Here is a 273,639-nt window from a genome sequence, read left to right as displayed (position 1 = left end):
TGAAAGGAGTTAAATGTCGTTAGTACCATATCCGACGTTGTTAATCGGTTTTCAATATTAGTTAAATGTCATTAGTACCACATCTGACGTTGTTTGTCGGTTTATCAAATGGATTCAATGTCGGTAGTACCATATCCGACGTTTTTAATGTTTTTTTTTTAAATAATTAAATGTCGGATATATTACATTTGAAGTTCTTTGAGGTTATGCAAATGACTTAAAATGTCTTTAGTACCAAATATAACACCCAAACATATAAAATAGTTAATTTTAACTGTTTTTTTTATTATTATTATTTCCTATTGAGTTTCTAATACCGAGAACTTTTCAAGATGAGTGAACTCAATTTTTTTTATATATAACTAGATCACCCAACAAGCGTAAGGCTCACTTGATGGTAAGCGATTACCGTAGCTTAAAGACGTCTGCAATCTACTCACTAACAGGAACACAAAACTGATTGAAAGCAGCGTTATTTAGCTTTGATCTTCTGTAAGGTCGAGGTACTACCCCAGTCGGACTGCTCCATATTTTGAGCAGGATATTTCTTGCTGTGCCCTACCTCAATAACTACTAAGTATAGTCATAAAATTTTATTATTACCATCCAGACCATAAAAAGTTATAGTGTGTAATGTTCTTAACTACAATATCTGCAGGTAAGCGCATCATCACTACATAGTATAAAACAAAGTCGCTTTTTCTGTCCCTGCAAATGTATGTACGCTTAAATCTTTAAAACTACGCAACGGATTTTGATGCGGTTCTTTTTAATAGATAGATTGATTCAAGAGGAAGGTTTATATGTATAATAACATCCATTAAATAGTGGAGAAATACTGTTATTTTTGAGTTTTCTAATGTTATGTCGTAAATAATAATTATTTTTAAACGGTTTTATTTAGCTCACCCCGTTTGTTTTTTTATTTTTTCTTTATTTATTCTTGGGTCAAATTTAGTAATTCAAATTTCACCCTCTTCCTGTCAACCGATTAATCTGAAATTTTGTATACACTTTGGATTTTGGTGACAATACAATTATGTTTATTCATTATCATTATAAATTCAAGATGGCCGCCGCTACAAAATGGCGGATAATTTATGTTTTATTAATCCCATCAATATGGGTATCAAATGAAAGGGCTCAACAAGCAGAATACAATATACTATAAAAAATTGAAATCCAAGATGGCGGCCGCTACAAAATGGCGGATAACGTAGGTTTTATCGATTCCATCAATATGGGTATCAAATGAAAGGGCTCAACAAGCAGAATACAATATACTATAAAAAATTGAAATACAAGATGGCGGCCACTACAAAATGGCGGATAAGGTAGGTTTTATCGATCCCATCAATATGGGTATCAAATGAAAGTGCTCAACCAGTATAATCAATGTACTATATAAAATTAAAATCCAAGATGGCGGCCTCTACAAAATGGCGGATAACTTAGGTTTTATCAATCCCATCAACATTTGTATCAAATGAAAGGTCTCAACAAGTAGAATACAATTTACTATGCAAAATTGAAATCTAAGCTGGCCGCCGCTACCAAATGTCTGATAACAATTTTTTATCAATCCCACCAATATGGGTATCAAATAAAAGGGCTTGACAAGAAGAATACAGTGCACTATACAACCTCAATATTTAAGATGGGCCTTGCAATAATGAAGCACTAAATGAATTAAACAGAATGCGAAATAAAAACTAAAAACTAGAAAATAAAAATAGGTAAAAAAACTTTTTAAGTTAAACGGTTTTATGTTAAACATACATTGCAATGTTTAAGATAAATGTACTAAAAACCAAAAAATAATAAAATAGATACAGTCGTGGGAATTATAAACATATGCATAGACTAGACTAAAATAAAACCGTGGGGCACGTCAATTGTCTACCAATTATCGACTTAATGTGCGATAGAAGAATCGTTTAATTCGTCGTTAAAATAGGCAGTTGGCCCGCAGACGGTGAGGAAATTACTTACTATTTTCTTGCTCATGGAAATTCCAATAGTTATACACTCCATGTAAATAAAAGAGATGTTTCAACTAGTTTATCGTTGGACATTCACACTGCTGGCTGGCGAGGAATCGTTTCACTGCTCGTAGTTTGTCTTTAATCGACAAAACATATGATAAAAGTACTACTCGCTCACCACTATGAAACCCTAAAACTCGCTTATAATCGAGCTTGCTAGCTTGTTTCCACATTCTAGCCCTACTTATCACACGTCCATCGTTGTCGGTTGAACAACTGCCTAATTATAGTGTAACATTACAAAACAAACATTTTAATCAACGATTGTAGACAATTGACGTGCCCCACGGTTTTATTTTAGTCTAGTCTATGCATATGTTTATAATTCCCACGACTGTATCTATTTTATTATTTTTTGGTTTTTAGTACATTTATCTTAAACATTGCAATGTATGTTTAACATAAAACCGTTTAACTTAAAAAGTTTTTTTACCTATTTTTTTTTCGCTTAAATTGCAAACGCAGGCTGAACCCTACGAGATTTATTAAAATAATGTACTAAGTATTGTACACATTGAAAAGGTCTACAGAAAACTCCGCGATGGTATATACCTATCTCTTATGGATATCCCACAATAATATTTTTTTGTCATTTACTTTTTACGACAAATAATGGCTAATTTTCGAAGCGATTTTAACCAATACAGCATTAATCCTTATCCAATTAAATACCTTAAATACATTGTTGATTGAATATAGATCTATATGGCCCTTTACAGCATATGATTTAAATGAATATTTTCGAAGATATCACAGATTTAAAAATTGCGGGACGTAGCGTTTGCGGCGGTACCGGCCGGCGGGCGGTGGCGGCAACGTGCCTATAAATAGCGCGTCGGAGGCTGCGATTCTCCCGATAGCATTTTGAATTTAGCAGCGATCGGATGCGTTTATTATCGGAACTCTCTAGCGAGGAAAATAACAATACTTAATAAAACAGTGCTTTTCAGCGCGACAACGTATCAGTAATTATAAGTAACTTACGATAAGTAATTGTATGATAGTAGTTTTAAAATATAAATTACATTTTATTGTAAGGTTAATTTTTAAATCGCACTTATAGTAATAATTAGTATAAGTACATACGGTTAGATAAGATTAACCATAATTTTTGTATTGGAATTTTCTATTAAGATCTTGGTTAAAATTTAGAGTTAGATCAATTTAATATTAGGGAAATTATTTTCAAAAATCGTAATTTAAGTTGAGGTATGGAAGTTCAGAAAAAGAACTTAATAGAATAGGTATCTTTTGTTGTTGACGATTGTTGATTATCTTTTGTTTTTAGTCGAACGAATAGCAAAGTATTTTTAATTAAATTAAAATCGTAGCTTAAGTTGAGGTATTTCAGTTAAAAAAAAAACTGAATAGAATAGGTATTGAGATTAGGTATTTCTAAAGTAAAAAACGTAGTGTATATTCCAAAGATATATTGTATTTCTGTAGTGTATTTAGCATCAGCAATGCACCCGTGCGAAGCCGGGGCGGGTCGCTAGTCTCACTACATAATGGAAAAAATTTGAGGAACGAATTTCAGTTTTAGTAGATCAACGTAGCAAATATTAGCACAAGAACTGAATTATAGATAAAGAGATGACGAGAAGTGTGTGTGATGATGTCAAATCGTTTTCATTGATAGTATCATATTGTGTCAGCAAAAATTCAAAGAAACTATATTTAGAAGGTGTGGATAGTGCTTATCGAATGTATAGCATATACACGGAATTGTTTGATTCTAAAAAAAATATAGTGACAAAGCAAATAAATAGGAATATACTTAAAGCAAATTTTAATATTGGCTTTCATAAGCCTAAAAAAAGATCTCTATGATACTTGTCACACATATACGAAAGTAAAGAATTACCTACAAATGAAAAGTAATCAGTAGATAAAGATGAAGCTAAGTCGAATGAAGAAGTATTAGCAGCTACTTTTGATTTTAAAAAGTTTTGATAACACCACATAGCTATGTAAGCGTGTTTTACTACAAAATGAAATTGTCTACCTTAAACTTTACGTTCTATGATTTGTCTAACAAAATAGCTACATGTTTTATGTGCCACGAAGCTATTGCAAAACGTTGTGCAAATGAAGGTTCAGGTTGACTTTATCAATATATATATAAGAAAACGCATATAGTCTAGGCAGAAATTTTGGTCAGACTATAGCCCGGGTCAGAACAGGAACGGAAGGAAGGTTTTTTTCTCTATACTTGCTTGCTTATAAAAGAATTTGGAGTCACGATTACTCACTGTTTCATGGAGAAGGGTCATACTCAAAATGGAGGGGATAGTGTGCATTCAATCATCGAGCGCGTAGTGAACGCAAGATGCTATATTATATACCAGAGGAATGGTGCTGCCTCGTTCGCTGGGCCAAAGCTGAAGGTGAACCTTATTAAGTTAAAGTGATGACAACTTCAGAAATATTGGATTTTAAATCCTTGCTTTGAATTATATTAACTAGACACATATGAAATACGTAACAGTTATGACACAGTTTTGACAGAATTTAATATGAATATAAATTTTAGGACGCATTTAAGTGACTAATCCCCAAAAGATATCACAATTTTTGTTAGAATTCTATAATGTATCGGAAGGAATCTTCTTGGATGAAGAAGACTGATTTCCATTGATTAATCTAAAACATATTAATATAAGTCTTAGATTTAACCAAATCTTTGATTACTACCCAAGTGTCTTATTAAATCTAGATAATTATTATAGAAGATTTTGTGTTTTGTTTAGTAGATTTTAGTTATGCCACCAATTGTTGATTGTCAATAAGAAGATTGATTTGATTTAGTTAATATGAATATTAGTTTTAAAAAAACAAAAGCTGTAATTATTTGTTGAGTTATTTCATCATCTCAGCCGATCACAGTCCACTGTTGGACATAGGCCTCCATAAGTTCACGCCAAAAATGGCGTGAACTCGTGTGTTTTGCCCATAGTCACCACGTTGGGCAGGGAGTTGGTGACCGCAGGGCTGGCTTTGTCGCACCGAAGACGCTGCTGCCCGTCTTCGGCCTGTGTATTTCAAAGCCAGCAGTTGGATGGTTATCCCGCCATCGGTCGACTTTGTTAGTTCCAAGGTAGTAGTGGAACTGTGTTATCTCTTAGTCGCCTCTTACGACACCCCCGGGAAGAGGGCTAGGGTGACAGGGTGGTTGAGTTATTTAAGTCAAAAGAAACATGTTGTATTTATTTTGACGATTTACTTTATTCAACAAACTTTTCTTTGTTATTTCTAAATAAATATATTCACTTTTTTAAATTTTTGGTGTTTGTTTTTTAGTAATATTTACATACGACATACATTTGTTATAAATACTAACAATGAACAATGACGTAAATGGCATTTCCGACAAGCAATCGTCAATTTCGTACAAGCAACAATGTCGGTTGTGGTACTTCTGACAAATCAGTATTAGTCTTAGCCCGTTAAAAATGTAATAAGTGACTTTTCTCATATTTACACATTAAATACCGGCTAGTAATAATATTATCCAAAATATAAATAGCCGTACAGCATAACTCTAAAATTTCATGATCCTGCTTAAAATGAGTAAAAAGATATACGCCTTTTACACTTTGAATCGCTCTCCTGTAAAGTTGCTGTTTTTCACATCCGACGTTTTTAATAGTCATGGGCGATTTGATAATGAACACGAAAAAATATGTGAAATGGCGCAAAATCGAAATAAGTTTTTAAAATAATATACGTGTTCCAATTTCAAAATAATTAAAAAGTTGAAAAAAAAAAAAGTTTTTATGTAACAGTATTTATGGCCAGACTAGTTATGTATGTATGTACTAACACAAAAGCTATATATAAATTAAAACAACATATTTAAATAGAAAAAATACTATTTATTAAACAACTTTTTACATAAACTTTATATTTAGTATTTATTTACACAGTAAACGATCTTAACCTAACTTATTATATTGCACCTTCGGTGCAACAAAGTCAAAAATAGCCAAACTGTAAAATTGAGGAAGTACCTATGCCAAATTGTCTCTGAATCATGCCTATACTTGGGGCAACAATAACATCCACGAAAGTATCTCAAAATTTTACTAGATGAGGGGGCTTTGTGGTTATTGGCGGTTCTTCTATGGGTTTTGGGCCGACAACGTCTCATTGGACAGTAGTGCCCTCGTCCGCGAGTGTTTGACGTACGTTGGAGCTACAGCCACACAACGGAATTTATGACCATTTTTATTCTCACTTATTGGAGCGATAAAAACGTATCTATTTTTAATACCTCAGTTATTTTTTATAAATTACAAAAATTTTGGAGCTACAAAGGTGTTTGTTACAAACGCTTTTTTATTGATCCAACATTATATATCCGCGACTTGGAACTACAAAATCACTAACTAGTGTTTTTTAGGTCCATTAATATAATTATTTCAACTATTCTATTGGATCTACAAAGTTTTAAACTCTAAAAATGTTGTAAAGGTCCAATATTAGTATTTAGAATGTGATAATAATAAAAAGAATTGTGATTTTAATACCATTTTTCGTAGCATAAGTACTAGCTGCTTAGTTTAAAAACAACATTGAGGCATTCTTACTCCGTAATCATTCTCATTCAATTATTCTAACCAAGGCGTGTCGCACGACCCGCACTGACGGAGTGGGCCTGTGTGCTGCCAGCCGACTTCGAGGTGATCAGCACAAGCAGGCTGGGTGCTCTGCGCGAGTCCGCAGTTGGTAACTGCAGGAAGAAGAAGCTACGGAGTGCCAAACTCAGAGAGGCTGAGTCCGCTCTTGCCGCATGGCAGGAGCGTTGGGACATGTCGATCCATGGGATATAGTGGAGGGTCATGATCCGTGGGAGTTATACCGGTTTTTCCCAAGATGAAGATTCGCTTCAAGGCGACTTGGATCAAGACTGATTCCCCATATCTTGACAGGTCATGGGTGTTTCAGGGGGAGGCTTCACAGAATGAAATTGACCGCTGTGGGGTCATGCTACTGCGGCGATGCCGCTGAGGAAGACGTACACCACACACTCTAGGAATGTCCTCTGTACAAGGATGAGCGTACAAAATTGCTGGACGGCATCAAAGTCCAAGAGGTGGGACTGGTCTACTATCATGATCTTGAAGCTTCGGCGGCATCCTTTGGTCGACTACGGGATTTCGCGCGGCGATGGGACATAATAGAAGCGACCTCGAGAAGAACGGAGGCAACGAAGCGCAAACCAAAAACAGTAGAGAAGACCATCGCAGATAGCACAGCGCACTGTCGACAGACACCGAAGGCGTTTCTGTAACGTCCGCCCCAAAAAACCCGAAAGGGGAGAAGGACTAAGGCAGAAGAAGATAAGATACAAATATCTCACTCGACGAAGACCAAAAACTGACAAATAGGGGAAATAAATCGTGTAAAAGCAATTGTAACTTATAAAATCATTACATAATTTATATAACAGAAAAGCTTGTTGCGAGATTAGAGTACTCATATTTCCTTAATTTGAAAATTATCGTGAAAATCAATCGCATAAGTTACTTAATTTACTTCTCGACAAGTAAAATTGCGGATGCGGCCGGTGCCGGGCCTGGTCGATGCTGAATCCGGACCCGCGTTCCGGCCTTCCGCGGCTCTCCCTAGCCGTAAGGCCGCGTCGGTTTCGTCTCGTGCGCGATCGGCGCGGTTCTGTACGACCACCGTTCAACGGTCAGCTCAGAACTGGCACGGAAAAGGGGAATCCGACTGTCTAATTAAAACAAAGCATTGCGATGGCCCTCGCGGGTGTTGACGCAATGTGATTTCTGCCCAGTGCTCTGAATGTCAACGTGAAGAAATTCAAGCAAGCGCGGGTAAACGGCGGGAGTAACTATGACTCTCTCCTACGTGGCCTCCATCAGGTCAATACACGACCTATGGGCTATGGCGGCGGTTGTTTATGTACTCCGGTGCACTCTGGACCGTAACCATGGCATGTACTCGGTACGATGGCTCACACCCCTAACGGGGAGGTGAGGGTGTAGATACTCACGGGCGGGTCGTATTATTCGATGAACGCGATTTCCCAGCCTGCCGGCTAGCTGCGGGGAAGCGGAGAAACACGACTCACCCGGCAATGGGGAAGAGCGGCCTGTCATGGGCCGTGACGCCCAACTCCTACCCACAGCCTGCACGTGGCGCCGCTGCGAAAGCCAATGTGGGGGGGGGGGGGGGGACCGACGCCTAAATTATGCAGCCCGGAGGTAGCCGATGCGGAGCTGCAAGCCTCGTTGGCGTCACTTTCCCTGCTATCGGACGAGGCAAGTGCACTTTCCGCTGCATGCTCCGCCATCGCCAGGGCGAGCGTTTTACGACAACGCATGGGGGTGACGGAGCACGTAGCCAGGCTAGTCCCTGGGTTCTCTGCGGAGTGGTGCGACACCCTTCGAGCTTGGGGGTGTAATCCAGGTTGGCTACGGTTGAGATACCGTAGTAGTCCCGATGGGTGGTCTTCGAGCTTGCTTGGAGTCCATCAAGTCTAGCGGTTTTTCTTCGGTTGGGACCTAGCGAAAACCGTGGGCGAGCCCAGTGGTTGGGTTTGCGGCCCGGCCACATATGGGAATCTTACCGTTGCAATGAATCCAAATATAGAGAATTTGGACCGCCCCGACCTCCCACAGGAGTCGGGGAGCACGGTCAATCCCTCCCCGGTGGCTCGACCCGGCACTTCCGGCGGGAGTGTTGGGCGGGCGCCTGGTTGGACCTGCCCAGTTTGTGGGCGTACATTTAATACCAAGACGGGGCTCGGTGTTCACAAGCGTAGAGCCCACCCCGTCGAAGCCAATGCGGAGGCCGCTCCACTGCAGGTAAAGCGCAGGTGGTGTGAGGAGGAGCTGTCGCTCATGGCGAGGACCGAGGCGCAGTTTACGGTGGATACTGGGAAGTGTTCGAACGTAGACCTGCTCGCCAAATTGCCCCAACTCCAGAGGACGTTGGAGGCGATTAAGGGACAGCGGCGGAGTGTGAAGTACAAAGGGCTGGTGAAAGCCTGCCTGGAGGAGATAGCGCTCTCGTCGTCTGGCCCAGCGAGTAGGGGTTCGATAGCGGAACAGCCCCCGGGCCGGAAACGCGGCCCCTGGGACCGCCGGACGGTAGCACTGAAGTCTCACCTGTCGTAGACAAACCAGCAGAAGCAGTCGAAGCCTCACTAAGCCCGGAAGCAGCGCAAGCCCTCGAATCCCTGCTCCTGAGAGCGGAGAGGCGCAAGCGATGCCAGGGACGTGGGGCCAAGGCCGCAAAGCGGTCCCGCCGTACATCTCGAACTGACGACGACATCGCGCCGGTTTCGATTTCGAACCGCAAAAGAAGGCGAATGGAGTACGCACGGATGCAGGAACTGTTCCGGAAGTGTCCGAGTCGTGCAGCAGCCGAAGTGATAGACGGCCACGCCCGGGTCGTAAGGCACACCCTCGAGGATCTGGAGACCTATTGGCGACCGGTTCTCGAGGAGGTGTCGACCGCCCCGGGACCAACGCGGAAAGCGCTAGATGCCCTGACGCGGGGGGAAGTGGCCGACTATTCCGGGCTATGGGCGCCGATCACGGTCGAGGAGGTGAAGGCGTCCTGTGTCGACTCGCGGACAGCGCCAGGGCCGGACGGAATACGTTCGGAGGAATGGCGTGTAGTTCCCGCTCCATTGAAAGCGGAAATATTCTCGGACTGGTTAGCCAAAGGCGCTATTCCAGATCCGCTGCGGCAGTGCAGGACCATCTTTGTGCCGAAAAAGGACATCCCTGCCGGCCCGGGCGACTATCGACCAATCTCGGTTGCGTCGGTACCGCACAGGCACATGCACGGCATACTGGCCAAGAGGCTGCTGCGCTGTTGCCCCCTGGACGCGCGTCAGCGCGGCTTTGTGAGTGCCGATGGAGCGCTGGAGAACACTGCCGTGCTAGACGCGGTGCTGGGGGATAGCAGGAAGAAGCTGAGGGAATGCCATGTGGCGGTCCTCGACTTTGCCAAGGCGTTCGACACAGTGTCGCACGGGGCACTGCTAGAATTGCTGAAGGCCAGGGGCCTGCCCGAGGGTTTCCTCAGTTATCTGGCTCACATGTACGAAACGGCGCATACCACCTTAGCCGTTAATGGAAAGAACAGCCGTCCTGTGAAAGTGGGTCGAGGGGTGCGTCAAGGAGATCCCCTATCGCCGGTACTTTTCAACATGGCGATGGACCTAATTCTTGCGTCGCTGCCGAAGGGCGTCGGCTACGGGCTGGAAGGCGAAAAAGTCGCGGCACTGGCCTACGCCGACGACCTAATCCTCGTTGCGGGATCGAAGGTCGGGATGCAGGAATCCATCGACTGTGTTCTTGAGGTCGGGGAGATGATGGGGCTAAGGGTGAATACCAGTAAGTCTTCCGTTTTGTCGATGGTGCCGGATGGGAAGCGCAAAAAGCACCACTACCCAACCAATCGGATGTTCACGGTGGGTAGGTCAAAATTGAGGCAGGTGACGAGCGTGGAACGATGGCGCTGTCTAGGTGTCGATTTCGAATCAGCCGGAACGGCGATGCTCGAGCTACAGGTGCGTAAGGCCTTGGACAACATCACCAGGGCGCCCCTAAAGCCACAACAACGGCTCGAGATAGTGAGGGGTCATCTGATTCCGAGGTTCATCCATGGCCTCGTGCTCGGAAGGATCTCGGACGACAGACTCAGAATGCTCGACATCGAAGTCCGGGGCGCTGTGAGGAAGTGGCTGAGGCTGCCGATTGACGTGCCGAAGGGGTACTTCCATGCGGAAGCTAAGGACGGTAGCCTAGCGATCCCGTCGCTGCAGGCGGTCACCCCAGAACTCATTTTACGGAGATACGGGGGCCTTGCCTCGTCGCGATGGGCTGCTGCGAAGGCCGCCGCGAAGTCCGAAAGAATTCGGAAAAAGCTGAGCTGGGCCCGGAAGCAAGTCCGAAAGTTCACCAGGGACCACCCGGTGTCCAATTTAACATCTGTGTCGCAGTATTGGCGTGAGATGCTTCACGCGTCGACGGACGGCCACGAACTTCGTGAGTGTGGATCAGGGAGCGATGCATGGAGTACAGCGGCCGGGACTACGTGCAGTTCGTGCACTGTCATATAAACGCCCTTCCCTCCCGAGTCAGGGCCTCGAGGGGTCGTAGGGATGGTCGCGAGTCGGAGTTGAGCTGCCGTGCCGGTTGCATGGTCAGGGAGACAACGGCTCACGTCATCCAACAGTGTCACAGAACGCAGGGCGGCCGCGTCAAGCGTCACGACTGCGTCACAAGGTTTATCGCCGAGGCGATGACCGGGAAAGGGTGGAAGGTGATACTGGAACCTCGCTTCACGACCTCTATAGGGTGTCGGAAGCCCGACATTATCGCGTCAAGAGATGGTGTGGGAGTGATTGTCGACGCGCAGGTTGTCTCCGGTCAGAGGCCGCTGGACGATGCTCACCGTGAAAAGCGCCGCAAATACGGGAAGCACGAAGAGGTAGTCCAGTTGGTCGCTGAAAAACTAGAGCTGCCTTGTACGAAGAGCGTCCGATCTACTTCTTGCACGATTTCTTGGCGAGGTGTGTGGAGTGGAGCGTCCCTTAACGAGATGCAGAAGCTCCTCGGGCTCAATAGGGCAGTATTCGAGATTATACCTGGCATGGTATTAAGAGGCTCGCACATGAACTGGACCAGGTTCAACCAGATGACCGCCGTCGCGGCGGAAGCGTCGGACTGAGTGACCGGGGTCCTGTGGTAACGAGATAGATTTACACAGGACCTATGTGGTACCGGACTCGAACGACAGTCAACAGGTCGTTGCTACACAGATTCCCCGCCAAACCACCTGCGTACCGCAACTAACATCCAACCTGTGCAATGCCACCTGGGCTTTGTCTCTAGATACGGGAGTGGGGAACAGCTGGTCACTCCCGTGGCCGAAATATCTCTTTATGAGACGCTTAGCACGAAGTTGGGAGGCGAAGGCAGGCGGCGGAATAGCCAAATGCCTCGTCATCTAATTAGTGACGCGCATGAATGGATTAACGAGATTCCCGCTGTCCCTATCTACTTGTCGTGACATCTCCCTGTCGTGAAATCTGACAGCTACTGACATTTGTCATTTGACATCCGACATTGACAGCTGTCATTGTCGTGCTGGACTCGTGCGGATTGGCTCATTTTTTTTTTATTTTTTATTTTTTTTTACTTTTATCCTTTATAGTTTGTTTTATTTTATTTAACTTTTCTTTTTTTCGTTTTGGCTTATTTTAATTTATCTTAGTTTGTTTAGTTATTTTAAATTTACTATAGTAGTCGCTTGTTTACTGATAGTTATTAGTAATTTTAATATTTAGATTAGATATATTAGAGTAGTACTTTCAGGTTAGTGTCTTTTTAAGCGAAGATGACGGACTCCGACGAGGGGGGGGGGGCTCCCAGTAGAACGCCGCCACCTTTTCGCCCGCGTGTCTCGTTGCTGCGAACGCCGCCGACTCCGAAAACGTATCACACGAGTGCGGAGGAAGACTCAGAGGTGACACAGGCGATAGCCAGCGCGACCGCGAGAAGAGTTTATGACAAAGTTATGCAGGCGCTGTCGCCGCCGAAGGGTACTCCCGCGACCACCCTGCCAGGCCCGTCCAAAAGTCTATTGTCTCCGGAAGAGATGGGGGCGCAGAAGAAGCTGCGAAGACGACAGGGGAAGCAGTGTTCGGCAATTAAAACGACTCTCACTCTTCCTGGTGAAGTGGACGTCAGCGCTGTGGACCCGGGGACGCCGGGGACTGCGGATTTCCGCACACCGTGTTCTACAGACGACGAGGACGGAAGGCGTGACGCCCCCGACAGCAGCATGGCCCACAGCACGCCGCGTGAACTGCTGGCGCTAGCTAGCAGCGCTGCGAAGCATATCGGGGACATTATCAAGTCTCCGATCGCAAGGCTTAACAAAGCAGACAGCGCTAGCGTGACACAGAATCTGGCAAAAATTATGGAAGTCGTAGCGCATATGGCCATAGCCATATCGGAGGGAGAAAAAGCTATTGACATCGCGAAAGCTCGAGCAGTCGCTCTGGAGTCATGCCTGGAGGAGGAGAAGGCCAGATCAGCAAGCGCCGAATCGAAGGCTGGTCATGCTGCAGCCGCCAGTGCCGCATCAGCTAGGAGGCAGCCATCCTATGCCGAGAAGTTGAAGCAGCAATCGGGACCGGTGGTCGCGGTGTACCCCACCGATAAAGACGTAATGAAAACAGCTGAGCAAACGAAGACCATATTGAAGACCTCCGTAGCTCCCGCCGCTCTCAACATCAAAGTGGACAAAGTCAGAAGGCTTGCTGGAGCCGGGGTCCTCATTCAGACGAGAACCCGGGAGGACCTAGAGAGGCTGAAATCGGCTATCCCACCCACACTTAGGGCATCGGAGCCAAAAAAGCGACAGCCATTGGTGGCTCTCAAAAATTTGGAGGGCAAGGCGAGTGACTTCGAGGGCATCATGAAGGCTCTCCATGAGCAGAATTTTAAGGACGACCAGTCATGGACCTTTACAAAGATGATGGCTAGCTGCAAGTTGGCCTTCTTTAAAAACAGATTCGGAGGCGAGAGAACCACCGTGGTCATGGCGTGCGACCCAAAACTAAGAAGGTTGTTGCTAGACAAAGGCAAAGTTTATATAGGGTGGGAAGTCATTACTGTGGAGGATTTCACCACAGCAATCTGTTGCCGACGGTGCCAGCTCTACGGCCATGGCGAGGTATCCTGTAAGGCGGAAGCCCCGACGTGTGGCAAATGCGGCGAGGCGGGACACAAGGTAGAAGAGTGCAAAGCCCAAACGTCGAAGTGCGCCACATGTGTCAAGTTCGGCCACACCAAGGAGGCCACCAGTCACAAGACAGCAAGTGCAGAATGTCCAGCCCGTCGACACGCAGAAAGGAGAATGGTAGAGCGCACTGAATACTGATGGCGCAACCACACATCACCGTCGGACAGATAAACCTGGCGGGAGCTAGAACGGCCACCACTGAGTTGCCCCTAGTCGCCGAGGAAATGGGGCTGGACGTCGTTCTGATCCAAGAGCATTACCCTAGCTCCAACATCATACATTGTGATAACAACGCAAAGGCGGGGGTATACCTGCGAAGAAAGGATGTCGCATGCGCGGTACTCAGCCACCTATCCAATAGGCACTGTATGGTGTATACATAAGAAGAGTAGGTTTATGTACACTAGTTAAACAAATTTAAAAAAAAATTTTGGCAATCGACGGGTGTGAAACAAAATGTAACAAGAGGAAACTGATATATTATTGTGCCAAGTACCAAATGCCTTATTAATTTTCAGTAACACAAACAAAAATGAAGACTTACCACTCCACAATGAATAATACTAACTATAATAAATGTATATATATAGTAGTAGTACACATTACACACATTTCAATACACATTTTTATATCTTATTCAAATTATCAATCATTTATAAAATACTTTTTTTTAGTTTTTTTTTTTTTTTGTAACTAGTTAACAATTATTTACCATAAAACGTTTTATTTCTTACAAACAGTACATATTCAAATTATCAACCGTTAATAAAACTTTTATTTAATCAGTATTTTTTTTAAACTAGTTAACAATTATTTACCATAACACGTTTTATTTCTTACAAACAGTACGTATTCAAATTATCAATCGTTTATAAAACTTTTATTTAATCAGTAATTTTTTTAAACTAGTTAACAATTATTTACCATAACACGTTTTATTTCTTACAAACAGTACGTATTCAAATTATCAATCGTTGATAAAACTTTTATTTAATCAGTATTTTTTTTAAACTAGGTAACAATTATTTAATCAGTATTTTTTTAAAACTAGTTAACAATTATTAACCATAAAACGTTTTATTTCTTACAAACAGTACGTAGTGTATGTGGTTTAATTTAATCATTTTCGCTTGTACACAATCTGTATAATATACAAATAACATATAAAACAAACATAAGAGTCATACATTGATCTATAAGTGCTATGTTTCACATGTGTATTCTTCACAATGGTCTGGGAAGCTGATAGCTCTGCATTGCGGACATATTTTCTTAAAACGCAGTGATTGTAACCAGCATACCTGAAAAAATTATTTGAAATTTAATATAATTTTTTTTAAGTTTCTATTTGATGTTTACGCTTCATTATTCTTTTTCTTTTCATCGTCACATACTTAAAAGCCTACTGTAAAATAAAAATATATTTATTTATATATGTCGGCATTAGCGCTGTCGTACGCAATTAGAAAGGAATTATTAAACAACAGATGCAACGATCGCGCCACCTAGCACATCGTTCGATAGTCATCTACCCTCATTTATTATATTACTCGAGTTATTCTGACGTGTACGAAACGAACGGTGCAACCGCCGCTAAGGCAGTCCTTGCTTTGGCTTGGCACGATACACTTGTTGTATCTCGCTAGTAGCTTAACCTAGAGTCGTTCAATAATTAATTTGTGCAAACGAATTAATTGTTATCTATTACGATTAATTTGGCTAGGCGAGGCGTATAACTCGAGCAGTGAAGGTGAGCGTTGATGCGCATCTCAAAGGGGATCTCCTTAAACCTACACCTAGGTCGCAAGTCCTAGGCACTGCTCTGAGTTACTCCCTCTGCCACACTATAGACTCGATCGGATCTCCGAAGAGCGTGTACGCATACACGTGTTCGGTTTACGTTACAATTTTGTTATAATCTTTTTAAGTACTACCTACATAATATTGTAAAGAGTGCGAGTATAACCTACGCCCGCGCCCTGCAAATATAGAAAAGGACCTTCCAATTAGTCGAAAGCCTACATATAAAACTAGCTGACCCCGCAAACGTTGTTTTGCCATAACACAAAATTTCAAATATTTTTCTCAATTTGATCGCAGCACCAACTGCCGGGCCAAACTGAAATTAAAATAGAATAATATTTAAAATTTAACGCTGCGAGGTAGTGCAGTCTACCGGATCCAATGTAAAACATTCCAAAATCAACAACTACTTATAAATGAAAAATTAGTTAAATAAACATTTTCCAGAGGACCAAATTGTGAATCTAAAGCATCCTCGAATCCCCTTGAACTAACACAAAAAATTTCATCAAAATCGGTCCAGCCAATCGGACAGCCCAGCGGTCGGCAGGTACTTACGGAGGAGTTCAGTGACATACACACGCACACAAGAAATATATATATATATATATATATATATATATATATATAAATATTAGTACCTGGGTGACCGAGCTTAGCTCGGTATTTATATTTATTATTTTACACTTTATTGTACACCAAACAAACAAAATAAGCAAGCAACATTAGCAATAATTTGTAGAAAAAAAATGTACAAAAGGCGGCCTTATTGCTTAAGAGCAATCTCTTCCAGGCAACCTTAGGGCAAAGGAGATGATATATTGATGGTGTAGGTGTTGTTTAATTTTATAAATAATTGTGTTTGCTCGCAAACGAAAAAAAAACCGACTTCAATTACATCGACGAGTAGTACAACGTAGATCGACGAAAAAATAGTCAAGTAACTACGCGTTATCAAAGATTACTCAAAAAGTAGTTATCAGATCTCAATAAAATTTATATGTGACCACATGACAAACATCAGCTTTCGATTAAATTAAAAATTACTAAAATCGGTACACCCAGTAAAAAGTTATTGCGGATTTTCAAGAAGTTCCCTCGATTTTTCTGGGATCCCATCATCAGATCCTGGTTTCCTTATCATGATACCAAACTAGGGATATCTCCTTTCCAACAAAAAAAAGAATCAAAATCGGTACATCCAGTAGAAAGTTATGCGGTATAATACAACGTAGGTCGATGAAAAAAGCGTCAAGTAAAAACGCATTATTAGATATAGCTCGAAAAGTAGTTGTTAGATCTCAAATAAATTTAAATGGGACCAATTGGCACACACCACCTTTCGATTAAAACAAAATTTGTCAAAATCGGTCTACCCGGTCAAAAGTTCTGATGTAACATACATAAAAAAAAATATATATATATATACAGTCGAATTGAGAACCTCCTCCTTTTTTGGAAATCGGTTAAAAAAAATACAGTCGAATTGAGAACTTCCTCCTTTTTGGGAAGTCGGTTAAAAAAGATGATTTAACATTATATCCATCTCGTTCCTCGTCACATTATCAGGGCTCTGCCATGTCGACCGCCTTTGTAGCTGTTCCTCGAAAAAGGACGTCATCATAAAAAACCCTCCTATGTAAATAAAATTGAAATTCTTTTTTTTTTCTGAAGTTGAAGCGGGCATAGCTTCATATATCCTGCACAAAATCTGAGATCGGCCGTCTGGGAATGTACCTTAACCTTACATAATTGTGTTTGCTCGCAAACGAAAAAAAACCGACTTCAATTACATCGACGAGTAATACAACGTAGATCGACGACAAAATAGTCAAGTAAGTACGCGTTATCAAAGATTACTCAAAAAGTAGTTATCAGATCTCAATAAAATTTATATGTGACCACATGACAAACATCAGCTTTCGATTAAATTAAAAATTATTAAAATCGGTACACCCAGTAAAAAGTTATAGCGGATTTTCAAGAGTTTCCCTCGATTTCTCTGGGATCCCATCATCAGATCCTGGTTTCCTTATCATGGTATCAAACTACAGATATCCCCTTTCCAACAAAAAAAGAATTATCAAAATCGGTACATCCAGTAGAAAGTTATTGCGGATTTTCGAGAGTTTCCCTCGATTTCTCTGGGATCCCATCATCAGATCCTAGTTTCGTTATCATGGTACCAAACTAGGGATATCCTCTTTCCAACAAAAATAGAATTATCAAAATCGGTACATCCAGTAGAAAGTTATGCGGTATAATACAACGTAGGTCGACGAAAAAAGCGTCAAGTAAAAACGCATTATTAGATATAACTCGAAAAGTAGTTGTTAGATCGCAAATAAATTTAAATGGGACCAATTGACACACAAAACCTTTCGATTAAAACAAAATTTGTCGAAATCGGTCCACACGGGCAAAAGTTCTGATGTAACATACATAAAAAAAAAAAAAAAAATACAGTCGAATTGAGAACCTCCTCCTTTTTTGGAAGTCGGTTAAAAATATCACAACTAAAGAACACTGCTCTCAAGTAGCGTTGTGTTCCTGTGGTGAGGAAGGCGAGAGCTCCTCGGAAGAGTCGACGGTAAGGTCGGAAATGCGCTTGACGCCCCTGGTGTTGCAGGCGTCAGCGGTAACCGCTTGCGATCGTGCCAAAAACAAAAAGCGCGTAAAGCGTGCGTAAAGAAGTTTTACTTCAAAAAGACTTACATTTATAAATTGTTTAATTACCGCAACATCAATACTGCTTTCCTCAGAACTGGTGTCCGTTATATCCTCGTCCGTTTCAGGGTCAGCTCGCATCAGACACCATAACAGATGCCTATGAAGTCTGGACTCTGGTAGAGAAGCCTTGCAGACAGGACACTTGCCCTGCTGCGGAGGGGGTCTCGAACGGCGTCGCGCTTGGAGTATCTTAAGACGATTTGTGTGTACCCTCTGGAAACAAGATTTATCACTTTTCATTCACCTACAACAATCTGTTCTGATGTTTTAGAGTATTTGAATGATAATTACTATTTTTGTTAATTTTGAAAAGTTGATTATATCGATTTTTATTCCCTATGCAAAAGGAAGGTTGCGTATCTGTCTGTGGCAGTTTTAGTTTCACATTGTTTACAATAATTACTACAACATACGCAAGGATAAGCCATTAAAATATTATAAGTAACATTTTATTGGTATCATCATCACTTCAGCCTATCGCAGTCCACTGCTGGACATAGGCCTCCACAAGTTATACTCTGTATATATATATATATATATATACATATATATATACAGAGTGGGGATGACAATACAACAAAAATTGATAACACAGGTAATACTAGTTTATAGGAGTATTTCAAAACCATCAAAAAAGTTCTAACGTCAAAATAAAAAAAATGATTTTTTCAAACAAACTAAATAAGAAAAATATAATAAAATTATACTACAACATGTCTGACTATAGGTTCACTGACCTGTTATGACGCGCGGTGACACAACGAACTACTACGAACTAGGTACGTTGGTTTGTTTGATCGGTCATAGTAGGTTACTAAATTTTTAAATTCTATCTAATATAATTATCTTCTTATAATGAATTTGATATATATATATATATCAAATTCAATACAATCAGTTACAACATTTAAGCTTGGAAACGTAACTAAAGGACACATGTCATTTTCTCACGAAATTATATTGTTGATGTAAATTACATCGACGAGGAATAAAACGTAGATCGACGAAAAAATAGTCAAGTAACTGCGCGTTTTCAAAGATTACTCAAAAAGTAGTTATCAGATCGCGATAAAATTTATATGTGACCACATGATAAACATCAGCTTTTGATTAAATTAAAAATTATTAAAATCGGAACACCCAGTAAAAAGTTATTGCGGATTTTTAAGAGTTTCCCTCGATTTCTCTGGGATCCCATCATCAGATCCTGGTTTCCTTATCGTGGTACTAAACTAGGGATACCTTCTTTCCAACAAAAAAAGAATTATCAAAATCAGTACACCCAGTAAAAAGTTATTGCGGATTTTCGAGAGTTTCCCTCGATTTCTCTAGGATTCTATCATCAGATCCTAGTTTCCTTATCATGTTACCAAACTAGAGATATCCCCTTTCCAACAAAAAAAGAATTATTAAAATCGGTACATCCAGTAGAAAGTTATGCGGTATAATACAACGTAGATCGACGAAAAAAGCGTCAAGTATAACTCGAAAAGTTATTGTTAGATCTCAAATAAATTTAAATGGGACCAAATGACACACAACACCTTTCGATTAAAAGAAAATTTGTCGAAATCGCTCTACCCAGTCAAAAGTTCTGAAGTAACACACATTAAAAAAAATACAGTCGAATTGAGAACTTCGTCCTTTTTTGGAAGTCGGTTAATAAAGTATGATAATAATAGAAGATGTACCTGTTTTGCTTTCCTCTTTTGTAATTTAGATGGAGGTTCATAATCACTGTCGTCACTATCATCATCTGAATCTGTAGTTTTTTGCTTAGACTCATCATCGCTAGTATCATCAGGTAACTGAGGTTGAGACGGTTGAGGTTTCTTAGGCTTTTCAACCTCACTGCTATCATAACTATCAGATGATAATTTCTTGGACACAACTATAGCTGGCACAGTTTTGATTACAGTTTTATTGGTCTTGGGTTTTCCATCCTCACTGCTGTCATCGCTATCTACAGAAGAGGATTTCTTTTCTTTTCTAGCTGGAATTTTTTCAGGTTTTTTATCCTCACTGCTGTCATCACTGTCATCAGATGAAGACTGCATTCTAAGTAAAAGTTTTCTGGCTGCTTTTGCAAGATTTTGTTGAGGTTTTTGCACAGTTTTGTTCTGTTTTGGGGCTTCATCATAACTATCTCCGTCTGATGATGACTCTTCCTTTGACACAGCAGGTTTCACTGGACGTTTTGTCTGCTTAGTTGGTCTTTTTGGCGTTGCCTTACTTTTTTCAACACTGCTGTCATTACTATCATCTGATGATAATTCAGCTTTCTTGGTTACATTATTAACAGATTTGGCAGCAACTGCTTGCGCTTTACTAGCAACTGGCTGAGGCTTATCATCTTCATCACTACTATCCTCTTCTGATGACGATTCAGGTTTTTTAGCTGGAGCAGTCTTAGCACCAATCTTTGATGGTGTGAACACGGGTTTTGAGGCTGGTTTCTGAGGAGCCTTTTTAGTAGTATTATCATTAGAATCATCACTCTCATCTGAAGACTCTTCATTTTGTACTTTAGGGGTTGCTTTAACAGATGTATTTGACTGTATCTGTACTGGTTTTTGAACTTTTTTGGGTTCTTCATCACTATAGTCACTATCCGAAGAATATTTTTGTTTCTTTACCTGAGCAAGTTTAGCAGGAGTATCCTTTGTTTGCCTATTCTTAGCTAGAGTAGATTTAGATGGATTTAATTTAGTTTTCTCATTATCACTATCATCGCTGTCATCCGAAGATGATTCTTGTTTCTTAGGAGCAGGTTTCAGAGGTTTAGAAGATTCTTTTTTGTAATTCTTGATAGTACTTGTAGTTGAATTTACCTGAAAAATAAGCTTTAATTCATTTTTTTTTTCCAAACAACTTAACTGTGCTAAAATATAATAAAAATTCAGAGGTAGTGACGAAATAAGATAATATTATCATTTTGATTCAAAATTTATTTTGCATCATTAGTAATATGGTTATAGAAACCTTACTCTCATTAAGAATAACAATAAATTCAATTACATGAGAAATTTAACTTTTATAAACAATTTGTAATTTATAACATAGTATTACTGCGAATCCAACATGAAAAAATTAAATTAAATTAAAGTCGGTAGAAATAGATACAAAAAAAACTTTACAGCCATTAGTACAGGTTTCCAAATGCATGGAAACGGATCTTCTACTTAACAATCTACTATGAAACGATCTACTACTACGAAACGATCTACTACTATGAAACTACTAAGAAGATAGCTATTATAGTTATAGATTATGATACGTAACAGTTGGTTTTTCATCTTCTGAATCTGAAGATTCCTGTTTCTTTGTTATGAATTGGGCATTTGAAGTGTTTAGTGCAGATTTTTCACTGAGATATACAAAATAAAAAAATAAATAAATAATAATATAAAAAAAAAACAAGGAATAATTGTTCATTATTTTATCACAAACGACCATTAAAAACTGACTTACAATAAATTACACAACGCTCCTCAACTTATATTGTTAAAGAAAAATACAATGGAATAATCCCAGTTCATTCGAGATGCCAGATTATATTTAATTATTATGAACTTTTGTAATAACCACATCTGTAATAGTCACATTACCTGTCTCCTTGCTTGTTTGCAACTGGTTTGTGTACTAGTAATGTGGGTAAATTGTTGTTTCTGGGTTTCTGTAACAGATAAAATGTTTTATATTTAAGAATGTTCAAATAATAACACTGAAATTGAGTTACCTGAAAAATTAATAATAGATCTATACGGTCTTTCTAACATTAGTAAAGAAACACTACACATGTGACAAAAACAAGTGCACGAGTAAATTGTTGTTTGTAAATTTATCTTATACTATTAATATTTATATTCAGGTATTATTCTTGTATATATATATATCTATATAATCTGAATCTCGGAAACGGCTCCAACGATTTTCATGAAATTTAGTATGCAGGGGATTACGGGGGAGATAAATAAACCTAGCTAGGATTCATTTTTAGAAAATGTCGTTTTATCCCTGTTTTAAGGCAATGAAAAAATGGCTACAATATTGTTAGAATAAGAAGGTAAATTTCGCATCTGTCAATAAAGTTGTAATAACTCAGGGGAAATCGGCCGATCGCGCTCGGCCGAAAAGATCATGGTTCGAATCCTCAAATTTCCAGATCGATTATAGTTTTTTTTTTCTTTTTTTTTTCTAAAAAAAATAAAATCGAAAAATATTATTCATATTTTATCAATATGTAATTCGTATTTAAATATGATTTTCAAAAAACACGATTTACTAAAAATACCGAGCTAAGCTCGGTCACCCAGGTCCTTTTGATTTAAATTTGATTGATGTGATAAGTAGTGCAACAAAAACAAAGTACAGTTTAATAGTGGACTCTGTAATTGTACAGTTTATGAGCTATTACTGAAGTTGAACAATAAATTATATAGATGAAATGGTGCAGTACTATTTATATGTAAAAAAAAAATAACACTTAGTTGTAAATTAGTAGAAAAACAAACCAGAACCTCAAATACTGCTGAACATGTAAAAAGACAAATAGAAATGCAGTTGCATACCTCTCAAATATTTATCTCCTCAGTATCATAATGTTTTGTCAGTTAGCTTTTTGCCAACATTAAAACAGCCAATGTCCTAGTATCACATAATATCATCCAAACAGATAATATAATGTAGTATGTTCTGAATTTCATAAGGACACTTTTTTTTTAAATACATACAGATACCATTCATCGAGCAGTAAGAATGTGGCTGTCTGATTATCTATTAAGTAAATCCTTTGCGCAGAAAGTATCAACAAAAAGTGTTATTATGAAATTAAGTGCAATATTGTATCATCCATCCATATCATCCGTTTGGATGATATTAGGTTACTAGGACTGGCTGTTTTAATGTTAGCAGTAAGCTGTTTCAGAATCTTTTATAGTGGATTCATATAAGGGTGTAGAATAGTCTTGTATGCAACTATTGATAATTAGGTATTAAAACATTATTATCACTATTATCACATTAATATGATAAACCCACATTCGTGCTTTATTACCCCTTAATATACAATAGTTGCATAAATAACTATTACAGCCCACACTATATCTTTGTAGAATGAATTTCATCTCTTCAGCCAATAATATCCCATATATAATTAAAAATTACTTCCCTCAAGGCTTTAAGAGCATTTTTGAATCGTCATTTTAGTAACTAAAATTATGTGTGCTTTGATCAATTGATTTTATAGATAATAGTTAGGCTACCGATTTGTATAATTAAAAAAAAAAAAAAAAATTAAAAACACTTTGCTATATTAGTAAGTAATACGCTTCAGCTTGTAATGTCCCACTACTGGGCATAGGCCTCTTTTACCATGTAATAGAAGGATCAGAGCTTAATCCACAACGCGGCTCCAATGCAGGTTGGCAGATATATTTCCTACTATGATTAATGATCGCTATCAGGTGTACATGATAACAACCAGGACCGACGGCTTAACATGCTCTCCGGGGCACTGTGGGGAGACCCACAAGGACTGCACAAACACCCGACACAGAATGAATTTATTTACTAAAAAAATAAATTCAATTCTGTCTGTTTAAGTTCCATAGAATTATAACACAGAACATTTCATATCAATGTGCCACGGACCAAAACCCTTGGGGTGTTAATTCGACACGCCTAGGCGGAATCGCAGTGCGCAGTGCACTTTCGCGATCCCGCTGGCGGTTTTCCTAAAGGCCCGTCGCGATTGGCAACTCCAGAAAGGCTGCCAAAAAGCCAGCCCTGCAAAGCCTGCCCAGCAGTCACCAACCTGCCTGCCTAGCGTGGTGACTATGGGCAAAACACATGAGCTCACGCCATTTTCGGCGCGAATTTGTGCAGGTCTAAGTCAAGCAGTAGACTGCTTTAGGCTGAAGTAAGATGTTCACAAAGTGCAACTCTATTCTCAGGACCGTGCAATATGGACGATACATCAATGCAATGCGGCAGCTTGGCCAGGTAGGTCCTGCGTCGCCGACCGCGCCTTCCGCGACGAATCGGGAGCGAGTTTGGTCTTATCAATGTGCCACAAGTATTACACAATTTCGACAAAATCTTATAAAAATTATGAAATAGCTATATACTTAACTATTTCAAAATTTAAGTTGTAATTTTTTAGAACATAATACTGACATTATTACTGCACTGTTCGTAAATAAAAGCTCTTAAATAAATTGTTTACCGATTATAATTATTATCTAATGATTTTATTTCTTAATTACTGTTAAATAAATGAAAATAATGAGTCTATTTGAGGGTACGTTGAATCGTTTAAAGCATTATATTGAATTAATAAAATAAATTTATAGTTTAAAGAACACATTTTTAAGCTGGAATATCTCGATATATAGAAAATCAGCATGTAAAATATACGACATGAGGAAGTCGCCATATTAGCTTGAGGCCTTGTACTGAGCTACTGAGGATTTATTATCCATTGCTACTATTTATTTTATCTTAAAACAGATTAATATTATTAACTTATTTTTAAAAAAGAAAAATATATCAATATTAATTTTCATAGCGCGTATTAATCCTTGTAATTTTATTTTTTAATGATAAAACCTCATTTTAGGCCCTATAAAAATACTGTATTTGAATTATTTTTATGTGAATGGCATAGATATAGTAAAAAAAAGTAGATAATGCGCGGCCTTTGTTGTTAGTGAAGCCACAAAACTCGGCTCCTTCAAGTAAATACACGCCCTCACGCACACATATGCATCAAACTACGCTCATTTTCGTTAGTATGTCACGAGGCTTCATACAGTAACTTTGCTTATAAAATGCCGTCTTGTGTGATTAAATGGTGCAAAAACAATACCAATGTAAACAAAAAATCTGAAGGAATATCGTTTCACACGTAAGTACATATAAAACTTTAAATTTATTGTTATTCCAAAATAATATTGAGGTTATTCGGAACTTATAATTTCAATGTCACGAAATGACGTACTACGGGAGTGTTGTCAGAGGTTCTTTTTTTCAAAACCCCAAAATGTGGGTAAGTAAATTGTACGCAATCAGAAAAATAATTAAGTAAAAAGTAGACATAGTTATTGTTTTTTTTTCTCGTGTTATTTTATGTTACATAAATTGAAAATAAAAAAATCAAAATATATTTATGAATTATTAACTCGTTTGTTTTATGTTTTAACTTTTTACAATTTTTGAGTAAACAAGGTACCCATATTTTACTATCAAATTTCATGGTTTTAGGTTTCCAACGAATATTTTAATAAGAGGTGAATGGGTAGCGGCTGTAAGACTGAGAAAATGACCACGATTATGCTGGCCATGCGCATAAAGTCAATTTAATACGAATAGTGATTGAAAAATATTTGAACATAAGACTACATCATATTAGTAAAATGCAAACAATGACGATGACTCTGAGTTCTAAGCGACAAAAATTTTAAAAACTTATACAACATAAAGGATTCTAGGTTTAAGAAAAATAGTTAAAAAAAAAACCGACTGCAAACTGAAAAGAGTTAAACCGAGGGGATAGGAAGTGTCCATTCATACGATTATCTTACGAATATATTTTTTTATTATTCTACCGATTTTTTGTTTTATTTTTAGTAAATTTATTTAAAACTATAAATAGGTTTTTATTTTCACATACCCATTTTACCTATATTAAATTAATTGTTTAATAAACATTTTAGGGACTTTTTTTAAAAGGTGTCAACACTTCACTCACACATCTTTAAAAAAGTGGCTTCAGTTTTCTGTTCTAGGTGCGTTATCTACCTTTTTTTACTTGATCTATGGTGAATGGCGACTGCGTCAAAGATTAATAATAGGATTACATTTAAATATTAAAACCTATATTAACACGTGTGGTGACCATTAGCGGCAAACACGTGGTTATACCAAATAACGTAGGTACTTACCGCTTTAGTTATGGTTGCAAATTTCTCAGCTAATGATTTTTTAATCGTTTCTATGTACTGATATACTATAGAAATAGTCTCAGCCTGTATTTCGGAAGAAATATTCATTTTTATATCTTTAATGTAACAATTAACCGATGCTATATAGATCGTTGCACGAGCGTTCAAGAATCCGTAGTTCCGTATTTCGTAATCCGTGTGAGTTACTGATTGACGAAAACTGAAAAGTACCCACAATTCAAAATGTAACGAATTATTGTAAAAGACATTTACACTTCAATCAGTGTGACCAGATTTCATTTAACGAATCTACTGCTAGTGGAGGTTAAAAACTACTAAATTCTACCAAAAGAGAATGAGGAAATAAATACTAAAAATCTTTTATCTTTCTTTGCTGTCGTTTTACAATCAAGAAGCATAATTTTTCTCTTTATTATAACGATAAAACAATAAGATAAACAAAGAAAACACCATAAATTAGATAAATCAATGTTTAAAATTAAAATCTACAGAAATATAGGTACCTATTTTTAAATTGTGATCTAGTAAGGGTTATTCTTCTTCATGGTGGGTACCATTGTCATAAAGCTGTTTTGAGTCCATTGATTTCATTTGAAATCCCTATTTCTATCTATTCTACTTTTTATAGAAATTTTGTGTTTCACTCGGAATTGGTAACTGTGCGAACCCCCTGCATTCCAAGGACAATAATATTCAATCCTTAGTACCTATAATAAAAAGCTTAGATTGGATTGTTTAATAAGAGACCAGTATAAAATGCTTCCGAGAATTACCATTTACGTACGGTTAAATTTGGGTACAAACAGTGCTACAAAGCTCAAAACTCGTGTAATTTAAGTTGTATGTGCGAATGGAGTAAATCGAGAGAATATATACTGAAATCGTAATATCGGTATTTATTCATCAATTAAATCTGGAGTTGCACCGATAAATCGGTAACTTTACATCAATGGCTCATGGCACGAACGGTTACATTATTCTGTTTGCTCGCAAACGAAAAAAAAAACCGACTTCAATTACATCGACGAGTAATACAACGTAGATCGACGAAAAAATAGTCAAGTAACTACGCGTTATCAAATATTACTCAAAAAGTAGTTTTCAGATCTTAATAAAATTTATATGTGACCACATGACAAACATCAGCTTTCGATTAAATTAAAAATTATTAAAATCGGTACACCCAGTAAAAAGTTATTGCGGATTTTCAAGAGTTTCCCTCGATTTCTCTGGGATCCCATCATCAGATCCTGGTTTCCTTATCATGGTACTACACTTGGGATATCTTCCTTTCCAACAAAAAAAGAATGATCAAAATCGGTACATCCAGTAGAAAGTTATGTGGTATAATACAACGTAGGTCGACGAAAAAAGCGTCAAGTAAAAACACATTACTAGATATAGCTCGAAAAGTAGTTGTTAGATCTCAAATAAATTTAAATGGGACCTATTGGCACACACCACCTTCGATTAAAAGAAAATTTGTCGAAATCGCTCCACCCAGTCAAAAGTTCTGATGTAACATACATAAAAAAAAATACAGTCGAATTGAGAACCTCCTCCTTTTTTGGAAGTCGGTTAAAAAAGAATAAAAATTAAAGACAAACCTGCATAATCAATTTTATTCAATACATGCGGGATTACTCCAACAGCTTTCCCTCTCAAAATATTAATAGTAGAAAGAGATAGAATCCATTCGATGAAAAGAAGAATACTCCGCATTTTTTCGAGTTGTTTGCCATATGAAAAAAAAAGTACCAGAATAGTTGAAAAGCGTAAATTCTACCAAAATATACCAAATAATTTTTACCTACTAGATACAGCGTTGCAAAAGCTACCGATTTATCGGTAGATCTACCGATTTTGGCCCTTGTCTACCGATATACCGATTTAGTAGTGCTATCTACCGAATTTTTGAATTTTCAACTAATGTAAAATAATTTTCTAAAAAAAAAGGTAAAATAATATTCTTAATACGGTAACACTAAAAGAAAACGGTAACACAAAATCAATGCACGGGGACTTCCCGAAATTCTTCCCACGAAGTCGAATATGACCGTTCAAATCCGCGGTGTGTTAAAACAAATTGTACTAACACGTCATATAATAGAGTTTATTATTGTCTGGTGAGTATACAAGGGAAAATCCCTGAAGATAACTTTCTTCGGGTTTGTTTCTTGAATTAGGTATAGGACTAGTGATGGATTATTTTTGGATTATATCGATGGATTAGGATTAGTATTCGGATTCATTATTGACATGGGAAGATTCAATTCGCATTTAACAAATTAAATGTAGTTGCAAAATTTTGTGAAGTGTTAAGCGAATTCATCGCTAATTTATACTCTTTCTTTTGTGCTGTGTGGCTACGGCACTAAAGAATTTAGCCACCCCCTCTCTTCCCGTGGGTGTCGTAAGAGGCGACTAAGGGATAACAAGGTTCCACGACCACCTTGGAACCGAAGAAGGCGACCGATGGCGGGATAACCATCCAACTGCTGGCTTTGAAATACACAGGCCGAAGACGGGCAGCAGCGTCTTCGGTGCGACAAAGCCAGTACTGCGGTCACCAACCCGCCTGTCCAGCGTGGTGACTATGGGCAAAACACATGAGTTCACGCTATTTTTGGCGTAAACTTGTGGAGGCCTATGTCCAGCAGTGGACTGTATAGGCTGTAATGATTATACTTCTTTCACGGCAATGTGCTATTCTATTGCTCCCACGGGAATTCGGGAATACTAGTAATCTGTTTCATTATTAGCAATTTAGCAGTTGCTGCGAAGAATGAAATTATGCAATTATTATCTTTGATTTGTTTGTAATTATGATGCTTGTATGGACTACTTCTATAATTAATGTTTCTTAGTGATAAAACGTATACGCTTTTGAGTATTTACTTTTTCTGTAATGTAAAATAATTATAATTAAAAATGGAACAAAAATTTGCATGCCGTTTAAGGTAGATTATATGAGACATTCTAACTAATAACACCTTATGTATTAACTATATTCATGCAAATAAAGAATTTGATTTAATTTAACGGAATAAATTTAAATAAATGAACGCATTATTGACTTAAAATACTTTTGTTTTACTCCGAGTAAAAATCTACCGATTTCTACCGATTTTTCGGAGCCAAATATACCGATTTTTTATTTTACACTTTTGCAACACTGACTAGATACTGTTACCGACTAAAAGCACCGTAAGCCCTTTCAGAGGCATCTGTAAATATACGAATTTCATTTACGTGATAAGAATACGAAATCCATAGTGGTATATTTAATTTATTTAAATGCGGAAATGTATTACAAAATGTATTCCACTGGCTTGAGATTTCGAATGACACCTCTTCGTCCTAGTCACACTTATTTAAACCTACCCCACCCCAGCCCGCAAAATAATGATATTTGTAATAAAAAAAATACTAATTGATAGATTTTGAATTGCTCAATTCAACTACGTTGTCCTTTTAAATTGCTCACCTCAAATTATATAATTAAAAATCAAAATTTAAAAAAAAAATCAAATATTTTCAAACTCCTATATCTTTCGATGTATACAATATTTTAAATTGCTCAAAGTGTTAAAAAACTGCTCAAGTTGCATTTATAATTGCTCAAGTATAGTTTGGAACAGATCCACTTCCCTTAATTTTTAAATAAATATAAATAGTTTGCACAAATAAAATATTGATATTTGTAAAAAAAAATACTAATCGATACATTTTCAATAGCTCAATTCGACTACGTTGTCCTTTTAAATTGCTCACCTTAAATTATTTAATTATAAATTAAAAAAGTCGTTGAAAAATATTCTTTTATCAATATTTTCAAACTCCTGTATCTTTTGATGTATACAATATTTTAAATTGCTCAACGTATTAAAACCCTGCTGAAGTTGCATTTATAATTGCTCAAGTACAGATTTGAACAGCTCCACTTTCCTTAATTTTTAAATATATATAAATTGTTTGAACAAATAAAATAATGATATTTGTAAAAAAAAATACTAAATCGATACATTTTCAATAGCTCAATTCAACTACGTTATCCTTTTAAATTGCTCACCTCAAATTATTTAATTATAAATCAAAAAAGTCGTTGAAAAAATTCATTTATCAATATTTTCAAACTCCTATATCTTTTGATGTATACAATATTTTAAATTGCTCAACGTGTTAAAACCCTGCTGAAGTTGCATTTATAATTGCTCAAATACAGTTTTGAACAACTCCGCTTTCCTTAATTTTTAAATAAATATAAATAGTTTGAACAAATTTATCGTTTATATCATAAGACAGGTGTACGCTGCGCGTGCGCATAGACAATGATGCGAAGCCAAAAAATTGCGGATATTCGTAATAAAAAAGATACTAATCGATAGATTTTCAATAGCTCAATTCAACTTCGTTGTCCTTTTAAATTGCTCACCTCAAATTATTTAATTATAAATCAAAAAAGTCGTTGAAAAAATTCATTTATGAATATTTTTAAACTCCTGTATCTTTTGATGTATACAATATTTTAAATTGCTCAACGTGTTAAAACCCTGCTGAAGTTGCATTTATAATTGCTCAAGTACAGATTTGAACAGCTCCACTTTCCTTAATTTTTAAATAAATATATAAAGTTGGAACAAATTTAACGTTTATATCGATAAAGTGAGCGCTGCAGATGCGCATAGACAATGATGGGAAGCCAAAAAATTGTGGATATTCGTAATAAAAAGATGCTAATCGTTCGATTTTCAATAGCTCAATTCAACTACGTTGGCCTTTTAAATTGCTCACTTCAAATTATTTAATTAAAAATCAAAAAAGTCGTTGAAAAAAATTCATTTTATCAATATTTTCAAACTCCTATATCTTTTGATGTATACAATATTTTAAATTACTCAACGTGTTAAAGAACTGCTCAAGTTGCATTTATAATTGCTCAAGTACAGTTTTGTACAGCCCCACTTTTTTGGCAGGCAGATTTCATACTTTCCTCGTATAATTAAAATAATTACCTACTTTTATTAGTTATTAGGATTCACATACATTGTTAAAGTAACATTACTTTCCACTGTTATCCTCAATTGCCGGTTGCTTCTATTAAATAGTTTAAGGTGAGCAATTTAAAAGGCCAACGTAGTTGAATTGAGCTATTGAAAATCTATCGATTAGTATCTTTTTTATTACGAATATCCGCAATTTTTTTGCTTCGCATCATTGTCTATGCGCACGCGCAGCGTACACCTGTCTTATGATATAAACGTTAAATTTGTTCAAACTATTTATATTTATTTAAAAATTAAGTAAAGTGGGGCTGTTCCAAACTGTACTTGAGCAATTATAAATGCAACTTGAGCAGTTCTTTAACACTTTGAGCAATTTAAAATATTGTATACATCAAAAGATATAGGAGTTTGAAAATATTGATAAAAGAATATTTTTCAACGACTTTTTTGATTTTTAATTAAATAATTTGAGGTGAGCAATTTAAAAGGACAACGTAGTTGAATTGAGCTATTGAAAATCGAACGATTAGCATCTTTTAATTACGAATATCCGCAATTTTTTTGGCTTCCCATCATTGTCTATGCGCATCTGCAGCGCTCACTTTATCGATATAAACGTTAAATTTGTTCCAACTTTATATATTTATTTAAAAATTAAGGAAAATAGAGCTGTTCAAATCTGTACTTGAGCAATTATAAATGCAACTTCAGCAGGGTTTTAACACGTTGAGCAATATAAAATATTGTATACATCAAAAGATATAGGAGTTTAAAAATATTCATAAATGAATTTTTTTTCAACGACTTTTTTGATTTTTAATTAAATAATTTGAGGTGAGCAATTTCAAAGGACAACGTAGTTGAATTGAGCTATTGAAAATCTATCGATTAGTATCTTTTTTATTACGAATATCCGCAATTTTTTGGCTTCGCATCATTGTCTATGCGCGCGCGCAGCGTACACCTGACTTATGATATAAACGATAAATTTGTTCAAACTATTTATATTTATTTAAAAATTAAGGAAAGCGGAGTTGTTCAAAACTGTACTTGAGCAATTATAAATGCAACTTCAGCAGGGTTTTAATACGTTGAGCAATTTAAAATATTGTATACATCAAAAGATACAGGAGTTTGAAAATATTGATAAAAGAATATTTTTCAACGACTTTTTTAATTTATAATTAAATAATTTAAGGTGAGCAATTTAAAAGGACAACGTAGTCGAATTGAGCTATTGAAAATGTATCGATTACTATTTTTTTTTTACAAATATCAATATTTTATTTGTGCAAACTATTTATATTTATTTAAAAATTAAGGGAAGTGGATCTGTTCCAAACTATACTTGAGCAATTATAAATGCAACTTGAGCAGTTTTTTAACACTTTGAGCAATTTAAAATATTGTATACATCGAAAGATATAGGAGTTTGAAAATATTTGATTTTTTTTTTAATTTTGATTTTTAATTATATAATTTGAGGTGAGCAATTTAAAAGGACAACGTAGTTGAAATGAGCAATTCAAAATCTATCAATTAGTATTTTTTTTATTACAAATATCATTATTTTGCGGGCTGGGGTGGGGTAGGTCTTATTTAACCACAATTTTTGTAAAATGACAAATATTTGACTAATAATGGACAAAATAATGCGCTTAGTGTCATTCTTAGAGGGACTTGTATTTATTCAAAATGATAATGTATCTGTATCGCATAACCAATAAAAACCTAACGTTTTTGATGAAACTTTTCGATCACTAAGATTTAATATATTATTAAAAGTTATAGTTATTGTAATTATTTATTGGATTTTTATTATTGTTTATTTCTTTTAAAATGTTGGCATTATTTGATTTTAATTTTCTTAAATTGAATTTAGCTGTAGATAAAATTGTCATTACTTCTTTGCATAATTCGACTGTACCTTCAATGGTATGACCACCACTGAGGTAATCGTCAATATAAAAGTCGCGTCGAATAGAATTTTTTACATGGTTACTACATTCATTGTTAGCTAAACTAACCAAGTATTTTTTGTAGCTAAATACGGTGCGGATGCGGTTCCGTAAGTAACAGTATTTAATTTGTATGTCTTTAGTGGTTCGGAAGGATTTTTACGAAAAAATGATTCGCTGTAATGAACGTTGAGAAGATGATCACCGGTGACTACAAATCGGTGCTGTCAAAAACGCAATAAAATTGAAAATAGGTCATCCTGGAATCGAAACACCACAGGTAGTTTTTGCAGACGCGTCAAATACTGTGCGCAATTTAGTTGTTGTACTAGTTTCGCGTATGACACCATGATGGGGCAAGAAATAATTTACACTAGATAAAAAAATCATTGTCTTCTGTTATGTGACCTAGACTCAAATATTCTGACATAAAATCAACATACATATTTTTGAAATCAGCATCCTTCTCAAAACGTTTTTCGAGCGATAAAAATCGACGTTTAGCCATTTCGTATGAGTCACCTAAATTGTCGGGACTTGCTTTAAGGCATTGTAACTACAAATCGTCCGTCGTAATTACGAAATGTATTTTTGAGAAAACTCTCTTCACAAGCGCGTTCTTCCGCGGAAAGAGAATATTTGGAAGGGATTTTATTGATTTCACAAAAATTTGTTAAATTGGGAACATTATTTATATTTATAAGATTACATAGATGTGAGTGGGGCGAACGGTATCTAGTGGCTATTGTACCTGTTACTATCCACCAAAGCTTTGTGTCACATAATTTTGGTTAGTTTTTTTACCTAGGTCAATGTGAGCACATTTTATGATGCTCCAAAAGACCTCTGCTCCTACCACGATGTCTACGACTGACGGACTATTGAATTTAGGATCTACTAAACGTATAGTCGTAGGTATAAGGATATTATCTACTCGTATGTTAATCACCTTAGACGGCAGAACTGAAATGATCACCTGCAGTACTAGACAATCAATGTTAAAAGAATAGTCGCCGTAAATAGACTTTTTGTTGAATGAATTTTTGAGATTTGAATTTTTGTTGTTTGAATTGTGAGATTATAAGACCGTGCACTATTAGTAGATTGACTATTGATACCTGTAATCGTCGTGGAGCACGCATCGCGTAGGGGCAAACCCAACTTAGTGCAAAGGCTCTCACTGATAAAATTTACTGTACTGCCGTTGTCCAACAGCAGCCTCGGATCACATTTTGTTCCGTCGCTCCGGACAACTCGAACCATCGCTGTGGAAAGTAATACATGCGAAAGCGTAGTATGCTGTGATGGCAAAGTGTTAGCGGAAAGGGTGACATTCTCAAGCTGTGTAGACGAAGGCATAGCATTATGAATAGGCGCATGCTTTTCTAGATGCAATAGCGCGTTATGTTTAGACTTACAGTATTTGCAGTGTGATAGTTTGCATCGGCTTTCGTTATGTCCTGTACGCAAACAATTTAAACATAGATTTAGTTCGCGCGCTTTTTGGTTGCGAACTTCAATAGGTAACTGTCTAAACGATACACAGTTATGTAGAAAGTTATTATAATAATAATAATAAATATTTACACAATACACACACGGTCGTCTGTTCCTAAAGTAAGCAACTTAATGCTTGTGTTATAGGTAACAGCCGATTGGTATATAGCTACATTATTTTTTTTTTTTTTCGATAAACATACTTATAAATAATACATATATAAATATATAAATAAATATTTATATTACACCCAGACTCGGGGTGGGAATCGAACCCACAACCCTCGGAGCAGAAAGCAGGGTCACTACAAACTGCGCCAACGGGCTAGTCAACATAGTGGTGTTATGTGAACATAGTGGCATTTTATTTCAAATGATTTCGTTTGCTTATTATTTGTGTATTTATTATGAGTAATATTGTTGTTGTTATTGTTGTAAGTAAAAGTTCTTATTTTTATAATTTTCTGTTTTATTTATTTTACTGAGTGATTTATTATTATCATATAAGGGGGTGTCCATAAATTACGTGAGGTGTTTTTTTAAATTTTCTGTCCCTCCCTCCCTCCCCCCTGATGAGATGTCGTGAGATTTTATTCAACCCCCTCCCCCATCCCTCAATCTCACGTGCGATTTCTCAAAATGTGGGTTTCTTACGTAAACGCGTTGGATTTTTATTGTAAAAAGAAAAACATAATTTGCTTCGTGCTTTTATTTACGACTAGTTAAAACTACTAGTCTGAGACAAAAAGAAAAAATTGTTGTTCAAAAAAAAAAAAAAAAAAAACCCGCCTGCGTGAAGAACAACTAATAGAAAATCAACTGAAAAAGCTGGAACAAGATAAAAATTCAATATGCACACAAAGTCAGCGAAATAAATAGAAACAATATCAAACATCAACAAACAAAAGAAAGAGAGAATGATTTGACTTATCCTTCAATTTCATGCCTCCGACTGCATATTATCTACGACGTTGCATAAAGTTTCGAAGGACTACCGTATTAATATATTTTAAATGTACAGCACAAAATGTTTGATATTGTTTCTATTTATTTCGCCGACTTTGTATGCATATTGAATTTTTATCTTGTTACAGCTTTTTCAGTTGATTTTCTATTAGTTGTTCTTCACGCAGGCGGTTTTTTTTTTTTTTTATTATTATTATTTTATTTATGTCTTTTTAGTCAGACAAATTACGTAATCGGTTCAATTCATTAAAACAGTTTACATCGTGTGGTTGATTAAGTAATGTTTTAGGGTCAAGAGAACTGATAGCAAGCCCGGAGAAAGATCTCACTCTGCTCAAAGCAACGTAAGCCTGACCTTTAGCAAATAGGTGACTGCTTAAGTCAACAACTATTAGTTTTAATATAATGAAATTATTATTAAAATTATTTGTTTGTATTTGGTATTATGTAGATATTTGTTATTGATTTTATTAATGTAATTGTAAATTGGTGTGACATTTATTAATTTTTATTTGTAATTTTAATTGTATGTTTTTTTTAACCATTGTATTTTATTAGAAAGGCTACACCCCGAAGTTGATCGTTGTCTAGGAGGCGAGTTTGGCATGGCATAGGCGTGGGAAAGAGCAAAGTCCACATTTTTTAAACTTTAATATTGTATTTCTTTATTAGTATTACGGTAATAATAATCATGATATACCTTTTTAAAATCCTTGTATTGTGCCCTTCAATTTGATACCCATATTGTAGTATTCGAGAAAAAAATTTTTTTTTCATTAACTACAATGGCTTCGCGCAGCCGCCATGTTTGATTTTTTTTTAATGTCACCTATCTTATCTAATATGTCCTCTAAAACTGACCATAATTTGAAGTCTAAAGGGTTGAGGTCTGGGCTAGATCAGGGCCAGTCTTCAACTCTTATAAAGTCCGGAACGTTGGTTTCAAGCCGGGCTTGGGTAGTTCGTGCCTTGTGACCGGCTGCAGAGTCCTGCTGGAAAGTCCACGGTATATTTTTAAAAAGTGTATTGCTGAGAGGTTTCACAACGTGATCCAAGACTGTATCTTGATACACTTTGGCTGAAGTTTTCACTCATTTTTCACAAAAATGTAGTTTAGTGACCCTTGATAAGACACGCCCCACCAAACCATCACTGACGCAGGATGATGACTACGTTGCACCTTTCCGACAACTTGAGCAGCTTCTTTAGAACTGTAAGCGTACACTTTATCATTTTGCTTATTGTAGTGTTCTTCGATCGTGAAAATTTTTTCATCGGTAAAGAGGATATTTCTGAGCCTTTCACCTGCGTATCGCGACAGAAGGCGTTTTGATCGATCCACTCTCTTTAATTGTAAAGATTGATTTAGGGCATGTCGTGTATATCGGCGATAAGCACCGAGCTTCAGGTCTTGTTTTATGATACGCGACAGAGTCCTAGCGGGAATCTTCATTTCTCTCGATAAGATTTTTTGCTTCCTAATGGGGTTTCGACGAATTCTGGCTTTAATAGCATTAACAGCCTTTGTAGTTCTAACAACACGCGGCCGTCCCAATCTTTTCTGGTCTTCGACAGATGAAGTGTTGCTGTATCTGTTGATAGTACGATATAAGAACATACGGCTGATACCAAGCTTTTGAAGTGTCTGGAATATGATCGACGGCTCTATACCCACTTTGTGCAAGGCGCATGTAAGTCGATATTGTAATTTGATAATGAACACGAAAAAACATGTGAAATGGCGCAAAATCGAAATAAGTTTTTAAAATAATATACGTGTTCCAATTTCAAAATAATTAAAGAGTTGCAAAAAAAAAAAAAAGTTTTTATGTAACAGTATTTATGGCCAGACTAGTTATGTATGTATGTACTAACACAAAAGCTAATATAAATTAAAACAACATATTTAAATAGAAAAAATACTATTTATTAAACAACTTTTTACATAAATTTTATATTTAGTATTTATTTACACAGTAAACGATCTTAACCTAACTTATTATATTGCACCTTCGGTGCAACAAAGTCAAAAATAGCCAAACTGCAAAATTGAGGTAAGTACCTATGCCAAATTGTCTCTGAATCATGCCTTTACTTGGGGCAACAATAACATCCACGAAAGTATCTCAAAATTTTACTAGATGAGGGGGCTTTGTGGTTATTGGCGGTTCTTCCATGGGTTTTGGGCCGACAACGTCTCATTGGACAGTAGTGCCCTCGTCCGCATGTGTTTGACGTACGTTGGAGCTACAGCCACACAACGGAATTTATGACCATTTTTATTCTCACTTATTGGAGCGATAAAAACGTATCTATTTTTAATACCTCAGTTATTTTTTATAAATTACAAAAATTTTGGAGCTACAAAGGTGTTTGTTACAAACGCTTTTTTATTGATCCAACATTATATATCCGCGACTTGGAACTACAAAATCACTAACTAGTATCTAAGATTTTTATTTTTGTGTTACCCACATTAGGAATTCTAAACATTTTTGAATATCATATCAAAAATTGACCGCTCCAGCGGGGTTCGAACCCGCGTCTCCGACTTACCGTGTCGGCGCTCTAGCCAATGAAGCTATGGAACGATGCACCCGCTCGAGCGAAATTTTCGATATGATAATTTTTAATTTTCGGTTTAAGCGAACCGTGGCGCCGTCTATAGTGAGCTCTTTACAGAAACCCGTAACTATTCAAAGTTTCATATTACAATGAAAATCTTTGACAGGAGACGACACCGTGCTATTTTTAATATCTAAGATTTTTATTTTTGTGTTACCCACATTAGGAATTCTAAACATTTTGAATATCATATCAAAAATTGACCGCTCCAGCGGGGTTCGAACCCGCGTCTCCGACTTACCGTGTCGGCGCTCTAGCCAATTAAGCTATGGAACGATGCACCCGCTCGAGCGAAATTTTCGATATGATAATTTTTAATTTTCGGTTTAAGCGAACCGTGGCGCCGTCTATAGTGAGCTCTTTACAGAAACCCGTAACTATTCAAAGTTTCATATTACAATGAAAATCTTTAACAGGAGACGACACCGTGCTATTTTTAATATCTAAGATTTTTATTTTTGTGTTACCCACATTAGGAATTCTAAACATTTTCATCACTAACTAGTGTTTTTTAGGTCCATTAATATAATTATTTCAACTATTCTATTGGATCTACAAAGTTTTAAACTCTAAAAATGTTGTAAAGGTCCAATATTAGTATTTAGAATGTGATAATAATAAAAAGAATTGTGATTTTAATACCATTTTTCGTAGCATAAGTACTAGCTGCTTAGTTTAAAAACAACATTGATGCATTCTTACTCCGTAATCATTCTCATTCAATTATTCTAACCAAGGCGTATCGCACGACCCGCACTGACGGAGTGGGCCTGTGTGCTGCCAGCCGACTTCGAGGTGATCAGCACAAGCAGGCTAGGTGCTCTGCGCGAGTCCGCAGTTGGTAACTGCAGGAAGAAGAAGCTACGGAGTGCCAAACTCAGAGAGGCTGAGTCCGCTCTTGCCGCATGGCTGGAGCGTTGGGACATGTCGATCCATGGGATATAGTGGAGGGTCATGATCCGTGGGAGTTATACCGGTTTTTCCCAAGATGAAGATTCGCTTCAAGGCGACTTGGATCAAGACTGATTCCCCATATCTTGACAGGTCTTGGGTGTTTCAGGGGGAGGCTTCACAGAATGAAATTGACCGCTGTGGGGTCATGCTACTGCGGCGATGCCGCTGAGGAAGACGTACACCACGCACTCTAGGAATGTCCTCTGTACAAGGATGAGCGTACAAAATTGCTGGACGGCATCAAAGTCCAAGAGGTGGGACTGGTCTACTATCATGATCTTGAAGCTTCGGCGGCATCCTTTGGTCGACTACGGGATTTCGAGCGGCGATGGGACATAATAGAAGCGACCTCGAGAAGAACGGAGGCAACGAAGCGCAAACCAAAAACAGTAGAGAAGACCATCGCAGATAGCACAGCGCACTGTCGACAGACACCGAAGGCGTTTCTGTAACGTCCGCCCCAAAAAAACCCGAAAGGGGAGAAGGACTAAGGCAGAAGAAGATAAGATACAAATATCTCACTCGACGAAGACCAAAAACTGACAAATAGGGGAAATAAATCGTGTAAAAGCAATTGTAACTTATAAAATCATTACATAATTTATATCACAGAAAAGCTTGTTGCGAGATTAGAGTACTCGTATTTCCTTAATTTGAAAATTATCGTGAAAATCAATCGCATAAGTTACTTAATTTACTTCTCGACAAAAAAAATGCGGATGCGGCCGGTGCCGGGCCTGGTCGATGCTGAATCCGGACCCGCGTTCCGGCCTTCCGCGGCTCTCCCTAGCCGTAAGGCCGCGTCGGCTTCGTCTCGTGCGCGATCGGCGCGGTTCTATACGACCGCCGTTCAACGGTCAGCTCAGAACTGGCACGGACAAGGGGAATCCGACTGTCTAATTAAAACAAAGCATTGCGATGGCCCTCGCGGGTGTTGACGCAATGTGATTTCTGCCCAGTGCTCTGAATGTCAACGTGAAGAAATCCAAGCAAGCGCGGGTAAACGGCGGGAGTAACTATGACTCTCTTGACATGTGTCGGAAGCCCGACATTATCGCGTCAAGAGATGGTGTGGGAGTGATTGTCGACGCGCAGGTTATCTCCGGTCAGAGGCCGCTGGACGATGCTCACCGTGAAAAGCGCCGCAAATACGGGAAGCACGAAGAGCTAGTCCAGTTGGTCGCTGAAAAACTAGAGCTGCCTTGTACGAAGAGCGTCCGATCTACTTCTTTTACGATTTCTTGGCGAGGTGTGTGGAGTGGAGCGTCCCTTAACGAGATGCAGAAGCTCCTCGGGCTCAATAGGGCAGTATTCGAGACTATACCTGGCATGGTATTAAGAGGCTCGCACATGAACTGGACTAGGTTCAACCAGATGACCGCCGTCGCGGCGGAAGCGTCGGACTGAGCGACCGGGGTCCTGTGGTAACAAGATAGGTTTACACAGGACCTATGTGGTACCGGACTCGAACGACAGTCTAACAGGTCGTTGCTACACAGATTCCCCGCCAAACCACCTGCGTACCGCAACTAACATCCAACCTGTGCAATGCCACCTGGGCTTTGTCTCTAGATACGGGAGTGGGGAACAGCTGGTCACTCCCGTGGCCTAAATATCTCATTATGAGACGCTTAGCACGAAGTTGGGAGGCGAAGGCAGGCGGCGGAATAGCCAAATGCCTCGTCATCTAATTAGTGACGCGCATGAATGGATTAACGAGATTCCCGCTGTCCCTATCTACTAGGTTCTTCTAACCAAGGCGTATCGCTCGACGAGCACTGACGGACTGGCGGTTCTGGCCGGTGTGCTGCCGGCCGACCTCGAGGTGATTCGGGCGGGCAGACTAGGCGCTCTGCGCGAGTCCGCGGTTACCAAGGAGGAGCTATGGCGTGCCAAACTCAGAGAGGCTGAGTCCGCTCTTGCCGCATGGCAGGAGCATTGGGACACATCGATCCACGGGAGGGAGCTATATCGGTTTTTCCCGGAGGTGAAGGTTCGATTCAAGGCGTCTTGGATCGAGCCTGACTATTAAACGTCCCAGATCCTGACAGGTCACGGGTGTTTTAGGGCGAGGCTTCACAGAATGAAATTGTCCGCTGTGGGGTCATGCTACTGCGGCGAAGCCGCAGAGGAAGACGTACACCACGCACTCTGGGAATGTCCTCTGTACGGGGATGAGCGTAGGGAGCTGCTGGACGGTATCGAAGTCCAAGAGGTGGGTCCGGTCTACTACCGCGATCTCGTGGCTTCGGCGGCGAATTTTGGTAGGCTACGGGATTTCGCGCGGCGATGGCATAAGATCAGGAACGACCTCGAGAAGAACGGAGGCAGCGTCAGCGGAAACCATGACAGGTAACGAAGCCCATCGCAGATAGCAGTGCGCACTGTCGGCGGACACCGAAGGCGTATCTGTGTCGTCCGCCCCAGAAAGGGGAGAAGGACTAAGGGACAAGAAGTCGAGAATAAAATAACTTGTCGGGAATGGAAGCGTGCGCACCTGAAGGGAGAGAACCCGAGACAGTAGGGTGCGCACTCCCATGTTTGGGCCCGTATAACCACGACCGGTTGATAGGGCAATGGGTTGGAGGTGGGACTTGTCCCTATCTACTAGGCATGGCGGACGACGATGAGACGGAGCGCCTCCGCGAAATGTTCGAGGCGGACGTGAGACGTAAGTCTCTGGAGCTTGAAGAACTGATGGCCATCGGCCGGGAAGCGGGGTTCACGCCCCGGGCCTCTTTAGTTAGAACTCCTCCTCAGGAGTTCCATTCTCCGATAGCGTCCATAGTGGACACGACGTTCGTGGCCGTATACGTGGCCTCCATCAGGTCAATACACGACCTATGGGCTATGGCGGCGGTTGTGTATGTACTCCGGTGCACTCTGGACCGTAACCATGGCATGTACTCGGTACGATGGCTCACACCCCTAACGGGGAGGTGAGGTTGTAGATACTCACGGGCGGGTCGTATTATTCGATGAACGCGATTTCCCAGCCTGCCGGCTAGCTGCGGGGAAGCGGAGAAACACGACTCACCCGGCAATGGGGAAGAGCGGCCTGTCATGGGCCGTGACGCCCAACTCCTACCCACAGCCTGCACGTGGCGCCACTGCGAAAGCCAATGTGGGGGGGGGGGGGGACCGACGCCTAAATTAGGCAGCCCGGAAGTAGCCGATGCGGAGCTGCAAGCCTCGTAGGCGTCACTTTCCCTGCTATCGGACGAGGCAAGTGCACTTTCCGCTGCATGCTCCGCCACCGCCAGGGCGAGCGTTTTACGACAACGCATGGGGGTGACGGAGCACGTAGCCAGGCTAGTCCCTGGGTTCTCTGCGGAGTGGTGCGACACCCTTCGAGCTTGGGGGTGTAATCCAGGTTGGCTACGGTTGAGATACCGTAGTAGTCCCGATGGGTGGTCTTCGAGCTTGCTTGGAGTCCATCAAGTCTAGCGGTTTTCTTCGGTTGGGAACTAGCGAAAACCGTGGGCGAGCCCGGTGGCTGGGTTTGCGGCCCGGCCACATAAGGGAATCTTACCGTTGCAATGAATCCAAATAAAGACAATTTGGACCGCCCCGACCTCCCACAGGAGTCGGGGAGCACGATCAATCCCTCCCCGGTGGCTCGACCCGGCACTTCCGGCGGGAGTGTTGGGCGGGCGCCTGGTTGGACCTGCCCAGTTTGTGGGCGTACATTTGATACCAAGACGGGGCTCGGTGTTCACAAGCGTAGAGCCCCTCCCGTCGAAGCCAAGTGCGGAGGCCGCTCCACTGCAGGTAAAGCGCAGGTGGTGAGGAGGAGCTGTCGCTCATGGCGAGGACCGAGGCGCAGTTTACGGTGGATACTGGGAAGTATTCGAACGTAGACCTGCTCGCCAAATTGCCCCAACTCCAGAGGACGTTGGAGGCGATTAAGGGACAGCGGCGGAGTGTGAAGTACAAAGGGCTGGTGAAAGCCTGCCTGGAGGAGATAGCGCTCTCGTCGTCTGGCCCAGCGAGTAGGGGTTCGATATCGGAACAGCCCCCGGAAACGCGGCTCCTGGGACCGCCGGACGGCAGCACTGAAGTCTCACCTGTCGTGGACAAACCGGCAGAAGCAGTCGAAGCCTCACTAAGCCCGGAAGCAGCGCAAGCCCTCGAATCCCTGCTCCTGAGAGCGGAGAGGCGCAAGCGATGCCAGGGACGTGGGGCCAAGGCCGCAAAGCGGTCCCGCCGTACATCTCGGACTGACGACGACATCGCGCCGGTTTCGATTTCAAACCGCAAAAGAAGGCGAATGGAGTACGCACGGATGCAGGAACTGTTCCGGAAGTGTCCGAGTCGTGGAGCAGCCGAGGTAATAGACGGCCACGCCCGGGTCGTAAGGCACACCCTCGAGGATCTGGAGACCTATTGGCGACCGGTTCTCGAGGAGGTGTCGACCGCCCTGGGACCAACGCGGAAAGCGCTCGATGCCCTGACGCGCGGGGAAGTGGCCGACTATTCCGGGCTATGGGCGCCGATCACGGTCGAGGAGGTGAAGGCGTCCTGTGTTGACTCGCGGACAGCGGCAGGGCCGGACGGAATACGTTCGGAGGAATGGCGCGCAGTTCCCGCTCCATTGAAAGCGGAAATATTCTCGAACTGGTTAGCCAAAGGCGCTATTCCAGATCCGCTGCGACAGTGCAGGACCATCTTTGTGCCGAAAAAGGACATCGCTGCCGGCCCGGGCGACTATCGACCAATCTCGGTTGCGTCGGTACCGCTCAGGCACATGCACGGCATACTGGCCAAGAGACTGCTGCGCTGTTGCCCCCTGGACGCGCGTCAGCGCGGCTTTGTGAGTGCCGATGGAGCGCTGGAGAACACTGCCGTGCTAGACGCGGTGCTGGGGGATAGCAGGAAGAAGCTGAGGGAATGTCATGTGGCGGTCCTCGGCTTTGCCAAGGCGTTCGACACAGTGTCGCACGGGGCATTGCTAGAATTGCTGAAGGCCAGGGGCCTGCCCGAGGGTTTCCTCAGTTATCTGGCTCACATGTACGAAACGGCGCAAACCACCTTAGCCGTTAATGGAAAGAACAGCCGTCCTGTGAAAGTGGGTCGAGGGGTGCGTCAAGGAGATCCCCTATCGCCGGTACTTTTCAACATGGCGATGGACCTAATTCTTGCGTCGCTGCCGAAGGGCGTCGGCTACGGGCTGGAAGGCGAGAAAGTAGCGGCACTGGCCTACGCCGACGACCTAATCCTCGTTGCGGGATCGAAGGTGGGGATGCAGGAATCCATCGACTGTGTTGTTGAGGTCGGGGAGATGATGGGGCTAAGGGTGAATACCAGTAAGTCTTCCGTTTTGTCGATGGTGCCGGATGGGAAGCGCAAAAAGCACCACTACCCAACCAATCGGATGTTTACGGTGGGTAGGTCAAAATTGAGGAAGGTGACGAGCGTGGAACGATGGCGCTATCTAGGTGTCGATTTCGAATCAGCCGGAACGGCGATGCTCGAGCTACAGGTGCGTAAGGCCTTGGACAACATCACCAGGGCGCCTCTAAAGCCGCAACAACGGCTCGAGATAGTGAGGGGTCATCTGATTCCGAGGTTCATCCATGGCCTCGTGCTCGGAAGGATCTCGGACGACAGACTCAGAATGCTCGACATCGAAGTCCGGGGCGCTGTGAGGAAGTGGCTGAGGCTGCCGATTGACGTGCCGAAGGGGTACTTCCTTGCGGAAGCTAAGGACGGTGGCCTAGCGATCCCGTCGCTGCAGGCGGTCACCCCGGAACTCATATTACGGAGATACGGGGGCCTTGCCTCGTCGCGATGGGCTGCTGCGAAGGCCGCCGCAAAGTCTGAAAGAATTCGGAAAAAGCTGAGCTGGGCCCGGAAGCAAGTCCGAAAGTTCACCAGGGACCACCCGGTGTCCAATTTAACATCTGTGTCGCAGTATTGGCGTGAGATGCTTCACGCGTCGACGGACGGCCACGAACTTCGTGAGTCGTCTCGGAATCCGGCCTCCACTAAGTGGATCAGGGAGCGATGCATGGAGTACAGCGGCCGGGACTACGTGCAGTTCGTGCACTGTCACATAAACGCCCTTCCCTCCCGAGTCAGGGCCTCGAGGGGTCGTAGGGATGGTCGCGAGTCGGAGTTGAGCTGCCGTGCCGGTTGCATGGTCAGGGAGACAACGGCTCACGTCATCCAACAGTGTCACAGAACGCACGGCGGCCGCGTCAAGCGTCACGACTGCGTCACAAGGTTTATCGCAGAGGCGATGACCGGGAAAGGGTGGAAGGTGATACTGGAACCTCGCTTCACGACCTCTATAGGGTGTCGGAAGCCCGACATTATCGCGTCAAGAGATGGTGTGGGAGTGATTGTCGACGCGCAGGTTGTCTCCGGTCAGAGGCCGCTGGACGATGCTCACCGTGAAAAGCGCCGCAAATACGGGAAGCACGAAGAGCTAGTCCAGTTGGTCGCTGAAAAACTAGAGCTGCCTTGTACGAAGAGCGTCCGATCTACTTCTTGCACGATTTCTTGGCGAGGTGTGTGGAGTGGAGCGTCCCTTAACGAGATGCAGAAGCTCCTCGGGCTCAATAGGGCAGTATTCGAGACTATACCTGGCATGGTATTAAGGGGCTCGCACATGAACTGGACCAGGTTCAACCAGATGACCGCCGTCGCGGCGGAAGCGTCGGACTGAGCGACCGGGGTCCTGTGGTAACAAGATAGGTTTACACAGGACCTATGTGGTACCGGACTCGAACGACAGTCTAACAGGTCGTTGCTACACAGATTCCCCGCCAAACCACCTGCGTACCGCAACTAACATCCAACCTGTGCAATGCCACCTGGGCTTTGTCTCTAGATACGGGAGTGGGGAACAGCTGGTCACTCCCGTGGCCTAAATATCTCATTATGAGACGCTTAGCACGAAGTTGGGAGGCGAAGGCAGGCGGCGGAATAGCCAAATGCCTCGTCATCTAATTAGTGACGCGCATGAATGGATTAACGAGATTCCCGCTGTCCCTATCTACTACTTCGGTGACAGCCGTCAACCGTGCAACATCGTTTTTGTAGTGCTCCGTATTTAAAAATCCGTTTTGTGGTTTTTCTCGTGTGTGTTACGAAAATATTGTGATTGCCATGTGCGATAGATCCTGGAGCGTCGATTGTCGTTGAAAACGCTCAAATCCGCCCAGGGATCGCCGGGAAATAAAGGGATAAAGGACCCATAAACTTGACAATATAGTGCGTGGACACATAGGTTAGTTTAGTTTAGTTAGTGACATTTTCCAGAGTATTCCCGAAATACTCTGGAATCGGTGAGTGTGGTATTAGGGACGCGTGGATACAGTGAAAATTGCTGGAAATATCAACGGATTTCCGGGATCTCCGTGGATTCATTTTCTCCGGCAACTGCGTGCAACCACAAGGGGGTAGACTGACATTTGACTCTTGTCATCTGTCACGTCCAATTTATATTATTTGCCTTACTAGTATATTAATCTGTATTATTTATGTTATTTTAAATTACTTTATTACATTAGTATTTTTAAGTTACCTGGTTACATGGCCATGGCCAGCCATAGCCATATAGACATCTATCTGGCTGTAGCCATATATTTATTAGTTACATTATAGTTAGTAGTATTGTAGTTTAGAATAGTTTGTTTTAGCATAGCAGTAGGTGGAACATGACAGACTCCGACGAGGGGGGGGGGGGCTCCCAGTAGAACGCCGCCACCTTTTCGCCCGCGTGTCTCGTTGCTGCGAACGCCGCCGACTTCGAAAACATATCACACGAGTGCGGGGGAAGACTCAGAGGTGACTCAGGCAATAGCCAGCGCGACCGCGAGATGGGTTTACGACGAAGTTATGCAGGCGCTGTCGCCGCCGAAGGGTACTCCCGCGACCACCTTGCCAGGCCCATCCAAAAGGGTATTGTCTCCGGAGGAGATGGGGGCGCAGAAGAAGCTGCGAAGACGACAGGGGAAGCAGTGTTCGGCAATTAAAACGACTCTCACTCTTCCTGGTGAAGTGGACGTCAGCGCTGTGGACCCGGGGACACCGGGGACTGCGGATTTCCGCACACCGTGTTCTACAGACGACGAGGATGGAAGGCGTGACGCCCCCGACAGCAGCATGGCCCACAGCACGCCGCGTGAACTACTACGGCGCTAGCTAGCAGCGCTGCGAAGCATATCGGGGACATTATCAAGTCTCCGATCGCAAGGCTTAATAAAGCAGACAGCGCTAGCGTGACACAGAATCTGGCAAAAAATTATGAAAGTCGTAGCGCATATGGCCATAGCCATATCGGAGGGAGAAAAGGCTATGGACATCGCGAAAGCTCGAGCAGTCTCTCTGCAGTCATGCCTGGAGGAGGAGAAGGCCAGATCAGCAAGCGCCGAATCGAAAGCTGGTCATGCTGCAGCCGCCATTGCCGCATCAGCTGGGAAGTTGTGTCGCATCTGGCAATAGCGCTGGCAGAATCGGAGAAAATGGTAGACGTGACGAAGACCCGAGCAGCCGTCCTGCAATCTTGCTTGGAAGAGGAAAAGGCAAGGTCGGCAAACGCGGAAGTCAAGGTCGAGCGAGCGGTCACAGCTATTGCTGCATCAGGGCAGATAACAGCTGGGAAGGTGTCTTATGCAGAAAAACTTAAGGCGCAATCAGGACCTGTGGTCGCACTGTATCCGACAGACAAAGGAGCTGAGCTGAAGACAGCTGAAGACACTAAGAGTGCACTTAAGTCCTCCGTGGCTTCCGCCGCTCTCAATATAAAGATCGACAAAGTTAGAAGGCTAGTTGGAGCCGGGGTCCTCATTCAGACGAGAACCCGGGAGGACCTAGAGAGGCTGAAATCGGCTATCCCACCCACACTTAGGGCATCGGAGCCAAAAAAGCGACAGCCATTGGTGGCTCTCAAAAATTTGGAGGGCAAGGCGAGTGACTTCGAGGGCATCATGAAGGCTCTCCATGAGCAGAATTTTAAGGACGACCAGTCATGGACCTTTACAAAGATGATGGCTAGCTGCAAGTTGGCCTTCTTTAAAAACAGATTCGGAGGCGAGAGAACCACCGTGGTCATGGCGTGCGACCCAAAACTAAGAAGGTTGTTGCTAGACAAAGGCAAAGTTTATATAGGGTGGGAAGTCATTACTGTGGAGGATTTCACCACAGCAATCTGTTGCCGACGGTGCCAGCTCTACGGCCATGGCGAGGTATCCTGTAAGGCGGAAGCCCCGACGTGTGGCAAATGCGGCGAGGCGGGACACAAGGTAGAAGAGTGCAAAGCCCAAACGTCGAAGTGCGCCACATGTGTCAAGTTCGGCCACACCAAGGAGGCCACCAGTCACAAGACAGCAAGTGCAGAATGTCCAGCCCGTCGACACGCAGAAAGGAGAATGGTAGAGCGCACTGAATACTGATGGCGCAACCACACATCACCGTCGGACAGATAAACCTGGCGGGAGCTAGAACGGCCACCACTGAGTTGCCCCTAGTCGCCGAGGAAATGGGGCTGGACGTCGTTCTGATCCAAGAGCATTACCCTAGCTCCAACATCATACATTGTGATAACAACGCAAAGGCGGGGGTATACCTGCGAAGAAAGGATGTCGCATGCGCGGTACGCAGCCACCTATCCAATAGGCACTGTATGGTGTATACATAAGAAGAGTAGGTTTATGTACACTAGTCAAACAAATTTTAAAAAAAAATTGGCAATCGACGTGTGTGAAACAAAATGTAACAAGAGGCAACTGATATATTATTGCGCATGCTGAAAGCGAGGAAGGATTCGTACCAAATGCCTTATTAATTTTCAGTAACACAAACAAAAATGAAGACTTACCACTCCACAATGAATAATACTAACTATAATAAATGTATATATATAGTAGTAGTACACATCACACACACATTTCAATACACATTTTTATATCTTATTCAAATTATCAATCATTTATAAAATACTTTTTTTTAGTTTTTTTTTTTAACTAGGTAACAATTATTTACCATAAAACGTTTTATTTCTTACAAACAGTACATATTTAAAGTATCAACCGTTAATAAAACTTTTATTTAATCAGTATTTTTTTTTAACTAGTTAACAATTATTTACCATAACACGTTTTATTTCTTACAAACAGTACGTAGTGTATGTGGTTTAATTTAATCATTTTCGCTTGTACACAATCTGTATAATATACAAATAACATATAAAACAAACATAAGAGTCATACATTGATCTATAAGTGCTATGTTTCACATGTGTATTCTTCACAATGGTCTGGGAAGCTGATAGCTCTGCATTGCGGACATATTTTCTGAAAACGCAGTGATTGTAACCAGCATACCTGAAATAATTATTTGAAATTTAATATAATTTTTTTTAAGTTTCTATTTGATGTTTACGCTTCATTATTCTTTTTCTTTTCATCGTCACATACTTAAAAGCCTACTGTAAAATAAAAATATATTTATTTATATAAAACTAGCTGACCCCGCAAACGTTGTTTTGCCATAACACAAAATTTCAAATATTTTTCTCAATTTGATCGCAGCACCAACTGCCCGACAGTTGAAATTAAAATAGAATAATATTTAAAATTTAATGCTGCGATGGTAGCGCAGTCTACCGGATCCAATGTAAAACATTCCAAAATTAACAACTACTTATAAATGAAAAATTAGTTAAATAAACATTTTCCAGTGGATCAAATTGTGAATCTAAACCATCCTCGAATCCCCTTGAACTAACAAAAAATTTCATCAAATCGTTCCAGCCGTCTTACGGAGGAGTTCAGTGACATACGCACGCACACAAGAAATATATATATAAAGATTAGTACCTGGGTGACCGAGCTTAGCTCGGTATTTTTATTTATTATTTATTTATTATTTTACACTTCATTAACCGACTTCCAAAAAAGGAGGAGGTTCTTAATTCGACTGTATTTTTTATTATTATTATTAGATATAACTCGAAAAGTAGTTGTTAGATCTCAAATAAATTTAAATGGGACCAATTGGCACACACCACCTTTCGATTAAAACAAAATTTGTCGAAATCGGTCTACCCGGTCAAAAGTTCTGATGTAACATACATTAAAAAAAAAAAAAAAATACAGTCGAATTGAGAACCTCCTCCTTTTTTGGAAGTCGGTTAAAAAGGCGGCCTTATTGCTTAAGAGCAATCTCTTCCAGGCAACCTCAGGGCAAAGGAGATGATATATTGATGGTGTAGGTGTAGTTTAATTTTTTTTTTAAAAATCATAGGAAACAACTTAATAAATAGACATACATACTTACATAGATAATTTGTTTTTAGTAAATCGTGTTTCTTGGAAATCATTATTTATAAAATATGAACAATATTTTTTTTACCGACAATGATATAAAAAAAAACATAAAAAACAAAAAAAAAAATAAAAATAATTAAAAAATAATAAGGATAAAATATGAATAATATTTTTCAATTTTACATATATTATTAAATAAAAAATAACGAGTGCAATTAGAAATAAAAAGAAGAAATAATAATCGACCAAGGATTTGAACCATGGTCTCTTCGATCGCAACTGGTCGATTTCCTACCTGAGCTATTACAACTTTACTGACAATAGCGAAATTTACCTTCGTATTCTAATATTTTTTCATTGTCTAAAAACTGGGATAAAACGCCAATCCTTTATTTATCTCCCCCGAAATTCCCTGCATACTAAATTTCATGAAATGTTTTGAATTTCGTTGGAGCCGTGTCTGAGATTCAGATTATATGTATATGTATATATATATATATATATATATATATATATATATATATACAAGAATTGCTCGTTTAACAGTATAAGATATTATATTTTCGAAATAAAAAAATGCAAAATGGATCTAATAATGCGTGTTTACTTGACTATTTTTTTTTATTGTACCTACGTTGTTGTCTACGTACTTGTCTATGTAATTTAAGTCAGTTTTATTTCTCGTTTGTGAGCAAACGAAATAATTATATTTGCGAGCAAACACAAAAATACCTTTTTTGATGTAACATTTGTTCGGAGATCACTGAAAGTGTGACAACGTGACGTCCCTCTTAGATTGAGGGGTATAAAAGGGTAAAATTTTGTGTAGTTCCTAAAAGAAATGTTTTTTCTATGAAAATTATTTTAATTTATACTATACTAGCTTTTACCCGCGGTTTCGCTCGCGTTGAATATTTTAAAATAAATAGTATCCATGTTACTTCTAATACCTCCAAGAATATGTGTACAAAGTTTCATGGTGATCGGTTAAGTAGTTTTCGCGTGAAAGCGTAACAAACTTACATTCATATTTATAATATTGGGATTAAATAAACACTCAGTTTTTGTCGAATAATACAATCCCCAGTGGCTTTAACCGACGTTCTTAAAAAATAAAAATAAAAAATAATTTCGCGATTTCAATGCAGTGCATTGTATATATACATAAGTAGATATATTTACTGTAGTCCTTACCTCACAGTTGACCTGCGAACACTGGATCACGACATACGGGGCAACAAATGGCCTGAGGCATAAGACACATTTTCCCTGAAACAAAAACATATTATTTATATATTCATTATGAATTACAAATCACATATACAAGCCATTGTATATGCACAATGAGGAAAAATTTAATATACTTGGGTTGTTTGTAATGAAAATAGCACAAAAACTACTGGATTTTAAAAATTCTTTTACCACGAGAATACACTTCTCGTTCGTCTTAACTCCCAGGGAAAAGCATGAGGTGAGAAATGGACACTTTATATGACTTTATTTATTGTACACCACCACCACACACTGTATTTTGATACAAAACTGTGAAGTAAAAAGGATAGTGCAAAATGAGGCGGTCTGATCACTTGATCGTGACTTCCTTCAGGTGATGCTAGGGTTACAATTTAGAGGAAGACCAAAAGGTAGTTGGTGTAATATAATCGTTAATCTCACAGAAAAAGGTACATACTATAAAAAAAATACAACTATGTCATATTAAGAGAAATAAAAAATTGACCGTTTTGGACCACTTTCAGTGGCCTCTAATAAATATTACGGCACAAAAGACCCTCTCCTATAAAAAATATATGAAAAAATCTTCCTCCTGTCATATCTCGTCACGCTTAGCTAAGAACCCCCACATTTTAATATTAATTTTAGTATATTTTTATTAATCACGTGTCAAAGAGGAGAAGTGTTGATAAGTTTGACGCCAATTTACTTGTTTGTGGCATCGCAGCTTTCGTTTTTGAATTAAAACTTCTTCACGCACGCCTAACTGGCGAATGCGTAACGAAAGCGTTACGAAAAGTGCGATAGGGTGAGGCGAACGGAAGTTGAGAGGGAGATATGTTAGTGAAGATAGAAAGTGAGTTACGTTTCGTAAGTTTTACTTCAGCCGTGTGGTCTAAAGCATTTCTGTATTATCTGTCTTATTTTATTATCTGTGTCGTCGTATGAGATCTTAGATTGTCGCCAAAATAAAATTAGATGTAAAATTCTTGTCGACGGCTGCGACCCCGTCACTTCCTGGTTGTCAGGTGTCTATTGTGACATATTAAATTTGACAGAACAAATAGAACTATCCTATTCGATGCGGTCAATCGGAAACAATATAGAAACTACATGCGCGTACATACATTTCGGCGAATAATTTCTTAAGTTTATATTCATATAGATGAGTGTTTAGAACACTTACATCAGGCCCTATCCTCGATGGCGAGCATTGCGGCGGTCCGTACAGCTCGGTGTCCTCGTCGCTGTCTACCACCTGGAAAACGATAATTATAAAAGTTATTAATATTCACAATTACTCATAATTCAAACTAATTCAAACTGAATACAGGAACGATAAGTATCTGTGAAGTGAGTGTGAGCGAGCGTGCATGTGTTCATATGCCGGGACGTGTGTCCGTGTGGGAGTGTTGCGTGCGTGTCGCGTGCATGTCGCGTGCGTGTCACGTGCATGTCACGTGTGTGTCGCGTGTGTCACGTGCGTGTCGCGTGCGCGTCACGTGTGTGTCACGTGCGTGTCGCGTGTCGCATGTCTCGCCTCACCAGCACTCGGTCGCTGGAGACGCGGAACACGGCGGTGGCGGGGCGCGCGTCGCATGCCGCCACGCGCACGCGCCTCTCTCTCGTCTCGCCGTTCTGATCACACACATTTGTAACAGTTACTCCTTCAGAAACGATAAGGCGTAGCCGTGGTGTGAAATAAGTACTGGAAGGAAAATCGAGTGAAACCGTAATTTAAACATGCCTTTAGAGTGGCCGCGCAATGTCTCTTGCGAGAGAGAGATGCTATATTTTTGAATATCACGGCAACCAAGTTAATAAGGATTAAACTCCGATCGAACTATGCTCTAGAGGCAACCTCAACCGGCAAATATAGCACCAAGAAGGCACAATAATCAGATTTCACTGTACCACACCACACTCCTCAAGTCCGGACTTGCAGAGCACAACGTGACTTTGACCAGTGTGTCTGAAGTCTCGAGGACGGAGGAACTGGAGGCGATGTTAAGCATCTCCACATTGTTAAACAATCAAACGTGCGAACGCACAATACCCAAAATAGGAATAGGAAAGATGACACCCAACCACTTTGGTGGTCTGCAGACCTGGATAAGCTAATATTAAAAAAAGATGATTCAACATTATATCCATCTCGTTCCTCGTCACATTATCAGGGCTTTGCCATGTCGACCGCCTTTGTAGCTGTTCTGTTCTGGGAATGTACCTCAACCTTACAAAATATCACAACTAAAGAACAGCTCTGAAGTAGCGTTGTGTTCCTGTGGTGAGGAAGGTGACCAGAGCTCCTGGGAAGAGTCGACGGTAAGGTCGGAAACGCGCTTGACGCCCCTGGCGTTGCAGGCGTCAGCGGTAACCGCTTGCCATCATGTGGACTGTAAGCTGGTTTGCCGACGTAGTTGTAAAGAAACAAAAATAACGAGTGTGCTTTAGAACCACAGGACTGAAGTAGAACTTCCGAAACTAAACTGTCTCTCTTTCCATCTTCACTAATTTATATCTCCATCTAACTTCTGTTCGTATCTCCCGATCACACTTTCCATAACGCTCTCGTCACGCATTCACCAGCTTACTCCCCAAATCAAGCGTGCTTAAAGAAGTTTTACTTCAAAAAGATTTATATTTATAGATTGTTTAATTACCTCAACATCAATACTGCTTTCCTCAGAACTGGTGTCCGTTTCAGGGTCAGCTCGCATAAGACACCATAACAGATGCTTATGAAGTCTGGACTCTGGTAGAGAAGCCTTGCAGACAGGACTCTTGCCCTGCTTGAGATAAAAACTACCCTATCTCATGAATTGGACAAAATTATAGACATGTACAAAATTTGATAAAAATTGGTTCAGTAGTTTCGGAGTTACATACCAATAGCAGCGCCACCTATCGGGTCCAATTAAGATAAAATCTACCCTATCTCCCAAGTTGGACCAAATTACAAATACTTAAAAAATTTGATAAAAAGTGGTTCAGTAGTTTCGGAGTTACATACATTTAAAAATTTCATTGTTAACGCCCCCCCCTCGTAATCCTTATTGGGAATGAGTTATTCTAAAATCCTCTTATCGATCATTTCTACATCACATATAAGACATTTGTACCACATTTGGAGTCGATAGTTTAAAAACGGGAATTTTCCATTGTTAACGCCCCCGCAACGATATTTTTACTTTATGTAAATGAAATTAAAATGCGGTCTACGAATAAGATCAATTTAATCAGTAACAACTTACGTAAAATGCGCCCTAATATATTATTTAGCATGAACTTTATTGAATAGCAATAAAGTTCAAATTGACTCTACATTTTAGTTAGAAAACGTTTGTATGGGAAAAAGAAAAGGACTGTTTTTAGGGTTTTCACGGAAATTATTCGAATTTTTCTCGCCGTACCATCCTTGGACTTCAACGAACATTAAAAAAAAAGAATTGGTAAAATTGGTCCAGACGTTGTTGAGTTATACTTATGAACACATCTTACGATTCATTTTTATATATAAGATAAATAAATAAATAGAGTATAATATGCGTGTGTGTGTCAAATACACGATAGTATATGTATTTTTTTTTTTTTTATTGATTTAATACATTTTAATGCATAATTTTTAAAATAATATTAGCATTCTGCACTCCTTCTCTATATAAACTACTTTTCCCGAACGTTCTAGTTCGCATGCTTCGAGAAGAATCGATTGATCGATTGTTCGAAATAGTGGGTCTCGATGGTTCGAGAGGGAGCTTTGTTTACAATCAGAGGAGGTCTCGAGAACGAATGAGATACCAAAGCTTTGGACATTCAAACCAGAGATGACGACTCGATAGAATTTGATGGCCAGATCTTGAAACTTTGATTAAAATTTGGCGCCAAGACTTTAATAACTCTCTAACAAAAATAGTACAAAATTTTTTTTGTTATTAATGGTAATAATATTGTAACATAATACGTAGTATAATTATAAAAATATCAGTCACAAACCATTAAAATAATACGGTTATATCGTGAACATAAATAAATATTAAAATAAAGTAATAGAATTTATATTCTAAGAAACAGAACACAACGCCATCTATTGAGTGTATTTGCAACCTAGATGTCAAACAATATTGAAGAATTTTATCGATGAATCAACGTACACCGCCATCTATGAGAACTTCATAAAACTAAACATTAAATAAACACTTGCTTATGAAACAATTAATTGATACATTTTATTCGTTTACATTCACGACACAAGCGAATAATTGAGATGATAATTATCCTATCCAGTAAGTTAGACCAAAATACAAGTACATGTGAAATTTGATTGAAATCGGTTCAGTAGTTTTTGAAGTTTATTGGCAACATACATCGTGACACAAGATTTATATATAAGATATATATATCAAATTAAATAAAATCACTTAAAACTTTTAAGCTTGGAAATGTAACTAAAGGACACACAGACACATGTCATTTTCTCACGAAATTATATTGTTGATTTGTAGAATGATAATAATAGAAGATATATATACCTGTTTTGCTTTCCTCTTTTGTAATTTAGATGGAGGTTCATAATCACTGTCGTCACTATCATCATCTGAATCTGTAGTTTTTTGCTTAGACTCATCATCGCTAGTATCATCAGATGACTGAGGTTGAGACGGTTGAGGTTTCTTAGGCTTTTCAACCTCACTGCTATCATAACTATCAGATGATAATTTCTTGGACACAACTATAGCTGGCACAGTTTTGATTACAGTTTTATTGGTCTTGGGTTTTCCGTCCTCACTGCTGTCATCGCTATCTACAGAAGAGGATTTCTTTTCTTTTCTAGCTGGAATTTTTTCAGGTTTTTTATCCTCACTGCTGTCATCACTGTCATCAGATGAAGACTGCATTCTAAGTAAAAGTTTTCTGGCTGCTTTTGCAAGATTTTGTTGAGGTTTTTGCACAGTTTTGTTCTGTTTTGGGGTTTCATCATAACTATCTTCATCTGATGATGACTCTTCCTTTGACACAGCAGGTTTCACTGGACGTTTTGTCTGCTTAGTTGGTCTTTTTGGTGTTGCCTTACTTTTTTCAACACTGCTGTCATTACTATCATCTGATGATAATTCAGCTTTCTTGGTTACATTATTAACAGATTTGGCAGCAACTGCTTGCGCTTTACTAGCAACTGGCTGAGGCTTATCATCTTCATCACTACTATCCTCTTCTGATGACGATTCAGGTTTTTTAGCTAGAGCAGACTTAGCACCAATCTTTGATGGTGTGAACGCGGGTTTTGAGGCTGGTTTCTGAGGAGCCTTTCTAGTAGTATCATCATTAGAATCATCACTCTCATCTGAAGACTCTTCATTTTGTACTTTAGGGGTTGCTTTAATAGATGTATTTGACTGTTTCTGTACTGGTTTTTGAACTTTTTTGGGTTCTTCATCACTATAGTCGCTATCAGAAGAATATTTTTGTTTCTTTACCTGAGCAAGTTGAGCAGGAGTATCCTTTGTTTGCCTATTCTTAGCTCGAGTAGATTTAGACGGATTTAATTTAGTTTTCTCATTATCACTATCATCGCTGTCATCCGAAGATGATTCTTGTTTCTTAGGAGCAGGTTTCTGAGGTTTAGAAGATTCTTTTTTGTAATTCTTGATAGTACTTGTAGTTGAATTTACCTGAAAAATAAGCTTTAATTCAAATTTTTTTTCCAAACAACTTAACTGTGCTAAAATATAATAAAAATTCAGAGGTAGTGACGAAATAAGATAATATTATCATTGATTCAAAATTTATTTTGCATCATTAGTAATATGGTTATAGAAACTTTACTCTCATAAAGAATTACAATAAATTCAATTATATGAGAAATTTAACTATATAAACAATTTGTAATTTATAACATAAGTATTACTGCAAATCCAACACGAAAAAATAAATAAAACTAAAGTGGGTAGAATAGTGGGTATATATATATAATATCCAAGATACAAAAAAAAAACTTTACAGCTACTAGTAGGGGTTTCCAAGTGCATGGAAACAGATCTTCTACTTAACAATCTACTACGAAACTATCTACTACTACGAAAGTACTAAGATAGCTATTATAGTTATAGATTATGATACGTAACAGTTGGTTTTTCATCTTCTGAATCTGAAGATTCCAGTCTCTTTGTTATGAATTGGCCATTTGAAGTGTTTAGTGCAGATTTTTCACTACGATAGCCATATAAAAAAATTAATAATATAAAAAGAAAAATTAAAAAACGAAAAAATAGTTTATTACTTTATCACATGACCATTAAAAACTGACTTACAATTACAAAACGCACCTCAACTTATATTGTTAAAGAAAAATACAATGGAATAATCTCAGTTCATTTGAGATGCCAGATTATATTTAATTATTATGAACTTTCTTTTAATAACCACATCTGTAATATTCCATTATTTTAACAGAATACTTAAATAAAAATTATAACTCATACCTGTCTCCTTGCTTGTTTGCAGCTGGTTTATCTTGTAGCTTTTTGTATGCTAAAATGATATCTAGTAATGTGGGTAAATTCTTGTTTCTGGGTTTCTGTAACAGATGAAATGTTTTATATTTGAGAATGTTCAAATAATAACACTGAAATTGAGTTACCTGAAAAATTAATAATAGATCTATATGGTCTTTCTAACATTAGTAAAGAAACAGTTTATGAGCTAGCTACTAATATAATACTGTAATAAAAGCTCTTAAATAAATTGTTTACCGATTATAATTATTATCTAATGATTTTATTTTTTAATTACTGTTAATTAAATGAAAATAATGAGTCTATTTGAGGGTACGTCGAATTGTTTAAAGCATTATATTGAATTAATAAAATAAATTTATAGTTTAAAGAACACATTTTTAGGCTGGAATATCTGGATATATAGAAAATCAGCATGTAAAATATACGACATGAGGAAGTCGCCATATTAGCTTGAGGCCTTGTACTGAGCTACTGAGGATTTATTATCCATTGCTACTATTTATTTTATCTTAAAACAGATTAATATTATTAACTTATTTTTAAAAAAGAAAAAATATATCAATATTAATTTTCATAGCGCGTATTAATCCATGTAATTTTTTTTTTAAATGATAAAACCTCATTTTAGGCCCTATAAAAATACTGTATTTGAATTATTTTTATGTGAATGGCGACTGCGTCAAAGATTAATAATAGGATTACATTTTAATATTAAAACCTATATTAACACGTGTGGTGACCATTAGCGGCAAACACGTGGTTATACCAAATAACGTAGGTACTTACCGCTTTAGTTATGGTTGCAAATTTTTCAGCTAATGATTTTTTAATCGTTTCAATGTATTGATATACTAAAGAAATAGTCTCAGCCTGTATTTCGGAAGAAATATTCATTTTTATGTCTTACTGTAACAATTAACCGATTCTAACAGATCGTTGCACGAGCGTTCGTGAATCCGTAATTCCGTATTTCGTAATCCGTGTGAGTTACTGATTGACCAAAACTGAAAAGTACCCACAATTCAAAATGTAACGAATTATTGTAATAAAGACATCTACACTTCAATCAGTGTGACCAGATTTCATTTAACGAATCTACTGCTAGTGGAGGTTAAAAACTACTAAATTCTACCAAAAGAGAATGAGAAAATAAATACTAAAAATCTTTTATCTTTCTTTGCTGTCGTTTTACAATCAAGAAGCATAATTTTTCTCTTTATTATAACGATAAAACAATAAGATAAACAAAGAAAACACCATAAATTAGATAAATCAATGTTTAAAATTAAAATCTACAGAAATATAGGTACCTATTTTTAAATTGTGATCTAGTAAGGGTTATTCTTCTTCATGGTGGGTACCATTGTCATAAAGCTGTTTTGTGTCCATTAATTTCATTTGAAAGCCCTATTTCTATCGATTCTACTTTTTATAGAAATTTTGTGTTTCACTTGGAATTGGTAACTGTGCGAAACCCCTGCATTCCAAGGACAATAATATTCAATCCTTAGTACCTATAATATAAAGCTTAGATTGGATTGTTTAATAAAAGACCAGTATAAAATGCTTCCGAGAATTACCATTTACGTACAGTTAAATTTGGGTACAAACAGTGTTACAAACCTCAAAACTCGTGTAATTTAAGTTTATGTGCTAAAATGGAGTAAATCGAGAGAATATATACTAAAATCGTATTATCGGTATTTATTCATCAATTAAATCTGGAGTTGCACCGATAAATCGGTAACTTTATATCAATGGCTCATGGCACGAACGGTTACAAGAAGAATAAAAATTAAAGACAAACCTGCATAATGAATTTTTTTTTCAATACATGCGGGATTACTCTCACATGTTTCCCTCTCGAAATGTTAATAGTAGAAAGAGATAGTTAGAATGCATTCGATGAAAAGAAGAATACTCCGCATTTTTTCGAGGTATTTGCCATATGAAGAAAAAAAAGTATCAGAATAGTTGAAAAGCGTGAATTCTACCAAAATATACCAAATAATTTTTACCTACTAGATAATGTTACCGGTACCTCGAAATCTACCAAAAAAGTAGAAATTTACTAAATACGGTCACCCTGGCTACAATAAGAGTGCAGCCTTGTTATCGTTAGTCCGTTACCAATTACCATTATAAAATACCGGTAAAGACCGTTAATTTTAACAAATACCTTTTTTATCGTTAAAACTTTTAACGGTAATTCAGTAACGAAAACGTTTTTAAGCGGTTTTATTTAGCTTGACAAGTTTATTTATTTGTTTGGGTCAAACATAGTAATTGGAATTTTACCCCCTTCCTGATTGTATAAACTTCTTGTTTGGTACATACGAAAATCGTTAAGCACGTGAAATTTCTATCATAATGTTTACCTACTCTGGATACGTTACGCCCAACGTTTTTATATTTGTCTGATCAATACCTCAGATTGATAAGAAGATTGGTGCGATCTGGTAGCTAGGACTTACCTAATTATTTTTCAAGCTTTTAGTATATAACGTAACTACATCATTTTTATTGTAATAAAACCGTTTAACATATTTTTTTTAGTTTATTTTATTTAACGTTACATTTTATTTATTTTATTTATTTACTCTTTATTGTACACCACAATATGCAAATACAAAATAATAATAATACAGACAACTTAAGAATGTGTAGTACAAGAGGCGGTCTTATGGCTAGTTAGCCATTTCTTCCAGACAACCCGAAATAGGATTGAATACTATTTATTTGAGGATCGGGTAGGTGGTGCAGTTATATTGTAATAAACTTACATACAAATATCTACACATTAATACTTATAAGCAATACATATATATACATTTGATTAATATAATATAATAAACTAATAAATATAACAACAGTATCTCATAGCAGTTACAATCAATTTCGCCATAAATAAATTAAAAAAAATAATAATAAAATTAATAAACAAATAAATTTAATTGGAATCGCTCTCAGTATTAAGGTAATGTATTTTAACTAATCTTTTGAACGATGGGAGTGATTTGGCTTCTTTGATACATAATGGTAAATTATTCCATAGTTTAATTGCCCGAATGGTGAAAGACTGACTGAAAAATTTTGTTTTATGAACAGGCATTTTTAACATTAGTCTCCTCGAAGATCTTAGGGAAGAAGGGTCCCCGATAAATTCAAACTTATCTTTTAAATAAGACGGAGCCTTAGGATCAAACAACGCACAGTACAGAAGAGATAAAATATGCAGGTTTCGGCGAGAACGTATTGGAAGCCACTTGAGCTTGGAACGAAATTCAGAAACATGGTCATATTTGCGAAGGCAGAATATAAACCGTATAGCAAAATTTTGAAGACGCTCAAGCCTATTAAGTTGGTCCTCTGTTAGATTAATATAGCTTACATCTGCATAGTTGAGAATCGATAGGAGGAGAGAATTCGCCAACATAATTTTGGTAGGAATTGGTAAAAAAGACTTGAGGCGCCGTAGGGAGCTCAATGCAGCGAAAGTTTTTCTTCTGACTTCTTTTAATTGTTCTGACCACGACAAAGTCCGATCGAGTTGTATACCAAGGTCCCTTACGGTGGCACAGTAAGGCAGACTAATACCATTATAAAAGATAGTAGGTAGTGTTGAGCTATCAACCGCTGCGATCAAGCTTGGACTACCAATAACTATAACCTGTGATTTGCTCGGGTTAACATTAAGTCCGTAGCGTCTACTCCACTTAGAAATATTAGCTAAATCTCTGTTGATTAAATCAATTGTACTATGGAGATCTTGAAGCGTTGCGTGACGATAAATTTGGACATCGTCTACATACATATGGTAGAGAGAAGAAATGGATTGAGTAATCGAATTGATAAAGATTGAGAAGAGCAATGGAGATAGAACGCCGCCTTGAGGTACGCCAGCTTGGACATCACACCATGAAGATGTGGCATCATCGTAGCGTATGCGCTGTCGTCGCCCTTTGAGGTAGCTCAGAAACCAGTCTATCACCGAGTGAGACATGCTAAAAGCGCGCAACATACTCAATAGAATGTCGTGATCAACACAGTTGAACGCGTTACTAAAGTCCAAAAGTATTAAAACAGTGAGTTGTTTATTATCCATAGCCAGTCGGATGTCGTCGGTAACCTTGACCAGAGCTGAAGCCGTACTATGACCAGAACGAAATCCAGATTGAAGAGGATTTAAGAGGGAATGTTTGTAAAGGAAACTATTTAATTGTTGGAAAACTAACTTTTCTAGGATTTTTGAGAGGAAAGGAAGAATAGAAATCGGCCGGAAATCGGATATACAGGTAGCACTAGTTTTTTTAGGAATTGGGATAATATGTGCATCTTTCCAGGTTTTGGGAAACTTACTACACGTGAGAGAGTAATTAAGGATGTGTAACAAAATAGGAATAATTATATCTAGGATAGGGATGATCATATTACGGCTTAAGCAGTCGGCTCCGACGACATTCGAAGCCACAGACAGCGCAACTCTTCTAACATCACTCCCGGTGACAGAGGAGAAAGTAAACGGTAAGATGTTAGAAGTTGATAGTGATGAAAGATAATTTAAAGTTTGTTGTTTATCAACATCATTGAGTATCGTGGAAGAGGAGAAATGCTTATTGAGAAGCTCAATGTCAATATTTAAAGAGTTTTTACGAGACGATTTACCAACTCCTAAGGTTTCGAGAAATTTCCATGTTTTAGCAATGTCGCCGTTTTCGAGAAATTTATGGATGTGGCGTCGTTGAGCATCTCTACATAATGTATTGCAGCGATTACGGATTTTTTTATATTTATCGCGGTTACGGTCAGTGTTATTGATTTTATATTTATACTTGGCTTTGTTTTTATCGGCAATTAAAGTTTTAAGCTCCTCAGATAGCCACGGAGCCCGTTTTTACCGTTATATAGAATTTTAATGATACTAATAACGTTACCTCTGACGTCAAAATTAGCGATATTTTTATCGTTACCTCCAAGCTACCTCTACGACGATGCCGCTCCGTGCAGATAACCTTCAACTCGACGCGCTGAATTCCCTGCATAGCGTGATCAGATTTAGTAGATTTCTACTTTTTGGTAGATTTCGAGGTACCGGTAACAGTATCTAATAGGTAATTTTTTTTTGTATATTTTGGTAGAATTCACGGTTTTCAACATCCTGGTACTTTTTTTCTTCATATCGCAAACCTCTCAAAAAAATGTGAGGTATTCTTCTTTTCATCGAATGGATTGTAACTATCGCTTTTGCAGGCAGACCAAGGAAGCTCTTCCGAGGATCAACATTGGATTGTCCCGCAAACTTCGCGGCTATGCGAGAGCCCAGCTCCGACTACTGGTCGGGGCTCTTACCGGACATGCCTTGCTTAACACAAGTACTTACACAATTTAGGTGTTACAGACAGCCCGCTTTGCAGAGCGTGCATAAAGGCAGAAGAAACGGCATCACGTATCCTGCCTGAATGCGGTAGTATGGCGAACTACGGGGTACTTCACCTCGGGACACCGAGGTCACTCCAGGAAGTCGTCGGCAACGTGAAAGGTTTGCTAGGCTTCCTTAAGGAACTAGGCTGGCACGAATAGTGTCGACAGCCAGTCACACATAATAGGCGCATAAAGACGTCGAGTTGCGGAAAACAGCCCGTGCCTAACAACAATAACAACGCTTTCTACTATTAATTGTTCGAGAGGGAAAGCTGTTTGGGGTAATAAATAACACATGTATTGAAAAAAATTGATTTGTTAGGTTTGTCTTTAAATTTTTAATCTTTTCGTGACCGTTCGTGTCATGAGCCAGTGATGTAAAAGTTACCGGTTTATCGGTAGAACTCCTGATTTAATTGGTGAATAAATACCAATAAAATGATTTTAGGGTATAATTTCCCAATTTACTCCATTTTAGTACATGAAACTAAAATTATACGAGTTTTTAACCGACTTCCAAAAAAGGAGGAGGTTCTCAATTCGACTGTATTTTTTTTTTTTTTTTTTTTTTTTTTTTTTATGTATGTTACATCAGAACTTTTGACCGGGTAGACCGATTTCGACCAATTTTGTTTTAATCGAAAGGTGGTGTGTGCCAATTGGTCCCATTTAAATTTATTTGAGATCTAACAACTAGTTTTCGAGTTATATTTAATAATGCGTTTTTACTTGACGCTTTTTTCGTCGACCTACGTTGTATTATACCGCATAACTTTCTACTGGATGTACCGATTTTGATAATTTTTTTTTGTTGGAAAGGGGATATCTCTAGTTTGGTATCATGATAAGGAAACCAGGATCTGATGATGGGATCCCAGAGAAATCGAGGGAAACTCTCGAAAATCCGCAATAACTTTTTAATGGGTGTACCGATTTTGATAATTTTTAATTCAATCGAAAGCTGATGTTTATCATGTGGTCACATATAAATTTTATCGAGATCTGATAACTACTTTTTGAGTAATCTTTGATAACGCGTAGTTGCTTGACTATTTTTTCATCGATCTACGTTGTATTACTTGTCGGTGTAATTGAAGTCGGTTTTTTTTTCGTTTGCGAGCAAACACAATTATTAGGTAGCAACACTGTTTGTACCTAAATTTAACTGTACATAAAAAATAAAAAATCGTACATATTAAAAATAGCATGTTGTCGTCAAAGATTTTCATTGTAATATGAAACTTTGAATAGTTACGGGTTTTGTAAAGAACTCACTATAGACGGCGCCACGGTTCACGTAAACCGAATATAAAATCATCATATCAAAAATTTCGATCTAGTGGGTACATCGTTCCATAGCTTAATTGGCTAGAGCGCCGACACGGTCAGTCGGAGACGCGGCGTCGATCCCCGCTGGAGCGGTCAATTTTTGATATGACATTCAAAAATGTTTAAAATTCCTAATATGTGGGTAATACAAAAATAAAAAATCGTACATGTACATAAAAGGTAATTCCCGGAGGCATTTAACACTGGTATTTTTTTTTAAACAAGCCAATCTAAACTGTATTTCATAGCTACTAAGGTTTGAATCCCGCCAATAAAGTTTGACGCCGCGTTGGCGTAACGGTTACAGCCATAGATTGTATCTGTTGCGCTGGTGGTTGCAGGTTCGATCCCCGCACATGACAAACATTTGTATTGGCCATAAAGATGTTTGCCGTGGTCTGAGTGTTTGTGCAGTCCTTGTAGGTCTCCCCACCGTGCCTCGGAGAGCACGTTAAGCCGTCGGTCTCGGTTGTTATAATGTACACCTAATAGCGATCGTTACTCATAGTATAGTAGGGAATATATCAGCCAACCTGCATTGGATCAGCGTGGTGGATTAAGCTCTGATCCTTCTCTTACATGGAGAAAGAGGCCTATGTCCAATAGTGAGATATTACAGGCTGAAGCGTAAGGTTTTAATATTATTATCTTTGGAATAGGGGCTTCCCAGAGTTATCAATTCCGAGTGAAACACAAAATTTCAATAAAAAGTAGAATAGATTAAATCTGCTAAGAAATAGGGCTTTCAAATCAAATTAATGGACTCAGCTTTATGACAATGTTACCTAACATAAAGAAGAATAACCATAACTCGATCACAATTTAACACACCTGTATTTCTGTAGATTTTAATTTTAAGTAATAAACATTGATTTATCTAATTTATGGTAGGGGAACACCGGGCAAGATGGGGTAGTTAAGGTTTAAAGCTCCAGATCTCGTAGGGATTCATGGTTTCATAATCATATTTATTCTTAATCAGGCTTGTAGTTATCAATCTTACATATTAAATTTAAATCAGGAACACAGCACCATAGAATTGTTAATAATATAACAAATTGTAAAATATGACATATCACCCCATCATGCCCGATAGGTTGGGTAAGATGGGGTGGGCCTAATGAGCAAGGTGGGGTATAGCCACTCTCTCGACTATTCAGGAGTGCAGAACTCGCAAATGAATGTAGCTTCGGCATCATTATCATCCACCCCTGCGCAGCCATAATATAACCATTTACCACAAGAAGAATAAGCAATCCAACCTTTCTTGGAGTCGAAATATAACCCTGTAGAATATAGGCATGGAGTGTTTTCGGTTTCAATATCACTCTTTTCAGAAGACGACTGTTTAATACGTTTCTTTGGATTAAATTTCTTTGTGGCTTTAGTCTTGAAATAGGTTTTGTTTGTCTTCCTTTTTTTTTGTTTTCGCTCCTTTTTTCTCTGTCTGATTTCCTTGTTTTGCTATTTTAACTTTTCTGTCACACTTTTTTTTTAAATAAATTCTTCTAACTTAACTCTAACAACTTCTGTTTATAGGGTGAAGAGGTTGTGATAGTAGTTTTACCGCGTTTTTTGTCACTTTTAATGTCTTCTTGGTCACTGGAAGAGGTAATAGTTGCTTTGGGCTGGCTAATACACTAAATTAGGCCAATAAGAAAATCTAGGGGATGGACTCAAATTTAAATATGTGTTAATTTCAGCTGTACTAGTTGTCACAACTGTTGAAGTAGCAGGATCTGTAACAACAACTGCAGTGCTCGTTGCTGTTGTTGTAAGAGATGCTGCCATAGTATCTACACTAAAAAAAAACCTGCTTTCTATGTCTAGTAAATAATCCACTAAGCTCATCCTCTTCTTCTTTTTTTGGCGAGAATACTGGTACCCAAAGGTACCTTTACATTCTTTTTTAGCCATTTTTACCTTTCATTCCAATGTAATTTGTGGGACTAAGAAAGATTTTGCAGCCAACATATATCCCATTTCTCGCTTCAAAACAACTTCTATCGCCTTATTCAGTGCTTCCCTTGACCGTTTTCCTCTTCCTGGGTTTCTTTTATAAACATATATGACTTTTTTTTAAATATAAACCACCTTAAAACAATATATAAAAAAAATATAAACAATCAAAATCGTGTCAGGCAAGATGGGGTATCAGAAACCCCATCATATACTTTAACCGTTTACGTACCCTTAAAGGCATCCTCTATCCAGTGCTACCAACTCTACTGTTTTAAGAGTAAATTTGCTGTTTTCACATTGATGACCCTGTATACTTTCTGTATCATTCCTAATTTTTACTGTTTTTCAATTATCGTTCAGCATTATCACTATGTAATATGTTTTGACGACCACTAAATAATAATACACAATGATACCAGATGGCAGGATCTACTCTTGTCGGGATTAGAGGGAATTTCCCGACCAGTCTTATATGATTGATATTCATATTTTATACACGGGGAAATCGTGTACAAAATTGTAAAAAATTAGCCATGTAAAAATTCTCCAAAACATATTTTTCGAATATTTAAAAACATTTCAAACATTCACAAATGTTAAACCTTTGTGTGAATTGCTGAAAAAACTTTTGTGCTTACTTGAAGCGCCACCGTAGAAAGATTATTTTGTGCCATAAATATTATGAACACTAAATTCGTCACTTCTTCACTTCTTTACTTCACTAAATTCTTTCCTTTTCGCACGAGGCTTCCTCTCTTCTATGGCAGCGTTTACGCGCCAGCGTCGACAACGGCTGATGGCTCTCTTTATCTGAAGACCAACCACGGTGACGATAGAATAAAAATAGAATAGAAATGGAATAGAAATAGAAATGGAATAGAAATAGAATAGAAATAGAATAGAAATAGAAATAGAATAGAAATAGAATAGAAATAGAATAGAAATAGAAATAGAAATAGAAATAGAAATAGAAATAGAAATAGAAATAGAAATAGAAATAGAAATAGAAATAGAAATAGAAATAGAAATAGAAATAGAAATAGAAATAGAAATAGAAATAGAAATAGAAATAGAAATAGAAATAGAAATAGAAATAGAAATAGAAATAGAAATAGAAATAGAATAGAAATAGAATAGAAATAGAATAGAAATAGAATAGAAATAGAATAGAAATAGAATAGAAATAGAATAGAAATAGAAATAGAATAGAAATAGAATAGAAATAGAATAGAAATAGAATAGAAATAGAATAGAAATAGAATAGAAATAGAATCGAAATAGAAATAGAAATAGAATAGAAATAGAATAGAAAAAAATATTGACTTACTCATTCAATCTTCAAATGAGTAGTAATCGGTTAAATCCGAAATAACTGATTGCTACTCATTTGAAGGCACAAAAAGGCACAAAAAGAAATTTAACAACAATATATATGATTTTAAGAAGGGCATTGAGTCTGTAAATACTAAAGATGAGGCAATTAAGGATGAAAGTGGAAAATAATGTTTCCTTTGATTTTTGTTTTTTACTATATTGTGATCCATAAAATGTAACATTATATGTGAGTCCTGATAACTAAAATAATTATTTCAATTATACGAGCAAAGTATGAATACGGCCTTTTTTACTTTACCTACTGTTTTCTCCTGTTTTTTAATTGGTTAGCTGCTGTTTTTTAGTTTCTTGGGGTTGGCAACACAGCTTCAGAACTTTATTGTTTATTCAACGTTCAATCATACTATAAACGACGTAAAAACAATAAATTCGGCGGGGTAGCCCCTTAATTCCAAAATTATAATGGCGAACTCAAAACATTACTGTTTTACATTTCGAGAGATATTTTATTTTATTATTGTTTAAATTCATAAAATAATATTTAAGTATGTATTACAAGAAATAAAAAAATATGTGCCTATATATAATAACAAACAAAATTTATGTTTCTCGTGTATTTCTAGATATTCATGTTGTATTTAATATGTAGTTTTCTTTTTCAGAAATTGCAATTATTTTTATTTTTAAAATAAATAAACTGTATAAGAGGTCATCTAGTTACGGGACCGAGTACCTGGATGACCGAGCTTTCTCGATGTGATAGATAAAAATAAAAAATAAGAAGTAATCCGACTGGACACATCTGAACTCAAACCTGGGGCATCTAATTTCTGGAGAGCCCGATTTGCCACCTGAGCTTTTTTAACGTTCTAAGGCATGGCGAAATTTTCCTTAGTAATGTAATGATATTGTAGCAGTTTTTCATTGGAAGAAAAAATGATAAAACGACGTTTTCTAAAAATGCTAGATCGATTTATCGTAATTTCATTAAAATCATTGGAGCCATTCTCGAGAATTGCTCGTTTAAAGGTTATTTGCTCGTTTAAAGGTACTATTTTGTACATTTTTTTTTTTATTCATTAAATAGATTGTATCAGACGATATTTGTTAAATAACGCATAAAGTATACTGCCGAGACCACAAACACTACGAAGACCAACTTTCTTATTTCTCCACAATCCCGCTGGAATAATTCTTCTGTGATGCATCTATATTACATTGCAAATATAATTATTCCGGGCTAGCGAATCAGTTTCTAAAAGTAATAATTATCTTATACTGCATTTAATACTGGATTAATTTATTTTATACGGGAAATATTGTGTTATTCATGTACCATGTCATATTTTTTAACCGACTTCCAAAAAAGGAGGAGGTTCTCAATTCGACTGTATTTTTTTTTTATGTATGTTTCATCAGAACTTTTGACCGGGTAGACCGATTTCGACAAATTTTCTTTTAATCGAAAGGTGGTGTGTGCCAATTGGTCCCATTTAAATTTATTTGAGATCTAACAACTACTTTTCGAGTTATATCTAATAATGCGTTTTTACTTGAAGCTTTTTTCGTCGACCTACGTTATATTATAACGCACAACTTTTTACTGGATGTACCGATTTTGATAATTCTTTTTTTGTTAGAAAGGAAATATCCCTAGTTTGGTATCATAATAAGGAAACCAGGATCTGATGATGGGATCCTAGAGAAATTGATGGAAATTCTTGAAAATCCGCAATAACTTTTTACTGGGTGTACCGATGTTAATAATTTTTAATTTAATCGAAAGCTGATCTTTGTCATGTGGTCACATATGAATTTTATTGAGATCTAATAACTACTTTTTGAGTAATCTTTGATAACGCGTAGTTACTTGACTATATAATAATAAGTATAGAAATATATTCATAAAATGAATAATGTAATTAGAAACAAAACGATAAAATTATAATAGATATATACTTATACAAATTTTGTAAAAAATAAAGTAAAAAAAAATACTAGTAATAATTAAACAACTCTAAAATTTAACCATTTAATTGCATGAAAAAATGCGAATATTGTAAAAAATTAATTTATAAAAAGTAATAATAATTATATAGGTCTAGAAGTTAGCCATTGTAATTGTATGAAAAAAATATAAATATTGTAAAAATAAATTTATTAAAAGTACCGAATAATAATTATATAGGTCTAGGATTTAACCATTGTAATTGCATGAAAAAATAGAAATATTGTAAAAAATTAATTTATAAAAACTAATAATAATTATATAGGTCTAAAATTTAACCATTATAGTTAATTAATAAACTAATAATAATTATATAGGTCTAAAATTTAACCATTATAATTGTATGAAATAATTGTGTTTGCTCGCAAACGAAAAAAAAACCGACTTCAATTTCATCGACGAGTAATACAACGTAGATCGACGAAAAAATAGTCAAGTAACTACGCGTTATCAAAATTACTCAAAAAGTAGTTATCAGATCTCGATTAAATTTAAATGTGACCACATGATAAACATCAGCTTTCGATTAAATTAAAAATTATCAAAATCGGTACACCCAGTAAAAATTTATTACGGATTTTCCAGAGTTTCCCTCGATTTCTCTGGGATCACATCATCAGGTTTCCTTATCACGGTACCAAACTAGGGATATCCCCTTTCCAACAAAAAAAGAATTATCAAAATCGGTACATCCAGTAGAAAGTTATGCGGTACAATACAACGTAGGTCGACGAAAAAAGCGTCAAGTAAAAACGCATTATTAGATATAACTCGAAAAGTAGTTGTTAGATCTCAAATAAATTTAAATGGGACCAATTGGCACACACCACCTTTCGATTAAAACAAAATTTGTCGAAATCGGTCTACCCGATCAAAAGTTCTGATGTAACATACATAAAAAAAAAAAAAAAAAAAAAAAAAAAAAAAAATACAGTCGAATTGAGAACCTCCTCCTTTTTTGGAAGTCGGTTAAAAATTAACAAACGCACTAGTCGTCGCTACGATTTTCGAAGCTTCCTCTCGATTTCTCTGGGATCCCATCATCAGAACCTGATTTCCTTATCATGGTACTAATCTTTGAGATATCTCCTTTTTTAACAAAAAAAAAGAATAAGCAAAATCGGTTCATAAACGACAAAGTTGCCCGCGAAAAAAATATAGTGTCGATTTGAGAAACATCTTCTTTTTTGAAGTCGGTTAAAAATCGTCAAGTAAATACGCAGTAGTGGATATAACTCAAAAAGTATACTCGTCAGTTCTTTTTTTACCTCAGTTTTTTTAAAATTATCTTTACATTTTTGTTTTTTTAACCGACTTCCAAAAAAGGAGGAGGTTCTCAATTCGACTGTATTTTTTTTTTTTTTTTTTTAATGTATATTACATCAGAACTTTTGACCGGGTGGACCGATTTCGACAAATTTTGTTTTAATCGAAAGGTGGTGTGTGCCAATTGGTCCCATTTAAATTTATTTGAGATCTAACAACTACTTTTCGAGTTATATCTAATAATGCGCTATTACTTGACGTTTTTTTCGTCGACCTACGTTGTATTATACCGCATAACTTTCTACTGGATGTACCGATTTTGATAATTCTTTTTTTGTTGGAAAGGGGATATCCTTAGTTTGGTACCGTGATAAGGAAACCAGGATCTAATGATGGGATCCCAGAGAAGTCGAGGGAAACTCTCGAAAATCCGTAATAACTTTTTACTAGGTGTACCGATTTTGATAATTTTTAATTTAATCGAAAGCTGGTGTTTATCATGTGGTCACATATAAATTTTATCGAGATCTGATAACTACTTTTTGAGTAATCTTTGATAACGCGTAATTGCTTGACTATTTTTTCGTCGATCTACGTTGTATTACTTGTCGATATAATTGAAGTCGGTTTTTTTTTCGTTTGCGAGCAAACACAATTATTATCTTTACATATTTGAGCAATCTTGGTAACGCGTATTTGACTAATTTTTCATCTACTTACGTTACCTTTCGATGTCTTGTCGTAATACAATCATATCATTTATACAGAGTTTCTGAATTTCTAATATCAATATGTGTTCCAGACGTCGTCCAGAGGATATTACTGCCGACTGGTGACAGCGACTACGCCGGTACTTGGGGCACCACTGTAGGTATTGGAAGCAGCTGTAAGTTACAATCATTTCTACATTTATTGAAATTCTATTTACTTAATACTTACTGCACAAACACTGGGTGGGTGGTTACTGGGTGGGTCTCCCCACCGTGCCTCGGAGAGCACGTTAAGCCGTCGGTCCCGGTTGTTATCATGTACACCTGATAGCGATCGTTTCTCATAGTAGGGAATATATCCGCCAACCCGCATTGGAGCAGCGTGGTGGATTAAGCTCTGATCCTTCTCCTACATGGGGAAAGAGGCCTATACCCAGTAGTGGGAAATTACAAGCTGAAGCGTATTACTTACTACTATAGCAAAATCCTTTTATTTTCTATTTTTTTTTTTTAATATACAAATCGGTAGCCTAACTATTATCTATAAAATCAATTGATCAAAGCACATATAATTTTAGTTAGTAAAATGACGATTCAAAAATGCTCTTAAAGCCTTGAGGGAAGTAATTTTTAATTTATATTTTGATAACACGAATATTTCCAGCAAACGCCGACATAGGTGTACAACAACACGCTCAACTGCAAGTAATGAGGAACGAAGAATGCGCTGCGTTATACGGCCCAAGTGTTGTTACGAGCAGCAAGCTCTGCACAGTGACCACTGGGGGCAGGGGCATCTGTGGTGGCGACGTCGGTGGACCCCTGTCTATTGGTGACGTGCCATCAGCACAGCTGGTGAGTATTTTTGATGCTCGGCCAGAGCCGCAACTCGCAGAGTGCCGACCCTGGCCATTTCTCTTTTGGCCCTTGTGTGAATATTTAACATACCATGTGATGTATGCCGTGTGGTGTCGGCCGAGTAGAATATCACCAACCTCTTTCGTCCCGGTGTAAAAGCCGACCGAGGGATAAACCTGGCTCAAAATCATCAATTTCCGGAGAAGGAAAACTTCATTTGAAACCCGGAATGGGGTCTCCGTTAAGCATTCGTGGCATAGTTCTAAAATGCGAAAGACTCCTGCAGCCGAACTGGCTCCACACGTATCGACTCTTCGTTCCTGTGGGCCTAGCCAGTGAAGTCGAGAGGTTGACGCAGAGGTTAGGCAACTCTGCGTTTTCCAGAGGAGTGTCCTAGGCGACACAGTGTCCGTCTGACACTGTTTAAATCGTCTGCAATAGACGGACTAAGGCAAATATGGCCATGTTATAACGACACATTTTTTCCGCAGATTGGTATAGTCTCGTTCTACTCCCAGTCCGGCTGCGACAGCGCGCTGCCGGCCGGGTTCACTCGTGTCACCTCCTATCTGTCATGGATTCAAGCCCGTCTTTAAGTATATTTCATATTAAATCATATTAAAATATATATTTAATTTGTATGGACTTGTTTTATTTATAACTTACCTGGACAGACTTCGTTCTGTCAAAAGTTCATAGTGTTTTTAAACCTTCTTTTTTTAAACCTTCCCTAGGCCTAAGGAACATACAGAAAAATAAATTAGCCGAATCGCTCGAGGTATTCTCGAGTTATGCGCTTAGCGACATTCATTTTTATTAATGTAGACTAGCTAATCCGTCGAATTTCTTCTCGACACCTTTTTTTAAATACCTATTCTGAATTTTCTTATACCCTTACCAGCTGTACCCCGCAGGTTCGTACACGTTAATTGGAATAAAAGGTACTAAAATATTATAGCCAATAGCCTTCATCGGTATAAATGGACCATCCAACACAAAAAGATTTTTTTAATTCGAACTAGTAATTCCTAAGATTAGCGCGTTTAAAAAAAACAAAATATTTAGCTATAAAATATTAGTAAGTATGGGTAATGCAAATGATAACACAGTAACGAACACAACATTAAATAAAACATTAATAAGGCACAGCAGGAAATATCCTGCTCATAATAATAATTGTATTTGCTCGCAGACGAAAAAAACCGACTTCAATTACATCGACAAGTAATACAACGTAAGTAGACAAAATAAATACATAATTGTGTTTGCTCGCAAACGAAAAAAAAACCGACTTCAATTACATCTACAAGTAATACAACGTAGATCGACGAAAAAATAGTCAAGCAACTACGCGTTATCAAAGATTACTCAAAAAGTAGTTATCAGATCTCGATAAAATTTATATGTGACCACATGATAAACATCAGCTTTCGATAAAATTAAAAATTATCAAAATCGGTACACTCAGTAAAAAATTATTACGGATTTTCAAGAGTTTCCCTCGATTTCTCTGGGATCCCATCATCAGATCCTGGTTTCCTTATTATGGTACCAAACTAGGGATATCCCCTTTCTAACAAAAAAAGAATTATCAAAATCGGTACATCCAGTAGAAAGTTATGCGGTATAATACAACGTAGGTCGACGAAAAAAGCGTCAAGTAAAAACGCATTATTAGATATAACTCGAAAAGTAGTTATTAGATCTCAAATAAATTTAAATGGGACCAATTGACACACACCACCTTTCGATTAAAAAAAATTGTCGAAATCGGTCCACACGGTCAAAAGTTCCGATGTAACAAAAAAATACAGTCGAATTGAAACCTCCTCCTTTTTTGGAAGTCGGTTAAAATTATTAGTAACAACAGACAATATATATTGTGACTGGTCTTACCATAAACGACGAAGTTTAACCGAGACAGTGTTCTCAATTTGAACGACCATTCAAATTGAGAACACTTCAAAAAAGGAGGTTCTCAATTTGAATGTATTTTTAACCGACTTCCAAAAAAGGAGGAGGTTCTCAATTCGACTGTATTTTTTTTTTTTTTTTTATGTATGTTACATCAGAACTTTTGACCGGGTGGACCGATTTCGACAAATTTTGTTTTAATCGAAAGGTTGTGTGTGCCAATTGGTCCCATTTAAATTTATTTGAGATCTAACAACTACTTTTCGAGTTATATCTAATAATGCGTTTTTACTTGACGCTTTTTTCGTCGACCTGCGTTGTATTATACCGTATAACTTTCTATTGGATGTACCGATTTTGATAATTCTTTTTTTGTTGGAAAGAAGATATCCCTAGTTTGGTACCATGATAAGGAAACCAGGATCTGATGATGGGATCCCAGAGAAATCGAGGGAAACTCTCGAAAATCCGCAATAACTTTTTACTGGGTGTACCGATTTTGATAATTTTTAATTTTATCGAAAGCTGATGTTTATCATGTGGTCACATATAAATTTTATCGAGATCTGATAACTACTTTTTGAGTAATCTTTGATAACGCGTAGTTGCTTGACTATGTTTTCGTCGATCTACGTTGTATTACTCGTCGATGTAATTGAAGTCGGTTTTTTTTTCGTTTGCGAGCAAACACAATTATTTTTTGTGTGTTACCTCATTTTTTTTACGGGGTGCGTCAATTTTGATGACTTTTTTTTAATTGAAAGCTCAAATAATGTGTGTGGTTCCACTTTATTTCATCGAGACCTGAGGAGTTCTTCTTGAGTTATCCTTTGCAATGCGTATTGCAGTGAATATTTTTCGATTACCTCAATTGTATAACTTGTCAATGAAATGTGGATAGAAGTAGAAGACTGCGGAGAACCCAAATTATACATTTTATATTGTGAATATAATATATTGTGTTTTATAACTGTGATAAATGGATACTGGTTTACAACTTAAAACATTACTTATCATTCAAGATAAATCCATATTACATAAAAGTTTTTAAAAATAAACTATGTAATCGTAAATTATATATTATGCACTATTTATCTTTATCAACAGCAATAAATCGAAGGTACTAAATACTTTCATTATCCCAATATCGACTGATAAAAAATATATTAACTAATAAGTCTTACGCGTGTAAGTGCTTGTTTTACAGAATTGTGTTACCTTGCAAACATAAAAAAAATCCGACTTTAATTACATTGACCAGTAATACAACAAATAAAGACGAAAAAATAGTCGAGTATTAAATACCTACGCATTATTAGAGATTACCCAAAAAGTTCTCATCAAATCTCGATCTAATCTATTTATTAACACGTGAAGTAAAAACTTTGTACCCCTTTTTATCAAAAATGCGCGGACAGAGGATTGTGTTTCGTACACTTATTAGTTTAGTGCTGAGCTTAGCTCGGTATTTTTAGTAAATCGTGTTTTTGGAAATCATATTAAAATACGAATTACATATTTATAAAATATTAATTACCGACAATAATAAAAAATATAAATTAATATAAAAAATCAAAAATAAATAATAATGATAAAATATGAATAATGTTTTTCGATGTTACCGATATAATAATAAAAAAATAAAACTGGCTATTTGAATAATGAAAAAAACGAGTAAAATTAGAAAAAAAAAGAAAAAATAATAATCAATTTAAATAAAGATCCCTTTTTAAAAAATTTCACAATCATCAATAGAGCATATTTATATGATAAAATCAAATACCTTGGAATAATATTAGATTATAAGTTAACTTGGGAACTGCAAATATCTAATCTTTCAAATAGAATAAGGAAATTAATATATGTGTTTAAGAACTTGAGGGAAAATATACACGAAAAACTCATGATGCGTATATACAAGGCACTTGCAGAAAGTTTAATTATGTATTGTATCAGTTCGTGGGGTGGAGCTTCAAAAACATACTTCTTAGAAGCCGAAAGAGCACAAAGAGCACTACTTAAAGTCATTAAAGGCCTACCATACAGATTCTCGACATCAGAATTATACAAGAAATGTGAAGTACTTACTGTAAGAAAATTATACATCTTACGATCCTTGCGTAGATATCACCCTAACACCACACCTACACGTATAGATAACAGCAGGAGGATTACGAGATTACCACTGCCACCCTGTAGAACTTAGTTTGCCAAAAAACATTTCGATTACAATGCCCCAAAACTATTTAACATTATAAATGATAAAATTAAAATTAAAGATTTAGGATCCCGTGATTTAAAAAAGATAGTAACTAATTGGCGTAAAACACAAGACTATGAAAATATTGATAAAATAAAAATTAAAAAAAAAAACAAAAAACCCGCCTGCGTGAAGAACAACTAATAGAAATATCTAAGATTTTATTTTTGTGTTACCCACATTAGGAATTCTAAACATTTTTTTTTGAATATCATATCAAAAATTGACCGCTCCAGCGGGGTTCGAACCCGCGTCTCCGACGTACCGTGTCGGCGCTCTAGCCAATTAAGCTATGGAACGATACACCCGCTCGAGCGAAATTTTCGATATGATAATTTTAAATTACGGTTTAAGCGAACCGTGGCGCCGTCTATAGTGAGCTCTTTACAGAAACCCGTAACTATTCAAAGTTTCATATTACAATGAAAATCTTTGACAGGAGACGACACCGTGCTATTTTTAATATCTAAGATTTTATTTTTGTGTTACCCACATTAGGAATTCTAAACATTTTTTTTTGAATATCATATCAAAAATTGACCGCTCCAGCGGGGTTCGAACCCGCGTCTCCGACGTACCGTGTCGGCGCTCTAGCCAATTAAGCTATGGAACGATACACCCGCTCGAGCGAAATTTTCGATATGATAATTTTAAATTACGGTTTAAGCGAACCGTGGCGCCGTCTATAGTGAGCTCTTTACAGAAACCCGTAACTATTCAAAGTTTCATATTACAATGAAAATCTTTGACAGGAGACGACACCGTGCTATTTTTAATATCTAAGATTTTATTTTTGTGTTACCCACATTAGGAATTCTAAACATTTTTTTTTTGAATATCATATCAAAAATTGACCGCTCCAGCGGGGTTCGAACCCGCGTCTCCGACGTACCGTGTCGGCGCTCTAGCCAATTAAGCTATGGAACGATACACCCGCTCGAGCGAAATTTTCGATATGATAATTTTAAATTACGGTTTAAGCGAACCTATACTAACTATAACTATATACGGCGCCACTATACTATATATATATATATAGAACTATAGACGGCGCCACGGTTCGCTTAAACCGTAATTTAAAATTATCATATCGAAAATTTCGCTCGAGCGGGTGTATCGTTCCATAGCTTAATTGGCTAGAGCGCCGACACGGTACGTCGGAGACGCGGGTTCGAACCCCGCTGGAGCGGTCAATTTTTGATATGATATTCAAAAAAAAAAAAAAAAAAAAAAATGTTTAGAATTCCTAATGTGGGTAACACAAAAATAAAATCTTAGATATTAAAAATAGCACGGTGTCGTCTCCTGTCAAAGATTTTCATTGTAATATGAAACTTTGAATAGTTACGGGTTTCTGTAAAGAGCTCACTATAGACGGCGCCACGGTTCGCTTAAACCGTAATTTAAAATTATCATATCGAAAATTTCGCTCGAGCGGGTGTATCGTTCCATAGCTTAATTGGCTAGAGCGCCGACACGGTACGTCGGAGACGCGGGTTCGAACCCCGCTGGAGCGGTCAATTTTTGATATGATATTCAAAAAACAAAAAAAAAACTAATAGAAAATCAACTGAAAAAGCTGGAACAAGATAAATATTCAATATGCACACAAAGTCAGCGAAATAAATAGAAACAATATCAAACATTTTGTGCTGTACATTTAAAATATATTAATACGGTAGTCCTTCGAAACTTTATGCAACGTCGTACATAACATGCAGTCGGAGACATGCACAAAGAGAGAATGATTTGACTTATCCTTCAATTTCATGCCTCCGACTGCATATTATCTACGACGTTGCATAAAGTTTCGAAGGACTACCGTATTAATATATTTTAAATGTACAGCACAAAATGTTTGATATTGTTTCAATTTATTTCGCTGACTTTGTGTGCATATTGAATTTTTTATCTTGTTCCAGCTTTTTCAGTTGATTTTCTATTAGTTGTTCTTCACGCAGGCGGGTTTTTTGTTTTTTTTTTTAATTTTTATTTTATTTATGTCTTTTTAGTCAGCCAAATTACGTAATCGGTTCAATTCATTAAAACAGTTTACATCATGTGGTTGATTAAGTAATTTTTTAGGGTCAAGAGAACTGATAGCAAGCCCGGAGAAAGATCTCACTCTGCTCAAAGCAATGTAAGCCTGACCTTTAGCAAATAGGTGACTGCTTAAGTCAACAACTATTAGTTTTAATATAATGAAATTATTATTAAAATTATTTGTTTGTATTTGTTATTATGTATTTGTTATTGATTTTATTAATGTAATTGTAAATTGGTGTGACATTTATTAATTTTTATTTGTAATTTTAATTGTATGTTTTTTTAACCATTGTATTTTATTAGAAAGGCTACACCCCGAAGTTGATCGTCGTCTAGGAGGCGAGTTTGGCATGGCATAGGCGTGGGAAAGAGCAAAGTCCACATTTTTTTAACTTTAATATTGTATTTCTTTATTAGTATTATGGTAATAATAAACATGATATACCTTTTTAAAATCCTTGTATTGTGCCCTTCAATTTGATACCCATATTGTAGTATTCGAGAAAAAAGATTTTTTTTTCATTAACTACAATGGCTTCGCGCAGCCGCCATGTTTGTTTTTTTTTAATGTCACCTACCTAAAAACACTTGGGCAGCTAAGACAAACCTAACGATACCTCAATTATGTAAATCCGTTCAGTGGTTCTGGAAATATGAGGTAGTAAAGAATATTACATACAAATATACATACATACATACAAGATACGCGCGAAAAACATAACCCTTCCTAGGCAGTCGGGTAAAAATCTATTCGTACCAATAAAATAATAGGTCAAACTCACTCCAAATCACAGCTAAACGCAGACACTTATTTACATACTCATACGCACACACATACACATACAACACACGCAAACTCACACGCACATATATCCACACTCACACACACACACACACAATCAATCACAACTAAACACACACTAACGAAAAAAATTTTTGTTTTCTTTCCATACTTTAATAATTGTCAACCTTTTTTGTTTTCAAATTCTGTGTTTATAATTTTTGTTTTATTATTGTGTTATTGTCATCCTTGTCTACAGTTTCAATTATGTTTTCTCTATCTGAACGCAAAGTCTGATTATGTAACAATAAACTAATATTTCGGGAAGACACTGTGGCCTGTAACACAGCTTTTCTTAAGCTAGCACAGGTCACAGGGCTTCTAGATAATGTAAACCACATAATTTGAGCAAATAAAACTATTTTATTATTATTATTATTATTCTGAACTTCTTCTCTATATAAGTCCTAGCTGTTGCCCGCGACTTCGTCCGCGTCAATTTCTGTTATTATGATAGCAATTAAGAAGTTTTTAAAGAATATATTTTACAGTACTTCTGCATAAATGATATTTTTAGTTTTATTTTCTTGTGGCAGAAGAACATACTGGTTTTCTCTGCTATCGATCTTGACAACGCGACATATAATTGGCCGTGTGAAAAGCAGTCTTGATTCCTTTTCCTACATATTTAAATGTTTGCTCCTGTGGTTTATTAATTGTTACGGCAAAAGATAACTTAACAGGAAATTGGATTCTTTTAAAATTAAAAGGTAAATCATTTGGAATCACTGGGATGCGAGGTACAAGCACTGTTTGACTAACTGCTGGACCAGTCAAAACTATTGCTACGATCATGTTGTTGCGCAAAAATTTGACTTAAGTCGGGTCCCGTTACATAACTTTGGTGGTTTAAGATTTTTAAGTATAATTGTGTTTGCTCGCAAACGAAAAAAAAACCGACTTCAATTACATCGACGAGTAATACAACGTAGATCGACGAAAAAATAGTCAAGTAACAACGCATTATCAAAGATTACTCAAAAAGTAGTTATCAGATTTCGATGAAATTTAAATGTGACCACATGATAAACATCGGCTTGCGATTCAATTAAAAATCATTAAAATCCGTACACCTAATAAAAAGTTATTAAGGATTTTCAAGAAGTTCCCTCGATTTTTCTGGGATTCCATCATCAGATCCTGGTTTCCTTATCATGGTACTAAACTAGCGATATTTTCTTTCCAACAAAAAAATAATTATCAAAATCGGTACACCTAGTAAAAAGTTATTGCGGATTTTCAAGAGTTTCCCTCGATTTCTCTAGGATCCCATCATCAGATCCTGGTTTCCTTATCATAGTACTAAACTTGAGATATCTCCTTTCCAACAAAAAAAGAATTATCAAAATCGGTACATCCAGTAGAAAGTTATGCGGTATAATACAACGTAGGTCGACGAAAAAAGCGTTAAGTAAAAACGCATTATTAGATATAGCTCGAAAAGTAGTTGTTAGATCTCAAATAAATTTAAATGGGACCAATTGGCACACACCACCTTTCGATTAAAAGAAAATTTGTCGAAATCGGTCCACACGGGCAAAAGTTCTGATGTAACATACATAAAAAAAAAAAAAAAAAAAAAAAAAAAAAATACAGTCGAATTGAGAACCTCCTCCTTTTTTGGAAGTCGGTTAAAAATTATTGGGGCACCTGTTTTTAACTTGAGGGAATGTGGGGGAATGTTACTCGAGTTCAAAGAATTAAGAAATCCTGTGGGTAATAAACCGCATATTTTTGATCCATTCCATTATCAATACATTTGTATAATAGGTAACTATATCTCCTGCCCCTATCCCCCTCCCCGCAGCGTCTTGTCTTGCGCATCATGCGCGCGTGTTAATTTTGTTTTGGAGTGATTTTAAAATTGTATTATCTTCTAAAATGTTAATTGAAATTAAGCGATGTCAAGGAAAATTTTGTTTACAATTAAATACTCTTAATCAACAATACATTTATTTGGATAAGGATTAATAATATATTGATAAAATTCTTTGGCAAATAATTGACATTAATGCATTAATGTCGACCAAATTTGATTACCAAAGGTTTTAATGAGTCAATCTTAAAAGATAGATATACCGTCGCGGACATTTTTTTAGATCATTTGAAGAGGAATAATTCTTTCATACATATTTTTTGAACTTGCTTGAACCGTTCACGCAACGGAAGCCTTCAAATATGAATAATTTTCCCCGTTTTTGCAATATTTTCCACTGATTCTTTCTTCCTATTGCGGTCGAAGCGTGATATTATATCGCCTTTAGGCTATATAACATGACGCTTTTATCATCTCTTTAATATATCTTCTTTGAGTACAATATTGGACTCTCTCTTATTTTGACATTTATATTTGTGATTATTTTTAAACTGATTGTTAATGGCTAAGAATTTCTCAATTTTGTATCAGAACGTCCGCGGCTTACGTACTAAAACAAACTCATTTTTTAGGAGCATCTTGGGTGTGGATTATGATTTTATTTGTTTGACTGAAACATGGCTCTGTGATGGTATTTTCAGCGAAGAACTGTTTGATTCTAGATATTTGGTATATCGGCGTGATCGTGAGTATAAAAGTCGTGGTGATAGTATGGGTGGAGGTGTCTTAGTCGCAGTTAAGACCGATATACCGGTTCGATCGTCAGTATCAATTGATGTGAAGAATTTTGCTGGTGAAGTAATTAAAGTCTCTATTCCTTTAGAAATTGGACCTCTCCTTAAGCAGCTCCATATTTATTGTTGCTATTTTCCTCACAGTAGATTCCATGTTGAATCTCTCTGTGATTGTTTTGAACATATCACAAATGAAGTTTTGACGCATCCCGATGATAGTTTTTTTATAATTGGAGATTTTAACATTTCGAACTGTATTTGGGATTGGGATGGGAAATTTATGAGCTTGTGTAACTTCGATGATAGTGACCCTGGAGTTGATTCTTTGTTCAGTTTCTTAAATATTACAGACCTAAAACAATTTAACAGTGTCCCTAATGAAAATGGGCGATATTTGGATTTAGTAATTAGCAACTCTCACTGTGTTGTGAGTCGCAATGATTCTCCTCTTACAAAGGAAGATGTCCATCATCCTACACTTAAGGTGAAATTAAGTATTGCTTATGATAGATCTACTTTTTCCACTCCTCGTAAGGTACGCTTATTTTGAAATGCTAATTATAATGAAATAAATGAAGTCATATCTGGTATTGATTGGTGTCATTTGCTTAGTAACGGCGATATCTCTGATGCTATAAATTTATTTTATGATACTATTAACTCCATAATTTCGCAATATGTTCCAGTAAAAACTTTAAAAGGCGACAAAAGGTATCCTTTTTGGTATACTAATGGTCTAATAAAAATAATATGTGATAAGTTGCGTTGTCATAGGCGATGGAAAATCTATGGTCGAGTATCTGACTACAACATGTTCAGCTATCTGAGAAACCGTCAAAAACAAGTCCAAATTGAGTGTTATGATAAATATATATATCAATCAGAATTAAAAATTAATAGGAATAGTAAATTTTTTTGGGCTTTCATTAGGTCTAAAAGGGCTTCAGTAAATATACCTAAAGATGTTTTTTTCAAGAATGAGTGCACCTCCGATGCAAGCAAAATATGTCAATTTTTTAACGAACACTTTAAATCTGTCTATTCAGCGCCGTCTAACATTGCTAGTTCTTATGGGTCCCAAGGTAATGTGTCTTCTAAAAGTAATTTGTCGTTAGGACGTATTGAACTTACTGTTAATATTGTTATGAAATATCTCAGGCAGTTGAATGTTGATAAGGGTTCAGGACCGGATGGCTTGCCACCTATTTTTTTGCAATTGTGCCACAAATCTTTGCTTATCCGCTTCTGCTTTTGTTTTCTTTATCTTTACGATCGGGTATCATGCCTGATATTTGGAAACGATCTTACGTTGTTCCTGTGTACAAGTCTGGTGATAGGCATAATGTTGAAAATTACAGACCGATTTCAAAATTGTCTACTGTTGCTAAATTGTTTGAGAAAATTGTGTATGACAATATTTATCCAAGTCTTAGGCCTTTCTTAATGAGTCAACAGCATGGGTTTGTGGACGGGAGATCAACGGAGAGTAATTTGTGTGAGTTTGTCCATCGCATTTCTATTGCCATGGATCAGGGTTACCTGGTGGATGTCGTGTATACCGACTATTCTAAGGCATTTGATAAGATACCACATGCAATATTGATAAATAAACTAGAAAGAGTCGGTATACATGGCGATCTACTTCGATGGCTTTCTTCTTACCTATATAACCGTAGCCAAGCAGTGACAGTAAAAGGGCATGTTTCCTCTTTTGTGCCCGTTTCTTCTGGTGTACCCCAGGGCTCGCACCTTGGTCCTCTACTTTTCAATATTTTTATAAATGATATACATAAATTTTTCGAGAATTCAGATATACTTCTTTATGCTGATGACATGAAAATTTTTAGGTGTGTATCTAATAATTCTGACTGCATACTACTTCAGAGTGACTTAAACAAATTGTGTGATTACTGCTCAGTGAATTCTATGTATCTGAACATAAAAAAATGCTACGTGATATCCTTTTCTCGTAAGACTAACACAATTAATTTTAATTATCAACTTAATCAAGAGACAATAACACGAGTTACCGAGGTGCGAGACTTGGGTGTTTACATCGATAGTAAATTGACTTTTAAGTCACATATTAATTTTGTTACTGCTAAAGCATTCCGAATGCTTGGCTTTGTGTTGAGAGTGGGACGTGATTTTAAAAATGTCAGCACAATTATTCTCCTTTATAACTCTTTTGTAAGATCTATCTTGGAATACTGCTCAACTGTATGGAATCCATTTTACAAATGTCATGTTGCTCAATTGGAAAAAATTAATTATAAATTTATAAAATTTTTAAGTTACAAAGCTTCGCCGCATATTCAAGATATCCCGTATATTCCTTCTTTAGAAAATCGTCGATTGGAGAGAGACCAAATATTTTTATTTAAGTTACTTCGTAATTTTATTGATTCCCCTTATCTACTAAGTAATATATTATTTAGGTGTCCCAAAATAAATACACGTAATCAGTCCCTATTTTACGTGCCTAGAACTAGGACCAAATATACGCAGAATAATTTTACTTTTAGAGCATGTAAAATGTACAACCAATGTTTTCATCACATTGATTTTGCAACTTGTTCAGTGCAATCTTTAAGGAGTGAATTACGATATGCAATAAATTTTTAATTTTTAATTTATCATTAATTATTTACATAATTCATGAATTTTAGTTTGATTTTGTTATAAATTAATTTAATTATAATTTTATTATAGTATGATTATGGTATGATTATTTTTAATGTTGTATATATCTGAATTTGTTATCTTTTAATTATTTATTATTTAATTGATGATTGTATGAAATGTTTCTATTCGTACATGTTTACCTAATTATTCAATTTACTACTGTTGAATTATTTATATTTCTGTGTGTATCGATTATTTCTTATTAATGTGTGCTTTTTAGCTTATTAATGAATTGTTTACTATTGGAAACTTTATTGGTTTATGTATTAGTTTTATAAGATTTTTTTTTTGTATTATTGTACTGTTTGTTTCCAAAAAAAAAAAAAAATAAATAAATAAAAATAAAAAATAATAAATATACAGAAAAATTCTATTGTATTTTGACAGAAGATCGATTTCGATAATCCAGTTTTTATCAAGTACCTACTTTTAGTGTTATCTATAATTATAAGAAACTAGCTGACCCGGCGAACTTCGTATCGCCTAATAGAAACTTTATCGTATGGTATTAAAGTTCAAATTGACTTTTAAGTATTATCACAAATCTTTTGTATGGGAGTATAGAAAAGTGTTGTTTTTAGACTTTTTCAGGAAATTTTAATTTTTTTTTTAGAATTTTTCTCTCCGTAAGAACCATCCTCGTACTTCAAGGAATATTTTAAAAAAAAGAATTAGCGAAATCGGTCCAACCGTTCTCGAGTTTTGCGCTTAGCAACACATTCAGCGATTCATTTTTATATTATAGATTAAATACAGGCGAACATACTGACTGGTAGATAAGGCTGTACGGCCTTAAGTCCGCCTTTTGCGCAACGTGTTATCTTGATGTGTTGTTATGTTGTTTTTTTTTTTTGGAGTTGTTGTGTAGAAAAGTTTAAATAAATAAATAAATAAATAAATAAACATAGAAGTTGAAAATTATTATATAGGTACTCGTTTCTTTTAAAACTCGGTTAAAAGGAAAACTATCCAAGCTGAAGACACTACAGTCTCCACTTGTATCTATAATCAAGTCATTACTAGTCTCTAAGTAAATTACTTGATTATTCATTTCGAAAACAGCTAGTGACATCTATCGGGGTGAATTTACTTAGAAAGGAATTTAAAAAATTTTTAGCAAACAAACAAATTAATATAGATATTTTTAATACAGCGCCACCTATCGTCGAGTATTAGAATTTTAGAAATTCGACTAATAGTGGCCTAACAGACCGATAATTAAATTATTGCAAGACGATTAGTCTTATCCTTTACTAGCTGTGCCCCGCGATTTCGAAAAATAACCCTGATTACAGGAGCTATCCAACACAAAAAGAATTTTTAATTAATACCAGTAATTTCAGAAATTAGCGCGTTTAAAGAAACAAACTTTCAGCTTCATAATATTGTTGCTGCGATGTTATTTTAAAACTGCGATATCTCTTAAGATATTCATTGTAATCGAATGATGTAAAGGGGATTTCGTTTTAAATTAATTGTGATGAATAACATATTTATTTGGATATCATGCTTATTTACACCTTCGCAAATATACATTATTTTAAAACAAATTAGCCTAGCATAAAAAAGGTTATAGTGAATCAACTTATAAGATAGAAAAATGCAGCTGACTTTTTTTTAGAAGCAACTTTTAAAGGAGAACAATTTTTGTCATACATGATTTTTGCGAAACTTTGTTTACCAAGAAGCTTATACAAAACACAAGGTTCTTGCTGTTTACGCAGCGCACGCAGCGAAAGCTCTCAAAGGAAAACAAGTGCGTGCGGACAAAGTAATAATGTCAGAAGTGAAACTTATTTGGCAAACTAATTTTTAAGTTTCGTTTATATTAATTTAAACAAATTTAAAGCTAAGATTTTTCCATACAACGCCATCTAGTTATTTTGCGATGTAGTATTTATATATAATATATTAATGTAACCTTTGTAGTTGCTATACTACACGCTAGGTAGCTCTACCTACTAAAAACAACATTAACTGTTGTTCGACAAAAACTTATTTATTTTTAATACTTATTTATTTTTTTTATAACGAAAGTGACGTAATATCAGTCACACGACTATAATATGACGTTTGTAAAACTAAAATATTACAGTAAACTTTTTTTAATTATTTATGTAATTTTATACTGTCGACAAAAATAAATAGGTAGACGTTTTTTTTTATTTCACTTAATAGTTTGAATTATTTTCCAAGTCAATAGTCAACGTCAAAATATTGTCAAGAGTGCAAAAAATGTTTGAGATCGTGAAATCCCAATTTCTATTAGTTACATAAAATTCCACTGTAATTGAGTCAAATCGTGCGCTAGTGTAGTGTTCAAGAGTACCGATTGACAAGTTCTCGATCCCAATCCTAAATTTCAAATAGGATTGAGTTTCAAGAGAAGCCTCCTGGTGTGCCATGACACCATATAATTTTTATTATTATTTTGTTTAATTTATTTTACTTTACGGTATTTGTTATTTTCTAAAACACTAAATTTTCTAAAAACTTTTATGTACTTAATTAAAAACCAATCAACAAAATTAAAAAAAAATCAAGAACTAGAAAATATATATAAAATTCAACATTTTTTTTTCAAATTGTGTTGCTTCTATACCATCCGAAGGAACTTCGTTCCTACTTGGTGTCCCATGACACCACATAATTTAATTAAAATTTTTTGGTTATATCTAATATGGCGTATTTACTTGACTGTTTTTGGAATATCGATTTCCATATAAGGCCTGCGGACTGAAAAAAATGTGAATATCTCCGTATTTTATTATTATACTCTTTGGTGAATATCTACCTACTAAAGGAATTACCTCGTAACATTGTTGATAACGTCATCTATGATATGGCGTTGACGTTTTCTAATAATGCCGGCCGGTTCCGATAGATGGCGTTATTAGATTCATTTATTTACAATTTAATATGGTATTATTATTTTTCTTAGACTAGTAAGCCTTTTTTGTGACTATTTAGACAGTCGATCTCACAGAGTACATTGTAATAGTGTCGATCTGAAGGAGTAAACTCGTGCGTCGGAGTTGACACACACTTTTTTTTCGTCACTTTACGTTGTATTACACCATATAACTTTTTAATGGGAGCACCGATTTTGATCTTTTAGAATTTACTCCTTAAGAATCGATTTTTATATAAGGACCCCGGTATGAAAAAAATATGAGGAGTAAAATCTATTGAACGAATGACCTAATTTACGTTGCAGGTAACGTCATCTATCGCAACGAAATAGGATTCCGATTGATTTCTTAACGTTTTCTAATAATGCCATATTAAATAGATAGATGGCGGTATTTGACTAGTTTGTTTACCATTTGATACGGTATTCTTTTTAACCGTCTTCCAAAAAAGGAAGCGGTTCTCAATTCAATTGTATTTTTTTAACCGACTTCCAAAAAAGGAGGAGGTTCTCAATTCGACTGTATTTTTTTTTTTTTTTATTTATTTATGTATGTTACATCAGAACTTTTGACCGGGTGGACCGATTTCGACAAATTTTGTTTTAATCGAAAGGTTGTGTGTGCCAATTGGTCCCATTTAAATTTATTTGAGATCTAACAACTACTTTTCGAGTTATATCTAATAATGCGTTTTTACTTGACGCTTTTTTCGTCGACCTGCGTTGTATTATACCGTATAACTTTCTATTGGATGTACCGATTTTGATAATTCTTTTTTTGTTGGAAAGAGGATATCCCTAGTTTGGTACCATGATAAGGAAACCAGGATCTGATGATGGGATCCCAGAGAAATCGAGGGAAACTCTCGAAAATCCGCAATAACTTTTTACTGGGTATACCGATTTTGATAATTTTTAATTTAATCAAAAGCTGATATTTATCATGTGGTCACATATAAATTTTATCGAGATCTGATAACTACTTTTTGAGTAATCTTTGATAACGCGTAGTTACTTGACTATTTTTTCGTTGATCTACGTTGTATTACTCGTCGATGTAATTGAAGTCGGTTTTTTTTTATGTATCAGAACTTTTAATTGGCTGGACCGATTTCGATGATTCATTTTTTAATCGAAAGGTGACAAGCACCACCTTTTTGGTCCCATTTAAATTTATTTAAGATCTAACAACTACTTTTCGAGTTATATCTAATAATGCGTTTTTACTCAACTATTTTTTTATCGACCTACGTTGTATTATACCGCATAACTTTTTACTGGGTGTACCGATTTCGATTATTTTTAATTTAATCGAAAGCTGATGTTTATAATGTGATCACATTTAAATTTTATGGAGATCTGATTACAATATTTTGAGTAATCTTTGATAACGCGTATTTACTTGACTACTTTTTCGTCTACCTACATCGTATCACTTGTCGGTCTAATTGAAGTCGATTTTTTTCGTTTGCGAGCAAACACAATTAATTAATGGAAAGGTGTTCCGTGTCGTGTGGTCCCATTTAAATTTAATTAAGATCTGACGAGTATTTATAGAGCTATATCTAATAATGCGTATTTACTTTACTATTTTTTCGTCCATCTACGTTGCGTTAAATCGCACAACTTTTCACTGAGATTATCGATTTTGATGATTCTTACTTTAATCGAAAACTAATGCTTGTCATGTAGTCTTATTTAATTTCGATCAAGATATTAGATCTCTAGACAACTTTTTGAGTAATTTTTGAAAACATGTATTTACTTGAGTATTTTTTGTATTATATCTCATAACTTTTTACTGGGTGCACCGATTTTGATGGTTCTTTTATAAATCAAAAGCTGATACTTGTCACGTAGTTCCATTTAAATATGATCGCGATATAATGAGCAATTTTTGAGTAGTCTTTGATGACGCGTATTTATGAGACGGTGCAACCCTACGCCGCGCTAACGCCATCTATCTGACTTCACTACTTCAGTGAAGAATCGATACAATGATGCATCTACTATTACGTAGCGAGCTGTATTATCCACTAGGGTAGTAGTATGGTAGCAGTTTATTCTTACTAGCTGTGACCGCGACTTCGTCCGCGTGAAATTAAAACAAAAAGACGTGTGGCACTCGGGGACTGCCGCGGTAAAGCTATAGCATAGCATTTTGTATCAACTTAAGCAATTATAATTATTTATTTATTTTATATATGTATGTATGCAGTATTTCTTTTTCTTTGATATTAATTCAAGTTACACTTTTTGAGCGTGGTGACCGATAAGAAAACAATTTTTTTTCTTTTATTAAATAAATAAAAAGTTAATATTGTTTAAAATATTTTTATTATTTTACAATACATGTGGGTTTTATTATCTTACAGTAGCTGTTGGTTATTCAGGAATATTTATCATTGAAACTATAGGTTTATGATAACTGAATTAAGAAACATAAGTTTTGACTTAATATCCTCATAAACAGCTAATTATGTATTCGTCCGATTTCGGAGCAGCTCGTCTCGATTCGTGCGAGTTTCATAGAGTCGTACAATACGTCTAATCGCACGCACACAACGCCGTGTCGAAGACTGCCGAACTGAAACGACGTTAGACGATGCACGGTCTCGTCGGAGTGGGGAGCGTGAGGTTTTTTCGTTACAGAATTTCTGGATTCGGTCCCCGCGCTCAAGGCCCGCGATAGAAGCTATGCAAAAGCTTAAAAAATTCAGTTCGCAGAGTTGCAAAATAAATAAATTTCGAAAATACAAGTAGCCTAAGATACTCCTTATTACATCGGCTATCTACTAGTGAAAGCCTTGTCAACACAGACAGACAGACCGAAATGTTGTATTGGTATATGTACCGTGTATACATCCATATGTATTTAGTTAAATAAAATCTTCAATTTTATTTAATATAATTGGAGTGTCTGTTTGTAATATTAAAATAACCGCTTTTAATTTTATTTGTATAGATAAAACCATGATAATTTAGTAACTTTAAGAAATAAAAAAGAATCTATTAACAATTTTCAAAATAATTACAATTTCAAATGTCATTCGTATTATTTATTAGTCGCTGAGAACCGAATATAAGATCATCATATCAAAAATTTCGATCTAGTGGGCACATCGTTCCATAGCTTAATTGGCTAGAACACCGACACGGTCGGAGATGTAGGTTCGAACCCCCTGGAACGGTCGATTTTTGATATGATATTAAAAATGTTTCAAATGATTATTCTATAGCTTGAATAACATGTGTTTATTATCGTTAAAAATCTATACAGTTTAGGCGAGTAAGCTTAAATCTATACAATATTTAAAACGCTAGGAGTATGAGAGTACATACATTTAATATTAAATATTTAAATACATTCCTTAACATACAGTCAGTCTTAATTATTTGATTATAATTTATAACCATAGTACAAGTTAAACAAAATTATCCGTGATATGAAATGTAATCTACTAGCAGACAGTAAATATATCGCTTTTTTTTCACATCTTATCCTGACAACAATGAATACAAAAAGTGTGTGTGTACTTATGTACGCACGTAAGAATTTATACTTTATTGGCTAGCTAACTTCACGTTGCTAACTTCTTCGTCGACTAGCTAACTTTAGATGTTGATTGTTTGTGACGGTGTACGCGATCATCGTAAACATTTACTCTCATCATTTTTCCCTAACAGGCCAAAAGAAGTATAACTTAAAAAAAATCTAATTTAATACCGTCGTTCGGGAGTACCCAATGTCAGTAAATACATTCCTTAGGACAGTACACTGGAGCTACGCATATAACAATGATTAGGTTATCATGCATATACAAAACTATCATGTTCAGCCTGTTTCATTCCATTACTGGAGATAGACCTCTTTCTTTGTGTAGAAGGTTCGAAGCTTAATCTACCATACTGCTACACTGCAGGTTAGCATATTGCCTACTATGTGTAAATATAGCTATCAGGTGTCTGATGATGATAACAACCGGATCAGATATCTTAATTTACTTAAAAAAAAGACAATAAGATATACTAAAAATTCTACTAAATGTCTAAAATACTGCTTCTGTTTGACAGACTTAGAAACAGTATGTACTCCATGTGGTTTAGTTTATTGACTTCACTTGTATAGGCTATCGATTGTAATTGCCATTTTTTGAATGATTGACAATTTATCGTTTTATTAAAGCAATTTATATTGAATGGCATTCAAGTCAATTATGGTATGGCTGCTGAATAAAATTTTATTTTTGGCCGTTGAAGATGGCAACACTAAAAAATCAACTACATATAATCGAAATTGTCAGTAACACAATTCAGGAGATAATTTTCCAAACAAACCATATCCATTTTTCCACAATTCCACCAAAGGCGGTAATTGAAACGAAATTAATTTGTACCTATTAGGTATTTCTTAAAGACAAACGAAATTTATCTTCAAGAAAATCACATTATACAAACTTGGATTGAAATTAAATAAATTGGTTTCAATATTCAGTAAAAGCATTAGAAACTTTTTGTTAAAAAAAATAATTACATTTGGAGTTTGCCACTTTCGAAAATTAACTCACAATATGACAATTACAATTTAGTAGTGATGTGTTTGTTTCAGCTTCATGGCGACAAAGGTTCCATCTTAATATAATACTCAGATATGACTTGGTCTTGAGATTCTAGTTTTATGTCACTCGTCGTACTCTCCGGTTCCATTCTTTCATTAGAATCTCCTTCAGCATCGCTCATTTCAGCTGTACAGAGCTCGCTCAAATATAACTTACTTTTGGACACATCAAAAGTTTGCTTATATCTCATTATGGCGTACTCCAAACAGGAATATGATTTCGTGCACGTTTCACATTTGAATATTATTGAATCTCGAATATGCTTCAACTTTTGGTAGGCATTAAAATAAAACTCATCGTTGAAATTTTTGAGACAGTCCACACAATCTACGTGGAATATTCTCTTCTTGGAACCGTATATAGCTAATTCATCGACATTAAACTCACAATGGAACTTTTTTATATGTCTCTTTAGTGTTTTTCGAGTACTAAAATCTTTCATGCATATAATGCAACGGGGTAGAGAGTTCTGTTTTAATGTCGGTATGTTCACGTGGTAATTTTCATTATGTTGGTCGAAACTTTCTTGCCCTTTAAAAACCATATTACAATCTTCGCATTTGTAAATTTCGTCCTCAGCTAAATGCTTTGTCGACAAATGTATGTTTAGCGATTCTATCGATGTAAATGAAACCGAGCACAGATCGCATGGGTGTGTGTTCATATTGAACGAGTGAAGTAGTTTTAGATGTATTTTGCAAGATTTCGCCGATTCGAAGCGTTTTTGACAGATATGGCATTGAGGGAACGCTGTCGAATTTGGATGTTTCGTCCTGACATGCTTACGTAAGCTCCGTTTTTCCTTGAACAATGTTTCGCATTCGATGCACTTGTATCTCTGCATGCCCAAGTGTGTGTATTCGATATGACGCCGTATGTTTCTCTTCGATTTGAATTGCTTATCGCAGTAATCGCATTTCGACCAGGAATCATTAGTATGGACGATTTTTATATGCGATGCCAGATAGTATTTGTTATTGCAAATTTTTCCGCAGTATTGGCACTCGACCGCCTCGTCAGTCGAGTGTTTCAATTTGACGTGGTGTTTAAGTGATCTGTCGCTATAGTATACCCTATCGCAGTGCAGGCATTTGAAGGATGCTTCTAATGATTCTTCAATGTAACTAGATGTTATGTTAGAATCGGCGACTTGCGCTTGAGGATGAAAGATTTTTGTATGAAAGATAAGGCTTGAAATGTCCGTAAATAATTTGTCGCAGTGGCTGCAAGAGTTAACGTTCTCCGGCGGTATACATATCTTTTTGTGCTCGACCAACGTTTCTTTACTAAAGAATTTGCTGAAGCATACGTTGCACGTCGACAAATTGTACTCCTTATCGTGGTTCGATCTCATGTGGTCTTTCAAATCGTAGACGGTAGCGAAAGCGTTGATGCAATATTCACAATTAAAGAACAAAAATTTCTGTTTCCTCGATTTTTCCGACGTCCTTGTCTTCATCAATGACTTCTTGCAATAGTTATAGAAATCTTGGAACGAGTGATCTGTTTTTATGTGAAACCTTAGTCTAGTTTCAAAATCGTATGCGTTATTACAAAATTCACATTCGAAGAGGCTTGATCTACCTTCAAATTCGTTCGAACTTGAATTCTCCCTATGACAAAACAACATGTGGCTGTCAAGATTCTCTTTACCGACAAACGTTTTAGAACAGAAATCACAATTAAATTGAGAATAATTATACCCACTATGACTTCTAGCGTGACGCCGTAAGCTCTGATTCGAAGTGTACACTTTAGGACACACCTCACACTTGAACTCACCCCTTTCCCCATGATTCATCTCCACATGTCTCTTCAAATTCCTATTATTCGTGTAAACCTTACCGCACAAGTTGCACTTGCAAACGCCTTTAAAAACTGAACTATGCGCTGAATGTATATGCGCTATCAAAGAGTGTTTTCCTTTGAAGACTTTGTGACAGTCGTCACAAGTCGGGTACTCAATGTTAGGGTTATGAAGTTGATTTATATGTCGTTTCAAGTTACGATCCGTCGTGAAGGTCTTATTGCACAAATTGCAGCGTATATCTTGCCTACTGCCTTGTAAATGAACTGTTATCATGTGCGATGTGATATTCTGTTTTCTTGTAAAGATTCTACCACATAGATCGCATTCTGGAAATCCTTGTCCAAATCGATTGTGTCCTCTTGACAGATGAAGCTGGAGCCCCGCCGGGCTGCCGAATCTTTGATCACATATATCACAATAGCATGACGAGTTGAGGTGACAGTTCTCTATGTGTGTCTGCAGATTGTACTTTCGAGTGAATGACCGACTGCAGTAATCGCAAACATAGTCCATGGTGTTTGGTGATATTTCTGAAATAATAAAGGAATTCACTAATGTTATTCATTTTTTAACTGACTTCAAAACAAGGAGTAGGTCCTCAATTCGACTGTATATTTTATGTGTTTTACCTCATAACTTTTTACTTAGTGTACTGATTTTGATTATACTTTATTATTGTAAGCTAATGTCATGTGCTTTACTTTAAATTTGAGCTTGTGAAGTTAAACTGTATGCATACGACTTACTATTTTTTTTACTTGTTGATGGAAATTGAAGTTGGTTTTTTTGCTTCGATAACTAACAATTATTATGACTATATAGTAAACTAGCTGACCCAGCAAACATTGTTTTGCCATATATATTATTAACCCCCCTACACCCCCCCCCCCTGTAACTTAAGGGTATGAAAAATATGTGTTGGCCGATTCTCAGATCTACCCGATATGCACACGAAAATCGGTCCAGCCGTTTCGTAGGAATTTTGCAACAAACACTGCAACACGAGAATTTTATATCTTAGATTGTATTATTTCTACGAAGACCCAGACACACAGCTAAAGCAGCTTTCTCATAGTTTTTTAATAATTATAATCACTTTAACAACAGTAATTCTACTAATATTGAAAATGCGAAAGTTTATGAGGATAGATGTTTGGTACTCTTTTACATAAAAACCCCTCAACTAATTGTAATGAAACTTGGTACGTAGATAGCTGGAGATCCAGAAGAACGCATAGGCTACTTTTTATTCCAACATTTTCGCGGAATCGGAAAAGAAACAGCAGTAACCGCGAGGTGCAGCTAGTGTTCAATTATTAAGACAAATTAATACTTCCCTCTATAACATTACTGTTTCTATATGTTTAGGAATAAAATATAAGCAAAACAGCTTAGTAATATACTTATTTACGAAAAATCATCAATTAATAAATAAACAAATTGGTAAAATACCGGTTTAAAAATATACTTACGTTCTTAAATTGGTGTCATTATTTTTTAGTTTTTTACAAATTGTCTTAAAATATTAATATGATGATTCATAATTAAATGCTTTTTATAACATATATTTTAAAATACTTTGTTTTAACTAAAGTCAACATACAAAAGTTATAGAATATAAATAAAGATTTTTTTCTATAATGTAGGCAGTTTCAATCATTATACAAATAAAATCCATTTCTGACAGTTTACAATTGACATAAAATACTGATTTACGCATACTTTTCCTTAGACATTAGTGAAATGATGAATATTTAATAATTATAATTAATTAATTTCTAAATTGATTACGCACGTCTTTAGTGCGAGTTAAAAATGTGATATGTAATCAAAGTTTTTAGAGTAAAAAAAAACATTAATTAGGATTTCTTATCAATAAAGTAAAGATCACATTACAAATCAATTAAAATTATTATAGTAGTTTGCATTATCTAATAATATTTTTTTAATTTAATTTAATACACAGTTCTTTTTGAATTTATTTGTAATAATGAAATGAATGTTATTATAAAATCTATAAGTACAGATAAGTGCACTATTCGAAAGTAGAATATCATCTTTCTCATTTTGACGTTATTTTGGCCTAACTAAATTTACAAGAGCATGATTCTCTCAATAAAGTAATATTTTAAGTACTTATTTTTAGTTCATCGCAAAAAATAAACATAACCGGCATTTTCGATATTACGAAGTTAGTTTATTATCGTAGAACAAATCTGCACGAAGTTCACAACGGTCGCCATTTACGCCACGAAGTAGGTACGCGGAATCAGAAATTGGACTAGCGCAGTGAAAAAGTGTTATTTAGGTTATAGTGTTATAATAATATCAAATTGTGCAACGAAAAAAGCAATAAACAATTGGGAACACTTTACAAGATATATAAGTAAACAGAAAACCGTCATAATAAAGTATAATGCGTGAGTATTACAGAATTTGTGTTAACACGTGTTTAATGTGATTTGATGGTACAGCCACCGTATGTACAAATTGAATGATTATGTTACACGTCGACTACGCTACGTTCGCGGTATCTAAATCCTAATAGAACGAAACTCGGTCAATTATTATTTTTGTGTGATCTATTTTCGTCGTCGCAATTGTACCTGAAAAAACCGTAATAAACTCCACAATACATTAAAGATATGCTTACAAGATAAATAATATAATAAATATTTATCTAATTATATTACATATTATTTTCTTGTGATTTTGTAATACTTAAAATTTTAGAAAGTTGTAAACGTTAATACTACTTACTTTTTAATTGATTCTGATTCGTATCTTGTTGTTTAAAGTACATAAAAACTACATAAAACCACTAACGGTAACTATTTGTTCCAGTTATTAATACCCCAAATAGTTTATGCAAATTAACATTCAAAATATTAACAACGAAATTTTAAAATTAACTCATACGAAAGTAATTAGAATTAATTACACTCGACTTTCTCAAAACTCCGTGTTTTCTAACGTAACCATAAAGTAAATTATCAATCTTTTGTAATGTAACAATAGATTATTTAATTGTATATTAGATTTTTCGTCACTAACAATAGTGAGTGTTCTTTTCTGTTTCTAATTCCGTGTTTGGTTAAAGCGGTTAAAAAGTAACAGTTGATAAGTAGTGCATTAGATAGGAAAGGTAATTAATAATTTAACATTGAAAAAATAGTGTAGTTGACAGTACAAGTTGAAGTTTACAAGTTGGTGTGAGTTGAAAATAATTCTTCCAAGTCTTTATTGACAATGAAAAGTTTATTCAATTTGAATGAAAATATCAAACTCTTTTTTGAAGCTACTTCAATTTGTAAAATACTTTTAGTGTTACAGTTTGTTTATTGTAAAAAGCTGTATATAATCATGTTACAACAAATCACTTGTAAAATATCAATGAAACGGGTTGAAAAATGAGAAAAAATGTGTTCATTCTCATAGCAAAACTTAGGATTATACTAATGTTGTAAAAGCGAAAGTTTGTGAGGATGTTTGAGGTATGTTTGTTTGTTACTCCTTCACACAAAAACTATTGGACCGATTTTAGTTAAACTTTGGCAGCTTGTAATATATACTAGTGGTTGTCTAGTGGTCGAAATTTAACTTAATTGAACATTACTAAGGTTCTGTTGTCGAAGACTATACTTCTATAATAATAAAGAGTCTATCATATCGTAGCTTTTGTTTTGATTTATTATTGATTTTTCCTCCTTAATTTGTGCACACCTCTAACCGCTGCTACTGTATCGTGTCCAGTACCCAAAGGTTATCTGGAAGAAATCGCTATTTAGCGATAAGATCACCTTTGTACATCTTGTATTGTATCTTTCTTTATGTGTCTGTATTTCGGTGTACATTAAGAATAAATAAAATAAATAAAAAGTGTAGGTATATGCGTGTGTGTCCAATACATGATAGTGTGTGTAATGTTTTTTTTTTTTATTGATGTAATGTATTTATCATGCATAATTTAAAAAAAAAATAGCATTCTGCACTCTTTATCTCTCTATAGATTAATGTGTGAAGCAAAAACTTGTACCCATTTTTACGGAAATTTTGTGGACGGGAGTATGGTATTCTGCATACTTATAGTTTATATAGAAAAGGAGTGCAGAATGTATAATGTGTGTGTATGTGTGTGTGTGTGTGAATGCAGAATGTGTGTTCATAGTCAATGGCCAACAGCAAACTTATTATAAAACTAAATATAATTTTTTTCAGGTAACCGAACCCTACAAAGAAGAATATCGGCGAACCTCAAATAACTATCAAACTTATGAAAACAGTGCCTAAAGAAATTATAATTAAATAGTCAATATTTAGCGTATAATTAAAGTACACAAATTTCTTTTTATTATTTTTCTCGTTAGATGTTCATAGATATATGAGAAGTGGTGGATAATTAGCTTAGAGGGTAGCAAGTATGAAAATTCCAGAGACATCGGCCAACGTTGGGGCTTATTACGGGAACGAAGATAATGGCCAGTGGCAGGTGAGCTTTGTACACTACTAAATTTCAATGTTGATGTAAAATAAGACTAAACCATACTAATATTTATAAATGGGAAAATTATCGAGCATGTTTGTTACTTTTCCATGAGAGAACCACTGAAGTTTTTTTTTTTATGTCACTAGGTCGGCAAACAAGCGTACGGCTCACCTGATGGTAAGCGATTACCGTAGCTTATAGACACCTGCAACACCAGAAGCATCGCAAGCGCGTTGCCGACCCAATCCCCAATCCCCCCAGGAGCTCTGGTCACCTTACTCACCAACAGGAACACAATACTGCTTGAAAACAGTATTATTTTGCTGTGATCTTCTGTAAGGTCGAGGTACTACCCCAGTCGGGCTGCTCCATATTTTGAGCAAGAAATTCCTGCTGTGATATTTTTATTTACTTGTTGATGTAATTGGAAGTCAGTTTTTTTTAGTTTGTGAGCAAACAGTTAATTTGTTTGCAAGTAAACGATTATCTACAGAATTTTCATAAATTTTGACCCAGCTGGTCCAGCTCTTTCAAGATTTGCTCTAGCAATATATTAACGATTTATTATTATTTATATAAGTTTATAATCCTTGTCAGAGTGAAAGGGGGAGGCATCCTACTAGTATTGATACAGCAGATAAGGGGCCATCCAAAAATTACGTCACACGATAAGGGGTTAAGGGATCGGTACGGTCGACAAAGTGTGACAAGGGGGGAGGCGTCAAAAAATAGTCAAATCTGTGTGTGTGTGTGTTCATGGATAGATTCTAAGCTATTAGATCCGTAACAGAACAATCACCTGATCTTGACCGTTTGTATCCGTGGGTAGCAGGCTAACGGCGTGGTCATAGACGGCGGTGTGGGAGGCGGCGTGGTCGGCAGCGGAGACGCGGGACTCCGGCCCCCGGTGTACCCCGTGCACCACGTACCCAGACACGTGGCTGGCGGTAAGATTGTATACTCTTCAGCCTGTAATATCCCACTACTGGGCATAGGCCTCTCTCCCCATGTAGGAGAAGGATCAGAGCTTAATCCACCACGCTGCTCCAATGCGTGTAGATGATAATAACCGGGACCGACGGCTTAACGTGCTCTCCGAGGCACGGTGGGGAGACGCACAAGGACTGCACAAACACCCAGACCACGGCAAACAACTGTATGGCCAATACAAATGTTTGTCATGTGCAGGGATCGAACCTGCAACGGCCAGACCAACAGGTAAGATTGTATACCTGCGTCATATTCTTCAGATTATATATGACTAGCTGCTGCCCGCGACGTCGTCTGCGTGAACGCTATACAGCACCAAAAATACCTACGATTATACCTTTTGAAATAACATTCATTTACCTGTTTCTTCTTTACATTTCATATCTACAGAAAAATCTCATAGATGGCGCTCATTTAAAATTGTCTTGTCTACTTCATTAAATTCTTCATTTAATTATGTTTATCGGCTTAGTTACTTATATTGCGTGATTTTTATAGTGTGAAGCTAGCTTATATAGCATGGTTATTAACATAATAACAACAATATTGAACACAAACGTCAAGACTACGGCAAAAATTCTGTATAGACAATACAAACGTTAGCAGCTGGGATCGAACCTGCAACAGGCACCGCAACAGCCATAAGGAACATCATACAGACTGAATCATCATCTATACATATAATAAAATAGTAGGAAACTCAAAACTGTACATTGAATATTTTTTTAAAAGAATACTTGGGGTGTGATCTACAATCGATACCGAAGCCAAAAATATAGTTTTTAGAATTTTTGTCTGTTTGTCTGTATGTATGTCCGGGATAAACTCAAAAAGTAATGCATGGATTTACTTTAAATTTGGCACGAATATTATTAAGAAGTCGGGTCAACATATAGGCTACATATTATCACGCTATAACCTACGGGGAACGAGCAGTGAACCTTTATTTCTTCAACGCATTCTGTAACAACGTGTAATCTAACGACGCATATTTGAATGTTGTTGTTATTATGTTAATAACCATGCTAAAAGCTAGCTTCTCACTATAAATAAAGACATTCTGTAGTATATTTAGTATCAGCATTGCACCCGTGCGAAACCGGGGCGAGTCGCTAGTAATACATATATTGAGAGGTAGGGCGGGATATATCGCATTCATAAGTTGGAGCAGACCGACCGGGGAAGAGCCTCAACTTTGCACAAGATCACCTCTTAGTGATACTATTCTCAAGCAGTGTTGTCTTAAGGTGACCAGAGCTCCTGGACAGCGTCGGGGCTTGCCATAGTTCTGCTGTTGCAGGTGTCAATAGACTGTGGTATATAGCCGTACATTAAAAATAAATAAATTTGTTAATGATTCCAGGATACATGATGGCGGGAGGATACTACCCGGGGGCTCCGGCCTTCGTTGAGCCGCAGGACGACTTCGAAGATTACATGTGGATGGAAAACGAGGAGGAGTTCGACAAACAGGTTGGTAAATTTTACTTTTATAATCAAAGGGGCAAACAAACGTTAGCTTCAAACCCTGAAGGTAGGTTTTAACTGAGGTAGGGCACAGCAGGAATTTCCTGCTCAAAATATGGAGCAGCCCGACTGGGGTAGTACCTCGACCTTACAGAAGATCACAGCAAAATAATACTGTTTTCAAGCAGTATTGTGTTCCTGTTGGTGAGTAAGGTGACCAGAGCTCCTGGGGGGATTGGGGATTGGGTCGGCAACACGCTTGCAATGCTTCTGGTGTTGCAGGTGTCTATAAGCTACGGTAATCGCTTACCATCAGGTGAGCCGTACGCTTGTTTGCCGACCTAATGACATAAAAAAAAGGTAAGCAGTTACTGTAGCGTAGTGACACTTGTAACACCAGGAGAACATTGAAAGGAGGATACCCTATAATCGAAACTTCCAAATACCTTGGGCTACCGTACAGAAACACAGCACTGTTTGAGAGCATTATTACTAAGCTGTGATGTTCTGTAAGGTCCGAGACTTTGAGCTTTTTAATGAGGTACGTCTATGCCTAATGTAACCATTTCTTTTTTGGCTCAAAAGGAGACTTTTTTTTTCGCTAATTACTTGGGTTATTTATTTGTTTACCTTATTGTATTACGGCTTGTACAGACGGATGCACATAGCTTAAATGATGTGCGCTGCTAGTATAAGCCCATTGCTAATGACGTAAGGCAGAGTTCAAGGTCATTAAGTGTATCATCCGACGTCAAAAAGAGGAGGATGTTTCCAATTTGATTGTATTTCTTATGTGTGTTGCCACAGAACTTTTTACTGAGTGGACCGATTTCGATAATTCTTTTTTTTAATCAAAAGCTGATGCATGTCGCATAGTCCCATTAAAATTTGATTCAGATCTGATAAGTACATTTTGAGTCAGTCATCTTTGATAATACGTATTTACTTGACTATTTTTTCGTGAGCCTACGATGAAATAAAATACACACAGTCAAAATACCTTAGTTAATATAGATAAAAAAATACAGTAGAATTGAGAAACTTTGTAAGTCGGTTATAAATTAAACTTAATTGGTTATTTCAATTATTGTCACAAAAAACATTAAAAACAAAACGTTAATTTGTAAGATGTTAATTCATAATCCAATTTAAATAATAAAGAAGTAATAAATATATTTAACACACACGGTCTGTTCCTAAGGTAAGGTTAATGCTTGGGTTATAGGTAAAAGCCAGTTGATGTAGTTACATATTTTTTTTTTTTATAAATACTTACATATAAATAATACTTATATAAATACTAGCTGACCTGGCGAACTTCGTATTGCCTTATTTTTTTTCTTAAATATAATAATTACATATATCGAAATAAAATATAGCCTATCTTTTAAATTGGATCAAACTGCACGCGCTTCAGCCTGTAATATCCCACTACTGGGCATAGGCCTCTTTCCCCATGTCGGAGAAGGATCAGAGCTTAATCCACCACGCTGCTCCAATGCGGGTTGGCGGATATATTCTCTACTATGAGTAACGATCGCTATCAGGTGTACATGATAACAACCGGGACCGGCGGCTTAACGTGCTCTCCGAGGCACGGTGGGGAGACCCACAAGGACTGCACAAATACCCAGACCACGGCAAACACCTGTATGGCCAATACAAATGTTTGTCATGTGCGGGGATCGAACCCGCAACCGCCAGCGCAACGCGGCGTCTGCACACTGCACACGATGTGCAAATTTGATTTACATCGGTTAAGTAGTTTAGGAGTCCATCGCGGACAAACAACGTGACGTGGAATTTATATATATTAAGATATATGAATAATGCACTGAGACTCAGTCGGGAATCGAACAAAACAGCCTTGTAACAAAAAGCACTAAATACTGCGCCAACGGGCTAGTAAATTTTTTATTGAATATCTTATAATCTATACTTCTATACTAATATCATAAAGAGGTAAAGTTTATAACTTTATTTGTATGTAGGTGTTTAGGCTTTCATTCATGAGAAGATTTATTATTACATATATTTTAAGTTAAAGTTTTATTGTATAAAGTTGCAACACAGTAAATTAGTTTTTTACAACTGGTATCACCGTTCCTGCCCAGGCGTCACTTTACTTGCAAGAGAAAATCGAAGCCATCAAAATGGAGTCGAATAATCTAGCATTCATTTAACAAATTATTCATATTCATTATTCATGTAAGCGCAAACAAATTTTTGGCGACCGTGTTGATTACGAATCTGCAAGATGAACGATTAGAAAATTAAAATCAACAAAAATCACCTATGAAATTTTACATCGCAATAATCATAATCAAGATTCAAAATTCAAGATATACTTTAACTACTAATTAGAACCAAAGGCCTGATCCTGAGACAGCAGTCAATTCATTCATTTAATTAGAAGAGCAATCATACTTGAAAATATGATCGGAAGGGGCGGCTACGGCGTGAGCTTAGCTTGGTGCGCAGAACCCATCGTGGACCACGCAGCTTACTAAGATAAGTGCCCTAAATCCCTAAAATCCTTTTTTCTATCCATTACATCATCCTATAACCAATTCCAGCTTCACTTGTGCAAATTAAATACAAAAATTGCAAGTATTAACATGTACGAAACACGTGTTTTATCTACCTACATCCATTTTGTTAAAAGTTATATTGCGTACTAATTTCATTAAACAGTTATGAATCAACATTTTTAGACGTAAAATATTTAATTATTTAATAAAGCCATAGTAAAACTAACAAAGAATTATTCAATAAAGTAAATTTAATCTTTAAGTTGCAGTAAAAAGTTACTTATTATAACAATAGATGAACAGTATTATATTTTTGTTATTTTTATATACGAGTTATACGAATTAATGTAAAATTATAATACGAATTAACGTAATAGTGTTGACGGGAAATCATATTAATTTATTCGCCGAATACTTCAGGATTTTCGAATGCTGCGCGTACGCTTGACGCTGGCCGATCGGTGCAGCTAGTGGATCAGCTGAGCGGTAACCAGTGCTTGCTGCGAACATTTTTTTTTTGTTTACGAGCGGAGTCCTGAGCATCGTCGAATTGAGGAGCGTGAGACATTATTATTATTTTTTAACTACCTACTTAATTTACTTTCGATTTGCCTATTCACTTCTTTGCATTTAGATATATTTTTTTTTTCTTTCATAATCACTTCACTTTATTTGAATTAAGTATTTGTATTAATTTTGTAATAGTTATAAGTTTAAATAACCACAATGACCGAAGCTAGTAGTGTCTCAACGGTTAATGCAAAGGAGTTGAAGGATCTATGCGTAAGACGTAGTTCTGTAAAAGGCCGCATTACTAAATTTAAAACTTATTTGAATTCTATTTCCTCGATTAGTTTGACGTCGCTTCAGATAGGCGAATTACAATTGAAGGTAGATAAAATTAAAAAACTGTCAGATGATTTTGATATGCTACAATCACGAATAGAAGTACTTAATTTTGAGAATATGACCAGTGAGCTTATCGAGCGTGATAATATTGAACAGGATTTTTGTATTACTATTGCAACGGGGTTACAAATAATTCAGAATAATCAGAAAGACACAAGTAACACTAGCTCGCCGCGCGAAGATCAAACTATTCTTGAACATTCTTGTTGTAATCATGATCGTCACGAGGTCAACTTTAAGCTTCCACAAATTCAGATTTCCAAATTTGATGGGTCTTATTTCAGATGGTTGGATTTTCGGGATTCATTTTTATCACTAGTACATAATAACGATAGACTTCAGTCAATTCATAAATTTCATTATTTGGTATCATATTTGGAGGGGGATGCTGCACGTATAGTTTCTAATATTGAAATATCCGAGGCAAATTATAACGATGCTTGGCTTTTGCTTTGTGAACGTTATGATAACAAAAAACAACTTATAACTCATCACCTCAGTGCTCTTTTTAACATAAATACAGTGGCTCGTGAATCAGAAAGATCACTTAGATTTTTGGTAGATCATGTAACAAAAAACCTTCGTGCTTTAGCTACTTTAGGCGAACCTACTGACAAGTGGGACACACTCATTATTCATATGGTATCCTCAAAATTAGACAATGTTACTATGGTTAAGTGGCAGGAATATCGTAATACATTGGATGATGTACCCACACTTAAACAATTTCATAAATTCTTATCCGATCGTTCAGATGTTCTCGAAAGTTTAAATCGAAATAAACCAGATAAAATATTGTCTCAGTCACGACCTGCAATTCCATTGATTCGTAAAAATAATTTTGGTGAACGACAATTGAAATCTTTTGCAGCCACAAGTCAAATAAATTATCGCTGTGTTCTATGCAAAGGAGATCACCGAATATATAATTGTCCTATATTTTTAAGCAAAAATGTTGAAGAACGCAAAATTGAAGTTTCTAAGTTAAACTTGTGTCCTAATTGCTTAAGATTTGGGCATTCAATTCGTGAATGCCACTTAGGACCTTGCCGTGAGTGTAATAAGAGACACAATACTCTTTTGCACATCACCAAAAACAAAACTAGTTCTAAAATTCCTACAGTAGAAAACGATACTAATCTCAGTAATAATCATTCATTAGCAAATTTTTCTAAACAAAACTTTAATCAAATCATATTGTCTACAGCATTAATCAATGTAACAAATCCTAATACAAATCAAAGCAAAACAGTCCGCGCACTGCTGGACTGCGGCAGCCAATCTTCATTTATTACTCAATCTCTTAAACAATCATTGTCGCTAAATTCAAATCCAATCCATACAATCAACGTTATAGGCATAGGAAACAATTCTTGTGATAAAGTCACAGAGTCATGCAATTTGAAATTCAATTCATTAGTTAACAAAGATTTTAGTATTTCACTTTCATGTTTAGTACTAAAGAATCTTTCAGGAGAAATCCCTATTCAATCCATCAATATTCAGCAATTCAAATTACCAAAAAACATTCAGTTAGCAGACCCGACCTTTGATCAACCCGCACCAGTAGAAATCATTATTGGTGCCGATGTATTTTGGGACATCTTAGGCTCTGAGCAGAGATCTCTGGGCCCTAATAATCCTAAACTAAGAAGTTCCAAGCTAGGGTGGCTGATCGGAGGCCCTATCTCTACCTCTACTAATAATATTCATAAAAGCAATTATAATCAGTGTCTGTCTAACCTATCTTACTTCAACAAAATTGATTCACAATTATCTAAATTTTGGGAATTAGAATCAGTTCCCCAAGATCCAATATTATCTGATGCAGATAAAGAATGCGAAAACCATTTTATTCGTCATACATACCGTCTCCCCACGGGTAGATTCTGTGTTAGGCTCCCATTAGCTAATACACCCGATGTGTTGGGCGATTCTTATACACTAGCGAAAAGGCGCTTCCTTAATTTAGAAAAGCGATTAAATAAGAAACCAGAAATGAAATCACAATATAGCAATTTTATTAATGAATATGCACAGTTAGGCCATCTGGAAAAAATATCAACTTCAAATCTAGGTACATCATATTTTTTATGCCATCATGCTGTATTTAAAGCTAACAGTGAATCAACAAAATTACGAGTAGTTTTTGATGGGTCGGCACGCACTTCCTCAGGTCTATCTGTAAATGACATACAGTTAAAGGGCCCAAATATTCAAGACTCTCTTTTTTCCATTTTGATAAGAGCCCGACAGTATAAATATCTCTTGACAGGGGACATAGAAAAAATGTACCGCCAGATTCTCCTTCATGAAGAGGATCGTAATCTGCAGCTCATACTGTGGAGAGAAGATGAGTCAAAACCTTTAGAAACGTATCGATTAAATACTGTCACTTACGGGTTTAAAAGTGCCAGCTATTTGAGTACTCGGTGCCTTTGGCAACTAGGGGAGGAATGCGATGACGATCTCATAAAAACAATTATTCAACACGACTTTTACGTTGATGACCTAATAACTGGTGCAGATGAAGAAGACACACTTCTCTATATACAGAAGTTCGTAGTTGAAGCACTTAGGAGGGGATGTTTTAATTTAAGAAAATATAGATCAAATTCAAAGGCAATTTATCAGTCTGATGTAGTCGATTCAAAGGATAATTTAAGCATTAGTAATTCATTAAATACGTTAGGGTTAGGTTGGAATTCCAACACAGATAATTTGCATGTTTCTATACAGATACCTTCAAGTAATGTGTTAACCAAAAGATTCATATTATCTTCATCATTTAAAATTTTTGATCCTCTTGGGTTATTGAGTCCATGCATAATCAAACCTAAATTATTATTACAACTTTTATGGACTGAAAAACTAACTTGGGACGAACCAGTCTCCGATCATATTAATTTGGAATGGAAAAAATTTGCTGATAATTTGCATTGTTTAAAATCACTAGACATACCTAGACGCACACTTTGTGATTCACCATCATCCATTGAACTGCATTCTTTCAGCGATGCATCTCAGTCTGCATATGGGGCGTGCCTATATATGCGATCCCTTGACTCTCTAGGTAATGTTACCGTTTCTTTGTTATGTGGAAAGTCCAAAGTGGCGCCAATAAAACCAATGACCATACCACGGCTTGAGCTGTGCGCCGCTTTATTGTCTGCAAGACTGGTAAAAACAACTATTGATTCTTTAAGATGCCAAAATGTACGTCTTATTCATTGGTGTGACTCTAGTGTTGTCCTTGGGTGGCTCCGAGCCAACTTCAGTAATTTAAAAACTTTCGTAGCCAACCGAATTGTTGAAATTTGCGAGTTAACAGATGCTAATTCTTGGCGTTATGTTCCATCCTCTGAGAACCCTGCTGATCTTATATCAAGAGGAGTACAACCCAACGAAATTGTTAATATGTCATTGTGGTGGTCAGGGCCTTCATTTCTTTTAAAACCAGAGTGTGAATGGCCACAATTAATTAAAAATTCAGATTCTACTTTACCGGAAATAAAATCACATACAGCTACAATAAATTCAATGAATTCTGTCATAAATATAGAAAATTACTCTAAGCTTAATAAATTAAAACGCATAGTTGCATATGTAAAGCGATTTCTTTATAACATAAAAAATCCTAAAAATAAAATAGTCAGTAAACTTACAATTGAAGAATTGAATGATTCATTTTATTATTTATGTATAACAGCTCAAAAACAACTATTTCCACAAGAATATCATTCGCTAACTAAAAACAAATTTATAAATTCTAAGTCAACCATTTTATCTTTGTCTCCATTTATTGATGCAAACGGTTTGATTAGAGTCGGTGGTCGTATAGATGCTTCTAATTTAAGCTATGATAGAAAGCACCCAATACTTTTACATGCCTCTCATCATCTTACCAAGCTCATTTTTGAAGATTGTCATTTACGAAATTTACACGCAGGCCCACAATTACTGCTCGCTTCTGTACGGGATCAGATATGGCCTATCAATGGTCGACGCTTAGCTAGAAGCACAGTTCAAAAGTGCATCACATGCAGACGGCTGCGAGGTAAAACTCTAAGTCCATTCATGGGAACTTTGCCATCACAACGTGTTACAGTCGATTTTCCGTTTCGTACTGTAGGCATCGACTTCGCGGGTCCATTCATGATACTAAATAGACGGGGTCGCGGAGCTCGGCTTGTAAAATGTTATTTGTGTCTATTCATTTGCCTTCGCTACAAATGCATACATTTAGAAGCCGTCAGCGATTTAACCAAAGACGCATTCATAATGACTTTACGCCGTTTTATTGCTAGGCGTGGTAAGCCGCTGGAAATATTTTGTGACAATGGTCGCAATTTTGTAGGAGCAGCTAAAGAAATTGCTATTTTTTTAAAATCCTATTCTGATTCAGTGTTAGATTTTGCGATTGGAGAGGAAATAAAATTCAAATTCTCACCATCTTATGCTCCTCATTTCGGCGGTGTCTGGGAGGCCGGCGTAAAATCGGCTAAATACCATGTTAAACGTGTTATGGGTAACACCCACTTAACTTTCGAAGAGATAAGCACACTATTTGCACAAGTGGAAGGTATCCTTAACAGTCGCCCGTTGTGTCCTTTATCCTCTAGTCCTAACGATTTTCTTCCCCTCTCTCCAGGGCACTTTCTTATTGGACGACCAATCACTGCATTACCTGCACCTGAGCTAGTGGAACAGAAGACGACCGCACTCCAACGATATGCTCGTCTTGAACAAATAAGGCAACATTTCTGGCAGCGCTGGCACAAAGAATACATCTCGGAACTGCAACAACGTTCCAAGTGGCGAACAAAGTATGGACCAGTTTTGAAGATTGGAGATTTGGTCCTACTTCAAGAGGAAAACTTGCCTCCCTTATGCTGGCGTCTTGGACGAGTTGCTCGTCTCTACCATGGACCTGATGGTGTGGCACGAGTGGCTGATGTTAACACAACCAGGGGCTGCCTTAGAAGACCCCTCACCCGCATCTGCCCACTTTTGGACGACGAATCTGTTGAAAGGAAATCTTTCAACGCGGGGGAGGATGTTTAGGCTTTCATTCATGAGAAGATTTATTATTACATATATTTTAAGTTAAAGTTTTATTGTATAAAGTTGCAACACAGTAAATTAGTTTTTTACAACTGGTATCACCGTTCCTGCCCAGGCGTCACTTTACTTGCAAGAGAAAATCGAAGCCATCAAAATGGAGTCGAATAATCTAGCATTCATTTAACAAATTATTCATATTCATTATTCATGTAAGCGCAAACAGTAGGGGGTAATCTTCGCAAATACTGATCTGATCACAAAAATTCTTTCACTAACAGAAAGCTACACTATTCAGGAGTGACATAGGCTATATTTTATTGTAATTGAATAAAAAATTTAGTAAATAAGAAAAAGATTAAAATATAATATCAGAATGGTAAATAAACTAGCGCCACCTATTGCTATTAGAAAACAATTGATTAGTCTTTCGACGTTATTAATTTCAGTCTATCGACGACGTTTTCTCGATTTTTGATAGATGGCGTTGGAGCAACATATTATTTATTTAAGTGCTATAAAATTTGTTCTTTAAAGTATGTTATTTGGTTCTGTAATTTAAAACAATAAATACACGATATTATTACGATTTTATTCATCGCTGTAGGCGCCCGCTGCCGTCACTCGTAAGCCGCTACCGCGCATCGCATAACCGTTTTATTGTTTTATCATCTATACGATAGAATGCCGGCTCCCTACGTAGCAGACGTCGACGAAATTGAAACACAACATCATCACAAATATAATAATTAACGCCCAACGAAGTGGGCACGGGTCGGCTAGTGTGTCAATAAATGTTAATGACAAAAGTAATGATAAGGTTGAATTGGAATCCATCACAAGTGTGTTTCAATGATAGTGTAATTTTATCTATTGTATGCATTTTTATACGTTACCCTGATAAGAAGCCAATTGTTTGTGGGAGACTCTACACTTAATCTTTTACTTTTATCCATATGCATCTTTTAAAAACTTATTTATTCAAATAGCCGTCAAGAAAACTTCTGGATTGCCCCTTGACAAAGTGTAATTATATTAGTACGTGATAAGTTAATTAATTATTGTTAAAGTGCAACTACCATTAATTTCGAATGTAGTTGTCCTGAAATCAATCGGCACGAGGATTGTAAAGGTATTGAGTTAGGGCAAGGTAGGGAATATTTTGCAAAAAATTTTAGCAGTACGAATGGGGTAGTATCTCGATCTTACAGAATGTCACAGCTAAATAATAATATATAATTAGTGTTGTGTTCTTGTGGTGGCTAAGTTGACAGCACCTTGGGAGAGTAGGGTTGGCAACGCGATTGTGATAATTTTGTTTTTGCAAGCATCTGTAGACTTCGTTAATCGCTTACCATCAGACAGATTATTTGCCAGTTTGCCATCTTGGTAATAAAAAAAAATTTGTGAATCAATGACAATGACGGGCTAGTCAACCGTTGGCGTAGTTTGTAGAACCTTGCTTTCTTGGTTGTGAATTCGATCCCGCCTCAGTTTAGGTGTAATATATGTATTTATTTATATATGTATATTTCCATGTTTATGTATTTATTACAAAAAAGTCTGTGTGTCAGCTCCGACGCACGACTGGAGTTTACTCCTTCAGATCGACTATCTTAATAGGCACGAAAAGGCTTACTAGTCTAAGAAAAAGATTAATACCATATCAAATGATAAAAAACGAATCAAATAACGATTTACGTTACAATGTAGTTCTTGATAAAAATATAAAGACAAAAAAAAAAAACACATAATGTTAAGAGCTTTTATTATTTACAGGTGATGCAACAGCTAGAAGAGGAAGCTCTGATGGAACAGTGTATCGAGGCGATGCTCGAGGATGAACAGCGGGAACAGAGACAGAGGCCCGTTTCTAATGGACACAATCATTACCCAACGTGAGTGCTTTCTTTTTTTTACAGAACCAGTTTGGCAAAACCAGAAGATTTGTAAGCATGTTGTCGACCCCCCACCCCCTACACTCCCTACCCTCCTTAAGAGTTCTCTACCTTACTCACAGGAACACAACATTACTTGAGAGAAGTGTTATTTAGCTGTGATCTTCTGTAAGGTCGACGTACTGCTTCAGTCGGATTGCTCCAGATTGTGAACAGGATATATATCCTTCTGTGTCCTACTAAGTTAGGGCAAAGCAGGTTATATTTAACCTGCTATAATACAAAACTATAAAAAAATGGTTTGTATATCAGCTCTGTTAGGAAACTGGAGTTTACAATGTAAGAACGATTACGGTGATATTTAAACATTCAAGTTTTTCATTCATTGATACAAATGATAAATCATTACATAGTATAATACAAAGAAGCTTCCCGCTGTCTGTACGCTTAGATCTTTAAAACTACGCAACGGATTTTGATGCGGTTTTCTTTAGTAAATAGAGTGAGTCCAGAGAAAGGTTTATATTTATAATACATGCATAATATAGTAAGAGGAACACTGATAGTTTTTGCAAACGTGCAAAGTCGAGGCGGGTAGCTAGTAATTAATAAAACTCCTAAAATCAAAATATAAATTGTCTTTTGCTATTTGTATCGATAGTAAAACTCACTCTCAGCGTCATTGCTATTTCGTTGTTATACACAAAAAAGGTAATTTTTTTTTAAATAAAATTAGCAGTGAACTCCTATAGAACAGTATGAAAAAACATTCACGGTATTAATTAAATTAAAAAAGTAATATGTAAATGTATTATTAATTTCAGAACAAGTAATGGATCTGCGTCGTTATCACTTGAGGAGACGGTGTCGAGATCGAAACTAAACCCTCTGGCCGCTGAGTTTGTACCCTTCAGAGCGAGGCCGCCTCCAGGTAGGCTAATAATACATCAGAAAAAAAAATTAAAATAAATTTCCTTAACAAGAAAATTACAAAGGGTGGCCTAGTTATCGCTTCAGCCTGTAATATCCCACCAATGGGCATAGGCCTTTTTCCCCATGTGGGAGAAGGATCAGAGCTTAATCTACCACGCTGCTCCAATGTGGGTTGGCGGATATATTCCCTACTATGAGTAACGATCGCTATCAGGTGTACATGATAACAACCTAGTTGCATAAGGTAGTTTCATCCAGGCAACCTTTGGATGAAAACTAAAAAATTTAAATTAAATAATATACGATATAATAGATAAAATCACTAGCTTGCACTAGCCATTTTCAACTCTGGATTTTGTAATAGAAAAAAAAAAACGGGAGATGGGATTTTTAAGGTAATTTGGCAAGTGGGCTCTGAGTTATTAGGAAGTTTTTTAAAATGATCCCTAGTGTTGGGTAGGCCATCGGCCATACTGATATTTGTCGTTTATAGGCGTTGGAATAAAATAACGTGAAATGAAATTCGCCATAAGATACACTTAACGTCAAAATAATTGTGTTTGATAGCAAACGAAAAAAACCGACTTCAATTACATCGACAAGTAATACAACGTAAGAAGACGAACAAAATTAACAAACACACTAGTCGTCACTACGATTTTCGAAGTTTATCCTCGATTTGTCTGGGATGCCATCATCAGATTCTGGTTTCCTTATCATGGTACCTTGGGATATCTCCTTTCCAAAAAAGAATATTCAAAATCGGTTCACAAAAGACGTAGTTATCCGCGAACACATAAAAAAAATATATTTTTGAATTTGGTTAAAATTATCAATATTCTCAACAAAAAAACAAACGGGTAGCAAAAACCCCAATGAATTTAAAAAAAAATGTACATTTATACATTAGGTACATTCATTACAAACTTAGATAAGTCACAATATTAAGAACATTAAATCCCAATGTCTCGGTAGACTTGCGTCTCTAGACCACGACATTTTATCTTATCAGTCGTTTCGCGTGAGGGACTTAATTGATTTTTTCTTATATTTCAGAAGAAAAGCAAGATGTAACGGAAACAAGCAAAGAAGTTGAAAGTGCTAAAGAAGTGACACCGCCCGCGGAGGTCGTTGAGCGGACAGACGAGGTCGATAGCAAGCCCTCGGTAGAAGAAAGTAAAACAGAAGGTAATACAAATCTTTTAGGTATCAGCACATGTTGAAATAAATAAATAAATAAACATGAAGGTAAGGGCTCAACGTCTGTAGCGTAAAGTACACTGTTCTGTAATGTATGCTGAAACCGATAACACTTTTGTTCCGCAATGGGAAAACAAGCGTACAATCGGCCTGGTTACTAAATGTTATAGACGTTAACTCCAGGATCAAATCTGATTCAATCTTAACTGAGGTAGGGCACAGCAGGACATGTTCTCCTTAAAATCGGAATCAGCCCGACTACACTTTATTTCATGATTACAACTAGATAATACTGTAGTAAGGTGATCAGAGCTCCTGGGGGGATCGAGGGTAAGGTTGGCAGCGGGTTTGCATTGCTTCTGGTGGTGCAGGTGTCTGTAAGCTACGGTAGTCGCTTACCATCAGGTGAGCCGCTACGACGAAAACTTAGTCAAGTTATTATTAGGGATAACTCATTGTGTTTGTTTGCAAACGAAGAAAAAACCGACTTCTATTACTAGAACATCGACAAGTAATATAATGTAGGTGGATGAAAAAATAGTCAAGTAAATACGTATTATTAGTGATATTATTATTTTTAATTTATATTTTATGTATAATTTTTAAAAAATATTAGCATCTTGCGCTCCTCTATAAAAACTAAGTGTGCGAAATTTCATACTCCTCCGTCCGCGCAATTTCCGTAAACAACGTTTGTACCGGGGTACAAAGTTTTTGCTTCACGTTTTAATATAAAGAGTAAGAGCCGCCTTCTATTTTGAAAAACACGAATTAATTTAAATGTTTGAAGTTCCAGAACCCACTCCAGTTGCTTCAGATCCACCGGAGGTCAGCGCAGCGGACGTCCAGCCAATAGACAAGGAAAAGAAGCCAAAAGAAGTTAAAAAAGACACAAAACCTAAGCCGGAAGTCAAAAAAGTTGTCAAGAATGAGGTCAAGAAACCGAAACCCGCACCTGTGAAGTCGGACAGCAAAGTAGTAGCTAAGCGGAAAGAGGTCAAACCTAAAAGTGAAGTTAAAGAGGAAGTTACAACAGAGATCGTTAAAGTGAGTACAGCTTAACGTGTCGGGAACGGTCCATTAAATATGTAGTGTGAAAATCCTATAAAATATAGTGATATTTATTTATTTATTTATTTATTTATTTATTTATTTATTTATTTATTTATTTATTTATTTATTTATTTATTTATTTATTTATTTATTTATTTATTTATTTATTTATTTATTTATTTATTTATTTATTTATTTATTTATTTATTTATTTATTTATTTATTTATTTATTTATTTATTTATTTATTTATTTATTTAAATAAAATCCTATAAAATATAGTGATATAAGGAGAATAAAAAATATGTCTTGATAATGATATGTAATTCAGCCTGTAACATCCCACTGCTAGACATAGGCCTCTTTCTCCATGTAGGAATAGGGCCGTAGCTAAATCCACCACATTGCTCCGCTGTGAGCTTGTGGATATATTTTCTGCTATTAGTTACGATTGCTATCAGCTATTTATGATAACAACCGGGACCGACAGCTCTCCGAGGCACTGTGGGGAGACCCAGATGGACGGAGATCCAAACAGGAAAGGAGTTATTGTACAAAGATAAATATCCATCCCGAGCGGGAATGGAACCCGCAAACCGCCGGTTGTTAGGTGCATTAATGGCGCACGCAACTACACCAGAGCGGTTGCAGAGTAGTAATGATATAAGATTAGAATAAAATGTATATCTTAACTTGTTAAATTATGAAAAATGAAGCATCACAATACAGTTTTATACAAGTATCAATGTTGGAGTTGTTTGTTGGTTCTTTTGAAGTGAAACTTCTTTAAGCGTCAAATTTTTACGGATGAAACGCAATAATAATAATATTAGCGTCACGAAGAGGTGCAACGTTTTTGTGGAACAACAGAGCCACCTAGCGTGTACTATTGAAACTGCAATTGTTACATTAATATCGATAGTATTACATTGCAAACTAACTAGATGGCGCTGGAACGGAAATCTAAAGCTTTAGATATGTATAAATATAAACGAGACTTAAAAATTAGTTTGCCAAAGAAGTTTCGCTTCTGGCATATGTACTTTGTACGCACGTACTTTTTTTTGTTTTAGTAATTCGCGTTTGATGTCGCAATTGACGACGCGTTAGCGCAGCGGTAATAGCACTGGCTGTTGCGCTGGCGGTCGCGGGTTCGATTCCCGCTCACGACAGATGCATCAACGATATGTATCGACCATATACATGTTAGTCGTGGTCTGGGCGTTGTGTTTGAGTATTGTGTGTGATTCCGGACCCCCAACACAGGAGAAAATCCTACGGGGGATCCGTTGAGTGTGAAGCGTTTATTTATTAATTCTAATTCAATAAAAAATGCCCCCCTATAGAGCCTACGTAATGGAGGACCCCTATAAGTATTCAACCCTATGTAATTTACTTCTATTGTCATTAAATAAAATTATATATAGTATATGTCGGCGATACGCCAGAGTGTCCTCGTTCAGAGTCCATTGAAGTAAAAAAACTCACTAAGATTTTCTCGGCTTATTAACGCACAGTTGCTCGTATAGAAAAGCATCATATTTTTAACCGACTTCCAAAAAAGGAGGAGGTTCTCAATTCGACTAAACTTTTGCCCGTGTGGACCGATTTCGACAAATGTTTTTTTTTATCGAAAGGTGGTGTGCGTCAGTTGGTCCCATTTAAATTTATTTGAGATCTAACAACTACTTTTCGAGTTATATCTAATAATGCTTTTTTACTTGATGCTTTTTTTGTCGACCTACGTTGTATTATACCGCATAACCTTCTACTGGATGTACCGATTTTGATAATTCTTTTTTTGTTGGAAAGGAGATATCCCTAGCTTAGACCATGATAAGGAAACCAGGATCTGATGATGGGATCCCAGATAAATCGAGGGAAACTCTTGAAAATCCGCAATAACTTTTTACTAGGTGTACCAATTTTAATAATTTTTAATAATTTTTAATTTAATCGAAAGCTGATGTTTGTCATGTGGTCACATATAAATTTTATTGAGATCTGATAGTTACTTTTTGAGTAATCTTTGATAACGCGTAGTTACTTGACTATTATTTCGTCGATTTACGTTGTATTACTCGTCGATGTAATTGAAGTCGGTTTTTTTTTTCGTTTGCGAGCAAACACAATTATCATAAATCAACTGCTTTAATAGTTACCTTACAATCAAATACAAAAAGTAAAATAATTCTTGAAATATATCTTAATATTTATAATAAATGTTTTAACGAATTTAAATAAGTTAAAATGATTTGTATAATATAAAGGTTACTTAATTTAATCTGAACAAACATTAATGTGAACAAACATTAGTCAATGTAAAGATGGCGCTGCAAGCAAGATTCGAAATGAAATTAAAAAAAGACTTATTGCATAAAATAATAAAATTCAGTACAAAATAATTATTATTAATTATAATAGATATTAATTCGAATATTTACACAGTAAATTGAGTATTGTAACAATGAATGAAACATCAAACGTCTTCAAAACATTCAAACAGTCAAAACAGTGTCTATTAAATGTCAGATCTCAATAAGTAACGGTTTTATGTTACAAAGTAACTATTTAAATCTTATACATTTCAGATATTCCTATAATATATTCACTTTAACAATAAACTAAAACATAAATATCAATAGTTTCCAATTATTGCCGATAGTCGGCGATTTGCGCCCATATATATACTATAGAAGCAAGCTAATCATCATTGTAAATATGGACGTGTTTGTTTCATTTTTTGAAACAAAAATTTCTGATATTACATTACATAATATTCAAACTCGGTGTTTAAATGTAGGCTACTCATAGTAGTAGTAGGGTCGAGACTAGCATCCAACAAGGCTACTAATTAATAAGATAGCTTTAGTGAAACCATACAGTATGGTTAAATATTATCTATATAATATCTTTGAATTCTAGCAATCAACACCGCCGCCAGTGGAAGAGTCGCAACCGGGAATCAAACCTATCAACTACGCGGCCGCCGCTAAAGCGAATAAACCCAAGAAAGCGACGAGTCCAGTCGCAGAGAAGCCCCCAGCACCGGTGAAAACTGAAGTAAAGCCGACGAAACCATCAGAGAAGACGGAAAAGAAACCGCCCGTTAAGGATAAAGTCAAACCAGAGAAGCAAGATAAGCCAGTTGGAGTACAAAGGAAGAATTCGACAAAGTAATATTTTAGTGTACAAAAAAATATATATATTTCTGCACCGGCAGACGTTGTCCTACAACGGTGACACTTTGAATTCGGTAACGTTGCTTTGTATGTACATAGTACCCCCTTTTTATATTTGTGATATTTCCCATAACGCACTCTTTCTTCTTTACGTGTGGAAATTGATGAAAAGAAAATATATAGTGTATAAATCTTATAAAATATTATTGTATAAGTTAGAGTAAAAAAAAATAATAATTTCTAGTTTATATTACTGTTTAGTGTTCAGGGTGGGTTTTTGTTGTAACGCATAATATGTAGGGAAAGTTGTCAATGAAATTGTTCATAATACAGCCTAAACATTGTTACCGATGTACAAAAATAATTAATTTTGATCGTAAAGTTTAATAAAATTCTTATATACGTATAAGAAGTCAAAGAGCAATCTCTGATGTCCATTTACATACAAACTTTATATATTCAAGTTTTTATTACAAGGGAAATATTTTTGTTACAACAAAAACTACACTAGCACTGCACAAAACGGAAATGGTGACCAGTAGAACTTATGTGAAAGTTAAAGAAAATTCGAATAGGCGCTATTATGTTTTGTGCAGTAAATAAGCCTAGTAATAAGGCTGTCCATTAACCATAGCAGAATAATATTAAAACAAACAAAAAAATGTACATTTTTGTGAGCGTCAAAAAAATGTATATGAAAAAAATGCACGGACCGTGTGTTAGGGTATCGCGTTAGCACTAAGTTTATCTAGACTAGGTTTGTTTTTGTAGGTTTTAAATTTAGATTTTTGAGAAATAATTTGTGCTGTCAGTTATTTGAAATCGTGTCCTCGGTGGGTGTGAAGCTAGCGTTTCTTTGATGGAAACGGGCATCAAATGCAAATTTTAGTTTTGAAAGGTAATATGTATTAATACTAATGTAATGTATGTTCCATTTTTTTGGGGACTATGTCGATTGTAATTTCTCTGGGTAGCAAAAAAATAGTAATTTCTAAATATCCAGAGAAATTATTAATTTTAATACCTTTTCGAATCGAAGGACAGCACAGTTAAAAATTGTTTTCGGCGTTTGAAAATTACTAGATCGTCAAATATACCATTTTGGTAGAAATTTACCGTTTTGGTAACTTCCGTTGACTCTGTCGCTATTTATTAGGTTTGATAATTAATATTGAAATTTTCGTTACACTTTTTGGAGTGTATTTAATAGAAATTGGCATAATTGTTGAGAATTATATCATAATAATATAGATTTCTATAGAACGTTGAACGTGTAACCACTGCCTTTAAAATAATATAACGAAATGAAAGAAAAAAAAAAAATATATCTCGATTTTTCAAATAACAGATAAGTTAATTTTTTTAGTGAATATGGAAACTGTTTTGAAAGTCTGGAAACGTAGGATAAAAATCATGAATAAAAAAAAAAATAATAAATTTTATTCGGTAAGTCGTTTTTTAGTTTTAAAACGAGACTTCTTGCGTTCGTCAATTAATTTTCGTGCAACAATTTTTTTTTTCTTTTAACCAAGTCATCTAAATATGTTTGAGATGATTTTAATATTATTATATTTTGTTTTCAATAAGCGATTGTACAATAAAATTGAATCAATAATATTTTTCCGTTCGAAGTCCGAGCTCATGTTTAAGTTATAATTATTCTTATAAAATTATTTGTAAAGATCGTCACAACTGGCTAGTGTTGTTTATAAACGAAATGTCAATATATGTATAATACTATAAACAATAATGTATTTTTATTTCGTCATTAGTTCCCCGCTCGCGAGGATTACACGAACTTGACTGTTCGGTTTTCTTTGTAGTATTCTGGTGAAAGAATTATTAAAATCGCTCCTGGTTTTTAAGTTTATCTATTCCAAACAAACGAAAAATCAAATATTTTCTCTAAATAATATTAAAGCTGTGTGGCTACGACATTAAGGAATATGGCCACCCCCTCTCCTGTGGGTGTTGTAAGAGGCGACTAAGGGATAACACAGTTCCACTACCACCTTGGAACGTATAACGCCGACCGATGGCGGGATAAACATCCAACGGCTTTGAAATACACAGGTCGAAGACGGGCAGCAGCGTCTTCGGTGCGAGAAAGCCAGCCCTGCAGTCATCAACCCGCCTGCCCAGCGTGGTGACTGGGCAAAACACATGAGTTCACGCCATTTTTGACGCGAACTTGTGGAGGCCTATGTCCAGCAGTGGACTGCAATAGGCTGAAATGATGATGATTATGAAATAATATTAGTAGTAGACATACAACGCTACTAATTAGGATGTTAATGTCGATTACACAATTTAAAGATTGTGATTAAAAGAAAATAACGAACTATAATTCGGTACAGGATTATATCGTGAATTCGTGACGCCATATTTCATGCAAGATATTACCAATTTTATATTAAACCAGCTGTGCCCGCGACTTCGTCTGCGTGGAATTTAACAAAATAGTTATTGTGCAGTTTTATAAAATAATATAAAAAACTAAAATAAAAGTAGCCTACGTTACTTCTTATTACAACAGGTATCTGCCAGTGAAAGTCCCGTCAAAATCGATCCAGCCGTTTCAGAGACAGACAGAAATGTTATTTTTGTATATGTACCGTGTATACATCCATTGCATTTAGTAAAAAGCGGTTAATTTAGTATTACATAATTGTGTTTGCAGGCAAACGCAGAAAAACCGCCTTCAGTTATATCGACAAGTAATACTACGTAGGTAGACAAAAATATTGTCGAGTAAATACACATTATCAAAGATTACTCTAAAAGTTGTAATCAGATGTCGATGAAATTGAATGTGACCACATGGTAAACATCGGCTTTCGATTAAATTAAAAATCATCAAAATCGGTACACCCAGTAAAAATTTATGCGGCTTTTTGAGAGTTTCCCGATTTCTCTGGGATCCCATCATCAGATCCTGGTTTCCTTATCATGGTACCAAACTAAGGATATCTCCTTTCCAACAAAAAAAGAATTATCAAAATCGATACACCCAGTAAAAGAGTTTCCCTCGATTTCTCTGGGATCCCATCATCAGATCCTGGTTACCTTATCATGGTACTAAGCTAGAGATATCTTCTTTTTAACAAAAAAAGAAGTATCAAAATCGGTACATCCAGTAGAAAGTTATGCGGTATAATACAACGTAGGTCGACGAAAAAAGCGTCAAGTAAAAACGCATTATTAGATATAACTCGAAAAGTAGTTGTTAGATCTCAAATAAATTTAAATGGGACCAATTGGCACACACCACCTTTCGATTAAAACAAAATTTGTCGAAATCGGTCTACCCGGTCAAAAGTTCTGATGTAACATACATAAATAATTGTGTTTGCTCGCAAACGAAAAAAAAACCGACTTCAATTACATCGACAAGTAATACAACGTAGATCGACGATAAAAATAGTCAAGCAACTACGCGTTATCAAAGATTACTCAAAAAGTAGTTATCAGATCTCGATAAAATTTATATGTGGCCACATGATAAACATCAGCTTTCGATTAAATTAAAAATTGTCAAAATCGGTACACCCAGTAAAAAGTTATTACGGATTTTCGAGAGTTTCCCTCGATTTCTCTGGGATCCCATCATCAGATCCTGGTTTCCTTATCACAGTACCAAACTAGGGATATCTCCTTTCCAACAAAAAAATAATTATCAAAATCGGTACATCCAGTAGAAAGTTATGCGGTATAATACAACGTAGGTCGACGAAGAAAGCGTCAAGTAAAAACGCATTATTAGATATAACTCGAAAAGTAGTTGTTAGATCTCAAATAAATTTAAATGGGACCAATTGGCACACACCACCTTTCGATTAAAACAAAATTTGTCGAAATCGGTCTACCCGGTCAAAAGTTCTGATGTAACATACATAAAAAAAAAAAAAATACAGTCGAATTGAGAACCTCCTCCTTTTTTGGAAGTCGGTTAAAAAAAAAATAAAAAAAATACAGTCGAATTGAGAACCTCCTCCTTTTTTGGAAGTCGTTTAAAAATTACAAGGTTTCTGGTTTCATTATTCCCCTTGTTAACGATGATGGTGGTCAAATCAGACTGGAAATATACAAAATAAAAAATTATTTGAACTGATCGATTTTCATATAAAGCTTCTGAGGAGTAAAATCTACTGAACAAATGACCTCGTTACGATCTCCAACGATAGATGGCGTTATTTGATTCATTTATTTACCATTTGATATGGTATTAATTAATTAATCTTTTTCTTAGACAAGTAAGCGTAATCTAAGGAGTAAACTCCAGTCGTGCGTCGGAGCTGATACACACTTTTTTTTAATTAAGAAGAAAAACTTTCTTTTTAAGAAATTAAACATAATTATAAGTTTGAGCATTATTAAGGTACTCTTGTAAAAGACTATACTTCTATAATAATAAACAAAAGAGTATATATATATATGCATGTATGTGTCAAATACATACAGCTTTCGATTAAATTAAAAATTATTAAAATCGGTACACCCAGAAAAAAGTTATTGTGGATTTTCAAGAAGTTCCCTCGATTTCTCTAGGATCCCATCATCAGATCCTGGTTTTCTTATCATGATACTAAACTAGGGATATCTTCCTGTCAACAAAAAAAGAATTATCAAAATCAGTACACCCAGTAAAAAGTTATTGCGGATTTTCGAGAGTTTCCCTCGATTTCTCTGGGATCTCATCATCAGATCCTGGTTTCCTTATTATGGTACCAAACAAGGGATATCCCCTTTCCAACAAAAAAGAATTATCAAAATCGGTACATTCAGTAGAAAGTTATGCGGTATAATACAAAGTAGGTCGACGAAAATAGCGTCAAGTAAAAACGCATTATTAGATATAACTCGAAAAGTGGTTCTTAGATCTCAAATAAATTTAAATGGGACCAATTGGCACACACCACCTTTCGATTAAAAAAAAATTTGTCGAAATCGGTCTGCCCGGTCAAAAGTTCTGATGTAACATACATAGTATAATTGTGTTTGCTCGCAAACGAAAAAAAAATCGACTTCAATTACATCGACAAGTAATAATACAACGTAGATCGACGAAAAAATAGTCAAGTAACTACGCGTTATCAAAGATTACTCAAAAAGTAGTCATCAGATCTCGATATAATTTATATGTGACCACATGATAAACATCAGCTTTCGATTAAATCAAAAATTATCAAAATCGGTATACCCAGTAAAAAGTTATTGCGGATTTTCCAGAGTTTCCCTCGATTTCTCTGGGATCCCATCATCAAATCCTGGTTTCCTTATCATGATACTAAACTAGGGATATCTTCTTTCCAACAAAAAAAGAATTATCAAAATCGGTACATCTAGTAGAAAGTTATGCGGTATAATACAACGTAGGTCGACGAAAAAAGCGTCAAGTAAAAACGCATTATTAGATATAACTCGAAAAGTAGTTATTAGATCTCAAATAAATTTAAATGGGACAAATTGGCACACACCACCTTTCGATTAAGACAAAATTTGTCGAAATCGGTCCACCCGGTCAAAAGTTCTGATGTAACATACATAAAAAAAAAAAAAAAATACAGTCGAATTGAGAACCTCCTCCTTTTTTGGAAGTCGGTTAAAAAAAATAAAATAAATACAGTCGAATTGAGAACCTCCTCCTTTTTTGGAAGTCGGTTAATAAATAAAAAACTTAATTATATAATGACAGACAGACAAAAATTATAAAAAATGTTATTTTATTAATTTATTTTTATTTGGTATGTGTACCGCGTATATGTATATCCATATGCAAATAGGAAAAAGCGGTTATTTTAATATTACAAACAGACACTCCAATATTATTTATTTGTATAGATTTCGTTTGGCCGCATCTAATTAAACATATGAAGATCTACCTATGTATTATGTTTCGTCACTTTGTCACGTCACTTTTGTTCCTTTATTCTGCATAGTGACTGATCTTACCATCAATATAATACCTTTCTACCCTCACTTTTTTGCTTTTTGTGACGATATCGTGTATTGAACTATTGTGTATTACCGACACGCTCGGCTAGAAATAATGTAATACTTATAGCTATTTAAAAATGTATTCTTTCTAATGTATTTCTCATATAAAAGTGAATTGTGTAAATTATCATGAGAATAAATAGAACAAACAAAATTATAAAGTTTAACTTACGGATTAAAATTTAGATGAAAAAGTTATTTTCACAAGTCGTATCAAAATTTTAACCTTTTGATCAATGTCTACCAGATGTTTCTATTGAAGATTACTAAATTGAAAATACAACTACTAAATTGTATTCTAAATACATATTTTATTTTGTTGCAGATATTAAAGTGAACGTTACCAACCCATCCTGGGTGGGTGTAAGAAAATGTAAGTTTTTTTTTCCTTTTTTGAAGTTATAATTCTTTTGGCGCGCTAGGGAAAAACGATGAGAGTAAATTTTACGATGTTAGCTACCCCCACGACACCTTGAAATTAGCTAGTTCACGAAGAAGTTAGCAACGTGAAGTTAACTAGCCAATGAAGTATAACTTCTTACATGCGTACATAAGTACAAGCACTTTTTTTGTTTGTTTCGTAACAATTTATTTTAATTATACCTTTAATCAATATTTTTTTGTAGATAAAAAATGTCGCTGTGGTCGAGAGCACAGCAGTTACCGCCTGAGAGCCTTCAGCAGGTAAGCTTTATGAAAGACTCTTGCTTCGAAAGTAGGTGCTTGTCACGTGGTCCCATTTAAAGTCTAAGTGAGACCTGAGTGACCTGACGAGTACTTGTTTAGTTAACTCTACTAATGCGAGTTTAGTTTACTATTTTGTACTACCCACGTTGATGAAGAATATTCATATTTTATTTAAATAAAGATTTGTTATTGAAGTTGAAGTAGATAGAAAGAATAGAAGTGATTTGATATTGAAGTTGAAGTAGTAACTTTTTTTTGATAACAAACAACTATATTGAGAAAAAAAGACATTTCATTAATTAGTAAATGCGCTTTATTCATAACAAAAACCATATTTGTGGACTGTATTTAACATTTCCTATAGAAATCACATGAAAATTATAGTTACTCTATTAATGTTATTTAACAGGTGCGCGCTGTTTACGGGGAGCATTTCCCCATCGAGGTTCGCCATTGCCTTGCGAGCTGGATCGAAACCAAAATATGGTGAGTGCTACATCATAACATTTCATATAAATAACTAATTATATCAAACGGCCAACTTAGTACCACTGAGTGACACCAAAACGAGAAGGCTTAAATCGACTGTATTTTTTATGCTTTTTACTGGGTGTACAGATTTTAATGACACTTTTAATTGTGCTTATCATGTGGTAATCTATTCTGCTTATTAATAATTAATTAAATTTCGTCGAGATCTGACGAGTAACTTCTGAGATATATATTCTATCACTAACAATGCGTACTTTTTATGTCCTGTCCAATCGACTACTTTGTTCTCAATCAATTGTTAGAATAACAATAACTATGTATAAATAATAATTGTATTTGCTCGCAAACGAAAAAAAAAACCGAATTCAATTACATCGACAAGCAATACAACGTAGGTAGACGAAAATATTGTCAAGTAAATACACGTTACCAAAGATTACTCACAAAGGGGTACGAACCTTTGTGGCATATCTAGCCGCCGCCATCTTGGTTTTTTTTTTTCAAAATTTCCGAGCACGATAAAAGTGGTATATTTGGATAGAGGCAACTTATACAAACAAAAAATATTATATAACATGGTTATCCTAAAGTGTCACGTTTCCGAGAAATTTAGAAGTAAAGATCGCCATATGAGTCTAAAGCCGATCATTGAAAATCGAGTAATTGCGCGTGTATGTGCATTCCATTGTCTTCAAATTTTAGTTCCCAGGTATAAAAGGTGTCCCAAAATATTTTGTTTTCTTTTAAAGAGAAATAATATAGCTTATACATCAGAATAACATGTTTTATTTGGACCCGGTAGGTGGCGCTGCGGTAGTAGCGGTACGAAGTACGCCGGGACAGATAGTCTCAAATAAACCTGATTCATACATTCGGTCGTGGAGGTTTGAGCTTTTGTATAGAACAGCTGATTTATTTTTCTCAGTTTCGGCAGTTTAGGCGTAACACACAGAGAGACAGAGCTACTTTCGCGTTTATAATATTAGTAGGGATTAAGGCCTTTATAACAATCAATATTTTTATATGTAGTTGCAAACATATTAATAGCTAAATATACTTGGGAGCTGCTAATATTTGAATAAAATGGAGTTCTCACACACGCGTAATAACTCGATTTTCAATGATCGCCTTTGGACACAAATAGCGATCTTTACTTCCAAATATCTCGGAAACGTGACACTTTAGGATACCTATAACATTTTTTGTTTGTATAAGTATCCTCTATCCAAATATACCACTTTTATCGTACTCGGAAATTTTGAAAAAAAAATCAAGATGGCGGCGGCTAGATATGCCAGGCTCCATACAAAAATGTTCGAACCGATTTGTTATCAGATCTCGATGAAATTTAAATGTGAGCACATGATAAACATCGGCTTTCGATTAAATTAAAAATCATTAAAATCGGTACACCCAGTAAAAAGTTATGCGGATTTTCGACAGTTTCCCTCGATTTCTCTGGGATCCCATCATCAGATCCTGGTTTCCTTATCATGGTACCAAACTAGGGATATCTTCTATCCTACAAAAAAGAATTATTAAAATCGTTTCATAAACGAAGGAGTTATCCCCGAACATACACAAAAAAAATATACGGTCGAATTGAGTAACCTTTTTGAAGTCGGTTAAAAAACGCATTATTAGATATAGCTCGAAAAGTTGTTGTTAGATCTCAAATAAATTTAAATGGGACCAAATGACACGTCCGCATTTCGATAAAAAAATTTTGTCGAAATCGGTCCACCCAGTCAAAAGTTCTGAAGTAACATACATTAAAGAAAAATACAGTCGAATTGAGAATTCCCTTCTCCTTCTCCAGGACTCCAGAGCCTGAGGAGCAACAGCGTTATTTCGTCGAGGAACTGGTCCAGGAGATCACCACCCATGCAGAGCTGATGCTGTCCCCAGACATGTTCGTAACGAAGATGAAGCTTCTAGAAGCCGCTAAGCAATTCCGCATGCAATATAGGTAAGTACCTACGTCTAGGTAAGCTTTTCATTTATGATTCGTAACATGCTAATTTATTAATGATAATACTCTTGTTTGTACATCATAAGGCCAGGGCCGAAACTATTAGAATAAGATGAAACCCATTAGAAAAGTAGGAAAATATAACAAAAATAAAACAAAAAAATCCCTTTTTGCACTTTTTAGGATTCCGTATATCAAAAGGAAAAAACGGATCCTATAAGGATCACTTTGTTTTCCGTCTGCCTGCCAAAATCCCTTTTCTCAGGAAAAAAGAAAAATTAAAAAAAAAGTGTACTTTGTCTTTTATGTTCTAAATACACTGTAATTTATTAAATCAAAATATTTATTTTTTCACCTTATTTTTATTTAATATCAAAAAAGCATCGTAACTTTCAATCGGATAATTTCACGTCAATATCTACTTTTACAAAATCAATTGTTGCGCATTTTTTTGTTGAAATCTCTACTTTCTGCTGACATGAAAATATACATTACAATAGAAAATTTTCGCACAACTAGTGTTTACTCCTTAAGATCGACTGTCTAAACAGGCACAAAAAAGGCTTACTAGTCTAAGAAATGAATCCACAAAAAATTATACTATCAGTGATTGCTCTTAACTAAAATTTTCTTGGTGATAGTTTGAAATGAAAAAAATGAAAATTAATGCCAACTGGCACCGAGATCGGTGGAAAGTTTGTCAGCTGGTACCTTAAAAGATGGAATAATAACAAAAAAAAAAACCGACTTCAAAAAGGAAACTAAAAAGTGAAAAATAAATTTACTTAGTACAAAGTAATTCGTATTTTGATTTAGTTAATCAGAAATGATTAAATAAATATTTTATAATTTTGAAGTCGGTGCCAAGTAAAACAATAACTACTCTAGTATCTACTCGTAAGTTGTACTCAGTTTTCTTTCATAATTTGTTTCATTGACTATTAGGTTGAATACTGTTATTATTCTGTTATTGTTTTGACATATCTAATAATATTTTTTGTACTTGTTTGTTGTGTGTGTGTTGTTTGTATTTGTTATTGTAGCCAGGTTGTTGTAGTATTTACTTGGCACCAACTTCAAAATTATAAAATATTTATTTAATCATTTCTGATTAACTAAATCAAAATACGAATTACTTTGTACTAAGTAAATTTATTTTTCACTTTTTAGTTTCCTTTTTGAAGTCGGTTTTTTTTTTGTTAAAAATTATTTTATTTTACAATTTTTAGTGATGGGTAGACCTAACAAGGATGCTTTTTCTCTTATGTCGGGGGTTAGGAAACATACACAATACACAAGCACAAATACCCGATCATGACAAACATCTATATGGCCAATACAAATGTCTGTCGTGCGCGGGAATTGAACCCACTAACGCCAGCGCAACAGCCGGTGCTGTGACCGCTGCGCTAACGCGTCGACATACTATGAGTAAAGTTCGCTATCAGGTGTACGTAATAACAACCGGGACTGACAGCCTAGCGTGTTCTCCGAGGCAAGGTTGGGAGAACCACAAGGATTAACAACTAGACCAAAAATAAATATTTATATAAACATAAATATCCACTCCGAGCTGGAATAGAACCCGCGACCGTCGGTGTTTAGGCGCCGCCGACACGGCACATGCACCATTATATCAAAGCGGTCGTCAAACAGCAAAAGGTAACTGCTGTAAATTGTTGAGAAATTCCCTCGAGTGTTTATGGGCTCCATCATCAAACCTGGTCCTGCGACACAGATGACCAGACAGCAGGTAATTGCTATATATCGTTGAAAAGTTCCCTCGACTATCTTTCGTCTCCATCATCAGACTGTAATGGCACTTGTAACTCATATAGGTGCAAAGTTCTCATCAATAGAAACGAATTAAGTTCAAATAGCAGGTAATTGCTATAAGTCGTTGAAGAGTTCCCTTGACTATCTTTCGTCTTCATCATCAGATTGAAATGGTACTTATAACTCATATATATGCAAAGTTCTCATCAATAGAAACGAATTAAGTTCAAACAGCAGGTAATTGCTATAAATCGTTAAAGAGTTCCCTCGACTAACTTTTGTCTCCATCATCAGACTGTAATGGCACTTATAACTCATACAGGTGCAAAGTTCTCATCAATAGAAACGAATTAAGTTCAAAAAGCAGGTAATTGCTATAAATTGTTAAAGAGTTCCCTCGACTATCTTTCGTCTCCATCATCAGACTGAAATGGTACTTATAACTCATATATATGTAAAGTTCTCATCAATAGAAACGAATTAAGTTCAAACAGCAGGTAATTGCTATAAGTCGTTGAAGAGTTCCCTCGACTATCTTTCGTCTCCATCATCAGACTGAAATGGTACTTATAACTCATATATATGCAAAGTTCTCATCAATAGAAACGAATTAAGTTCAAACAGCAGGTAATTGATATAAATCGTTAAAGAGTTCCCTCGACTATCTTTTGTCTCCATCATCAGACTATAATGGCACTTATAACTCATACAGGTGGAAAGTTCTCATCAATAGAAACGAATTAAGTTCAAAAAGCAGGTAATTGCTATAAATTGTTGAAGAGTTCCCTCGACTATCTTTCTTCTCCATCATCAGATCGACTCCAGACCTTTATTAAATAGTAGTGCTTTATAGTACTTAATGAAAACATGATTAAATTTACTAGTCACCCTTACGATTTTTGAAAGTTTCCCTCGATTTCTCTGGGATCCCATCATCAGATCCTGGTTTCCTTATCATGGTACCAAACTATGAATATCTCCTTTCCAACAAAAAAAGAATTATCAAAATCGGTTCATAAACGAAGAAGTTATCTCCGAACACACATAAAAAAAAAATATATATATACGGTCGAATTGAGTAACCTCCTCCTTTTTTTGAAGTCGGTTAAAAAAGGTTTTTTAGTCATTTCCATTGTGTCAGAAAAAAGAAAGAAAAAAGAACCCTACTAACAGTAACATGGTTAAGTGTATATTGTAAGTAGAACATAAGTGTGCATATATGGTAACTAGCAAGTAAGTGTAAATATAGACATCTATACATATAATAAAATGGTAGGAAAGTCAAAACTGTATATTGAATATTTTTTTTAACAGAATACTTGGGGTGTGATCTACAATCGATACCGAAGCCAAAAATATAGTTTTTAGAATTTTTGTCTGTTTGTCTGTTTGTCTGTATGTATGTCCGGGATAAACTCAAAACATACCGCATGGATTTACTTCAAATTTAGCACGAATATTATTAAGAAGGTCGGTCAACATATAGGCTACATATTATCACGCTATCACCTACGGGGAACGAGCAGTGAACCTTTATTTTCTCAACGCATTCTGTAACAACGTGTAATCTAACGACGCATATTTGAATGTTGTTGTTATTATGTTAATAACCATTCTATATGAGCTAGCTTCACACTATAAAAATCACGCTATATAAGTAACTAAGCCGATAAACATAATTAAATGAATATAAGTAGACAAGACAATTTTAAAGCAGCGCCATCTATGAGATTATTCTGTAGATTTGAAAAGTAATGAAGAATAAATAATAAATGGGGAGAATAAATAAATAACGGGTAAATGAATGTTATTTTAAAAGGTATAATCGTAGGTATTTTTGGTGCTGTATAGCGTTAACGCATACGACGTCGCGGGCAGCAGCTAGTAGATAATAAAAATAATAATTTGTTCAGAAACGAATGAATGAATGATGTGTGTATATTTTGCCATCAAAGAGTAATTTTATGAAAAAAAAACCATTGTGTCCGTGAACCCGGACCTTTTTGTCCGTGTTTGTGTCTGGTGTATCTAGACACACATCGATTAAACTAGAAAACCTTTAAAGAAGTTTGCCAATATTTTGTTTGTAAGTTTTAATTCCAAATGTTTCAAAACTACCGTCAAATAAGCTTTTATATAATTTTAAAGCCTGGTTTCACCGATCGTGGACAAAGTTTATCCTGCACATAAGTTACGAATAAACTAACAGTAGCAGCACAGGCCATTAGAACCTGTTTCTGTAACTTTTAGATTTATAATTGCACATAAAAATATCTCATAAATGTAGTGGAATTCGATAGTAAAAACGAATTATGTGTATCATAAACTTATCTGATGGACACTGTTGTACGGGCCCTTATTTTTCCTCGGTTGTGGTTATCGCTATTTTACGGATGACGGTATCCGGAGATTTTAATTAATTATTCTGTTTCACCCTCGAATTCTACCATAATTATGAGGTATTTTTGTTCACATATATTAATCAACAACAAGTGTTCCAGTGTAGTGGTGCGATTATTCGCTTAAAAAACCGACGGCTTGCGGGTTTGATTCCCGTTCGGGATTAATATTTGTATTTTTTTTTACAAATATTTATTTCCGGCTTGGATGTCTGTCCTTGTGGATATCCCCACCGAAAACAGGCCTTTAGTGTCAAATCCACGATCAAGTTAGGTTTAATGTCACTTTAAGCGTATTCTTGTGTTCAGCCACGCTCCGCACGAGCTATACACCTACATGCGGCGTTGCTTGGCCCTCGAGACGGAGATCATCCAGAACGCGATGTGGACGTCGTATATACAGCCGGAGATGGAACGGAAATATAGCGAGGTTTGTATATCTATATTTATATACTTAGGTTTGTATACTTATGTTATAATCGAAAGTCTGGGAGGCCTTTTTATATACGACTAGGGTGGCAAAAGCTTAATTCCTATATGACGGTAAAAGGTTAGTATTTAATACAGCCTATGAAGACTAATCGATAGTTTCTTTATAAAGGTCAGCTATTTAGCTTATTTAATGTTTTTTTTTTAGTATTATTGGATACGATTGGTTTATGGTTATTGTACTGTTCTTTCCTAATAAAATTGTGATTCTAAAAGAAATGAAATAAAAATAAACTGCAATACAAGAAGCATTGAAAGCGCGTTGTCGACCCTACCTACCCTACCGACCCTTTCCTAGGTAGGTAAGAAAGGTAGCTAGCTAACTTACTCACAATAGGAACAAAACACTATTTGAGAGTATTATTTAGCTCTTAGAAGATGGATGAATGTCTGTTTGTTACCGTTTCACGCGAAGACTAATTTATTTATTTATTTATTTATTTATTTAGTTGCACCAACAAGATAAACACCAATACATCACAAAAAAGTAGCATTAATATAGAATGTTGATTGTTAAGTGTCACCTCAATTACAGGTGCAAACCACAATGCGAATAAGACAATTTTTACTTCAATTGAACATAACAAGTAAATACTAAGTAACTGAGTCAAATTGCAATTATTAGAACATATATAATAAAACACTTAATTAGAAAATATTGATTAATACTTAATTATTTTAACTAAATGAGAATAAAAATATAAAGAGACGGTATAAGCTAGATTGAATTAAAAATTAAAAATTATTTAAATGTGGATTTTTGACAATAGAAGTAGATAAATGCAAAACTATAAGGTCATCATATACATACATCAAGAATTCCAATTACAAACTATCGCTTACAATTCATAATATTTTAAGCCTATAAATTTTCTAAATGAATTCAGACTATTAGAGAATATATCAATTTCATGGCTTGAGTGGTTGACGGACACAGTGGTATTATGAATAGCATTGTATGCTTTCGTGACTCTGTTTAAAGGAGAAAAAAGCCCCAGATTGGATCTAGCACGTTTTTGAGCAAAAGGCCTGTATTTGTTGACTCTCGGTAGGCGCTTAGGTGTATTTATATCTAACAAAGATAGAAGCTGAGGAGCATCCATCTTAGCATTAACCAGCTTGTATAGAAATATTGCATCGAGAGACCTTCTACGACTAGAAAGGGAATTCAGGTGGAAGCGTTGCAGCCTATCCAAATAGCTTGTTGAATTCTTCAACATATTACAACTATATGACAAGTGCCATAGGAATCTTCTCTGAACGCTTTCCAAACGCTTGCTATACACCTCGTAATGCGGATTCCAAACAATGCTGCAGTACTCTAATGTACTGCGCACAAGAGCATTATAGATAGTGATTTTTGTTGATGGATGCCTGAACTCTCTACAGCTTCGCAAAACAAATCCCAGCATTTTGAAGCTTTTTTTAACGATGTAGTCGATGTGCATATTAAATCGCAATCTATTGTCAATTATGACGCCAAGGTCCCTAATATGCTCAACCTCCGATAGTGGTTCACCGTGGATGAAGTACGACCGTGGGGGCACTTTTTTCTGTCTTGTAAAACAAATTACACGACATTTATTAATGTTGAGGCTCATGCCGTTACGAGTGCACCACAACACAAGACTATCGAGATCACTCTGAAGAAGCTGGCTATCAGCAGTCGTAGTTATACGCCTGAAGAATTTCAAGTCATCAGCGAACATGTATACCTTGGAGTTCTGGAAGTACGTTCCAATGTCATTGATGAATATGTTGAAAAACAGGGGTCCCAAATGCGAGCCCTGAGGAACTCCAGAGCAGGCAACAAAAGGTTTAGAAGAGAAACCCGCAACCACAACCACCGACCTTCTATTGGTTAAATAAGATTGACACCAGTTAAGGAGCTTTCCTGCCATACCAAAAAGACTCAATTTGTGTAAAAGAATATCGTGATTGACTTTGTCGAAGGCCTTACTGAAGTCAGTGTAAATAGCATCTGCCGAGTATCCGTGATCAACTACCTCAATAAGGTCCTCGACAAACGATGTTAAGTTGGTAGACGTGGATCTAGCCTTTACAAATCCATGCTGTTCTGCAGTAATCGATTGTTTAAAGTGCCAAGATAAAATTGGGCACAATAACATTTCAAATACCTTTGCGAAGACTAATATAAGAGAAATGGGTCTATAGTTTACGACTTTACTGACATCGCCACTCTTTAGTAATGGTACTATGCGGGACTCTTTCCAGGCAGTTGGAAAGATGCCAGAGCTTAAAGATTTATTGAATATTATAGAAAGAGGCAAAGCCAGGACACTAGCGCATGTGACGACGAGGACCGGTGGTACGCCATCAGAACCGGCTCCCTTTCCAGAATCAAGTCTCTTTAAAACCTTCAAGACCTGCTCCCTGGTAACTGAGATCTGCGATATAAGGTTAGTGGAAACAGCTTCGTACGTCTGGGGTAGAATAGGCGAGAGGTTCACATTATAAACTGAGGAAAAGTGGTCAGCAAAAAGTGCGCAAATATCATGCCCGTTATTTACCACTCGCGTATCGGAAGCCATTTCCGCGGGAAAAACAGAAGCTCCTCCTCTTCTATGTTTGATGTATGACCAAATTAATTTAGGATTGGACTTAATGGATGATTCCAAGCGCTCTAAGTAGGTGGAGTAATTTTGGTCCAGAAGCTTAGCACAGCGATCCCTAAGAAGTCTAAAGGTGATATCATCTCTAGGGTTCCCATATTTGCGGAATTTCATTCTGTACTTATGTTTCTCTTTAAGTGATCTAACTAACGCAGCGGAAAACCAAATAGGATACTGATTGCCGATTCGAGGCCTAGACTTTGGTACATGCTTAGCTATTAGTGAGTTCAAATGATTGTAGAAAATTTTGACTATTTCGTCTATCGAGATTGAATTTCGTCTATCGAAACTAATGAAAAGATTGTAACGAAACTAATAGATTAACTTTTATCCTGATATTTCCACGGGATCGGAAATTACGTTAGTGAAACCACAAAGCACAGCGAGTATAAAAATAAATCTACTAACACACACTTACGGATATCTTAATTTTTTTAAATTGCAGAATGAAAAATGAAGAAAATTGTTGTTGTTGTGTGGAGATAAATATAAATAACCAGTATACCCAGTAAAAAGTTATTGCGGATTTTCGAGAGTTTGTAAAGTAAGAAAAGTAGTTGTTAGATCTCAAATAAATTTAAATGGGACCAATTGATACACACCACCTTTCGATTAAAACAAAATTTGTCGAATTCGGTCCACCCGGTCAAAAGTTCTGATGTAACATACATAAAAAAATACAGTCGAATTGAGAACCTCCTCCTTTTTTGGAAGTCGGTTAAAAAAAAGTGTAAATCAGTCAGCAGTTGTTTAGAACACAGGAGTCTAATTGCCAATCTTAGGAACAGAGGACTGTGTGTGTATGTCAAAGATATTTGTTTATTTATATCGATTTACAACCATTTCGGTGTCTTGGCGCTTGAAGTCGTCAAAAAGCCGGCGGTCGCGGACTCGATTTTCACTCGAGGCAGATTGTATTGGCTTAAATTTTTCTTTTCGGTCCCGTTACCTATATGTTCTTAGATATCTCCCCACTGTGCATCAAAGAGGACGTAAAGCTGTCGGTTGTTATCATAAATACCTGATAGCGATCGTTACTCGTAGCAGGGATTATATCCTCCAAACTGCAGTGGAGCAGAGTGGTGGACTAAGCTCCAATACTTCTCCTACATGAAGAAAGAGGCCTACGCCCAGCAATTACTTTTATTGTTTCAGTTTATAACAGGACTGCAGACGGTTCGGCAGAAAGTCAACATGGCCGCTGAGGAAATACGCGGCCTCCAGGCCAATATAGAGTCTTTCTCTCTGCAGTACCACGAGTGCCTTAAAAACAAAGGTTAGGCCATATTTATACAGTAATAAATTTTATTACAACTTATGTGACCATTAATAGACTTCAAAAAGGATGTTCTTTTCGTATTTTTATGTGTGTTTCCATAATATTTTACTGGATGTACCGATTTTGATGATTCTTTATTCCAAAAATTGTGGCTGTCGTGTGGTCCCCTCAATAAACCCCAGTAAAAATTGTTGTTGTTGTTGTAAAATGTGACAAGTTAAAACACATTTGAGAACCTAATCTTTTTTTATGTCTGTTAAAAGTGGTCGCATATTTATTATACCTATTTTTAGCACAGTTGTAGCCAAAAATTATATTTATATGTCAAAAAGATAGAGGTTCAAGAGGTGGCCTTGACGCTAAAGCAGCGATCTCTTTCGATAACCTTAGGTAGAAGATAGCTGTTAAAATACGGAGTATACGCAACATTCCCGAGTAGAAATTTTTTCGTCTTCCTGAGAAGGACCGGACCAGGCGTGCCTGATCAGGATTAGATAAGGCATGTAACGCAGATGATTGGTCTGGACCTGATCAGGATGAGATGAAATTTCCTGATCGGGTCCTTTTAAAAAACACGAATGTATATTCTTCAAAAAATTGTTTAATAAAAAAAAGAAGCAAATTGATATTATAAATATGTTACTCAACATAATTATTATGATATTTATTTCCGTTTATTTTTTCCAGTGTATATATATTTATGTTTTTAATTTAAATATTAATTATTTTTATTTATTTTTATGTTATTAATTAATTATTATTATTAATTAAATTTTATTTATTAACTTCTACTAAGTCACTATTAATTAACTATTTTCTATTACTTACGAGTGCTCCACAGTGTAGAAATGGACTCCCTGCTAGACTGTCCTGATAACTGTATATATACTAAGTGCGCTTAAAAACTTTAATAGCGCGATTTAGGCTCAGTTCGCGTAATTTCTTTCAGACTATCCTGATCCGGACAGGACCGGGTCCTGATCCAGTATGCCTTACTATACTTGATATATTTTACATCAGGCTATCCTGATCTGGACCGGACCGGGACCTGATCCAGTATGCCTTACCATACTTGATTATATTTTACATCAGGCTATCCTGATCTGGACCGGACCGGGTCCTGATCCAGTATGCCTTACCATACTAGATTATATTTTACATCAGGCTATCCTTGTCTGGACCAGACCTGGTCCTGATAGAGCTTGCCGGACCTGGCATGCCTTATTCTATCCTGATCCGGTCCAGATACATGATCTGGTTGAGCCTGACCTTTTTTCTAGTCGGGATCCCGACTCGGACCGGCCCCGGTCCGGTCCAGATCAGGATAGCCTGATGTAAAATATAATCAAGTATGGTAAGGCATACTGGATCAGGTCCCGGTCCGGTCCAGATCAGGATAGCCTGATGTAAAATATATCAAGTATAGTAAGGCATACTGGATCAGGACCCGGTCCTGTCCGGATCAGGATAGTCTGAAAGAAATTACGCGAACTGAGCCTAAATCGCGCTATTAAAGTTTTTAAGCGCACTTAGTATATATACAGTTATCAGGACAGTCTAGCAGGGAGTCCATTTCTACACTGTGGAGCACTCGTAAGTAATAGAAAATAGTTAATTAATAGTGACTTAGTAGAAGTTAATAAATAAAATTTAATTAATAATAATAATTAATTAATAACATAAAAATAAATAAAAATAATTAATATTTAAATTAAAAACATAAATATATATACACTGGAAAAAATAAACGGAAATAAATATCATAATAAATATGTTGAGTAACATATTTATAATATCAATTTGCTTCTTTTTTTTATTAAACAATTTTTTGAAGAATATACATTCGTGTTTTTTAAAAGGACCCGATCAGGAAATTTCATCTCATCCTGATCAGGTCCAGACCAATCATCTGCGTTACATGCCTTATCTAATCCTGATCAGGCACGCCTGGTCCGGTCCTTCTCAGGAAGACGAAAAAATTTCTACTCGGGATTACTCGCATATCATAAATAAATAATACAAAAACGCCTCCCACTTAACGAACTAAATAAGTTTTTACTCCTGTATTGGAAATCCAGAAACAACACATAAGCACAAACGCCCAGACCACCCCAAACAAATGTATGCCATGTGCGGGAATTGAACCCGCGATCGCTAGCGCAACAGCCACAATCCAGCGCTGTGACCGCTGCGCTAACGTTTCTTATAAAGTTATAAAATATTCGAAAAGTTTGTAGAACAGAGCTACCCAGAATTTTGTAAATGTGGAGCAACACAAATAAACGTAAAAACTCAGTAAGTCGTAAAACTACTTCTATGATGGCTTACGGAGTTTTTAGCCAAATCTACTTAAAATTTCCATATTAAGATCTAAAATGTCCATTATTAGTTTCGTTTCAGGGGGGGGGGGCAAATACCCCATCTTGCTCACTTTGGCTATGAACAGAGGTACATAGGTTCTGTCCCGTGCAGGTCACATTAACTACCTACAACAGTCGGGCCCATTGACGCCAGAGAATCAGGAACTAGCGGCTTATCTTAGAGTACAGATCGAAGAAATGGAAATGAAGCTTAATACGCTGGTGAGTATTTATTGATTAAAGCTTTCTCTCTCATTTCGGAGTTACAAACCAATAGTAGCGCCACCTATCGGGTTCAATTGAGATAGAAACTACCATATCTTCCAAGTCAGACAAAATTACAGATGCTTACAAAATTTGATAAAAATTGGTTCAGTAGTTTTGGAGTTATATTCTGATAGCAGCGCCACCTACCAGGTCCGATTGAGATAAAAACTACCCTATCTCCCAAGTTGGACGAAATTATAGATGAGAACAAAATTTGATAAAAATTGGTTCAGTAGTTTCGGAGTTACATAGCAATAGCAGCGCCACCTATCGGGTCCAATTGAGGTAAAAACTACCCTAGCTTCCAAGTTGGATCAAATTACAGATGCTTACAAAATTTGATAAAAATTGATTCAGTAGTTTCAGAGCTACATACAGATAGCAGCGCCACCTACCAGGTCCGATTGAGATAAAAACTACCCTATCTCTCTCTAATATTTAAAAAAAGAATTGGTAAAATTGGTAAAATTTATTTTTATATAAGTATAAGACAAGATAAATATTCCAGATCACGCAGATAAACCAGTCGCAGATGGAGCTGGTCGACCACATGAAGGTGAACATCAACAATCTTCGCCAGCTTCAGAGCCAAGTGTTAGATGAGGAGCTGATCAGGTTAGTTATGTTACTGTCTTTCTACTTAGTATGAGATCGGGCTTAAGAAATATATACCTTCATGTGTTTAGCGATAATGAACCAGTACACATGCAAGATGATACATTTGATATTGAACAATAACTGTCTTATTCAATTCCACGCAGACGAAGTGTGGGCACAGCTAGTTGGAAACTATATAACCATCCTGACGCGCTCTTTGGACGCTTAATTATTTTTTTTTTGTAATTATTATCAATTTTATTCGTGCAATTTTCTTAAATTTTCATTTGTTGATAACTTCTACAAAATTTAGATATTTTATAAAAAATTAAGGATATCAGTAAAATGGTCAGTAAAATGGTTCTTAAGTAATCGCGCAAGCGAAGGAAATAGTTTACGCGGAGCTTAAGCTTAAGTTAATTCAGCACAAATGAATAGTCAATAAATCATAAGTTGTTCACAATTTCTTCCTAGATGGAAGCGAGAACAGCAGTTGAGTGGCAACGGTGTGCCGATGCAATCTAATCTAAACATGATCCAAGAGTGGTGCGAGATGCTGGCTGATCTCATCTGGAGCACGCGCCAACAAGTGGTCCACGTGGCTTGCATCAACGACAAAACGCTGGCCGAGCTGAGGCAGCCTCACCTCGCTGACATGCTGGATGATATGAGCAAGCAGGTCAGTGCTCACTACCTCAGGTGTAGAGTATATCCAGCAAATTTTTTTTTAAATTTAAAATTAACGTCCACAGGCTAAAATGCCCATGCCTTCCCAACCCATTCCTTAGGGCCTCAGGTCTTTTGGAGTGGGTCGCACACCCTGGTAATACTGTGGTCGAAACGGGCGCCGCAAACTACCATCTACCCCGGACTGCTGTAGCTAAGTGTGACAGGCCATCTGCCGGGTATAGTAGGTGACCCGGTGGATCTCAACTACAAATGCCTACCTGCGGTAGAGCCTCGGCAGTTGATCGCTGTACGCGCGGATGACGGAGTCCTGGGAGGTTGAGTCGTGCCAGACCAGCCGACAACACGCCCCTTTGGTCCCGATTTCGTGCTAAACAGTAGCCCCCGAGTCTAACCAGCTTGGGGGAAACGGCTATACGTCCCGTCAGAGGGCCGTAGGTGAGGTGGAGGGGGAGAAGCGGAAGGCCATGCTGACGGAGTAAGGATGTGTGGAACAACTGGTAGATCCGAATCCGGTCTACCAGCCACACATAGCATGCGGCCCCCGGGCACGTGCGTCCGAGCTCCTGATGTCGCGCTGTACGCCAACTCTCTTCACCTATATCTGCTGGGTAGTCCTAGTGCTCATATAGCACTCCCAGTTGCGGGCTCGAAGGAGGGTGGGAAGCTCAGCAGATGAAGATTTTTCTTTACGAACTATGGATACTTCAGGATTCATAAAAAACACTGACAAACAGGCGGTTTCGGAGGGACATCCCGAAGAAACCCCCAACAAAACAACTGCTGCGAACGCGTCCGGTGTTCCAATCACAGGTTCTCCTGTGAAAGGGTCCCACGCTACAGATCGAGCAAAACAATGTAGGAAAGGGGGAAAAGGTAAGGAGACCAAGGGGCAACCCAAGGTTTCTAAACCCGCTCCACCGACATCCACAAAAAACCAACAATCGAGGACAGTGGTGGCCCCACGGGGCCCCCTTACCTCATCTACCTTGGGCCGCCCTGCGACGGTTGCGACGGCCTCTGCCACGGGAGGGAAGGTGGCAGCCAGGACACTGGAGGCCCCCCCAACAGTGACAGAGGCTGGAGCGACTGGTGCGGGGAGGGGGGCGGCCGTAGGTGCTCCACCGGCGTCCACGACTGGCGGAGCGAGAGCCGACGCTGAAGCAGATGTGGTGGCATCCAGTAACGTGGTTTTGCCCCCGTCGGCTGACGCGGAAGCAATCGCAGCCGCTGAGAAGGGGACGTCCGGGGGGGCGACTGCGGCCACCCAACCAGGACCGGACAAAGGAGGACCGTGGACGGTAGTCACCTCCAAAAAATCAAACAGGCCACAACAAACCAAGAAGGCCAACACAAACACTGCAAATTCTGACAAAAACGAGCCAGACAAACGCAGAAAGAGACCCAATGCTATAAACAGGCGAAAGAGGAAGCTAAGAGCTGAAAATGCTCTGGTACCAGCAGCAGAGGTTAACCCGGAAGCAACGCCAGATCCTAAACCGGGTACCTCAAAAACTACCAACAAAAGGCATCGTCCCGAGGATACGGTGACACCTAGCGGGGCCAACAAGAAGGCCCGCACTGGTGCGACACCGAAATCCTATGCAGCGGCGGCTAAGTTAGATCTGATTGCGGCCGTCACAGCAACAAACGCGGGACACCTAACCAGAGAACAAGCGGAAGAAATAGAAGAGATGCTCAATAACAAACTCTGGTCTCTAGTTCAGGCCAGAGCTAGCAACCCACCCACGTTCCAAGGCAAACCGACATATGATAACGGCTCTCTACAGCTGTGGTGCATGAACGTCGAGGCAATGGAGTGGGTGAGGAGTAATATCAACGGCCACACACTGACTTCCGGAGTCAGCTTAGAAGTCCGGAAAAAATCGGACTTACCAAGGAAAGTCAGGTGTGGAATCTTAATACCAGGTAAAACTGAGACTAGCAAGATTGGCGAAGCACTTCGCTACTTCAACCCCTGGGCTGAAGTAGATCGATGGTTGCTGCACGCAGCTCAAAAACAGGCTACAGGCACCTTTATAGTAGTCAGTATACCAGAAGACTTAATCCCTAGCATTCTAGAACGTGGACGGCAACTATGCTATATGCTAGGCGCCGTCTACATTAAGTTCGAAGAACGCAAGGGACGGCTTACTGACATACCACCAAAATCGAGAGAAACAACACCAACGGAGGAGAAACAGCCAGGGGAAACCCCGATGATGGTAGAGGAGTCTACCCAACAACCGGGCACCAGCGGTAAAGAGAATGACACTCCCGAAGGCACCCTCTCGGACACTGCGCACGTTCCGACGAACGCCGACATGGCGAGCGACGGTGATGAGGCGGATAGTGTCGGGGATTGGGCCCAAGGGATACAAGAACTCGACCTCGGGACAGGGGACGACTCTGATGACGGAGTCCCTTTTACCCAGTAGTCGAGCTCTTCAAATCAATCTCCACCACAGCCTTACCGCTACGGCACAGGTGCGTAGGTGGTTGGAGATAAACAATACAGCTGTAGCCCTCATCCAAGAACCCTGGCTATCGCGGTCAGGGTCCATACAAGGATTAGGCAACCTCAAAGGTAAGCTTATAACAAGTAACGAACCTAACCCAAGGGCAGCTATATTTGTCTCTAATAACATACCCGTGCAGACCCTAACAGAATTTTGTTCCAGAGATATCTGCACAATTAAAACAGCTAATGCCTCGAACACATCGCGGGGAGTAGTTCTCACGTCTGTCTATATGCCAGACGGAGAGGACCCCCCACCACAAGACCTAGTACGGCTGGTCAACTACTGCGAGTCAGAGAAATTAGACATCATCGTTGCAACAGACTCGAACTGTCATCACACAGTCTGGGGTAACGAAAAAACTAATAACAGAGGTAAGACACTTATTGAATACTTATCCACTACTAAACTATACATTATCAACACAGGTAACAAACCCACGTTCGTTACCAGGCGTGCTAGAACCATAATCGATCTCACACTGGCAAACGACGGCGGGTCGAAACTCATATCGAACTGGCACGTGTCTGACGAAGCGTCCTGCTCAGATCACAGGTGGATACGCTTCGATCTAGGACTAGTCCCAACACCCATACAACCCTATAGGAATGTGCGTAAGACTAACAAGGAAGAGTTTCGTGCAATGCTCGAAAAAGGGCTACAAGCACTTGACTGTCCTGAAAGAATAACAAACACTCAAAGTATAGAAGAACTAGTGGAGAAACTAACATCTTTGTTAACAAAATGCTATGAAGCAACATGCCCACTAATTCACCCTCCGGATAACCCAACCGACAAAAAATCATGGTGGGGCCCAGAGTTAAAACGCCTCAGAGCTAAGATTAGGAAAACACTCAATAGAGCTATGAACACATATAACAACCAGGATTGGGATCACTACAGAAACGTAAAGGCCTTGTACAAGAAGTGAATCAGATACTGGAGAACTCGAGCATGGCGAAAGTTCTGCGAAGCGATCGAGTCGTTTGTGCAGGCCAGTAGAATCCGCAAAATCCTTACTGGGGACCCACAACGAGAACTGGTGTCCCTAAAGAAAACAGATAATACCTACACCAAATCATCAGAAGAGTCACACCAAGTGCTAATCCAGACGCACTTCCCTGACTGCACTATGGTTACCACAACTAGCTGGCAAGATACAAACCTCACCACATCAGATAGCGCCTGGAAGTGCGCAAGTGAGGTAATACAACCAAAGAGAATAGCGTGGGCAATCAGGAGCTTCCAGCCATTTAAAACGCCGGGGCCAGATGGTGTTTACCCTGCGTTTCTCAAATGGGGAGGCACAAGATTAAATCACACACTTAACACAATCTTTCAAGCCTGCCTAGCTTTTGGCTACGTGCCGAAATTATGGAGGGAAGTAAAGGTTATCTTCATACCTAAACCCGGTAAAGCAGACTACTCAGACGCAAAGTCCTATAGGCCAATCAGTCTCACATCCTTCCTCCTAAAGACCTTGGAGAGACTATGCGATAGGTACCTGAGAGATAACGTACTACCAAAAGTACCCCTACACAAGAATCAACATGCCTATAGTGCAGGTAAATCTACAGAATCAGCCTTACATGCTGTAGTGGGCAAGATCGAAGAAGCACTCATAATCAAGGAATCCTGCCTAGGCACCTTTATTGACATCGAAGGGGCCTTTGATAAAACAAATTTCAACAGCATAGTTACAGCGTTAAACCGCCATAAAACAAACCCAACTATAATTACTTGGATCAGAAACATGCTGGCAAACAGGATCGTAAGAGTAGACAATGACAACAAACAAGGCGCTATCGTTGCTAAAGGATGTCCCCAAAGAGGGGTGTTATCGCCCTTGCTATGGAACCTTGTAGTAAACGATCTAATATCCTTGCTAAACGACAACAGATATTACACAATAGGCTATGCAGACGACCTGGTTATACTCGTGACGGGCAAGTTCACAAGTACACTTTGTGAACTAACTCAGACAGCCCTGCTATTAGTAGAAAGATGGTGCGAGGAGCATAACCTATCGATAAACCCGAACAAAACAGAATTAGTGATGTTCACGAACAAACGAGACTTGGGGAATTACACTCTACCTAAACTCTTTAACTCAACCCTGAATCTAACCTCAGAGGTAAAGTATTTAGGTGTAATACTAGATAATAAACTAAGCTGGTCCAAACACATGGAAAATAAATTAAACAAAGCCAGCATCATCTTCTGGCAATGCCGCAGGATGATAGGCAAGAGCTGGGGACTTACACCAAAACTGACCCTATGGCTCTATACTGCGGTCATTAGACCCATGATCAGCTATGGAGCTGTGGTGTGGTGGCGTAGAACACTCCTCACCACAACGCAATCCAAGCTACAAAGCTGGCAGAGGTTGGTGTGCATGGCAATCACGGGCGGCATGAGAACCACACCAACAACAGCAATGGAGGCCATGCTAAATATTCTGCCACTTCACCTATTTATCCAACAAGAAGCTGCAACCACTGCAGTAAGACTAAAAACTCACAAACTATTGTGTTCAACAGGCACACCACACATTAAGATTCTGGAAGACATAGCCAAAGACAATACAATACAATACAATACAAATACTCTTTATTGTACACTATCAGAGAAAAATTTTACACCGTAAAAGAAAATATAGACTAAAATATAGACAAAGACATTCCGTTCATGGAAGCACCAAATGACGGAATACAGATCAAATATATTTTTGATAAAAAATACAAAATACAGCTGGAAGAGGATTCACGTGTAGCCTCAATTGGGCGAGACCTGAGTATCTTCACGGATGGCTCAAAAACGAAAACAGGGTCAGGAAGCGGTATCTTCTCCGAAGACCTAAATATTAATATATCACTACCCATTGGTACCTATAGCACAGTGTTTCAAGCAGAGTGCTTGGGTATACTTGAGGCAGCCAGAACAATCGGGAGGAGGAACGTAAAGGATTCCCACATCCGTATACTATCGGACAGCATGTCAGTATTACAGGCATTGGATAGTAACTCGACCACGTCAGGTATAATCTATGAATGCCATAACACCCTGATGCAGGTAGGTGAAAATAATGACATCACACTGCAATGGATCAAAGGTCACAACAACACACGCGGTAACGACAAGGCAGATGAGCTAGCAAGAAGGGGGTCAAGTATGACGGCTATAGGGGCCGAACCGATTATACGGTTACCTTCTTGCTGGCTCAAAGGCCAAATTCGACAACGCATGAAACACAAACATATCACACTATAGTCCGAAATTGAGGACTGTAGGCAAGCCAAGTTGGCGCTGCCAGAAATTGATGCCAAATTGGCAAGAATTCTGATAAATCTGGACAGACGCCAACTGAGACTAATAACTGCGGCACTGACTGGACACGGTCCGTATAACAAACACCTATTTAATATGGGCATTACCGACAGTCCCCTGTGCAGAGCTTGCATGGGAACAGAAGAAACGGCTACGCATGTACTTCTTTACTGTCCAGGTGTAGCGGCTTACCGGGCACAACATCTTGGCACCCTGAAGACACTTCCGGAGATCTTCAAGAGGCTAAAAAAGCTTCTAAAGTTTCTGGAGGAGCTTGGGTGGCAAGAGTGAACCGAATCACTCCCACACACGCAAAATAGGCGCAAAGTCGTCGAGTTGCGGAAACCAGCCCGTGTTAACCATACCATACCATACCAATGCCCATGCCTTTTATTAAACATCATGCATTATAATTACCATGGGAGATTTATTACTCGAACTACAAATCAACAGTCCTGTGACTGCCTAGTAAAGCTAAGAGCCTAAGACGTGGTCCATGCTGAAGGTTTTTTTTGGATTATTTATTTATATATTATAGTTTGAATTATGGAGACGTACCCAACTTTGCAGAAGGTCACAGCTAAATACTACTTCCCATGTGCGTAAACATAACATTTCATTTAAAAAAAAAACCTAACAAGCAAGCATTAGAAAAATCATTTAAAAAACTCTCCAAGCCCCACCATGACAACAATTTCTGATGTACTGTAAACATCGTTACGCAATCAATCGGAGCCCTATTGGGTTTCGATAGATGGCGGTTTGAGCAACGTAACGAGGCCATTCGTTCAACAGATTTTACTCCTCATATTTTTTCATACCTGGTCATTATATGAAAATCGATTCTTAAGGAGTAAATTCCGAAAAATAACTTTTTACTGGATCTACCGATTTTGATAATTCTTTTTTTGTTGGAAAGGAGATATCCCTAGTTCCGTGATAATGAAACCAGGATCTGATGATGGGATCCCAGAGAAATCGAGGGAAACTCTTGAAAATCCGCAATAACTTTTTACTGGGTGTACCGATTTTGATAATTCTTTTTTTGTTGGAAAGAAAATATCCCTAGTTTAGTACCATGATAAGGAAACCAGGATCTGATGATGAGATCCTAGAGAAATCGAGGGAAACTCTTGAAAATCCGCAATAATTTTTTACTGGGTGTACCGATTTTAATAATTTTTAACCGACTTCCAAAAAAGTAGGAGGTTCTCAATTCGACTGTATTTTTTTTTTATGTATGTTACATCATAACTTTTGACTAGGTGGACTGATTTCGACAAAAATTTTTTTAATCGAAAGGTGGTGTGTGAAAATTGGTCCCATTTAAATTTATTTGAGATCTAACAACTACTTTTCGAGTTATATCTAATAATGCGTTTTTACTTGACGCTTATTTCGTCGACCTACGTTGTATTATACCGCATAACTTTCTACTGGATGTACCGATTTTGATAATTCTTTTTTTGTTGGAAAGGGGATATCCTTAGTTTGGTACCATGATAAGGAAACTAGGATCCGATGATGGGATCCCAGAGAAATCGAGGAAAACTCTTGAAAATCCGCAATAACTTTTTACTGGGTGTACCGATTTTAATAATTTTTAATTTAATCGAAAGCTGATGTTTGTCATGTGGTCACATATAAATTTTATTGAGATCTGATAACTACTTTTTAACCGACTTCCAAAAAAGGAGGAGGTTCTCAATTCGACTGTATTTTTTTTTTTTTTCTTTTATGTATGTTACATCAGAACTTTTGACTAGGTGGAGCGATTTCGACAAATTTTCTTTTAATCGAAAGGTGGTGTGTGCCAATTGGTCCCATTTAAATTTATTTGAGATCTAACAACTACTTTTCGAGCTATATCTAATAATGCGGTTTTACTTGACGCTTTTTTCGTCGACCTACGTTGTATTATACCGCATAACTTTCTACTGGATGTACCGAAATACAGTCGAATTGAGAACCTCCTCCTTTTTTGGAAGTCGGTTAAAAATTGTCTGGTCCGATAAATCTCAAGAATCCTTTGATACTATAAAAAGAATACTTTGCTCAAAATCTATTCTAGCCATCTTTGATCCAGATTTGCTAATACATATTATTATATATACGGATGCTGGAATACAAAGTGTAGGTGCGATTTTAAAACAAATTCATTATTATTATTATTAAAACAAATTCATCCCAACGGTGATAAAAAACCTTATGCATTTTTTTTTCAAAAAATTAAATGACTCGCAAAAAAAGAAATAATTGTGTTTGCTCGCAAACGAAAAAAAAAAAAAAAAAAAAAAACCCGCGTCTCCGACACGGTCAGTCGGAGACGGTTCGAATCCCGCTGGAGCGGTCAATTTTTGATATGATATTCAAAAATGTTTAGAATTCCTAATGTGTGGGTACACAAAAATAAAATCGTAGATACATATTAAAAATAATTGTGTTTTGCTCGCAAACGAAAAAAAAACGACTTCAATTACATCGACGAGTAACAACGTAGATCTACGAAAAAATAGTCAAGTAACTACGCGTTATCAAAGATTACTCAATAATTGTGTTTACAGACAAACGAAAAAAAACCGACTTCAATTACATCAACAAGTAATACAACGTAGATTGACGAAAAAATAGTCAAGTAACTACGCGTTATCAAAGATTACTCAAAAAGTAATTATCAGATCTCGATTAAATTTAAATGTGACCACACGATAAACATCGGCCTTTGATTAAATTAAAAATCATCAAAATCGGTACACTCAGTAAAAAGTTATGCGGATTTTCGAGGGTTTCCCTCGATTTCTTTGGGATCCCATCATCAAATCCGGGCATTTTTATCATGGTACCACACTTAGGACCAACCTTCCTTTCCAACAAAAAAAAAAGAATTGTCAAAATCGGTCTATAAGCGACGATATATATATATATATATATATATATATATATATATATATATATATATATATATATATATATATATATATAAGAAAGAAAGAAGAAAGAAAGAAAGACATTTATTTGAGACACATACACTGCTTACAGACATACAACAAACACAATGAGAGCACAAATACATTAAAAAAGTAAAAAGAAAAAAAAAAAAGTCAAAATTAAGTAAAATGTAACTAAAAATTTAAATATTTGATTTAAAATAAGAAAAGTAAAATTTTATCAAATAAAAAAAGAATTAAAATAAAAAATAAAGCGAAAAGAGTAATAATAAAAAAAAAAGCAACAAATTCATCTACCAAAGTTATTTACACCAAGTTTATATATATATACTAGCTTCTGCGCGCGACTTCGTCCGCGTGGAACAGAGGCGCGCGCAATACTTGATCATTATTTTGCTGCGATGTTATTTTAAAACTGCGATATCTCCTGAGATACTCATTGAAATCGAATTATGTAAAAGGCTTTTTGTTTTAAATTAAATACTTGAATAAGGTATTTATTTAGATAAGGATTAATATCATGTTAATAAAAACATCTTCGCAAATAATGCATTATTTTAGAACGAACTTGGTTAGCATAAAAAAGGCTATAGTGAGCCAACCTTAAAAGATAGATAGCAACCTTAAAAGATATATACTGTCGCGGACTTTTTTTCAGACTTTTTAAAGAGGATCAATTCTGGCATACATGATTTTTGCGAAACTTAACTGTTTTCACAGCGCACGCAGCGGAAGCTCCCAAAAGGAAAATAGAACCCCCGATTTTGAAACATTCTTCATTGGTGCTCCGCTCCTATTGGCCTAAGGCGTGATGATATATAGCCTATAACCTTACTCGATAAATAGGCTATCTAACACGAAAATATTTTTTTTAAATCGGACCAGTAGTTTCTGAGATTAGCGCGTTCAAACAAACAAACAAACTCTTCAGTTTTATAATATTATAGTATAGATTAATGGTTAATCCCGCAGATGCTTGTGGAGAGGCACAGGGCAAACTCCTGACCTAATTCCTTGTTCCAGGTAACAAGCTTGTTGTCGACGCTGGTGACATCTACGTTCGTAATTGAGAAGCAGCCTCCGCAAGTTATGAAAACTAATATTCGGTGAGCAAACATTTAATTGTACTTTTGTACGCATGCTTGACTTAATGAGTGAGCTGGTGAATGCGATGATGATGATGCGAACTACATTTACTTTCTCCCTTTATCTCATATATACATACATATATATATATATATATATATATATATATATATATATATATATATATATATATATATATATATATATATATATATATATATATATATATATATATATATATATATATATAGATGGAGCTAAGCAAGTTTTACTTTAGTCGTGTGGTCTAAAAGAAACCCACAACCGCCATATTTAAATACCTTACCGTGAACGCTATTTATTTATTGAATGCAAGTACCGTCCTGTACACGTTACAGGTTCACGGCTACGGTTCGTCTTCTGGTGGGTGGGCAACTCAACGTGCATATGACTCCGCCCAAAGTGACGGTAGGTTAATGCCCAGTTTCTCTATTCAGAAGAAGATTTGTTTTGCTAACGAAGGGTTTTGACCATATGACAAGCAACGCCTTTCGGTTAAAAAAATGATCATCAGAATCGGTCCTCCCAGTAAAAACTTATGGTATACATACACATAAAAAATATAGTCTAATTCAGAATTTTATCTTTTTTGAAGTCGGTTAAAAATAGAATTATTTAAGTAGGCTTCAAAAGCATTTTAGAAATGTCATTTTAGAAAATAACATTATATTGGTTTTAGTTAAGTACTTATTGTAGTAAAAGAGAAGCGACCACCGATTCGTTTGATTTGTGAATGTACATAGATTGTGGAGAGAAGAACCGGAAAGAACCTACGCAGTTACTCTTTATAAAAATGTACTTATTTATGAAATTATTAAATCCTACAGTAAATACAGCGCCGCTAAATCCACTCATCTTTATCTATACTAAATTATAATGAGGAAAGATTTTATTGTTTGTTTGTTTGCATTGCTGCTGTGTGGCTACGGCACTAAAGAATTTAGCCACCCCCTCTCTTCCCGTGGGTGTCGTAAGAGGCGACTAAGGGATAACAAGGTTCTACAACCACCTTGGAACTTAAGAAGCCGACCGATGGCGGGATAACCATCCAACTGCTGGCTTTGAAATACACAGGCCGAAGACGGGCAGCAGCGTCTTCGGTGCGACAAAGCCAGTACTGCGGTCACCAACCCGCCTGCCCAGCGTGGTGACTATGGGCAAAACACATGAGTTCACGTTATTTTTGGCGTAAACTTGTGGAGGCCTATGTCCAGCAGTGGACTGTATAGGCTGTAATGATGATAATGATTGTTTGCATTGAATAGACATCGAAACTACTGAACTGATTTGAAAAATTCTTTTACTGTTGGGAAGGTACACTATCCCCGAGTGACAAAGGCTTTAAAACAAATTGGGCAAAAAAAATTGGAAGTTTTTGTTAAATACCCGTGCGAAGCCGGGGTGGGATGCTAGTCATTAATATATTCTTGAACCGAAAAATTTGCTTTGTCAATTAAACTATTTGTAACAAGAAAACGATTCGTTTTTGTCCGTTCCGTTTGTTCAGTCCGTTGACTGTTAATGTCCGATTCCTATTGAAAGTCGTTATTATAGTTAATGTGTTCTATTTTTTTAAATTAGATTACTATTACATACGTGATCGTTAAGCGCTCAACGTCGGTGCGCTGCGCCCGCAGGTGGCGATCATCTCGGAGCAGCAGGCGCAGCAGCTGCTGAAGAGCGACTCGGTGAGTGGGCCCAGCAAGGCGCCGGCGGAGTGCGGCGACATCCTCAACAACAGCGACTGCATGGAGTATCAGCCCACCAGCCGCCAGCTCAGTGTCAGCTTCCGGTAACCACCACCCCCACCACCTCCACTTCCACCCACGCGAGCATACGTGAACACTGATTATACCTGCATTGCTGATGTCTTGTTTCAATTTTGAAGTGAAAACTTCTTTGGCCGTGTTAGACACTTTTTGATAGGTGATAAAATAATTTTTAACAAAAAAAAAAACCGACTTCAAACAGGAAACTAAAAAGTGAAAAATAAATTTACTTAGTACAAAGTAATTCGTATTTTGATTTAGTTAATCAGAAATGATTAAATAAATATTTTATAATATTGAAGTCGGTGCCAAGTAAAACAATAACTACTCTAGTATCTACTCATAAGTTGTATTCAGTTTTCTTTCATAATTTGTTTCATTGACTATTAGGTTGAATACTGTTATTATTCTGTTATTGTTTTGACATATCTAATAATATTTTTTGTACTTGTTTGTTTTGTGTGTGTTGTTTGTATTTGTTATTGTAGCCAGGTTGTATTTTTATTGTATTTACTTGGCACCAACTTCAAAATTATAAAATATTTATTTAATCATTTCTGATTAACTAAATCAAAATACGAATTACTTTGTACTAAGTAAATTTATTTTTCACTTTTTAGTCTCCTGTTTGAAGTCGGTTTTTTTTTTTGTTAAAAATTATTTTATTTTACAATTTTTAGTGATGGGTAGACCTAACAAGGTTGCTTTTTCTCTTGTGTCGGGGGACCGGAAACATACACAATACACAAGCACAAACACCCAGACAATGACAAACATCTATATGGCCAATACAAATATCTGTCGTGCGCGGAGATTGAACCCACTAACGCCAGCGCAACAGCCGGTGCTGTGACCGCTGCGCTAACGCGTCGACATACTATGAGTAAAGTTCGCTATCAGGTGTACGTAATAATAACCGGGACTGACAGCCTAGCGTGTTCTCTGAGGCTAGGTTGGGAGAACCACAAGGATTAACAACTAGACCGAAAATAAATATTTGTATAAACATAAATATCCACTCCGAGCGGGAATAGAACCCGCGACCGTCGGTGTTTAGGCGCCGCCGACACGGCACATGCACCATTATATCAAAGCGGTCGTCAAACAGCAAAAGGTAACTGCTGTAAATTGTTGAGAAATTCCCTCGAGTGTTTACGGGCTCCATCATCAAACCTGGTCCTGCGACACAGATGATCACACAGCAGGTAATTGCTATAAGTCGTTGAAGAGTTCCCTCGACTATCTTTCGTCTCCATCGTCAGACTGAAATGGCACTTATAACTCATACATATGCAAAGTTCTCATCAATACAAGCGAATTAAGTTCAAACAGCAGGTAATTGCTATAAATCGTTAAAGAGTTCCCTCAACCTTCTTTTGTCTCCATCATCAGACTGTAATGGCACTTATAACTCATACAAGTGCAAAGTTCTCATCAATATAAACGAATTAAGTTCAAAAACCAGGTAATTGCTATAAATTGTTGAGGAGTTCCCTCTACTATCTTTCTTCTCCATCATCAGATCGACTCCAGACCTTTATTAAATAGTAGTGCTTTATAGTACTTAATGAAAACATGATTAAATTTACTAGTCACCCTTACGATTTTTGAAAGTTTCCCTCGATTTCTCTGGGATCCCATCATCAGATCCTGGTTTCCTTATCATGGTACCAAACTATGGATATCTCCTTTCCAACAAAAAAAGAATTATCAAAATCGGTTCATAAACGAAGAAGTTATCCCCGAACATACATAAAAAAAAAATATATATATACGGTCGAATTGAGTAACCTCCTCCTTTTTTTGAAGTCGGTTAAAAATGTTATGGGTTTGCATCACCGACTGGCGTACGGCGCAGCGGCCGTGTTCTGTGCGTGTGCGCTTTATGGATGGGTCAAATCTCATCCCGTCACCAACATGTTTATAGCAGTATATCTGTAACTATACCGCTGACGTATTGTGCAACATTAGTATTTGATTTGCTGTCTGTTTACGGCAGTAAAGAATTATAGCCACCACCTTTCTTACCATGGATGTCGTAAGAGGCGTGTTTCATATTGCTATGTATATCTTATAATGGTTACAGATTGGTACCCCAGAGATGGCAAGAGAAGTAAAGGACTCTAACAGACAAGATGGGAAGATGACCTAAAACACACAGCACACATAGTGAAAAGTGTTAGAGGAGGCCTATGCCAAGAGGCACACTGAACTTCGGGACATTTTATAAAAAAATAAAACAAGAACACGAAATGATATGTATTTAAGTTCAGACTGAAAGGGCTATATGATGGATGAATATACATATATATTTCTTTATAGAAGAGGGGGCAAACGGACAGCTGAATCACCTGGTGTAAGTGAAAACAACATCCACAGAGACCCGCTACATCAGAGGATTAGCAGCTGCGTCTTCGGCCTTTCAAATAGGAATATGCTCTTTTTTTGAAGGTCCCTACGTCGTATTGGGTCAGAAATACCGTCGATGGCAGCTAGTTCCATAGAGTGGTCGTGCGTGGCAGGAAATGGCGCAAAAATCGAGCTGTCGTAGACCTCCGGACATCGAGGTGATGTGGGTGAAATTTGGAATTTTGACGCGATGTCCGGTGGTGGAACTCTGCTGTAGGTATTAAACCTACCTAGCCTCTACGCAGCGCCAAAGAATCAAGCCAATCGGAGAGAACCTTGTCGCCGACGATTCGAATCGCCCGGTGTTGAACGCGGTCAAATGGAAGGAGCTGATATTGGGGCGCCCCAGCCCACAGGTGACAGCAGTATTCCACGTGGGGCCGACTTGCGCCCATTGCGAGACTTTGGCTAAAAGAGACTCGATTTCAGACACAAGTTTGTTCCAACACTCATCGACTTGTTACCGAGAAATATTAGGTGTGTATAAGGCGTTCCCGGTGCTGTCGTCCGCATAAAGCCTAGCGTCGACTACAGAAGAAACGCGTCGAATCGAAGCGAGTCGCATTTATTCCTGTGCGACTAGCTCTGACAAATCGAATTGAATTGTTCATTTATCGCCAATTTTTCTTTAAATTAAGTCGTTTTTGCGTAATGGACAGCTCGGATTAAGGGATGTTTTTATTTCAAATACTTTTTGATGAAGAAGAGGAAAATACAAGAAACAGGAAATGGCGTGCTTCAAAATACTGGGTAAATGACATTTATACGAAAAGAAACAACTATGGCGAATTTCATCATATCGCGCGGTCAATTCGATTCGGCGCGCCATGGCTCATCGCTAATGGACGCAGTTTCATAGAAAATGTATAAGAGGCGACTTTCTGCGATTCGATTCGACTCTACTCGGCGAGCCTAGTGGACGCGAGCCTTAACAATGAACACCACTAATTTGCAACAGGTCATTCATATGCAGAAGGAACAAAGTAGGTGATAGTACACACTCTTGGGGAACGCCAACATAACCAGACTTGAGGTTCGAGCATGTCAATAACGACCTTGATGTTCCTGCCTGACAAAGAACTGGTGTTCCATTTACAATTTAATTTCTCGGGAAGTCCATAGCATAGTAGCTTTGTTAGAAGTGCCCTATGCCACACTCGATCATAAGCCTTTTCTATGTCCAAACTAACCGCCAGTGCTTCTCCCTTGCTCTCAACTGCCTTCGCCCATCGCTGAGTTGAGAATATTAGAACATCACCAGCCAAGCGACTCCGTTGAAAGCCATATTGGCGATCGTTAACCAGCTGATGTTCGTCTAAATACTAATAATAGTTTAAAAAACTAAAAGACCACGCTTTTATAGCTAATCGCTCTAAAAATTAGAAAATAATTTTTAATTCCAAAGAGATCGAACAATCAATCATAATTAATTACTTCAAAATAAAATTTCGATTAGCTATAGAAGCGTGGTTTTTTAGTTTTTTTTAACTATAATTTATTTTTTAATTCGATTTTTCAATTAATTATTTGCGGAAATGTGATAGTATTGAAATGCCTTACGAACTATTTCGTAATCTAGTCATTTCGTACAAAGCAATCAAGTTCTTCAATCTGAATAGAACAACTATTCCGCGCGAAGCGAAGCTACGAACTTACGCCACGCGAAGCGAGCGGAAAACAGCTAGTAAGAAATAAAAAAGGTAAAAAATGCAAACCTTGAAAAAATATCTGCTTCCGTTGTGCTGTGCCGAGTGCCCGAGCGAAAGAGTAAGTCTAAACTGCAGGCATACGCAGATCGCGCGTTAGCTTTATATCTCTTACTTCCTTACAGAGGATCCACGAAAGAATTTATTAATCCTGGCGGTTCTAATAAGGATATTGGGAAACTGTTTGCATTGTTATTGGTCTTTGATACGTGCGCAAAGTTTCAAATTAATCAAACTTCTGGAAATCGATGAAAATTATCGTCAAAGATTCCATTACATACATACATAGGTACATACAACCCAAGCTAATAAAAGCGTGGTACAAACGAGTTTATTTAGCTGTTTACTAATAATAGTAATGATTATTAATTTGTCAACAGAAATATGCAAGTGAGAAAAATAAAACGCGCTCAGAAAAAGGTCACTGAGAGTGTCACGGACGAGAAATTTACCTTGCTCTTCCGATCTGAGTTTAGTGTTGGTGGAGGAGAGTTGGTTTTCCAGGTGAGTCAGAAGAAAGAAAGATAGAAAGATAGAAAAGAAAATGGCAAACTATGGCATAGCAGAATATATCCTGCTTAAAATCTTGAGCAGCCCGACTGGGGAAGAAACTCCACCTCACAGAAGATCACAGCTAAATAGCACTGCTCTTAACTAGTGTTGTGTTCCTGTAAATAGATAGCTCTTGGACAGGGTCGGGGTAGAGTCGGCAACGGGCTTGAGATGCTTCTGATGTTGCAGGCGTCTATAGGCTACGGATAATCGCTCACCATCAGGTGAACCGTACACTTGTCTGCCGACCTAGTTGTATAAACCGGATTTAGAGTTTTGGAGCCCCCCCCCCTTCCAGCTATTTTCCAAAAAAAATGTACAATTTTTTTTCACGAAAGTTTTTAAACATATATTTTAATTCACATTTAAGAACAATATAATCATGTTTGTACAAAGTACAAGTACCACAGGTGAAGGTAAAACACCAAAAAAAAAAATGTCAGAAATAATTGTGTTTGCTCGCAAACGAAAAAAAACCGACTTCAATTACATCGACGAGTAATACAACGTAGATCAACGAAAAAATACTCAAGTAACTGCGCGTTATCAAAGATTACTCAAAAAGTAGTTATCAGATCTCAATGAAATTTATATGTGACCACATGACAAACATCAGCTTTTGATTAAATTACAAATTATTAAAATCGGTACACCCAGTAAAAAGTTATTGCGGATTTTCAAGAAGTTCCCTTGATTTCTCTAGGATCCCATTATCAGATCCTGGTTTCCTTATCATGGTACTAAACTAAGGATATCTGCTTTCCAACAAAAAAAGAATTATCAAAATCGGTACACCCAGTAAAAAGTTATTGCGGATTTTCAATAATTTCCATCAATTTCTCTGGGATCCCATCATCAGATCCTGGTTTCCTTATCATGATACCAAATTAGGGATATCTCCTTTCCAACAAAAAAAGAATTATCAAAATCGGTACATCTAGTAGAAAGTTATGCGGTATAATACAACGTAGGTCGACGAAAAAAGCGTCAAGTAAAAACGCATTATTAGATATAGCTCGAAAAGTAGTTGTTAGATCTCAAATAAATTTAAATGGGACCAATTGGCACACATCACTTTTCGATTAAAATAAAATTTGTCGAAATCGGTCCACACGGTCAAAAGTTCTGATGTAAGATACATAAAAAAAAATACACTCGAATTGAGAACCTCCTCCTTTTTTGGAAGTCGGTTAAAAAAATACAGTCGATTTGAGAACCTCCTCCTTTTTGGAAGTCGGTTAAACATAAACGAATTGATATGCATATCGATTTTGATGATTCTTACTTTAATCGAAAGCGAATGCTTGTCATGTAGCCTTTTTTAAATTTGACCGAGATCTGATTATTGCTTGCTATGCTAAAAAAAATACAGTCGAATTGAGAACCTCCTCCTTTTTTGGAAGTCGGTTAAAAAGTTGTTTACTATATAGATAGATAGTATCTATTGTGGGAGGCGCTCTTATTTTTGGAGTTCTCTGGGCTATAGCCCTGGATGCCCTCGCCTAAATCTGCACCTGCGTGTGTGTTGAAGATATGTAGATAGATAAAAGCAGCGTTTGTACTTATGCTAAAGACAGGTAGCTAAGGACAGTGTTGGTTTCCAGGTGTGGACCCTATCGCTGCCCGTGGTAGTGATCGTTCACGGCAATCAGGAGCCGCACGGCTGGGCCACCATCACGTGGGATAACGCGTTCAGCTCTTCAGGCAGGCTCCCCTTCGCAGTGCCCGATAAGGTGACGACTATATAAATATTAAAAAAAAATAAGGTTCCTCCTGTAACATACCATTGCTGGGCATAGGCTTCTTTCCCGTTTGTAGAAGAAGGATCGGATTATATTCCACCACGCTACTTCACTCCGTGTTGGCGGATATCACCAACCGGGACTGACAGCTTAACCTGCTCGCCGAGGCACGGTGGGGAGACCCACGTTGTGAAATTTTGTGATTTATTTCCGATATATCCCCCCCTTCTTTCGAGTCTCACGTGATTAACGGACGACCCCTTGTGAAAAAAATCAGTATTTTCATTGTAATTTTTAATCTTTTAACCGTCGATAGATTGATACTTTAACAGTATCATAAAAATGTGAGAAAAATTATTTTACACAAGTTTGCACATAGCTATGTACTGACATAATTATATATAATTATGTATAATTATGTTAACGTTTGATTGTTTTATGGAGCTCCGTAACAGGACTTACCGAAACTAAATTACGAAATGTTTTCATATCCGTTAGCGTATTTAAACCCGGTTTCCGAACTTCTATCAAAGACATTTGTAGGCTATATAACGTCATGTTATGACATTATAGAATGTAGCAGCTTCGGTGCAGGATTATATTAATGATAAATGTTTTTGGATCTAGTGCCGCTGTATTCCAACAGGTTTTTTATAGAGTTACTTTCCAATTCTTTTCTGCAGAATCTGCATTCCGAATCGATGGTAACACTAATGCACACACTTTGAGCAATAATTAAAATTTTAATTTGTAAAATAACGATTTTTGAATCTTATTTGAGGAGTTATTTTAGATTTCGAGCAAAAACATCACATTTTTAACCGACTACCAAAACAGGAGGAGGTTCTCGATTCGATTGTATTTTTAACCGATTTCCAAAATAGAAGGAGGTGTTCACTTCGATTATACTAGCCGACCTCGCGAATTCCCACCGCCTTTTTTTTTTTTCTTGAATATAATAATTATATATCGAAATAAAATATGTGTATTGTAAGTTGGAAAAGTTACATACGAGTATCTGTGCAAAATTTCACTAAATCGGTCGGTCATACCTTTCAAATTGGATCAGTGCACACGTGTGCAAATTTGATTAAAATTGGTTAAGTAGTTTAGGCTTCCATCGCGAACAAACAACGTTACGCGTATTATATTGTTTTATATATGTTATCTTAGAACTTTAAATTGCGAATTGACAAACACTTTTTCGTTTGCTCGCAAACACATTATACTAAGTATTAATGGTATTAAATTTCAAGTCTGGTGACAAATAATCTTTATTTTTTTTTCAGGTATCATGGGGACAATTGGCTGAGACTTTGCGCATCAAATTCTGGTCCGCAACCGGAGGCGATCTTTCCGAAGATAATCTACGATTCCTTGCCGAGAAGATATTTAGGTAACTTGTTAACTTGTTCGCTATAAATAAATAAACGCCTCACAATTAACGGTCCTCGATGAGGTTTACTTCTGTGTCGGGGGCCTGGAAACACAATACGCAAGCCCAAACGCCCAGACCAAGGCAAACATCTGTATGGCAAATACAAATGTATGCCGTGTGCGCAACAGCTATAAGCCAGTACTGTGAACGCTGCACCAAAACGTCAATATATGTTATTAAAATAAGTTTTCAGTGATATAATAAGAATCAAAGATGTAAAATAGTTAAACCACTTTCGAAAGGAAATGTAAAACTGAACAGAAAATCCAGTTCACCGTTCAATGTAAATTATTAGGCAACCATAAGTTACGGTAACCACTTACCACCAGGTGCGCCGTACGCTTGTTGGCCGATGTAGTTGTTTAAAATGAAAAAAACGGACCTAATTACATTGAAAAGTAATACAACGTAGGAAGACGAAAATAGTCAATTAGGTAAACACGCATTATCTATATCTATAATATATATAAAAGCGAAAGGTCACTCACTCATCACGAAATCTCCGAAACTATAACACCTACAAACTTGAAATTTGGCAGGTAGGCTCCTTATAGAACGAAGACATCCGCTAAGAACGGATTTTACGAAACTCGACCCCTAAGGGGGTAAAACGGGGGTTGCAAGTTTGTATGAAAGTCCTATGTTTTTGAAGTAAGAGACTTGAAATTTAAAATAAATGCTCTATAAATGACTAGAAGGCGTCCAAATAATGTATCTTTAGAAATCAATCCCCTTTTGGGGTTAAAACGGGGGATGGTAGGTTGACTCACTGATCACGAAATCTCCGAAACTATAACACCTACAAACTTGAAATTTGGCAGGAAGGCTCCTTATAGGGCGTAGACATCCGCTAAGAGATGATTTTACGAAACTCGACACCTACGGGGGTAAAATGGGGGTTGGAAGTTTGTATGAAAGTCCTGTGTTTTTGAAGTAAGAGACTTGAAATTTAAAATGTATGCTCTATAGATGGTGAGGAGGTGTCCAAATAATGAATCGTAATCTATATATATGTAAAAGAAAAGGTCACTAACTCACTCATCACGAGAACTCAAAAACCGCTGGATGGTCTATTCATCCAGGTTGAACAAAGATAAAATTTGGCAGGGAGGTAGATTATAGTTAGCAGACGTCCGCTAAGAACGGGTTTTACGATATTCCAACGCTAAGGGGGTTTAATTTAAGTTGAAAGTTTGTATGAAACATATACAGCCTGAAAACAAAATTAAAAATGTGGTGTATAGAGAGGTTTTATAAAAATAACTATTAAATTATACTTAATTGTGCCTTTTAAAAAATTACTCAGTTTGATAAGAATTTCAAGTGACTGAAATAAAAAAAATAATTTGCTTTCACCATCTTAATAGTAATGCATATCTTCATAACCACGCGGAGGTAGTCGCGGACAACAGTTAGTGTATTATAAAACAAAGTCCCCAAAAGTGTATGTGATCGATTCGCTCAAAATCTATAGAACGGATTTTCATGCGGTTTCACGATTGGGGAGAGGGCTCCACCACTGGCAAGAGGAAGGTTTACGGAACGGCTAAGCCGATTTTGATGAGAGTTTCACTGGAAATTTACCGGGAAAACTTTGTGACACACTAATTTCAACGCGGGCGAAGCCGCGGGCACAGCTAGTTAGATATAACTCGAAAAGTACTCGTCAGGTCTTAATAATTTAATAAGAACTAGCTTTCGATTAATCACCACTAAAAGCTATAACACATTAAAAAAATACTCTTTTTTTGAAGTCTGTCAAAAAATCTCATCTATCTAACTGTATACCGTACACTTCGCAAGTGACCCCCCCTCTGTCTCACAGGAGCAGCCTCACCGTGAGCAACATGGAGCTAAACAGCATGACGGTGAGCTGGATACAGTTCGGCAAGGACGCCCTGCCGGAGAGGAACTTCACCTTCTGGGAGTGGTTCTACATGGTAGTCAAGCTTACCAGGGACTACTTGAGTCCTCTGTGGTGCGACCGGTGAGTTTTACTTGAATTTTTAACGTGAATAAATACAATCGAATTGAGAACCTACTTCTTTTGAAAGTCGGCTAATAGAACACTGTGTCTTGATGACATTTGAATAATTGTGTTTGCTCGCAAACGAAAAAAATTTGACTTCAATTACATCGACAAGAAATATGATAATGTGACGCGCTATCAACAAAAAGCAATAATCAGATCTCGGTCAAATTTAAAAAAGGCTACATGACAAGCATTCGCTTTCGATTAAAGTAAGAATCATCAAAATCGATATGCATATCAATTCGTTTATTTTTAACCGACTTCCAAAAAGGAGGAGGTTCTCAAATCGACTGTATTTTTTTTAACCGACTTCCAAAAAAGGAAGAGGTTCTCAATTCGACTGTTTTTTTTATGTATGTTACATCAGAACTTTTGATCGTGTGGACCGATTTCGACAAATTTTATTTTAATCGAAAAGTGATGTGTGCCAATTGGTCCCATTTAAATTTATTTGAGATCTAACAACTACTTTTCGAGTTATATCTAATAATGCGTTTTTACTTGACGCTTTTTTCGTCGACCTACGTTGTATTATACCGCATAACTTTCTACTGGATGTACCGATTTTGATTATTCTTTTTTTGTTGGAAAGGAGATATTCCTAGTTTAGTACCATGATAAGGAAACCAGGAGCTGACGATGGGATCCCAAAGAAATCGAGGGAAACTCTTGAAAATCCGCAATAACTTTTTACGAGGTGTACCGATTTTGATAATTCTTTTTTTGTTGGAAAGGAGATATCCTTAGTTTGGCACCATGATAAGGAAACCAGGATCTAATAATGGAATCCCAGAGAAATCGAGGGAACTTCTTGAAAATCCGCAATAACTTTTTACTAGGTGTACCGATTTTAATAATTTTTAATTTAATTGAAAGCTGATGTTTGTAATGTGGTCACATATAAATTTCATTGAGATCTGATAACTACTTTTTGAGTAATCTTTGATAACGCGCAGTTACTTGAGTATTTTTTCGTCGATCTACGTTGTATTACTCATCGATGTAATTGAAGTCGGTTTTTTTTCGTTTGCGAGCAAACACAATTATTATTGTACGAAAACTACGTTGACGGCCAAATCTTTTTCTGTCACAAACAGAGGACGTTTCATTGTACCTACCTATCAATAGTTAGGTACACAAACATTTGACTAATGCCAAGCGTATGGAGAGTTTTAAAAATTGTATTTGGCTCCACACCTGTTTTTAACTGACTTCAAAAAAGGAGGAGATTACTCAATTCGACCGTATATATATGTATGTTCGGGCATAACTCCGTCGTTTATGAACCGATTTTGATAATTCTTTTTTTGTTGGAAAGGAGATATCCCTAGTTTGGTATTATGATAAGGAAACTAGGATCTGATGATGGGATCCCAGAGAAATCGAGGGAAACTCTCAAAAATCCGCATAAATTTTTACTGGTGTTTAATTTAATCGAAAGCCGATGTTTATCATGTGGTCACATTTAAATTTCATCGAGATTTGATTATTACTTTTGGAGTAATCTTTGATAATGCGTATTTACTTGACTATTATTTCGTCTACCTACATTGTATTACTTGTCGATATAATTGAAGTCGGTTTTTCTTCGTTTGCCTGCAAACACAATTATGTGTAATGAAATCGCAACGTTTCGGTTCTCTTTATCAGCCCACTCCATTTTAATATCACAAAATATTTTACAATGTATTGGCGCAAAAATGAGAAAACACAATGAACAATCATATAAAATCAATTTATGGCCAGACTATGTATATTTGTATTATATCTTCCGCAGTCTGATCATGGGTTTCATCCAGAAGAAACAAGCCGAAGAGATGTTGTCCAAGTGTCCCCCGGGAACTTTCCTCCTGAGATTTTCTGATTCTGAGCTCGGTGGCATCACCATAGCTTGGGTTGGAGGTGAGTATTTTTGAAGCTAAACTTCTTTAAAATCGTTGTGATTTGAAACTCGATAAAACGAAAATTCGTTACGATAAAGAAACAAACACTGTATGAGAGAATCAGACTGAATACATTACTGCTCAAAACGTGTAAGAGATGCGTTTTGTATGGCGCTTACGACCTTTTTCACGAGACTGTGATCATCGTTGATAGAACATGTTATAACAACCGCCTAGCTTCCTACGAATTTCCAGAAGTTTCACTTCTGACGTGTGTGTATTGCACACACACTTTTTACGTGGGATGAAAGAGGTAGGCCACTGAGGGGTCTTAAAATATTACACAAAATACCTCATCAGTATGCTCTGGGCTGTCCATTTAGAACTGTTCACTTGAGCGTCAAAGGTAGCTATTGCGTAACAGAATTTGGGTACGGAACCCTAAAAGAGAAAAAGCCATTATTGAAAACTCTCAACCCAAGCCCAGTCACTTATAAACATATATTCCGCAGAGGGCAACGAAGTATTCAGCCTGCAGCCCTTCACCTCCAGGGACTTGATGTTGCGCTCCCTGGCAGATCGTATCCTAGACCTGGCACAGCTGCAGTTCCTCTACCCCAACGTGGCGAAGGATGACGTTTTCTCCAAATACTACACCAAGCCCGGTCAGTGAAACTTATTTATTTAGTGGTCGAAATTCGACCGTAATTTCATGAACATTATTAAGGTTCTGTTGTCAAAGACTACACTTCAATAATAAGAAATGAAAGAGTATACATATGCGTATGATACATGGTAATGTGTGTATTGTATTTTTTATTGATTTAATGTATTTGTAATGCATAATTAAAAAAAAAATATATTAGCAATTCTGCACTCCTTGTCTGTATAAACTATAAGTGGGCGAAATTTCATACTCCTCCGTCCACGCAATTTTCGTGGGTAGAAAGTTATGGCTTTACGTATTAATAAATAGATACCATCAGAAGTCGCTAAATTAATATTTTGAACATTATAAAATACATTATGATGGCCACAACATTCATTTTTAGTATAATTATTATTTTAACTTCATTTAATATTTATAGGATATATGTCTATTCTTCATACAACTACAGAGAACTTGTTTATTTTTTTTATACAACAAGTTCGGCAAACGAGATTACGGCTTACCTGATGGTAAGCGATTACCGTAGCTATCTGCAATACCAGAAGCAAACGTGTTGCCGACCCCACCCCAGATTCCCCCCAGGAGGTTTTTTGAATTATTTAAAATTTATTTAACAATCTGTACTAATATTATAAAGCTGAAATGTTTTTTTGTTTATTTAAAAGCACCAATATCAGAAACTTGAATTGAAAAATTATTCGTTGTTGGATATTCCATTTACCGAGGAAGGTTACGTATCACGGCTACGACCATAGCAGCTGAGCATTCATAAGAAATATCCTTTAACGCATTATAACCTTTTTTAACCGACTTCCAAAAAAGGAGGAGGTTCTCAATTCGGCTGTATTTTTTTTATTTTTATGTATGTTACTTCGTAACTTTTGACTGGGTGGAGCGATTTCGACAAATTTTCCCTTGATCGAAAGGTGGTGTGTGTCATTTGGTCCCGTTTAAATTTATTTGAGATCTAACAACTACTTTTCGAGTTATATCTAATAATGCGTATTTACTTGACGCTTTTTCGTCGACCTACGTTGTATTATACCGCATAACTTTCTACTGGATGTACCGATTTTGATAATTATTTTTTTGTTGGAAAGGAGATATTCCTAGTTTAGTACCATGATAAGGAAACCAGGATTTGATGATGGGATCCTAGAGAAATCGAGGGAAACTCTTGAAAATCTGCAATAACTTTTTACTGGGTATACCGATTTTGATAATTCTTTTTTTGTTGGAATGGAGATATCTCTAGTTTAGTACCATGATAAGGAAACCAGGATCTGATGATGGAATCCTAGAGAAATCGAGGGAAACTCTTGAAAAGCCCCATAATTTTTTACGGGGTGTACCGATTTTGACGATTTTTGATTTAATCAAAAGCCGATGTTTATCATTATCATTTAAATTTCATCGAGATCTGATTACAACTTTTGGAGTAATCTTTGATAATGCGTATTTACTCGACTTTTTTTTTGTCTACCTACGTTGTATTACTTGTCGATATAATTGAAGGGGGTTTTTCTTCGTTTGCCTGCAAACACAATTATAGAAGCCTGTTATTGCTTTTAATTTGAACTTATAATTTCGGAGATAATGTAAAATGAAATGGTTTATGCAGCGTCGCGCCGCGCGCCTGTGTAAACCGCACGCACGTGTTGAACAGTAATGGTAAAAAAATGATTAGTACGTTTTACTCAAATTAACACGGGTTCCAAATACGCAACAAATAATTACGTCAAACAAAAAATAATACTTATGCCTTGATTCTATATTCAAAATCATTTTACGAACTTTTCTGTTGTTATTGTTGTGTGTGTATGTAGTAGTGAAAATATAGTATTTCTAATAGTATAAAATGACGTGCACACAGAGATTGAAATTGTATATGCGTGCGTGCGTGCTTGCGTGCGTGCGTGTTTGTGTGCATGCGTGTGTGTTCGCGTACATACGTGTGTGTGTGTGTGCGTGCGTGCGTGCGTGTGTGCTTGCGTGCGTGTATGTGAGCTCGCAGTAGTAACGATATCTGGTGAGCGCAGAGAACGAGATGCTTAAGAACGGCTACGTGAAGCCGGTGCTGGTGACGACGCTGCCACCCTACATGTCCTCGTCGCCCGCCTACGCGCACTCGCCCGACTCGCACCGGAACACGCCCAGCGTGCACAGCCACAGCAGGTAACCATACTATACGATTTTTTCGTGTTTTTATTAGTTTATTTCAATGTTCTCTTTCCTTGAATGCGTATATATATATATATATATATATATATATATATATATATATATGTAATATGTTGTTTTATAATGTGTTTTCTTGAAGCAAAAAACGAATATTTGTTGCTCTGTAAAGAGAAACAACATTAAAAGCTATTGCTTCGGATACTGTTTCTTTCACAATTGCTATTATTTAATTTTAACAAAGTTTAACTTTAAACGTTTTAAGCCAGAGAATTTTTATTTTAGGTTCTAGAATTAATTTAGTGCAACGTGTTGCCATTATAGATAAACTTTGAAAAATTTCAAAGATAATGCGCGGGTAATTTAAATTAAATGAAGAGTGCAACAGCTTCATTTACATATATATATATATATATATATATATATATATATATATATATATATATATATATCGTGGCCCGCCGGCCTACCTGCGTCCACGCGCACCGCGCAACGAGTGGCGGTCGAGCACTCAGTGGCTTTGTGGCCAGCCTGACCGCGGCGATAGCACGACAGTCTGCAGTAGTTTTTTCCCTGCCACCGCCGGGAGCTCAATGTGGGCTGTCCCCGAGCCCATTTGCCCTACGCAGATGTTTCTCACATGGACTTGCCCCGTGGAATAGCCCTCCGTAGCCACCGCGATAGCCAGGCGTTCCTCGGTGACCGCATCGCTCAGGCCTGAAATTCTCATCTCCGTCTTCTTTTCAGGCCTGAGCAACTCCGCCTTCTCTGCCAAGGCCTCCTTTAGATAAGCGGCGAGGGCATTAGGCTTCTCCCCGCTCGTGGAGCCGGGCATCTCGATAGGCGCGCCCTGGTCACCGACTGGCGGATCCGTTGCGGGCCGATTCCCAGCTCCTTGAGGTCGATACTGCTCTCGGCCTTGAGCAGTGTCGACCCGTACGTGGCCCCCCTGGCTGCTGCCTCCGGCCGTAACTAGATTATTACGGCCGCTGAGTGGAGGAGCGCCAGCTAAGTCTTCGGGGTATCCTTTTTGGCAGGTGACGTTGTGCGAAGCCGTCCGGTTTTTCACCGCCGTTTTGCGGCGGACGACTTCCGTTCAGGTTGCCATCGGCTTTTCCTGGGGTTTGGTCCCCTTTCCCTCCTTCCCTCGAGGGGCCGCTGTCTTTGAGATGGAGGGACCGAACGCGGTCCACTCCACCTTCCCTATCCCCTTCCCTTTCCCCTTTCCCTTGCCCTTCCCCTTTCCTTTGCTCGACGCTTGGGGGAGGGCGGGGCGGTCTTCCGAGTCTACTTGCGCACCCTCGTTTGCACTAAGGGCCACTGTCACTCTGTTCTTGTCCACAATGGCGGTCCTTGACCGCAAAGGCGGTCGTTATTACTCGCGCCAGTGGTCTGCTGTCCCCAACTGTTGTGGGGTGGCAAAGAGGGGCAGCCAGGAGCTGAAGAACCACCAGGTGGTTATCCTCGATGTTGCCAACCATAATAGCTATATCTAGGTCAGCAGGTTCCTTCACACTCGTGGATTCAGAGACCTTTTTGCGGCTGTCCTCAAACTTCCACCTGTAGGCCCGCACGTCCTGGCGGACTAGTTTCAGCTCCCGCGTTAGCGACACTTTATTGAATTGCAATAAAGTTCAAATTGACTCTACATTTTAGTACGAAAACGTGTGTATGGGAAAAAGAAAAGGGCTGTTTTTAGGGTTTTCACGGAAATTATTCGATTTTTTTCTCGCCGTAAAGTGTTGAGTTATACGCTTACGAACACATTTTACTATTCATTTTTATATATAAGTCCTAATATTTCTGTTATAATGTCTTTTATTGTTGAAAAAACTAGAGAGTTAACTAATTACGTAAAATATATAATTATTTGATCAAAGGTTTACAATTATATTTAAAAAAAAAAACAAAAGTAAACTTCACAATCACTTTCTTGATACTATTGTGACTTGATATATTTGATTGTGTGCATCTTTTTGTTTGATTTTTCTGTCTCAGCTTGCTTTTTATAGGAGGGTTGGTAAATTTGTGATTATTTTATATTTATTGTCTCATTGGTTACTAAATAGGATTGTCATAAACCTGCGTGGTTTAATGCTATTTATAATAAATAAGTTACATTATTGTTTATAAGATAAATAAATTAAAAAAAAAAATTGAACGAATGTTGCGGTATAAAAATGACACCTGATATAATATATGACATAATGTTCTGAAATTTACTGTAAAAAGTTTCTGATGGAGCCATAGTCTTTAAAGAAGAAGAAGATGTAAAAAGTTTTTTGTTTTGGTTCTGACATTTCATGAGGTAATTATAAAAGTGACAGCCGACAGCAAACTCCGGTCAGCAAATCCTGCGTAGAGCGTTTCGTAACAAGGTCGATAATATCAGATTTATTTTAAATTATTATTATGCTATACATGACAATGTATGTTCGTTGTATGTTTCTGTGTGTTTATATTACAAATATATGTGAGATACGATATATCTTTTTATTTATTAAAAAAAAAACTGGATTTTTTATTTTTTCTGGTTTATCGAAATATTTTTCAAATTTAGAAAAATCAATTTTTTTAATAGTCCTCGCGAAAATGCAACACAGACGGGTCGTATTCTAATATATTGGATATAGTTTTATTTTCTTAACAAAAAAAATTATTGTCCATTTTAATTTATTTTTATTATTTTTATTGTCTGTGGTGACATTTATGCGAGTTTTAGTTTTTCTTTTCTATCTGTTATCTTTTTATCATCGTCTGTAATGTTGACTAATGTGTTGCATTTTCTCTTCCTTTCCCGATAACGCTGCTGGCTGCCGACAACACAAACACACAAAATTAACAATATGTACACAAAACAATTAACAACAAATACACAAAAAATATAAAAAAAAATTACAATATGACACATTCCATTATAATTTTGGCAAAAAATAAATCACCATACAATCTTTTCGACCATAAAAAACTTATATTCGATTTGATGAAATCTTTGCTATCATACATTTTGATTTGATACAAATAACGACATGTCAATATTTTATGACAATTAAAAATATCTTACACGAAAAAAACTTCTTACCCATAAACTGAAATATAATTAAAAATTAACTAAACTACAACTGATGTTCATCACCAAATAACAATTTTTCCGCAATCCACAATACAACCACAAACAAATTTTGTAATAATGACATACAACACACAAAAACAACAAAAAAAAAACATGGAACAAAACAAAACAACAGCTACTTCAGTGCTGCAACATCAGCTCAGACAGAGAATAGCTTTATGGACAGCGAGCTTTTTGAGCAGATTCGGGCCTTCAGCTTCGATGACATCGACAAATACGGAGGGAACGCTACAATGAAGTAAGGTAAGGATATAAAATCACAATCATGGATAGGGTAAATTCATATCATTGTATAAACCTTGACGCCGCGTTGGCGCAACGGTTACAGCCATGGATTGTACCTGTTGCGCTGGCGGTTGCGTGTTCGATCCCCGCACATGACAAACATTTGTGTTGGCCATACAGATGTTTGCCGTGGTCTGGGTGTTGTGAAGTCCTTGTGAGTCTCCCCACCGTGCCTCGGAGAGCACGTTTAGCCGTCGGTCCTGGTTGTTATCATGTGCACCTGATAGCCATCGTTACTCATGGTAGGGAATTTTATATATACCAACCCGCATTGGAGCAGCGTGGTGGATTAAGCTCTGATCCTTCTCCTATATGGGGAAAAGGGCCTATGCCCAGCAGTGGGATATTACAGGCTGAAGCGATATCATTGTATAAACGTCTCAGACACAGCACACAACAGCCTCCTATTTACTTCTGTGTCGAGGGTCCGAAAACACACAAGCACAAACGCCTAAACAAAGGCAAGTATTTGTATTGCCCATTCAAATGTTCGCAAAAAAATGGGATCGCACCCGTGACCGTCAGTGCAACTGCCAGCTCTGTGACAGCCCCGCTGACACGTTAGTACACGTATTGTTATTACTGTACTTTATTGCATAGCACATTAACAATAATAAACAATAGAAACGTGTGTATAATAAATAGTTGACATGAAATTGTGGCGACATCTATCGCGCAACATAATAACTACGTAATTAGAGAAAATTGACATATGCTACATCGCGCTATCAGAGTTTTCAAAGTGATTAAAGTATATATACAAAAACCCGACAACAACCGTCGGGGCAGTAGCCCGCCAGACACAATACCCGTCTGGTTGGAGGATCCTCTCTTTTCCTCAAACTAGCAAAATATACAATAAGGCAGACTTACCGCAAAGAAACAATCTCTTCCGAAGAACGTTACGGGTTTTACATCATTTGTAAGCGTTAAATTTTGATGTCAGATGGCAAGGGTAGGAGTAGGGAAGCCTTTTTAACATGCATGGGGTTTAATGTACCTCTATTCTATATTGCATATTTACAGATGTATACAAATGAGTGGTATTCAATGACACCGTACACGCTACAGATTTCTTAGCTATATAATTTTTTTTTATAATACTAGCTGACCTTTCTTCGTACAGTGCTATATAATATAATTATTATTATATTCACGAAATATTTATTATTATTTTATTGAAATGAAATATAGCCTGTATTTTAAGTTGGAAAAGTTACATATCTGTGCAAAATTTCATTAAAATCGGGCCAGTTGTTCGAAGATTAGCTCGAACCAAACATTGTGACACGATATCTTTATACATATAGATAGATAATACCTATAGTAGGCGATTACCGAAGTTTATAGACGCCTGCAACATCAAAAGTATCGTCAGCGCGTGACGACCTGTCCGAACTTTCTACCTTTCTCAGACAGGAACACAACACTACAAGTAGTGAAAGCAGTGTTATTTCGCTGTAATCTTCTGTAAGGTCTGGGTACTTCCCCAGACAAAGTATTCCAGATTTGAACCAAGTTATATCTTGCTGTGCCCACCTCAGTAAACTGAGGTTAACACAAATACAAACTGTACCGTATCAAGAGTCATCTATCACAAGCTTGAAAATGTATTTGAGTTCGAGCGGATGAGCCAGAAGTATTTTATTGAAGGTTGACAATTTGAACAAATAGGACAGTTTTAACTAACAGTAGAAATTAAAAATATTTGCTCATCAATTTGTTTTTGTAATTAAACTTTTTATAATCGTTGCGATTTAAAACAAGATGAAACGAAAATGCGTCACGATAGAGAGAAATACATAAATGTACAGGATAAAATGAGATAGAATAAGCTACTTCTCAAAACGCGTAAGCGACGCGTATCGTATGACACGAGATCGTGATCATCGTCCATCGAACAAATTGCAATGGTCTACATTTTTAGCCGACTTCCAAAAAAGGAGGAGGTTCTCAATTCGACTGTATTTTTTTTCTTTTTTTTATGTATGTTACATCAGAACTTTTGACCGGGTGGACCGATTTCGACAATTTTTTTTTTAATCGAAAGGTGGTATGTGTCATTTGGTCCCATTTAAATTTATTTGAGATCTAACAACTACTTTCGAGTTATATCTAATATTGTATTATACCGCATAACTTTCTACTGGATGTACCGATTTTGATAATTCTTTTTTTGTTGGAAAGGGGATATCCCTAGTTTGGTACCATGATAAGGAAACCAGGATCTGATGATGGGATCTCAGAGAAATTGAGGGAAACTCTCGAAAATCTGCAATAACTTTTTACTGGGTGTACCGATTTTGATAATTTTTAATTTAATCAAAAGCTGATGTTTGCCATGTGGTCACATATAAATTTTATTGAGATCTGATAACTATTTTTTGAGTAATCTTTGATAACGCGTAGTTACTTGACTATTTTTTCGTCGATCTACGTTGTATTACTCTTCGATGTAATTGAAGTCGGTTTTTTTTCGTTTGCGAGCAAACACAATTATTTCTAGGAATTTTCAAACTTTCACTCCTGCTGTGTGTGAATTGTACACACACATTTTTGTTTGTTTTAATTTTTTATTTTGTACTATTTCAGGTCCGGGTGGTATTCCAACCAGTAGATATAAGAGTAAGTCCAGTCAATTGTTGTAAGGTAAATTTTTAATTATGTGTGTCATAGAATCGTTTATTTTACAAATGTTCTTACTTTGTCATGACAAAATTATAATTTACATATTGACGAAAGTTGATAAAATGTTTTGACATCCAGTTTGACAGCGTTTGTAACGTTGAGTCCAAAAGAATAACAAAATTTAAAAATTTGATTATTAGCATCAATTATAAAATTATAAATTAAGTCGAACAAGTAGTAGTCAGTACAAATGTACAAAAAGTAGTGCAGTACAGAATATATAATAATTTAAATTTAAGTTTATTAGATGATATAACTTATACATATTGTGTATCAAAATTCATTGAACCTTTCCTTACTATCTTACGCCAAGTTGCACGAAAAGAAATTAAAATTTAAGTAGTGATTAAACTAATTTAATCGCAAGAATTGTATGAAATTGTATAAGTATTGTAACTCGGCGTTAGTGGCATAACTCTTAGGTAAATTATTCCATTTTTAACCGATAAAAAAGGAAGAGGTTTTCAAGTCTATTATATTTGTAAGTCCTATAATTAACTCAAATTTTTTCTCGTTCATTACATTTTCAAAGATTTTTGACAAGATCGGTATCAAAGTGAAGCCTGTAATTGTTAATATCAAGGGGGTCATCCCGCTTATAAAGTGGTTTTACAATTGATCTTTTTAGACTGTTTGGAAATTTACCTTCTTCGAGTGATCTATTAACTAGATGAGTCAGAGGTTTAGCTATAATATTAGCACATTCTTTCAAAATGTATGTATTTAACAATTCATATCCAGTAGATTTCGTATTTTTAAGAGATTTTATAATCTTTAGTATATCGGATTCGTTCACTGGTGTTAAAATGAGTTGTTATTAAATGATATATTTAAATTGTTCGTCATATTATTACTAGTCACCAAATTTTTATTCATCAAATCTATAAAATGATTATTAAAAGGTTCACGTATAGTCAAAGGATCAAAACAATGTTTATCGTCAATAGTTAATTCATTAATGTCATTTTTTTCTTTTTTACTTTCGAATGTACTTTTTATGACATTCCAAGATTTATTTTTAGAACTAGCAACATGTTTTGTTGCTGTGATTGTAAGCAATATTATTGCACTTTTAGCATTTTAATTGAATGCTAACATGTTTATGTAGTTTTTAGTTCTGAATTTTATCTCTAAATATACGAAAATTATGAGATTTTGTATGTAACATGAAGCTTCTAACGTACAGCACTTACGTGGAAAATTTAGCGGTTGCATATTTACAATAGTCAGTGTTTGTTGAAGCGAAACTTCTTTAGGCTCATGTGGGTAAAATTTTTACGGATAAAACGGCAACGTTTAGATGAAACGGCAATGTTTTTGTCGATGGCACTGAAACGGAAATCTAATGCTTTAGATTTTAATAAATATAAACGACACTTAAAAATTAGTTTGCCAAAGAAGTTTTACTTCTGACATGTATTGTGCGCTTTGTACGCACGCACTTATTTTATTGATAAAACTTTGTCTAGTGAGATTTAGAAGCTTTGCTTTAAAATACATTGTAAATAATGTATATACAGTCGATAAATATATTTTTCATACTATAAATGAGTATTATTTTCTATTTATATCATCATCATCACATCAGCCTATCGCAGTCCACTATTGGACATAGGCCTCTACAAGTTCGAGCCAGTGATCTCATGTGTTTTGCCCATAGTCACCAACGCTGGGCAGGCGGGTTGGTGGCCGCAGGGCTGGCTTTGTCGCACCGAAGACGCTGCTGCCCGTCCTTGGCGTATTTCAAAGCCAGCAGTTGGATTCCCAGCTAGCATTTCTATTTATATATACTTATAAATTTCAAATAAAATTTACTAATTTGTATTATGTTCAGGTGCCATAAATATATACAAACTGATTTCTTGCGACATCTAAATTAAATAGTGATGACAAACTGTCCATATAATTTACCGATGTTTGATTCTATTCTTCTTCTTTAGGGTTAATGGCTTTCAAACGCCACTTTTTTTCTTCTAACTGTATCACGCAATTTTATTATGTACGCCTTTAAAAAGGCGTTCTAAGTACTGACTTGTTAATATTTTGTTAAAATATTTTATGCACTTTCAGTTTTCTTTGGTTTACATATAGCATATTTTTTTAAACTTCCCGCCGCCAATATGACTATTAAAAAAACTGGCAATCACAACAGCTTAATTAAAATAATTTTATATAAACAAATTAAAAAAAAATTGAAAGTGTCTTGGCTAGCCCCAAAATTGTATTTTTTTACATATGAATAAAATAAATTGTTTTATTTACAAAAAATATTTCTGAAAAACGTGACCTTACTATGCCTTACCTATGTCTGATGAAATTTAAAATTTTATGTTTTTTAGGATTTTAATCTTATGATTATTTTGAACTTGTAATTTTTAGTGATTGTTTTATTTTTTGAAAATAATATAATATAAAAAAATATAAAACCAAACATGGTTCATTATCAACCAATTATTTATTGTTATTAAAACAGAATGGCTTATTAGACATTCCAAATATTATTCCTAAAAACTGCCCACGACCTTCTTGTTCTGATTCTAGTAAAATTATTGAAAATAGAGCAATGGATGGAGATCTTAAGAATGGACCTCGCATTCTTTTCAATAGTGATACCCTGGCACCTTTTGATACTAAAGCGCTAGAAGCCTTACGCGAAAAGCATCCCTTACTGAATCCAGCGTCCTTGCTCCCAAATCCACCTATTTCCAATAATGTTTTACAGGTTAAAGATGAAGACTCGACCTTACAGAAGATCACAGCAAAATAATACTGTTTTCAAGCAGTATTGTGTTCCTGTTGGTGAGTAAGGTGACCAGAGCTCCTGGGGGGATTGGGGATTGGGTCGGCAACGCGCTTGCGATGCTTCTGGTGTTGCAGGCGTCTATAAGCTACGGTAATCGCTTACCATCAGGTGAGCCGTACGCTTGTTTGCCGACCTAGTGACATAAAAAAAAGACACCTATGCTGTAATTATGTCGTTCAAGTGGCTCTGCTAGCGGCATAGACGGCATCACACAACAACATCTTAAATATCTTGTGAGTGTCTCAGCCGTTGACGCTGGCAGGGCTCTTGAATGACATAACAAATCTTTGTAATTTCATGATATCTGGCAAGTTAACTTCATCTTTTTTGTCTCATATTTACGGTGCAAGACTATGTGCCTTTAACAAAAAAGACGCTAGTAACCATTCAATTGCTATTGGGGCCACATTTTGCCGCCTTGCGTCTAAATTGGCATGTAGGCACATAGTCTCCACCCTAAAAACAAAATTTCAACCAATACAGGTGGGCTTTGAAAACAAAGGAGGCTGTGAAGCAGCAGTTCAAGCGAGTCATACTTTTTAAAAAACAAAAATAATGAAGGCTGAAGTTATGCTGAAAGTTGACATAAAGAATGCTTTTAATTCTTTAGACATAGCAACCTTGCTTAAGTAAGTCTCATCATATCTTCCTGAAATTTACCCTTATGTTTGGCAATGTTACCGTTCATCATCTAAACTAGTTTTTGGCGAAAATACTATGTTTTCTAATGTCAGCATTTAGCAAGGAGACCCACTAGGTCCAGCTCATTTTATTCTAGGTATCTATAAATACATTTCTAAAATCAAAATTGAACATATGGTACCTAGATGATGATGATGATGATGATGGAAACATAGATGATATACAACAACAATTCAGGTAGGTTTTCTCGCCACGGTTTCCTAAATGATACCTTAGAAAGAGCTCTTGCCACCATCGACATTCCTGCTCTTATCGAGCCTACTGGAATTAGTCGCGATGATGGCAAGATACCTGATGGATTGATGTTGGTTCCCTGAGAAAGGGGATGGGTGCTTTTATGGGACGTAACCTGTGTTGAACTTGCTCATTCTCATGTCAGGGAAACAGCCTTAAAAACGGGAGCCGCAGTAGAAAAAGCTGAAACGACTAAGCGGCACAAATATTCGTCAGTAATTCCAATTTACAATCTTTATGCCGTTTGCAATCGAAACACTTGGACTTTGGAGTAGTAGTGCTAAAAATCTTTTAAATGAGATAACTCCTCGCTTTATTGCCTCCAGTGGTGAGGAGAGGGCTGGTGCATTTTTTGCCCAGAGAATCGGCATAGCGATTCAACGGAGAAATGCTGCCAACATTCTTGGCACAATTCCACGCGGACATGATTTGTATCAAAATTATCTGTAAATATTTAGTTCTCGAATTGTGAATTATAAGTAGTGAATATAATGTAAATATGTATTTTGTTTAATAATCCATCGTTTAATACAATTAGAATTGCCTTTCTTTATTGAAGTTAAACTGTTATATCGGCATTTGAAAAAAAAATTACCGCCACATTTTTCGGTTACGCGTCACATTTTTCCGTTACGCGCTATCTTTTTCTTGTCCCTACCACGGTTGATTCGAATGGAGTTTTTACTCGGTTACTAAATCTTGTGGAATGTAAATAGATCAGTTACCATAAGCCATTAATAACAAAAATATATAATAACGATAACGATGATAGCAATAATTCTATTATAATTAATGAAATGCTGTAATAATCTTGACATCTAAACTAGGCATAGTCTATATCTTAGATGTCTGTCTCATTCTCATTTTTGGTGTATCTGTACCGATCACTAATATTGATCTTCTAGGCATAAATGTCTTGTCTAATCTGAACTTCGGACAATGCATAGAATCTAAGGCAATAAAATAATAATTAAAAAAAAAAAAAAAACCCGCCTGCGTGAAGAACAACTAATAGAAAATCAACTGAAAAAGCTGGAACAAGATAAAAATTCAATATGCACACAAAGTCAGCGAAATAAATAGAAACAATATCAAACATTTTGTGCTGTACATTTAAAATATAATAATACGGTAGTCCTTCGAAACTTTATGCAACGTCGTATATAACATGCAGTCGGAGACATGCACAAAGAGAGAATGATTTGACTTATCCTTCAATTTCATGCCTCCGACTGCATATTATCTACGACGCTGCATAAAGTTTCGAAGGACTATCGTATTAATATATTTTAAATGTACAGCACAAAATGTTTGATATTGTTTCTATTTATTTCGCTGACTTTGTGTGCATATTGAATTTTTATCTTGTTCCAGCTTTTTCAGTTGATTTTCTATTAGTTGTTCTTCACGCAGGCGGGTTTTTTGTTTTTTTTTTTTAATTATTATTTTATTTTTGTCTTTTTAGTCAGACAAATTAAGCAATCGGTTCAATTCGTTAAAACAGTTTACATCATGTGGTTGATTAAGTAATTTTTTAGGGTCAAGAGAACTGATAGCAAGCCCGGAGAAAGATCTCACTCTGCTCAAAGCAACGTAAGCCTGACCTTTAGCAAATAGGTGACTGCTTAAGTCAACAACTATTAGTTTTAATATAATGAAATTATTATTAAAATTATTTGTTTGTATTTGGTATTGTGTATTTGTTATTGATTTTATTAATGTAATTGTAAATTGGTGGGAAATTTATTAATTTTTATTTGTAATTTTAATTGTATGTTTTTTTTAACCATTGTATTTTATTTGAAAGGCTACACCCCGAAGTTGATCGTCGCCTAGGAGGCGAGTTTGACATGGCATAGGCGTGCGAAAGAGCAAAGTCCACATTTTTTAAACTTTAATATTGTATTTCTGTCTTAGTATTACGGTAATAATAATCATGATATACCTTTTTAAAATCCTTGTATTGTGCCCTTCAATTTGATACCCATATTGTAGTATTCGAGAAAAAAATTTTTTTTTTCATTAAATACAATGGCTTCGCACAGCCGCCATGTTTGATTTTTTTTAATGTCACCTATCTAAGAACACTTGGCCAGCAAAGACGAACCTAACGATACCTCAGTTATGTAAATCCGTTTAGTGGTTCTGGAAATATGAGGTAGTAAAGAATATTACATACATACATACATACAAGATACGCGCGAAAAACATAACCCTTCCTTGGCAGTCGGGTAAAAAGTGCGGGTAAGAAACTTGGTATCCTCAATAAAGTCAGGCAGTACTTCACACCGGAACAGCTTCTTACTCTGTACCAAGCACAGCTACCGTGTGGTTACGGCAGTAAAGAATGTATCCACCCTCTCTCTTCTCATGGGTGACGTAAGAGGCGACTAAGGGATAACACAGTTCAACTATCACTTTGGAACTTAAAAAGTCGACTGATGGCGGGAGAACTATCCAACTATTGGCTTTGAAATACATAGGTTGAGGACAGGCAGCAGCATCTTCGGTGTGACAAAGCCATCCCTGCCGTCTCCAACCCGCCTGCCCAGCGTGGTGACTATAGGCAACACACGTGTTCACGCCATTTTTTACGCGAATTTGTGGAGGCCTATGTTCAGCAGTGGACTGCGATAGGCTGAAGTAATGATGATGATGAGTGAAAATTAATCAAAAACTAAAATATGTATTTTCAACGCCATCTAGTGACGCTTGTCCACAAACTTAAAGATAATTTTCAGGGCCATCTAGTGACATAAATAATAAGCAAACTGTTTTTTCAGTGTGATCTAGTGAATGGTAGTTATAACGTATATAGAAATTTTCCAGATTATCTGTATGGCTCACGAAACTTAGCTGTGCGTAATCTTTTTAATACTCCTTGGCATATGTCGTTATTCGTTTGGGTTTGACTGTTCGTTGTAAATAATCGTGTTCGTTAATTGCTTATTTATATTAAAAAATATTTAAAAAAAATCCTTTAAGATGATACCCCTCCTCACATGTCTGCTTAGGGAAAATTATTAGTTATATTAGTAGAGAAGTCTGATAGTGAACATGCAATATTGATTTAATTATGAAAAACATATTTTTTTTAATGATATAATTAATAAGATTGAACATTTCTGGATTATTTAAGCATATTAATGTCATTATAATAGAGGTATATAGTAGAGGATTGGAATGATTTGTCTACAAATATGCAATAATGCTATTAGTAGTTCTTAATGCCTAATGTTTCTGCTGTGTAAAGTATACTTACGAGTAATATATGTTTGCTCGCAAACGAAAAAAAAAAAAAACGACTTCAATTACCTACATCGACAAGTATTGCAACGTAAGTAGACGAATAAAATTAATATAGATTTTATATATTTTCGAGGGTATCCTTCGATTTCTCTAGGATTCCATCATCAGTTTCTGTTTTTCTTATCCATAGTACCACACTTGGAATATCTCCTTTCCAATAAAAAAAGAATCATCAAAATCGGTTCATAAAGACGAAGTTATCCCCGTATAATATATATATATATATATACACGGTGGAATTTAGTAACCTCCTCCTTTTTTGAAGTCGGTTAAAAAGTTCTGATTTTCAGTGTTTTGTTGAGCGCGACAAGTATTATTCTTTTATTCTAACAATATATATACACATACATGCATATAAGAACACACATACATAAATACACAAATGTATACACACATACACGTACAAGAGCCCGACCCCCAACCGCGCTCCCTCAAAAGGGAGTCTTAGATTAGTCGAATACCCCATACATACTCATACTAAATATTGCAACATAAATTCAATACTATAACAGGTATGTAGCAAATAGTACTAATAGTAATGTAAATAGAACGAAAAAATATTAGTAACAACAGACAATATATATTCTGACTGGTCTTACCATCAATATAATACTTTTCTACCCTCACTTTTTTGCTTTTTGTGACGATATCGTGTATTGAACTATTGTGTATTACCGACACGCTCGGCTAGAAATAATGTAATACTTATAGCTATTTAAAAATGTATTCTTTCTAATGTATTTCTCCTATAAGTGAATTGTGTAAATTATCATGAGAATTAATAGAGCAAACAAAATTATAAAGTTTAACTTACGGATTAAAATTTAGATAAAAGAGTAATTTTCAAAAGTTGTTTTAAAATTTTAACCTTTTGATCAATGTCTACCAGATGTTTCTACTGAAGATTACTAACTTGAAAATATAATTACTAAATTGTATTCTAAATACCTATTTTATTTTGTTGCAGATATTAAAGTGAACGTTATCAACCCATCCTGGGTGGGTGTAAGAAAATGTAAGTTTTTTTTTTCCTTTTTTGAAGTTATAATTCTTTTGGCGCGGTAGGCAAAAACGATGAGAGTAAATTTTACGATGTGCGCGCACACCGTCCCAAAAAACCGACACCCTGAAGTTAGCTAGTCTACGAAGAAGTTAGCAACGTGAAGTTAGCTAGTCAATGAAGTATACATATGTACATGCGTACATAAGTACACACACTTTTTTTGTTTGTTTTGTTAACCGACTTCAAAAACAGGAGGAGGTTACTCAATTCGACTGTATTAATTTTTTATGTTCGGGGATAACTCCGTCGCTTATGAACCGATTTTAATAATTCTTTTTTTGTTGGAAAGGAGATATCCCTAGTTTGATACCATGATAAGGAAACCAGGATCTGATAATGGGATCCCAGAGAAATTGAGGGAAATTCGAAAATCCGCATAACTTTGTACCGATTTTATTGATTTTTAATTTAATCGAAAGCCGATATTTGTCATGTGGTTACATTTAAATTTCATCGAGATCTCATTACAACTTTTGAAGTAATCTTTGATAATGCGTATTTACTTAACTATTTTTTCGTCTACCTACGTTGTATTACTTGTCGATATAATTAAAGTCGGTTTTTCTTCGTTTGCCTGGAAACACAATTATAACAATTTATTTTAATTATGCCTTTGATCAATATTTTTTTGCAGATAAACAATGTCGCTGTGGTCAAGAGCACAGCAGTTACCGCCTGAGAGCCTTCAGAAGGTAAGCTTTATGAAAGACTCTTGCTTCGAAAGTTGGTGCTTGTCACGTGGTCCCATTTAGAATCTAAGTGAGACCTGAGTGACCTGACGAGTACTTGTTTAGTTATCTCTACTAATGCGAGTTTAGTTGACTATTTTGTACTACCCACGTTAATGAACAATATTTATATTTTATTTAAATGTTAATTGAAGTTGAAGTTTTTTTTTTTATGTCACTAGGTCGGTAAACAAGCGTACGGCTCACCTAATGGTAAGCGATTACCGTAGCTTATAGACACCTGCAACACCAGAAGCATCGCAAGCGCGTTGCCGACCCAATCTCCAATCCCCCCAGGAGCTCTGGTCACCTTACTCACCAACAGGAACACAATACTGCTTGAAAACAGTATTATTTTGCTGTGATCTTCTGTAAGTTCGAGGTACTACCCCAGTCGGGCTGCTCCATATTTTGAGCAAAAGTAGTAACTTTAGTAGTAGTAACTTTTTTTATAAGAAACAACTATGTATATTGAGAAAAAAAAGACATTTCATTAATTAGACATTTAACATTTCCCATAAAAATCACATGAATATTAATAGTTAGTTACTCTATTAATGTTATTTAACAGTTGCGCGCTGTTTACGGGGAACATTTCCCCATCGAGGTTCGCCATTGCCTTGCGAGCTGGATCGAAACCAAAATATTGTGAGTGCCATATCATAACATTTGATATAAATAGCTGATTGCAAATTATATCTTATGGATTTATAATAAAATATCACACCCGTCCAACTTAGTACCGACATATTTTCGAGAATTGATCAATTTTTTTAACTGACTTAAAAAAAAGAAACAAGAAGACTCAAATCGAGTGTATTATTATGTTAGTTACGTCATAGCTTTTCATTGGGTGTACAGATTTGAATTTCATCGAGATTTGACGAGTAACTTCTGAGATATATGTATATTTGTGTCCTGTCCATTCGACTACTTTGTTGTTCTCGTTTTATTTCTAGTCGATGTTAATTGAAGTCATTTTCTTGTTGATAACAAAACACAATCAATTGTTAGAACAACAATAACTATGCATAAATTAAAACGTGTGCGTCTCGGGACGCCCGACAGGAGCAATACCTTAAACCCTATGGGTCAGAGTGAGAGGGAGCCTATTTACCGCTGCCCTATGCGTGAGAGAAAGGGAAGCCAGACAGACTACGTACGACTACATTTAGTACTTTCGTTACGTAGCGAAGCGGTTTACACTTCCATAAGAAATTATCCTACACAAAGAAAGAGGTCTAGGTCACCCGTAGTATGTTTCAGGTTGAATCGACCACTCTTATTGTTATAGAAACAACTTATATGAGTTAATCTGACACCTGTTATAATTGCATTAATTGATATTCTCTTAAAGCTTTATTGCACCTTTGGAATCACATATAAGAAAATAACAATAAGACGCAACTAGATAAACGGGAACAAGAGCTTACAATTATAGTTTTAATATTAATTAAGTGTAACCTTTTTTAAGTTAATTAATAATTAAATTTAGTTATGTTTGAATAAAATGTAATGAAAACCTTTCGAAAGGATTTAGATCGCCTAAATCTAAATTCCATTCCAATCCGCGAGCCCAGAAGTGAGTCATACACACAAAAAGCTTCCATTAACAAAGAAATTTAGGTGAGAAAAGTGAACGGAATGACAGCCGTATAGTATTATTTATTTATTCTTTTTCGTGCGACGGTCGGTAAACAAGCGTTCGGCTCACCTGATGGTACTGTAGCCTATAGATAAAGTGACCAAAGCTCATGGAGAGAGTCAGGGGTAGGTAGGCAATGCGCTTGCGATGCTTCTGTTGTTGCAGGCTTACAGTAACCGCCTACCATCAGGTGAGCCGTACGCTTATTTGCTGATCTAGTCGTATAAAAAATCAACTAAACAGAGCGGTAGGTATTAGCAAGTACTCTTATGACCCCCTCCCCCTCCTTAGGACTCCAGAGCCCGAGGAGCAACAGCAATGCTTCGTTGAGGAACTGGTGCTGGAGATCACCATACATGCAGAGCTGATGGTGTCCCCAGACATGTTCGTAACGAAGATGAAGCTTCTAGAAGCCGCTAACCAATTGTTCATGCAATATAGGTAAGTACCTACGTCTAGGTAAACTTTTCCTTCAGGATTCGTAACATGCTTATTTATTAATAATAATACTCTTGTTTGTACATCATAAGGCCAGGGCCGAAGCTATTAGAACAGGAGGAAACCCAATAGAAAACTAGGAAAATATAACAAAAATAAAACAAAAAAAATTTCAGGTGATTTAATGTCTGGAAGTGAGAAAGGGTGAAGGTTAAAAGTGAAATGACAAAGTTGTAGGTAATAAAGAGATCTACGACTTACATATTTGCAGTTATTAGATTTCCGTACCTCAAAATGAAAAAAAAAGAACCCTTATAGACCACTTTGTTCTCCGTCTGTCTGCCAAGATCCTTTTTCTCAAGAAGGCGTGAAGGTATCAAGCTGAAATTCATATCAAATACTCAAGTCTACTGCCACTTGGGAGTGTAAAAAAGCAAACTTCTATGCCAACACAATCAAAAGATACAGCCGTTTAAGATGCAAATTTTGAAACTCGCAAGGGAATCAAAACCTACAGGGTACTTCCCGTGAACTCAGAATCTTGAAATTTGGTAGAAAGCAACGTCTTATCACATCAGCCTATCGCAGTCCACTACTGGACATAGGTCTCCATAAGTTCGAGCCAAAAATGTCGTGAACTCATGTGTTTTTCCCATAGTCACCACGCTGGACAGGCGGGTTGGTGATCGCAGAGCTGGCTTTGTTGCACCGAAGACGCTGCTGCCCGTCCTCGGCCTGTGTATTTCAAAGCCAGCAGTTGGATGTTTATCCCACCATCGGTCGACTTTATAAGTTCCAAGGTGGTAGTGGAACTGTATTATCCCTTAGTCGCCTCTTACGACATCAATGTCTGTGCTACACACAGATAAAAGAAAAATTGCGAAAAGCATACATTATGAGTTACATCATACAATAAAAATACTTTTAATAATTTTTGTACGGAAACCTCGGTGTGCGAGTCCGACTCGCACTTGGCTAGGTTTTATTTTTCAAATAACCTCAAAATGCAACAAAATAAAAAAAACTGGACTTTTGTCTTTTATGTTCTAAATACACTGTAATTTTTTTAATCAAAATGTTTATTTTTTCACCTTATTTTTATTTAATATCAAAAAAGCATCATAACTTTCAATCGGAAAATTTCACGTCAGTATCTACCCCCACCCGCTTCAGTTCACATCGGTAACACTGTTCTCGAAGTTGTTGTCCAATAAAACAGTAAGTTCAAGTTCGAGAAGTATACAGTAAGTTCAAGTTCGAGAACGAGATCTCTCGCCGAATCTAGCTCGGATGGGCAGCGTTCGGGAAACTACGGAAAATCTTCGCGTCCAATATCCCGCAGCGCCTGACGACGAAAGTCTTCAATCAGTGTGTTTTGCCAGTGATGACATATGGATCCGAAACGTGGTCGCTAAATATGGGCCTCATAAGAAGGCTTAAAGTCGCTTAGTGGGCGATGGAGAGGGCAATGCTCGGATTCCCCTACGTGATAGAGTCAGAAATGAGGATATCCGTAGGAGAACCAGGGTAACCGACATTGCTCGACGGATAGCACAGCTGAAATGGCAATGGACAGGGCACATAGCTCGAGGAACAGACGGCCGATGGGGCGGAAAGGTTCTCGAGTGGCGACCGCGTACCGGGCGCCGCAGCGTTGGCAGGCCCCCAACGAGGTGGACTGACGATCTGGTCAGGGTCGCGGGAAGTCGCTGGATGCGTGCTGTGCAGGACCGATCGTCGTGGATAACATTAGAGGAGGCTTATGCCCAGCAGTGGACGTCCGTAAGCTGATGCTTGTGGATAACGCTATTTGACGGGTGACGGTATCCGCCAGTTAAAAGTTTTTGATTAATTATTCTTTTTCTCCTGGAATTCTACCATAATTATGTGCTATTTTTGTTCGCATATATTAATCAACAACAACTGCTCCAGTGTAGTGGTGCGATTACTCGCTTAAAAAACCGACGGCTTGCGGGTTTGATTCCCGCTCGGGATTAATATTTGTATTTGTACTCATATTTATTTCCGGGTTGGATGTCTGTCCTTGTGGATATCCCAACCAAAAATAAGCCATTAGTGTCAAATCCACGATCAAGTTAGGTTTAATGTCACTTTAAACGTATTCTTGTGTTCAGTCACGCTCCGCACGAGCTATACACGTACATGCGGCGTTGCTTGGCTCTCGAGACGGAGATCATCCAGAACGCGATGGGGACGTCGTATATACAGCCGCAGACGGAACGGAAATATAGCAAGGTTTGTATATCTATATACCCTACTTATGTTATAATCGAAAGTCTGTGAGGCCTTTTTATATAGGACTAGGATGTCAAAAGCTTAATTCCTATATGACAGTAAAAGCTTAGTATTTAGTACAGTCTATTACGACTAATTGAAAGTTTCTTTATATATGTCAGCTACTTAGCTCATTTTTATAACCGACTTCCAAAAAAGGAAAAAGTTCTCAATTCGACTGTATTTTTTTTTATGTATGTGACATCAGAACTTTTGACTGGGTGGACCGATTTCGACAAAAAAAATTTTTTTTTCTAATAACTACTTTTCGAGCTATATCTAATAATGCGTTTTTACTTGACGCTTTTTTCGTCGACCGTACGTTGTATTATACCACATAGCTTTTTACTGGATGTACCGATTTCGATAACTCTTTTGTTGGAAAGAAGATATCCTTAGTTTGGTACCATTATAAGAAAAGCAGGATTTGATGATAAAATTCTAGAGAAATCGAGGGAAACTCTTGAAAATCCGCAATTAATTTTTACTGGGTGTACCGATTTTAATAATTTTTAATTTAATTGAAAGCTGATGTTTGTCATGTGGTCACATATAAATTTTATTGAGATCTGATAACTACTTTTTGAGTAATCTTTGATAACTCGTAGTTATTTGACTATTTTTTCGTCGATCTACGTTATATTTACTCGTCGATGTAATTGAAGTCGGTTTTTTTTGTATGTACTGTTTGATTCCTAAATAAAATAAAAATAAACTGCAACACAAGAAGCATTGAAAGCGCGCTGTCGACTCTACCTCCTTTCCTAGGTCTGTCTCCTTTACCTTACTCACCATAGGAACAAAACACTATTTGAGAGTATTATTTAGATCTTAAAGAATGGATGAATGTATGTTTGTTACCGTTTTACGCGAAGACTAATGAAAAGATTGTAACGAAACTAATAGATTAACTTTTATCCCGATATTTCCACGGGATCAGCACAGCTACCACTAAAATATATCTGCTAACACACGCTTACGGATATCTTAATTTTTTTAAGTTGCAGAAAGAAAGGTGAAGAAAATTGTTGTTGTTGTGTGAAGATAAATATAACAAAAGTGTAAATCAGTCAGCAGTTGTTTAGAACACAGGAGTCTAATTGCCAATCTTAGGAACAGAGGACTGTGTGTGTATGTTAAAGATATTTTTTTATTTTTATCGATTTACAACCATTTCGGCGTCTCGGCGCTCTAGCTCGCCTAAAAAGCCGGCGGTCGCGGGCTCGATTTTCACTCGAGGCAGATTGTATTGACTTAAATATTTGTTTTCGGTCTCGTCATAGAAGAACATATCATAAGAACATATGTTCTTAAATATCTCCCCATTGTGCATCAAAGAGGACGTAAAGCTGTCGGTTGTTATCATAAATACCTGATAGCGATCGTTACTCGTAGCAGGGTTTATATCCACCAAACTGCAGTGGAGCAGAGTGGTGGATTAAGCTCCAACACTTTTCCTACATGAAGAAAGAGGCCTACGCCCAGTAATTACTTTTATTGTTTCAGTTAATAACAAGACTGCAGGCGGTTCGGCAGAAAGTCAACATGGCCGGTGAGGGAATACGCGGCCTTCAGGCTAACACAGAGTCTTTCATCCTGCTGTACCACGAGTGCTTTAAAAACAAACGTTAGGCCATATTTAAACACTAATAAATTTTACTGCGAAATATGATCATAAATCACGTTCAAAAAAATGAGGTTATCTTTGTATTTTTTATGTTTGTTTCCATAATATTTTACTGTATGTACCGATTTTGATGATTCTTTATTCCAAAGATTGTGCTCGTTGATGATCTTATTTGTGGAGCAACACAAATAAAAGTAAAATCAGTCGGTCGTAAAAACTGCTTCTAGATAGCTTACGGAGGTTTTAGCTAAATCTACTTACAATTTCCTTATTAAAATCTAAAATGTGTATTATTAAAAGGTTGTCTGGAAGAGATCGCTCTTTCATGTTTTTTTGTTGTTTCTTTTAATGGTGTACAATAAAGAGTATTATTATTATTATTATTATTAGCTTCGTGTCAGGTTACATAGGTTCTGTTCCATGCAGGTCACATTAACTACCTGCAACAGTTGAGCCCAATGACGGCACAGGATCGGGAACTAGAGGCGTGTCTTAGAGTAAAGATCGAAGAAATGGAAATGAAGCTCAATGCGCTGGTGAGTATTTATTTATTAAAAGCTTTCTCTCTTTCTCAATTACAAAAGTGTATATCTTCAAACGATTGAACTGAAATTTTATTTACATGCGTAGTTGTGATGACAATGCATAGTTAGCTGTGTGACGTCATTCTAAATCCAACATGGTGGCACATTCAAGATGTAGGACTAGATGTTAATAATTAATGCACTCGTACTATATTGGTATTAAATAAAAGTCCTAAATCTAGTATAGCGACCTTTTAAAGATTATTTTTTATTATAATTTTTACATATGTCGATAAACAATTATATTACAAAACATTGTTATGTCGAGGGACACCAGATAGTAAAGCAGCTCCTTATTAGAAAATATTAATTTCAAGTTCTATTCGAGGTACAAAGAAAATAATTATTCGGGTATACATTTTTATTATGATTTTTTTATCGATAAAAAATTAATAATAATTATTATTGAATTCATTTTAAATTTCGAAATTTTGACTCAATCGGGTGTTATTTACTGGAACAAACATGGTAAAGCCGTAAATAATTGACTTTTAAATGAATGCCGATTTTCTATTTAACTAGTTTAAAAAAGGATGTTCCATCACTAAAAATAACAAAAATTGTTGAAACTCACCTCAAAACAACGTATTCAGATTATGTTCATATATATTATATACACAGACGGATCCATAACGAATGACTCCAAAGGTTTTTCTGCTTTTTATTCAGAAACCAATTTTCAAGCCAAATTCTCTATTCAAAATACACATATTCCAATAAATAATTAGTCTGGAACGTATAGCAATTCAAGGGGCTTCTGAATTGAAAGCTCAGAATAATAATATCATATCATCATCAGAATCAAAATAATAATTCGAGTAATATAATGAATGAGGGTAGGTAGCTATCGAACGATGTGCTGGGTGGCGTGATTGGTGCATCTGTTGCTTATAAATTCCTTGCTAATTGCGTACGACAGCGCTATTGCCTACATATATTTATTATGAAATAAATATTCCAGGTGGTGCAGATAAACCAGTCGCAGATGAAGCCGGTCGACTACATGAAGGAGAACATCACCAACCTTTACCAGCTTCAGTGCCAAGTGTTACATAAGGAGCTGATCAAGTTAGTTATGTTACTAGTCTTTCTACTTAGCACGAGATCGGGCTTAAGGAATATATATCTGATAGGTTGTCTAAGAAATCGCGTCCATACAACGTTTATCTATACAAATAAATTGGAGTGTCTGTTTGTAATATTAAAATAACCGCTTTTTACTAAATCAATATGGATGTGTACATACTAATATACCAAAATAACATTTTTTACAATTTTTGTCTGTCTGTCTGTTTGTTCCGGCTAATGTCTGAAACGGCTGGACCGATGTTAACGGAGCTTTCACTGGCAGATAGCTGATGTAGTAAGGAGTAACTTAGGTATTTTTTTTTTTAATTTTTAGAACGAAGTTCCTAACGGCAGGCTTGTTATTTGGCTGGGCGAGCGAACTGAAAAATATGTGATACTAAAACAGTAAGAAAAATATATAACGGAAGTGACGTAATGTCAGTCACACAACTGTATAATATGACGTTTGTAAAACTAAAATATTACTAGTAAACTTTTTTAAATTATTTATGTAATTTTATACTGTCGACAAAAATAAATAAAGCCATATGTTTTTTTATTTCACTTAATAATTTGAATTATTATTATTATTATTTTATTTGATTTATTTTATTTTACGCTGTTTGTTATTTTATAAAATATTGTGTACCTTATGTGCTTAATTAAAAACAAAATTAAAAAGAAAATCAAGAACTAGAAAATATATATAAAATTCGACATTTTTTTTTTCAAATTGTGTTGCTTCTATACTATCTGAAGGAACTTAGTTCCTACCTGGTGTCCCATGGTACCACATAATTATTTTATTTATTTTATAGCTTTGCGAACTGAAAAATAACTTTTTTTGTTAAATTGTCACACAAATGAATTGTCAATAAATCATAAGTTTTTCAAATTTTCCTCCTAGATGGAAGCGAGAACAGCAGTTGAGTGGCAACGGTGTGCCGATGCAGTCTAATCTAAACACGATCCAAGAGTGGTGCGAGATGCTGGCTGATCTCACCTGGAGCACGCGCCAACAAGTGGGCCACATGGCTCGCATCAACGACAAAATGCTGGCCGAGCTGAGGCAGCCTCGCCTCGCCGAGATGCTGGATGACATGAGCAAGCAGGTCAGTGCTCACTACCTCAGTTGTACAGCATATCCAGCTTAATTTTTTTTTAATTTAAAATTAACATCCACAGGCTGTAAAATGCCCATGCCTTTTATTAAACATCATGCATTATAATTACCATGGGTGATTTATTACTCGAACTACAAATCGACAGTCCTGTGACTGCCTAGTAAAGCCAAGAGCCTAAGACGTGGTCCGTGCTGACGATTTTTTGTTTTATTTGTTTATATATATTAGCTTAAATTATGGAGGAGTACCTAAACTTTGCAGAAGGTCACAGCTAAATACTACTTCTCATGTACGTAAACATAACATTTAATTTAAAAAAACCTCACAAGTAAGCATTAGAAAAATCATTTAAAAAACTCTCCAAGCCCCACCATGACAACAATTTCTGATGTAATGCTGTGTCATCATCATCATTACAGCCGATACAGTCCACTGCTGGACATAGGCCTCCACAAGTTTACGCCAAAAATAACGTGAACTCATGTGTTTTGCCCATAGTCACCACGCTGGGCAGGCGGGTTGGTGACCGCAGTACTGGCTTTGTCGCACCGAAGACGCTGCTGCCCGTCTTCGGCCTGTGTATTTCAAAGCAGTAGTTGGATGGTTATCCCGCCATCGGTCGGCTTCATAAGTTCCAAGGTGGTTGTGGAACCTTGTTATCCCTTAGTCGCCTCTTACGACACCCACGGGAAGAGAGGGGGTGGCTAAATTCTTTAGTGCCGTAGCCACACAGCACAGTAATGCTGTGTGTATCCTACAAATGTAGAAAAAAAAGTGTGTGTGTGTCAGTCAAACTGGAGCTTACTCCTTCAGATCAACTGTCTAAATAGGCACAAATCCATCTATCTATCTAAGATGGTAAGATGTTACGCAATCAATCGGAGCCCTATTGGGTTTCGATAGATGGCGGTACGAGCAACGTAGCGAGGTCATTCGTTCAATTGATTTTACTCCTCATATTTTTTTCATACCGGGGTTCTTATATAAACGAATTTCTGTACAAGTTTTCGTAGCACGGTACAAAACCTTCCAATCCATCTTTGCAACTTCAATTTTTATCGCGGTGGGGCACAACAGGAAATATCTTGCTTGAAATCGAGAGGAGCCAAACTGTAAGTACCCTACAGATCGCAGCTAATTAGCAATAATAGCTGCTCTCACGTAGTGTTGTGTTCCTAAGTTGGCCAGAGCTCCGGAGGGTATTATCTTTTACATAAGCAATACTATACTACATTTGCAAATTAGTGCACTTTCTGTCTGTACTGAAATTTTTACTATAAGCGTATTTATGGTTTATTGGTACAAAAAATAGCCGATGGGTAACTGAAGTTTGATTTTTTTTTATACAATGATAGGCTTGCGTTTGACCACTATTTCACCTGATGATAAGTGAAAATGCGGTCTAAGATGGAGCACGCTTACCTAGAAGTAACCTATTCACTCGCGACTTAAAGATCCCCAGGTTATAATTTTCTGGAAACACAGACGCTGGTAGAGAGTTCCATTCTTTGGCTGTACGGATCAAGAATGTACTAGCGAATTGATGTGTTATTCCACGTGTTGAAAACATTTCCTTCACTTTATTCATAAATTCTAGACCATTGTCACCTCTAAACAATTTCATTCTATTTCCAGTCATGTTTTCAGCTTTATTCAAGAAAATCTCAATGAAATGTTTAATATTATTTTTGTTTTTTTTTTTTTGTTTTCACAAAGTAAACACTTCTAAAGTTTGAATAATCGTCCTTCAGTATGACAAAGTCGACCCTCCAACAGATGCTTCTTCCATTGAACCGCAAGTATCAGCATGGATTAACTTACATGTCTTTGAACTAACATAATTATTCTTGCCGAATGGCAATCGATGTATTTTACCAGCCAAACAACTATTACACTCTAGATTAGAAGTTTCTTTCATAGTGATATTGTTTTTCTGTAAAAAATATCTTTTACGTATGTGAAGTTTTGAAGAGCCAGTCTTTTGTGCCACTCGTTTAAATCGTTTTGCATACTTTTAACGTTTCTCGCATTTTCATACTTTCGTTAATAAAAAGCTAATCCAAATAATAAGAACTTCCAATTCGTTCTGCAGCTGCACAAACTTATTTATATTTGTAGAATTTGCATGAAATATCATCTGTCATCATCACGTAACCTTTGTCTGTGGCGCGACTGACTGAAAACAGATTCGTTTCTAATTCCGAGACGTACAATACATTATCTATGACCGTGTCAATCCATTCGTCCGCATCCAAGTGCATCAATAGCCATGCCATTACCGCCGATTACGGATTTTTGCGAAGTACCCGAAAACGATAAAAATAATTCGCGATCTCGACAGATATGTTCACTGGCACCAGAGTCTACTAACCATCTTGATTTATGCACTTCATGTAATGAATTAGACACTACAAATGCATTACTTTTCGTTTTGTCCTCAGTCTTACTAGCTTTTTGTTTTCTAAACCGATACTGCGCCTTGTAATGTCCGGCTTTTCCACAATAGTAACAGTTATGATTATTATTCGTATTATTTACGTTTTGTTCACTACTATTTTTATTATTTTTGCACTGACCTTGATAATGTTCAAATTTACCACAGTTATAACATTTTACATTACTTTTATTTTTCACGACGAACGCAGATGAGGATGAGGTTTGCTGGGATTTCTCGTTCTTTCCATTTACCCTCTCCTTTTCAATTAATAACCTAGTCACAAAATTATCAATTGTTTGCTTATTATCAGGTGCCGACTCCCATGCCGATACAAAATGTTTATATTCATCCGGTAATGATATTAACACTTTTGTTATAATGAATTTATCAGAAATTTCTTCGCCCATCTGTTTTAACTGGTTTTGTAGTTCTTGGATCTTAGATAGGAAAATTGATATATCGATGCCTTTCTCGTATTTGTGCTGAAAAAATCTCTGCTGTATTTTATGTACGCTAGTTTCCGTCTTCTGCTCGTACACGCTTTGAAGTTTTCTCCACATTTCACTGGAACTCATGCATGTAATGACGTGTAACATGGCCTCTTCCATCCACTCCATCCTCACTTTCCCATGCCGGTTTTTCTGATGTATTTGCGGGCTTCACACATTTTCCCTTGCCAAACCGTTGCATCTCAACAATACCATCGTTTGAAATTTGTAGATATTCTAATTTCTGGATCCTTCCAGCTTGAGCATATTGCCGTTATTATTATTCATCTTCATCTCCGATTTAATTCAAAAACCCTTTTTTAAAACCCAATAAAAACAGCATATAAGTCAAAATCTTTAGTTAATACAAAGTTACAAAGCAAAGAGAGTATTTCCAGAACATTACCCACACTGACGTGATTCTTAAGAATTAAACTGATCAAAAGTAACGGACACAGTTTTACCAACCCATAAATCAACAATAACTCAGTATAGACAACCTTAACTAAATGTATAAATAAATAATAAATAAATAAATATCTACACAATAAACAGACGGTCATCTGTTTCTAAAGCAACCAACTTAATGCTTGTGTTATAGGTAAAAGCCGACTGCTTATTTTTTTTTTCGATAAACATACTTATAAATAATATATATATATATATATATATATGTTAAACCCAGACTCGGGGTGGGAATCGAACCCACAACCATCGGAGCAGAAAGCAGGGTCATTACAAACTCCGCCAACGGGCTAGTCGTATCAACATTGCCATATTCAACATGGTTAAGATGAAATTTAGTAAATAGCTAATTGGAGAACTAATTCCCTGTTCCAGGTAACAAGCTTATTGTCGATGCTGGTGACATCTACGTTCGTAATTGAGAAGCAGCCTCCGCAAGTTATGAAAACGTATACTCGGTGAGCAAACAGTTAACTGTACTTTTGAAGTAAAACTTCTTTACGCATGCATGACTTAAGGAGTAAGTTGGTGAATGCGATGATGATGATGCGAGCTCACATTTACTGTCTCCCTTTATCTCATATATACATACATGTAGATGGAGCTAAGCAAGTTTTATTTTAGTCGTGTGGTCTAAAAGAGACCCAAAATCACCATATTTAAATACCTTACCATGAACGCTATTTATTTATGGAATGCAAGTACCGACCTGTACATGTTACAGGTTCACGGCTACGGTTCGTCTTCTGGTGGGTGGGCAACTCAACGTGCATATGACTCCGCCCAAAGTTACGGTAGGTTATTGCCCGGTTTCTCTATTCAGAAGACGATTTGTTTTGCTAACGAAGGGTTTTGACCATATGACAAGCATCACCTTTCGGTTAAAAAATGATCATCAGAATCGGTCCTCCCAGTAAAAACTTATGGTATAACAAATAAAAAATATAGTCTAATTCAGAACTTCCTCTTTTTTGAAGTCGGTTAAAAATAGAATTATCTAGGTAGGCTTCAAAAGCATTTTAGAAATGTCGTTTTAGAAAATAATATTATATTTGTTTTAGTTAAGTACTTATTGTAGTAAAAGAGAAGCGACCACCGATTCGGAATGTAGATTGTGGAGAGAAGAACCGGCAAGAAACTACGCAGTCACTCTTTATAAAAATGTGTTTAATTATGAAATTATTGAAATCCTACAGTAATCCTCTCATAACTGTTGTACTCTCAATGTATGTATTTGAATATGTATGTATATATGTATGTATGTATGGATGTGTGTGTGTGTGTATGTATGTATCTATGTATGTATCTATGTATGTATATGTACATGTGAACTTTAAATGTATATATTATAAAATAAGTACATGGTTTTTTTAACCTTTTTGTTCAGTTTTTTTTTACTTTATCACTCCTGCGCTTATGAGTCCCGCGGAAACATCATTTCTCAGCACCATGGGTAGACTGGTAGAGATCTCTTTTAGAGATAAGTTCGCCCTTGCCAACATCCCCTGTACAAATGATTTGTGATTATGTTTTTTTTAAGTGTAATAAAGAATAATAATAATAATATATAAATACAGCGCCGTTAAATCCAATCATCTTTATCTATACTAAATCATAATGAGGAAAGATTTGAATGTTCGTTTGTTTGAATTGAATAGGCTTCGAAACTACCGGACCGATTTGAAAATTTCTTTCACTGTTGGGAAGGTATGGATTTTTTTATTAAATACCCGCGCTGTGTGGTTACGGCATTAAGAATATAGCCACCCCTCCCTTCATGTGGGTGTCATAAGAGGCGATTAAGGGATACTACTACCACCTTGGAACCTAAAAGCCAACCGATGGCGGGATAAGCATCCAACTGCTGGCTTTGAAATACACAGGCCGAAAATGGGCAGCAGCGTCTTCGGTGCGACAATGCCAGCCCTGCGGTCACCAACCCGCCTGCCCAGCGTGGTGACTATGGGCAAAACACACGAGTTCACGCCATTTTTGGCGTGAACTTGTTGAGGCCTATGTCCAATAGTGGACTGCAAAAGACTGCTGTGATTGATTGTGTGATTGACCCGTGCGTGGGATGCTAGTCATTAGTATGTTCTTAAACCGAAAAATTTGCTTTGTCTATAAAATTATTTGTAACAAGAAAACGATTCGTTTTTGTAACGGACTGTTAATGTCAAAAAGTCGGCAAAAGATCGCGCGGTCGTTCACCAACGAGATGGGTAGACCAGATCAAGAACTCATCTGCCACTAAGTTATACACGGTCGTAAGAGACGCCATGGACAGAGACCGGTGGAGGCACATCATCCGCTCCAGATGCAACCCGGATGCTGACCACGATCCTCAGACATGAGGGACCGACAAGAGAGAGAGTTAATGTCCGATTCCTATTGAAAGTCGTTATTATAGTTAATTCATCCTATTTTTTTAAATTAGATTACTATTACATACGTGATTGTTAGGCACTTAACTTCTGTGCGCTGTGCCCGCAGGTGGTGATCATCTCGGAGCAGCAGGCGCAGCAGCTGCTCAAGAACGACTCGGTGAACGAGCCCAGCGAGGCGCCGGCGGAGTGCGGCGACATCCTCAACAACAGCGACTGCATGGAGTATCAGCCCACCAGCCGCCAGCTCAGTGTCAGCTTCCGGTAACCACCACCCCCACCACCTCCACTTCCACTAACGCGAGCATACGTGAAAACTGATTGTATGCCGATGTCTTGTTTCAATTTTGAAGTGAAAATTTCTTTAGCCGCGTTAGGCACTTTTTGATAGGGGGAAATGTTATGGGTTCGTGACACTGACATGACTGGCGTACGGCGCAGCGGCCGTGTTCTGTGCGTATTAGATGCTTTATGGACGCGTTGGCGCAGCGGTAATTGCACTGGCTGTTGCGCTGGCGGTCGCAGGTTCGATTCCCGCTCACGACAGACATTTATATCGACCATATAGATGTTAGTCGTGGTCTGGACGTTGTGTTTGTGTATTGTGTGTATTTCCGGACCCCCAACACAGAAGAAAATCCTACTGGGAGATCCGTTGAGTGTAACGCATTTATTAGATATTATTAATGGGATGGGTCAAATCTCATCACGTCACCGACATGCTTATAGCAGTATATCTGTAGCTATACGGCTGACGTATTGTGCAACATTAGTGTTTGACCTGTTGTGTGGGTACGGCAGTGAGGAATATAGCCACGACCCCTCTTACCGTTGGTGTCGTAAGAGGCGTGTTTCATAGTGCTATGTATATCTTATAAGCGAAATTGAATGGATTTAGTAAATAGTCAATGTGAATATTCTGAGCATTGCTGAAATAGTATTTTTGTTTGATTATTATTTGAATTGTTTAATTGAAAATCATTACGAAATTTTAATTTTAATACTAAAAGTTCTAAGTTTTCACTTCTATTGGCAGTCTCTATAACTGCAAATTTTATGATTAAAAATGTGTCTATGGTTTAGGTTTTATTATTTTAGCGCTTGATTATGCATTTAAAACTGAAAAAAAAACTCATAAATTTTATACCGTCCGCCACCCATGCGAGCTCCGGCACGAGCTTACACAAAGACTTATTTTACCCGCTTTGCCAATGTTTTGTTGGAAATTTCTGATTAAAAATGTTTATTTATTTGTTTATTTATTTATTTATACTTTATTATACGCCACAACTACATTTTAAACATTAAACACATTTAAAAACATTTACAGACTGAAGTACAGCGACTGATGGCTATTTAGCTATTTCTTCCAGACAACCCAATTAAAGGAAGGAAAAATGTTATGGTTATGTTATGGCTATTAAAAATGCTATGGTTTGGTTTTATTTATTTACTAGTGACCCGCTCCGGCTTCGCACGGGTATAAAATATAATTATAGCCTATATCATTCACTGAAAAAATGATTAAAATCGATCCAGTAATTTTGATTTATTCATTACTGCCCGTGGCCCGCTCGCGTTAACTTTAGAGTAAAAGCCGGCCGGAACCGCCGCAAACGCTACGTACCGCAATTTTTAAATCTGTAATATCTTCGAAAATATTCATTTAAATCATATGCTGTAAGGGGACATATAGATCTATATTAAATCAACAATGTACTTAAGGTATTTAATTAGATAAGGATTAATGCTGTATTGGTTAAAATCGCTTCGAAAATTAGCCATTATTTGTCGTAAAAAGTAAATGAAAAAAAAAATGTTATTGTGGGATATCCATAAGAGATAGGTATATACCATCGCGGAGTTTTCTGTAGACCTTTTCAATGTGTACAATACTTAGTACATTATTTTGATAAATCTCGTAGGTTTCAGCCTGCGTTTGCAATGTAAGCGAAAAAAAAAAAATTATTTACGACATAACATTAGAAAACTCAAAATTAACAGTATTTTTCCACTATTTAATGGATATTATTATACATATAAACCTTTCTCTTGAATCAATCTATCTATTAAAAAAAACCGCATCAAAATCCGTTGCGTAGTTTTAAAGATTTAAGCGTACATACATGTGCAGGGACAGAGAAAGCGACTTTGTTTTATACTATGTAGTGATGAAGCGCGGCACTGACTAAATACCAGATGGAAAAGCTTCGAACGCTGCCAAAGAGCCACAAAAAGACGCTTGTTAGGAATAAAGAAACAGGACAGAGTAAGATGTAGCGAAATAAGAGAGATAACCAAAGTTGCTGATATTAACCAAAATAGACCAACAAAAATGGAGATGGACAGATAACATGATACGAGACACACAAGAGAAATGGTGTAAAATGGTCACAGATTGGTACCCCAGAGGTGGCAAGAGAAGTAGAGGACACCGACAGACAAGATAGAAAGACTCACGGCAGAACATCACTGGTGAAGGGTAGCACGGGACAGGTTTCAGTAGAAAGTGTTAGAGGAGGCCTATGCCAAGAGGCAAAATGAACTTCGGGATATTTTATAAAAAATAAAACAAGAACACGAAATGATATGTATTTAAGTTCAGATTGAAAGGGCTTATTATTATTATATTACTATTATTATATTTCAGCGCTTGAAAAAAAAAGTATTTTATTAGTCATACAATCATTGATTATAATAATTTAATTGTGACATTTACTATTTAAAGAACGAGTTAATAAAAATGAGTTTATTTAGCTGTTTACTTAGTAATCATTATTAATTTGTCAACAGAAATATGCAACTAAGAAAAATAAAACGCGCTGAGAAAAAAGAGACTGAGAGTGTTACGGACGAGAAATTTGTACTGCTCTTCCGATCTGAGTTCAGTATTGGTGCAGGAGAGTTGGGTTTCCAGGTGAGTCAGAAGAAAGAAAGATAGGAAGATAGAAAAGAAAATGGCAAACTATGGCATAGCAGAATATATCCTGCTTAAAATCTTGATCAGCCCGACTGATGAAGAAACTACACCTCACAGAAGATCACAGCTAAATAATACTGCTTTTAACTAGTTTTGTGTTCCTGTAAGTAGGGTAGATAGCTCTTGGACAGGGTCGGGGTAGAGTCGGAAACGCGCTTGAGATGCTTCTGGTATTGCAGCCGTCTATAGGCTACGGATAATCGCTCACCATCAGGTGAACCATACACTTGTCTGCCGTTCTAGTTGTAAAAACCGGATTTAGAGATTTGGAGTCCAGTTATTATCCAATAAAAAGAATAATTTTTTCACAAGAGTTTTTAAACATATATTTTAATTTATATTTGAAAACAATATAATAATGTTTGTACAAAGTACTACAGGTGAAGGTAAAAAGGCGCAAAAATTTCATAGAATAAGTTGTTTACTATATAGATAGATAGAGAAATTTATGATATATAGATATGTAGATAGATAAAAGCAGCGTTCGTACTTATGCTAAAGATAGGTAGCTAAGGACAGTGTTGGTTTCCAGGTGTGGACCCTGTCGCTACCCATGGTAGTAATCGTTCACGGCACCCAGGAGCCGCACGGTTGGGCTTCCATCACGTGGGATAACGCGTTCAGCTCTCCAGGCAGGGTCCCCTTCGAGGTGCCCGATGAGGTGACGACTATATACCTAAATATAAAAAATATATATATAATTCAGCCTGTAATATCTTATTGCTGAGCATAGGCTTCTTTCTCGTTTGTAGAAGAAGGATCGGATTAAATTCCACCACTTATTATATTATTACTTCACTTCGGGTTGGCGGATATCAGCAACTGGGACTGACAGCTTAACGTGCTCTCCGAGGCACGGTGGGGAGACCCACGTTGTGAAATTTATTTCTGATACATCCCCCCCCCCCGTTTTTGCGAGTCTCACGTGATTAATGGACGACCCCTTGTGAAAAAAATAAGTATTTTCATTGTAATTTTTAATCCTTTTACTGTCGAAAGATTGATTGGATATTGATAGATGTAAGTGACGTATCCTACTTTAAAAGTATCACAAAAATGTGAGAAAAATTGTTTTACGCAAGTTTGCAAGTTTGTTGCAGTGTACTGAAATAATTAAATATGTGTAGATGTCAACGTGACGTTAATTACGCCGCGTTGGTGTAACGTTCACAACACTGGTTTGTGCCTGTTGCGCTGGCAGTTGCGGATTCGATCCCCGCACATGACAAACATTTGTACTGGCCATAAAGATGTTTGCCGTGGTCTGGGTGTTTCTGCAGTCCTTGTGGGTTTCCCCACCATGCCTCCGGAGAGTCATAGTAAGGAATATATCCGCCAACCCACTTTGGCGCAGCGTGGTGGATTAAGCTCTGATCCTTCTCCTATATGGGGAAAGAGGCCTTTGGCCAATAGTGGGATATTACAGGCTGAAGCATATAAATATTATATTCAAGAAAAAAAAATAAGGCGGTACGAGTTCGCAAGGTCGGCTAGTATAATCGAATTGAAAACCTCCTTCTATTTTGGAAATCGGTTAATAATACGATCGAATCGAGAACCTCCTCCTGTTTTGGTAGTCGGTTAAAAATATGATGTGTCTGCTCGAAATCTAAAATAACTTCTCAAATAGGATTTAAAAGCACCTTCGAATCGTTATTTTACAAAATAAAATTTTAATTATTGTTAAAAGTGTGTTACCATCGATTCGGAATGCAGATTCTGCAGAGAAGAATTGGAAAGAAACTCGGTAGTTACTCTTTAAAAAAAAAAATATATATATATATATATATATATCGAAAATATAGCATGTTGGCGGATAATTTGGAAGTTACATATCCGTGCAAAATTTCATTAAAATCACTCGGTAATATCTTTCAAATTGGATCAAACTGCACATGTGTGCAAATTTGATTAGTCTGGTGACACATAATCTTCATATTTTTTTTCAGGTATCTTGGGGACAATTGGCTGAGACTTTACGCATCAAATTCTGCTCCGCAACCGGAGGCGATCTTTCCGAAGATAATCTACGATTCCTTGCCGAGAAGATATTCGGGTAACTTGTTAACTTGTTTACTATAAATAAATAAATAGTCTCACAATCAACGGCCCCCGATGAGATTTAGTCTTGTGTTGGGGGCCTGGAACATAATACACAAGCACAAACGCCCAGACACCGGCAAACATCTGTATGGCAAATACAAATGTATGCCCGTGTGCGGGGCTCGAATTCGCGGCTCCCAGCGCAATAGCTATAAGCCAGCACTGTGACCGCTGCACCAACGCAACAATAAATGTTATCAAAATAAGTTTTCAGTGTTATAATAAGAATCAAAGATGTAAAATAGTTAAACCAGTTTCGAAAGGAAATGTTAAACTGAACAGAAAATCCAGTTAATCGTTCAATGTGAATTATTAGGAAACTAAAGGCTACGGTAACCGCTTATCAGTAGGTGAGCCGTGCACCTGTTTGCCAATGTAGTTTTTATTTATTTATTTTATAGGTACATCCACAGAATACATACAAAACATTATATATGAATCATTACTACATTATTATCTAATATGTATCCCATTACGGAGTACACAACATTCCACCTTATATTAAAGTCATGAAGCAAGTATAATTAAGATAACATCACATTAAAATTTTTTAAAGTAAAAAGCAAGAATCCTACTCATTAACAATAAAATTCATTTTAAACGATCAATAATCAAATTTATTTAAAAAAAAGTCAAAGGTAAGTCAAGAGAATATTAATAATCCAATATAACTAAAATTTAAATAATTATATCAACATATAAAAATACAATAATTGCTATATGTTACTATTTAAAAAATCAAAAGGAAATAAAGTGTCATTGTAATACCATTGTCAAAATCATTATACACAAATTGTCTATCATGTCAAAAAGAAAAAAAAAACAATTGATTATTAAATGGGTTTATAGGACAAAGAGAAAAAAGAGGAAAAAATATATCTAATTACAGCCCGCTATTGATTTCAGTATTTGATTTTTAAATTTACATAAAGAATCGCTAAAAATGTTCACATCCGGCGCCCGGCTGCACAGCTCGCCATATTCCACGCAAATTCTGTTAATGGGGGAGTGGCGACCTAGATTGGTCCTATTACGAGAGCATTCAAAAATGTGAGAGATAGGCTTGCGAGGACTATTATAGGGGACACAAAGATTCACCCGAGACAGAATATCAGCAGAGTCCATGAATCCATTGATTACTTTATACAGGAACAGAAGGTCGAGCAGTTTGCGTCTGTCTCTTAACGTAATCAAGCCGAAGTGATCCAAGCGCTGATCATAGGAACTTCTATGAGAAATTCCTGGAGACGTAAAAGCCAGGTATCTAGTGAAAGCTCTCTGGATACCCTCTAGCCTCTGCGAATGCACAACATACAACGGGCTCCACACAACACTACCATACTCGAGGTGTCTACGAACCAGACAATTGAATAAAAGTATCTTTGTGGATGGGAGTCGAAAATCTCCAGCATTTCTCTTGACAAAACCCAATATCCTAGAAGCTTTACAAGTTACACTGTCCACATGTATATCAAATTTGAGCTTGCTATCAATGACGACGCCGAGATCTCGCACCTGTGACACCTCAAGCAGTAAAACATGTTCAATATAATAAGTGCTAGCAATAGGGACTCTTTTTTTAGTCAATTTAATATGAACGCATTTATTTACATTTAGTATCATGCCATTAGCGTCACACCAGCGTTTAATGCCATTTAAGTCACTCTGTAAAAGTGCCGCATCGTCAAAAGAACCTATAGTTTTATAGAGTTTTAGATCATCTGCATATAAGGAATAATTTGAATGCTTAATTTCGTTTGCTATATCATTGACAAATATTGTAAAAAGAATGAGACCCAAAATTGAACCTTGTGGGACCCCTGATCTTGCGGTGTAACATTTAGATGAGTGTCCTTTAATATTAACTACTAGAGACCGATCAGCTAAATAAGAAGAAAACCAATGCAGAAGAGACCCAGCAATACCAATGCGTTCCAGCTTAGTTAGCAGCAAGCTGTGACTGACCCTGTCAAACGCACTACTGAAATCAGTATAAATGGCATCTATTTGGTGACCCCTGTCAACCCCAGTCATCACATCGGCAACAAACTCAACTAGATTAGTCATAGTCGACCGACCCCGAATAAATCCATGCTGATAGGTAGAAATATATGGACGAACAAAGCATGTTAAAACCGGACGTATTAGTTGTTCAAAAAGTTTAGAAACACACGAGAGGATGGAAATAGGACGGTGGTTTTTACGTCATGTATATCCCCCTTTTTATGAACAGGGACTATTCTAGCTCTTTTCCACTCCACAGGGAACCTCCCATCGCTAATAGACCGATTGTAAATAAGTTGCAAAGGCAAAGCCAAAACCGAAGCACATCGAATTAGGAAAACTGGCGGAACTTTATCAGGACCCGCAGCCCCTGACGGTTTCAGAGAACCAAGACCCTCCTCAACCTGTTCCACCGTAAAGTGCAAGCTTGACATATTACCAAACGACAGAATATTACTAAAACTTGACTCGACAGACAGCGGTAAAACAGGCCGAGAATCACTACAGGCTAAGGAAAAATGATCAGCTAATAGCTGCGCTATAGATTGACCAGAATTCGCAGACTCACAACCAGAATACATCACAGAAGGAACAGAGTTATCGCCATTACGTTTTTTATTTATATAACGCCAAAAAGTTTTGGGATTCTTCTGAATACTCTCTTCCATGCGTCTTTTATAACGAGATAAACAAGTTTTATTTAAATTATGGCAAAGGTTTCTCAAAATTTTTAACTCCAAATGATCACGGGGATTTTTATAACGGGCGTACCTTTTTCTAATCTTTTCCTTTTCGGTGAGCATTCCTACAAGAGCGTTAGTATACCAGGGCGGTCGATGCCTTGACTTCTTCATAGTCGTCAAAGGCACATTAGCGTCTATGACACTATATAATTCATTATAGAAAGATAATGTCATACTATCGACATCATCGCAATGACTAAACCTCTCGCTCCAGTTAATTTCGCCCAGGTGCTGCCGAATTCTATCATAATTAGCTTTGTAGAAACTACGATAATCTCCCAATACTGGACGCAAATAACACGTCGGTGAAAAGCTAAATGTTATCTCGAAACTTGGATGGAACGGATCAAGCTTACTTAGTAAGTCTGAAGATTGCACAACCGAACCACCAGAAACATTAGTAAGGACCAGGTCCAGGATCCTGTCATCACAATTTCGAACAGCGCAAATTTGATTCCAACTATTAGTAAGCATAAAATCAACAAACGCGGTACCAATAGAGTTATTATAATTGTTAGAAATAATCTGCAGAGTATCCTTATCAAACACCCAATCAATAAAACTTAAATTAAAATCGCCACATATGACAACTTTATTCATTTTTAGTAAGACGCGACTAGCAGAGTTTAAAAAATCATTCAAGGTTTTTAACTTCATTTGCGTGCTAGACGTAGGAGGTAGATAAACGACACACAAAGCCAACTTCTCAGATTTACCACAAAGATCAACATCAACAACAACCCATAGATCCTCGCCTGCGCTCTCCCAGTCAGGCATTCTCCTTGATTGGAGTTCTTTAGAGACCGCCAGCAACACTCCTCCCCCATCCTGTTTGGACGTGGCTGTAATAACTCTATCCCTACGATAAATCACGTAACGAGAGTCCATCAATTCAGAATTATTTATATTACAATTGAGCCAAGTTTCAGTAAAAGCTATCACCTTCATAACATTTTTGAATATCATATCAAAAATTTGTTTAGAATCTGTTTAGAATTCCTAATGTGTGGGTACACAAAAATAAAATCGTACATACTATCACCTTCATGTTAGACATAAGAATGTTATTGTAAACGTCATTCGTCTTTGTCCTTAAGCCCCGAACATTCTGATAATAAATATCTAATATAGCCATGAGGTACAAACATAAGCCAAAGCAAGAACAATAGAATACATTATATGAATCAAATAATAAGCTTCAGACTTTCATTGGTTCGAATTTGAATAGCTTGACATTTTTCATCTTTACGAACAAATATCTTTCCATTACGTACCCAAATGTATTTATATTTATTCTCTTTCCCCTTTATGCGCGCCGCAGCATGAAGAGCCTTGTTTGCAGGAGTTAGGTGCTCAGCCACGTAGATAGCACACGAGTTCCAGCAATACCAAGATGTTTAGAACTCTACTTGTCCTCTGGGTTTTTCCTGTTGAACACTGCCACTGCCGCCAAAAGTGAATCCCGCAGACGAGGACTTTTAAGCTTCACCACTACGGGACGAGGTCTGTTATTCTCATTAGAGAGTTTAGCAACACGAGTTGCATGAATTATATCGCAGTCATCCAGAGAACAACCAACAGTGCCTGCAAGCTGTTTCGCAACGCTACAGACGTTTTCAGATCTATGTTTAGGAATACCGTTGATTTCAATGTTACTCTCCCGCAAATGCTGTTCAGCTACAGCAAGTCGTCGAGACAGCTCAACAATCGTGGATGACATTACGGAACCAGCAGCTTCCAGTTTAGTAATCACTGACGACTTTTCCTCGATCTGTTTTTTAGATCTTCAAACTCATTGTTTACAAAACTGATTGAATCCTGAACCGCAAGCAAATCGCTTTGTATAGATTTTAATCTGTCAGTGACTCGACGATCAATGGCCATGTGAAGAATACTAGTAACTTCCTGCTTTATGATTGCCCGCAGCTTCTCTTTAGAAACACAGTCGCAGCCTACAGATGACGGTTTAGGTGAAGTGGTCAAGGAAGCTGTTTTCGACTGCTTCAAACGCATAGTGTTAACATAGCTAATCTCAGGGCTATCATCATGCCGCTGATCAGAGGGACTACTATTAGCACGAAGTAAGGACCTGACAGGAGTATTCTGGTTATCAGACTTAGGTCTCTTGCTTAGACATTCGATACATTGCCATCCATCTCTCTCGGATACGGTCATAGAACTATAGTGGGCAATAGACAAGCCAGCACAAATCAAGTCATAATTCAAGGAACATAATGAACATTTCAAAATTTCTACCATTGATAATTTTTCGAGACAACCGGCACAAACTTTGTTTTTTAAATTTTTGGCACTCATTTCGAAAATAATACTCAAAAAAAAAAAAAATGCAAATTCTCCCAAATAGTATTTTATATGACTATGGCAACACTATTCGTCTATGGTTTGAATGACAGTGTCGGTAAACTTAAAACTATTTTATGACAAATTACTGTGAGGGTAGTCTTACTTTTCACGATGAAATACCAGCAAATATGATTGAATTTCACGTCTGTTGTTTAAATTTCGCTGCAACAACAGCAACACTAATAAACACTAGATTATATAATAACGTAGGATTTTCGAGGACTTTCGAGGAAGCACCGAGTAACAATAAAATTATAAATTTTCACAGAGCGTTACTTGCTAGTCGTGACTTTGACAGACGTTGTTAGTTGTTAGTTGTTAGTTAGTTGTTTAGTTGTTTAAAATGAAAAAAAAACGGACTCCAATTACATCGGCAAGTAATACAACGTAGGTAGACGACAAAAATAGTCAAGTAATAACGTATTATTAGATATAACTCGAAAATACTCGTCAGGTCTTTATCAAATTTAAACGGAACCACATGACAAGCACTAGTTTTCGATTATTCACAACTAATAATTGTGTTTGCTCGCAAACGAAAAAAAAACCGACTTCAATTACATCGAAGAGTAATACAACGTAGATCGACGAAAAAATAGTCAAGTAACTACGCGTTTTCAAAGATTACTCAAAAAGTAGTTATCAAATCTCGATAAAATTTATATGTGACTACATGATAAACATCAGCTTTCGATTAAATTAAAAATTATCAAAATCGATACACCCAGTAAAAAGCTATTGCGGATTTTCGAGAGTTTCCCTCGATTTCTCTAAGATCCCATCATCAGATCCTGGTTTCCTTATCATGGTACCAAACTAGGGATATCTTCTTTCCAACAAAAAAAGAATTATCAACATCGGTACATCCAGTAGAAAGTTATGCGGTATAATACAACGTAGGTCGACGAAAAAAGCGTCAAGTAAAAACGCATTATTAGATATAGCTCGAAAAGTAGTTGTTAGATCTCAAATAAATTTAAATGGGACCAATTGACACACACGACCTTTCGATTAAAAAAAATTGTCGAAATCGGTCCACCCGGTCAAAAGTTCTGATGTAACATACATAAAAAAAATACAGTCGCATTGAGAACCTCCTCCTTTTTTGGAAGTCGGTTAACAAGCTATGAGATAACATATTTAAAAAGTACAGTCGAATTAAGAGCCTCCTCTTTTTAAGTCTGCTGAAAAATCTCATCTGTTCCATGCTATACCTACCGTACATTTCGCAAGTGACCCCCCCTTCTGCCCCCACAGGAGCAGCCTCCCCGTGGGCAATATAGAGCTAAACAGCATAATGGTGAGTTGGACGCAGTTCGGCAAGGACAACCTGCCGGAGAGAAACTTCACCTTCTGGGAGTGGTTCTATATGGTGGTCAAGGTGACCAGGGACTACTTGAGGCCTCTGTGGTGCGACCGGTGAGTTTTACTTGAATTTTTAACACGAATAAATACAATCAAATTGAGAACCTCCTTCCTTTGAAAGTCGGCTAATAAATAATAATGTGTGGAATGTTTAATAATTGTGTTTGCTCGTAAACGAAAAAAAAACTCAATTCAATTACATCGACAAGAAATATGACAATGTAAGTAGAACAAAAATAGTCAAGTAAATACTTTGACTAGCCCGTTGGCGCAGTTTGTAGTGATCCTGCTTTCTGCTCCGAGGGTTGTAAGTTCGATTCCCACCCCGAGTCTGGGTGTAATATAAATATTTATTTATATATGTATTATTTAATAATAGAGGATCCCCTAAAATGGATTTTGCCATCTCAAGCGTCCTGTCATCCAGCATTAATCTCGTGCACTTGGCAACCACCAAAACCGGGTCTTTCACAGGTGTTAAAAATCTCTGGGACGTGTTTTCTCGTCCCGCAGCCTCAATTGTGCTCACAAAACCACCTGTGCCGCTATATGCTGCCATATATTTTCGTCATATATTATCGTCCCAGATTATCAAAGGACATATGTCGATATGTCCTTTGATAATCTGGGACGTGTCGTTATCCGCCTCATCGAGCAGCATCACAAGTAGATTATCGCTGCCTCGCTGGTAGGCCCGCAGTATGTTTTTGCATGTGGCCAAGATGACTTCTCGACTAGCTTTTACTATGGCCAGGAATTCAACCAATGCACTTACAGCACGGTATAGCGGGTTCGATGCCGGTCTCAGCCTGAGTGGAATCACTTGCCCCTTTATTCCTATTACAGTGTGTTAGTTTAATACATTAATATAAAACTAATATATAAAGCTTATTTGATAGGGACTCCAAATTATCATGACATTTAGAGATTAGATTTTAGATCATAAATCATAATCCAGCGGATTAAGATCGGGACTAGATGACGGCCAGTCTTCAGCTCTCTTCAGACCTTGCTTATTGAACACGGTGTTGTTAAGGGGCTTAACTATCTTCTCAAGAATGGTATCTTGATGCACTTGTGCCGATGTTTTGATACCTTACTCCTTCATAACTAACACCCCGCCAAACCGTCACTGAAGCCGGATCGGACCACGTTGTACTCTGTTGATTAATATGGAAGCTTCCTTAGCTATGAGCATAAATACGGTCATTTATTTTGTTAAAATATTGCCCAATTGAAAAAAAATTCTCATCCGTAAACAAAATTGTATGTGACCTCACTTTGTGTGTTGCTTTAAGTAGTTATTTTGATTTTACCACCCTATTCTTTTTTAAATTATCAATTAAGAAATGACCGGTGCGTCTCTTATAGCCTGCAAATCCTAAGTCATCTTTTTAAATACGCGACATGGATTTAGGTGTTATCTTCATCTCCCAAGATAAAATCTTTTGCTTTCGGATAGAATTCCTTCGAATTCTTCCCCTTTACTGCTTTGATCGCCTTTTTCGTACGAACACTATGTGGACGGCCAACTCTTTTTCTGTCACAAACAGAGGAGGTTTCATTGTTATCCTATCAATAGTTAGGTACACAAACATTTGGCCAATGCCAAGCGTATGAAGAGTTTTAAAAATTGCATTTGGCTCCACACCTATTTAGGGTAACGAAATCACGTTTCGGTTCTCTTTATCACCCCACTCCATTTTAATATCACAAAATATTTTACAATGTATAGGCACAAAAAATGAGAAAACACAATGACAAATCATATAAAAATGACAGATTCCAAATTGAAATTTAATATTTTGTTTATTTTTAAATGTAACAAACAGTATTTATGACCAGACTATGTATATCTTTATTATATCTTCCGCAGTCTGATCATAGGTTTCATCCAGAAGAAACAAGCCGAAGAGATGTTGTCCAAGTGTCCCCCGGGAACTTTTCTTCTGAGATTTTCTGATTCTGAGCTCGGTGGCATCACCATCGCTTGGGTTGGAGGTGAGTATTTTTGAAGCTAAACTTCTTTACAATCGTTGTGATTTGAAACTCGATGAAACAAAAATTCGTCGCGATAAAGAAACAAACGTAGTCGTGTAAGAGACGCGTTTTGCTTGCAGTTGCACTTATGACCATTTTTACCAGACCGTGATCATAATTGATAGAACATCTAGCATTGGCCTACCTTAATATAACTTTCCAGAAGTTTCACTTCTGCCATGTGTAAATTTCACATACACTTTAGATGGGGCGAAAGGTAGGCCAGTGGGGGGTTTTAAAATATTACACAAAATACCTCATCAGTATATTATGGGCTATCCATTTAGGACTGTCCACGCGAGGGCCAAGAAAGAGCCCGAGAAAGAGCTATCATTGAAAACTCTCAACCCATGCTCAGTCACTAATAAACATATTCTGCAGAGGGCAACGAAGTGTTCAGCCTGCAGCCCTTCACCTCCAGGGACTTGATGATGTACTCCCTGGCAGATCGTATCCTAGATCTGGCACAGCTGCAGTTCCTCTACCCCGACGTGGCAAAGAATGACGTTTTCTCCAAGTACTACACCAAGCCTGGTCAGTGAAACTTAACTTATTTATTTAGTGGTCGAAATTGGACCGTAATTAATTTAAATAATAAGTTGGAACATTATTAAGGTTCTGTTGTCGAAGACTACACTTCAATAATAATAAACGAAAGAGTATACATATATGCGTGTGTGTCGTCACATACATGGTAGTGTGTGTGATGTATTTTTTATCGATTTAATGTATTTTTAATGCACAATTTAAAAAAAAATATGAGCTTTCTGCACTCCTCGTCTATATAAACTAGAAGTGGGCGAAATTTCATATTCTTCCGTCCACGCAATTTTCGTGTATTGTGTATTTTTTTATACAACAAATTCGGCAAATAAGCTTACGCCTCACCTAATCGTAAGCGATTACCGTAGCTTATAGATGCTTGCAATACCAGAAGCAAGCGCGTTGCCGACCCTACTCCTGATTCGCCCCAGGAGGTTTGTTGGATTACTTAAAAATTATTTAACTATCTACACTAATATTATAAAGCTAAAAGGTTAGTTTGTTTATTTATAATTGTGTTTGCAGACAAACGAAAAAAAAAACCGACTTCAATTACATCGACAAGTAATTCAACGTAGGTCGACGAAAAAATAGTCAAGTAACTACGCGTCATCAAAGATTACTCAAAAAGTAGTTATCAGATCTCGATAAAATTTATATGTGACCACATGACAAACATCGGCTTTCGTACACCCAGTATAAAGTTATGCGGATTTTCGAGTTTCCCTCAATTTCTCTGGGATTCCATCATTAGATCCTGGTTCCCTTATCATGGTACCAAACTAGGGATATCCCTTTTCCAACAAAAGAAGAATTATCAAAATCGGTATATCCAGTAAAAAGTTATGCGGTATAATACAACGTAGATCGACGAAAAAAGCGTCAAGTAAAAACGCATTATTAGATATAACTCGAAAAGTAGTTGTTAGATCTCAAATAAATTTAAATGAGACCAATTGGCACACAACACCTTTCGATTAAAAAAACATTTGTCGAAATCGGTCCACACGGTCAAAACTTCTGATGTAACATACATAAAAAAAAATACAGTCGAATTGAGAACCTCCCCCTTTTTTGGAAGTCGGTTAAAAATAACACCTGATATAAAAAATGACATAATGGTCTAAAATTTACTTTAAAAAGTTTTTTGTTTTGGTTCTGACATTTCATGAGGTCAATAATATCAGATTTATTTTGGATTATTATTATGATATACATGACAATGTGTGATCGTTGTATGTTTCTGTGTGTTTATATTACAAATATATGTGAGATACGATATATCTTTTTATTAATTAAAAAAAAATGGATATTTAATTTTTCCTGGTTTATCGAAACATTTTTCAAATTTAGAAAAATCCATTTTTTTTAATAGTCCTCGCGAAAATGCAACACAGACGGGTCGTATTCTAATATTTTGATAGTTTTATTTTTTTAACTAAAAAAAATTATTGTCTATTTTAATTTTTTGACTTTTATTGTCTGTGGTGACATTTATGCGAGTTTTAGTTTTTTTTTTTTCTATCTGTTCTTTTTTACGACCGTCTGTAATGTTGACTAATGTGCTGCATTTTTTCTTTTTTCCCGATAACGCTGCTGGCTGCTGACAACACAAACACACAAAATTAACAATATGTGTACACAAAACATTTAATAACTAAAACACAAAAAATATGAAAAAAAATTACAATATGACACATTCCTATACTCAATAAAAACTTAAACTCAATTTGATGAAATCTTTGCTATCATACGTTTTGATTTGATACAAATAACGACATGTCAATGTTTTATGGCAATTAAAAATATCTTACACGAAAAAAACTTCTTACCCATAAACTGAAATATAATTAAAAATTAACCATACTATAAATAATGTTCATCACCAAATTACAACTTTTTTTACTACAATCTATAATACAACTAAAAAAATTTTTTATAATAATAACATACAACACAAACAAAAACAACAAAAACAAAAGCGTGGAACAACACAAAATAATAGCTTCTTCAGTGCTGCAACACCAGCTCAGACAGAAAATAGGTTTATAGACAGATTTTTGAGCAGATTCGGGCCTTCAGCTTCGCTGACATCGACTTATACGGAGGGAACGCTACAATGAAGTAAGGTAAGGATATAAAATCACAATCATGGACAATCCATTCATATCATTGTATAATCGTCTCAGACCCAACAGCCTCCTATTTACTTCTGTGTCGAGGGTCCGAAAATACAAGCACAAACGCCTAAACAAAGGCAATTATTTATATTGCCCTTTCAAATTTTCGCAATAAATGGGTTCGCACCCGTGACCGTCAGTGCAACTGCCAGCTCTGTGACAGCTCCGCTGACACGTTAGTACACGTATTGTTATTACTGTACTTTATTGCATAGCACATTAACAATAATCCACAATAGAAACGTGTGCATAATAAATAGTTGACATGAAATATACAATAAGGCAGCCTTACCGCAAAGAAGCAATCTCTTTCAAAGAATGTTACGGGTTTTACGTCATTTGTAAAAGTTAAATTTGGATGTCAGCTGGCAAGGGCGAAGTAGGGAAGCCTTTTTAATATGCATGGGGTTTAATGTACATTATTACAGCCTATCACAGTCCACTGCTGGACATAGGCCTCCATAAGTTTACGCCTAAAATAGCGTGAACTCATGTATTTTGCCCATAGTCACCACGCTGGGCAGGCGGGTTGGTGACCGCAGTGCTAGCTTTGTCGCACCGAAGACGCTGCTGCCCGTCTTCGACCTGTGTATTTCAAAGCTAGCAGTTGGATGGTTGTCCCGCCACCGGTCGGCTTTTTAAGTTCCAATGTGGTAGTGGAACTGTGTTATCCCTTAGTCGCCTCTTACGACACCCACGGGAAGAGAGGGGGTGGCTAAATTCTTTAGTACCGTAGCCACACAGTACTTAATGTACAGTGCTATATATAATTATTATTGCATTCACGAATATATATATATATACTAACATTGCCACGATATCTTTATATATATAGATAGATAATACCTATAGTTGGCGATTATCGAAGTTTATAGACGCCTGCAACATCAGAAGTATCGTCAGCGCGTGGCCGACCTGTCCGAACTCTCTACCTTTCTCAGACAGGAACACAACACTACAAGTAGTGAAAGCAGTGTTATTTAGCTGTGATTTTCTGGTAAGGTCTGGGTACTTCCCCAGACAAAGTGTTCCAGATTTTAAGGAAGTTATATCTTGTCGTGCCCACCTCAGTGAACTCAGGTTAACAAAAATACAAACTGTACCGTATCAAGAGTCATCTATTACAACCTTAAAAATGTATTTGAGTTCGGGCGGATGAGCCAAAAATATTTTTATTGAAGATTGACAATTCAATCAAATTTCAAGATTGACATTTCATTCAAAGATTTGAACAAATAGGACAGTTTTAACTAACAGTAGAAATTAAAAACATTTGCTGATAATTGTCTTTATGGAAGTTAAATTTCAGGATCGTTGACATTTAAAACACGATGAAACGAAAATGCATTGCGATAGAGAGAGAAATAGATAAATGTACAGGAGAAATTGAGATAGAATATGCTACTTCGCAAAACACGTAAGCGACGCGTTTTGCGTGGCGCTTACGACCCTTTTCACGAGACCGTGATCATCGTCCATAGAACAAACCGCAACGGCCTACATTGCTACGACTTTTCAGAAGTTTCACTTCTGCCGTGTTGAATTGCACACACAAATTTTATTTGTTTTAATTTTTTTTTTTTGTACTATTTCAGGTCCGGGCTACCACCATGTATTCCAACCAGTAGATATAAGAGTAATTCAGTCAATTGTTGTTAGATACAATTTTAATTATGTGTGCCATAGAATCGTTTATTTTACAAATGTTCTTACTTTGTCATGACAAAATTATGATTTACATATTGACGAAATTTGATAAAATGTTTTGACATCCAGTTTGACAACGTTTGTAACGTTGAATCCAAAATAATAACAGAATTTTAAAATTTGATTATTAGCATCAATTATGAAATAATAAATTAAATTTACCTGACTGCAAATGTACAAAAAGTACTCATCATCATAATCATCATCATGATGACAAAAAGTACTGAGGTACATAATATACAATATTTTAAATTTAAGTTTATTTGATGGTATAACTGATACATATTGTGTATCGAAATTCATTGAACCTCTCTTTAATAACTCTTAGGTAAATTATTCAATTTTTAACCGATATAAAATGAAGAGGTTTTCAATTCTATTATATTTGTAAGTCCTATAATTATCTCAACTTTTGTCTGCCAAATTACATTGAAATGAAATGATTTTTACCTTTTAAAATTGTAAAAATATTGATATTGAATTTGTACAATTTTTATTATAAAATGAATATTGAAATCTATTTAGTAGAAATTTAATTTTTTATTTTATGTTTGAAATGTAACAAAAGATCGGTTAAACCATATTTATTCTGCCAAATGGATTAAATAGAATATTCAGAAATCATTTTTTGCCATTTTATATGAAAATAGTAAATAATGTACCATTATACGTATAAGGTTAAAAGCATAGATAGTAGAGTTTTGTAAACCCATCATTGATTACAAAACTACCTGTGCAAATTAAACGAAGCACTAAAATGTTAAAGCAAGCAATTGTGGTAATTATTTTTTCAAAATAAACAATAACAAGAGAGTAGTACACAACAATTAATATAAAATAATGTAAGTACTACAATATATTTTCGCTTTGTAGAACGAAACGCTGCGTTGTATAATTTTTTTAAATTTACTTTGACTTGCATTGCATAACAAAAAAAAAATCAACTATACCTAATGCTACAATTATTATAAAATTCCTAAATCAATAACTTAAATGCTTAAATAAATAATTCATTTATAACTGGCAATTTATGTTTCAAATTTTATTTCATTTTAATACTACCTACACATATTTTTTTTAAACTTCCTTTTTTCCTACTAGTTTTATTTTGTCTTCTATTCAACTACTTACCTCTTTTATGCGATGACATGTTTCGTATAATGTCAACGCGAGATTGCACTTATTATATTATTATTCTAATGTATGTGTTGGTCCGCAAAATCCTACTAAGATTGTAATTTCGACCGCACCAATTACACCATCATGTCTTCTCTGTCCTAAATGACATTGATACTCGTCAATAAATCTTATTTTGTTTATGGTACGAAGCGATTATAAGCTTTTCTCATTAATTCTTTACCAAAATGTCTTTAAACAGTGTCATAAAAGTTGAAACTAGTATTTTGCCATTAAATTTATATGTAAATTATTGTTGTAGAATTGCGATATATAAATAAAGACAATTTTTGTTCAAGGAATCGCTTAATTTTTGTAAGGAGTGTAGAGTACAACCTCATCCGATTCGCTTAAGAGGCGTGAAAAGCTAATGGATATTATCTATTTCATCTTTTTCTATTACCAATCTTACCATAGTTGAAGTAAGGATTATTTATTTCAGAAGCCTTTTACTGACAATGTTTGTATATAAAAACGGTTGTTGTACATAGAAAACGGTCGCTTTTCAAAACTCGCTTTAAGTACAGCAACCGAATATTCATTGTAATGTGTCTTCTTTCAATCTTAATAAGACTGTAATCTCGACCGTATTAATTATTGATACTCGTAAATAATTCTTATTTTGTCTATGGTACGATGTGTGCAAATTTAAATATATTATTAGCTTTTCTCAGTAATGCTTTCCCTATTGTCCCACAAATACAAATTATTTAAAGGGGCTTTGGCCTTTTTGTCAGTTAAATATGGTTTGACAATCTTTTTGCCATAAAACAAGTCATTATATCCAAAAACGATTATTTTTAATGTCCCGTTCAAAGTTCAACGATTTTTGAATAAATACGAATCGTTAGTGGGTATAGGACGGTTAACAAACTTGTAAGCAATATTATTGCATCTTTAGCATTTTAATTGAATGCTAACATGTTTATGTCCTCGTAGTTTTTAGTTCTGAATCTTTAAATATACGTATATTATGAGATTTTGTATGCAACAGCGAAGCTTCTAACATACATTACTTACGTGGAAAATTTAGCGGTTTCATATGTTTACAATGGTCAGTTTTATTATTGATAAAACTTTGTCTAGTGAGATTTAGAAGCTTTGCTTTAAAATACATTGTAAAGAATGTATATACAGTTGATAAATATATTTTGCATACTTTAAATGAGTATTATTTTCTTTTTAATGTACGAATTAATTTCCAATAAAATTTACCAATTTATGTTATGTTCAGGTGCCACTGATATATAAAAAACATATATTAATAATTGTGTTTGCTCGCAAACGAAAAAAAACCGACTTCAATTACATCAACGACTAATACAACGTAGATCGACGAAAAAATAGTCAAGTAACTACGCGTTATCAAAAATTACTCAAAAAGTAGTTATCAGATCTCAATAAAATTTATATGTGACCACATGATAAACATCAGCTTTCGATTAAATTAAAAAATATCAAAATCGGTACACCCAGTAAAAAGTTATTGCGGATTTTCAAGAGCTACCCTCGATTTCTCTAGGATCCCATCATCAGATCCTGGTTTCCTTATCATGGTACTAAACTAGGGATATTTTCTTTCCAACAAAAAAAGAATTATCAAAATCGGTACACCCAGTAAAAAGTTTTTGCGGATTTTCAAGAATTTCCATCAATTTCTCTGAGATCCCATCATCAGATGCTGGTTTCCTTATCATAGTAATAAACTTGGGATATCCTTTCCAACAAAAAAAGAATTATCATACAACATACAACGTAGGTCGACGAAAAAAGCGTCAAGTAAAAACGCATTATTAGATATAGCTCGAAAAGTAGTTGTTAGATCTCAAATAAATTTAAATGGGACCAATTGGCACATACCACCTTTCGATTAAAAGAAAATTTGTCGAAATCGCTCCACCCAGTCAAAAGTTCTGATGAATAAAAAATAAATACATAAAAAAAATACAGTCGAATTGAGAACCCCCTCCTTTTTTGGAAGTTGGTTAAAAATGGAAATATATGCTATATTGATTTCTTGCGACATCTAAATTAAATAGTGCTGACAGAATGTCCATATAATTTACCAATGTTCGATCCTATTCTATTTCTTCTTGAGGGTTAATGGCTTTCAAACGCCACCTTTTTTCTTCTAACTGATGACGTGATTTTATTATGTACGCCTTTAAAAAGGCTTAAGTTAGTTCTAAGTACTGGCTTTTAATATTTTGTTAAAATATTCTATGCACTTTCAGTTTTCTTTGGTTTAACATGTATAAAGCAAGAATTTTTTTAAGCTCAAGCTTTTTAAGCCGCCGTCAATATGGCGATTATAAAAACTGGCAATCACAACAGCTTAATTATAATAATTTTATATAAAAATATATCAAAATATAAAAAAAAATTAAAAGCGCTTTTGACAGTTCTTTTTATTTATGAATAAAAAAAAATGTTTTACTACAAAAATATTTGTGATAAACGTAGCCTTATTATGTATGCCTTACCTATCCGTCCGTTACCGTCCGATGAAATTTAAAATTTAATGTTTCTAAGATTTTACTCTTATGATTACTAAAAAAAAAGATAAAATCATATATAGTTCTTTATCAACCAAATTAAAACAGAATAGCTGTTAGACATTCAAATTATTATTCCTAATCCCTAATCCCTAATAATATTATAAATGTAAATGTAAGTTTTTTGTTACACTTTCACGCAAAAACTACTTAACCGATCATGATAAAACTTTGTACATATATTCTTAGAGGTATTAAAAGTAACATAGGTTACTTTTTGTCAAAAAAAAAAAATCAATAAGAGCGAAGCCGCGGGTAAAAGCTAGTATATTACAATTTAAAAAAAAAACTAAAAAAAACACGCTTTTATAGCTAATCGAACTAAAAAGTAGAAAATAATTTTTAATTACAAAGAGTTTATATTACAGTAGTAGAAGATCGAACAATCAATCATAACTAATTACTTTAAAATAAAATTATAATAAAATTTAAATTGTTAAGAGAATAATCCAATTCAGCTAGTAACGAATAAACAAGGTAAAAAGGCAACTAGCCTGAAAAAGTATCTGCCTCCGTTGTGCTGTGCCGAGTGTCCGAGCGAAAGAAGTCCGAAACTGCAGGCATGCGCTGATCGCGCGCTAGCTTTATCTCTCTTACTTCCTTACAGAGGATCCACGAAAGAATTTATTCATCCCGACGGTCCTCATAAGGATATTGGGAAACTGTTATGATATATCTATATGAATTATTGCATTGTCATCGGTCCTTGACACGTGTGCAAAGTTTCAAATTAATCAAACTTATGGAAATTGGTGAAAATTATGCTCAAAGATTCCATTACATACATACATACATACAACCCAAGCTAATAAAAGTGTGGTAAAAACTGCCCACGACCTTTATATTCTGATCCTAGTAAAATTATTGAAAATAAAGCAATGGATGGAGATCTTAAGAATGCAGCTCGCATTCTTTTCAATATTGATACCCTAGCACCTTTTGATAATAAAACGCTAGAAGCCTTACGCGAAAAGCATCCCTTACCGAATCCAGCGTCCTAGCTCTCAAATCCACCTATTTCCAATAATGTTTTACAGGTTGTAGTCGAAGACACCTATTCTGCAATTATGTTATTCACAAGTGGCTCTGCTAGTGGCATAGACGGCATCACACCACAACATCTTAAAGATCTTGTAAGTGTCTCAGCCGGTGACGCTGGCAAGGCTTTCTTGAATGACATAACCAATCTTTGTAATTTCATGTTATCTGGCAAGTTAACTTCATCTTTTTTGTCTCATATTTACAGTGCGAGACTTTGTGCCTTTAACAAAAAAGACGGCAGTATCCGTCCTATTGCTAAGCTAAAATATGGTGGCGAAAACCCAATGGTTTTTGCCACCATATTTTCGCCCACTATATTACATTTTGCCAGCTTGCGTCTGGCACGTAGACACATAGTCTCCATCCTAAAAACAAAATGTCAACCAATACAGGTGGGCTTTGATAACAAAGGAGGCTGTAAAGCAGCAGTTCAAGCGAGTCGTACTTTTTAAAAAACAAAAGTAATGAGGCTGAAGTTCTGCTGAAAGTTGACATAAAGAATGCTTTTAATTCTTTAGACATAGCAACCTTGCTTAACTAAGTCTCATCACATCTTTCTGAAACTTACCCTTATGTTTGGCAATGTTATCATTCACCATCTAAACTAGTTTTAGGCGAAAATACTATGTTTTCTAATGTTGGCATTTAGCAAGGAGACCCACTAGGTCCAGCTCTTTTTAGTCTAGGTGTCTATAAATGCATTTCTAAAATCAAAATTGAACATAATATGGTACCTAGATGATGGAACCATAGGAGGTAAAGTGGATAATGTCGTTGAAGACTAAATCAAAATAAAAAACGAGTTTGATAAAATTGGTGTCAAATGAAATTCTTCGAAATGTGACATTTTTTTTTAGAGATCTATCACTTTCCAAAATCAATTTGGCAACGGAATTATTTAATAAAATTGCTCCTAATTTAAAAATATTTCAAAGAAGTACACTTTGTCTTCGTGCACCACTTTTTGATGAAGGCATACAGCAAATTTTGGATAATAAAATCAAAATACTCGTTGAAAACACTGACAAACTGGGTACTCTAAATTCTCATATTGCCTAGGGTATATTAAAATATTATCTATTTGTCCCGAAAATAGTCTATATTTTGCGCGCAAGCCTAATTTTGGAAATTTCCTAGACTGATCGAAAAACTGATGCCACTTTAAAAAATTCATTAGAAAAAAATTCTAAATTTATCTTTTGATAAAAATTCGTGGACCCAAGCCACTTTAACAATTAGAGACGCTGCCATCGGCGTGGGAAAAATTTCGAGTCACTCTTTCTACATTTCTTGCTTCTGTGCATAGTATCGAGGGTCTGTTCTGACATCTTAAAATCTAATTCAGTCCAAATTACAGATGCTATAGATGTAATAGAAAAATGGAATGTTAATGTGTCCTAATGGCGATATCCCGAAGGACTTTACAGAACAAAAACTTTGGGATATTTCAGTAGTTCAAAATACTCATATAAATTTGACGCTAAATCTTACAAGTGACAAAAATCGTGCCAGGCTTCTAGCTGTGTCAAATAAAGAGTCAGGTCATTGGTTACACGCAATGCCGTCAAATAACTTTCGGGACACTTTTAGATAATGAAAGTATTAGAATTGCTGCCAGTTTCTGGTTGGGAGCTCCACTGTGCTTTGAACACAGATGTCCGTGTGGAAAAGAGATTGATTCTTTCGGAATACGCGGCCTATATGTACGATTTTATTTTTGTGTTACTCACACATTAGGAATTCTAAACATTTTTGAATATTATATCAAAAATTGACCGTTCCAGCGGGGATCGAACCTGCGTCTCCGACTGACCGTGGCGGCGCTCTAGCCAATTAAGCTATGAAATGATGTACCCGCTAGATCGTAATTTTTGATATCATGATTTTATTTTCGGTTTAAGCGAACCGTGGCGCCGTCTATAGTGAGTTCTTTACAGAAACCCGTAACTATTCAAAGTTTTATATTACAATGAAAATCTTTGACAGGAGACGACACCATGCTATTTTTAATATGTACGATTTTATTTTTGTGTTACCCATACATTAGGAATTCTAAACATTTAATAAATAAAATCATCATATCAAAAATTTCGATCTAGCGGATATGCTATGTTGTATATAACGACTGCTTTCCGCCTATCTGCTTACGGGTGACGCTGAAAATCGGTGTTGAAGGATCTTGATTCTCCAACAAATGCCGAGGGTCATCCTTTTCAGTACTCCCATAAATGCATCGCTATGCAGATTGCCGATTTCTGTGCTTTTCTCTATTCTTTTGTTGTTTTTCATTTTTTTTATAATTTTTTTTTAAATTATTATTATTTTATAACCTTGGTTTTTACCTATTATTATTATTATGTATATAAATATATATATTTTTTGTAAAATTATTGTGTTTTATTTTAGTTGCGTGGTATTTTACATTGTTGAGCAGTTATCTTGTAATTTTGTTTTTTTTTTGTCTAGTCTTTAAGTTGTCTGTGTATCGATGTGTGTATGTGAGTGTGAATAAACGATTATTATTATTATTATTATTTTAAATACGTATAAACATATACACATACAAACATACATACACATATACACATAATATTATATATAACTATATATTATTAAGGAACAGTAATATAATATATAAGTGTATATAATATATTATATAAATAGCAGTGACTAATGACGAATTGGACGACAGTAATTTCAAAGGAATTAGTCGCGATGATGGCAAGAGACTTGATGGATTGACGTTGGTTCCTTGGGAAAGGGGACGAGCGCTTTTCTAAGACGTAACCTGTGCTGAACTTGCTCCGTCTGATGTCACGAAAACAGCCTTAAAAACGGGAGCCGCAGCAGAAAAAGCTGAAACGACTAAGCGGCACAAATATTCGTCAGTAATTCCAACTTACATCTTTTCACCATTTGCAATCGAAAAACGTGGACCTTGGAGTAGCAGTATAATTTTTTTTTAAATGAAATAACTCCTCGCTTTATTGCCTCCACTGGTGACGAGAAGGTTGGTGCATTTTTTGCCCGGAGAATCGGCATAGCGATTCAACGGGGAAATGCTGCCAGCATTCTTGGCACGATTTCATGCAGACATGATTTGTACCAAAACTATCTGTAAATATTTAGTTCTTAAGATGTAAGTAGTGAATATAATGTAAATATGTATAATGTTTAATATTCCATCGTTTAATACATTTACAATTACATTTCTTTATTTTATATATTTTTAATTATTTATAAATGACAAAATAGTCTTCTAATGCAACCTTAATATAACAAATATCAATTTAACGATTTATATAAGATTATTAATATTTTTAAATTATTATATATAATAAATTAATTGAAATAATTAGATAAATAACATTAAACTAAAAAACCTTAAGTATATATATACATAATATAATAATTAAAAAATATTATTAAAAGGAGTCCCTTTAGGCAAGGTTCCGAAGATACTGGCAGCATTCCCCCTTTGAATAGCTAGACTAATTCTTTGTCCGAAGTAGCTGCCAGCTCTTCGGTCTCCTGTGACGTCGAATAACCTTTTAGATATTTCCTTAAAAAGGGTTATAGCACTAGGACCCCACGGACCAAGGGTCTCGACACCGAATGGGACAAAATCATATTCGGAGCCTAGACCCCTGTATTTGTCTGCTTTTGTTTTTTCCGCCGCTTCACAAGCCGCACCAGCTCTGTTGTTGGTTCCATGTAGATGGGAAGGGGCCAGCGTGTCTGAACAGGTTGCATCCCATACCAGCACCCGGCCCATCTTCCATGGAATCAAACTCATACCGTCCGGTCTCTTGCCATCGTCTCTTGCAATACCAGTCGGCTCAAGTAGACTTGGCACGTTGACGGTGGCAAGGGACCGGCGTATGATATCGTTAAGTGCGGCATGTCTCGAGAAGCGGCCTGCACTTTTTAGGCATGACAGACCGTGATGTCCTAGCTTATCGACATCACTGCCACAGGGACATTTATGAGGAGCGCAGACCGGAACCCCAAGCCGTAAACAGGTTGCGATTCGGAGCGTGTCAGGCTCAAGAAATGTTCCTGTATTTGTCGAAGGGTACGCGTGAAGCCAGTAGCCAGCCTCATGCGTACCCACGGCCAAAAGCCTAGCACGCGCCGAGCCTGTACTACAGCTTAAAAGATTTTCATAAGTCAATTTGCAGTTTATGTCGTCCCAGCTCCTCTGTGAATTTGGAGAAACTGGAAAATTTTGACCTGGGCATGCAATTAAGAAAGCGTTTCTAGCTTCTTCCAAACCAGCAATCTCAAAGTTTGAAGGGGATGCCCTTAAAATTTTACTTATGAGATTTGCTGAACTATGGACAGAAGATAGAAAGGCTGGTAAAGCGACACTGGAAATTTTGCGAATCCCTAAACCACCATAACGGATAGGTAGGGACGCTTGGGTCCAAGATTGCTCGTTCAGTTGCATATTGAGAATCGATTCTAAGCTAATTTTGATTAAGTCGTCTACTTGTGTTAAAAGATCTGGGTGATTCCAAAAGGAGCAGCAACGGAGCGCATACGTAAATTTAGGGACGAAAAGACAATATTTTAAGATGCAAAGTGCATAATGTGGACTAATTTCAAGGAGACGGTCAACTGAATTTTGAAATTTAGTGAATGAATTATTAATATATTCAGAAATACATTCATCAAAAATTGGAGAACCTAAAAGGTAAAGCGAATTACTGTTAACTATTTTAATATTTGGAGCCAAAATATTAAATTTTTGTTTTACGTCATTTAAATTTAAGTCGCAGTTATTTATAAAAAGTTCGCATTTGCTAAAATTAAGTTCCAAACCAATGGCTTCAAATTTATTTTTGATTAAAAAAAGGTCCGAAAACACAGTATCCACATCACCTCCTAGGGTTCCGTCGTCCAAATACCAGACGTTGAATTTTGAATTTAGATTTTTAATTATCGGATTTATAGCTAAACTAAAAATTGCAGGCCCAAGGGGATCACCCTGTTGACAACCTACTTCCGAGGACAGTTCATTAGAACGATATAATAATTTTGTTGGGTCAGCGTAACTGAGAAGAAGATAATTGTATAATTCCGGTATATACTGTTTTATTTCTGTCAGCAGGGTATCCCTATTTACCGAATTGAAAGCATTTTTGACGTCAATTTTGAGCAACACGTCAGGCCGGTCGTAAGTTAGGAAAGAGCGTAAGGCATGGACGGCTGCCTCACAGCCTCCTTTTACACCGAAGCCTAACTGTACGGGTTCAAATTCCGAATTTAATTTTGGTAAAATATGTCTAACAGCAATTTTGGAGGCCAGACGTCGAAGTGTTGATCCAACAGCAATCGGTCTCACCCCTCCGTCCTTTTTGGTGAGGGCGATGAGGTTCGCGCCGAAAAGAATGGGAACAATTTCTGGATTGACATTACCGGAATACATAAAATTTATTAATTTAGTGATCGAATTTACAAGTTGCTCACCTGCATCACCCACAGAATGCGATGTTAAGTCTTTCAAATGTTGGGGTGAGATTCCATCTAAACCTGCAGCCGAACCTGGTTTAAAAGATAAAATGGCACCCGTAACATCTTTGTTTTGAATTTGAAGGCATTCTTGCCTTGCTGTTGGTGGGTCTAGAAAAAATGGGTTTACTGGAGCTGGAGGGTGTTTTGTCTGTAAGGCCTGAAGGGTGTCAGGGGTATCTGGTGATAGCACGTCGTTGGAGAACAAAAGGCGAGCGGCACCTTTGAGATCTCCGTCACAGATTTTGTTTTCGATGACTTTGTTGCGATTACGAGGGGCATCATGCTTAATTGGAGGTGCGGGAGAAGGCGAGGACCTTACAGCACAGTTATTTTTAATCTTTTGTGTCAACGATAAATTCGGTTCATCAGTTTTTATTATATGTAATGTGCTGTATGAGAATAAAAATAGGTTCTGCCAGTCTTGAGTACAATTGCTAATGTAACATTTCTGGATTAATTGTGACAAATGCTTAGCAACTGTTATTCGAGCTCCTCGAGGGATTCTTTTAGCTATGGGTATACTATTTTTCAAATGGCTGAGATATGTGTGGAAAGGAGTTGCATCATTGGCTACATAAGTAGGCGCACGCGGAATAATGGGATGGATGTCTGAAGGTGAACTATTTTGGCTACATTTCCTGTGTGTTTTTGTAGTATGTATTTTGAGGCCTTTCAATGATTTGAATTCTTTGTTGCACTGTATACATGTATGGATCGTGTTCGACGTGCCATCACAAGATTGGGTCACGGACTGCATTTAAAACATTTAAATACATTCATAAAAAAAAGGAATAACTTAAAAACAAATTTAAAAAAAAAAAACACAATAAAGAAACTTAAACTAACACCGATTAAAAATAAAAATAATAAGTCTAAGTTAAAATATGACGGATGCTTGTTTAAATAACCAGGAGCGTCACAGAAAGGTCTTGCAATTGGACGCAGTGGAAGAGACTGATGGCGGCCTTAGCAACCGCATTTGAGCTTTCACAATACATTAGCTCACAGACACCAATTTGTAAAACTCCATTCACTGTTTATTTCAATTCGCTTTTCTTTTCCTTTTACATTTGGGGTTGATTTCTTCTATAAATATTGTGTTCGTTTTTAATTATTAAAGTTGATTTTCGGTTATGTCAAAAAATATAATTTGTTGGTGTTTTTCTGATTAAATCAAACATTCCAAAGCACTCTTTTTACACAGACAAATATATAATCCAAAACTTAGGATTTTTTATAACACTTTTACAACGTTTTTCAAACAATTTATAACGTTATTTTTAATTAAATCGTATAAAATATATAAAAGTATATTTATTATATATTTATTTTTTTTATATTTTTTATATTATATTATATTAACCGAGGTAGGGCACAGCAGGAATTTCCTGCTCAAAATGTGGAGCCGCCCGACTGGGGTAGTACCTCGACCTTACAGAAGATCACAGCTAAATAATACTGTTTTCAAGCAGTATTGTGTTCCTGTTGGTGAGTAAGGTGACCAGAGCTCCTGGGGGATTGGGAATTGGGTCGGCAACGCTCTATAAGCTACGGTAATCTCTTACCATCAGGTGAACGGTACGCTTGTTTGCCGACCTAGTGATAAAAAAAAAAAACTAAAAATTATGACATCTAAACTAGGCATAGTCTATATCTTAGATGTCAATCTCATTCTCATTTTTTGGTGTATTTGTATCGATCACTAATATCTTCTAGGCATAAATATCTTGTCTAATCTGAACTTGGGACAATGCATAGAATCTAAGGTAAAAACTGCGCGTAAGAAACTTGGTATCCTCAATAAAGTCAGGCAGTACTTCACACCGGAACAGCTTCTTACTCCGTACCAAGCACAGCTGCCGTGCAGTCTCCTACCCACCTGCCCATCGTGCAGTCCTGGATTTATAAATAGGCCGTATAGGCCGCGGCCTAGGGACGGCAGCGTCCTAGGGGCGGCAGATTTGAAATCTTATTAGCAAAATCATCTATAATATCATCATAGCTTAAAACTATGATGATATTATAGATGATTTTGCTATTAAAAAGGCCCGTAAAAAATTGTATATCTTGTTTCTTTTTACGCTCTCTTTCTTAATGACTAATTATATATATTAATTAATATAATAATATAGTAACAGCGACTTGACGACGACGTAAGTGGTCTTACCATCAATATAGTACTTTTCTACCCTCAATTTTTGCTTTTTGTGACGATATCGTATGAGGTGTTAAACTATTGTGTATTACCGACACGCTCGGCTATAAATAATGTAATACTTATAGCTATTTAAAAGTGTATTCTTTCTAATGTATTTCTCCTATAAGTGAATTGTGTAAATTATCATGAGAATAAATAGAGCGAACAAAATTATAAAGTTTAACTTACGGATTAAAATTTAGATTAAAGAGTGATTTTCACAAGTTGTTTCAAAATTTTAACCTTTTGATCAATGTCTACCAGATGTTTCTACTGAAGATTAGTAACTGGAAAATACAATTACTAAATTATATTCTAATAACCTATTTTATTTTGTTGCAGATATTAAAGTGAACGTTATCAACCCATCCTGGGTGGGTGTAAGAAAATGTAAGTTTTTTCCTGTTTGAAGTAATAATTCTTTTGACGCGGTAGGTAAAGACGATGAGAGTAAATTTTACGATGTGCGCGCACACGGTTCCAAAAAACCGACACCCTGAAGTAAAGTAGTAAAGCTAGTCTACGAAGAAGTTAGAAACGTAAAGTTAGCCTGTCAATGAAGTATAACTTCTTACATGCGTACATAAGTTTTTTTGTTTGTTTTGTAACAATTTAATTATACCTATAACTATTTTTTTTTGCAGATAAACAATGTCGCTGTGGTCAAGAGCACAGAAGTTACCGCCTGAGAGCCTTCAGAAGGTAAGCTTTATGAAAGACTTGCTAAAAGAAAGTTCTTGCAAAGTAGGTGCTTGTCACGTGCTCCCATTTAAAATCTAAGTGAGACCTGAGTGACCTGACGAGTACTTGTTTAGTTATCTCTACTAATGCGAGTTTAGTTTACTATTTTGTACTACCCACGTTAATGAACAATATTTATATTTTTATTTAAATGTTAATTGAAGTCGAAGTAGTAACTTTTTTTAATAACAAAAAACTATGTATATTGAAATAATTGTGTTTGCTCGCAAACGAAAAAAAAACCGATTTCAATTACATCGACAGGTAATACAACGTAGATCGACGAAAAAATAGTCAAGTAACTACGCGTTATCAAAGATTACTCAAAAAGTTGTTTTCAGATCTTAATAAAATTTATATGTGACCACATGACAAACATCAGCTTTCGATTAAATTAAAAATTATTAAAATCGGTACACCCAGTAAAAAGTTATTGCGGATTTTCAAGAGTTTCCCTCGATTTCTCTGGGATCCCATCATCAGATCCTGGTTTCCTTAACATAGTACTAAACTAGGGATATCTCCTTTCTAACGAAAAAAAAAATTATCAAAATTGGTACATCCAGTAGAAAGTTATGCGGTATAATACAACATAGGTCGACGAAAAAAGTGTCAAGTAAAAACGCATTATTAGATATAACTCGAAAAGTTGTTGTTAGATCTCAAATAAATTTAAATGGGACCAATTGACACACACCACCTTTCGATTAAAAAAAATTCTTCGAAATCGGTCCACACAGTCAAAAGTTCTGATGTAACATACATAAAATAATTGTGTTTGCTCGCAAACGAAAAAAAAACCGACTTCAATTACATCGACAAGTAATACAACGTAGATCGACGAAAAATTGTCAAGCAACTACGCGTTATTAAAGATTACTCAAAAAGTTCTTATCAGATCTCGATGATATTTATATGTGACCACATGATAAACATCAGCTTTCGATTAAATTAAAAATTATCAAAATCGGTACACCCAGTAAAAAGTTATTACGGATTTTCGAGAGTTTCCCTCGATTCCTCTGGGATCCCATCATCAGATCCTAGTTTCCTTATCACAGTACTAAACTAGGGATATCCCCTTTCCAACAAAAAAAGAATTATCAAAATCGGTACATCCAGTAGAAAGTTATGCGGTATAATACAACGTAGGTCGACGAAAAAAGCGTCAAGTAAAAACACATTATTAGATATAACTCGAAAAGTAGTTGTTAGATCTCAAATAAATTTAAATGGGACCAATTGGCACACACCACCTTTCGATTAAAACAAAATTTGTCGAAATCGGTCCACACGGGCAAAAGTTCTGATGTAACATACATAAAAAAAAAAAAAAAAAAAAAAAAAATACAGTCGAATTGAGAACCTCCTCCTTTTTTGGAAGTCGGTTAAAAAATACAGTCGAATTGAGAACCCCCTCCTTTTTTGAAAGTCGGTTAAAAAGGGATTTAATTAATTAGTTAATGCGCTTTATCACATTTCCAATAAAAATCACATGAATATTATAGTTACTCTATTAATGTTATTTAACAGGTGCGCGCTGTTTACGGGGAACATTTCCCCATCGAGGTTCGCCATTGCCTTGCGAGCTGGATCGAATCCAGAATATGGTGAGTGCTACATCATAACATTTCATGTACATAGGTGATTGCAAATTATATCTTATGGATTTATAACAAAATATCACACCCGGCCAAATTAGTACCATCTATACCTCTCGAATACTATGTACCATATAGTATTCGAGAATTGATCAATTTTTAACCGACTTCCAAAAAAGGAGAAGGTTCTCAATTCGACTGTATTTTTTTTTAATGTATGTTACATCAGAACTTTTGACCGTGTGGACCGATTTCGACAATTTTTTTTAATCGAAAGGTGGTGTGTGTCAATTGGTCCCATTTAAATTTATTTGAGATCTAACAACTACTTTTCGAGCTATATCTAATAATGCGTTTTTACTTGACGCTTTTTTCGTCGACTTACGTTGTATTATACCGAATAACTTTCTACTGGATGTACCGATTTTGATAATTCTTTTTTTTTGAAAAAGGGGATGTCCTTAATTTAGTACCATGATAAGGAAACCAGGATCTGATGATGGGATCCCAGAGAAATCGAGGGAAACTCTTGAAAATCCGCAATAACTTTTTACTGGGTGTACCGATTTTAATAATTTTTAATTTAATCGAAAGCTGATGTTTGTCATGTGGTCACATGTAAATTTTATTGAGATCTGATAACTACTTTTTGAGTAATCTTTGATAACGCGCAGTTACTTGACTATTTTTTCGTCGATCTACGTTATATTACTCGTCGATGTAATTGAAGTCGTTTTTTTTTCATTTGCGAGCAAACACAATTATTTTTAAATTGTGTTGCTTCTATACTATCCGAAGGAATTTCGTTCCTACCTGGTGTCCCATGTTTTTTTATACGACAGTCGGCAAACAAGCGTTCGGCTACCTGATGGTAAGTGGTTACGGTGGCCTACATATAAAGTGACCAGAGCTCATAGCGAGCGTCAGGGGTAGGGTAGGCAACGCGCTTGCGATGCTACCATCAGGTGAGCCGTACGTTTATTTGCTGATCTAGTTGTATAAAAAATAAACTAAGAAGAGCGGTAGGTATCAGCGAGTTATGTTCCTTTCTTCTTTTCCAGGACTCCAGAGCCAGAGGAGCAACAGCAATGCTTCGTTGAGGAACTGGTCCAAGAGATCACTACCCATGCAGAGCTGATGGTGTCCCCAGACATGTTCGTAACGAAGATGAAGCTTCTAGAAGCCGCTAAGCAATTCCGCATGCAATATAGGTAAGTACCTACATCTAGGTAAGTTTTTCATTTATGATTCGTAACATGTTGATTTATTAATGATAATACTCTCATTTGCACATCATAAGACTAGGGTCGAAGCCATTAGAACAGGAGGAAACCCAATAGAAAACTAGGAAAATATAACAAAAAAAATAAAAAATTTTTTTAGGTAATTTGATGTCTGGAAGTAAGAAGGGGTGAGATTAAAAGGTTGAAAACGAAATAACAAATAGGTAGAAAAAGGTCTACAAGTTATGTATTTGCACTTTTTAGGATTCTGTACCTCAAAAGGAAAAAACCGAACCCTTATAGGATCACTTTGTTGTCCGTCTGTCTGCCAAGATCCTTTTTCTCAAGAAGGCATGGAGGTATCAAGCTGAAATTCATATCAAATACTCAAGTCTACTGCTCCAATCCCAAGACTGTCTAAAAATCAAAGTTCTAAGCCAACACAATCAAAAGATACAGCCGTTTATGATGCAAATTTTGACTTGAATTTGATTTGAATCAAAACCTACAAAAGCTACTTCCCGTGAACTCAGAATCTTGAAATTTGGTACAAAGTAACAGCTTATAGCACAGATAAAGGAAAAATTGCGAAATGCATAAATAATTAGTTACATCATATAATAAAAATATTTTTAATAACTTTTGTGCGGAACCCTCAACGCGCGAGTCCGACTCGCACTTGGCCGGTTTATTTTTAACATAACCTCAAAATACAAAAAAATTAAAAAAAATCTGTACTTTTGTGTTTTATGTTCTAAATACACTGTAATTTTTTTAATCATAATGTTTATTTTTTCACCTTATTTTTATTTAATACTAGCTGCTGCCCGCGACGTCGTCTGTGTGAACGCTATATAGCATCAAAAATACCTACGATTATACCTTTTAAAATAACATTCAATTACCCGTTTCTTCTTTACATTTCATATCGACAGAAAAATGTTATAGATGGCGCTGCTTTAAAATTGTCTTGTCTACTTATATCGATTTAATTATATTTATCGGCTTAGTTACTTATATTGCGTGATTTTTATACTCTGAAGCTAGCTTATATAGCATGGTTATTAACATAATAAAAACAACATTAAAATATGCGTCGTTAGATTACACGTTGTTACAGAATGCGTTGAGGAAATAAAGGTTCACTGCTCGTTCCCGGTAGGTGATAGCAAGATAATATGTAGCCTATATGTTGACCCGACTTCTTAATAGTATTCGTGCTAAATTTGAAGTAATTCCATCTGGTACTTTTTGAGTTTATCCCGGACATACATACAGACAAACAGACAAACAGACAAAAATTCTAAAAACTATATTTTTGACTTCGGTATCGATTGTAGATTACACCCCAAGTATTCTTTAAAAAAAAAAATTCAATGTACAGTTTTGACTTTCCTACCATTTTATTATATGTAAGAAATCAAAAAAGCATCGTAACTTTCAATTAGAAACTTTCACGTCAATATCTACTTTTACAAAAACAAATCGTTGCGCGTTTTTTTTGTTGAAATCTCTACTTTCTGCTGACAAAAAAATTTTCATTGTTACATTTTAATTTTGTGTGTCAGCTCCGACGCACACCTAGTGTTTACTCCTTCAGATCGATTGTCTAAATAGGCACAAAAAAGGCTTATTAGTCTAAGAAAAGGATCCACAAAAAAATTATAATTTCAGTGATTCCTTTTAACTAAATATTTCCTGGTGATAGTTTATGCTACTATGAATGAAAATTAATGTCAGCTGGCACCGAGATCGTGGAAACTTTTTCAGCTGCTTGCTACCTTAAAAGATAGAAAAAAAGTTTTTTTAGTCATTTCCTCCCACTTTAAGCCATTATGTCCGTGTTTGTGTCTGGTGTTTCTAGAGACTCAATCGATTAAGCTCGAAAACCTTTAAAGTAGTTTGCCAGTATTGTGTTTGTAAGTTTAATTTTAAATGTTTTAAAACTACCCTCAAATAAGTTTTTATATAATTTTAAAGGCTGGTTTCTCCGATTGTGGAAGTTTGTCCTGCACATAAGTTACAAATAAACTAACGGTAGGATTTAAATTTATAATTTCAAATAGAAATATCTCATAAATATAGTGGAATTCGATGGTAAAAACGAATTATGTATCATAAACTTATCTGATGGACACTGTTTTACAGGCCCTTATGTTTCACAGGTTGTGGATAACGCTATTTGACGGATGATGGTATCCGACAGTTAAAGTTTTTGATTACATGTTTTTTTTACCATAATTGTGAGGTATTTTTGTTCGCATATATTAATCAACAACAAGTGTTCCAGTGTAGTGGTGCCATTACTCACTTAAAAAACCGACGGCCTGCGGGTGTGATCCCGCTCGGGATTAATATTTGTATTTGTAGAAATATTTATTTCCGGCAAACAGGCCTTTAGTGTCAAATCCACGGTCAAATTAACGTTAGTGTAACTTTAAACGTGTTCTTGTGTTCAGCCACGCTCCGAACGAGCTATACACCTACATGCGGCGTTGCTTGGCCCTCGAGACGGAGGTCATCCAGAACGCGATGGGGACGTCGTATATACAGCCACAGACGGAACGGAAATATAGCGAGGTTTGTATATCTATATTCCCTACTTATGTTATAATCGAAAGTCTGCGAGGCCTTTTTATATAGGACTAGGGTGGCAAAAGCTTGATTCCTATATGACGGTAAAAGGTTAGTATTTAATACAGACTATGAAGACTAATCGATAGTTTCTTTATAAATGTCAGTTATTTAGCTTATTTAATGTTTTTTTTTAATTATTGGAAACGATTTGTTTATGGTCATTGTACTGTTTGATTCCTAAATAAAATAAAATAAAATTAACTGCAATAAGAGGCATTGAATTTTGAAAGCACGTTGTCGACCCTACCTCCTTTCCTAGGTCTAGTTACCTTTCTCACCACAGGAAAAAAACACTATTTGAGAGTATTATTTAGATCTTAAAGAATGGATGAATGTATGTTTGTTACCGTTTCACGCGAAGACTAATGAAGGGATTGTAATGAAACTAATAGATGAACTTTTATCCAGATATTTCCACGGGATCGGAAATTACGTTAGTGAAACCGCAAAGCACAGCTAGTATAAAAAGAAATCTACTAACACACACTTACGGACATCTTAATGTTTTTAAGTTGCAGAATGAAAAATGAAGAAAATTGTTGTTGTTGTGTAGATGTAGATAAATATAAAAAAAAAAATGCAAAACAGTCAGCAGTTGTTTAGAACACTGAGTCTAATTGCCAATCTTAGGAATAGAAGACTGTGTGTGTATGTTAGCTTTTGTTTATTTATATCGATTTAAAACCATTTCACCATTCGGTGTCTCGGCGCTTGAAGTCGTCAAGAAGCCGGCGGTCGCGGACTCGATTTTCATTCGAGGCAGATTATATTGGCTTAAATATTTGTTTCAGGTCTCGTTACCTATATATTCTTAAATATCTCCCCACTGTGCCTCGGAGAGTACATAAAGCTGTCGGTCCTGGTTGTTGTCTTAAATACCGGATAGCGATCGTAACTCTAAGCCGGGATTATATCAACCAAACTGCAGTGGAGCAGCGTGGTGGATTAAGTTCCAACACTTCTCCTACATGAATAATTGTGTTTGCTCGCAAACAAAAAAAAACCGACTTCAATTACATCGACAAGTAATACAACGTAGATCGACGAAAAAATAGTCAAGTAACTACGCGTTATCAAAGATTAATCAAGAATTGTGTTTGCTCGCAAACGAAAAAAAAAACCGACTTCAATTACATCGACGAGTAAGTAATACAACGTGGATCGACGAAAAAATAGTCAAGTAACTACGCGTTATCAAAGATTACTCAAAAAGTAGTTATCAGATCTCAATAAAATTTATATGTGACCACATGACAAACATCAGCTTTCGATTAAATTAAAAATTATTAAAATCGTTACACCCAGTAAAAAGTTATTGCGGATTTTCAAGAGTTTACCTCGATTTCTCTGGGATCCCATCATCAGATCCTGGTTTTCTTATCATGGTACTAAACTAGGGATGTCTCTTTTCCAACAAAAAAAGAATTATCAAAATCGGTACATTCAGTAGAAAGTTATGCGGTATAATACAACGTAGGTCGACGAAAAAAGCGTCAAGTAAAAACGAATTATTAGATATAACTCGAAAAGCAGTTGTTAGATCTCAAATAAATTTAAGTGGGACCAATTGAAACACACCACCTTTCGATTAAAAAAAATTGTCTAAATCGGTCCACTCGGTCAAAAGTTCTGATGTAACATACATTAAATAATTGTGTTTGCTCGCAAACGAAAAAAAAACCGACTTCAATTACATCGACAAGTAATACAACGTAGATCGACGAAAAAATAGTCAAGCACTACGCGTTATCAAAGATTACTCAAAAAGTAGTTATCAGATCTCAATAAAATTTATATGACGTGACCACATCATAAACATCAGCTTTCGATTAAATTAAAAATTATCAAAATCGGTAAACCCAGTAAAAAGTTATTGCGGATTTTCGAGAGTTTCCCTCGATTTCTCTGGGATTCCATCATCAGATCCTGGTTTCCTTATCACGGTACCAAAATAGAAATATCCCCTTTCCAACGAAAAAAGAATTATCAAAATCGGTACATCCAGTAGAAAGTTATGCGGTATAATACAATGTAGGTCGACGAAAAAAGCGTCAAGTAAAAACGCATTATTGGATATAACTCGAAAAGTAGTTGTTAGATCTCAAATAAATTTAAATGGGACCAATTGGCACACACAACCTTTCGATTAAAACAAAATTTGTCGAAACCGGTCTACCTGATCAAAAGTTCTGATGTAACATACATAAAAAAAAATTCGAGAACCTCCTCCTTTTTTGGAAGTCGGTTAAAAAATAAATTACAGTCGAATTGAGAACCTCCTCCTTTTTTGGAAGTCGGTTAAAAAAGAGGCCTACACCCAGAAATTACTTTTATTGTTTCAGTTATCAACAGGACTACAGACGGTGAGACAGAAAGTCAACATGGCCGGTGAGAAAATACGCGACCTTCAGGCCAACGTAGAGTCTTTCATCCTGCAATACCACGAGTGCCTTAAGGATAAACGTTAGGCCATATTTAAACACTTATAAATTTTACTGCTACTTATGTGATCATTAATCGACTTCAAATAAGGAGAATCTCTTTGTATTTTTTATGTTTGTTTCCATAATATTTTACTATATGTACCGATTTTGATAATTCTTTATTCCAAAGATTGTGCTCGTCGTGTGATCATGTTTGAATTGTGGTACACCCAGTAAAATATGACGACTTAAAACACATTTGAGAACCTAATCTTTTTTATATCAGTTAAAATTGGTCGCATATTTGTTATATTTTTAACACTGTTGTTGCCAAAAATTATATTTATATATCAGAAACAGAGAAGTTCAAGATGCGGCCTTGACGCTAAAGCAGCGATCTCTTTTGGTAACCTTAGGTAGAAGATAGCTGTTAAAAAACGGGGTATACGCAACATTACTCGCCTATCATAAATAAATAATACATAAACGTCTCTCACTCAACGAATTGAATAAGATTTTACTCCTGTATCGGGAGTCCAGAAACAATACACAAGCACAAACGCCCAGACCACCCCAAACACCTGTATGGCCAATACAAATGTATGCCATGTACGGGAATTGAACCCGCGATCGCTAGCGCAACATACACAATCCAGCGCTGTGACCGCTGCGCTAACGTTTCGTATAAAGTTATAAAATATTCGAAATGTTTGTAGAACAGAGCTACCCAGAATTTTGTAAATGTAGAGCAACACAAATAAACGTAAAAACTCAATAAGTCGTAAAAACTGCTTCTATGATAGCTTACGGAGGTTTTAGCTAAATCTAATTACAATTTCCTTATTAAAATCTAAATTGTCCATTATTAGTTTTGTTTCAGGGTGGGGCAAATGCCCCATCTTACCCACTGTGGCTATGAACAGAGTTACATAGGTTCTGTCCCGTGCAGGTCACATTAACTACCTGCAACAGTCGGACCCAATGACGGAAGAGGATCGGGAACTAGAGGCGTGTCTTAGAGTACAGATCGAAGAAATGGAAATGAAGCTTAATGTGCTGGTGAGTATTTATTTATTAAAAGCTCTCTCTCTCTTAATTTCAAGCATATATTTTCAAACGATTGAACTGAAATTTTGCTTACACAGCTCTGATGACGATGCATAGTTAGCTGTGTGACGTCATTCTAAATCCAACATGGCGGCACATCCAAGATGTAGGACTAGATGTTAATATTTAATGCACTCGTATTATATTAGTATTAAATAAAAGTCCTAAATCCAGTATGGCGAACTTCTAAAGATGGCGAACTAAGTTTTTTATTTTTTATAACCTAATAATATTTACCTATATCTATAACATACATACACTTCAGCCTATCGCAGTCCACTGTTGGACATAGGCCTCCCCAAGTTCGCGCCAGACATCCCGCTCTTGCGTAATCCTCATTCAGCCTACACCGGCAATTTTACGTAGATCGTCGGTCCAACGGGCCGGAGGACGTCCCACACTGCGTTTGCCAAGACGCGGTCTCCACTCTAGGACCCGTCTACTCCAACGGCCATCGGTCCTACGACACAGATGACCAGCCCACTGCCACTTCAACTTGCTAATTCTGTGGGCTATGTCGGTTACTTTCGTTCTCTCGCGGATAGTCTCATTTTTAATCCTATCTTTGAGAGAGACCCCAAGCATAGCCCGTTCCATTGCACTTCTTATAAACTTATTTAAACTGCATTCTTTATAAACAATGACTTCTTTTAATGACAGTCCTCCCGTGACCATGGTTGCTGTAAAGTATCCGAAACGTCGGGAATCAAAAGTTAACAATAAACCGCGATAAAATCCGAAAAAAGTGTTTTATTAAATGAGTAAAATTCGCGTAAACATTAGAAAACAATATGATTGATAATATTTAAAAACTCAAATTTATAAATGAGGTAGATAACATTGATTTTGACCAATTGTTCAGTAATTTATTGTATAATAATTGTTGTTTATATAATTGTTAATATTATTGTAACATAATACGCAGTATAATTATAAAAATATCAGTCACAAACCATTAAAATAATACGGTTATACCGTGAACATAAATAAACATCACGTGAAATAAAGTAATAGAATTTATATTCTAAACAGAGCACATCGCCATCTATTGGGTGCATTTGCAGCCTACATGTCAAACAATATTGAAGAATTTTATCGATGAATCAACGTACACCGCCATCTATGAGAACTTCATAAAACTAAACAGTAAATAAACACTTGCTTAAGAAACAATTAATTGATACATTTTATTCGTTCACATTCACGACATAAGCGAATAATTGAGATGATAACTATCCTATCCAGTAAGTTAGACTAAAATACGGGTACATGTGAAATTTGATTGAAATCGGTTCAGTAGTTTTGGAGTTTATTGGCAACATACATCGTGACACAAGATTTTTATATATATAAGATAGCTGAAGTCCCACTTTTTTGTGAAACACACTGTTGCCGCGCTATTGTCTTCTTTTATTGTTTATTTTTTATTTTATTTTTTATTTCTTAAATATTGTGTTAGATTTAAGACTTTGAATGTAATGCCTGCCTCAGATGTTATATGTATATGTATATATTTTGTGTGTTAAGATCTGTGTGCTTAACAAATAAAGTTATTATTATCATTATTATTAATCTTAAGAGCTATTTCACAAAAATCGGTAACAATCCGCGAAATTGTAATATTAAGACGTCGTTAATGTCAGTGTTGGATGCAATAATGTAATTTATATTCTTGAAATATAATAAAGCAACCTTTGTTGTAGTCCATAGTCGGATCAGAATTTTGATTTATATTATGTGTATAAAATTATTAACCTTTTCATCAGCCTCCTCCCTAGGTAAACGGTCGCAATGTATACTTTGAAGTCCTACTTTTCAATAACCTCTACGTTGAAACCATTTAAAAAATATATCATAATATGTGGAATATAATTTTGTTGCATACTATCATAGATTTTTATTCCATTTGTATCTCTATTAAACGATAAAAAAAAATTTAAAGTTACGAATATTTTCCAAATAAATACAATTTTAAAAGCGATATTTCTCTTAGAAAACTAAGAAATTTTAACGAACTATCTTCATCAAAGTAAACTTACATCATTAAGGAATACAAAAAAAATAATTAAAAGATGTAATTATTTTTAATACATTTTATGTTAAATAATAAAAAGATAGTATATATTACCACGCATCAAGCCCGGTAAATCAGTCGAGCGCTAGCGCTCTTAGAGGTAAGGTCTATGCCAAATTCTGCGCAGCCGTCTCTTTCGCTCACACGCGCCAAGCGCCTGTTGTTATAGCGGATAAAACGCATTTGATACTTTCATAATAAAATAAACATATTACGAAAATGACTGTAAAATAATATAACGATAATTTCTGTAAACAAATGTATAATTTAATTTTCTTTTCTCACACTATTAATACAAATAGGTATTTCAATCTGTTTGTCTTGTTATTTGTTAATTAATATGTTTGTCGGTGTCGATGTCATAAAATGCTATTTTATTCATATCGTAAATATTAGATTCATTCGTAAACTGAAAAAAACTAAATCAATTTAAAAAAACATTGTTTCATAAAATCGATTTTTTATTTTTATTTTAAATTTATTGACTGTTGTTATATAACATACTTGAAATTTTGAACAAATTAATTATGTAAAAAACATTTTATACCATAGTTATCAATTTTTATTATACATTAGAAAACTATCAAGATGGTCTTTTGGTTGTCACACTATACTTACTAGCACAAAAATCGGCTCGTACGATTCGCGCGATGCGACCAAATTTGCAGAGCGTAAAATTGTGAAATGGCTCTTAAGAAAAAAATTGCTTGCATTTGTTTGACCCTCTAGACGTCTCAACTAGTTTGCAAATACAATTATCTGCCACTAAAAGTAGAGTTTGATCGCATAATCTTTATTTATCTATCTATATAATCTTGTCACAATGTTTATCCGGGCTAACATTTGAAACTACTGTATATAGACTACAGATATGTAACTTTGTCCATCTTATTGCAAATTAAAAAACAAATATCGCGGTTCGAAGTTCGCCAGATCAGCTGTTATGAATATAAATGAATCGAGAAATGTGCTGTTAAGCACAAAAGTCGAAATCAGAAATCAATAAAATAGGCCTAAAAGTATTCAATTGATAACAAATATGTTAACTGTACAGCTGATGTAACTGCTGATTTCTAAAAACTATTTGATATGTATACACACAATATTAGGATTTTTTTTTACGGAAACCATAAAGAATTTTTCCTTCATTTAAAAAAGTATTTATTGTCTTTAGGCGGTCAAAACTAAAACATAAATATATATTTATTATGAAATAAATATTCCAGATCACGCAGATAAACCAGTCGCAGATGGAGCTGGTCGACCACATGAAGGAGAACATCACCAATCTTTGCCAGCTTCAGAGCCAAGTGTTAGATGAGGAGCTGATCAAGTTAGTTATGTTAATAGTCTTTCTACTTAGTACAAAATCGGGCTTATAAAGTACATACCTTCATGTGTTTAACGATAATGAACCAGTACACATGCAAGATGACACATCTGATAGGTTGTCTAATGAATCGCGTCCAGACAACGTTAATCTATACAAATAAATAAAATTGGAGTGTCTGTTTGTAATATTAAAATAACCACTTTTTACTAAATACATATGGATGTATACATACTTCATATACCAAAATAACCTTTTTTTACAATTTTTGTCTGTCTGTCTGTTTGTTCCGGCTAATGTCTGAAACGGCTGGACCGATTTTAACTGGGCTTTCACTGGCAGATAGCTGATGTAGTGAGGAGTAACTTAGGCTACTTTTATTTTATAAATTTATTTTATAGCTTTGCGAACTGAAAAATAACTTTTTTGTCAAATTCCACGCGGACGAAGTCGCGGGCACAGCTAGTTGTAAACTACATATAATCGTACTGACGCGCTCTTTGGACGGTTAATTTTTTTGTAATTTTCCAATTTCATTCACGCGATTTTCATAAATTTTCATTTAGTAAGAACCTTCTGAAAAATATTAGAAAACTTTTTTTTAAGTTTAATTAAATCAGTAAAACGGTTCTCAAGTAATCGCGCAAGCGAAGCAAATAGGGTAAACTTAAGTTAATTTAGCACAAATGAATAGTCAATACATCATAAGTCTTTCACAAATTCCTCCTAGATGGAAGCGAGAACAGCAGTTGAGTGGCAACGGTGTGCCGATGCAATCTAATCTAAACACGATCCAAGAGTGGTGCGAGATGCTGGCTGATCTCATCTGGAGCGCGCGCCAACAAGTGGTCAACGTGACTCGCATCAACGGCAAAATGCTGGCCGAACTGAGGCAGCCTCACCTCACCGAGATGCTTGATGACTTGACCAAGCAGGTCAGTGCTCACTACCTCAGGTGTAGAGCATATCCAGCTCAATTTTTTTTAATTTAAAATTAACGTCCACGGGCTGTAAAATGCCCATGCCTTTTATACACATAAACATCATGCCATTTTACATACATTTTATTAAACATAATTACCATGGGTGATTTATTACTCAAACTACAAATCGACAGTCCTGTGACTGCCTAGTAAAGCTAAGAGCCTAAGACGTGGTCCGTGCTGACGGTTTTTTGTTTTATTTATTTCTATATCATAGCTCAAATTATGGAGAAGTACCCCAACTTTGTGCTGTGTGGCTACGGCACTAAAGAATTTAGCCACCCCCTCTCTTCCCGTGGGTGTCGTAAGAGGCGACTAAGGGATAACAAGGTTCCACAACCACCTTGGAACTTAAGAAGCCGACCGATGGCGGGATAACCATCCAACTGCTGGCTTTGAAATACACAGGCCGAAGACGGGCAGCAGTTTCTTTGGTGCGACAAAGCCAGCCCTGTGGTCGCCAACCCGCCTGCTCAGCTTGGTGACTATAGGCAAAACACACGAGTTCACGCCATTTTTGGCATGAACTTGTGGAGGCCTATATCCAGTCACTACTGGCAGCAGCGTCTTCGGTGCGACAAAGCCAGTACTGCGGTCACCAACCCGCCTGCCCAGCGTGGTGACTATGGGCAAAACACATGAGATCACGTTATTTTTGGCGTAAACTTGTGGAGGCCTATGTCCAGCAGTGGACTGTATAGGCTGTAATGAATGAATGAACCCCAACTTTGCAGAAGGTCACAGCTAAATACTACCCCCCATTCCAAGCTTTTATTTAACTTGCAATGTATAAATGTATGTTTGTTCGGGTGAAATCTTGCAACTCAATTTTGAAGCAGATATCTACAACCAATTGAGCTGAAATTTTGTATACAAGTTCGATTTGGATGACAATACATGGTTTGTGACGTCATTATAAATCCAACATGGCGGCATATCTAAAATGGCGGACTACTTATTTTTAATGCACTTCTACAATATAGGTATCAAATAGGGCTAGCTAGGAATAATTCGAATAATGTGATGTCGGTCTAAATCCAATACAACTATTTTATGCCTAACTATTTTAATTCAGCCACAATAACAGTTTTTGTTATTTTAACAGTTTATGTTGATTTAATTTTTTAAAAAGTGTTATTACCATTACAAAATGATACTTGACTCGTTATTGGGACTCCTGGTGCCAAGTTAGGTGGTGGTTAAGATTAATTTTAGTAAATAGCTAATTGGAGAAGTAATTCCTTGTTCCAGGTAACAAGCTTATTGTCGAGTCTGGTGACATCTACGTTCGTAATTGAGAAGCAGCCTCCGCAAGTTATGATAATGAATACTCGGTGAGCAAACTTTTAACTATACTTTTGAAGTAAAACTTCTTTACGCATGCTTGACCTGAGGAGTAAGTTGGTGAATGCGATGATGATGATGCGAGCACATATTTACTTTCTCCCTTTATCTCATATATACATACATGTAGATGGAGCTAAGCAAGTTTTACTTTAGTCGTGTGGTCTAAAAGAAACCCACAACCGCCATATTTAAATACCTTACCGTGAACGCTATTTATTTATTGAATGCAAGTACCAACCTGTACATGTTACAGGTTCACGGCTACGGTTCGTCTTCTCGTGGGTGGGCAACTCAACGTGCATATGACTCCGCCCAAAGTTACGGTAGGTTATTGCCCGGTTTCTCTATCCAGAAGACGATTTGTTTTGCTAACGAAGGGTTTTGACCATATGACAAGCATCACCTTTCGGTTAAAAAAAGAATCATCAGGATCGGTCCTAAAAGTAATATATTCTTGAACCGAAAAATTTACTTTTTCTATTAAATTCTTTGCGCTACTCTATATTCTATTTCTATATATTATATTTCTATTCAATGCTGTGTGGTTACGGCATCAAAGAATATAGCCACCCCCTCTCTTCCTGTGGGTGTAGTAAGAGGCGACTAAGGGATACAACTACCACCTTGGAACTTACAAAGCCAACCGATGGCGGGATAAATATCCAACTTCTGGCTTTGAAATACACAGGCCGAAGACGGGCAGCATCGTCTTCGGTGCGACAAAGCCAGCCCTGCGGTCACCAAACCGCTTGCCCAGCGTGGTGACTATGGGCAAAACACATGAGTTCACACCATTTTTGGCGTGAACTTGTGGAGGCCTATGTCCAGTAGTGGACTGCGAAAGGCTGCTGTGATGATTAAATTCTTTTTAACAAGAAAACGATTCGTTTTTGTAACGGACTGTTAATGTCCGATTCCTATTGAAAGTCGTTATTATAGTTAATGCGTCCTATTTTTTTAAATTAGATTACTATTACATACGTGATCGTTAGGCACTCAACGTCTGTGCGCTGTGCCCGCAGGTGGTGATCATCTCGGAGCAGCAGGCGCAGCAGCTGCTCAAGAACGACTCGGTGAACGAGCCCAGCGAGGCGCCGGCGGAGTGCGGCGACATCCTCAACAACAGCGACTGCATGGAGTATCAGCCCACCAGCCGCCAGCTCAGTGTCAGCTTCCGGTAACCACCGACCCCACCACCTCCACTTACCCCGACGCGAGCTTACGTGAACACTGATTATACCCGCTTTGCTGATGTCTTGTTTCTATTTTGAAGTGAAAATTTCTTTAGCCGCGAGCACTTTTTGATAGGGGAAAATGTTATGGGTTTGCATCACCGACATGACTGGAGGACGGCGCAGCGGCCGCGTTCTCTGCGTGTTAGACGCTTTATGAATGAGTCAAATCTCATCACATCACCGACATGCTTATAGCAGTATATCGTTAACTATACAGCTGACGTATTAAGCAACATTAGTGTTTGACCTGCTGTGTGGTTACGGCAGTAAAGAATATATCCACCACCTCTCTTACCATGGGTGTCGTAAGAGGCGTGTTTCATAGTGCTATGTATATCTTATAATGGTCACAGATTGGTAACCCAGAGATGGCAAGAGAAGTAGAAGATACCAACAGACAAGATGGGAAGATGACCTGAAACTCAAGGCAGGACATCACTGAATAAGGGTAGCACGGGACAGGTTTCAGTGGAAAGTGTTAGAGGCAAACTGAAACTTATCTGAACTTTACTTATTTTTAACGGGACATTGTATAAAAAAATAAAACAAGAAAACGAAATAATATGTATTCAAGTTCAAATTGAAAGGGCTTATTATTATTATTATATTATTTTTATATTACTACTATTATATTTCAGTGCTTGAAAAAAAAAGTATTTTATTGGTCATACGATCATTGATTATTATAGTTTAATTATAACATTTACTATTCAAAGAACAAGTTAATAAAAATGAGTTTATTTAATTATTTAGCTGTTTACTAATAAAAGTAATGATTATTAATTTGTCAAAAGAAATATGCAACTGAGAAAAATAAAACGCGCAAAGAAAAAGGGCACTGAGAGTTTCATGGACGAGAAATTTACCCTGTTCTTCCGATCTGAGTTCAGTGTTGGTGGAGGAGAGTTGGGTTTCCAGGTGAGTCAGAAAGAAAGATAGGAAGATAGAAAAGAAAATGGCAAACTATGGCATATATCCAACTGCTGGCTTTGAAATACACAGGCCGAAGACGGGCAGCAGCGTCTTCGGTGCGACAAAGCCAGCCCTGCGGTCACCAATCCGCCTGCCCAGCGTGGTGACTATGGGCAACACACATGAGTTCACGCCATTTTTGGCGTGATGATGATGAGTGTTATGGTATAGCAGGATATATCCTGCTTAAAATCTTGAGCAGCCTGACTGGTGAAGAAACTCCACCTCACAGAAGATCACAGCTAAATAACACTGCTCTTAACTAGTGTTGTGTTCTTGTAAGTAGGGTAGATAGCTCTTGGACAGGGTCGGGGAAGAGTCGAAAACGCGCTTGAGATGCTTCTGATGTTGCAGGCGTCAATAGGCTATGGTAATCGCTCACCATCAGATAAATCATACACTTGTCTGCCGACCTAGTTGTATAAACTGGGTTTAGAGATTTGGAGTCCAGTTATTACCCAATGAAATAAACAATTTTTTCACAAGAGTTTTCAAATATATATTATAATTTATATTTAAGAACAATATAATCATGTTTGTACAAAGTACTGAAGGTGAAGGTAAAACAGCGAAAAAAATGTCACTGAATTAGTTGTTTACTATTTGGGAGAGCGAAGAATCACGTCGGCAATCGAAAAGGGAGGATCCTCCGACCAGACGGTTATTGTGTCTGGGCTACTGGCCCCCAACGGCTGTTGTCAGGTTCTTGTATACACGGTGATTTTATAACCGTTTTGGAAACGAAATATTTTACTTTGGAATCATCTATAGTACATATAAAAATGGATAAATCAATTGTAATGTTGACTAAAAAAAAGTTTCAATTTTAATATTCATTTTTATTCGATCGACTTGGAAAGTAGTAAGGCACTGATCATTCATTCATTATTTTATATGAATGAAACACGTCCGTGCGCGTTTCGGTTGACAAAAGTATACCTATAGGCGCGAGCTAGCGAGTACGTACGTAGATAGACTCGTTTGTCCTTCATACTTTACACGGGCTTAGGACCGTCAGACCGAAATACCTATTTTATTTAAACTTCTTTTCGATTATTAACCACGATTGTTCTTTTCACAACAAATCAATTTATAAACGGACTGTAGGTATAAACATCAGGCGTATTTAAAAAATCGGAGTTTTCTACAGAATAATTAACTTACATACCTATTAACAGTTTATTTACACTATTTACACTTCTCTGTATCGAAACAACTGCTCAAAATGGAGTCCGCTGCGTTCAATACACAAACGTACGCGTTTAATACAATTGTCTTTTAATTTTCTTAATGTGTCTTGATCACTTTTCACTTTATCAAAAGCGTCCACTATCGCAATGCGTAAATCATCACAGCTTTCATATTGACTGACGTGTATAACTTTTTATTTCCGATCACAAGAAAAAATCCAGGGGCGTTAAGTCAGGACTTCCAGGTGGCCAAGACACAGGCCCTCCTCGACCTATCCACCTATCACTAAACTCACTGTCCAGGTACATCGTCTACTAACTCAGATATTACTCTCCTTAACATCTCTAAGTACGAATTGCCGGTTAGATGACCTTCAATAAAAATAGGCCCTATTAGTTGGTCGTTAATAATACCGGCCTACACGTTCACACTGAAACAAACCTGGTGATGGTTTTCTCGTATCAAGTGGGGGTTAATTAGAGCCCAGTAATGCTCATTGTGCACATTGTATAGTCCCACTCGAGTAAACAGTGACTCGTCCGTCCAGAGTATGTTGTCGTTTGTATTATTTAACAACCACTGGCAAAAGGCGATTCTTTCCGGTGCGTTGTTTATTACGTGAGCCTTACGAAAATGATACGGGTGTAATCCTTGTGTACGTAATATCTTCCATACGAAGTTTTGGCTAACATCGAATTCTCTTGCTGCCATCCTTGTCCTCCGCCAGGGATCGCGCTCGAAGTACTCAAGAACATCTTCAAACTCCGGCGAATAATAATTTAAACGTCCTTGACCTTGTTTACGCATGTACCGCTATGGTATTACTGACCGACTGAAAGCCAGGGACGCGGGACGCCGACGATTACAAGGACAAGTGAGCAACGCCGTCATTGGTCGACTCCGGCGCAACTCGGTAGCTTTGTTTTTATTGGCTAATACGATTTTGTGACTCGCTATTAAAACGTATAGTATTTCTATTTTTAGAATGTACCTACCGTGTAGCGCTACTACTGGTTCTCACTTTTTATCTGTAAACGATATGAATATTGACTTTGATGAAAAAAAAAATACATATATTATTAAATTAACGTTATATATAGGTTCTGTTATTGATAAATAATTCAAAATTTTCGTTTCCAAAACGCTTTCAAAATCACCCGGTATATACTTAATTACTTTGAAAACTCTGATAGCGCGATGTAGCATACGTCAGTTTTTCTCTAATTACTTCGTAGTCGTTCGTATTTCGCGCGATAGATGTCGCCACCTCTATAAAGACAGAGATATCTATTGTGAGAGGCGCTCTTATTTTTGGAGTTTGCTGGGCTATAGCCCTGGATGCTCTTTCCTAAATCTGCACCTGCGTGTGTTTTAAAGATATGTAAATAGATAAAAGCAGCGTTCGTACTTATACTAAAGACAGGTAGCTAAAAACAGTGTTGGTTTCCAGGTGTGGACCCTGTCGCTACCCGTGGTAGTGATCGTTCACGGCACCCACGAGCCGCAAGGTTGGGCTACCGTCACGTGGGATAACGCGTTCAGCTCTCCAGGCAGGGTTCCCTTCGCGGTGCCCGATAAGGTGACGACTATCTTAATATATATAAATCTCGTGTCACAATGTTTGTCCTCAATGGACTCCTAAACCACTTAACCGATTATAATAAAATTCGCACACCATGTGCAGTTCGATCCAACTTAAAAGATAGGCTATATTTTATTTTGATATATTATGTTATTATATTTCAGGAAAAAATAAGGTGATACGAAGTTCGCCAGGTCAGCTAGTATAAATATTAAAAAAAAATACGGTTCAGCCTGTAACATACCGTTGCTGGGCATAGGCTTCTTTCTCATTTATAGAAGAAGGATCGGATAATATTCCACCACGCTACTTCACTTCGGGTTAGCGGATATCAGCAACTGGGACTGACATCTTAACGTGCTCTCCGAGGCACGGTGGGGAGACCCACGTTGTGAAATTTTGTAGTCTATTTCCGCTACACCTTCTTTCGAGTCTCACGTGATTAATGGAAGACCCTTCGTGAAAAAAAGTCAGTATTTTCATCGTATTTTTAATCTTTTAACTGTCGATAGATTGATTAGATATAGTGACATATCCAACTTTACAAGTATCACAGATATGTGAGAAAAAATTGTTTTACACAAGGTTCACATAGTTATGCACTGATAATATATATAAAACACAATCTATAATCTATAATATATATAAAAGCGAAAGGTCACTCACTCATCACGAAATCTCCGAAACTATAACAGCTACAAACTTGAAATTTGGCAGGTAGGTTAGGTTAGGTTAGGTTAGGGCGTAGACATTCGCTAAGCACTGATTTTACGAAACTCGACCCCTAAAGGGATAAAACGGGGGTCGGAAGTTTGTATGAAAGTCTTATGTTTTTGAAGTAAGAGACTTGAAATTTAAAATATATGCTCTATAAATGGTGAGGAAGTTTCCAAATAATGCATCGTAATCTATATATATAAAAGAGAAAGGTCACTAACTCACTCATCACGAGAACTCAAAAACCCCTGATCGATTCGCTCAAAATCTACTGAACGAATTTTCATGCGGTTTCACCATTGGAGAGAGGGCTCCACCATTGGCAAGAGGAAGGTTTACGAAATGGCTAAGCCGATTTTAATGAGAGTTTCACTGGAAGTTTGCCGGGAAAACATTGTGACACACTAATTTCAACGCGGGCGAAGCCGCGGGCACAGCTAGTCTATATCTATCTATAATATATATAAAAGCGAAAAGTCACTCACTCATCACGAAATCTCCGAAACTATAACACCTACAAACTTGAAATTTGGCAGTTAATCTCCTTATAGAGCGTAGACATCCGCTAAGAACTAATTTTACGAAACTCGACCCCTAAAGGGATAAAACGGGGTTAGAAGTTTGTATGAAAGTCCTATGTTTTTGAAGTAAGAGACTTGAAATTTAAAATATATGCTCTTTAGATGGTGAGAAGGTGTCCAAATAATGTATCTTTAGAAATCAACTCCTTTTTGGGGTTAAAACGGGGGATGGTAGGTTGATTCCCTCATCACGGAACCTCCGAAACTATAACAGCTACAAACTTGAAATTTGGCTGGTAGGTTCTTTATAGGGCGTAAACATCCGATAAGATCTGATCTTACGAAACTCAACCCCCAAGGGGGTAAATCGAGGGTTGCAAGTTTGTATGAAAGACCTATGTTTTTGAAGTAAGAGACTTGAAATGTAAAATGTATGCTCTATAGATGGTAGAAAGGTGACCAAATAATGCATCGTAATCTATATATATAAAAGAGAAAAGTCACAAACTCACTCATCACGAGAACTCAAGAACCGCTGGATGGTCTATCCATCCAGGTTGGACAAAGATAAGATTTGGCAGGGAGGTAGATTATAGTTAGAAAACGTCCGCTAAGAACGGATTTTACGATATTCCACCGCTAAGGGGGTTGATAGTTTGTATGAAACTTATACGGCCTGAAAATAAAACTTCGATTTCAAGCCGCGGGCACAGCTACTAATTATATAAATGCATATGTTAACGTTTGATTGTTTTTATGGATAATAATAATCCGTAACAGGACTTACCGAAACAATATTTCGACATTTTTTCATATCCGTCAGCGTATTTAAACCCGGATTCCGAACTTCTATTAAAGACCTTTGTGGGCTATAAAACGTCACATTATGACATTATAGAATATAGCGGCTTCAGTGCAGGATTATATTAATGATAAATGTTTTTGGATCTAGTGACGCTGTATTCCAACAGGTTTTTTATAAAAGAGTAACTACCGAGTTTCTTTCCAATTCTTTTCTGCAGATTCTGCATTTCGAATCGATGGTAACACTAATGCACACACTTTTAACAATAATTATAATTTTATTTTGTAAAATAACCATTCGAAGGTTCTTTTCAAGCCTATTTGAGAAGTTGTTTTAGATTTCGAGCAGACACATCACATTTTTAACCGACTTCCGAAATAGAAGGAGGTTTTCATTTCGATTATACTAGCCGACCTCGCGAACTCGTATCGCCTTATTCTTTTTCTTGAATTTAATAATTATATTTTTAGGAGAAACAAACTTATTTATTTAAAAAAAAAGACAGAAAACCGAACACTTAACTTCTATTTATTACTCATTTTTACAAATATAACAATTATCACGAAATTAACCTTAACCATTAACTTAATCGAAAATAATGACCGAGAATTACAATTTAAATTAACCAAGCAAACAACCGTTACTTTGAATATAAAAATGATCAACGTACTCGTCATGAAACAACGACTTATCGTTCCGAAAGCCGAGAAGTAAAAGAGCCATCTGAACGGGTAGGGACTGCTTTTATTGACGTTGTTGCATGACGTTACAATCCGTATTAGCAGGTAGGGAACTATTTTTATTAACACTGTTGCATGATGTCACAAAACGTATTAAAATAATCGAGATTATGCTAACAATATATATTTTAATTGCGAATTGACAAGTCCTTTTTTCGTTCGCTCGCAAGCACATTATACCAAGTATTAATGGTATTAAATTTCAAGTCTGAGGACACATAAGCTTTATATATTTTTTTCAGGTATCATGGGGACAATTGGGTGAGACTTTGCGCATCAAATTCTGCTCCGAAACCGGAGGCGATCTTTCCAAAGATAATCTACGATTCCTTGCCGAGAAGATATTCAGGTAACTCGTTAACTTGTTTGCTATAAATGAATAAATAACCTCACAATCAACGGCCCCTGACGAGGTTTAATCTTGTGTTGGGGGTCTGAAACACAATACACAAGCACAAACGCCCAGACACCAGCAAACATCTGTATGGCAAATACAAATGTGTGCCCGTGTGCGGGGCTGGAATTCGCGGCCCCCAGCGCAATAGCTATAAGCCAGCACTGTGACCGCAGCACCAACGTGACAATACATGTTATCAAAATAACTTTTCAGTGATATAATAAGAATCAGATGTAAAATAATTAAACCACTTTCGAAAGGAAATGTAAAACTGAACAGAAAATCCAGTTAATCGTTCAATGTGAATTATTAGGAAACTAAAGACTACGGTTACCACTTATCAGCAAATGAGCCGTGCGCCTGTTTGCCGATGTAGTTGTTTAAAATAAAAAAATGGACTCCAATTACATTGACAAGTAATACAACGTAGGTAGACGAAAAAAATAGTCAAGTAAATACGTATTATTAGATATAGCTCGAAAATACTCGTCAGGTCTTAATCAAATTTAAACAGAACCACATGACCAGCACTAGCTTTCGATTATTCACCATTAAAAAGCTATGAGATAACATATTTAAAAAATATAGTCGAATTAAGAGCCTCCTTTTTTGAAGTCTGTTAAAAAATCTCATCTGTCCCACTCTATACCGTACACTTCGCAAGTGACCCGTTGCCCCACAGGAGAAGCCTCCCCGTGAATAACATAAAGCTAAACAGCATGATGGTGAGCTGGACGCAGTTCGGCAAGGACGACTTGCCGGAGAGGAACTTCACCTTCTGGGAGTGGTTCTACATGATGGTCAAGGTGACCAGGGACTACTTGAGGCCTCTGTGGTGCGACCGGTGAGTTTTACTTGAATTTCTAACGCGAATAAATACAATCTAATTGAGAACCCCCTTCCTTTGAAAGTCGGCTAATAAAACACTGTGTCTTGATGAACGTTTAATAATTGTGTTTTCTCGCAAACGAAAAAAAAAAACTGAATTCAATTACATCGACAAGAAATATGACAATATAAGTAGATGATAAAATAGTCAAGTAAATACGCGCTATAGCACGGACGCGGAGCACGAAGAATTTCGTACATTGACCTTATTGTCTACTGCCAGTGGTTCTTAAAATTTTATATAAAGTACGAAGCGTTACAAAATCAAAAAAATATTTTTTGTTTAATCATAGAAAATAACTTATATATAAGTTATAAGTATACAGTATACATATATATAAATAAAAGTTAATGTATATATTACTATGTGTACAATTTGGTGGCTATACTTTGTATATGCAAAAAAATCTTAGATCTGTTGCTGTGTGAAAAAAGACACCAAAAATGAAAAACGATGAATCTTGTGACTTAAATTTGGTAAAAAAAAAAATAAAAGTAAAAAGGTTGACAAACTGTGAATAAGACTGTCATTACACCTGTGTGAGCGCAATGGCAATATGTTTACACGCAAGCGACAAAGACCAAAGATGAGGGGTCAATGTACGAAATTCTTCGTGCTCCGTGTCCGTGCTATATCAACAAAAAGCAATAATCAGATGTCGGTCGAATTTAAAAAAGGCTACATGACAAGCATTCGCTTTTCTTTATGTTTTATTAGTTTTTTTCAATTAGTTTGCCAAAGATGTTTCACCTCTGACATGTGAACTTTGTACGCACGCAATTTTTTTATGTTATATCAGAAGTTAGACTGAGTTCGATGAATTTCATTTTAATTGAAAGGTGTTGCGTGTCATTTGGTCCCATTTAAATTTAATTGAGATCTGACAGATACTTTTACGGCTTTTATTTGCTGTGTGGTTACGGCATTAAGAATTTAGCCACCCTCTCTCTTCCCGTGGGTGTCGTAAGAGGCGACTAACGGATAACACAGTTCCACTACCGCCTTGTAACTGGAAAAGCCGACTCATGGCGGGATAACCATCCAACTGCTGGCTTTGAAAGACACAGGCCGAAGACGGGCAGCAGTTTCTTTGGTGCGACAAAGCCAGCCCTGTGGTAACCAACCCGCCTGCTCAGCTTGGTGACTATAGGCAAAACACATGAGTTCACGCCATTTTTGGCATGAACTTGTGGAGGCCTATATCCAGTCACTACTGGCAGTCCACTGACTGCGAAAGGCTGCTGTAATGATGTGATAGTGTTATGTGCGCATATTTATTCTCATGATAATTTACACAATTCACTTTTATATGAGAAATTTTATATTAGAAAGAATATGCGGTCACCAATCTGCCTACCCAGCATGGTGACTATGGGCAAAACACTTGAGTCCACTCTACTACTACTAGGCTGAACTGATGATGACTGAGGTACTTTTAAAGTTATATCTAATATTGCGTATTTACTTGACTATTTTTTCATCGACCTACGTTGTATTAAACCGCATAACTTTTCACTGAGTTTATCGCTTTTGATGATTCTTACTTTAATAGATAGCTAATGATCGTTTTATTATCTCATTTAAATTTGACCTAGATCTGATGACTACGTTTTGAATAATCTTTGATAACGCGTAGTTACTAGACTATTTTTTTGTCTACTTACGTTGTATTATTTGTCGATGTAATTGAAGTTGGTTTTTTTCGTTTGCAAAAAAACACAATTATTAATATTAAAGTAAAGGAGTGAAATGACTACAACAATCATAATTGTGTTTGCATTTAAGCGAAAAAAAAAAACAACGACAAGTAACATGACGTGGATAATTGGCAAAATAGTCAATTAAGTATGGATTATTTATAAATAAATGTATGGATTGTAATAAATTTAAATGGGACCAACCAAAAACCACGCGCTTTTGATTAAAAAAATTGAATGTATACATAAGAGTTTCATCTACCGTTAGATCGATACATTTCATGCCCGCTTTAAATGCATTTGTTAAAATGGAGACTATAGTCCGTACCCAGTGGCGAGTATAAATTTTTTAGACAGGGTAGGCAGTCAAAAAAAAATGAACAGCCACACTGCACTAACTTTCTCGCAATTTTTTCCTAATTTATTTGAATTTTGTTGGGAATAGAGGTTTTAAGATAATTTCAAGACAAGTAAATTATTGGACGCGAAAGTCGTACAGTAACTAACTGGTACTTATCAAACAAATCAGTTACTGGATAGACAAAATGACCTCATAAGGCCGGCACTCCGATAATTTCGTTTGAGTCAAATATAGGAAATCATTGATAACACTATTGATTAGTTACGAAATTGTATGCTTAATGAAAGTACTTATTTATTTATTAATAAATGAAAAATTATAACGTCATTGTTATTTATTTGTTAAATCGATACGCCTGAACAATTTTTAATTTATCTGTAAAATCGAACGTGTTGAATTTGGATGCACTATTTACTTTCATCAAACACACATCTCTGTTACATATTTCACAAGCAAACATCACTAATATATTAATATTTTCACTTTAGTAATAAGAACACAGAAATGAAAAATTCAAAGCGAATTACTATTATTACGAAATTACTCTGTGGAATGTTGCGATTATGCGACTGTGTCAAAAATCATAATTATTAGTAATAATTGTGTTTGCTCGCAAACGAAAAAAAAACCGACTTCAATTACATCGACAAGTAATACAACGTAGATCGACGAAAAAATAGTCAAGCAACTACGCGTTATCAAAGATTACTCAAAAAGTTGTTATCAGATCTCGATAAAATTTATATGTGACCACATGATAAACATCAGCTTTCGATTAAATTAAAAATTATCAAAGTCGGTACACCCAGTAAAAAGTTATTACGGATTTTCGAGAGTTTCCCTCGATTTCTCTGGGATTCCATCATCAGATCCTGGTTTCCTTATCACGGTACCAAACTAGGGATATCCCCTTTCCAACAAAAAAAGAATTATCAAAATCGGTACATCCAGTAGAAAGTTATGCGGTATAATACAACGTAGGTCGACGAAAAAAGCGTCAAGTAAAAACGCATTATTAGATATAACTCGAAAAGTAGTTGTTAGATCTCAAATAAATTTAAATGGGACCAATTGGCACACACCACCTTTCGATTAAAACAAATTTGTCGAAATCGGTCCACCCGGTCAAAAGTTCTGATGTAACATACATAAAAAAAAAAAAAAAAAAAAAAAAAAAAAAAAAAAAAAAAAAAAAATACAGTCGAATTGAGAACCTCCTCCTTTTTTGGAAGTCGGTTAAAAACGGTATCGAATTCAAGACACTTTGATTTGACAGGTTATTCTTAGGCTGTGCCTACTGTCATTGTTAAAGCGACCAATGTTAAAAAGACAATACTTTGTTCGTAGTCCATCTGACGCGGGACATTATAAAACTGTAGGATTATATAATGTCCTACTGTCATTTCTAGCATTTTGTTAGCGATTTTAGGCAGAAGTTTCATAAAAGGCCCGTCGTCGATTCGCGCGAAGCGCTGATATCGCATATATGACAGCGGGTTTTTCAAATTGAAACGGATTTAAATTTATTAATGGTTATGTCTTTTTCAAAAATATGTAATGTTCATGTTTTATAATATATCATTTTTAGTAACGTGCCAAGGTAGGCAGTGCCTTTCTGCATATATGAAATGCACGCTGCGGTACGTATCCTAGACCTGATATGGCTGATTTGGTCGTCTGCCGGGTTTAGACGTCGAGGCTAGTTGTCAACAGAAGCACGCACTCTTTCCATGGGAAAATTCTTCACTGCCAATCGTATGGATTGCTTTAGGGACTCCAAATTATCATGGCATTCAGAGCAAGCCATACTCTCTCAAGCTCATCATAAATCATAATCCAGCGGATTAAGATCGGGACTAGATACGGCCAGTCTTCAGCTCTGATAAAGTCCGGAACCTTGATTTTTAACCAAGATTAGGTGGGTCGAGCTTTATGACCCAGCACCGAGTCTTGATGAAAGGACCATTGACCTTGGTTGTTGAACTTGGTGTTGTTAAGAGGCTTAACTACTTTCTCAAGAATGGTATCTCGATACACTTGTGCTGATGTTTTCATACCATTTTCACAAAAATATGGCTTAGTCATTTCTTTGACTAATTGGGTAGCTTCCTTCGAGCTATGAGCATAAATACGGTCATTTGGTTGGTTAAAATATAGTTCAATTGTAAAAAATTTCTCATCCGTAAACAAAATTGTATGTCACTGTGTGTGCTGCTTTAAGTAGTTATTTCGATTTCACCACCCTATTCTTTTTTAAGTTATCAATTAAGAAATGAGCGGTGCGTCTCTTATAGCCTATAAGAGATGCAATGGCAAGTCTTAAGTCATCTTTTAAAATATGCAACATGATTCTAGGTGCTATCTTCATCTCCCGAGATAAAATCTTTTGATTTCGGACAAGATTTCTTTGAATTTGACTAATGCTAAGTGTATGGAGAGTTTTAAAAATTGTATTTGGCTCCATACCTATTTTGTGTAATGAAATGACAGCGTTTTGGTTCTCTTTATCACCCCACTCCATTTTTAACCGACTTCAAAACAGGAAGTATATATATTTAATGTATGTTTGGGGATAACTCCGTCGTTTATGAACCGATTTTGATGATTCTTTTTTGTTGGAAAGTAGATATCCTAAGTGTAATACCACAATAATGAAACCAGGATCTGATGATGGGATCCCAGAAAAATCGAGAGAAGCCCTCCACATAACTTTGAGTACTTTGAGTACCAATTTTGATGATTTTCAATTTAATCGAAAGCCGATGTTTATCATGTTGTCACATTTAAATTTCATTGAGATTTGATTAAAAGTTTTAGAGTAATCTTTGGTAATACGTATTTACTTGACTATTTTTTCGTCTACCTACGTCGTTTTGTTTTTCGTTTCCCAGCAAACACAATTATAATATTACAAAATATTTTACAATGTATTGGCAAAAAATGAAAAAACACAATGAACAATCATATAAAAATTACAGATTGAAAATTGTAATGTAATATTTTGTTTATTTTTGATTGTAACAATTTTTATGGCCAGACTATGTACATCTGTATTATTTGTTCCACAGTCTGATCATGGGTTTTATCCAAAAGAAACAAGCCGAAAAGATGTTGTCCAAGTGTCCCCCGGGAACTTTTCTTCTGAGATTTTCTGATTCTGAGCTCGGTGGCATCACCATCGTTTGGGTTGGAGGTGAGTATTTTTGGAGTTAAACTTCTTTACAATCGTTGCTATTTGAAACTCGATGAAACGAAAATTCGTCACGATAAAGAAACAAACGTAGACGTGTAAGAGACGCGTTTTGTACGCAGTTGCACTTACGACCATTTTTACCAGACCGTGATCATAGTTGATAGAACATATAGCAATGGCCTACCTTAATATGACTTTCCAGAAGTTTCACTTCTGCCAAGTGTGCATTTCACATACACTAGATGGGGTGAAAGGTAGGCCAGTGAGGGGTATTAAAATATTACACAAAATACCTCATCAGTATATTATGGGCTATCCACGCGAGGGCCAAAGATATAGATAATTTAGAGTTAATATAAAAATTATTACACTTAATTATGTTATAAATATTTATTTAAATTTAAACATATGTTTGAAGAACGATTATTAAACACAAACATTTTCTGTCCGTAGATGAAACCAATGTCAAGCCAGTCAAGTCGTTACTAGAATAATAAAAATATAATTTATTGAGTATGTATAAATAATGAACGCTATTATTTCCAATGTTCAACAGTGGACTGCGATAAGCTGAAGTGAAGAAGTGACGAAAATTAATGATTACGTCTGTGTGTAAGCTTCGTTTCGTTGCCTTATCGATGTGCAATGTATATATGATAATGTATATGATAATAAATATTGATTGTTGAATATTTTCTTTTATTTCCTCCTACCTATACATAGTCGAAGATAAGTAGAGTAAGAGGATCCTTCGCAATTGCAACGAAACTATCAACTCGTGTCTAAGTGTATTTTTAAGGCTTTTATTTAATTTTCAATTTATGTATGTATGTTTATTTATGTATGTATGTCATGTTATGTATGTTTGTATATCAGTTACGATGGAGTCTAGCAATCAATTTTCGAATCGTAAGAATTATGTGATAAATGATATTTGTCTAGGTAAATTAGTTTAAAATTAAAATTAAATTTAATAATTAATAATAATAAAAATAAGGTAATGTGCTTTTTTTACTCCTGGACTTTCTGCAGAGATGTCATATCGACTGGCGATATATCAAGGTACTAAAATGTATATACGACGCGGCGACGATGACCGTTCATGTCCAGGACCAGAGAACGAGACCTATTTCCCTCCGGCGTGAGGTAACATAGGGGGAATCACCGAAACTGTTTACCACTGCGCTGGAGGATGTTTTTAAGACCATGGATTGGGGGAAATGCGGCATCAACGTCAACGGTGAATTCATCTCTCACCTTCGTTTCGCCGACAATATTGTCATCTTTGCGGAGACGTTGGATGAGTCAGGCCAAATGCTGGCCGGCCTAAACGAACCGACTACTACTACTACCACAGTATATATCCGCAAATGGTATAGATAAAAATTACCCTTTTTTGGTCGTTATCAATAATGGAAACAAGTAGGTGCTTGAAATATTCACAAAATACTCAGTTGTATTTTTACTTACTAAATAATAAAATCAAAATAACATAAATATTTAAGGGGGGGTTCTCATACAAAAAACGCCATTTTTGCGTATTTTTGCTCGATTTCAATAAATGGTAACAGGTAGTCACTTTTATATTTACTTTAATAATAAACAATAAAATTAAAATAAAAAAATATTTAGACGAAAACTTTTTGTCTAAATATTTTACCTATTCAATGGTACGGAACCATTCGTGCACGAGTCCGACTCGCACTCGGGCGGTTAGTTAACTAGTTTTGCCATTTCTTTTACGAGATCTAAACAATGAGGTATCTTTCGTTTGTTTTAGTGTCTCTTCTTCATTCAGCAAGGTAATTTTTGTCTAAAGAATTATAATTGGCTGGAAGTCGTTTTTGTATTTGTACAGCTAATTTATGGCATAAATTTTAACATCATGGATTGCTGGAAGTTTCTGCTATTTGTGATACTCGAGCATCACAATTATTGTTTAGTTGACAACAATTCACAATTGCTGTTTGCTCGCAAACGAAAAAAAAAACCGACTTCAATTACATCGACAAATATATATACCTAATTCTCGTGTCACAATGTTAACTATCATACTCCTTTGAAACGGCTGGACCGACTTTTATGAAATTTCGTATGCATATCGAGTAGGTCTGAGAATCGGCCAACATCTTTTTTTATACCCCTAAGTTATAGGTGGGGGGGGGGAGAAGGAGTTAATAAACACGTATGGCAAAACAACGATTGCGGGGTCAGCTAGTATATATTGTATACTATATATCGATCTAGCCAGGATTCAATTATTAGATAATTGTGTTTGCTCGCAAACGAAAAAAAAACCGACTTCAATTACATCGACGAGTAATACAACGTAGATCGACGAAAAAATAGTCTAGCAACTACGTGTTATCAAAGATTACTCAAAAAGTAGTAATCAGATCTCAATGAAATTTATATGTGACCACATGACAAACATCAGATTTCGATTAAATTAAAAATTATTAAAATCGGTACACCCAATAAAAAGTTATTGCGGATTTTCAAGAAGTTCCCTCGATTTCTCTAGGATTTCATCATCAGATCCTGGTTTCCTTATCATGGTACTAAACTTGGGATATTCTCTTTCCAACAAAAAAAGAAATATCAAAATCGGTACATCCAGTAGAAAGTTATGCGGTATAATACAACGTAGGTCGACCAAAAAAGCGTCAAGTAAAAACGCATTATTAGATATAACTCGAAAAGTAGTTGTTAGATCTCAAATAAATTTAAATGGGACCAATTGGCACACACCACCTTTCGATTAAAACAAAATTTGTCGAAATCGGTCTACCCGGTCAAAAGTTCTGATGTAACATACATAAAAAAAAAAATACAGTCGAATTGAGAACCTCCTCCTTTTTTGGAAGTCGGTTAAAAACACTAATAATGCATTCGATCACTATGAAAGTACAATTGATTTTAATTAGACGTAAGAACAACAACCTGCAAACCTGCAAATGCGAAGCCCAACAGAGGAATAAAAATAATAACTATCGAACACTCCGTAAGTCCGTACTTTGTCTCAATCGTTTTTCTTTTTACTATTTAATTATTAGACTTGGGTAACTCATGAGTGAGTGATACAAATTAATGAAACATAATATATTTTCAAGTGAGCTAGTCTCTCATCAGCTCACTTGAGTTTCAAATATATCTCCAGCTCACCAGGCTTATGATTCATTTTAGAGAGACTGACGTAGGTTACTAAGCGAGAGTAAACGAGACTGAGCTAGTGAGCCACTCGATCGGACCATAACGTTCATTATGCGAAAGAGAGAGATAGTTAGCTATGGCTCTGTATCTTTTCGATTCATATTTTACAAAGTCATAGACTCAGTCGTCTTGTTTTGAACAACCGAATAAGTATTTTTTGCTAACAACATTAGGTAGCATTTTGGTTGTATTATAAAATTATTTCACTGAGCTAAATGAGCTGAAGAGCTAAATGAGTGATATCCTAAGATCAAGATGATATATATATCTCTTTTTTCTTTTCAGTGATATAAACTTCGCAAGGCTAGTAAGTATGTATGCGTAAAAAGAACAATTAACGAATGATAGATTAATTTACAGTTGTTTACAGTTGGGGAATTCCCCTACTGTATCATGGAGATCAAAGTCAAACTAATGTCATGTTAGTATTGCCAGAGTAGATGAATAAAAACCGGCTAAACAAATTAAAATCATTTACTTTATTGTATATTATCAGTTTTAGGATTTAAAAAGGCAACTAATCTACGAGTCAAAAATACCCTACAAGTCACTGAACATTTTTTTCCCGCTAATACATAAATTTCGCCCGGCAATGTTTCATAAATTCCCCTAGATCTGACGACAAAGTCGCTAGAACGGCAACACTGCGCTCAATCGTTGAATTGTCACTCGTGTCATCACTCATCGTTGCTCAGACCGCGCTGTGATTGGTTGTATTGGGAACCATTAATTCAAAAGTGAAATAAAGTTACGTTTTTCTTTAATCAAGAAAATTACATAAATTAGATTTTGCTTACATATATTAAGGTTACATACGTCAAGAACTAGTTTCTTTACTTAAACAAATCCAAGAATAAAAACTTCAACATTCAGTTTGTGTCCTAACTAAAGTTTTAAAACTTTAAAGTTTGTTTTTGGATTTCGGCTTCGAGGTATGATATAAACACGCATTTATCACAGTGTTTAATTCTATTCTAGTATTTAATTCTATTCTAGTATCTATCTCTATCACATAATTTCTTAGAAAAAACAATTAAAAACTAAACATTACGTGTATTCAACTAGTTATACAAACTTTTTAGTAGTGGAACTTTCATTTGTTTACGGTTAAAGTACCTACTTTTTAAAAAAAAATTCTGAATATCCTTAGGCCGGTTCTTTAGGACTATTTTATAATTATTTTATGATACAAGACACACTAACGTATTTCTTAACAAATTTAAACAATTTCTTCCTTTCATAGATCCTACATTGTATCTACCTACTATTTGTATTTACATTGCATGAAATATCAAAACTCCTCTTGTGATTGACTAGTTTTCAACCGCGGCTTCGACCGCGTGAGCTACACAATTTTGACTGTTCCGTACCCTTTAAAATATACCTGGCTATATTCACTTAAATTCATATGTCACTCAGTGATAACGTAGCATTCTCCAGGTGATAGAACTTTGAAAATCGGATAGTGTTCTTTTGTGATTATCTGTTACAAAGTTACAATCGACCATCCAATCTCTTCGTAATAATATCCAATAAATAGTGAATGGTAAAACAATTTTTATAGTAAAAGGTACCTATAAATTTTTTTTTATGTATAGTCAAGCTATTTTATAATAGCTATATATAACACTTGTGTTTATAGTAAAAATGAAAATAATTAAAAGAACAACTACAAACTTTATATCAAGTTAGCAATAACATATTATGATATATTTTCTTAACAAGTTGAACGTCACAAGGGGACGCCAGGTGGGCCTCACTTGTTTAGTCCATGGAGCCAGTTTTAAAGTCCTTATTTACAAAAAAATTATGAGCAGCTTTTATTGTATCACCATACTCATTCTTAAAGATCTTACTTATTTTCCTTACTCTATATGACATATTTTTCTAAGACATATTTTATAAGTTGACTCTGGCTCAGGGTCATGCGGTATCCCCCGCGGCACTAATGGAAAAATTGTGTCGACTAGATGGTGTCGCCCAGAAATGGCCCCAACAGAAAAACTAAAAAATCGTGATGATCGTGGTGACGTATTTTAATTTGAAATAAACATCCACAAGCCGTCTTTGTCATACGATATTACACATCATGTATTATAACTTTGCTTATCCAATAGGCGACTTATCACTTAAAACTGCTAATCGTCCAGCGACTGCTTATTAAAGCTAGTATGTGTGGTATAAGACTAATAAAAATTTTCTGTTACAATATTTTAACGTTTTTTTTATATATGGTATACACATACACACCCACTCTCAGCTGCACACAGAAATTCACACATGTATTTAGGTATATAATATATAATTATTTATTTCTATATGTATAATTTTGTTTTTACTATGCCTACAGGTTAGTGTTCTTCCTATGTATATCACACACTGCTTCTGGACATACAGATGAAAATATATATGTACATAATAAATTGTACTTTTTAACCAATTTCCTAAAATGGAGGTTATTCTCTATTAGATACTATTTTTATATTATTTATTATTATTTTGACTGAGTTGATCGATTTTGATGATTTTTTTAAAATCAAAAGCTGGTGTGTGTCATGTGGTCCCATTTTAATTTAATTGAGATCTGACAAGTACTATTCATGTTATATCTAATAATGTGTGTTCACTTGACTATTTTTTTTTCTACCCACGTTGTATTATACCTCAACTTTTTACTGGGTGTTGAGGATTCTTGTTTTAATTGAAAGCTGATGCTTGTCTTGTGGGTACATATCTAATATCAATACGTGAAGTAAAAACTTTTGTATTTACTTCTTTTTATGAAAATTGTGCAAAGGGATGGGTATGAAACTTCGCACACTTATAGTTTACTAGCTGACCCGGCAAACGTTGTCTTGCCGCTAAACGCTATTAAAAAATAGGGGTTGACGGTACAGGGTTAAAAATTTAGGGTTGTATGTATTTTTTAATGTTGTATCATAAAAAAATAGAAATTAAAAATTTTGTCAAAAAAATTAAAAAAAAAATTTAGGGGGATAAAAAATAGATGTTGGCCGATTCTCATAAATACCGGATAAGCACAAAAAATTTCATCAAAATCGGTCAAGCCGTTTCGGAGGAGTATGGCAACGAAAACTGTGACACGAGAATTTTATATATTAGATTTAGAGAAAATAGATTAAAGCAATAAAAAACTATTACACACACTACCATGTATTATACTCTTTTGTTTCTTATTAAAGAAAGGAGTCTTTGACAATAAACCTTAATAATGTTCAAATTTATAAATTTAAATTCATTATAGTCAAATTTCGACCACTGGGCGACCACTAGTCATACATATTTTTAATCCTTGTTATTTTTATTCCTTTCTTGAATTTTGATATCTTTGTATGCCTTTTAATCGTATGCCTTTACTACTGAAACACAAAGACAACGACTTAACTGTTACTGGGGAAATCTATAGCCTGTAAAACAGCTTTGTATGATCTTGCCAGGGCGATATTTATTTAATTTAAAATTATTATCAATAAATTAAATTTATAACACTTTAAACTTATGTCAATGGCATGTGTAGTGTTGTTCTATTCTTCTAGATGGTATATCTGTAGATGATCTGTGGATACAGTCACATCAAATGGCTGATGCACTTATATATGATACAACTAATTAAAAATATTGACTAGCCCGTTGGCGCACTTTATTATTTTATTTATTTATTTACAGAAGAAAAAAAGATAAAATTATAGAATAAAAAAAGATACAATTATAGTGGGCCTGCTTTCTGCTCCGCCGGTTGTGGGTTCGATTCCCGCCTGAGTCTGGGTGTAATATTTGTATTTTGGTTCAGTGAACTTCTCACTGCAATATTTTTTATTTCGTGTATATTTCGATTTTTTTTTTATTCTCTTTTTACAATCCTTCTGACGTAAATAAGTAATCTTAGTCAGATCTGCTAATTAAACATATTTTTTTGTTTAGATTACAGAATGGAGTCGAGAAATGACATGTATATTATATCACAGAAACACAGTGACGGTGGAGCTGTACCACTGTGGAGTAAAAGCAATTTGGATTCAAAAAGAAACGAATATTCTGAATTTGTAATTAAATCTAATGACACAAAAGAAGGTGAGTTTGAATAACCATCATCTTTTATTTATTCCTTGGAGAAATAAGATTAAAAAAAAAATGAAAATAAACTTGATATATAAACTATTTTGATGATGCGTTGGAGTCACAGCACTGGCTGTTGCGCTGACGTTCGCGGGTCCGCTCCCAATTTATTTAAATATAGAAAACCAGGGAAGCCACAAACGTGATGGTCGTTTAGTCGCTTAGGTGTATTATTACCGTCGCTTATACATCGTAATAATGTCGTTTCTATAACGTAAGAACGTCGCTTCTATGTCGTTAGGTTTCTATGTCGTATCACGGTCTCTTCTATACGACATTGAAGAGGAACCTAGGATTCGATCCGTCAGTGTAAGAAAGTGGTATAAAGAAGCCGCCCCGATAATAGCATTGCCTAGAGGCTTCGTAAGGGCTAATCCGGCTCTGGTTCCTGTAATAAATAAGGTAGTTAGAGCTTTTGAGAAAGGTTGGCGGCAGGATCGACAATTCGCCTACGATTCTCCTATTGTTGTAGGCGTCCTCAGGCTACGACGTGACGTAAGAGTGATTAACTCTTAAAAAGCATAAGTATCTAAATGCTTAAACTTTTCCTCAGAACTTGATTTATGAAGTGATGGAAAATTCCTCTTATAGGAGAGTTAACTTTCCGTCCGGGCTCAAATTCGAAAACAGAATCGACAGTAAAAGAATGACAAAAATTGGTTTTTGTTTCAATACTTTTTAAGTGGTTTTTTTTTTTTTTTTTTTTTTAGTTATGTGATATATCCACAGGCTTATGCCCGTGCTTTTGTTATTCCATATATTGTTATTATTATTTTTTTTTTAACATGCATCGGTACTTCACCGCAACTTAGAATCTAGAAGCCTTAATAACTAGTCTTAAAATTTCAAATTTTTAAAAGTCGACGCGAGTCCACTGACCAAGACTATTCTATATATTGCTTATTTTATATTCTTATATACTAATTATTTTTATTATATTTACACTTATTTGCTAACTACAATATATGTACACTTATTTTCTAACTACAATATATGTACACTTATTTGCTACTTACAATGTACACTTAACCTATGTTATTGTTAGTAGTTAGGTACTTTTTTTTTTGTGGTTAGGAATCGTTTTGTCCATTTAAATTTATTTTTTTTTTTTAATTTTTATTAATATATTGTATGACTAATCCTATCTTATTAAGTAAATATATAAAGCCTTATCATTACAATTACATTATCCTATTCCTATACTATTACATTATCCTATTCCTATACTATTTTTAAGTGGTTAGAAATTTATATTCAAATCAGATTATTTCAAGGTTTGTTTTTGTTTCCAGATCAAAACGGCGCTGCTGTCGAGAATGTTACCTGCCATATCTGTGATATAAATGTGCCTAAAGTGTATTTTAACGAACACAAAAATGGTTTCCGACATAAATTCAATAGAAAAGTAGCAGATACTGCGTTAAAAAGACTCCAGTTATACCTTAATAAGGACGATATCAATGAAAATAATGAAAAAATTCCTTCAAAACATTTCTGTACTGAATGCTCGATCATAATCCGCAGTGAGGATGAAACGTCGCATAAACAGACAATAGGACACAGAAATTCCGTTTTGTTAGAAAGATTCAAACGATTCCTACGAAACGATTCCTAAATTTTTACACAAATGATGATAATGAAACAGTAGATGATAATACAAGAAAAGATGTTAAAAAGAAATTTGTTGAAGATAATAAAAACTCTGAAGAAATTGTAACAAGTCACTCTGAAAAGGAACGCTTAGATACAGAAAGTGCGAAAGAAACGAAAAGTGATGAAAATTCTAAAAGAATTTTAAATTCAGACGAGCAGAATAATAACAGCAGGCCATCGTGTGACTTAAAAGATGGCGAAATGATGTTGCAAATAGTTGATAGTTCTAGTTTCAATAAATTAAAAGTGAACGAACAGTGTTACCACGCTATTGCTGAAACTGGGGCTATATTCGAGTATTGTATGATCTGTGATCAAATGTTTGAGAGAGAAAATCGTAAATTACATGTGGACAGCGACCTCCATGGTCGAAAATTGTATCAAAAATCGCTAGACAAGAACTGCGTTCGTAAGGTATGGTTTAATTTTATTAACTATCCAACCCGACAGATGTAACCGTATTTTGCAGACTGCCAAACGCAAAAAGTTCTTATAATTGTTAGTTAAAAAAAATTACTACTAATTACTATAAGAACCTTCTACATAGACTACATTTTCATTGTAATAATATTAGTTTAGACATACTCATAGGTTATTCTGATTTTGGTTTCAGATAAACAGCTCCCATCACCACTGCATACTATGTAATGACTATTTTACTGAATATGACATACATGTAAATAGTGAGAAGCATTTAACAAACTTTCAAAACCAGTTAATATATAAATGCAAGAAAACAGCTCAAGATATTGATAAAGATAAGCAATCTGATAATTGTAAAGAATACAGCGATGTTTTAAAGAGTGGTGAAAATAAAAGTTCAAAAGACACAAATGAGAACACAGCTCCAGTAAATAAAGAAACTAGAAACAGTCCTGTGCCGAGTACCAGCTCCACCGTCGCCACAGATGAAACGGCTGAAAATAGTGGTAAAAATTTGAATAACATCACGGATCATAACAGAGGTAGATCACATATGCTTAAAGAAAAGAAACAAATAGCTGAAAAAGTTAAGGAAGTAGACAAAAATGAAGAAGCTAGTAACAGTCCTGTATCAAGTATCAACTCATCCATCAACACACATCCAAAATTATTTTGTGATCCTTGCAATGTATGGATAAGCAAGAAAAAATTAAAAAAACACAATAACACAATGAAACACACATTCAATGCAATGTCAAATTATCATAATTTAATGGAATACTTAGATGAAGACAATTTATGTTGTGAAATTTGCAATGTGACTGTTTCAAATTTTTTAGAAGATATTAAAGATCATTTTACGAGTTCAGATCATATCGAAAAGTATGATAAACTTTTTAAAGCTCACAGTATTACTAAAATAAATAATAGTAAATATTATTGTGCAGAATGCAAAGTATACATCTTACATAAAAATGATAATTTGCATATTAAGTCAGAGGAACACACGGATAAAGTTGGTTTTAGTGAAACAGATAAAATTGAAGAACAAAGTGATGACATTACTGGTTCAACTGGCAGTAATACTACAGAAGCTACGGCTCTAGTTGATTGTAATAACAAAGAAGTTAACGCTGCTAACAGTTCGGCTTTGAAAAATGTTGACCAACTTGGTATTCATTATATAAATTTGAAAACAAGTTTGGATACAGCTTTTGACAAAGTGGAGTCAAAGCTCCTTGAGTATTTTTCACAAAGAAAACCGAGTAGCGATAGAGAATTTAATTCAGCTGATAATGTTAGTAAAATCGATGAATCGTCTGAGGACAGTGAACACCCAAAAAGACTCGAAAAAAATCCGAATTATCTCAATAATATCGCAGAACATAACAAAGGCCGATCACATATGTTTAAAGACAACAAAAAAATGGAAAAAGGAGCAGTTGATCCAGCTGACAATGTTAGTGAAATAGATGAAACGTCTGTAAACACTGAAAGCACAGCAAAATGTGATCCAAATTTATATTTCTGTGATGTGTGTCAAGTAGAAGTTCCGAGAAATTTGAATAGCATTGTAGAACATAACAGAAGTAGATCACATATGCTTAAAAACAAAAAACCAATTGAAGAAAGCGCAGTTGACCCAGCTGACAATGTTAGTAAAGAAGATAAAATCGCTGAAAATAGTGATAAAACAGTAAAACTTGATCCAAATTTATATTTCTGTAATGTATGTCAAGTACAAGTACCGAACCATCTGAAGAATATTGCACAGCATAACAGAGGTAGATCACATACGAACAAATTACAAAATACTAAAGCAGATGAGAGTATTGAAGTTGAAGGAATATGAAGCATTACCAAATGGAGAAAACCAAAAGATTACATGTTGGAAGGGACTTAATTTATAAGTTACACGAATTCCATAATTTTTAGACTCTCCCTCTACCTAGCATGATGTCACATATATTGCAATTTGACATATCCTTTTTGATGATAATTTATGACACATAATCAAAATAAAAGTCGGCTTCTGACACTAGTGCAGCGAGTGTCAATTCGCTAACAAATTAAACTTTATTTTAGTTTTTTAATTTAATTGTTAATATATAATAATGGAATACAAATGTCTTAATACTTACAATTACATAAATTATAATCTCAAGGTGGTTTTATTTTGATATTGTCTTCTTTAAAGAAGTTAAAGTATCAAGAAGTTGCAATAGAGTTCACTAATGAGTTAAATTAATTGTCGTGTATAGAAGAAAAGTTTGCTTATTCCATTGTTTTGTTAGAATAAATCTCTTTCTCGTAGAAATAATTTCTCGTTTGTCCTTTAAATTTTTGTTTTTATTAATATCACTTTTTTTTATTAAACTTAATTTTGAGCTCTAACCATTATTATGTAATGAAATTTAGTTTTCTATACTATTATTATAAAACTATAAAGTTTGTTTGTTAAAACGCACTAATCTCAGGAAGTACTGAAATTATTTTTGTTTGATAGCCCATTAACAAATGAAGGCTGTAGTATATTTGTTCTCAAATTAAAGAGTGTTAAACCGCGTGTCAGTTCCTGTGGTGCGTAAGGTGACCAGAGATGCTGGGGGAAAGTGGGGATAGAGTCGGCAAAGCGCTTGCGATGCTTTTGTTGCAGATGTGTCTATAAGCTACGGTAATCGCTTACTACCAAGTAAGCCGTACGCTCGTTTGCCGACGTAGTTGTACAAAAAAAACGGCCAAGTGTGAGTCGGACTCGCGCACAAAGGGCTCCGTACCATTATCTGTAAAATAATTGTTTGCTCGCAAACGAAAAAAAAACCGACTTCAATTACATCGACGAGTAATACAACGTAGATCGACGAAAAAATACTCAAGTAACTGCTCGTTATCAAAGATAACTCAAAAAAGTAGTTATCAGATCTCAATGAAATTTATATGTGACCACATGACAAACATCAGCTTTCGATTTAATTAAAAATTATTAAAATCGGTACACCCGGTAAAAAGTTATTGCGGATTTTCAAGAGTTTCACTCGATTTCTCTTAGATCCCATCATCAGATCCTGGTTTCCTTATCATGGTACAAAACTTGGGATATCTCCTTTCCAACAAAAAAAGAATTATCAAAATCGGTACATCCAGTAGAAAGTTGTGTGGTATAATACAACGTAGGTCGACGAAAACCTACGACACACACCACCTTTCGATCAAAAGAAAATTTGTCGAAATTGCTCCACCCAGTCAAAAATTCTGAAGTAGCATATATAAAAAAAATACAGTCGAATTGAGAACCTCCTCCTTTTTAACCGACTTCCAAAAAAGGAGGAGGTTCTCAATTCGACTATTTTTATTATTATTTTTTTTCAGTAGAAAGTTATGCGGTATAATACAACGTAGGTCGACGAAAAAAGCGTCAAGTAAAACGCATTATTAGATATAGCTCGAAAAGTAGTTGTTAGATCTCAAATAAATTTAAATGGGACCAATTGGCACACACCACCTATCGATTAAAGGAAAATTTGTCGAAATCGCTCCACCCAGTCAAAAGTTCTGATGTAACCAGATGTAACATACATAAAAAAAAAATACAGTCGAATTGAGAACCTCCCTCCTCTCCTCCTTCTTTGAGAGACAACGACAACGAGAGAAATACTACAACAACCTGGCTACAATAACAAATACAAACAACACACACAACAAACAAGTACAAAAAATATTATTAGATATGTCAAAACAATAACAGAATAATAAGAGTATTCAACCTAATAGTCAATAAAACAAATTATGAAAGAAAACTGAATACAACTTACGAGTAGATACTAGAGTAGTTATTGTTTTACTTGGCACCGACTTCACAATTATAAAATATTTATTTAATCATTTCTGATTAACTAAATCAAAATACGAATTACTTTGTACTAAGCAAATTTATTAAGAATAAATATTTCGACCAGGAAATATATTTCCAATTTTATTACAAATGCGTCTTTTAATTTTTATAACAATATGGTGTATATATTGTTACATTAATAAAGACACTATAAAGTATCGACAACGTATCGTTCGTTATCAATGGCCTCAAAGATGTCCTCGATAGGAAATTAGGAAGAAAAACACCATTTATTAGTAGGTAGGTACGAATTCCGAAAAATAGTTGGTCTAAGATCCCACTGCAAATTAGTGCATGCATCGACGTTTTGTTAAAAACCAAATTATTATTTATATTTATGATTAGGAGAATATAATTAATATCGACCAGGTTGCCTATCAAAATGTGGCCGCTAGTATTTTTAATTATATTTTTGTTAATTGATTTTTGTTAAAGAAATTCCTTTTACTTGTTTTTTAAACAAAATATCGTCACATTACGGCAATATATACAAAAGATTCTGGAAAGTCACTGTTACCGTTGTGCACCTGGCCGCACCTCTTGGCAGCCAGATATAAACAGGTACGATTTCGATACGTCCATAACGAACAGTTATGCTTTGTAATTTTGTATATCAAATTAAAGCTAATATTTTTCTATTTATTATTATATATGGCTGTCTAATTAAATCTGGCAGCAAATAAGTGCTTCTGGCTGTTGAAAATGGTAAACATTTAAACGCGTATTTATGTAACGGTGCGTACGCGTCGTCGTAACGAGAGATGGCGTTATTTTCGGTTCGAACTATCGTATAACGTTGTGAGCTACCTGTATTATCCACTAGAGGGCAGTAGGAGGGATCTCGTACCAAGTGATCTTGTACCATTTGTACTATAACAGCACCGAGTCCAAGTTGACTTCATTTTAATCATATTATCAATGATTTTACAATTAGAAATCTTCACCTTACTGATCTTAGACTAGGCCTTAAAAGCCAAGCTTAGAGTGACCAATATAACTAAAACATTAATACTATGATCCTTTGTTTTCGTCCGAATCTTAAGCAAACACATGTGTACTAAGTTTCGTTCTAATGCAATAATGAGACAGACATTGTTTTAATAATTTATAGTTAAAAAAAAAAAAAAAAACAAAAGCCACGCTTTTATAGCTAATCGAACTAAAAAGTAGAATTTTTTTTTTAAATTACAAAGAGTTTATATTACAGTAGTAGAAGAACGAACAATCAATCATAATTAATCACTTCAAAATAAAATTATAATTAAATTTAAGTTATTAAGAGAAAAATCCAAATCAAAGTAAATTCTAGAAGTTTGTGAAAATTATGCTCAAAGATTCCATTACAAACATACATACAACCCAAGCTAATAAAACCGTGGTAAAAAAACATGTTAAAGGCTTAAAACGAAAAAACTCAACCAACAAATAATCATTTAATGAAGCAAAATTCTCAATCAATACACAAATGCAAGTGTCTTCAGTTCACACCGAAAATCTTCACCTTGTCTTCATTGGCTTTATAGAATAAATCCCAAAACGCCATCCTGGCGTTGAATGGTCGCTTCTTCAAGGCCAGTTCCTTGTCAATGTCCAGATAGTTGTAGGTGTCCAGGGTCATCGGATTCCACTTCACGTAGAGTAATTCTGTTGTGTCTGGAGTTGGGTCTCTGGAATTTAAAATAATTGTGTTTGCAGGCAAACTAAAAAAAAACCGATTGCAGTTATATCGACAAGTAATACAACGTAAATTGTAAAAATTAATTAAATTAAAATTAAATATTTGATTTTGGTTAATGTAATATTTTGTTTATTTTTGATTGTAACAATTTTTATGGCCAGACTATGTACATCTGTATTATTTGTTCCACAGTCTGATCATGGGTTTTATCCAAAAGAAACAAGCCGAAAAGATGTTGTCCAAGTGTCCCCCGGGAACTTTTCTTCTGAGATTTTCTGATTCTGAGCTCGGTGGCATCACCATCGTTTGGGTTGGAGGTGAGTATTTTTGGAGTTAAACTTCTTTACAATCGTTGCTATTTGAAACTCGATGAAACGAAAATTCGTCACGATAAAGAAACAAACGTAGACGTGTAAGAGACGCGTTTTGTACGCAGTTGCACTTACGACCATTTTTACCAGACCGTGATCATAGTTGATAGAACATATAGCAATGGCCTACCTTAATATGACTTTCCAGAAGTTTCACTTCTGCCAAGTGTGCATTTCACATACACTAGATGGGGTGAAAGGTAGGCCAGTGAGGGGTATTAAAATATTACACAAAATACCTCATCAGTATATTATGGGCTATCCACGCGAGGGCCAAAGATAGCTGTTGCTTTCATCGTTTGAGTATGGAACCCCAATAGAGAAAGAGCTATCATTGAAAACTCTCAACCCACGCTTAGTCACTAATAAACATATTCTGCAGAGGGCAACGAAGTGTTCAGCCTGCAGCCCTTCACCTCCAGGGAATTGATGCTGCGCTCCCTGGCAGATCGTATCCTAGATCTGACACAGCTGCAGTTCCTCTACCCCAACTTGGCAAAGGATGACGTTTTCTCCAAGTTTTACACCAAGCCCGGTCAGTGAATCTTAACTTGTTTATTTAGTGGTCGACATTCGACCATAATTAATTTAAATTATAAGTTTGATCATTATTAAGGTTCTTTTGTCAAAGACTATACTTCTATAATAATAATCAAAAAAGTATAATGACCAATAGCAACCGAACATTCATAAGAAATATTACGGAAACGGGAATTTTTTTTTTTTTTTTTGAAAGCTATCATCGCGTGTGGTACGTGAACGGTTAATGGTAAGTGGCAAGTACAAGTAGCACTACCTGGTGTTGAAAATTCAAACTAATGTAAACGGGTCAGCCGTCTTAAATGTATTGTTGATTTTAATGATGAACTGAACTTTACGTATAGCAATTACTATTTTTTTAAACTATTGGTTAAAAAACAAAGTAAAGGTAAAATGGAATTTACTGTTGATAACGCGGGTGTACGTTTCTCTCCCAGAGTAACTAACAGTAAAGCTAATTGTCGTGTTTATTGGTGTAAAAGTAAAGCTTGTAGGGAATTAGATGTTCGATTTCATTTTTTTCCAAAAGAAAATAATTTTGTGATAATTACAAATGCTTTCAAATGAAAAATTTGAAAATCGTGTTGAAAATTGGAAAAATGTAACAGATAACATGCAAGTTTATTCAAATTTAAATGAGAATTTATGTAATATTATATTAAAACTATGTAATTTAGAGTTAATATAAAAATTATTACACTTAATTATGTTATAAATATTTATTTAAATTTAAACATATGTTTGAAGAACGATTATTAAACACAAACATTTTCTGTCCGTAGATGAAACCAATGTCAAGCCAGTCAAGTCGTTACTAGAATAATAAAAATATAATTTATTGAGTATGTATAAATAATGAACGCTATTATTTCCAATGTTCAACAGTGGACTGCGATAAGCTGAAGTGAAGAAGTGACGAAAATTAATGATTACGTCTGTGTGTAAGCTTCGTTTCGTTGCCTTATCGATGTGCAATGTATATATGATAATGTATATGATAATAAATATTGATTGTTGAATATTTTCTTTTATTTCCTCCTACCTATACATAGTCGAAGATAAGTAGAGTAAGAGGATCCTTCGCAATTGCAACGAAACTATCAACTCGTGTCTAAGTGTATTTTTAAGGCTTTTATTTAATTTTCAATTTATGTATGTATGTTTATTTATGTATGTATGTCATGTTATGTATGTTTGTATATCAGTTACGATGGAGTCTAGCAATCAATTTTCGAATCGTAAGAATTATGTGATAAATGATATTTGTCTAGGTAAATTAGTTTAAAATTAAAATTAAATTTAATAATTAATAATAATAAAAATAAGGTAATGTGCTTTTTTTACTCCTGGACT

At 36.3% G+C, this 273,639-nt stretch overlaps 7 protein-coding genes, 4 long non-coding RNA genes and 1 pseudogene across 11 annotated transcripts; 8 read left to right on the top strand and 4 right to left on the bottom strand.

Moving 5' to 3' along the window:
- Window positions 1-15,043: 15,043 nt before the first annotated feature.
- Window positions 15,044-21,517, bottom strand: LOC123666021 (nucleolar protein dao-5-like). The gene is made up of 4 exons (XM_045600233.1): window positions 21,512-21,517; window positions 20,066-21,205; window positions 18,381-18,587; window positions 15,044-15,142 (listed from the first exon to the last, which is right to left on the bottom strand). The coding sequence occupies exons 1-4, from the start codon at window positions 21,515-21,517 to the stop codon at window positions 15,044-15,046; spliced, it is 1,452 nt and encodes a 483-aa protein (XP_045456189.1).
- A 1,181-nt stretch (window positions 21,518-22,698) lies between these two features.
- LOC123666291 lies at window positions 22,699-24,615 on the top strand. Its single transcript, XR_006745205.1, has 2 exons — window positions 22,699-22,824; window positions 24,329-24,615. It is a non-coding gene; the product is annotated as an uncharacterized LOC123666291 (long non-coding RNA).
- Window positions 24,616-49,395: 24,780 nt separating this feature from the next.
- LOC123665876 lies at window positions 49,396-53,439 on the bottom strand. Its single transcript, XR_006745118.1, has 4 exons — window positions 53,399-53,439; window positions 53,040-53,111; window positions 51,815-51,889; window positions 49,396-49,675 (listed from the first exon to the last, which is right to left on the bottom strand). It is a non-coding gene; the product is annotated as an uncharacterized LOC123665876 (long non-coding RNA).
- A 312-nt stretch (window positions 53,440-53,751) lies between these two features.
- LOC123666020 (nucleolar protein dao-5-like) lies at window positions 53,752-57,685 on the bottom strand. Its single transcript, XM_045600232.1, has 4 exons — window positions 57,680-57,685; window positions 56,386-57,525; window positions 54,517-54,663; window positions 53,752-53,868 (listed from the first exon to the last, which is right to left on the bottom strand). The coding sequence occupies exons 1-4, from the start codon at window positions 57,683-57,685 to the stop codon at window positions 53,752-53,754; spliced, it is 1,410 nt and encodes a 469-aa protein (XP_045456188.1).
- Window positions 57,686-73,216: 15,531 nt separating this feature from the next.
- Window positions 73,217-73,901, top strand: LOC123665973. Its single transcript, XR_006745139.1, has 2 exons — window positions 73,217-73,257; window positions 73,752-73,901. It is a non-coding gene; the product is annotated as an uncharacterized LOC123665973 (long non-coding RNA).
- A 17,866-nt stretch (window positions 73,902-91,767) lies between these two features.
- LOC123666019 (zinc finger protein 845-like) lies at window positions 91,768-96,676 on the bottom strand. The gene is made up of 2 exons (XM_045600231.1): window positions 96,673-96,676; window positions 91,768-95,486 (listed from the first exon to the last, which is right to left on the bottom strand). The coding sequence occupies exons 1-2, from the start codon at window positions 96,674-96,676 to the stop codon at window positions 93,139-93,141; spliced, it is 2,352 nt and encodes a 783-aa protein (XP_045456187.1). The 3' UTR covers window positions 91,768-93,138.
- Window positions 96,677-99,309: 2,633 nt separating this feature from the next.
- Window positions 99,310-120,412, top strand: LOC123665818 (microtubule-associated protein 1B). The gene is made up of 8 exons (XM_045600051.1): window positions 99,310-99,445; window positions 100,272-100,389; window positions 101,796-101,905; window positions 112,180-112,298; window positions 113,123-113,229; window positions 114,288-114,419; window positions 115,222-115,478; window positions 118,409-120,412. Exons 1-8 carry the CDS (start codon window positions 99,377-99,379, stop codon window positions 118,661-118,663), a joined length of 1,167 nt encoding a protein of 388 aa, XP_045456007.1. The 5' UTR covers window positions 99,310-99,376; the 3' UTR covers window positions 118,664-120,412.
- On the top strand, window positions 109,509-110,481 carry LOC123665819. Its single transcript, XM_045600052.1, has one exon. The coding sequence runs from the start codon at window positions 109,621-109,623 to the stop codon at window positions 110,401-110,403; it is 783 nt and encodes a 260-aa protein (XP_045456008.1). The 5' UTR covers window positions 109,509-109,620; the 3' UTR covers window positions 110,404-110,481.
- Window positions 120,413-125,295: 4,883 nt separating the features above from the next.
- Window positions 125,296-169,973, top strand: LOC123666245 (signal transducer and activator of transcription 5B-like). Its single transcript, XM_045600421.1, has 19 exons — window positions 125,296-125,346; window positions 125,759-125,835; window positions 127,661-127,810; window positions 132,298-132,418; window positions 136,266-136,386; window positions 138,862-138,971; window positions 139,525-139,631; window positions 140,088-140,292; window positions 150,118-150,200; window positions 150,558-150,627; window positions 151,857-152,011; window positions 156,484-156,607; window positions 158,260-158,388; window positions 159,687-159,793; window positions 161,649-161,822; window positions 163,645-163,769; window positions 164,263-164,415; window positions 166,460-166,595; window positions 169,847-169,973. The coding sequence occupies exons 1-19, from the start codon at window positions 125,296-125,298 to the stop codon at window positions 169,971-169,973; spliced, it is 2,325 nt and encodes a 774-aa protein (XP_045456377.1).
- Window positions 168,870-169,082, top strand: LOC123666246. The gene is made up of 2 exons (XR_006745189.1): window positions 168,870-168,906; window positions 168,977-169,082. It is a non-coding gene; the product is annotated as an uncharacterized LOC123666246 (long non-coding RNA).
- Window positions 169,974-181,456: 11,483 nt separating the features above from the next.
- LOC123666018 lies at window positions 181,457-212,368 on the top strand (annotated as a pseudogene).
- Window positions 212,369-227,264: 14,896 nt separating this feature from the next.
- LOC123666162 (signal transducer and activator of transcription 5B-like) lies at window positions 227,265-273,305 on the top strand. The gene is made up of 18 exons (XM_045600367.1): window positions 227,265-227,315; window positions 228,888-228,964; window positions 230,017-230,166; window positions 232,638-232,758; window positions 235,158-235,278; window positions 236,188-236,297; window positions 239,646-239,752; window positions 240,480-240,684; window positions 241,984-242,066; window positions 242,333-242,402; window positions 243,102-243,256; window positions 244,109-244,232; window positions 246,928-247,056; window positions 250,085-250,191; window positions 250,922-251,083; window positions 256,255-256,379; window positions 272,129-272,281; window positions 273,069-273,305. Exons 1-18 carry the CDS (start codon window positions 227,265-227,267, stop codon window positions 273,107-273,109), a joined length of 2,091 nt encoding a protein of 696 aa, XP_045456323.1. The 3' UTR covers window positions 273,110-273,305.
- The last annotated feature ends 334 nt before the right edge of the window (window positions 273,306-273,639 follow it).

This window comes from Melitaea cinxia, chromosome 25 (assembly GCF_905220565.1).
Source record: "Melitaea cinxia chromosome 25, ilMelCinx1.1, whole genome shotgun sequence".
Taxonomy (NCBI): domain Eukaryota; kingdom Metazoa; phylum Arthropoda; class Insecta; order Lepidoptera; family Nymphalidae; genus Melitaea; species Melitaea cinxia.
Note: the sequence above shows the minus strand (reverse complement) of the source record. Positions and strands in the feature narration are given on the sequence as shown.

What these genes read in the sequence shown, in the direction of transcription:
- LOC123666021 (XM_045600233.1), bottom strand. An exon ending in AAAAGAGGAAAGCAAAACAG is followed by an intron (nt 18,588 to 20,065) that starts GTACATCTTCTA and finishes TCTTGTTTCCAG; the next exon opens with AGGGTACACACAAATCGTCT. An exon ending in AAAGCAGTATTGATGTTGCG is followed by an intron (nt 15,143 to 18,380) that starts GTAATTAAACAA and finishes TAATTTTTTCAG; the next exon opens with GTATGCTGGTTACAATCACT.
- LOC123666020 (XM_045600232.1), bottom strand. An exon ending in AAAAGAGGAAAGCAAAACAG is followed by an intron (nt 54,664 to 56,385) that starts GTATATATATCT and finishes TTCATGAGATAG; the next exon opens with GGTAGTTTTTATCTCAAGCA. An exon ending in AAAGCAGTATTGATGTTGAG is followed by an intron (nt 53,869 to 54,516) that starts GTAATTAAACAA and finishes AACAATGTGGAG; the next exon opens with ATGCTTAACATCGCCTCCAG.
- LOC123665818 (XM_045600051.1), top strand. Translation starts at nt 99,377, where the DNA reads ATGAAAATTCCAGAGACATCGGCCAACGTTGGGGCTTATTACGGGAAC. An exon ending in ACCCAGACACGTGGCTGGCG is followed by an intron (nt 100,390 to 101,795) that starts GTAAGATTGTAT and finishes TAATGATTCCAG; the next exon opens with GATACATGATGGCGGGAGGA. An exon ending in GGACACAATCATTACCCAAC is followed by an intron (nt 112,299 to 113,122) that starts GTGAGTGCTTTC and finishes TATTAATTTCAG; the next exon opens with AACAAGTAATGGATCTGCGT.
- LOC123665819 (XM_045600052.1), top strand. Translation starts at nt 109,621, where the DNA reads ATGACTTTACGCCGTTTTATTGCTAGGCGTGGTAAGCCGCTGGAAATA.
- LOC123666245 (XM_045600421.1), top strand. Translation starts at nt 125,296, where the DNA reads ATGTCGCTGTGGTCGAGAGCACAGCAGTTACCGCCTGAGAGCCTTCAG. An exon ending in CGCCTGAGAGCCTTCAGCAG is followed by an intron (nt 125,347 to 125,758) that starts GTAAGCTTTATG and finishes GTTATTTAACAG; the next exon opens with GTGCGCGCTGTTTACGGGGA. An exon ending in CGAGTGCCTTAAAAACAAAG is followed by an intron (nt 136,387 to 138,861) that starts GTTAGGCCATAT and finishes TGTCCCGTGCAG; the next exon opens with GTCACATTAACTACCTACAA.
- LOC123666162 (XM_045600367.1), top strand. Translation starts at nt 227,265, where the DNA reads ATGTCGCTGTGGTCAAGAGCACAGAAGTTACCGCCTGAGAGCCTTCAG. An exon ending in AAATGAAGCTTAATGTGCTG is followed by an intron (nt 236,298 to 239,645) that starts GTGAGTATTTAT and finishes TAAATATTCCAG; the next exon opens with ATCACGCAGATAAACCAGTC. An exon ending in CACCATCGTTTGGGTTGGAG is followed by an intron (nt 256,380 to 272,128) that starts GTGAGTATTTTT and finishes CATATTCTGCAG; the next exon opens with AGGGCAACGAAGTGTTCAGC.